The 288,358-nt window shown below is 41.3% G+C and overlaps 6 protein-coding genes and 1 long non-coding RNA gene across 32 annotated transcripts in view; 4 read left to right on the top strand and 3 right to left on the bottom strand.

The window, feature by feature from the left end:
• Positions 1–42,834, bottom strand: part of ZNF423 (zinc finger protein 423) — a 237,221-nt gene extending 194,387 nt beyond the window's left edge. For both annotated transcript variants that reach the window (XR_007506815.1, XM_049806953.1), the window contains exon 1: positions 42,716–42,834. Coding sequence is in view for 1 of the 2 variants with exons in the window: in XM_049806953.1 (XP_049662910.1) it covers positions 42,716–42,755 (40 nt within the window). In the remaining variant the exon portion in view is untranslated. The remainder of the gene's footprint in view (positions 1–42,715) is intronic.
• A 43,684-nt stretch (positions 42,835–86,518) lies between these two features.
• LOC126041383 (uncharacterized) lies at positions 86,519–107,410 on the bottom strand. 9 transcript variants are annotated; one of them, XR_007506823.1, is made up of 11 exons: positions 107,337–107,410; positions 106,820–106,911; positions 104,677–104,806; positions 101,714–101,791; positions 99,965–100,045; positions 98,930–99,019; positions 97,603–97,771; positions 96,495–96,615; positions 95,327–95,442; positions 91,805–91,900; positions 86,519–89,688 (listed from the first exon to the last, which is right to left on the bottom strand). It is a non-coding gene; the product is annotated as an uncharacterized LOC126041383 (long non-coding RNA). The 9 variants fall into 9 exon arrangements; XR_007506818.1 differs by lacking the exons at positions 95,327–95,442; positions 96,495–96,615 and adding an exon at positions 104,131–104,217; XR_007506819.1 differs by lacking the exons at positions 95,327–95,442; positions 96,495–96,615 and adding an exon at positions 98,688–98,767.
• Positions 107,411–107,552: 142 nt separating this feature from the next.
• On the top strand, positions 107,553–113,988 carry CNEP1R1 (CTD nuclear envelope phosphatase 1 regulatory subunit 1). Its single transcript, XM_049806964.1, has 6 exons — positions 107,553–107,655; positions 109,979–110,050; positions 112,319–112,392; positions 112,737–112,846; positions 112,985–113,039; positions 113,298–113,988. The coding sequence occupies exons 1-6, from the start codon at positions 107,631–107,633 to the stop codon at positions 113,337–113,339; spliced, it is 378 nt and encodes a 125-aa protein (XP_049662921.1). The 5' UTR covers positions 107,553–107,630; the 3' UTR covers positions 113,340–113,988.
• A 68-nt stretch (positions 113,989–114,056) lies between these two features.
• HEATR3 (HEAT repeat containing 3) lies at positions 114,057–140,065 on the top strand. 8 transcript variants are annotated; one of them, XM_049806956.1, is made up of 16 exons: positions 115,177–115,307; positions 116,879–117,051; positions 117,863–117,950; positions 118,911–119,023; positions 120,823–120,932; positions 121,675–121,815; positions 122,563–122,846; positions 123,537–123,627; positions 126,699–126,856; positions 127,891–127,973; positions 128,235–128,371; positions 130,818–130,906; positions 131,719–131,862; positions 131,965–132,141; positions 133,079–133,222; positions 138,803–140,065. In XM_049806956.1, exons 1-15 carry the CDS (start codon positions 115,188–115,190, stop codon positions 133,196–133,198), a joined length of 2,028 nt encoding a protein of 675 aa, XP_049662913.1. In that variant the 5' UTR covers positions 115,177–115,187; the 3' UTR covers positions 133,199–133,222; positions 138,803–140,065. The 8 variants fall into 8 exon arrangements, with proteins under 8 accessions (XP_049662914.1, XP_049662913.1, XP_049662915.1 ...); XM_049806957.1 differs by lacking the exons at positions 115,177–115,307; positions 138,803–140,065 and adding an exon at positions 114,057–114,793 and having other exon boundaries at positions 133,079–137,681; XM_049806958.1 differs by lacking the exon at positions 138,803–140,065 and having other exon boundaries at positions 122,563–122,741; positions 133,079–137,681.
• Positions 140,066–140,875: 810 nt separating this feature from the next.
• TENT4B (terminal nucleotidyltransferase 4B) lies at positions 140,876–187,203 on the top strand. Its single transcript, XM_049804832.1, is given in 13 exon segments — positions 140,876–141,357; positions 141,360–141,586; positions 164,071–164,194; positions 169,359–169,405; positions 172,288–172,408; positions 173,457–173,564; positions 176,883–177,011; positions 178,273–178,486; positions 179,367–179,493; positions 179,593–179,696; positions 181,423–181,610; positions 182,189–182,353; positions 184,291–187,203. Coding segments are annotated over 13 exon segments (2,052 nt in total). The 5' UTR covers positions 140,876–141,039; the 3' UTR covers positions 184,471–187,203.
• Positions 187,204–198,721: 11,518 nt separating this feature from the next.
• On the top strand, positions 198,722–267,093 carry ADCY7 (adenylate cyclase 7). Of its 8 annotated transcripts, none has more exons than XM_049806720.1 (29): positions 198,722–198,835; positions 205,515–205,642; positions 206,975–207,090; positions 232,415–232,958; positions 234,265–234,465; positions 236,535–236,699; positions 237,514–237,663; positions 239,935–240,083; positions 240,401–240,512; positions 243,236–243,363; positions 243,607–243,765; positions 247,378–247,510; positions 248,847–249,032; positions 249,933–249,976; positions 250,809–250,889; positions 251,925–251,997; positions 252,792–252,889; positions 253,617–253,701; positions 255,347–255,484; positions 256,725–256,787; positions 257,355–257,393; positions 258,804–258,967; positions 260,188–260,269; positions 260,856–261,011; positions 261,746–261,892; positions 262,299–262,406; positions 263,220–263,334; positions 263,936–264,060; positions 264,174–267,093. In XM_049806720.1, exons 4-29 carry the CDS (start codon positions 232,788–232,790, stop codon positions 264,318–264,320), a joined length of 3,219 nt encoding a protein of 1,072 aa, XP_049662677.1. In that variant the 5' UTR covers positions 198,722–198,835; positions 205,515–205,642; positions 206,975–207,090; positions 232,415–232,787; the 3' UTR covers positions 264,321–267,093. The 8 variants fall into 8 exon arrangements, with proteins under 8 accessions (XP_049662677.1, XP_049662675.1, XP_049662678.1 ...); XM_049806718.1 differs by having other exon boundaries at positions 205,515–205,701; XM_049806721.1 differs by lacking the exon at positions 206,975–207,090.
• Positions 265,180–284,067, bottom strand: BRD7 (bromodomain containing 7). Of its 3 annotated transcripts, XR_007506799.1 has the most exons (19): positions 283,947–284,067; positions 283,316–283,524; positions 282,386–282,515; positions 281,919–281,976; positions 280,117–280,261; positions 278,476–278,586; positions 277,945–278,129; positions 276,937–277,060; positions 276,211–276,286; positions 275,167–275,274; positions 274,478–274,610; positions 273,487–273,598; positions 272,241–272,297; positions 271,255–271,366; positions 270,960–271,103; positions 269,704–269,847; positions 268,660–268,731; positions 268,393–268,445; positions 265,180–265,269 (listed from the first exon to the last, which is right to left on the bottom strand). XR_007506799.1 is itself a non-coding variant. In XM_049806736.1 (18 exons), exons 1-17 carry the CDS (start codon positions 283,993–283,995, stop codon positions 268,667–268,669), a joined length of 1,962 nt encoding a protein of 653 aa, XP_049662693.1. In that variant the 5' UTR covers positions 283,996–284,067; the 3' UTR covers positions 268,203–268,445; positions 268,660–268,666. The 3 variants fall into 3 exon arrangements, 2 of the variants coding, with proteins under 2 accessions (XP_049662693.1, XP_049662691.1); XM_049806736.1 differs by lacking the exon at positions 265,180–265,269 and having other exon boundaries at positions 268,203–268,445; XM_049806734.1 differs by lacking the exon at positions 265,180–265,269 and having other exon boundaries at positions 268,203–268,731.
• Positions 284,068–288,358: the final 4,291 nt, after the last annotated feature.

The raw sequence follows: 288,358 nt of genomic DNA, 5'->3' as shown, positions 1-288,358 counted from the left end.
TCTTCACCTGCCTGCTCTGTCACGGTGATACCAAACAAATTTAAACAGGTCTTTATTTCCTGATTAAAAGTATTTACTCCGTGCACTGACCAATCTCTAACCCTTTTATGTAGAATTTGTATTTGAATCCAACATAATTTAAATAATTCTGCAACTAAAATCCAAAGCCAAATACAATCCAATATTGCAAAGCCACGAGCACAGTCCCTATTCACCAGCTTGGACCTGCATGCCCCAGGCCTGGGAACCTGTTCCAGTGATTACTTACATTGAGTATTTACATTTTCATCACAAGATTCTTGATTTTACACCCCCCCCCCCCCCTTTTTTTTTCCAATTCAGTAAGGAATTCTGGCATCCTGTAAGCTTATCTATCATGTTGATGTCAGTGGTGACATCACGTGACATTAGAAACAGAGAAGATGATTTACATAGCCAGTGCCTTGACAAATTTTGATTTTATGTTCAGACCATAAACAAATGTGTACTCCACAGAAGGGCACTGCTCTGGTCCTGTTAGTCTGCAAGTTTGCTAATGGAGGAGAATGGAATTTGGCCACTTCTTTTGAAAAATCATATTTGAGAAACAGTTATACTTTTTCCAAAAAGTCTATGTTAGCATAAAGGCCATGTCACATAATATTAAATTCCAGAATGATAGAAAAAAAACAAGATACAAAGCTACGAGCTTATTCAAGCCATTATCGGTACTATTTCCTGAGTGTGGCAGAGCAGTCTTGGCTCGGACATGCTCTCTCCTAGGGGCTCGCCTACCATTTTGTGTTCTGTAAACCACCATCTTGTTCCCATTTTGACCCATCTCTTAATAGAATAACTCCAGACATAGTTATCCTAAATATGATTTTAACACCAAAATCTACATACATTTGGGAGGCTTCTGCTCCAAAACTAAATAAGCTAAGTTAGCAATTCACGTACCTTACTCAAAACAGACAAGTGGAACGTTTTAATTTTATTTTATCCTTGACTGCTTTCTGGTTGTCTTGCTTGGACAGTTTTTTCTATTACGCCTTTTATGCTGAGGTTTTTTTATTTCTTTACATTTTATCTTGGAAGGAGAGGTGAAAAAAAAAAAATCAGTCTGCTAAAAATATATAAAGGCAATAAATTCAGTCCTAGTCAAGTAGAAATATATGGGATCAGCACTGGTCATTGGCAATTTTAGCAACCCACTGCCTTTCATGTTGGTTAAACACTGGAGACTGCTCTAGTCCTTGAGCTGCTGTAGGGCAGCTGGCTCCAGCACGTAACAAAACCATGTTTTTTGGAATCCCTTAAATGAGGGCAAAGGTTTGAGTCAGCCTCTGTTGGCATTAATTTGCTTTGCTCCCTAATGACTGAAAAGGGGACAGAGAACATATATGTGAAGACGATGGCACTGAAATTCACTTTGTATTATCGCAGTCATGGTTTCAGGTTCTCCCCCTCTATTTGCACAGACCCGCCACATAGCTGACAATGCTGCACCTCCATGGAAGGAGGAGGCCGGTGGGATGGAGCCTCTTGAGCTTAGACAGACACATCTCCCTGTAGTTAGTTGCTGCTCACACCACTATTCCCTCTTTTCTTTTTTTATTTTTTTTAAGCAAACATCATCTTTCATAGGATCAACCATAAGGAAAAGTAACAGCCGAGCCTACTCCAAGGAGTATCGCTGTACTGGACTGATGTTTCTCTTGGGTCGCATGTCAAATTGTCCCCTTGGACAGCGAGCACGGGGCAGGGGCACTGCCAGAAGCGAGCTGGGAGCCCACGCTGCTTGCCGCAGTGCTGGCTGGGGGTACCCGAACATGTCCAGGCAGGACATGGCCACTAGGCACGGCCGGGCTGGCACTACTCAGGACTGGCGTTAGGTGGTTTTATGGAATGGCATGGTCAGTGACAGACAGGTGGGAGCCCTGACATGAGCACTTGATCCTCACCTGCCCACCCATCCACCCACAAAGCTAGGCAGCAGGCACAGAGAAATAAGAGCAAAAGCACACCACGTTTAAAAAAAGATCGGGTCTGCACATCAGTGCAATTAAGAAGACCCAGAGGTTTGGAGGGGAAGGGTATCTGTGAGATTGAAGCAAAAAAATAGGTGATCAGGCTTTGTCACAGGCACCAGGCGTAACTGTAGGGAGACACTTAACTCCACCGTGCTTCTGCTCCCTCTCCATAATGGGCATAAAACCAAGAGCTGAGAGGTTCCTCCGTGGCCACCTAAATCTTCTGGATAAAAATGGTTCTTTAAAGATCCAGCATTCGAAGAGGTATCACCGCTGGCTTTGCCTCAGCAATGAGCAGAAGCCACAGAAGTCAGAGGGAAAGATAATTGGTTTCTTCTTCCCAAACTCAACTTCGACACTCAAGCAGTTGCAGCTAAAATTTCCCCTCAGTTGCACAAGGCTGTTGCTGGACTCACAGGGAAGCAGGAGGAGCTTTCCTGGGCTGGTTGGAGACATGGGGACACGATGCTGTGCATGGAGGGGAGAGGAACCCCATCTGGGGACAGACCCCCTGGAGGCTGCCCTAGGGCTTGGCCAGCTCTCCCCGGGAGGGCAGAGTGGGTCCAGAACAGATTTGGCTCCTACGGCTGGGAAGGGATTTCCAGCTCTCGCTATTGAGAACCGAGTCAAAAAAGCTTAGTCCGTAATATTAGCCAGGGAGTAATTCGCTTAAGTTGATTTTTCAGTTTCTTAGTATTTTTCTCATCCTTCCTTGAGATCTAGGTTGACTCAGGTGACCCATGTGCATTAACATGCACTTTGTGGATGCTATTATTTAAGTAGTGGTAACGGGCAAAAAAGCCAGTGAAGAGGTATGAAGCATTCAACACGATCACTTCCAAAATACATCACCCAGTAAAATAATTCTTGTTTCATTAGCAGGAAAATATGTTCTCTGAGACACACCAGCCACAATCATAACTACTGAAATCAAGGACTAGACACTTCCATCTGTGCTAGTTTATCACACTGAACGTGTGGACACACAAGTCCACGCTGCTGACATTCAGCATGCGCAGGAGCCACCCACGTACCTGAAACACTCTGCAGCTTGGGAATACCACAGGAAACAGCAGCACAGTTCAAGACAGAGAGCCAAGATTTTATAAAGCAACTAGAGATCTTGTGTCAGCTCTAACTACTTTACGGGAGTCCTGGTGACATAATGATGAAGGGTCAGCATTTCATGAAATTTTGGAAGCGTTTCATACTGGGCATTGAAAATGAAGACACCCAAAATCACTGATGTTAAGCTTTGGGCAGAACGTTCACAAGTTCACACTTTTTTGTTGGATACTTCCCATTTTCCTTCACAAACTCACCTCATTTTCTCCCCAAATTATGTTGTGTGCCTGCACATTAACTCATGGTTGCAACCACAGAAGCTGCTATGTAATTACACTCTTACTCTTGTCCCTGTCTGCTCTCTCCATCTGAATGACCATTTTTAAATGCTTTGGAAAAGCATATTTTAACTCCTTCAGGAATACAGAGACAATACAGCAAAAGGACAGAAGTTTGGTCCCACTGTGCTCCATGTGTCATCGACAGAATGGCACCCGAGGTGCAACACACTGCACCAATGGAGAGGATACGCATGTCCCCCAGTGCCAAATCCACTATGCAGTTGATTAGAAAAAAAGATGGGCAAGAAACCGTTTCAATGTCAAATACTAAACCTTGATATCAACATTCACAGAACTATATTTCTATTTTTAAAGCACTAACATTTTTTTTCTTCTCTTTTGTAAATGGTCTGTAGTATTTGCCGGCACACAGAGAGAAAATACTGGAAATAAAAACCAGAGACGCTCTTTTAGCTGCATCCTTCAGGGTGATGATTACGAGATAGCTATAGGAAACTCACCCAAGAGTGTGCCTGCTGTAACAGCTGTGCCTTTGGTGAAATCTGGGGGCATCTATGAAGCTGAAACCCTTCAGAAAGGCTGCGTTTGACTTGCATATAGCCTTGGTCTGGCAGCATAGAAAGTGTTATTGGCAGTCAACTCAAAAGATAGGAAACTTTGTGCACTGCCCACCCATGGCCTGGTACAGGGAGGACATCGCTGGCAGCAGGAGGACACATGTCTGCTTCCACTCCCTGTTCTGCCCCAGCACAGGAGGACTCACTGCTGTCATGCCTGGAGAAGACCTCTGTTCTGCTTGAACTGATTGTGGGACCCAGACAGCCAGCCTGTAACAGCCAGAACAAGGACAGGGACGACGTGGGTAGGAACTGTGGGCAATGGCAACATCACAATACAGCGTTCCCACACACACCAAATATTTGCATTTTGCCCGCTCATCTCAGATTTCTCCAAGGATGCTTATTTAATTGCTAGATCACAAGTGCTGCAGGCTCAAAGATTTTGGTTCTTTGTGCTCAGAGAAACTTCTGAAAGGATTCAGCATCCATTCCCCTAAGAGTGAGAACATCTATTTATGGGGCTACCATTACCTGAACTCCATTCATAGTCACAGTGCTTATTTAACACTTTATCACTCCCAGGAAAGAAGTTAACCTTATCAAAGTAAGACGCTTCTGAACCAAATGTTGATTTCTAGATGCAATCAAGCTTTACAAGTGAGCAACAGCCCCTCAGTAATTCAGATGGCATGTGTATGCTCCCTTATCCTATTACACAGGCTTCAAGGACCACAAGGACCAGTTTAACACTTCCCATAACATAAAAACTCCATAGTATGCTAACTAAAATGTCAAGAACTGTGACAGTTTGAGAAACTGCTGAGAAATATCGGGGGTTACAAGCAAGTCCCCCAGCTGATGGGGGAACCTCCCTGAATCAGGGCTGTTACCACCAGCTGCATTTGGGACCAGGGCCACTCCCTCACCAGCAAGCAACCTTTGAAAACACCATGTACAGAATAGCTTGAGTGCAGAAAATGCTGGTGTCACTTTTTAGTTTGGAGGATTTTGTCAGATTTTGTTTGTGACAGAACGCTCTCAGATAAACCTAGGGAAATCTCACCAATGCCTGTGTATTAGCTCTAACGTACGTGTCAAGATTCACAGCTTTCCCTCTAGAGAAATACTCTAGCACCAATCCACATTGTAAGCCAGTCGCACAATAATCACATATTTTCCCTGACCTAGCTGTAGGTACTTGCAAGCAAGAGCTCTGTGATCTTCCGTAATTTTCAGGCTTCTCTGCTGCCTTTCAGATGCACGCGTCTCTGGGCTGTTCTACCCATCCTTTGCTCCGTCCCTCCCATCACATGAAATTACATGCTCCCGAATCAGCATAGGACACAGAATAGCCCCATCTGACCACCATTAATCTGCCGCGACTCATCCCACAGCACTCACGGCCTGGCATTTGATACAGCGCTCTTAATCCTGCAAAATGCAGAGCAGCTTCCATTTCCGAAGTCAAAGGGAGCTGAGGATGCTGAAAACTTTGTGGACTGAGGATTGTAAACTAGCCAGTTTCCAGCTGCTTGGCATGGCAGGAGCACAAAGGATGTTAACAATCTTTACACTTTAAATATCCTGGTATTTTCCACACACTTCTGGAGTCTGTCCTTTGGCGAGGTGTGGACAGGCTTGCTCCTCAAACTGAAAGAGGAGGAGAGTACCTCCGCTCTCACTCAGCCTACTGGACAAAGAAGTTCAGTCCTGCACGGCACCGGGAACTGCTACCACAACTAGCAGTGGCATACAGCAAAAAAAAGAAAGGAAGTTTGGAAATGGCTACTTTGAGCAGAAGCCAGCTAGCCCCTTCTGTTCAGGGCTTACACCTCCCGGCTGGGTGTAAGGCTCTCCCTCTCTCCTGCTTAGATGTTCCCTGTTAGATTCTCCACCTCCCAATATCGGTGAGACAAAAAGTCTGCAAAACATAAAAATCTGCAGAAGAGCAGCGAAGGAAAGTAGCAGTATGAAAAACGGTCCCATTTGTTTTTTAAATGAAGCACCGCTGCGGCAGAGCTGCAGTCCGCTGCCCGGGAGTGCAGCAGGGTGCAGAGCCGGCCCTGAGCCAGGGCACGCTGCCCACGAGGAACCAGGCTGCCCTTCTTTGTCAGCAGGCTGGGGCTTTCTCCCACCCGTGTGCAGAGGGAAACCTTCACATTCAGCAGGAAAAATAGGAAGTTTTGTGGGGCTTTGCCAGTGTACTGAGAATAGGTGCCTGCGAGCGTATCCTGATGCATTTACCATACCTTGCAGCTAAAAGGAAAAGGAAATCCCCCTGGTGCCTCCGTACCAACATTCAGGGGAGCAAAAAGGCACCTGGCAGAAGCAGCCAGGTGTGCTTTATACCAGCCATTTGAGCCGATTTACTTCCTTTGGAAAATCAACTTTGCAGGAGGATGCCTGCCAGGTCTCCCCATGTTTACTAGGTATATTGCTTGTTTGCGTGATCATTTTCATTTAGCTTTAGTAACACTTCGCCATTTTTTTCCCCAGTGGTTGGTGGAAAGGAGCACTGGGACACCAGGGCATCCCCAGAGAGGTGATGGCGTATTCCTTGCCCATGCCCTAACCCTGGAATCCCCACAGGAACCACCCATCGTCCCCGGCACAATCGTTCGCAGCTCCAGAGCCGCCTTCCTGGTCTCTCCCCAGTGCACGGCCGACTCAGCCATCGGTGGCCCTCAGCCAGGAGGGTTTTTTCCACCTTAAATAGGACCGTTATATATTAGTCCTTTCATGGGCCAGCAGGCCAGGGAACAAGACAAGAGGGTTTACTGACATGGCTTATTTAGCTAGTTCAGAGCCTAAATTTGCACAAGTTCTCTAGCTGCTTTTCTCCAAAGTCAGTAACGGGGCTTGGCAGAGACTGTGGGTTTTGCTGGCAAAGTCAGCCTTTTTGTGTGAAGGAGGGAGGAGTGGGGAAACCCAGACTGCTGTGCTCTCTAGGTCAGGGGAAAGAAAAGAAAAAAAGAAAGGAAGCAGGATGAGACAAATGGGACAGAATTACAAAGGAAAACCGAAAAAAAAAGATAGTTAGGAACAGAAAAAGATGTGAAGGTGATTAAGCAGAACAAGACAAACAACAAAATAAGGTACCACTAGCAGGTTTATGCAAAGGAGATCTAATTATGGGTGGCTAAATCCTCCAGGACATTAATATTCCATCGTAATGTGTCTAGTTTCCTCCCTTCCAGACATGGCAGGGAGGAAATGAGAATCACTTAGATACACTGTTTAATGAGCAAATGATGGACGATCACCAAATACAGCCTGCCTGATAAGTATCCATTAGCTTAAACTCGCACAGTAAATCTGTGCGCAGCTAACTGGCCTGCCTCTTCAAACGCTACAGCAAAACTTAATGTAACTGCAACTAGAGAAAGGGATCGTTGTAAATAAAAACCTCATCTCTGCAAGATGAGAAAGACCATAGGACATACATAATGGCTAATCACAGCCCTTCCCACGGCCCACACACCTGACTCACAAGCCAGAGCATATTTATTCCCAGTGCTCATATTTAGGTTTTGTGTTTCTAATTCACAGACTTCACTGGAGACAGATATTTCCCATCAAAATCTATTATGTAAATAAATACGAGTGTACGGTGTAATAAAATGCAGCCAATATTTCACGTTGCTCTCAAGATCACATCTTATACATGCAATACATTAAGCTTATAGTTCTTAAAACTGGGCCTGCAGACACCCCATTTCCATACTTCACATTGCAGATTTGGGATCAATACTCTTACTGACGGTTCTTACAGCTTCTCATTGAAGGTTAATCCCCAGGGGGCAGGGTGGGGTTTTTTTTCCTTTTAATTGCAATACATGGTATTTAATCTGTGAAATGTTCAGGAATTTAAAGGTTCCCCTGGAAGAGGCACCTGGCCGAGGAGCCCCCTACTCTGTGCTACTACGTACGAGACCCACAGAAGCAGCACCTCGGCCCTGCACGAGAACCACGTTTTCCTGGCACGCTGGTGCAAAACCACCCCAGCAACGGCTGGCACTGGGAACATCCAGTTTTACGTTCCCCAGGTTTCATCAGGAAGCACCATGCCTGCTGCTCTGCCGCGGGGAGACGCAGTCCGCTTTGCGGGGTGTGCTGTCAGTCCCCCCTCTGCCCTGCGGCAGGCTGTGCCACCTTCCTGCGTCCCCAGCGTAGAGGACCCATCTCCGGTGCCTCCTGACCCTCCTCTTGCCTTTTTGGACAAAAATCTCTTTCAATATTGGTTGTTTCTAATTGTTGCTTCCACCTCAGAAACACAGCAAGGGGACTGGAGTTTGGGGATCTTTCTGCTTTTTCTGCCTGGAGTTGGCCTGGCCATGAGACTGGTGGGGTACACACCTCATCCAGCCCAAGGGACCCGTCCCACCGATGGCCCATTTGTGCCCGGCACGGAGCTCCCACCGACGTGCTGCACCCTCAGACCCATCGTCTGCAACAAGCTCCACTGGAAACGGATGGGAGCACCCAGCGTCCCTACCCTCACCTGCCCTGGTCGGGCTAAGCCCCAGTCCACACCACCTCAGCTCCAGTGGGGCGAGAGCACAGGCACAGGGCAGAGAGCAAAGAGGTGGGGAGGGAAGCGGAGATGCACGAGGACATGGGGTGCAGGGTGGCCAGCTCCTTGTGGCCAGGGATAGGGGGTGGCAAGCACCGGCTGGCTGCGGGTATGCGCCTCCCTGCATTATTACACGCATTTCTAAGGCAACTGTCACCATAGTGTCTGCACTTTCTTTCAAAAATAGATCTACTACAAGTAAAGAGGCGCTTTAGAGCTCAAGTGAAACAAAACAGGTGAATCTGGCATTCCCCACGTTGCTCATAAGATCATGTATTTTACTTCAGCAACCAAGAGTTTAAATGTTCTTGCTCCATCTGGAACACTGCTGGATGACAGAAACACGTACGTGTTGAAACCCTAACAAAACCAAAACAAGGAAAGTAGAGGAAGTGGGAATTAACACACAATTCATGGCCAGGACTTTAATTACACAAGTTGAATTTGCAAATTGTGAAGGGATCCCTTGCTCTGCTAAAATGCCAAAAGCAGGCTGAAGTTACTCAAATAAAAGACGATGATGCGAGAGACTCACGAAAAGTGACAGACCAGAGCTGGGTCAGCAAGTACAAAGACCAAGCTGCTACTCAAATACTTGCAATTTCTTACACCTTCCTCCAACCTTTGGGTGTAGAAGTTGTACTAGTGAAGGCTCTGCTACCACCGTGTGCACTTCTGAGCACAGATACCTGGAGAGTGAAGGTACACAAATCTCAGGTATCACCTAAGACAGTATTTGCAGACAGGTGGGACACGGGGTTCTGTGTTGCAAGACAGCAGACCTGAGAGTTGCAGCTGGGAGAGACAAGGTGCACATGGCAGAGTTCAGCTGAAAGGATGGTACAGGCCAAAGGGATGCCAGAAAGGCCTCTATTGTTTCCTGAACACAAAGAAATGGCTACAATGAAATGAAGTTTCAGAATGAAGCCAAAGCACCATGAAGTTCAAACACTGGGTTTTGCACAGAGGATGCAGAGTCTCACCAAGTCAGATTTATTGCATGCTTTGCCTCTCCAGAGGGAAAAGAAGGGGGGAGGCAGGGGGAGAGATGGGAAAGAGCACTATTTTTACATTAGGGGTATAAAGTTTCTCTATATGCAGGACACCTAATAAAATAATTTACACGTGCTGGCTCTGTCTTGGGGCAGCTAACGAGGATGCCCAAAGGTTAACATCTAACATGGACTAATGACACAAAGAAAGGGGAATGTTCCAAAATTAATTTACATAAACTTTTATATGGAAACAGGAACTAAACCAGGGAAGAACAGAAGTATATAACTAGGATCTGCAGATGGGCAGCAGGGCCATAACTCCTTACACTACCTTTTGCTCTGGTAAAGCACAAAAAGAGATTTACGTGCACCAGCAGACTGAGTACACCATACCTCGGACTGCAGTCTGCTCCCTATTGCTACTAATGGGCATCACCCTTCTGTGTTCTGCTTAGTCAAAACCATCTGACCAAGTGCAGTTCTGTAATAAACCCCCCCCACATACCACCCCCACCCCGCCCCCCGTTCACTGTCTCACCTCCTATGGTCAGAACAAGAGCCACATCCCTCCAGACCTTCCTGCCACGGACGGCAAGTAGCCTTTTCCTTTCCTTTGGCAAGGAGCTGCCATCAGGATGCAATAGTCTCCAGCTCGTCTCATCATCACCGTAAATCAAGTCCCACTTCACAGCAATTTTCCCACTATGGATTTCATCCACACCCAACAGAAGCAGATGCAACATCTCCCATTTCATGTGGATCAGGCATGGTATTACTGTCAGCCTCCGTCCTGAGCTGTCCCAGATGGCAGAGGGACCCCAATTTTCAGACTTAGGTTCAAGGTAGAGAGTTTAATGTCCATGAAAAACTCACACTTGCAAATGTGATAAAAAGAATAGAAAATTACTTAAACAGCAGCAATCACTTTGGGGCTCGCTGATGAAATGCTAAAGCACACAACTCTACTCTTACACATGTTTAACTCTCTTACTTTGTAATTCTTCAAAGCAGGTTTTACTACGTAATGCCTAAAGCCCTCGTCCCTGCTGCAGCAAGCTTCAGCAGGAGCAGAGCTGCTGTACCAAACACTTTGTTTAGCATCACGCTTTCCTCCACAAATACCCCATTCAGCACCCAGGGCTATTAATCACAGCTGGGGAAAAAAAAAAAAAAAATCTCTGCCCAGATTTCTACACCTCAGCCTAAAAAAATACACTGATTTTTACTGCTAATCCTTCAAACTTGGAAATTTTTTTCACCAGTGAGCTATGTTTGCAGTGTAGGTAGCACAGGAAAAGGAAAAGAGAGGAGGCTTTTCCTGACCAGCCATTTTAATTAGAGCTATGAGGGCTTGGAAAAACCCACCTGGTGAGTGAAGTTATTTCCCCCTTTCCCCTCCTCTTGGGATGCCAGACCCAATCAGAAAGACCCAAATTTCCAAAAGCTTAAGTACGCGGGGCTGTCAGTGCACCCACTTTGCTGCTGTTGCTGGGCCATCGCAGGGGATCAGGCCCTTGATGGCCGAACAAGGAGGGCTTCAGCCTTCCTGAGTGAGCACGGGTTTTTAAGGGCCGTTCGTAGGAATTTGTTTTTCGAGCAAATAGCTCACTGTGGCTCTTTTGTGCATGCAGGCGTATGCGTGTGTGTGTGTGGTAATACTCCCCAGGCTCGCTCATTTTAATGCTGCTTTCTCCCCAGATGAAAATATACATATTCTTATTAAGAAAAAAAATGTGCAAAGTATAAATTTGCATCTATGATCATTTCTGGTTCATAAATTGTATTTTAATAATAAAAAAATATATACTTCTGTACTGCCTCTTAAATACTAACAGGAAAGTCTGTCTTATTTGTACACAAGACTAAATATTTTGATGAAGGAACACACAAATGGAATAAAATAAACACCATAAAAGTGAAATACAGATAAAAGGGTAAATAAAAGCAGGTGTAAAGCTAATACACGGAGAATCCAGTACCTCATCCTGCCTCCTTCACCACAAGAAGAGTTTCTTTGGTCACACGTAATGCCAACGTGAGCAGATGCTCCACACTACCTGGGCATAGATGCCCCACACTTTCCTACTGCTGAATTTTATTCCACAGGTCAAGGGAAATTCTCCAGCTGAGATTCTCCCTACTAGAAAGACAGGCTTTGTTGACTGCATTAAAGTGAAAAAAATCACAACGAGGAAGAGAAGGTTGTATGTATCACATATATCCTTTCGTAGCATCAAATTTAATTTGCAGAAAAGCCAACTTGGCCACCATAAAGTGGAAACTAATATTTTTTATGACCCCTTAACAACCTGTCCTTAGTGCTAACATACCATAAATAAATTTCAACATCTTGTTATACATGTAGTTCATTTTAAACAAGACTAAAAGGGGAACACAGTTCTTATTGAAAATTGGCACACATACAAAGAAAGGGGGAAAGTTGGCTTTTATAACTTTATCCAAAAGCCTACTTTTTTTTTTTTATTCCTATTAAACTTACAACCTTTCCACTGAAATGAAACATAGAAAGAGTTTCCAAATATTTTATAATTCTGAATGGATTTCCCTAGCGTAACAGTAATAATATTTTTACAGTTAAAAGATCCACTGATTTAATAAGTGTGATTTGTGTATTTAGAAAATTCATTAGAGCAGACATTCCCTGACATTTTTAGATTTATTTATTTATTTAGCCTAATTTGGGTACACTACTTCAAAAGAACGCTTAGAGCTTCCCAGTTCCTTAGTCACTCACTAATAACATCTAATAATTAATAAAGACATGTAAATTCTTAACTCCCAGAACTATTCCAAACTTACTATCTGTACGCTTCATGTCATGTCTCACTTATAGATATCTGCATTACTTTGTTTCGTAAAATGCTGAAGGGACACGTACTTATCTTGCGCTCCACCAAGAGTGAATATTCAGGCATGCTACAGCCAAAGCAAAACTAAATCGAAGCCTGAGCAAACCTCTCCTCCAGGAGCCCACAGAGTCTTCCAGACAACCATGGAGGCTTTTAGCTGGTTTTACTGCACGGTCGTGTCCCTTCCACAAATGCCCGGTGTCTGCGTGCTTGTGTAAAGGTACACGTCCCCGGCAGCTACGGGGGACATGCACTTCTTCAGCCACTGTGCAGAAATGCGGGTGTAGCGTCAGGCGAGTACATCAGGATAGTCTCGTTAGCACTAATTTTTACAAGTATTTGGGAGGCAGGAGGGAATAAACCAACCAGACGTGCAGCTGTGACGTGGAAAGGAAAGGCCCAATTTAAGAGTAAATGCAACGCTCAGGACAGCGACTCCGAAAGCATCTGTAGGAACAAAGAGGGCACAAGCGAGCACCCTCATCTTCCTTCATAAGGCCGCCAGCCCCTTCTGCCTCCAGAGCTGTTAAAAACCCCTATTTCTACGGGCAGAGACCACGGGGAATAACATTAGCTCAAACCGTCTTTACTTGGAGGCAAATTATATCGCGTCTGCTCCTCTTTGACAAGTGCTCCTGTCAGGGCTTTGTGTTCTGCAACGTTTCCTTGTCATATTTATTTGCTTGTTTTGATTTCTGGTCTTCTGTCAGGAGGAAGACTGCCAAAACCGTAAGTCCTGTCTCCTACAAGTACCACTAAGCCTGGGAAACAGGGTGTGGGGATTTCCACACATGGCTCAAGCCAGTACTTTGACAGAAGTTTACTTAAAGAAATACAACTTGCATGAAGTTTTGTATTTAAATTTCAGTGGACTAAATGAACGGGACTTGAAAGAAGAATGAAAACAGCCCCGCTTCCCTAAATAAAAGGTACCATAATAAGTATTATAAAATTACATTCAGAATAAACTTCCCACACCAGAACCACATGCAGATGCAAGTTTATTCATACACAGACAAACTGTAACTGTGCTGGTAGTTTTGCTGTGTGTAAAACAAGTCTCCCAAGATTGAACGGTTTCTGTTATGACTTCTTATAATCTGCAAATCTCTTCCTCAAAGGCAGAGACAGATGCACAAAAGTGCCTACCTTTCAAAACAAAGGACTTTCTTCCAACCTAGCCACTATAAAAAATGATCAGATAATTAATTTACAGTTGAGGCAAACAGGGTTACTTAGCTGAACTAATGTTTTTTCCCAGGCAAATTTTATCCATAGCCAATGGGTCGGAGAAGCAGAGTTCCTCTACAAATTTTTATGATATCTGAATATATTTCCTATCCACACCTGTATTTTTCCCTGTTGATGAGATTTCGCCGTTCTCTTGATTTCCTGATAGAGTTACATAATCTTATGGAAATCCCGCAGTAAATAAAAGCTGTGTTCATGCTTGGTCCACGCTTACTCATGCTTCACGATGTAGGCGTGCTTTGGCCATGCACACATCAGCACAGAAACGACTCCGAGTCACACTGACAAATGAACTGTCTAAATAGCAGTACGGTAGAGAGGGGATCGACTGCCGACAGCCCTTCTGTATGAGTTACGGACAGTGTTCTGGGAAACCATCAGTTTGTATTAGTGCTGGCTGGTTTCAAGGATGGGCTGTTAAGGTGAATGTCACTCAAGTGTACGTAGAACTTTCTATTGATCAGAAAGCCAACCCTGTAATCGATAAAGGTGCAGACATCCTTTCTCCACCATCATGCAAGCAATTTGTCTAAAAATGTGAAATAATTTTTTTTAAGACAAGGTTTTGTGATAGTCTCTGTCTGGGAAGTGGCAGACACAAAAGTTTCTTCTAAATACGTGCAATAATCATTGTAATTCTAGTACGCTCAGGGAGACCTGAACTCCCCCCTGACCTCCCAGCTCTTCCCATGTCAGCCCTTCAGCATCAGCCACTACCAGCCACGCCAGAGGCTTCCTCATGCACCCATTAGTGCTGGTACCTTGTGGCTGAGCTCTTTGCCACAGCTTTACTCACTGCACCGGCTCTGGGTGAACAACCCTGAGCATCCCTCACAGTCTCAAGTTCCCCACCTTGCAGGCAACTAAAATCATCTCTTTGATTCAAATTCAGGGGAATGGGATGTGTTCTTCCACATCTTCAGGACATGGTTTAGTGGGCATGGTGGTGTTGTGTTGATGGTTGGACTTGATGATATTAAAGGTCTTTTCCAACCTAAACAATTCTATGATCTTTTCAGATAAACTGGGAATATTTTACTTCTAATATGAGCAAAACATTAGACAGCCTGACACCAAAGTAGGACATGTCGGTATTTCTGACTGCTCACACCAATAACACAGCTTCCATGTCTGCTCACCAACAGCTCCAACATATGAAAGACTGGAAAGCTTAAGACCTTAAGGTACTTAACGTTATACAGTATATCTTAAGTCCTACTTAAAAGTCAGGTTTTATTTTTTGGCAAAGATCGTTACTAACTAACTTTCAACAATAAGACATGTAAGTGGCTCCTGTTGAAGCAGGAACTGCAGCAGATATCGTACTCGAGCCCGGACATTTTTGTTCATCCTTCCAGAGTGCAGAACACCTGAAAGAGCTGACACTTTAATTCCTTAAACCCGGGGTGGGGGACGACACAAAAAAACAAACAAACCTCCTGCTTAAAATAATGATCTACAGACATTCATTCATTCAAAAAACATTGAACGCACTTGCATTTTAAATAAGTTAACACACTTTTGAATAAAAGAAAAAAAATATTGTTTTTCAAAACCACAAATCAGTCTCCTAAAATACGACACTTCTACCCACTCAGCTGAACCCGGAGATTGCTTTAAAAAGTCTTGTTTCTGGGCTATTGGAGTCAGCGGAATTTAGAGTGAAGCCTTCTCTTCTAACCAGACTCATCCCTTATTTACATGGAAATAACAAGATCATAAAAGAGGCACCAGGGTAAATGATGTACAGACCAAACACTGGGTACCCACAGAAATGTAACTGGCACTCGGAAAGGACCAAGAGGGGAGAGGAGAATTTGGAAAGCAACTCCAGGGTTGGCAAGAGGTAGATCAGCTCGCTCCCAGCTCCTCCTTTCCAGCTTCACCCTTCCTTCCCCACACCTTGGATGTCCAACCACAGCCAGCCCCACAGACTAGCGCAGGAACAAATGGCTGAAGTTGGCTACAGACTATCCATGGAAAACACTTTTGCCAAACACTTTGGGTTTTTCCCTTCAAACACCAGGTACATGCAAAGAAACCGACCTACCATGTTTCCAAATCTATAGCTTAAGAGGTACCTTTAAAAAAAAAAACCAAAACTTTGCTTCAGAGCAGCGAAGGATCATCTTCCATGTGCCTTCTGTGTCTGCACCGCTTGAAAATAACCACCCATAACTGGCTTTGCAGGCAATAACACCTTCTGAAGTATCATTAGCTGCAGATTTTTTCCCCAAGTGTGGTGACATAACTGGGTTTGGGGTTGTAGTACCACATTATTCAAAGACAGCTAGTTAACATCATTTAAACTTCAACTGGAAACAAGACAGATTAATACTACTTAATCTCTGTCACTGTTATGTTGTCATCAAAGGACCAGGTGACAGGTTAGTGATCAGTGGAAAACCCCAAACTTCTGGCAGCCAGGGCCATTTTCAAAACCAAAATGAGAGAGCTTTTAATAACTCAAAAATACGGCATGATGTGTTTTGAACAACAGCTTTTCATTTCAGCAAGTTTATATTATAGTATATGTGTCCTCGAACCAAGAGATCATTTGTTTAAATTGCTTGATTATACGTAATGATCCTTCTCTTATAAAACAAGATTCAACATTGCTACTTGGGGAGAGGGCGGAAATGGCACAGAAATTTAACAAGAAAGAAAAAAAATCGTACAACTCTTGCAGTAATAAAACATTAGGAGAATTTTCACTTGACTGTTGAAAAATGCGGAGCTAGAAACATCTTGTTTTACCCCAGCTATTAACACTAACTCTTCATTCACAGAGTATAATGTACAGCTTTCATCAAGCTATAGGATCCACATGCTCACAAAACATTTAACTTTAAGTAAATAGCATGGCATTAAGTCTCCAACAATTTATGCCACAGCCTCCTGCCACTCTGCATTTTCTTAAACCTTGGAGTCCAATTCACACATGTAAGTCAGATTATTTTATTTTTAACCTAATAGGGATTAGATATAATTTATTTCAAATCTGCCAGAAAGGGTATGGTTTCAAAGCAGTCTTTTGCACTTTTATGGATTGAAATGAGAACAAAAATTCATATTTGATAAAATCTGAGAGCTAGAAAAGTGAAATAATTTACCAGCAAGTTGGAAAGCAGCTTACACATACATTACGAAAGTTTTCTGAAAACATCCCACAGGGCCGACAGGCAAAACGAGAGCTTACCTATTCATCTAATTTTTATTCTGTAACTGTTAACAGAAAAAACATGGATTTTGTCTCTCTACACTTAATTGAGCTTAATTGAGGGGAGAAAAGACAGGCCTGTTCCCAGATGAGAAGAGACTGATAGAAAGTGATGTGTTTATCCTGTTGAAGTCGTTTACCAGCCTGGATCCTCCCACTGCCTCCCAGAAGTGGTTCTTGGTTGCCCACCCTCATTAAGTTGATTTCAGCTTTTCCTAACAGCCCGCTGAGGAGGAAGCAGCACATAACCGTTCCAGACCTTCACCGGTTTGCCAGGTGGTGGGTGCTGACCTCCTGCTTGTGGTGCAGAGGGTCTCTGGACTGCGGGTGAGGTGCCCTGACTGCCACTGCCCTGCAGGACGCATTGCTGATTTCTGCTACCTGGGGACGCACAGCTCCTTCGCAGGAGCAGGTCCTGCCCGGGGGATCCCAGTGAGCAGGGGACAACAGAAAATACAATGCTGAGAGAGTAACTCAATCTAAGAAGAAAATCATTTCTAAACCAAAAAAAAAAAAAAAAAAAAAAAAAAGAACGCAAATACAGTAATATCTCCATCGTCCACACTTTATCATGAACTTAATCCCGAAGTCCTTCTGTTTCTGGAGGCCTAGCTAGTTCTTACTAAAAGTTATTTCTCATTTAATTAAATCTAACATTTGTGTATTTGGCAAGAACTGGGAACACTGGCTGCTAAATACTCTTTCTGACCACCCAGCTATGCTTATCCATGGCGCTATGGCTGCACTATGAGGAGGGAGAACCACAAGTGACAAGAACTGGACTTTTGGAGACGAGGTCTTGGTGATCTACATTTCAACACGCAAACCTGAGGAGAAAGACGTACCCTCCATAGCATCCCTTCATCTACCCCCTCCTCAGGTATGTTACCACCCCTGAGCAATGCTCACTGCGCTTGTCCGTGCGTCTGACGAAAGGTGAGAAAAGGACAAAGATGCTCAAGAGCTATGGTGAATATGCACGCACAGAAGGGGTGAACCGTTTTTAGACGTCAAAGCTTTCTCCAGTCGTTTGCACAGTGTATTAAGAGAACAGAATTGCCATCACAGCTAAATTTATCCCAAACATTGATGTTTCTTGCTTCATTCAGGGTATTGTTTTTCTAATATATGTCAGCTCAGTGCTCTCTCCAACCAGGCACTTAGAAACAGGACGTACTGATAGACATGTTTGGGGTTTGCTCTAGAAGATAGCACAGATTCATATGCAGATGTGTACCTTCAGTGTAATATTTCAGACATAACAAATACCTGTACGTGTACATGTATGTTTGTACACATATCTGCAATCTCTTTATTTTTAGCAGGGAGCATCTGATGTGGGGATCTATTTAGCTTTTTCATTTGGCAATCAGGTTTCATGCTGCTGATTTTAAAAATTAAAGTCAGTTCCTGGCTACACAGACTCCTTTTCCAGAACAACGGTCACTCAATACCATGGGTCCTGCCAGGAAGAGGCTAGAACTGGCCAAAGGATCATTTTCACCCCATTTTACAACTGCAAGTTTGTGTGTCACCGTGGCAAGGCAGGATGGTCACCTGAGGTGGACAGATTTTTCTACACTGCCCTGTTTTGACAACTGAAGGCTTCGAAAACAAAAATATTGTTGTTCAAGAGGTTGCAACATTGTTTCAAGTGATTCCCCACCCTATCCTTGCTAAACATTTACACTTCTCATTTAATAGACAAGGAATAATAAATAATAAATCAATAAGTAGCAAAATACCCAACACTACAAACAGCCATGTTTGTAACCTTAAAGAAATCACCCTTCATTGCTCCCCAGCAGGTAGTCCTTGCTGTGCTGAAACCAAACCACTGGAAAAAAAGAGCCCAGCACTGCAGTACCAGGGCAGGACCAGCCGTAGGACCCTGTCTGCAATGGGCAAGGGGTGCTCCAGGGACCCCCACCAGACAGCAGGACTGCGCAGCATCCTACCTTCTCGTTGCTTCCTTGCCTGCGTATTTGCATCTGTAGCATGCAACAAACCTAACCATGCCACTACCCCAGCCAACATACACCATCGTTTATTATGGGCTAACGCACACTCATCCGCATCCCTATTAACATGGCTATTAGTACCCAGAAGGGCAGTGTCTTCCTCTTCCCTTTTATTACTCTTTTTATCACAATAAACAGTGTTATTAAGCATATTTCTAAAAGACTGGTTTGTGTTCTCCAGGTATTTTAAGGCATACAGCAGTTTAATGTCAAGTATGAAACAGAAAAATTAACTATACTGCCAACTTTCCAACAGCAATACAAATATATACCTTAACAGGTATATTCAGGTTTAAAAGCTGATAAATTAGTTAAGGAGAGGAGTCAACATATCGTATCTATCTTCATTAAGTTTGGCTTCCAAATACTAAAGATGGGAGTAAATCACCTCCTGATGCTATGGGCAGAGCTGAATTCGTTTTAGACGGTGCCTCTCCTTCCCCAGGCAGGGTTCGCTCGGAGATGCTGGCAGCCACTTGAAGGCCCACGGTCATACACAAGTGTCGTGGCCAAAGCCAGCGCATCGGGCTCCAGCAATACCAAGGACAACTAAGCACTTAGTAAAACATACTGCATTTATTAAAACTTGCTCTTTTTAGGTCAGCGTTGTTTAAATCGACACCTTTGGTTTCACATGCCCGCTTGCGCTAGGGAAATAAGTTTGACCCTGTACCTCCAGCCCAACCGAGTTCTGCATGCAGGGGGGCTGCAGGCGGCTGAGGCCCTGGGGACTGCTGCAGGGTGAGCACGTCCCCTATGGCCAAGGTCCTCCTTGCTTTACACCCCGCAGCAATGCAGCGCAGGTGCTGGCTGGTCCGGGCTGAACGCCTCTCCCTGGCTCTGGGGAAGAGCTTGGCACGCAGGGAAGGCTTGTTTTGTAGGTCGCATAGCATTTCGCCAAGATACCAAAACTCTCATTTGTTCCCTCTCTGCCAGTTTAGCCGCTCACACCATGTTAAGAATGAGCAAACGAGGCTGCCGGACAGATTTCTGCCCCCGCCCTGTGGTGTACAAAGGCACCGCGTTGCCACCACTGCCCACCTGGCCGGCCACCTCGCCAGCCCCACCACCCTCGCAGGTGGGCAGGGGAGCACATTCTTGACTTTCTCCCCCCAGCCACTCTGGGAGCCAGCGGTCAAGCCTCCCCGGGCCGGGGCAGCTGGGCGCAACAGATGGCTGCCCAAATATCACCCTGCTCCTGGGTAGGACGGCAGAAAGTTTGCTGCTCTCCCTTAAGAGATGCTCGGGGCTCACGCCATGGCTCCCTGTCAAACCCCCCCACCCCAGGACAGGCAGCAGCAGAGCTGCCCAGGGCATTTGCCCAAACCCTCCAAACACCAAGCCAAATAAACGTAAATCAAAATGAGCAGCACCCAAAGGTGCTTGGCGGGGCTGGATAGCCCGTGCAGTCATGAGCTCCCTGCAAGTTGGGGGCACTTTGAACGGCAGAAGCATGTCAGCAGTTAGGCAGTGGCGGATACCAAATTAGCGGTCTTGAACAAAGTACAATTTGAGAAATAATTAACTGCACTGTGAAACACTGATAATTTCAAGTATTAAAAATGTAATCTTGCATATTAAAACTAATTTACTAAAATCAAATCAATAACTCTGTGTCCTCCGTATTTTCTCCAGACAACTAATTTAATTAATCTTTTTGTTCACTTGGATATAGATTTTCGATTCGCATTTTACCATCAGAAAATAGCTTGTGCAATACTACAAGATTTTCACAAAGCAAATACATTTTTACATGGATTGGGTTTTATTCCCTCGGCTGACATTCTGATCACTGAGCAGCAAGAATGCTGCCATAGCACACAGGATGTCACTCAGGATGTGACAGTTTCCTCTTGTTTTAAACTACTTACAAAAAAAAATCCTTCTCAAATTAGAAACAGAGTATTGCTTTTGATCATCATCAGCAGAGACTACAAGCACACTGGGCCCAATCCAGTTACTTACGAGTTTTGCTTTTAACTTCGATGGAAATTAAATGGGAATTAAATTCAGTGCGGCAGAATTGGGTTCCTTGAAACACAGTGAAGGTGTTAAGCCTGTGACTGCGTTTGTGCTGTTCCTCTCCAAACCCCTCCGCGCTGCCACAACGCCCGCACGTCTTGCTCAGCCGGGGCCGGCCAGGGCCAGACGCTGCACCGCGCCGTGCCCCAGCCCTGCAGCTGCACCGGCGTGAGGCCCCCAGCACTGCACTGGCAGGGATGGGCAGGAGTCACTCGCACCTGAGGGGCAGGTTTCTTCCCAGAGCTGGACAGGCATGACCAAAGGAGAAAATAGCCCGCCCTGTGCCTTCCAGAGGGTACGATAACACATCCCTCTCTCTTGTTGAGCTGCACCGACTTCATTGTTACTGACCTCTTTTGCAATACTCAAGTAAATACGTTCAAATAAAAGAATCCAGTGGTGCAGAGGTTCAGACCCCAAATTGAATTTTGGGGAGAGCACTTGAAAAATTCAGCTCGGACTGCTTTTTCTCAGGGTCCTTCTAATGCCATTTTCAAGCGGACCTTAAATCAGCCACATCTTCTCAACCTGTGCAATCCTGATAACTGAATTGAGAGGGCCACATCCCATATTGCTTCCAAACTCACTTACCCTTGACTCTCCAATGTTTGTCTTGGTAGAACTTTGCTTGAATAACCCATTTGCTGGGCTAACATAACATTTTGCTTGGCTTGCAAGCTCTATCTGGGTAAATGCACATTTCCCCATTTCATTTTTTGATCATTTTCTTCTGCAGGCATTTAATTGGCCTCACAAAGACGTTTGCAGAAGTTTAAATGAGGCATAGTTAGAGCTTTCAAAAATACATATAATTACACACACCTACAATTTCTAAAGAAAAAATAAGGCTACACAAGGACTGATCCTGAAAGACCCTGGTGGGAGATTTGCAAAGTTTTGGTTAAACACCAGCAGCTGTGTATGTGGAGTCTATGGCAGATAAAAAGACTTTCACACAACTGGGCAATGTAACATTTTCATATTGGTATCATCACATCACTAACCGAATCCACCACAGTGCTGTAGTGACTGAAGCTGAGGAGAGTTTGGGCAGTCCCTCTCCGATTATGGAGGTGGACTTTATCCGGTGCTTTAAGAACCCTTAGCGCATCCGTATGTCCCATCCCTCTTGGAAACTGTAACAGGAAGCTCAGGACTAGCAGTGTCACACCAGAGCCAGCTGAACTCGGGAAGTTTTGCCAAATTCATGCCAGTGGAAAAGTCCGATAGATGGCTGCAAACCAAAGTCCTAAAATTACCATCACAGAAATCGGTTGTGCACCCAGAAAGCAAGGTGAGAGATTTTGTCTGCTTAATGAGAGCAGGGGGGCAGAACCAGGCTCACAGCACCAAAATCAATTTCGTGCACAGAAAGGGCTGAAGGGACAGGGAGGATGGCACAGAGGGGAGGGCCAGGTTGACAAGATTCTCCCAAAAGAAGGGCAAGTCTTTCTTGGCAGCTGGAGTACCCAGGCAAGGGTTGAGGCAGGAGGCAGACTGTATGCCAGCTGGGGTGTAAAGTATTGCAAAGGGAAAAAAAAAATAAAAAGGGAAAGGAAAGGAGGACTTGGCTGGACAAAATCTAATCCTACTACTATTAGGGATTACAGGACCTCTGGGTCAGCAGCAAGTTGAGATCAGCTCTACTGCAACTACCTGTGCCGTGCTGAGAGCTAAAACCAGAGCAAATGAACCCGAGCAAACAGCAGGCGCCACTTCATTGCTTCTGGCCCCTTCCCTGCCGAGCCCAGAGCAAGATGCACAGGAGCACCGAGGCACTCGGGAACCAACCAGGGGGACACCGGCCATCTCCAGGGGACCTTTACCTACCCTCCATAAATATTTTGCAGCTTAGAAAGTCCGTGGAGCCCACACCTGCCAGCAATCCCCATAAATAGAAGAGACCCCGATAGGAACAGGCAGATCTTTTGTCTATGTAACAACAGCCCAAAAGGAGGGGCGAGGGCGGCAGGCGAGCCAGGGCCACACAGCAGCCCCAGAAACCCCAGTGGCCATCTCGGCAGCCCTCCTGCAGTAGTAGCGCTGAGGTGCTGACCCAGGGAGGGGGAGGCAGAGAGATGGGACCCGAGGGGCTTTGCTGCGTTATTCAGACCTTGGGCTGGCACGCTCGAGGGAGGGAGCGGCAGCTCGGGTACGTGGAGCAATTTAGGTGGAGGCCAGTAGGTGCACTGCACGCAGACCGAGACTGCGGCGCACCACCCAGCCTGAAAAGGGCCGTGCTGGTCCAGCTCTTCTCTTTGCAACATCATTCGAGCCCTGAGCGACAGGCAGCGCAGGAGCAGGAGGCCGCCACGGTCCCCTCGCCCATTCAGGTGTCTGTCTGCACCCGGCTGCTGGAGGCTCCTCCAACCCTGCCATCAACCCCCTCCAGCAGATGGCTGCTCCCCAGCTTCACCCCACCCCTCACAAAAAAAATACATAAATTTAAACAAGGCAAGGAAAGAAAAAAAGAAGAAAGAAAAAAAAAAAATCAGGATCATTGCAGAGCGGTACAAATAGGAGGCTCCGCTGGCTGCAGAAGTAACCAGCTGATGCAATTATCCTGGCGGCCTCCAGTAGACCATCTGCCCAGCTCCCGGGTTGCTGTTGTTGCAGTCTCAGCGGGGCTCGCTCCCAGAAGAGCGAGGCCCCCACGGCCGGGAGGGAGCCATCTGCCCAGCCCCGGGCTGTTCGTGCCGCACGCCGCAGGGGCCGGCCGGGGAGCCAGCCCGCTGCCCGGGAGCCCCTGGGGCACGGCCACGTGTGGTCGATCACGGCCAGGGCTCAGTGGCCAAAACGGGCAGCTGTGCTTTCTTTTCTGCAGGGTATTTGCTCGCTCTCCCTCACCTCCGCACAAACTGGTTGTGGTTTCGGAGCATCTTTGTGCCTGCACGTGTTTAGGGTTTACGTGGTGCGCATGCAGGGAGACTGGGACATCCCCTGTCCTCCAGGGAGGTGCGGGGACACCGAGGAACTGGTGGCACCTGCCCCACCCCACAGGGCTGCCCCAAGGCTGACCCCCACTTCTTGTACCCCTGATTTATACCACAGTGAGGGCAATGACTGCCACCTTCATTTCCATTTTGGCGTGTTTGTCATTAAAACACAAGTAGAAAATGACACCCCAAGGGGAAGGGACGAGTGCTCACGAGGAAACCTGACAAGCACACAGGTCTGATGACTTTCGCTCCCATTGCAGGTAACTACCTTTGCCAAGGCACAGCAGATAAATTTGATCTCACTGGAGTTTTGCCAGTTACAGTCAGTCTTCTGCAGGGTATGGCAAGTGCCCTCCATCACCCAGGGGTTGTGCTGGGCATTGCCTGGAGCCAGGCTTCAGTAACAAGTCTGCTCTCGCTGATAAGGTTTCTACAAACTTGGCAGGCTCAAACTGAAAGAGGCAAGAAAAGTTGTGGCATTTTTTTGTCCTTTTTAGCCATATCAAGTACATATACCTCCTGCTGCCCCAGGCTCAGTCTCCGGGCATTCATCTGCAATCAGTCAAACAATCCAGGTTGCCCCAGTGAACTGGTTTTCACTCTGAATTTAAGCTTCCAGTCTACAAAAATTTACACTTCTCCACCCCCAAATTAATTGCGATTTAGAAAGGAATGAAGCAGGGAGGGACACAAGGCTGTGCCAACCCATCCCACTACCACTGCAACACCAACGAGTCCCTGGGCACTGAGCACAGCAAAACTTGCCCACGGCCAATTTCCTGGGCGGTAATTTCAGGGCTGGCAGCTTCAGGAGGGATGCAACGTAAGGGACAAAGCGCTTCCCATCCCTTCCTCCCTCCGGCCAATGCCAACCCCATCCCTGCCCTGCACGTCCCCGCAGCCTCTCTGAAACTAAAGCATCCAACCAGCACTGAGAAGGCTGATGAACCCTTTATAAAATAATAACATAATACATAGGTTTAAGTTATCAGACCACATTTACACTTCAGCTTTGATTTCAACAACACCTAGAAATGTGGTCAGTCACACAGCTGAACTATTAAGCATCCGAATAAAGAAATAAAGAATGAATGAAGAAAAGGGAGCTCTGAACACGACCAGGACTGGCCTAACCTGTCACTGCATCCCCACTCCCATGTGCTGCAGCCTCTCCTGCAGCCACGCCAGTACTGCAGGTACCCGCCTGCACAGGCTGCTCAGCATTTGCTGAAGCCTTTCCAGCCAATTTCAGGGGTTTTCCCCTCTTCTTTCACCCTGCTGTTGTTTGTAGAGGTTTGGGACTACAGCTGCCAGCAACCACCAGGCTCTGCCATGGATGGGGGACACCAGCTCAGACTGAACCACAACTGAAAGGTGTGAATGCACACACAGATAAGGATGGCTGCATAAACCCCCATTTCTGCTGGAAACCAGGCTGAAATGCCGCATGCGACCTCATTATTTAGTGGCCATGTGCGGTGATGTAACCGAGGGCCGAATCCAGTGACAAATCTAAGTCAGGTTATGCTCTGCAATAAACATCATCTTCAGGGTCTCCCATCCTGCGCATTTTTTGAGGCCTCTTTGCCTTTCCTGTGTACCTCTTCCCAAAATGCAGCTGACAGCAGTGATGGGCAGGGAACGCTGGAAGCGGAGCTGCTGCATCACGGGGAACCCAGCATGGGGCCAGGCAGGGACTAGAGCACTGGAGAACAGCCTAAGAAAGGTAAAACTAGAAGAGGAGTGAAACGTTCCTCGCTGTACCCAAAGGAGGCTTATGGTTACTGCTTCCCTAGCTTACAACAATGCAAGCGTAGGGGTACCCCAGCAAAAAAACCTCCGAATTTCATCAGCCATGATTACAGCCTCCACCATGGTACAGCACAGTATATAATGCAGAGGCACAGGGAATTGCTCTCATATTTCAGGATGTAAATGGTTAACATTGCCCAATAAAAGTCCTTCTCATGATAAAGATTCAAGGGATAAAGGGGTTAAAATAACTTAAACTGCTTGTTCTCCTGCAGCGATACGGGCTGCTGTTAAAAGACCGTAAAGGAGATGAGGGATTGACGAATTTTTCTTTACAAGGAAAAACAATAGCTCTGATACCGCAGAAAAACTTGTAGTGCTTCCTCCCTATAGGAAGGAAATTCTTCTAAGGCTCTGTTGGCACTGTCCCGGTACTCCCTTTACAGAGTGTTTTTTTTTCTTGGGCCCACATTGGCAGATGGGCCAAGCAGGAGGACCCCAGCAAAGGGCATCATCACCAGGTCCTGCTTATCCCTCAGTGCCCAGGCAAGGTGCCTCTGCAGCACCCACAGACCACAGGGACCGAGACCAGGGTGGCAATTCATTTTACTGCCCAGACTGGAATAAAAAGCTATTTTAAGATTTTTATATGCCTTCAAATAATGTTCTGATTGGTGTAGTTACCAAGCATAAACTAAATAAGAGCTCTGTAACCTCTAAAACACAATACTTTTTTTTTTTTTTTTTCCCCCAGAAAGGTGGGAGTGGGGAGGGAAGAATGTAAAAACCAAAACAAATGGGTATATTTCTTGTGGGATCTGCGCTACAGATGAAATGCAAAGCAAGTCTCCCTCTCCCTAGAGGGTCTTTTTTCAAGAGGGAGAATAATAATAATGTGGTAATAATAAGCACTTATATAGTGCTTTACATTTTCAAAGCACTGCGTAAACATCAACTAATGGGACACGGTAGAATAAGTAGTAACTAAAATGAGTTTATGTACTGCGTTATATTTTTCTACAAAGTGTCTGGAACTGTTTTTAAAATTAAATTCCCCTACATATTGATACTTGTGCAAATGGATTTTCTTTAAAGCAGCGCAACAGAAACATTTTTGTATTAGTTATACTCCACAACCTGCATATATCCAAATTCTGGCTCAAAGAAAATTGTTTAGACAGTTTCATAGACACAAAACACATTTTGTTTCATAAGAAGAACAGGTGTGCTAACTCACTCCTTAGGATAATATATCAATACACTTATAGGCACGTGCCGGTGTCTTCTAAGAGAAAGTCACATACAAGGTAAGAAGTATTTAATCAAAGGAAGTTTTTAAGAGGGAAACTAAGAAATACCAAGAGCTGTTACTATTGCTACCTTGCAGACAGAAGAGCAAGGCAACCAGTGCCTTCCAGTAAGAGATTGCCTGGGAAGGACCAAAGTCCCTATACTGCAGCTATAAAGCAAGCATCACTTTCTAGTTTTTCCTGCTAATTCTATTCCATAAAACATCCTCCTGAACAGAGATGATGAAACAACCACAAAGCAAACCCAAATATTATGACCTGAACTATAATATTGGTGTTCCATTTCACTTTTCCCTCTCCAGCATCTCACAGCGTTTAATAAATTCACTCTACTCTCCAAGGGACAAATGTTATACCCCCTTTGCATACAACCAAGATGAAAAATATTGTGAGAGAGGGGGAGAGAGAGAGATAAAATTAAGTGACACGTGCGCATCCATCAAGGAGCTGTGGCAGAGGCAGAAGAGAAGGCAGGAAGGGAGAAATCTGATTCCGAGTGTCTTCTAACAGCCTGGAATATCTTACTATTTTACAAACTTTTCATTCTTTATTATTAATAATTTTCTTTACAGCAAACCTAGGTGCTTCTGTCATGAGCCACAGCCCAGCGTGCTACAGTCATGCAAGCACAGAATAAAAAGACTGCACAAGACTGAAGTGATTGAGGATTTTTTTTTTTTTTCTGATATTCTCAAGCTAGGAATCAAACGCAAGTCAAAAATGGCATGCTGACTATATCTACCTTTAGGCATGCGCTTAACTGTAAGTATATGAGTAATCCCAATGGTTTCAGTTTTGGGGATTTTAATAGTTGTATGGTTTTCATAACTACAGGAAAAACCCTTTCCAACAAACTGCCAGTGTGACTCCCTGTTGTACTACACCACAATTACTGGAACATATTTGGTATTTCTCAAGAGGTTCAGATAATGAAGAATCCTCCAAATTTTCTATTAGCCCAAACTTAGGAATTCTGCATCAGGGAGTTAACAGCAGAACAGACAATGTATGTTAGGTATTGCAAAAGAGAGAAAGAGAGACAGATATATTTATAAAAGTTAAAGCTCTTTTTTTTTTTCAAGTAAGGTTGTTCGAGAGCCCAGACTGCAGCCCAACCAATGCTATTGCACAAGCACGCTGAGTTAAAGATCTTACTCTCTTATTCCTTTATGAGACAACATTTCTTCATATTTTCACACCACAATGTTTTCCCAAATCTGAACAAGATTAATAATAAATAGGAAAACACAGAAGAAACCACCCTATTTTATTCTTTGATGTGCTATTGGTTTAACATTGAATCACAAGCTTCTACTAAAAAGCCTACATCAGTTGTTACACTTACGAGGAAATTTTTTTTTAAAGCAAGAAAAGGTACAGTGTTCTGGTTGCTTGGGGGGGGGGGGGAACGTTGTTTGGTTGGTTTTGTTTTTTGGGTTTTTTTTTCCCTTTTTGGCAAACAGCCAGTTCTTTTACTTCCTATGACTAAAAATAAGCAAACAAGGCAGGGGTGGCAGGCACGTGGAGAAGATAGCCCATCAGGGAAAGCCATCAAAATTTGCCACATCAGAAATCATCTAAATAAGAACGCAAACAAGCACAAGCCACTGCCGCAACACTGAAGGCCAGACCAGCCACCAGCTGGGTGGGCCCAAGGACACTGGGTGTCTTGGGCAGCAGAGACTTTGTCCTTCACAAAGTCATTGCTACATTACAACTCCAGAAATGTGAGGCAGCCTATACATGAGGTCATGGGACACGGTGGTATTTGAGTTAACCATAGTCAAAATTCACCCACAACAAAAAAAAGCCTGTATAAAGCGGCAAAAAGAGCTGGGATTTACCATTGTACCTCCTGTCATCCAAGTGCGGGAGACAGACAAGCATCTGCCAGAGGACCGGCTGGTGTTTAACTGCCAGGATTAGCAGGAGCACCCACTTGGTGACATGCACCCCACGGTGACACAGCCTATGGTGCAAGCTGAAAGCAGAATAACACATCTCCTTTTTTCTTGAGATACATAATCTAATTTCTTAGTGGAATTATTTCCGCTAAGTTAGAATAGAGAAGAAAATTGTTCTCCAGCAATGCTGCCTCACGCAAGGCTGCTACCAGCAACTTCCACCAGCACAGGAACAGTGAAAGACGATGGCTAAACTCCGATACCTGGGTGTCCTCCCTCTTGCCCACAAACGTGAGCTCTCTCTCTCTCTCTCTCTCTCTCTCCCTGCTTTGCATTGCTTTTGAAGCACAGCTGCCTGCTCAGCTGGGATCTCCATCCAGAGAGCAGCACCCAGCTGCCTCAGTGGGACACCACAGAGCGCACCGCAGCTCACGCCTCTGCTGGGACACACGATTCTCACGGGGATGGGAAAGTGCAGCGAGCAGCAAGCAGTTGTGCAACTTGAGCCTATTCTTCATTACTTTCCGTGAACTTCTTCAGGTTGTGCTCCCATGGTTTTGGATCCTTCTCTTCACCGTAGATTTGAGCATTTGCTTCAACAGTCATTTCTTGAACACATCGGCGAGGATTTTGTGACCTTGTCGTGGTTTAACCCCAGCCGGCAACTAAGCACCACGCAGCCACTCGCTCACTTCTCCCCCCATCCAGCAGAACAGGGGAGAGAATCCGGGGCAGGGGGAGGAAGTAAAACTCATGGGTTGAGATAAAGACAGTTTAATAGGACAGAAAGGAAGAAAATAATAATGATAACAATAATAAAATGACAATAATAACAGTAAAAGAACTGGAATATTCAAAACAAGTGATGTACAATGCAATTGCTCACCACTCGCCGACCGATGCCCAGTTAGTTCCCGAGCAGCGATCCCTCCCAGGCCAACTCCCCCCAGTTTATATACTGGGCATGACATCACATGGTATGGAATACCCCTTTAGCCCGTTTGGGTCAGCAGCCCTGGCCGTGTCCCCTCCCAACTTCTTGTGCCCCTCCAGCCTTCTTGCTGGCCGGGCACGAGAAGCTGAAAAATCCTTGACTAAGTATAAACACTGCTTAGCAACAACTGAAAACATCGGTGTGTTACCAACATTATTCTCATACTGAACCCAAAACATAACACTATACCAGCTACTAGAAAGAAAATTAACCCTATCCCAGCCAAAACCAGGACAGACCTGCCCATCGGCCCACTGCAGACACGGACGCACACCCACATCCCATCTGAGCGGCCACAGTCTAGCCTCCCCAGCAGAGGCGCTTTTCAGAAAAGTTTGACCCAAACTGATAGCCCTCGAACACTGCAGGACAATTGGCCTGCCCTGCCTCGACACACACCAGACCTGCCTGTGGCCAGCGGAGAGCTACAGGGTTACTTTTCTGATGGGCTGGCGAGTAAAATCAGCTCCTGAGAGTCTTTTGCTAGGTAGGCAGCAGGACAAGGAGCCAGAAACGGAGGGAGAACAAAACCCATCAGATCAGCCCTCACCTCAGGCAGCAGTGGGCACAGCCATGGGACTGTGCCAGGAGGCAAAAAACAGAGATTCACAGGCTAACCATAAGGTAACAGCAGCCCCAAACCAACCAGGATTCATCTCCACGCTCCCTTCCAGAGCAGTGGGGTTTAACATATGCTGATTTGCAGACTGCATTTAAGCCAGGGGCTGGTGTGTGTTTTTCCAACATGGCAACATCAAATTAAAAAAATCTTCAGAAGAAAACAAACCTGTTGGGATGTGCCAATAAAAGAAAATCGAGTCAAGCCAGCAGTAGACAGCAAGAAAGACAGAAGAGCAGATAAATTCCCTCTAATAAGAGCACCAGCAGCCTTCAGCTTCCCAAAGCAGCAGGACAATTCCACTCCGTCTCCTTGCCGTCGCCTCGGCAGATCCCACCGTGAGCTGAGCAGTGGCCGAGGCTGGACTCTGGACACATCATCCCACAGGCGGGCCATGTCCTACCCTTTCCTCCCCTGCCTTCTTCCCTCCCCAAATGCACAGCTGAGCCGGGGAGCTCTGCTAACACACTCTGGGTTTGCAGTTATGTTTTCCATAACTGCAAGGAGCAAAACCAGCAAAGATTCAAGGGAGGAAAAACCAGTCAACAGGTCCACCCAGGGAGGAAAACCTACCTGTAGGTATTCCTCAAAGCAAAACACTCTCAAGCTTCCCAGGCTCCAGGGTAGGGGAGATGCTGTGGGAAGGGAAGCAAAGCTGCTAAAGTGACTCCACTGACATTTTCACAGGCTACTGCTATTAGGAAGAAAACAGAACAGAAGGAAAGCAGAGAGGGCAGTGTCAAAAGGTTAGTTATGCACAATAATTCCTTCATGTAAGACAGGATTATTTCCTACTATTATTAATTTTCAGCGGGTTAATCAATAGCAGGGTGGCTGCGTGTGCCTGGCCGGGGCAGCTCTAACAGCAGCGGCTGCTCTCCTGGGTAGAGGGGCACTGGGAACAGCCAGTTTCCCTGCTGGTCCCAGACTTGGGCTAGTTTTCTTTCAACCCATCATCACCTGTCTGCAGATTAAAAACCAAAGTTCTTGATTTCTACCTCAAGATAAGCTTTCATTAGGTGGTTTTAGGTTTGCTAGCAGACAAGCTGCATTTGTCAGCTGGGATACCTGCTACCCCCGGTGCTCGAACAAATACACACGGCGGAAGAGGCCGTAGGATGTGCAATCAGACAAGACACTATCCTCCAAAATAAAAATCTGTAGAACCAATATAGATTAATTTAAAGGGAGTTCTCCAACAGCACTCCGAGTGATAGCACAAAGAAACAAATTTGCCCCTTTTTCCTCAACACTGCTGGACAGAAAGCTTCGAGCAGCCCCTGCTCTGGAGGCAGCCAGTACCTCCCCAGCCACTGGAGACAACAGTTTCTCTACCTGCCTTTTTGTTTGCTCGGGTTTTGCACTGTGTTGGCTTTGCTTGCGCCAATCAGACAGCGGCAGGTTTTAAGCCACCGGTCTGATGTCTTCAGCTGTGCCACTGACAGCTACGACACACAGAACATTTCTTGGATGGCCGTGTGCGGGGATACAAAAACCTCATTTACAACTTGGCATCTCAAGGAGGACAGGGTGGTTCAGCAGCAGGTGACAAATTAAAAGCTCATTTTTCTGTGCATTTTCTTTGGAGCCACATTTTGAATACAGACCCACTGGCAAGGAGGAAAAAATCATAGCTGAGATACCTCTTTATGAAAATACGCATTTGGTCTTCGAGTGAATTCCTGGTGCACGTCAGAGCACCCCGCAAACCCCGCTCGCAGGAGATCTGCCTGTGTGCCACTAACGGCCCCACCACTGAAGCAGCATCTTTCTGCCAACTGCAGGGGGGGTTTGTCCCCCCAGGTCTCTGGAGCAGCAGCTCCCGCTGCAGCCAGGGACACCCGGCTGCACAGCCTGGCAGCTCTGCAGGCAGGGCTCTGCAGGCAGGGCCTGGCAGCTCCCCGCTCCCCAGCACCCCTCGGTGCGCTGGAAACCAGTCACACCACAGCTCTGCCAAGCATCTCTCAGGGGTGGGTTTTTTCAGACCCTCACCTTTAAGTTCAGGTTTATTACTGATTTTTATTCGGTATTCTAGCAAGAAGAATAAAAACAGCAGCTCTCTGTTGAATGTTTATTTAAGATCAAAAATAGTAATCAAAATAAACCAACTGGGAGCTTTAAAACAAATCTCACTTATCCTTTATCAAGCAGGAAAGAAATTAGCAAAGAAAACACCCTTGATATGAAGGGAATCAAATCAGTGGACTCATACACGAGCATTAGGTGAGACTCTGTGTACAAGATCCAAAGACAAGCACTCACAGTTTCATTTTAAAATGGCTCATAATATATTGTACCATACTCCTAAAGGATGCTCAGAATTAGACTGAAAGTACTTCTTTATCTCTAAAAAAAAAAAAAAAAAAAAAAAAAATCATCTCAGGGTAACAACTTGCTCACCCAGAGTTGCCTACTACATTCCCCACAAAGTATCACTGCCAGAAACACACCATTTTAGCCATATAAACCTAGCATCAACATATCTAAGGTGTAATTCACACACAGCCCTCCTTCTCTACTTCTCCATCCCAGTATTTTCAATACTCTGCCACATCCCACATGCCCTCTGGGGGAACAGTCTGGTCAGTAAAAGCAAAGAAATTATGAAGGGCAAGGCATGCCATTTCCCTAGAAATAAAGGAGGCCACGAGCAAATTACCCGACTGAAATGCATCCACAGAATTCAGCAATAAATAATATACAAGCTTGGCACTACTATGCAATCCAGTATATCTTTACTCATGTGAGTAATCTAATGAAGCAAAAGGAATTTGAGTAAGAGCTTGAATAAGTAAATTAAAGCAAAGCTGCATTTACCTATCAAGCAAAATAGCCAGAAGGCTGCTGCTTTTTTTCAGCACAGAAAGCAGGCTTGTGCATCGGAAAAACTTCCTTGCATTTTGCAACCATGTCAGTTGGTCTAACAAAAGATACTACCTATTCCTCTAGACCTTCTCTTTCACGCATATCATACATTGTACGTATTTACATGCATTCACATAACAAGCGTTGAAAGCCTACTTTTTCCAGTTACCACCCTGACCTCCTCTTCCTTTCAAAACCCTGAACCTGAATCAGGAGTCCTCACAGGCCAAGTTCAGATGCTGCCATGATGATAAAACAGGTGAAACTTCCAGAATTAACGACTGCAATCCCTGTTGTCTTCAAATTTCTCTATATTAAACAGAAGACAACTATAAACCACAACAAATACACTCCTCCAGATAGGAAAGCACTGGCACTATTAGGAGCAGAAAAGCTCCCGCATTTAGGTGTTTTACATTTCTAGTGTTTTCTGCTTATGCTTAACCATACCCTTTTCCATGGAGTTGGACTTACTTTTCAGATCTGTTCCTTCTCTTGGTCTTTAAACTAAAAGTTAAAAGTAATATAGGCAGCTCCAGGTAAGTAAACCTCTGTGCCAAAACTTTGCATCTAATCATCAGGCACCCTCCATACTCAAACGTCAGCAACAGGTTTCTGAGTTTTCCTATTTCTCCCCCCTCCCCCCATCTTTCTCTGTTTAGCATTTCTCCTTCCCCACGTATTAAGTTCATCCTTCTGCCGTGTGTTTTCTCTACCTCCTTTTAGTTTTCCATTTTTGGGGGACAGGAGATTGAAAGGATGCAGAATCACAGTCAGTCAATTTCATTCACATAAATCCGTACCTGCTTACGTTAACAGATGTTAAACACAACCCACGTTTCTGGGGTTTCCCACAGTGCCATCAGGGAGCTCCCACAGCACTGCTGCATCCTCTGCACTGTGAACCTTCCTGGTGCTCTCCTAGAAATCCTCCCAGCAGCAATCTCACAGAGCCAGCAGAAGAAGCAGGAGATGCTCTCCGCAGCATTGAATGCCAAGTGACTATTCCTATCCAATCTCTTTGCTTCTCTTGCTCTTTCAATTGCAATGCAAGAAATGAGAATAAAATCCCATCCCCACTAAGGTCAGCAGGAAACACTACCACCAAAACAAGACAGAGGTTTCACTCCGTGACCGATATAAGTCTAGGGATACTCACAGTCCTCCAACATCAACAGGGATCTTGATTAACACCATTAGCTCTCCAGCAAATTCAGGGAGCTTGGACTTACGCCGTTGGCTTACATTTAAACTTCCAATCCAGCTCCAATTAGTGTCAAGGAGAAAAATCGCACTCACCCCGAAAACTGCAAAAGTGGGTCCTGGATGCTCACTCAGTGCAGGACTTCATCTCTGCGTTGCAGCAAACACCCTCTTTTCAAAGGGCAGGCCAAATATGTCTTTATTAACTTTATCTTCATTACCACTCGCTTCACCACCATGTGAAGCAAGTTCCAGCAATCATCAAGTGAAGGTTTGGCTAACCTGCCTCAGTGGCAACCCAGAAAACCCTCAGCTCAGCCAGGTGAGGATCATCAAGAAATCAGCAGAGCTGCTAATTTAAGTACCAGTCCTGGTGGAGGTTGCTTGCAGCCTCACCCCTGTCTTTAGATTACCTGTAGGCAAATGTTATGTAAACCCAGTAACAGCTTTTGTGAGTCCAATCAATTGAGCGGTTAAACTTGTACAGTCAGCAGACAACCAAGGGAGGCATATATTTTAGTGGTAGATGTGGAAACAAAGGAATTTTGATTAGCCTTGGGACTGGAGGGGGTAAAAATACTGGTTTAGGATTTTCCCAGGATATGCATATTAAGAACTTGTCTTTTTGCCCTCTGTGTAATTTTTTTTAATATTTGGAAAGCAGAATTAGGCCACATTTGACCAAACCTCCAGAGCCTAGCCAACAGAGACTGGAGCACAGCGACTTGTTAACTCTTGTACTTTTACTCATAACAGGATTTCACTAGTGAGCAACGCATTTTCTGTAGCGCTATCAGAGGCTTAAACAAACTGTTTCTCTACAAGCAGGGACCTTTCCCTCTGCTTCACTTTAAAACCTCAACGCATTGTTTACTTCTCTAATATGAACTGGAAACAACTTCCGTGCAAAGAAACTCCAACTGTTACACTTCTGAAGCAGCCTTCGTTATCAGTACCAGATTCAAGGAGAACATGACTGCGGGTGATGCTACAAAGAGAGCCAAGCTCAACCCCACTAGAAATTGCCCAGGAGAACACGCAGGTAGGGTGGGTTTAAATGAGACAACGACTGAGATTATTTCACCCCCAGCATACCCAAGCGAGCCCTTCAGGTCTCCTGAGTGGCCTTTATCCAGCAAAGGAAACACTCCTCTGCCACAAAGGCTGCCTTACATTTGTACTTGCCACTCCACTGTGGCAGCAATAAGTCCTTTACTGTTTGTTCAGCTCTTGAAAGTCCTGTAAAGCATTCACCATTCACCTGTCACACTGCACAAACTGAGCCCTTTGAAATGAAAATCTAAAAGTAAATGCGTTAGTCAACGGCTGCGGCTGCAACAAGCATGCCCAACACCAGCGCGAGCCTTCAGGCAGGTAATTCACTTCAACATGAGACTGGCGAACAACAGTATGTTTTATTTAATTAGGATGAACAGAAGAGATAAACCTCACAGCGGGGTGGGTAATGACAACATTTCAAAAATAATTCATGCCCAGGTAACAAAAGGGCAAATTTCAATTACATAAAAAGCTAAAAAGTTGACTTAATACATCCAAGGGGGAAAAGAAAAAAATTAATAATTGTACTGCATCTGATTAACAAGTGGCATTTACAAGCTCTGCAAATTGGTCTTTCTGTTGCCTAATCTGTGGCTAGAAAGGAAAAGGTTTTCTTTCTAAGCAAGTGCAAACAATATAATGAAGCTACTTATTGCTAGATTCAGATGGCTTTTGCAGTGCTATCCAAAATAAGTCATACAGGGGAAAGCTAATGCCATACACCAATTCGCTGTACCGCAACGAGATTTGTGAGCCCGTTCTGAACGGCATCCCCCAGTTTTCCAACCCCATTGGGTCGCTTTGTTTGCATTTTACAAAACAAACCATTGCAAGAGGTCGAAGCTCGAGCCTTCTGTAGCTGGAAACGTCACAAGAGACCATTTAGTATCTGCACATCCTTCTACTCCCTAGAATAAAGCGACTCCAATAAACCACCATAATTCACTGCTGCACATATATATACATCTAGGTGTTGTCAAGAAGATGTAGTACTTAAAACTCGCATCACCTTATTTCTCTAAGAGAACAAGGAATGTGCTTCTCTGCATTTACTAATAGACATCAGGGAAGAAAATGCACAAGAATCTACTTCTGGGCTCTAAAAGGATGTTGAATAAAAGCACACGCTACAGAGAGCTCGGAGCTGGTCCTCACTTGGTTCCAGCTCCTACCCGCACCCTCCGAGTCCACGTCCACTAACGCACACACCAGAACCAGACCCTCCCCTCCACCACCATTTGTCAGTCAAGATTTAGCAGGAGTCTGCAATAGGTTTTATATTATTAGTATTTCATTACTCCAGCGCATTTACTAGGATACAAGGGAGCATAATAGCCATCCTTTTTCAGAGGCATTTAAGGAGAATACTGACGGAGTGATGAGGGGTTGATGTAGGCATTTTCATAAGATAGTTCAATTATTGTGGTTAATTAATAATCTTTTGTTTAAGAGAATATTATAATACATGAAGAAATTTATTCTCTTTTAGAGATTGCAGGCTAACACGAGACCAAGAGATTATTTCTTTTTTTAAAAAAAAAAAAAAGTGGTTTGCATTTTTCAAGTGTTGTAATGAACTAAAACTGATTTCACAAATTGGAATTGGGAGGGAGGATATCAATTAACCAGTTCAGTAAAAATAACTGAGTAAACAAGCAAGAGCACATTTATCAAAATAGAAGTAAATATTAATTCTACAGTATGAGAGAGTATCAGCATTCACAGAGCCAGCAGGTGAGGTAGGTTTTTTAAAACATTTACTATAGTAACAGATCACTGGGTGCCACCCCAAGCACTTGGCTTAGTTAATTTAACCAGGCTGAAACCACTTACCCAGGTTTAACCTAAAAGTTAATTTGGCACCAAACAATAGATAAAACCAAGCCAAAGCCCCATCTAGGATAAGACAATTTGTATTTACACAAGCTTAACGCATCTACAAAACATCATTTTTATATCCAATTCAGAGGATGGCATGAACATCTGCTTTCACTTCAAGACATTAATTTTCAATTATTGAAGAAAAACAAAATAAATCCTGACAAATTACTGGTAACTGTGGAATCTTTTGTTACTCTATTAGTTTATAATAGTAATTTAGAAATCCTACAATTAATGTCCTAACAAGAGCTCTCTGATTATTTTTTTGCACGTGTCATCTGAAGCCATTCAGCAGTGAATGATGTTCTTTAACTTGCACTGATTGTACACAAATATTTTTGAAGTAAAAAAATAGGAGGCGTTTTCCAAGAGCCACTACCGTTACATGGTAGTTGTTTTTCATCGATGGCTTTAGACGTAGCACCACTAAAAATACGAGATTTCTATTTTCTCCCCATTCATATTTAAACCTTTTGCATTACATTTCCCACTCTTTTCAATTTTTGGCCACGTTTATTCGTTATATTCGCCAAGACCAATGGGAACAGGCCACAATTAAAAGGTATTTGCACACCGGCAGGAGTTTCAATCAGTAAAACCAGTTAAATACCACCCAGATCCCATCCAGGAAAGCATACCGGAGGGAGAGCAAGGCAGGAAAATGGGACTTGTGGAGTTCAGGGGAGAACGCTGCGAGGCTTGTAGCAAAATACACAGGCAAAAATTAAAAACTGCAGGCTAATCCCTGAAGGCAGTGCTCAGTATACTGCATGGATTCAAACGCTCTCGGGGCACCAGCCCCACAATGAAACACCAACATCTCCAATTATTCCTAATCCCCCAAAAGCTACACTTGATAAAGAACAATCAAGAGCGTAATCTTATTTGATATGAGTTTTATCAGTTTTAGCTGCTGCTTTCACTGTATCAATAAAATTCCACCGAAACTTGAATGAACTGTAAAATTAAAGGATAATCGCGCAAGTCTCTTGTATTTGGCAATTATGATTATACTTGTCAAAATTTAATTTGTAGAATGTACTGTTCCAGTACCTTCAGGTTCTTCTCTATCAACTGGGAAAAAAGGAAAATTATATCTTTAAGACAAGTATGAAAGACATTGTTACTTCCACAGTCAACTCTGTAACTGAGCTCCGACATTGTATAATTGACTTTGCAAGCAGAACAACAGCAATATAACAAAGAAAATGTCAGTGTTTTCACAGCGCTAATCTATAGCACTAGGAGGGCCTCCTGCTGTCAGCCAGAGCTGACAATACAATAGCTTTCAAAGGGATATTACCATCACGCTTTTATTCTTGACATCAATCAAGACAAAGAGAATCCTTTTCACAAGACATTCAAAATCAAACCTTTGTATGAGCAGATAGGTAAAACAGAATTCCTTTAAAGAAGATCATTCATAGCAATCAACTAATTGGAACTCAGCAAATGGTTGAAGTATTTTTATTTACTTTGCAGATAAGGAAGTAGCGAGCAACCCCCCTTTTCTCTTCTTGACTGACACAAATGAGGCAGGTACAGTGCGAATCAAAAGTTTCTATCAGCATTTTTTGCCAACTGAAAGCAAAAAAATATGACAGCAATTCTGCAGCTTCAAGTAGGATAACAAATCTAGACTTAATTAGCGCATTCTTTTGCAAAACAGTTTGATTACCGACTAGCACGTTTATGCACAAAATACCCCTGCAAGCTGACAGCAATTTGCAGAACTGTCAAATTCAGCAACCAAAGTGCATCTGATGCTTAAAACCTTGTGCCAATGCGAGCCCAGTCCCCACAAATTGCAGTCGAGTAATTCCTCAATTACAATTACACGGGACTGGAAACCTGGAAACGAGTTGCTGTTACCAGCATCTCAGCACTTCACTTTACAGAACCGCTTCCAAAGGCCCCAAGTTGTAGCATGAGAAGCCACGGTTTAATCAACAGGAATGATGAACGCCTGCCTTCCTCAGCCCCCACAGCGGACTGGGTGCCAGCCGCTCCCCGGAGCTGGCAGCACACAACAAACTTTTAAGGACGTTGGTGTTGGCATCACTTCCCATCACTTGTAACGGGGGACAGACGGTGTGTTTTGATGTTCACAACTGTGTGATGGATCTGGGGCTCGGGACCACGTGGTTTTAACGACACTGAGCAAGGTACAATCCTTCCTTACAGACAACTGAAAAAGCCCTCAGCAGATGAGGTTCCTGGCAGCAGGGCAAAAGAAGGGCCTGCGCCGAGGAAAATTACTTTCATGGGCTTCGCCTGTGATGTGAAGTAAAGCTTCGGAACAGGCCGGTGGTTTACTCCACCATTGCTACCACCACACTGTTACCGAGGCGTTTATTTTGTAAGCCAACAAAGACTCGACCCCTCCTACTTTCACTCCGTCCATCCATCTGAAACAGCCTTCCTTTAAGACAAGTAGAACTTCATCCCCAACCGCCGGCTACGAGGTTAATATCTTCAAGTTCGCACAAACTAATGGTCAAAACAAATCAGCATATTGTATTGCAAATCATAAATCCCGCATCAGGGGATAGATAGTCCAGGGCTACTGCTGGAGTTACAGCTGCAGGATTTACTGCAAGTTTCTGCCGGGCTGAACCTGAGACCCGATAATACAGCACAGAGGCCACATGACCTGCAGCTTTGCTGGCATCCAGTTTTGGTTTGCAACCACTTCATTTTAAATAACGTGCCTCTAAGAGTCGTCAGCATTTGATACTTCTGTCACAAGTCACTCACTTCTTTAAAGTCAGCATCGCTCCCAGTTAACAGGCAGGCAACTTGCCTTTTGCATGCAGAATAATCCCTTTCATCACTGATTCTATTTTAGTGAGTAATCTTTCTGAATGAAAAAGGATGCACAAACCTCAGTAGTGGTTAATAAATAGCAAAGCTGCTATACAAAGTGAAATAAATATACGGAAAAGAGAAAAAGGGTAAATTATTTTAAGTCCTAAATGCTACACGTATATCCACATAATTTATGCTTGTTTTCTTCTCAGTTGAATTGGGAAACCTGTGACCTCAGAGTGCCTTTATTTATTACATCTCAATTATTTCCATGGAAACGTGTACTGTGGCAATCTACTGGGTTGCCAGCTCCCTAGACCACAAAATGTATATGACAGACTTTTTAAAAGCAGACGATGTGGATGAATAGAAGGAAAGGAAGAAATGCTTTATCCTACATACACATACCAGTTGCCTCCTATTATCCAAAATTTCACCCAGATTCAGCTCATTCCTTAGACTCCCTGTGAGCCAGCTCATGCTAAGACCTGTAATTTACAGCCAGTTTATGCTGAAGCTGAAAACACATATTTTTTTTTGTGCCTGGAGACTACAGAAATATTTAGAATCTTTAAAAACTGAGCTTCACCCAGCTCACTGTTGCAAAGACCTTCTAGATATTTCTACATTACAGGGATAATGTTTCTTAGCTGTGACTTGCCAGTAAGTTACCTGCTTCGATTCATGAAAATGCTCTTGTAAATAGGGATCAGTTCTGCATCAGAATTAGGGTCAAAATTTCATTATAAAGTATCAACCCCTTGTGAGAGATATTGCTGCCTTAAAAGTAATGAGGCAGAAAACAAATGACTAGTAAATGGTAAATATCTTACCGTTATTATGGCATGAGATGCCAATGTTTACTAACTGGGCTTCTAGAGCAAACATGCTTTTCACTGGCGGAGAGCTATTTCCTGAACGTTAAATGTGACACTATAGCACAGAAAAATATTTTAAACTCCAGAGGCCTGGCCGCTAAACGTGATCCCCTCATCCGAGGGAAGTCATGACCCGAGGCCTGCATCACTGTCCTCAAACTGCGATCCTTTTAGTTTCAAACAATGTATTTCGGAGCATCCCCTAGAAATAGCTCTAGCTCTGCCCTTTCTTCTGCCCACGGACTGTAACGTTCATCTACCAATTACTGAAGTAGCTCCTTTAGCAGAGATCGTCCAGGATTGCGGAGGGTCAAACGCCACGCTGCAAACCTGCCCCCCAGCACAATGCTAAAAGGTACTGCTAGTCTGGCCGAAAAAATGATTAAGGCTTTTGTATAAAGAAGAAGGACTGACTTTACAAAAACTTCATAAACATTTGAAGCACGTACGACTTACATTGCAGTCATCTGTTAAAGAGTGGATATTTCACCAAAAAAAGCCGTAAAATGGCCCTGGATGGGGTTTCAATTCGTTCTTTAGCTGGTCTATTAACTGCACGCTAATTTTTTCCACCCACAAGTTATTTATTTACAAACGCTTTAAGACTTTTTGTTTCATCTTTCGGGCATCCAAAGTTACGATCCTTTTGTGCTTCTACAACAAAGCCCCCGAACCGCTGAGTTTTGCTTTGTGCAGAGGACAATAAAACCTTACCCAACATCAGCTAACCTCCTCGTGGCTGGGAGCGAAAGGCTTCAGAAATCACGCCTTCCTCTCTCGCACCCATTCACTTAAAAGTCAAAAAGCTGGCAAGGCGTGCAATAGGGCGCGGGGCTGGTCCCGGCCCTCCCTTTACGTTTCGCCAGCAGCTGTTTTCTTAGGGAGGTAAACAGGCGGTTTTAAACACCCCTTCGCTGTGGCCGGTGAAGAATACGCGAAGTTTCACGTTTATTAACGCAGCTCTTACTAAATTTGGCCATTGTCTCTTCGAGCCCAAGCAAGTTTTCAACCCCTATCTATCAAATCGCTTTTAATTCTTCCCTTCTTTCACCACCCTTACGCGCATTGGACAGCGGGAGGAAACAGACGGCGCTACTATTCCCAATCATAAAGAAACATTAAATCCAAGCTAACCGGCTAAAACACGAGTGTGCTCCCTTTCCTCCCCTTTCCCCAGCCCACTGTTGCACCGCCGCGCCCGAGCATCACCGCGAAAACTTTCCTCCCTCCCCGCCTCAACGATGCTACCGGCTTCTTTCATCAATTATCGCGACACGTGTCGCTAACGAGTCTCGGCCGGCACCGGGGTACCCACACACACACACACCCCCCGAACGGACGGCGGGCGGGCGAGCTCCCCGCGCGGGGCATTCGCCCCGCGCGGGGAGCTCGCCCGCCCGCCGTCCGTTCCGGGGGGGGGGGGGGGGGGGTCAGATCGGGGGGACCCCTCCACCACCGGCCCCGTACCCGGGGGGGGGGGGGGGGGGGGGGCGGATTTGCAATCCCCGCCAAGCCGGGCCCCGGCCCTGATTGGCCGCGTCGCGGCGGCGGAGGCGGCTGCCCGGGGCCGGGCGGCAGCGGCGGCTGCGGGGGCCGGCCGAGGATGCCTTACCTTTCACCGAGCGGGGCTTGGCTTGCTTCCTCCTGGACATGTCCGGGCGCCGTGACTCGTCCTCCTCCTCCTCCTCGTCTTCCTCCCGTCCCTGCCTTCCCTTCCTCTCCCTGCTTTCCCTCTCTCTCTCTTCTACACCACCACCACCACCCCCCCCCCCCCGCCTCCAAACTTTGCGAGGCGAAGCGGCAGCAGCAGCAGCGGGATCGATTATTTGATTTTTCTCACTTCTTTTGCCTGTTGCAATGCGGCAAGTTCAACTCCTCTTTCCACCCCCTCGGGCACCTTCCCCCCGGGGAAAAAAAAAAAAATAAAAAAAAAAAATAAAATCACAGGCGCAACAGTTGCAATTTTTTCCCCCGGTTTTTTTTCCCCCCCCCTTCCTTCCTCCCCCCCCCCCCCCCCCCCCTTGGATGTGCAAATACCGACGCAAAGCGAGCCCGGCCCGCGCCCCCACCCGCCTTTTTGTTCTCTTTAAAGTTTGCAGGCGCCCTGCGGCTCTCAGTCCGGCTCGCACTTTCGGAATAATAATTAAAAAAAAAAAAAAAAAAGGAGGAAAAAAAAAAAAAAAAAAAGCAGAGCCCTGCGCGGGGTCCCTGGGCTTGGGGTGGGGGAGGGCGCGCGGGGAGAATGAAGTGTCTAAACCCACGACGAGCACCGGCCCCGGCGATCCGGGGCGCTCCGGGGGTGCGACCTTGTTGCGATGTTTCTAAATCCTCCCCCGGCCGCGCTCGGCCCCCTCCCTCCCTGTCTGCCCGCTCGCCCCCGGCCGCCTCTCCCTTCCTCGCCCCCGCCGCTGGCCGGGGAGGGCGACGAGTCCTTTTTTATGCTGGCCGCGGGGACCGAGGGGCGGCCGGCCGGTGTCCCCGGCGCGGCGCGGCCGGCCGTGCGCGGCGCGGAGCTGGGCGGGCGGGCGGGTGGGCTCCCCGCGGCCGGCCGCGCTCGCCGCCGCCTTCCCCTGCACGCACGCACTTCGCGGAACAAGGTAAGTGCTTCTTTGCATCGATGCCGGGGCCGCTAGCTGCCTCCATGGGTTATTCGCTGGAAGGTGGCACCGCTCCTGCCTTCATTGCTGCCGCTGCTGCCGCTGCTGCCCTGGGTTTTTATTTTCTTTAGCTCTCGCCAGCCTCCCTCTCTTTTCTTTGTCCTGGCTCCTTTTCCTCCTCCTGATCTTGCTGCTGGGGCTGCAGTGCAGACACACATAATAAAGCCAGGCTTGGCTGGAAATGTAGCTGAGTCCCAGCAGGAGGATGTGAGGAGTGGAGTCCCGGCGGGGGAGCGCTCTGATCCCGTAGGGAGCCCCGCGCAGCCTGCGCCGATCAGACGGAGAGAGAGCCAACAGCACCGAGCCATGGACGGCCCGGGAAATACAGCGGCCGCCCGCAAAACGCGGACCGCCGCCGCGGACCGGACTCGCCGCCGCCGCGCGGAGCGGCGCGGAACGGCGCGGAGCAGCCGCGCCCCCCCCCCCCCCTCACCCCCCCACGCCCGGCCGGCGGTGGCTCCGCGGCCGGTCCCGCAGCGCGCAGCCCCCCGCGGAGGCGGGTCGAGTTGCCTTTCATATGCATCGGGGGAGGGGACGGGGACGGGGACGAGGACGGGGTGGGGGGGCGGTGAAATCTCCCCCGAATGCAAAGGGCTCAGCGGCCGCGGGAAAAGTTGCGGGGGGCTTTTTAAACGCGCCGCCGCTGCTCGGCAGCTTCTGGAGAGCTGGAAAGGAAGATTTATTTACTTTGCCTTTCCCAACGTGTTCAATTTAGCAGGAGCTGGAGTCGCCCGCGCCTCTCTGCTGGGAAGGTTTCTTCTAGAAAAATCCTAAGTGTTTTAAACTTGTTACCCCGCGGAGCACTCGGTGCCAAGTTATGAATGAACCTGCTGAAGAGAAGAGCTCCATAAGTTTCTTCTCCCACTTAGACGGGGCTCATTCGTTTCACGCAGCCTTTACTGCTTCGTAGGAGCGAGGCGCTTTCCAACACTTCATTTACCGTACCCTAAGCAGCGCGTGAGGAACCCAACGGCATCCCCCAGCACCCTTTCCCCTGCGCGTGACCGGCCTGTGCTGTCACGAAAGCCCGGGCGATTGTACGTCCAGGCGTCGGAAGAGAAGGTGTCCTGAATAGAAGGAATACGGGGTGGAGGGTTTTTAGGATCCTGTAAAAATAGCCCTGGGAGAGGTACCCCCGTCTGGCCACCCAGGCCGGGCCCCCAGGCAGCGGGAAGGGTGCAGCGCTCTGCCCAGCCTGCTTGGGCTCAGAGCAAAGGGATGCAGGGGGCTGTGTGAAGGCACTGCTTTCCTGCCAACGATCTTCACCTGGAAAACATCGTCCCCTTTTCTTTTCTTTTTTCTTTTTTTTTTTGTTTTTTTTTCCCCCCACACCAAAAGAAACTCGAACAACTCGGTAATGAGTTTGTCATTTGATCAAGTCAATTCAGCATAGAACTGTAAAGATTTTTCTTAACGCAGCATCGCATTTGAATGGATGTTTAGTGGTGATTTTCTGGTTTCTTAAGGTCTGACAGAAACTGTTGGCTTTATTAATGTCATAATAAAGGTTTACAGTTCCCTCCTACTGTATGACTCCAGATTACCACCACAGACTGGACATACAGTAAAAAATGTTTCCTATAACACTGCTATAATCAAGCTATACTTCCTCTACATCACTGCACCAACTATCAAATTGGGGGTTCAGAAAGGCTAACCCGGGACAAGGATGGATTGCTAAAGAGCCCATGGCCCCAATTCTGATCCCATCGAAAAACGGGGATAACTCTAGCCGACGGAGATTTACTGCTACAAAAGGTGATGTGATACCAGTTTCTATAAAGAAATAAGCAGGGCTGACAAGGAAAAAAAAAATGGTTGCGATATTGATATACTGGAAAACACAACCAGGATCATGGTCAGCGTGACCCTAGATTCATATCCGTTCAGCATCGGAGTTGGATCAGTTCTGTATCCTCGTCTTATTGGAGAGGCTTAATCCCCAGGCTATCAAATTGTTTCTGTTCTCTCACTGGCCCGATGAATATTTAATTATTCTTACAAAGCAGAACAGCTTCAGCAGGACAGATTCTCATCCCAGAATGTGCCAGCGGTTGGGCACTCTCAGAGGAGTTCAGAGACCCAAATTCAAATCCCTGTGCAATCAGGCAAATAGGGGATTTCAACCTTAGTTTTACACACTGCACTTGGCAAGTAATTCCCAACCCCCGTTGCCACCCTGAGCCCCTTTGCCATCCAGCACTCTGCGCCCGCATTTTCGGTACATTTTTAAAAATTATTTTAAATGCTGCAATTAAAATGAACCGTTTCTACAACTTTTCCCCCTTTTTTCAACTCCTTAAGAAATCCATACATTTTCATTTTAAATTATTTTTTTTTTACCTTTTCTCTTGCCAGAGGGCCAGTGAGAAGATTTATTTGCAAGCCCCTACCTGGTTCGGAGCAGCTGCTGGCAAGGTGAGGAGCCCTGGTCTGAGCATCCCAAACCCCTTCCATGAAAATGGTTCAAGTTCACTCTCATGGCTGTCGTCAAAGCAGCAGCAGCACCCCTGAATCCGCTGTTCTCCATGCTGGCATCTGTTGAAAAATACCCAGTTTATAGCTAGAGATAAAGAAAGTGGGAAGGCAGGTTTGACACAAAAAAATGAACCACATACATAAATCTGTCTTTAAATGTAGCGCACACATATATAATTATTAATTCATCCCCCTCTATTATCTTCAAACCCAGCAATACACAGATTTCCTCCAGGCCCTGCTCTGCAAGTACATCTCTGTTCCACAGAGTTTTTCAACATGTGCCTAAATGCTTTGCTGCTCTATTGTCACAACACATCGTTTGTGTATCTCCTCCAGATATATGTACAGGGAATTTATGTGGTGCCCCCAGCCTCTGGTCCCGCAGCCACTCTTGAGCAAAGAAAGTCCCATAACCCTGCTGAGCCCCCCAGAGAAATGCAGAGTTCACCCATCCAGGCTCTCTTCCCAACTTAAACTCACATTGTCATTAAAATAGATACATTCCGAGAGCGCTAATAACAAGGGAAGACTTCACAGGCTTTATTAAAATATTTAAGGCAAATGACACCAGCCTGTGTGCTAATTTAATAAAAATACATTTAATAATTTAATTTAATTATGGTAATTTAAGAATGCAATAAAAATACATTTTGAATCTATTATCAATCTTGTTTCCTCACAGATGCCTTTCCTTTTTATTCCGGGGAATTTTAATAATAAAAGTGCAAAGCCAAGAGTGCCAAAGTGCAGAGCTGTTCTCTCCGGGAGAGAGCCAGGAGCCCTCCTGCAGCGCCAGACAACGTCCGCGTCTCATCAGGTCGCTGGGGTGATTTGGATGCCGGATTCTCTCTTGGAACCCCTTTTGCAGATGTCACTGTCCCATATTATACATGATACGGCTCCTATACTGTACACAATGCAGCTGCTGGTGAGAGGGAACCAGTACTGAGATGCAGCGGAGACGCCCGAGATCAGCATGGCTTATCTGAAAATGGGATTTGCTGGTGGAGGCAACCGACAGCTTCACAGCGCCCGCCACCTCCTCCATCCAATTTCCCATCTGAGTCCCGTGAGGCTGACAGGGAGGCGCCAAGCCCCGATCCTGGGGGACGTGGTGGGCCCTGCCCTTCGGCTCACTGCCATGCTCCTCTCAAAGACGACAGCGCTTGTACAAATACGCTCCCTTTTCACGTAGGGGAAAACCGATATACACACTCGCTTTTCATGCCGACTAACTTAAGATGACGATTCCGTTCTGCTCTGCTCTCCTCTGCTATGTGCACGCACAGTGAACATAATTCTTAAAGTTTGATGACATTTTCAGGAAGATACTACCCATAGCAATAGTAATAACGAGCTCTTTTCTCTTTGGAAAGTGGTTACACCATCCCACTCTCTCGGGATATTATTCCGTCCACACCAGACAGAGAGTGTCCAGAATATTAGCACTTTGGCTTGAGTTTTCCCAAAACGGTTGTGTTTAAGGCAGAGACCTGGCACAGACAATGTTATCTCAGGTAGTTCCACCCTGACGGCATTATAGGAAACCGACGGTTCGGCCTTACTCTGGGAAATGCAGGCAGGACTACCAGCCTCTATAACATATAGATTTATTGGCATTCAATACTGAGAGTGAAACCCTATACATTTCTATATATAGACCTAATTATTTTGAAAGTGTTTCAGAATCAGTTTGAAATTACGAGTTACATAAAAATAGCACAGTTGTGTAAAGGCAAAAATAAAAGCTTCATGAAAGCTGGGATCTTCAATGAGGACAAAGGGAGTTAGGCACCCAATGGACCAAGCCTGCTTCAAGAAATCTGGCCTCAGTAAGGGTTTAAACTTTCTAGAGCCAAAAAGAGAAATACCTTTAACACCTAAAAGGGCTGATCTGCTGGACACCAAATGACCAGGCAGCACCGGGAAGATCACCTTAATTGTGGAGCAGCCAGTAACAGAATCAACCTTATATTAAAGAATATATCATACGTATAGACCTAATTAAGAGATGTCACATAATATCTAAGAGAAGTGTGGCAAAGTGCTAATGCCCCAGAAAAAGCCAGACAGCGTGTCTGATCGGAGGGTTTATGTGGAGCTAAAAAGACCATGCAAGATGGGAATTGACCCATGCCGAAACCCGGTGCCCACACCACCTCCACCCTCACCAGCCCTCAGCACGGCAGGAACCAGTCTGGCGGAGGTTTGACAGAGGTGGGCAAACACCTGAGCCCTCTGGATGTGCAAAGGAATACAGGCACATGCAGGAAACTATTAAAGGACTGGATTATTTTTTAAAAAGAGATAATGTTTCCAAAGCACACGGCACAATGCACTCATTCAGCAGAGAGTCAAATGTCACAGTGGATACAGCTGCAAGACAGTGTCGCTCTTTATTTACAGTAAAATATGTCAAATAGGGAACACAAAGGCATCGTCGGGATAAACATGGGACTAGAGCACACAAAGGCAGGCGGCATCCACAGCGCATCAGACAACCTGAATAAAAGCCCCGACTACAATACCAGCCCAGTTTCTATGGTGTTCTTGAGTTAATGCCTCTGAACGCTTTACATAAATAAATAACTGGCATCCCACATTTCAGTCATAAGAAAGGACTGCCATAGCCTGAAATTCGGGCTACAGAGCAGCAGAAACCAGAGGCACTCTGGTGGGAGGATGTGCACAGAAAGGAAAGGCTTCACGTGAAGAGCTGTTGGTGTGTCTGCGGGCAGGATCCAGCCAGAGCGCCTGAGTTTACGTTTTGGGAAGTTACAGTGAAAAGGGATTGAGATGTTATCCAAGAGCACTGACAAAGAAAGGGAAAGTTTCACTGTGAAACACATTTTACTATGCACAGGACTGTGAGCCTGTTCCATGTGCATGCATGACATGTGCACCAGCATTAGCATTCATCCATCTCTAATAAGCACAGTGATTTTAAATTCTTTTTCACTTGTGTATGGCACTTACTTCTATCAATCATTTTTCCTTGTGTTAAAGAAGACATACAGTAGTCTGAAATCAAGGCAGAGTAAGAGGTGCAGTTAGTGACACTTTTGGAAAAATACTATCATACACTGGAGCTGAATTCAGCTCAAATATCACAAAATACCCATCTGTAGAGGAATCGCACACCCCCCCCCCCTGCACAGTTACAGGAAAACGATCATTACTGATAACAGTGCTAAAGATACAGGCCGTGCAATACCCTACAAATACAAGCAGGTATTTTTCCCTTTCCGTAGTTCACCAAGCAAAGTATTCATTTTGGCCTCTGTTCCAATTAGATGCCGCAGGAAATGGTGTGGGAGTCAGGCAGAGGATCTGCACTTCATGGCAAAACCGCCTTTAGCACAGAGAATTTTTCAGGCTCTGCGTCTGCCTTTTGAATATCCTCATAAAGATAACTTACAGCATTGTAATGTTACTTAACACCTTACAATGTTTAGTGTAAGAAAGTATCACATTTCCGTATTTTTATCAGAGCTCAGGGAGAGTCTCCCTCTGTGATCCGCTTACTCTGGGCCCTTTTCGTCCCAGTTGGACATGGGTCCATCCTGCTTCTCAAAAGGCATAAGGAACAAAAAATACATTCTGAGTTTGAATTAGTTAAAAGAGGGTGAAGCTCTAGTGTACACAAGGTGCTCGATGGCTCTGGGGGGAGCTGGCTGGTGGAGGTACGTCAGGGTCTCTCTCCAGCTGCTGGCTCCAGCACAAGCCTCTTGATGTCAGCTCAGCTCTGCCGAATTCCCGACAAGGCATTTCTGCAGTGAGGATGGGTGTCTTTCCCCATGAGAGCCGTTCACTCTGCCCACTGAGACCCCTTCTTACCGGGGTTGCGATCAAGGACCTGATTCACTTTATGGGGCCTTGTTACTCAGGTGGAAGCTCCCCTTGTACTCAACAGGCATCTTCACTGCTCTCTGACCAGCAGCCATGGCAAAAAACCCACACTATAGGATTTATAATTTTATTTACGTCTCTGCCAGTGTTGCTGACTAGGATAACGTTGAGATACGGAGACAGAAAGTCAGCTAAAATGGCAAGGGCAGCGGGCCAAGCGTGGAGAGGCACAGCTGAGGGCAGCACCAGGAGCTCGGCGAGGGGCTCCAGGAGCTCCAGGGCAAACCATGGCAGCAGTCTTCAAGGCTGTTCATTCTCCACCAGTACAAAGCCGTTTAAGCGTACTCTTTAAGCTGAATGCTGTGTACTTTTACATAACTGAAGGAGAACAAATACCCCATTAGCCGATAATTAGCACTTGGACTCAGAGTACTTATTTAAGGTATTATGGATCGACCTCCAGCATTAGGAGTGATTCATGTCCCCCATATATTCAGGCATCCTTGTTTCTTTTTATGATTATAAATGTCCGTGCCATGTATCTGTGTAATGTTTATAAGATGTTCAGAATTACACTCCGGAGACGGAAGATTTCTCTTTATCCAGAGGAAAGGCTTAGCAATGTTAATAACAGTGGGCCCGTCGCCTCTGCTTACACCTTGCAGTCAAGAAGTCCCATTCACGCTAGACCAGGGTCATCTCTAGAAGTGTAAGGTGGATTTCCAAAGCCTTTAAGCCTGGTCCCAGCAGGGTGTTAGGAAGTGCTGGGAGGCCTCAGGGCAAACTCACCCCAGGACCTGGACCTGGTAGCACCCACACCATGGAAACTGTCTCAAAATGCCGTACCAAAGACTGCCAAACAGGAACAGGACAGTGGCCATCTGGACTGGTCTCCTAACAGCAGCCAAAGAGCAACCTGTCACCAGGGTCGAGGATCTTACAAGCATTTTAGATAGGCAAGCACATTTTGTCTAAAAATGCCCGTATTTCCAAAGGCTTCCACTCCATTGATATATTCCCAATAAAATAGCGGGGAGAAGCGACCTCTCCCCACCTCCGTCTCCTCATAAACCAAACAAAAATCGTAATCCTTGACCACATTTCCAATCCTGCCAGTATTAGCCTGTCACCTACTACTACCGCTGCTTCTTAAAAAAGCATGCACTGAGGAGAGATGCTTACCCTTTGCACCAAAACCTTCTCACCCTTGAGATTGTTTCTACCATGAAAACCATCACTGACAGCTTTGGGAACCAGTGGTATGAGGCTGGTGCTCACAACTGCGGTATAAGGTGTCCCAGTTCAGCCCCATCCCTGCCCAACATCCCCATCCCAGGGGAGCAGCAGCATCCCCTCTGCCTCCGCACCCCCAGAGCTGCTCACGGACCCAGAAAAGCAAAGTCCAAACAGCGGCTTCACGTTACACCAAGCGGCTTGAGGACGGGTGGCCAAACTGCTGCTGTCACCTTCTCTTCCAGCTCCTTCCCACTGCACCGAAGAAAACAAAACTGAAACACAAATCAAGTCCTATTCCACAAAATTAATAGTTTCCACTTGCTTCTTTTCTGTGTCTGCTTTCACTCTGTAATTACGCAAAAAGACACGGCGTACTGCATGGTGCTATTGATTAACAAACCCCACAGCTGCACAGGCAGACCCTCAGGCAGTTTTGAAAGCAGCATTTTAAAGAAAGTTTGTTCTTAAATATTGAGATATTTATGGTCCTCCCTCTGAATCGGTGTGATAACGTGAATGAGTTTGTGGTGGGGAGCAGGTGCCAGTGTGAGAACATGCAGTTTTTATACTTGTGAAAAAGTTCTATAGAAATTAATAGAAAATTATCTCCTCGCTATTGAATAATGTGGGATGATGGCAAAACCCAGGGAAAAGATCTCATTCTCTGTTAAATTCAGTAAGGTTTGTCAAGTAGTTTCTATAGAATCCGCCCAGGTTTTGACAGATCTCTCTCGGTTTCATCTCTCCACAGGATTTTGGAAGGGTCACAGAATATTTCCCTATTATCAGCCCCACTGATGTCCTGTTTAAATCCCATGATTGGCAGTGTTTATTCTTCTCTTATTAGGACTCCTTTCTTAGATAGAAAGGAATAATCCTTATCAGCGATAAGGCTTACAGTCAGATGGGCAAAATAGGAGAGGCCAGAGGATATTAAGAGAACCGGGTTGTTTTACATTTATTTTTAGTTGTTGGGTGTTTTTTTTTCCTAAATCCTGAAGCACATTTTTAAAACGCAGCAGTGCCGATTCTCAAAATATGTATAATAACACCACTTAAAAAATTGCCCTGTTGTTTATTTTATTTGGTTATCTTGCTACACTGCCCAATATTACTGTTGCGTCCTCCAACCAGGCACCAAATGCCCAGGACCTCGGCGTGTGGCGTTTCCCAGAGGCAGGCACAAACATCCAAGAGGGCTACAAAAAACTCCCACACCAGAAGCCTGCACGCTTCTCCGGGCAACCGCCACCGCTGTCCTGGGGTGAGCCTGTGCCGCCGGACCAGCCTCCCGAGAACTGCTGGGTGGCTCTGGGCTTTCTCGGGTTGGCACTGCCACGGGGGTCCTTGCCGTGTCCCAGAGCGGCAGGGCACAGCGTGGCGTGGAACGGTACAGCAGCACCCGGGCAGTCCGAGCCCCGCCAGGCTGCTGCCCGGCGCGGCGGTCGAGGCGCGGCGGGCTCTGGCCGGTGGCAGCGGTGGGCTGCGGTGCCGAGCGCCCGGGCCTGCAGCTCCCGGGGGCAAACCGGGCCCGAAGTGGCCATCAGGTCGTGAGCCATCTCCCCTCGGGGAACAGCACGATGTGACGTCCTGGCGCGTCTTCTCGAGAGGGGGGGGGGGGGGAAAGCCGCATCCCCGTGGGAAAGGAGCCCGGTGCATTTCTGCGGCCGTAGCTCTGGTGTCGTGCCCAGCCCCGGGGCGACAGCTGGGGGAGAGGGGGCTCATGGGCGGTGCGGCCAGGGGTGCGGGGGCCACGCTGGGAGCAGCTGGACCGGCCACGAATTCCTGCCGGCGGCCGGCCCGGCGGCGGGGCATAGCAACGGCAGCCGGGGGAGGAACGCGAAGCAGCGGGAGCTGTGAGAAAGCGAGTGGCGCAGCGGGGCGAGGCGGGGGCGGAGGGCGGGGGCGAGCAGAGGCGGCGGGGGCGGCGAAGAGGCCGGGGGTGCGCGGCGCGGGCTCTGCCGCTGCCGGCCGAGTGCAGCCACTTCTACGCCGCCCTGACTTGTGCGCCGGGGCTCGGTCCCCTCGGGGCAACCCGCAGCCTCTTCCGAGCACAAAAGAGGTTTGGGCCTAAGCGGCACGCGTACCCGCTCCGTTTAGGAAACCCCGACGTTACCAACTCAGTGCCGAGGAAAGCGGCTGAAGCTGAGAGCACATGACGGTGCCGGCGGCCCTGAGAGCCAGCCCCGCCATCCGCCGCCAGCCCCGGCCCCGCGGTGGGGGGCTTTGCCTTCGCTTTGTGCCGGGGGGGGGGGGGCGGCTGCGGGGACCCCGCGGCCCGGCTGAGCCGGCCGGGGCGGGGGGGGGGGGGGGGGGGGGAAGGGAGAACGACCCACGCCGCCTCCCAACAACCGAACGCGGCCCCCGGGGAGCCCGCGTCGCGCACGGACGCTCGCTGCCGCCAGCCCCGCAGCGGGAGCCGGGCCCGCCTGCTGCTCTCCCCACCGAATCCCACCGCTGCCGGCCGGCGGCACAGATTCGGTGTCCGTCCCCCGCCCCCCGTTGGTGTGCTGCCAGTCTTTCGCAGCGGCGCTTTCTCGGCCGAGGGTTTGTAACGGCGTATCCCTCCCGCCGCGCCCCTCCCCTTGTACACGGGTTTCTTGTGAAGTGCCGCGGAAGCGGGGTGGCTCCTCCGCTTGCCGCAAGCCGTTGCCGTTTCGCTCCGGGTTCAGCTCCCACGATGAACTAGTCCTCGCTGGGGGCGGTCACGGCTCTGCCACTGGATTTCATGTCAGAAAAGATGTTTCACCGCACGTGAGTGGTGTTCCGCTGCGTGAAGAAAATGTTAATCAAACTGCAGAGGAGGCACAATAGCTGTACAGATACATTAAATATCTAGTTACTATGCGCTAAATAATTAATAAAGTTAATCTATTTCACCGTACTCTGCCCAAGTCATACCCTTACAACCAGTCAATAGCAATAAGACGTAACATTTGTACGAGGCTTCGCTTTCTCCAAGGGGCCGTGTGATCATTAATAACCCACAGCCGGGTACTCCTGATACTGCAGGCCAGCAAAAACTTCGGGAAGTTTTGATTACATAAACGGTTCTGCTTTTAGTTTGTGAAATGCTCCTGAAGTGCCTGGTATAGCTAGCAGGCGCATAGGCTGGGGTTTCCCAGTGAAGTTAGGGAAGCTAATTACCGAAACAAATTCCCAGCAAATTCAGGCCTTTTCAAAACTTCAGCCTTTCTAGTTTGAAAGCTACGCATACACACTACCAGGGTTTTTTTGACACTTTCCTAATTTTAGCCATGAACATGGTCCTCTCCTATGTAAGAAAGAAAAAAGATGAAAGAACCTGGTTTAGGAACTGCAGAAGATTGCTTAATCGTGTAAAATTTACAAACCTTGTACAAAGTTTACAAAACCATCACTACTATTTCTGTTTCAGCATTAGCAGACATCCACACCTGAAGGAGCTCTTGGCTAGAGGCTACCACAGGGCTGCCAGTCATTTCAGATGGTAGCAACAACCATCTTGCTTTCCTCAGGCCTTAAATTAAAATAGTTCGCGTCGCACAGCAGTTTGTTTCTTCTCCAGGGGTTTGGAGAGGGAGATTTGCGCCCTGCAGGGTGAGACATGGCTTGTGGGGCCGGCGCTCCTCCTAGGCCGTTCGCCTCGCTTCCCTGGGTGGGCACACACACCGAGGGAGGAGCACCAGTCCCTTGGAGGCAGCAGCCGAGCTGAAGCCAAGACACTGCGTTTTCCTGCAGACCAACTCCATCCAGCTGGTCCAGGCTGCCCACGGGCCACAGCTTTCCCCAGGCTTTCAGTGGGGTCAGCCACGCCTGCCGGCTGCTGCCTCAGGCACTGCTACGGCAGGAGAAAAAAGACGGATTGTCCTTCCAAGGGTCCCTGGCACCAGCCCTGAGATGGCCGCAGAGGTCTGCCTGCAGGATTTTTCCCCCTGCTCTCAATTCCGGGGGAGCCACGCACCCCACCCAGCACCTCCGCCCTGGCGCCGTGCTCCTGTCCCGGTCAGGGTGGCGTTGGGGTGGGGGGTTGCTCCCAGGCACTCTCTGCAGCTCCTCCGGCTCCTTGGAACTACTGACATCTGGGTGAACAAGCGAGCTCACCTTTTCAGGGCGTTTTTAGCAGTTACCTGCCCAACGACCGCAGGATAAAGGCAGCCTAACTGCACGGGAACAGGTCGCAGGGACACGGTGACACTTGGTGACATGCCAAAGCTTGCCAAGGCAGCCGGTGGCAGAGCTAGCCATGGCATTGTCTGCTCCTGACCCCAGGCCGTTGCCCTGCTGCAAGGCCATCCTTCCCCTCTGCAGTTAGCTCCAACAGTACACGTGAGCAGGCCCACAGGGTAGCCGTACTCGCCCTCAGGTGCATGCCCTGCTGCAGCCCATCCGGCTGCGGCTCTGTGCTCGCAGGGCGCAGATGGCCACCCCCAGCACTGAGCGCCAGGGCCACGTGGCAGCAGCTGAACTAAAGAGCCGCAGGAGGAAGAACACAAGAGCTTTGTAGAAATATGTATCTTTACATCGGAGTTCTTTGTATATACAAAAAATCCCACCCTGCTGTGCCAGGAGAAAAAAATCCTGTGGGCATTTCAGACCAACCTATTTTATTAATGCAAGCTGCCATATTCAACATGCGAGCCAGCCTGAAAAACAAGAGGCTGGGAAGGAGGAACATATCCACAGTAAGCACTCAGCAGGCCCATCGGTCACATCGCCAGTAGCTGGGGATCAGAAACAGAAGTGGGCAAGCGATAGCGATGCAGAACAAAGATGCCTCTAATTCGGAGTGGGTTTTGCCAGCGCTGCCTGGGGCTGTACTGTACCTGCCCTCTACTTACTGTCAAATGACCTGAGTGTGTGGGCAAAACAGCAAGCATGTTTTGGACATGGAAGATGATCATGGCAACTGCTGCCTACATTTGCACACCTGAATGTGTACACTCAAAACGTGGCTGCTTGTGCCCCAGCCAGACCGCTCCGCGACACTACAGGCTTTACACAGCCAGTTGCTACCTGCCCCGTATGGTGTCAGTGTGAAATATTAATCTAATAGTCCAGTGTACAATTTCAGGAGATTTTAAATTACTTCAGAATAACCACATTTCAGAAAACGTCTGTAAAATGAACTCTCAAGAAAGGACACGTGAAAAATCTAACCCCCAACTCATTAAATATTCACGGTGATGTATTTGCTCAGCTCTAATCAGTGTCCGAAGAGGGCTGATAAATGCTGCTTATGAGCAGTTCGAACAGTGGGATGGGTCAAAGTAAAAAACGAAGTTAAGTCCCAGGGTATCAACAGCCAGTACAGCGAATTAGTTGTCCAACAACAAGAAAAAAAAACGGTTGGGATAAAAGGCTCCCCCAGATTAATACAACCGTCTCATTCTGATGGCTATCTCTGGAGGTGCAGACACCAAAGGTCTCCTGGGGAGAGCCAGACCTCCGGGTGCTCGCCCCAGGGACACACAGTGTCTGCCCTTGCAGGGTGCTCTCCTTCACCCCCCACCTGAAGAAACCGGATGCCTTGGAGGTGTCTGCCTCTCTAACGCCATCAGAAGTTGGTACAGATATGCACACACAAAAGAAGGATGCAGAGTCCTAAGAAGGATGCAGAGTCCTGTTTCACTATGAAACCATGCTGCAAAATCCTCTCCCTATTTTTAGTTAGTAGAAAATATGCCCATGCAGGCAGGGCACAGAGGACCAGAGCAATACCGGCAGAGACGGGAGCTGGAGCAGAGATAGAATTCAGGCTCTGGAGTCAATAGAAGCACGACTGGGTTTTCGGTGAATATCGTATGGCCTCGCAGCAGTGCCGTAGGACTTGGGCTCTGTGTTCACATGAAGCGCACTTACCTCTAAAAACTGCACATTTGAGCATACGCTGTGAGGAAAACAACACTCTTGATTCACTCTGACTCAGTTTCACCACTGAGCAAACGGAGCTGATAACTGCTGCATCTCTCTGGGGAATGCTCCTCGACTCAGGCTGTATTTGGGTCTTAAGAGACTTCAGAGGTCCTTTGCAAAAGCACTAAAGTGCTGTAAAATATGATAGGCACTAGTAGATAGTGACCTGGCGGTAAGGCATGCCAGAACTACGGAAAGTCTTCTAATCCTCTCTTCCCAGCTGATTCCGTCAGCCCTGCAATCACTTTTGCAGCTCTTCCTTGAACTCTTCCCCACTCTCATAATTTTTTTCTGTACACAGTGGGATGCCCAGACCCATCATGCTGTGACCCTAATGAGATCCTGACACACCCGGGTGGTCTCTGAGGTGTGCGAGCCCCAGCCCTGCTGACACCCCTGCTCCCAGCACCCGCAGGCTGTGAGATGAGCCATGTGTTCCTCAGGAGCCCAAGACCTCACATCAGGAAGAAAAAAAATCTGAAAATGATGGAAGAGGCTTGGACACCACCAGAAACGAAGCCATGGAAAGAGCTGGCAAAGAGTTAGTTACTAAATATTTTAAGACCAAATAAACCTGACGTTTTAGAGGGCTCTGGTCCATTATTTTTGTTCAAATTACATGTGCATCTTCTGATATATACCTCCGCAGCCATAAACACAAAACATAAGAGGGACAGAGAAAGAAAAATCTTGCTGAACAAGGGAGTTACATACTGTAGGAATGCAGGAGCCTGTGATCTGCGTTATTTCTTTGCTTAAGGCCACCTAGCAACAGCACATAGGTTAATCCTCCACAGACTGAACAGACAGCATCAGCCAACAGGAAAACAAAACATCCCCGCTAGAAAAAAATCAGAACAAGAATTACCCATTTGCAAGAGGGTTGTAGGAATAGGCAGCAACAAATAAGAAAGAGGTATACATGCTATTCCTGCAAAAGGAAGATTTCCCTGTAAATAGAGTTATTGTCCACCTTGTTATTAAAAATACAAAAAGAGCTTTACAACATTTACAGAAAACCTCTGCGGGAGCTGCAGAAGCCCTGCTCTGCAGGGAGATGGGGGGATGAGCTGGACTGTGGTCAAGGCTAGTTGCCATCTTAGAGAGCACCTTTAAATGATAAATAGAGCATCCTCTAAAACAATAAATAAACCTCTGGAGCTGTAAGCCTTCTGCCAGGGGTTAGCAGCATCTGCAAGGGCAGGTTCAGATCTTTATGAGCACCTCTTGGACATTAAGACATACCATCACCTTCTTAAAGCCATTGCTCACAGCGGCTCAGCCCCGCCTTTGCAGCTCTGCCAGGCTCCCCCGCACCAGGCTATTCTGTGAAAGGGGCCTGGAAATACAGAATTAACTCACCAGGAGATCCCCACTATGCCAGGGCTGCCCTGCACGGCGGCTGTGCCCCAGAGAAGACACCCTGTGCAGCTCGCTGGCCCCAACGCCCACTGTCCCTATGGCACCTGTGCTTCAGCAGCGCACGGGGTGGCCCTGGCAAAGCTGCAGCCCAGGAGCCATGCACATGTCCCCCCTGGCATTGCCCCTGCCTGCGCCACCCCTCCCACTCCCCCAGCGGGTAGCTACCAGGGATGGGATTTTGAGGGAAAGTGCGGTGGGAGGCCACTGCTCCTCGCCAGCTTGCTGCAGCGTGCTGCCGGCCTTCCCCGCCACCAGCCTTCCCCGCCGCCCCAAGCTGAGTGTCACCTGCTGCTCACCAGTGCCAGCGCTGGCACTGTCCCCAGGGAAGCTTCTGATCCAGCTTTTCCAAGGGGTCTTTGCGGCATGGCACACCTTCCTGCGCTCGCTGAGGTATGGCGGCCAACATGGTGCCATGCATAGTTGCACGTCTGGGATGTGATTTATTAAGTTTATTGTTACTCCCTTTCTGCTCTTCACCAACAGATGGTAGCAGCACTGCTGCTGTCACACCGGGCCAGGAGCTGCTCGCAGGAGGAGATGACTTCTGCTCTGAAGCTTTTCCTACCTGATGAAAAGTCATGCTTGCCCATCCCCTTGCACTTCACTAGCTGCATATCCAGACCCTGCTGGGAGAGCAAAGCAAGTATCTCCGAGCACAGAGTATTCTCTATTCAAGGCTCTAGGGAGGGACACAGGCAGTTGATGGAGTTGCGGCTCTGTTCACTGAGGCTGGTGAGTCAAAACATGCTCGAGCACACCAGCAACGCCTGGGCTGGATGCCCCAAACCTCCTGGGCTGTGTGGGGCTGCAGCAGTGCATCCTGGCTGGCTCTGCCCACAACGAGCTGTTCCCAAACAGTGAGCAACACCCAGCTCAAAGACAGGCATCAGCAAGCCCCAAATTAATTAATTAACATATTATTTAGAAATTTAATTATTGGGCAAAATCCAAGCATTTCCTGCCACTGGCTGCACTGGCCGCTCACACTGGACAGGGCCCCGAGCTGCTCACTGCCTTTACTGGGCAAGCGCCAAAGCCAGCTGGAGCTTTGCCTGAGCAAGGTCTGGCTAAGACAGAGCTAAGTACAGACCTCAGAATTTGGTCTGCGGTGAAGCAGCTCTGTAGAGGAAAAACAAACAAACAACAACTCTGCTCTAGAGGCTTCCCCTAATTCTGTAAAGTGCTTTGAGGCTTGTGAGCAGCTCCGTATAATCAATAACACCATTAACAAAAAGGTAGCGGAATGGCAGCTACCTCTGATTAAAATAGAGGCCTTGGTGTATTGCAGCAAACAGCCACGTAGCCATTTCTCTGATCAGAAGCAGGTCTTTCCTAGTGTCATATAATTCATGTTAAAATCACAGCAATAAGGCAGACTTCCTTGCAGCTGTTCAGAAGTCTTTGGAGGCTGCCATTATACTTCACCTTTTTAATGCTTTATGTATTACAGCTTTATTTTCACCTAAGGCTGTGATCCTAAGCTTCCTCGCAGCCTTATCTACAACTCATATTTCAAAGCCTAATTTTCCTGCCCCCAAACGTAGAATAAAATAGCTTGCAAAAAGGGCTGCAAGGAAGCTGCAAGTTCTGCGGTTTTACAGCCCTTCTCCATCCGATCTGTATAGGTACTATTCCTCATGGAGCCAAAAACTTCCTGGAGAAGTACTGTAGCTAGGAGGTATTTCTTGACCTGGCGTACACTCTGTCCACCCCAGCTGGTGGAGAGATTATGAAATTTTAATTGGACTGAGAGCAAGATATCACTATAATTGGAGCCCAAGTGCCTGCACGAACCCGAGAGCTAGGACTTGCTGGAAATCCTCGACAGCCGCCAGCGGCCCCAGTGCCCAAACATGCCTGTACCCCTGCGCGGAGGCGATACACATCCTCCTCTCCACTTGTGCTGCAGCCGCCAGTTCCCTTCCAGAAATAAAAGGTTTTGCAAAGGAGGGATGTTCAGGCCCATCTGGGTTTCCACCTCCCCTGTGGTGGCGTGAGCAGCAGCATGAGGAACCATGAGAATATCCCAGCTCATCCCAGCACGAGCTGAAGTCTGCCTTTGGGATCACATGTTCCTCATCACAAAATGACTCTGCTGCAGCGCTGGCAGTGGTCTCTCGCTCCGCTGAGCTGTGGTCCCCTTCTCCAGCACCTGGCCTGCCGGACAAGCCTACCGTGGCTGTGTGTGTGCAGCAGTCCCGTGGCAGGCGCAGCTCGCCCTCCAGCATGGCATCTCGGGTCTGCACACTAGTTGTTTTTGTAGCACCATCTGGTAGGACATAAACCAAGCACTGACTTCCACCACCTCTGAAAGGTAGGCCATTGGCTGGAAAAGATGGGCATGCTGGAGGAATGCAAACAGTGGGATTATTTATTATTCACATAGATGCTCAGCCCGTAGCGTGTTGCCTGGCTCAATGTAATCATACAAATCACTCAGCTGAGTCAGTGATCTAAATGTAGACCCCACAGCTCGGGGACTCGAATGATCCCAGAAGGACTGTGCTCAAACATTCATGCCCAGATGACACTTGCTCCCATGCATACTTTTTAAATCTTTGCCAGAAACGATCAGAGATCATTCTGCATACGTCCCATATAAAATAAGATCTCGGTTTTACCAGGAAGCCCACATTGAAGAATCTTCAGGAAAACAAAGGCACCACTACAAAATAACAGCCTGAATGCTTAGCAGAGATTGTCTTTATCTAAAGGTCAAAGCAAACCTCCCTTGCATAAAACACTTTTTTTTCCTAGGTAAGTACAAATCCAAGCTCTGAGGTAGCCAAGTGCTCCCCCTTCCTAATAGCCATCTGCTAATAGAGTGGCATGCACCTCTCCCCACTCTGGCCATCCCTGCTGCAAAGGGCTTATTGCATTACTGCTGCTCTGGGGAATCTTGACTCCTGACGTTGGCACTATCAAGGCAGCTGTTGATGAAGCACTGTCACTTCACAGTGCATCTCAGCAAAAGCTTTGGTTTCATTTCTACCTGTAACACTGTAAACCCTCAGTGGGCGAACAGCCTCACGTCAGGGCAAGGAACTGGCTTTGCCAAGTGATTTCATTGGCAATGGTCTTCGTTTATGCCAGTGTGAGGGACAGGAGACCAGGACCTCCCCGACCCTCTGTGGTTGCTGTACCAAGGCCCCCCTCCACATTGCTGTCTGGTCAGCGCTACTCACGGGGCAGGCACTGCCACGGAAAGGCTCTGACATTACTGAAGGTCTGTGGAGGTCATTCATTGTCCTTTCTAGAAAATATTTTCGCATTTCATTATTTTTGAAAATACAACAATGAATCAAGGAAGCAGAAGGACAATTTAAACCGGTTATGTCGGGCAGAGGTGTCCTAGGGGACACCTGAGCACACTTCATGCTGCAAGATGCTGTTTCAAAACCACTAGGCAAGTTCCTGGCCCTGACTAAGGGCAATGGCACAACTGGGGTTTGCTTTGGTCAAGTCTCTGGCACCAGTGCCGGAGCACGCTCAGGGACTAAGGATGAAATTTAATTTGGCTTATGTGCCCAATCTCCTTCAGCATAGGATTGCTAAACATAAAAAATAATTTTAAAAAATAGGCACTTGAAGGAGGGACTGTTTGAGATACAATAGCATTCATTGAGGCAGAGCTGGGAACAGCATGCGTGACCAAGGGATGCCCAGTCCTGTTTAGTGTTGGAGTTGTCCCGCTGCTCTCTCACCTCCCTTTGGTCCACACCTCCCATCACATCCCAGCAGAGCTGCAAATCTGCATCTCCGCATCATGCACAGCCAGGCCACGCTCTGCCAAATGCCCCCAGCCAGCCTCCAGCCCAGCTGCATGGGAACCACAAAGGGAAAGCCAACAAAATAACCAGTAAGAAAACGCTTTGCATTTTTGGTGCAGTTTTCATCTGAACAAAGCATTTTGCAAGCCATGCTGAATTCAGTTAACAAAGCCTTCATTTCTTAATTCATTAAGAATGCTTTATGACCTCATAATTGAAATCAAGTTGTAAGATATTGACTATATTAACTTTTTTTTCTCTTTTGTGAAAAAATTAGTAAAAAAGAATACTAAAACCCTCAGTCTGTATTGAGTGGGAAGGGAAGGAAATCCACTTCTTTGTTACAATAAGCTATCTATATTTCTGCTTAAATATTTTCCAGTCATGCCATCCAGCAGGTGTACTCTGTGAATCTGAAGCCAGAATGAGTTCCCTGCCCCGGGAGTGCAGTACATAATTTTGGGAAGAAAGCAGCCTGGAAGCTCTGATCTGCCACTAGTGCTCATCCCACAGTGATGGGGTGGCCCAGGAATGGACCTGCCCAAGCAACCGGGGACCGAAGTCAAACAGCACCAACCTCCCAGTTAGCATAAATAATTGGTTTTCCAATGTGAAGGCCCCCATGGTGACTTTCCCATTGAGGAACGATGTGCTACTAAGAAAATTAAAGGTTGAAGGTTCATTACTGGGACAAGTAGAGCACGAACTTTTGCAAAATGCCTCATCGATTAGCATCATCTCTTGACCTAAAAGAGAAACTCTAAGGAGGGCTGATAGGAAGCTGATTCCTGCTGGGGTTTATTGCTGTTAAGTATTATTATTATTATTATTGATTTTGGCTCATTATTTTCCTTATTTCAAAAAAAAAAAAAAAAAAAAAAAGAGGAGGAAGGAAAGAGAAGTTCAATGGGCTTTCCATCAGCCTGGCTCCAGGTAAGGCTATTCACATTGCAAGGCAAAATAGAGTTGCACATACAGATGCTATTAATACTTCCTTTCTAATTAAATTCCACAAGAAATTGTGCAGGATATTTCTGTCCCCATACTCATTCTAGTCCCATCATCTTTTGATTAACTATCCTCATGTACTAGGAATTAAGGTGTGACCTCTAACTTTTTTTGAGAGAGATGTGCTGTTTTTAATATTAACAGCTCCATCTTTTCATTGTTCCTTGAGCAGGGTTGGGAGGAGAAATATAATTACACACAATGGGGGTATAATTCATACATTAAAAGTGACATTAAAATGATAGGTAGCAAAATATAACAATATAACAGCTTGTCTGTCACTCTTTTATGGATTGCTGGCACCCTCCAACCCCATTACAAACACGTCCCTGGAGGAAGCGCAGCAGGAAGACGTGAGCGAGATTAACGCCAGCAGAGACCTCACGGTGCTTGGTGCCGTGGGGCTCCCTCAGCAGGGATATCCAATTTAAACTCCTATCGGGTTTCTGCTACCCGCAGGCACCCTGTCCGTGAGCTGGCTGCCGCAGCCCACACCACTGGCACCCGTGGGTCCTGCTCTCTCGGCAAGGAACCGCCCCAACATTGCCGATTCCTGAAGCAGAGTCCCAGCGCTCCCATTATGAGATAACGTTATGCAGTTTGATGTATCTGGGGCATGGGAAGCCCTCCTACGTAACACACAGGAGAGCAGCAGCACTGCTGCCCGCAACATCACCTCCTTCCCAGAAAAATGAGCTGGGCCTGGCAGCGAGGAAGCCAAGCACCCATCGGTGGGGAGGCACATGGAAAGGGCTGTTTGCCTGCAGCCAGGCTGTGGGTACCAGCTGCCCGCAGGGCAGGGAATGCCCAGGCTCAGCTACGGCTCTGCCACAGCGACACGCCTGGCCTGGCAAGTCATTTGGGCTTTGCCTGCCTGAAGAAGCTGCAGCCCAGTTTCACTTACACTGCTTGTACCTGGCTGCAGAGAAACTGGTGCAAACCCCCGTACATGCAAATTTGGGGATTTTTTCTGCTTAGCTGCGGGATACTCCCTGTCAGAATAACCTAAACGCAAAATGCTGTTTGGAAACTGAATTAGGGCATCATCTGCTGAACGCACCAATGTCCAGCATCCTTCCCCTCTGCATGGCTGCTGGGCACCCCTCTGGGGTTCCCACACCGGCTCACAAGCAGACGGGTTTGTGTGCAGCTCCAGCCAGTCACTGTTGATCTGCCCTAATGCAACCCATTTGGGCTGAAGTGTATCAGAAAACATCCATGTGGGTGAGAGCTGTCCCCCCGGGCAGGGAGGCGCAGCCTCCTCGCAAGCCCAGCTGGCTCCAGAGGATGCTACTGCCCACGGGCAGGCAAACTCCAGCTCAAACGGTTTCAGTGTATGCCTTCCTCACACTGCAGAGAGCTTTCATCGGAGCGCAAGCACCTTGGTCAGTGATCACCGTGCTTTGTCTAGCACGAAAATCAAATTAACTTAAACATACGCTTATATTTAAGTGTAACTGACTCCTTGATTAATCCCCACAAAGAGAAATCCATGATCACTCCTCTCTCGATAACCTTTTTGCAACACTGGGGCCATGCTGCATTGCCTGCGTGATCTTCACAAAGTCTCGGTCTTCACATTCCTCAAACACAAACAGTAAACATTGCTTCTGACAGCAGTTAGCTAACATTCAATTAAAATTTTTATAAGGTCCAGTTCTGAGATCTGAAGATCCTGATGGATTAAATACAAGTGTTAAAACATCAGTGGAGAACGTACCTAGGGCTGTTACTGAGGGAGTCTGAAAAGATGCAGCTCCACACGGGAAGGAAGGTGAAAATCCAGAAGGATCCAGCCTGAAACCTTAACACAGCAGCCAGTGAAGTCCACCAGCGGGAGCTTCAGTGGACTCACAATATTCTAGTTAAAATATGCAAATCATTCATTTTTGCCTGGATAGTGAAATGTGTATTTTAAGATAGGCCTGGTTTGGAGACCACCAGCCTCCTGCTCCCTGCTTCTTACACCCGCAAGTCTCGTTTAGACACCAGTTAATCATCAGGGAGGTGAGACCGTCCAGGGTCCTGCTGCAGCGAGCAGAGTTTCCTTGACCTGAATCACCCTGAAAATTTTACTGCAGGATTTTTGCCATCGTTGCATTTGTCTTCAGGAAAATGGACAATGGGAGGCCTCCACGCCTGGGGTGCACACCTTGCTCTCTGCAAGCCCCTCCTAGCCACTGCCCCATGCCTCAGGCCCACCAACACAGCCTATTTCTCAGTGCACAGGAGCTGGTTTCATCCCAGCTTCCCTCCCCCCCCCCCCCCCTTTCTTTTTCCTTTTCCTTTTTCTTCCTTTTTCCTTTTTTTCCTTTTAAACATAGACTATTTTGGTTCATCCTTTAGCACTCCTCACTGTATAAACGTAAGGAACTAACTGACATCAGAAGCAAGGTTTTGCTATGTTAATTACAGCAGCCCCAGTTCTTTTGGAGCTGCGTGGAGCAGCGTGCATCGCAGCAGCCCCTGTGGAAAATAGATCACCGACACGGCGCTGCACTTTCTCAGGCTGCGGCACTGAAAGCAACCCAAAGGAATTAGGTTTTCTTGATGCCTAAAATTAACTGCAAAGAAACAGTACTTGCCGTGGTGCCTACCCCAAGTAAAAGCATTGGATGCTTTTCGTGGCAGAAATTTAAACCAGTTTGATCTGTAATATCCACACCAAGGAAACCCATTGTCACTGCGGTGCAACAGCCTGCCTAATCGGCAGGACGAGGGTGACTGCTTCAGCAGCCATCCCTCCCTCGGGAACCCCATCCCACACGAGGTCCCGCTTTCACTCTTGGCTCGTCCTGCAGGCCAGGGCCAAGCACCTGCCCCAAAATGAGGAACAAATCTCCATCCTCAAGTACACTTAGTAGTAAATAAAATCACTTTCGATGTCACCATAACTTTCAAATCAGCTGGAAAATTGTGGTTATACAGATTAGAGCGGTCACAGACATGCCATTTCAGGCAGCATAAACACAGAAACTAAAATTAATTTTTACCGCACCACATTGTGATAAATGGACGTCACATTAATTTCTGGAAACCTTCAGAATAGTAAATGTAAGTCTGAAAAATAATGCACTCCTGGAAAATGTAGGACAGTTGGGATGTGAAGTTAAATTTTGTGATTTATAGCCAGATACAGTTTTGTGCAGTCTTTCAGTTACATTCTGTTTTCCTTGGGCTGCTGGTTACTGAGGCCTGCTTCCTTGTTGGCAAAAAAGGTAAAAGGATGGTGGGTCTCATCTTGAACCTTTCTGGGAGTAAGCTGGTTTTTAAACAACAAAAATTTAAAATATTGGGGTATGGATTTATCCCAAGGTATTTGTTCTTCTTTTTCCCCTTGCAGTCGTACTTGCAACTACCGTTTCACACTCCTGAATCCTGCACAGCTTGAATAAAGACTATTTAATGGTAGTGAAGAAAGACTATTTAATGGTACCCATACTATGGATAGACCTTCAAAGTGCCATACCACCATCTGGTGCTGGTGCCCCAGGAAGCCCTATGTGATGGGCAGCCCAGTATGATTGCACAGCATGGGGAGCAACAAACTAGAAAATCACTCCAACACCCCAGCTTTAAGAAGTTCTTTTACATTAGCCTTTAAGGCTCAATCTGTCTGTCTGTCTACCCAGTAATTATGCCAAGATTATCACCATGGCACTCAGGAAAACAGGCAGCTAGGGAGTCCTTGGTAAATTTTATATATATATATATATATATATACACACACATACACATATATATAAACACTACCCTTTTAATAAACAAAATATTTATGTAGTTAAGATATTTTTGAGCCTCATGCTTCCATTCTCCATGAAGCCTTTACCTGGATATGCACATTTTCGCATTTATTGTTAACACAAGATTTAAGCGCATATCTAAGGGTTTAGGCAGTGGAACTGGAAAGCTTTCCATGGAACCTGAATCGTTAGCTGCAGCTTACAGCAGCCGAGCACTGAGCCTTTGAGGTAAAAACCAGGGTATTGGGTTTATTCGGGGTGGCCTGCAAGCACCGGAAGGGAGCAGTGCTGTGGGGTGCGGATCTGGCCCTGGTGCATCAGCCCCAAAGGGTCTGTGGTCATATGGTGTCCTGGGCACCTACAGTTGCTGTATCATCACCATGCTGGCATGTCACCCCATAACTTTGTTTATTAAATAGCATCATCACATTTGTTGGTTTTGCACATCCTAACATCTTCAAATGACTTGAGAGGGCTGTTCAATATATGTGGCTTGGCAGTAAATAAAAGTTAGAAAAGAAGACATAATACACTCTTTTTCCAAGACAGCTCTGGGTCAACCTTTACACTTGCTCATTTGCAGTTTTTTCTATACACCTTCCACTCGTAATCACCAGCCAGCACTCCAGCATAGTCAGGCTGTTCACCCATGCTCTTGTGAGAGCAATTTCAGTGCACAGGTTTAAAGGTTGCTTTTGAAAACAGGTCCAGCAAGACTGGTGTGTAATCTCCTCAGTAGGGCCAGGCAAAGCTCTTGCAAGCCACTGACAAGGACAAGCATTAGGCTAAATATCTTACAAATGCAATTTAAATACATTAGGGTTTCTGTGCAAGAAGGCCACGCTGGAGCACAAAGAGCGGGAGAGCTGGAGGTGGACACAGTCCGCAGGCTTTGTACCTACACAGTGCCCGGCTCCCTGCAGAGGGGACCGGATTCGTTTCACCACCATGCAGCCCTGAGAAGCCGGCTCTGATGGTATTAATGCCAGCCGCAGAGAAGGCTGGGTCCCCTCACTCACCAGCAGTGCAGGGCAGTAGCCAGCAAGTGCCTAGGGAGCAGGAGGGTGTGGGTCCAGCCCCAGCCATGGTCTCAGTTCAACTGCTGGCATTTCCTTCAGCAGGAGTGAAGTGAGACCTTTAAAGAAGAGCTTGAAGGAGTTGAGGGAAGCCCCAGACACAGCCCCATTCCTGCTGAGCAATGCAAGTGGAGAAGTCGGCAGTGTGGTACAGCTGTCAGCAGCAGCAATACCAGACACCAGCACAACCGCCCACCCACTGTGAGCTGCAGAAAGTCTAGAGGAGAACAGCAAAAACCATGAGCAGTTTAAAAACATGACCTAGGAGGACAGGTTTAATGGTGTGACTGTGTTTGGTGTACAGGAGAAGAGGCTCAGGGAGGATACGCTTATGATCTCCTTGGAGGTAAAGGGGTTTGCAAAGAAGAGCAAACCAGTACTGCTCCAAGACCAGGGCAAGGATGATGCACTCTAATGGCAGCAAGGGAGATTCGAGCGTGGCGTTGAGGAAGAACTTTACCATTAGAAGCACAGGAACAAGCCATCTCCAGACATGCTCCAGCCCTTTTGCCTTTGTTTTTCCCTACCAGGTGAGGCAAGAAGCTAGTGATAGTATAGATACACCTAGTCTTGTGTCACAGCAGGGAGACGGACTGAGCTGTTCCTGAGATCCACTCCAAACCTGCGCTCCTGCAGTTATCTGGTCCTAAAGCTTTCCAAATCCTTCCATGTCAAATTTTATCAACACTACTGTTTGAGTTTTAAGTGGATAATCCGCTCAGCCCTGCCAAGCCAAGTAGTGTATTTCAGAGAGTTACAGGCTCATCATTGGGGAGTTTTTAAGACTGGCAGGTTCATGTGCTTTCTGGATAAGCAGGGTGGTGGAGACAGACAGGGGTGTGACGTGAGGGCATCGCCAGCAACAAGCTCCAGAGCTCACCACACAGAATTTACATTTCCCTGCAAAATTCGGGTGCTGCTCCAGGTAGCCGGAGCACCCCACTACCACCACCTGCCAGGAGCCAAGGCTTCGTGAAAGGAAGGGATCCCAAGGTGGCTGGGAGGTCACACATGCTCACAGGCAATAGGCAAACATGACAAATCTGGAACAGAGCTGATAAATCCTCCTCTGCACAGACAGCATGGTTTTCCATTTTGCCTTTACAAGCTTCAGTAGACTGCCTCTCACATACAGTATAAATGAGTCTCTGTTTGGGGAGGATCACTGCAAATGAGCCGAGCATCTGAAGCTCCCACGAGAGTCAATGGCAATCGCAGGCACTTGGCTTCTCTGGAAATGGACAGTGTTTTACCTTTCCTCTCATAATGACAAGAAGTTAACAGGGAAACCAAGAGGATAGTCCTTACACCCTCCAAAGCGCATTTACAACCTGATGGACAGGTAGCAGACGGGGAGGACTCCCAGGCCCTGGGTGCATCCAGCCCCCAGGTGCTGGCCGAGGAGGTGCTGAAGCCATCACCGCCAGCAGTCCTGCCGTAGGAGGGGAGGGCACACTGCCCAACTGCCCCAGTATTTCTCATGGCATGTCACATTGCTGCTGTTAGCAACTCAGTCCCTGGGCCAGCATGGCCATAGACCTATTAGGCACATCCTGCAGCTCCTTCTAGCTGTGATAGATCTGTTCTAAAAACACATTTCCTCTTTACAGAACTGTTTAGTGGTTCTGAGTAATTATTCCCTGTGATACTATTTTCCATAGTTTTAAGAGACAGTGATTTATTTTACTGCTGTCCGTCTAGTAGATTTTCATCTCCTCAGGAATACAAGTGCCAAGAAAGGAGACAGTGCAGACTCCCTGTGATTGTACATGAAGCATCGGCAATAAAAACTTGCAGCAAGTTTTCATTTTCTGCTTTCCTGAGCTAAGTTTCTGCAGAACTGACATCCATTTGTCAAAAGGCATTATTATGAAGCAATACCTATGAGCGCTGATATTGACTTACTGTCTCTCTGAAATTTCTTCTCATCTCTTTCCAACAGAGCTGAACACAAAGCTGGCACCGTCTCCAGGGAGCAATTCAAATAAACTTTTAAGCTAGCACCAATGCCCAACGCACCTCCTTCCAGGACTGGTGAGACCTCAAGAAACTCTCTGGGAAGAGCCGTGCAAGTGCCGCTGTGGAGAGCTGTGAGACGCACTCTCCTCTGCTCCGGAGGGGACAACGCTAAAGGGGCCATCATACGATGTCTGGGCAGTGGTCACCCAGGGGATGAGTTATCGCTTTCATTCATACGCAGATCTCCCAGGAAACAGCAAAACACCCTCTGCAGCACAAAAGCATCCTCTACATTAAGAAATTGAGCTGAAAATGGGACATAGCATTTGTGGGACCTGCAGCCGAAGGAGGCGATTACACAGCAGAGGGCAGGGCTGGCTCACAGCACATAGGTGTGTATTTCCCCCCTTTTTCTACTCAGCAGAGCAACCTAATGCCTCAACAGGGGAACAGAAAGCTGAGAGTGGGGCAAACCTAAGCTTGCCATCTGCTCCGGGCAGGCTGGGCTAATTCGGGTGTGTAATGCCCTGCACCTCCTGCCATGTCCTTCGCGCGGGTAGGCTGCCGTTGCCGGCAGGCAGTGGCGAGGAGCCAGCGCGCCCGTGCACCAAGAGCCTGCATTATGGAAATGGCAGTCTGTGATCATAGGCAGTCTTCTGCCATAGGGGCAGAAAAAGTTTTGGCCGTCTTTTTCCCTTGTCACCTCTGCCTGCCATTATCCCTTCTTGCGCTAGAATAAGGAGGTCAGCCAGACCCACACAATTAGAGGAAATTGTATAAGGTTGACCTTCTACCCTGCCAGGTCCTTTCAAGTGTGGGCAGTCTTTATCAGTAGCAGCATAGAAAACACAGAAGAGATGTGCTTATAGGTGGGAGAATGAGATTGTTAAGACATTTTTTTCCCCTCACTCTCCACAAACTAAGATAGTACCTCTGCCACTTGGGTGAACTTAGGTTATTCCCACTCATATCTGGCAGCCCGTGGTTTCCTCCTTCATCTTGACTTCTGCTATTTTCATTCTGTGATGTCTGTACTTTTGCACTATTGGGAGTGGATTGTGTGTGGATCACTAACTTTTGGACAGGTCAGCTATCTCAGCCTGAGCACCACTAGATGGATACTAATAAGAAGAAACGAATACATCAAAGAAAAATCTCTCTTTTTCTCCTCATATCCCTCTCCCAGGCACGCTGCTTTCTTCTGCTCTTGTTGTTGCTGCCCTTTCTCGCTCTGCATTTATGCTCTGATTTCTGCAGATGGTGCTGTACCAAGAAGAGGTGAAGACTGACTTTTTAGGTCTGTTGGAACTACGCGAATGAGCCCGCATGGAGCCTCCCCTTCAAAAAGGACGATGTAAAAGAGATAATGCATGCTACAAACCATGTACAAAATTTAACGAAACAATTAGAGCCGTGGCTGTTAGGACACAAGTGACAGTGCTGTGGGGAATGCATCAGCAGAGCGTACAAGTGGCTGTTTGAAGGAGAGATCTAAACCCTGGAGTGCACAGGCGCCTCCAGCCCAATTAAGTCATCTGACAGCTGGAGATGGCTGTAGCTAATATTTGGCCCAGATGGATCTAGATAAGTGTACCATGTTTGTCACTTCCTTGGCAGACGATGAGGTGCAGGAGCCCTGAAAGAGCTGAGCAAACACCCCTTCATCTTGGACAGCTTTAGGAGACTTAAAAGTGGAAACATGGGGGGTTGCTGTGGTTGGTATAATAGTTGTTCTGAGGACATTGTCCAAACATAAGATCAATTCCCCTTTATTTGTAAGTGGTGGAAGCTGGTACACTGACCGTTATGTCAACAACAACCGTATACTTGCCTTACCTGCCATCAGACCATATGTAACCCAACACAGAGACACTAGTGAGTTGGTCACGCAGAAGTGTTGGGGACCAGAGTCTCTCCAGCCGCACTGATCATGGCTGGAGATGTGCACATGTCTCAGCTACATTGGCGTAGCTGTCTCTGAGGGCCTAATTTGGCTGGCAAAATCTTTGCTACTGATGGCAATCCCTGAAAAGGAATTGCTCCAGCCTGACTGGCTCACAAGGGCTGCAGTTAGGAAGAAAACATCCCTTTACCAGTAAAGGGAATAAATAGGATTTGAAATCAGGAGGATACAATAAACCTGGATTCCCCAAACACTGTTCCTACGGCACCAGCACTTTGAGGACTTCCAGGGCAAAAATCAAGTATCTCACATGGCAGAAGGACTGTGCTGGGTAAGAGCTCCTGTTTCTGCTGCACTGGCAGATTACAGGAGACCAGGCTCTGAAGCTGAGAAATTTCATGGTTTGGACCCGTGAATTCAAAGTAGTTAGGCCCTAGGAGCTTTGTGGAAGACTCAGGATGCTTTCCCAAAGCAGTTTGGGTTACCTTCTTTGGAAACACATGAAGCCAAAAATTCCCCACAATGCAAAGGTCTGCCAGGCCACTGAGCATTTGGTATGGTCCGGGGAGAAGGGCGACAAAGCTGCTGGTTTCCAACAGTGGAGTCAGTTTGTGGGGTAGTTACAGGTACACAGAACACTTGCCTAACCCCTTCCTGATCTCCTGGCTTTCCTTTTTTTTTTTTTTTTTTTTTTTTCTTTTTTTTTTTTTCCTCACCCTTCCCCAATTTAAGCATCAGCCATAAGAACAGTGGTGTGGCACAAGGAATAAGAATTCAGTAACTCCACCCAGTCCAACCCAAAGTGCTCACCCTGCCTTGGCCACATTATTAACAGGCCTGGGCACAGCAAGCAGTTGCTGAAGGTGCCACGATGTGCAAAGGAGCCCTGAGACACAGCCCACATCAGAGAGATCTTCCCAAGCTTGTGATTAGGCACAGCGGAGAGAAGCAAACCAGAAGTGCATGACAAATTAATGGCTTTGCAATTTGTCACTACAGCAATGGTGCGAGTTCGGGTATGCAGACCAGGCTGCCTGGTACCAGCCTCAAGGCACTCTGGGCAGATAATGTGTGCAACATGTTCTTGAAAGACACAGACTTTCAGAAATAGCTTTCAAATCTCTTTTCAAAAACTATAAGCCCTTATTAAACTAATTCTTCTAATTAATTAAGCATCATTTGTATTATCTTAGCAAACAAGTGCAGAAACACTGAGGTTCAGTGACCAGTTGTTTCCTAGACTCCTTTTTGCACAGGATATTTGTTTAAAGTTGTTTTAATGGCCATACCTGCCTGTGCTAAGTAAAATAGAATGAACCTTCCATTAGTGCAACTTGGAGATAGCATCTCACTTGTGGTTTCCGTTTTTCAGATGCATTAATAACTACAGCCCATATGAAATCCCAGCATCAAGGACTCACTCCAGGTTGGGTTATTAATAAGCCAGTGGGAAGCTCTGCTGACTTCTGCAAAGACAGCCTGACCCCCATGTGCAAAGGCAGTGGGAGATGCATCCAGGGTTGGTCCGTGCAGCCCTGTGCCCCTGGGGCACTGCTGGGGACCAGAACCAGAGCCAGCTGCCTGCCAGGGCAAGCTCAGGTATCTCCTCCTGGGGCTGCACCTTGCCTTACCCTTCAACAGGCAGCATGTATATAATTCTATATACATGGGACAAACACACACATGACCTGTGGCAGCGGAGGCTGGCAGGGGCACAGTCGTGGGTCAGGCCACCGGCTGCACTCCCAAGGATGGCACTGCCAGCACGTCCTGTGGCTGAACGCCAGTACATCCCAAAACCTCATGCCCATGGTGAGGCTAGCCAAGCAGCCGGTCACCAGCTCGTGCTGCGGCCACCTGCCATCACCCACTTCAGCACAACAGCACAGCAGCCCCAGCCTTTGCTCCATGCTCCCGGCTCACGTTTGGGTTTCCAAATACATGTTTCATGCAGTATTTCAAAGACTAAATACCAGTCACCTCTGACACTGCTTGCTTTTAAAACCTCATTTGATATTTGTATGTGGGGCTGTATTTTCCCTGGTGGCTTTACCGAGAAATTATGGTAGATTTAAATTTTTCCAACACAATTATTTTCCTGAATGTTTCTTGCTAGCTGAAAAATAGTACATGGGGAAAAAAACAACAACAACAAAAAAATCAAAATCCTAAAGACACTGGGTCAGGAAACACAAGGTCCTCCCACATGGCAGGGTGGTCCCAACCCTTGTGGCAAGGAGCTCACAACCACCCACCCACAGCAGATGTCTCAGCCCCGCCATCCTCCTTTGGTCATGATCTAACACTGTATTACATCAAGTGTGAAATTAGGATACCACAGTTTGCTGAAGAAGGCGATGCCCAATTTTGTCAACAGCAGTGGTGGAAACATTTCCACCTCCAAAACTTTTCTGCGCACATTGACCCTTCCTGCCCAAAGCAGGGAGGTTGATGCTGTTTTCCAAACACCTCTGCTAAGAGATGAGGCAGGTAGAGACACACAACCTGAAACGATTTTGGTGCATGTGCCAGGGAGACCTTACTAGGACTGGACCTCAGACAAAGAACTGCCTCTGATCCCAGCAGTACCTGCAGGAAGCATGGCTGGTCTCAGCTGTCACTGTGCCACCAGGGCAGGCTGCCGGCCACCACAGTCCCTCATTGGCGAGGCAGAGATGAGCCCAAACTGATGAAAACTAACCCAGATCACTTTGCCCCAAAGCTCCATGGGAACACTCACGCGTCCCCATATGCCACTGGGGCCCCTCTGGGGGAGGGAAGGGACATCAAGGAGTGGCAACATCGTCCCCATGGCAGCGATATGTCACATGGGATTTGCCCCCACCCTAGTGACCCATAGCTCACCATTTCCAGCAGTCATTTTTTGAGGAATTGGCTGTCTCAGGGCTGCCCACAGCAAGCCCCACATCCTGCTGAGCCCCTGCATTGGCACAGCCCTCCCACTAGCCTGCGCTCGGACACCCCCGCGTCTCTGAGCTCTCCCCGTTTGCTAACATCCCCATTAGCTGGTAATGACTAACATTTAGAAAACATATTTCCTCCCACATGGTTCCAGAGGGGTTTGCAAACTGAGCGACAAGAGCTCGGCGGAGGGACTGCTCTGCTCTCTGGGGCAAAGCACCACAGCAGCTCCAGGGTGTACGGCAGCCCAGGAGAAACCCCACGCACTGGCACTGCTGTGGGACAGTGGCGATGCCAGCAAGGGGCTTGGCACGGGGGACAGATTCCTGCATGCAGAGCTGCCCGTGCAGGGGAGGTAGTCCCCAAACCAGGCCAGCATCTCCCAGGCATCAGCGGTTGCTGGTGTCCCCAAGCAGCACTGCATTCCAGCGTGGTCGGTGCCCGGTGGGCAAAGGCTGCCCAGGGACCACCAGCGCCAAGGGGGGCTTTGCACCATGGGCACCCACTGGCCCACATCTGCTGTGGGGGCTGGGAAAGCCAGCAAGACAACAACCGTGACAAACTTCTGCTACTTTCCTAATTTTCTAAATGTCCGGCCATTAAGCGTTTATTTCAGATTCTTTGCCACGGAGTCATTACGCATTCAGGTGGAGAGGAAAGTGAGCTCCGCAGGAGGCTGACAGTAATTCTGCATTAGTTAAGCATTAGCTGACAGATGTACAAAGCAAAGCCATTACTCCCGTCAGCCGCTCTGCCCGGACTCCTGTCCCTATTGTGGGGCTCCTCCAACCAACAGCTTCAGAGTGCCACATAAACGTGGGGACGAAAGCCTAGCAAGAAGGGGTGTCAGTCGTCATTAGAGGTGAATGAAAGCAGGGGGGAAGGATTTTGTCTGGAAGGCAGTTTGGCAAAGTGCTACCATTGCATTTATTTATTTCAGTGCTTTTCTGTTGAAGCAACGTCACAGATACAAACCTTTCTGCCTGCATACAGGCCATTTAGAGTGGTATCCTGGCTTCAGCTGGGATAGAGTTAATTGTCTTCTAGAAGTCATGCTTACATAAACTTCAGGTTGCTAAATATTAAACAAATTTGAATTTATTTGAAATTCAGTCCATTAGTAATGATACTGTAAAACCACAAGAAATCCCTAGAAAATTTAGCCTCCAAATAGCTTTGACTAAATCACTTACTACATACTAATCACTAAGTACTATTAATAGGAAAAGAAATACATGAAGAGATCACTGAGCCAGGATCCAGAACTGTATAAAAGATCGATGCTGCTTTTCTGCAGAGCGAACTTTAAAAAACATTAAATATCTAGAAAATCAATGCAAATTACAATTCCCTATGATTACTGTTGTTGGGTGCAAAAGCAAAGATACACGGAACAAATAATTAATTCTCTGTAGTATTTCTATACCCCTCCATCATCAGCATGTCTGGGCCCTGCACAAGCCTGAGCACTGTCCCATCACCAGAGACAGAGACTCTGCGGTTAACAAACACACTCAGCGCTATCAGGAAGAAATTTCCAGTGCGGTAGAAAAAACATGGTGTCTCAGACAAGTCCTTGTCTGACAGGCAGACCAAGTCTCAGACAAGTCCTTCCTATCGCATACTATTTAATGCAAAATTATGCCCAGGAACCTAAATAGCACATTATAAAGTGCTTAAAGATATAATAAGACACACATCCCCCCAAACCCCACAGCCCTCTATTCTTGCTGTTTATCAGATGACATCCATGTTAAAAGCTTTTGCGCAAGCAAATGCAAAGATACAGTGGGAACAGGACCTGCACTCCCTCTGTGTCAGTCTGTGTGAGGTTCCCCACAACCACAGAAAATAAGGTTCAGGAAAAATTAAAATTTACCACTCTCTATGATCCTGATGAGACTCAGCTGAATACTTATTTCAAACATCTGAACAAGATCTACTGAAGTTTCAGTGCAATTAATTCCTCCCAGTACAGTTCTTGCTATTTTTTGCCCCCAGTACTGTCACTGCTGTGCAGTTGCAGTCCTTTCCTTCTCTGGGCAGACAGTATCAGCAGTGAAGATGTTTCCCTTTAACGCACCTCAGAACAGCTTTTGTCTGCTTTTAGTTTCTTCTACAAATGGGCCATACAACAAGAGGGAAGCGAGGATGGCAGGTGCAGCACCGCAAGCAGGAGTCACCTTGATGGCTATGTGCATCTGAACCCCCCAACAGCGCTGGGCTGCCAGCAGGGCTGCTTTGGGGGATACTCTGCCCCAAGTCCAGCAGCTCAAGCCAAAACAAACCCTTTCTGCAAACTAAACTAATAGCAAAGGAGAAGAGAACAGTGCATTCTGAGAGCCAGAAACCTCCTATTGTATCATTTCATTTTTAAGTTTAAATCTAATTCACAGATGAAAGACCCTGTAAGCTCATCGTTCCCTTTAGGATCTGTGTGGAAAGGCACAGAACAAAGCTTATACCCACCGGACTTTCTCACGGTCCTGTGGTGCTTCTTGCCCAACATGCAAAAGCCTGTCTTGCCTTCCCTCTCTCTCTCTCTCCCACCTTTAACTACTTGGACATCACCCACCTTTTAATGACTGGCTTCAATATTTTATTGCCCTGTACCGCTTTCTGTTAAACCATCCTTTATCATTTCCCTCCTGCCCGTTACACGCTCCCCCTTAATAAATTATTAAAGCATGTATTTAGATCACAGAAGCAAAGAAATTAGATTACATTGATCCGCAGCAATTTGCTCCAACACCGTTTCATGAAACAACATCCCTGCCGTGCTTCATTCACATCAGACCTCAGCACCAAACTCTCACCTCCAACATTTTCATCGGCTCAGCATGTGGCTAACTTGGGAGCCAAGGGCGGGCTCAGAGCAGGGGACACCACGTATGGTGGGGATGCCCAGGGCTGGCAGGGTGTGTGGCTGTGTCGCCGCAGGGTGGGTGCTTTGCAGGATGAAAGGAGGCACCCACAGAGGGGGTTATCAAACTTGAGAAGGAGTATTTCCTCTGTCTTGCATTCCTTTTCTCTTTGGCAGCATTCTTCTTAAAGAAGACACCAGATGGATTTTTAATTATTTTCAAGACTTTCCTGAAATACCAATATCTCCATACAGCCCTGTGAGCTGGCACGGGCAGCTGCGGTACCCCCCCAGGGACAGTGCGTTCCTGCAGGCCTGCGATGGTGGTGGCACAACCACGTCCCACAGCACTGCAGAGGGGACAGGCAGCCATGGAAGGGGCTCACAAATGCATCGGGAAGAGATTACAAGGGAATCTTGCAATCCATCCATTTGAATCTATCCAATTTTGTCCATGGACAAAAAATTTTTTAACACCCCGCCACACCTCCCAAATTTGGTCCTTCTCCAAAACACTCTAGTTATCTCATCCTGCTGTGTCACTTTTTTGACACAGCAATTTAATTTCAAATGGAAACCAGCAAAACAGCCAGAGAAGTGTCACCGGTAGGGTACCACAGATAAACTCTACGAGTACCAAGACCAGTCTGTGCCTCCAGGGAGCTTGTAGTTCCGCTGTCAGGAGGAGTTGAGCTACCCCATCCCATGGGAAAAGGCTGTGACTGGCAGGCAGGTTGGGGTGACTGCTGGGGACCCTGGCTCTTTCTGCACAGGTTGGGAGTCCACACAGGTGCTGAGGAGCACAGCTGAGCCCAGCACCGGCTTCTGAGTGGGGCCCTGCCCTGCTGGCTAATTGCAGACAATGCACAACATGGGCAAAACCCACTTAGCTTAAACAACTTGCCTCTGTGGGGAAATACATCTGCATCCAGCTTGGCATATTCAAAGCAGAATAGCTATTTCTGACCAACTAAATCCATTATCAACCTTATTCCAAGCTCTGAAATTAGCCTAGGCTGAAAGTACAGACGAAAACTAACATTAATCAGGTAACTTGGTTTGTGTCTAAGCGCAGGAAGTGACTTTGTACACCAGTGGGACAGAGGATTGTTTTCCACAGTGAAAAACTATTCCACTTCACAGGGGTTGCAGTTTCCCAGGGTGGACAGACCCAGGATGTTGGTACGAGGAACACTGCTCTGCCCAGGCCAGCAAGTGGTACACCAGCAGCATAGGAAGGTCCTGCCTTCACGGGACTGTGGTGCCAGGTCTTGGCCCTTTGCAAGGGGGATACTGGATGTGCCAACCTCCCCAGCAGCCTAGGTGCATCCCCCGGCCAGGTGACCTCTCAGGCACAGCCATGCTCCACCCTGTGGAGACAGGAGCAGGTATTTTCCTCCTAAGACTTCTCATTTCCCCAATAAGATATTAAAAGGGATCCGTTTCATTAGCAAAATTGGAAAGAATAATCATACAGCTGTACAAAATAGCAGCAGCCGGGGCACCTCGCTTGCAGACCCCAGCACGGCACTCACTCTGCAGATCTTGCTAATGCTAGTTTTATTAACTTCCCACATCAAAAAATTGAACTAAACTCTCTCCTTCAGAGTCTCATTTGAGGCTTGTGAGTAAAGAGTTTTCAAGCCCATTTTGCCACTGTGGAAAGGCAAGAGAGCCCAATGTACAAAGGAGGCTTTTCTAACTCTGGGAAGTTTGGAAAAACCCAGCTGTTTAAGTGCTGTTGCGTTTATCAAACCTCTCAGTAGCATATTTGGGAGATCCTTAATAGACAAGCCAGCCTGTGTCTGCTACATGTTATCATAGCAAAGTAACGTACAATTTTCTACAGGTTCTGTAACATCTAGGTGGGTGCAGTGCTTTCTGCACAGGAGTTGATGTGCTGCTGGATACCTGCCTGTTGGTCCCAGTGCCCCTGAACACTGGGGTCACCCCTCCGGGGCAGGCTGGGGCAGTGGGCAGAGGCAGGGGTGTCTGTTTCTGGGTTTGGGGCATTTTTGTTTGCTTGTTTTTAAAACTCAGAGGCAGCTGGCAAAGAGCATTCCTCTTTCTGACCCAAATCCATTTCAATGTTTGAATGGAAATTTCCACCTTTGTAACCAATTTTTTTCATTTCATTACACGTGCTCTAGGTAGGAAGCAGAACAAAGAAAGGGCGAGGAAGCCCAGAAACAACTTTCTGCCCCTCTCCTCCCCTGTTCAGCTATGCAAGCTTTCACTGGCAGAACAGAGGTGGAGGACAGATGCAGAGATAGGAGAAGACCTTTGATTTGCCCCAGATAGAACAACTTTAAAGCAAAACTGCAGTTTTACTCCAGTGAGGGCTGGCGATTTTCCTAGCCTCGCGGTATTACTGAGCTTTCCTGCGCCTCTCGCTACCGAAGGACGGGTGCGGGCTGGCGCCGCAAAGCTGCTCCTCTGTGCCCCGCCTGAAGGCGGCGGTCCGAGCAGGCTTCATACTGAATAGATGCAGATACTGTAGAATACGGCGCTTAAACGGATCGGTATCAGGGAGACGATCAAGAACTTCTAGCACATTTTTCGGACATAAAACGACCCAGCCGAGCAAGCCTCAGGCGCCTTAGTGTAATGTTTCCTCTTGCCCTTCCCCCCCCTTTCTCTTTTTGAAGGCTCCCAGAAGCAAGCTCCGACCCACGAGGCCCGGGTCCCGCAGACCCGCCGCTCCCCTGCCAGCACGCCTCTCGCCAAGCCGTCCTTCCCCGCGCTCCGTGCCGGCCTGCCGACCCCCGCCCGCACGGACGCCCTTCGCACGGTCCCGCCGCCGACACCCAGCTCCGAAAAGCCGCGATTTAAAATCACGCCGCCGCCGCCGCCGGCCCCGCCCCGCGCCCCCCGCTGCCGACCGGCCCCCGCGGGGGGCGGCTCCCCCCCCCCCCCCCGTGCGCTCCCCGGTGCGCCGCTGCCCCCTGGCGGCCAGAGGCGGCAGCGCCGCAGCGCTCCCCGCCGCGGCGGGGCTGGCGGAGCGGGGGCGGGGGGCGGCGGTTCACCCTGCGGCCACCGGCACCGCTCTGCCCGTCCGGGGCCGGGCCTGGGAAGGGGGCACAAGGAGCGGGGGGCGCCTCTTTGTCCAGCTGCACGGGGACTCCCCCTTTCCCCAGGGCTGCATCCGTGGGCTCTGGAGAGCCGGTACACCCACGCGCGGCTGAGGACACGGGTGGTCTGTGGGTTCCGCGCAGGTGTCCGTCTCCACCAGCAACGGCTGAGGCAACTCAGCATTTCTGGGCTGTCTCAAACCCCTGGAGTAAAGCCGAGCCCAGGCAGGGGCTGCTCCAGCCCAGGAGTGCCTCTCAAACTTTTCAAATAACTCTCAAGCTTCCCATTCGTCCTGACGAGCCGCTCGCATCTCCCATTCACTTCAAAGTCACAGCTTTCCTAACCCTCACAGCCCCTTCCCTCAAAGCTGGAAAACTAGTACCAGGGCCCCTGCAAGTGGGACAGCCAGAGGAAGCAGAGCACAGACTGGTACTTTTGTGGGTGAACAACTTAAAAAAAAGTCACAGAGCTGAGTTTGGCGTAGAAGGGGCTATTTTTCCCTTCCCTCACCCCTTACGTCACTGCTTTAGGACTCAAGGCACGTGGCAACACTTTGAAGGAAAGGCTCAGCACCGGAGAAAACAAAGGCACTGAAGGAACCCCTCAGCAAGCTCAGGAGAGGTGCGACAACCCCTATAGGAAAGGCAGGATCTGCAGGCTGAGGCACTAGCTGTGATTGCTAGCCAATGGCAGGAGTAATTAATAACACCATCTTGGCTACTGCCAGGGCTGTAAACCCAGAATCGTTAGATTACCTACTCTGCCCACCCATCCAGATGACTTCTCTAAAGCAATTAACCCCTTGGAGCTCCAAGCTGCAGCGAAACCGGTGTATCAACAGTGGTTGTGGCAAGTCCCTACAATGACAGAAGAAATAAAAAAGTTGTGGCTTCTGTGTGTAAACCCCTAGAACTTGGGGCACACTACATCCTTGTCAGCAAGGGTAAAAAGCTTCCCAGTTATTAGATGACTTTCCTCTGCCAAGATACCTGGATACTCATATCATATCCAATCATCTTTTTGTGAGAAAAATAAATCTCTTAAAACTCAACAGCATGAGGCTTGTTTTCACAGCCACGGCTTGTTTCTGTGGTCTTTAATAGGCTCCCAATGTATCTCCAAATCCCCCCTAAAAATATGGATTTGAAACACGAAATTCTAGTATTTTTCTCCAAAACCAGCACCAGTAAGTGTTCTCCCTTCTGCTAATGGAACCAAGAGAAAAATAAGCCATGCAAAGATTGTATTGATTTCTTTCACCACAGCACAGCACTAAGTCTTTCAGCTGCAGCTCCAGAACACCATCTCCCATCTGAAACACAACTTGCCTTCTTTGTACCCAGAAGTGCAGCAAGAGCCAGCTCCTGCCTGTGGCTGTGTTTGCTGATTGAGTCCACTTAGCCAACCGAGTCAGACAGAAACAGTGTCTTTGTTATTTACTACCTTGCTGCTTTGCTGTTTGAAAGTTTCACCAGAAAAAGGGTTTCTATCACTCAGAAGTGCTCAATCTACAGCACACAGGCTGTGCTTGGCTTGACAAACCAACTCATCCTGCCCACAGCCTGTCTCTGCATCCGACCTTTCCACACAGTTGTCAGTAGCAGAAATTTTTGTAAGATTTAACCCAAGAGCCTAAATGCTTACAGCGAGAGATGAAGAGGATTGAAACCTCACTGCTTCCACGAGATATCTGCTGTTGCAATTTCAGTGTAGCTCACAAGAGGCAGCAGATACATTTCCAAGAAGAGTTTCTACTTCCATTCATCCCATTTGCATTATGTGGCTTGCTTCAACGCATCCAATTAGTTTACACAAATTACACAATCTAGCACTCTTCCCTCCAAAAGTCAGAAAGGAGACTCAAGCAGACGTTACTAAACTGTTCCACAGCTGGTTTGCACTGAACAGCATAGGAAATTGCTACTAAATAAAGCAATACTGCTACTAAAACAATACAGTGATGCTTCTGTTTGCTTTTCACATCCTAGGAAGCCCCACAAAGCTTTACGGATACAGAACAGAGCATTCAGGTGTTAGGACATGTCTGAGTTGAAGGTGTACAGTCCACCACAAGGTCTCTCCAACACCCATGTGTAGTATGGCACACTCTCCAATTACAAGATTGCATATTTAAATAAAGACACACCACTTCTCTAATTGAGTGACTATCTATCTATTTGATAAGGAGCAATGCATCATTTTATTTACCATCAGGGTTTTTTTTTACTATAGGGAATATAATGAAGGGAGTGCCTTTGGTTACCACCCAGCATTTAGCGCACAGCTTCCTGCTTCTTCTTTGTCGCTTGTCACTGAGGTCAAAAGAGTCAGAGGATTTGGGGTACCCATTGCCAGCATACCAAACTGGGTACTCAAAGAAGTCCTTACACAAACAGGACCCAGTTACAGACACTTTTTACATGGTTAAAGGCCTAAAGTTACACGGAAAAGCTGTGTCAGGCAAGAAACTCCAGGAAAAGCATCATGATCTTTGTGATCTCTCAGCTCTCAGGCTTAACATAGCGTTAGAGGATTAGAGTCTGTTGCTGACTTTCGTCTATGAGGAGCCTTCCAACTTCTGCAACATCCTCTGCCTTTATTATGTAAGGTGGCTTTAATTTTAAAACAGCCCAGATATAGAGACAAACAACCTGCGCAAGTAAGTGAACAATAATCAAACACAACAGAGGACAACTATAACTGAGGAATACAGCATAATCATTATACATCCTATCAGGGATGGGACTGAACTGGAGCCCCACTTCAGCATCTTCTAAATATTTGATATTGCAGCTTTAGCATTGTCAATGTAGCCCCAATACATAAAACCAGCACTGAACACAGGCTACATACCTTAAATCAATCAGAACTCAACAGTTAGTTACTGACACTTGAGTCTAAGATTTACCCTGGAAATCAGGAATTATAGTTACAGAGGATGCCAGAATTTGGCAGTGAACATTTCTGAATGATTAGTTCTCAGTGAAGGTATATTAGAAGCTACTAAGACATCAAAGTAACTTAAGTACTGTCAAGCCAACACTGTACATCATTTCATTCATAACAGACCTGAGAATGGAAACTTTCTTCCCTCTACATGTTCCACTTACATCCCCAACAGTATTATACCCCATTAAACACTATAAAAGGATGATGAGGATAAAGTACCAAAGAGGAAAATACCCAATAAAATATATACTTTCACAAACATCATTAGAAAGTTTACAACACACAAATGAGCACAAAAGAAAGGATAAGGGCTTTAGGCTCACACCATTTATTCAGCCCACAGACCAAGTAAAACCAAGTAAATAATATCACAAGAAGAAAAATCTTCTTGCCTGGTACGCACACAGCACTCATCTTTAGCAAAACTCATTAAAACAAAACCAGCAAACTAAAAACCTATCAAAGTATTTGTGTATGCCCAACCCCAAGTATCACAGGTAACCATGAAAAAACAGTTTGAGAAAGAATACACAAATAGGAAATACTTAAAAGAACTGCATCTAAAAACATTAAAATAGTTAATCATCAAGCTTTCATGATCATGCACTCAGACACTTAAGCAACAGCACTCAGCAATTAACAAGCAAACCAATATTTGTATTTTTTTTAACACATCTGTTACAAAGACCAAAGTTTACTGCCAGCATACCACAGTCAGGTACATAACCCCCGGCCTCCTTACTCACACTCTGCGTTTGGAGAACACTAGAAATCACCTTCATAAACCAGTAAATTTTCTTTCTCAATCCTACAGCTCATGTGAGTGCTTGAGGGGGACTGAACACACAGGTTTCCCCACAGCCTACCCAGGATTCATACCACACCTGGGTACCACAAGGCACAGAAACAGCTAAGCCCACTGTGCCCAGGCTTTACACACAGCCCTTTAACAATATGCACAAGCAAAACTGCATTAATTGAAGCCTGCTTTTGCAGTTTATAGATTACTTTAGACAAATGTCTCATGAAGAAGCTCTTACCTGCAGTAGGGCCCTCCTCCCAACACACTGCCAGCAGCAGGCAACCCTGCCAGGTGGGGCAGGTTAGCTGCCTGTCCCTGGCACACGGCTCACCTGCCCATCACTAGCTGCCGGCTCGTGAAACAACAGGATAAAAGAAAAACACAGGCAGAGGGAGCAGTGCACTTTTCTCCCTGGTCTGCAGTGGGTAGAGAGCACACCAGGCTCATTTTGCCCATGGAAATAAAAGGCAAAGCAAGGGCACCGATTCCTCCCCCTCAGTTGGGCTGCAGCAGCTGCTGGGCTCTCTGCAGCACTTTGATCTGCTCAGGCAGGAGAGCAGCTTCAGATGCCTCTTTGCTCTCCATGATTTGTGTTGAGTTCCCAGACTTCTGGTGAAGGGCTGGCAGCGAGAGGTGTCTTCCCCCCTCAGCAGCTCTGACCAGCAAGGCGCAGCGCAGCCACCAGCCAGGGAGCTGGGCAGCCTCCTGCTCCCTTTGCCAGCACTCCTCTTCCCGCCTCTGTCGCCTTAGGTGCATGGCAAGAGGGAAGGTATCAGACTGAAATGCGGCCGTTACGTTGGTACACTGCAAAAAGAAGTTACGTGCCCCGAACCACACATTTTAAATGAGAAAGTCACTTTCTCTTGCCTTGGTTACTCAAACTTTGCCAGACCTCTGCAGAATGACTACAGCTCAACAACATTTTCATTTACTCCAGATACAACATTTAAGTTCAAAAGCAGGTCAGAGTAGCACTGGTGTTTGTCTGAAGAATACTTTAAATCCAAGTTTTCTGTCAGAAAAGTAAATCTGGCTAAAGTTGTAAGAGTGCAAGGAGAAAAATACAGTGCCTTTAAAATATACCACCACATGAGCCCTGAGGACATCTAAATCAACCGTAGTACTGGCAATATGAAAAGCATTCAATAATTCAAGCTCTCTGGGCCATATGTCAGCCTTAACTACAGATGAAAGTTATCTTTCCTTTTTCTACTTGATCACTGGAGCAGGATTCTGGTTAAAATCTCATCTGATACATTTTCTTTGTAAAACATGATGTAGGCCTCGAGTGACTACTGCACAACTACGCAGTTCAGAAAATAAACAGCAGATTGATCAAAGGATGCATCGAGAGTCATTTGGTGTCCACAACGCACCTTCTGTGGGCCTCCGACACCGCCACGCTTTCTATTTATTCCCATCCTCAGGAGCAATACGAAGTTTCGAGGACCAGGAGATGGACAACTGGTGAAGCTTCAGCCGTCTTCGCCCCCGGCCGGCCTTAGCCAGCCAGCAGGTTTCACACAGCCCTGCAGTCCATGCGCAACCAGTAGCTCTAAGGAAAACACAGACATCTCCAGAAACACACAGGTGACTAAAAAAACAAGCAGCAAAAGCAGCTAAGTGCGAATTCGCTCTCTCTCCTTTGCTTTCCACAACCAGCGGCCTAGATCAGTCTGGGCTGGCTCGCACCTGTACTGCCACGGCTGAGGCAAGGCCTCCCGCCCTGGCTGCACTGCACGGCGGGGGCAGGCGGCACCCGGCCCTGCCCGGGCCCGGGCCCCGGGCCTGGCCCTTCCCCTGCGCGGTGGCCGGCCCTGGGACACCGCTTGCTCGTAACGGAGACGGATCCACCGGCTCCCTACACCACACCTCAATGGCCGGGCTGCTTAGTCCGTAAGGGAAGCAGTATCAGCTCTTTTAAAACGCAGTAGGACTTAAATATTTACCTGCTCGAGGTTCAGTTTGCCTTTTTTTTTTTTTTCTCCTTTACTCACCTGTGTGGTGCTGCATATCATCACACTGTTCTTGCACGCTTGCCGGTACTGTGAACGTTTAAGGACCATTGGCCTTTTTAACCAAATTAAAATTGAGCATACCTCACCTAAACACCTCACTGAAAGAGAAACAAGCATTTTTATTTGGCTATAATAAACTTTAGGATCACTTCTAAGAGCCTGCAAATAGCAGGTCAATGGAAGTAGTATCTAAGCTGCTCAGAAGTTTCCTCAGGAAAATAAATTCAAAGTTCACAATTCATTCAGCTGACAACATTCTACGAGGCTTGGGTTTTTGTGTTTCAGGGGGTTTTGTTCATTTTTGTTGTCATTTGTTTTGGGTTGGTCAGTTTGGGGTTTTTTTTTTTTGCTGTATTTAAATGAGTGAAGTTTCAAACATGATTTCTTTTGTGCACAGGCATGCTGAGTTTAGAACTTTGGGGTTTTATTTTTCTCTAATTTCACATCAGTAAGGCTACTAACTTAAACCTAATTCTCTTGAAAAGTAAACATCCACAGAAATGCCCCACGTGTATCCAAATACAGGTGTAAACTGGTTTTGCTGTGGTTAGCTCCTTTAAATTTCCTTTTCACATGTGAAGCCAGAGGCTCAAGTTTACTCCTGAAATAGCAACATAATACCCCTTTTTCACTTTAACACGCCTGGCCTCGTTTTCTGCTCCTCCCAGTGCAGGTACATACCTCTTTCACTCTTTATTCCCTTAGGATATTTAGTTTTAGCACCTTCCCCACAACACAGAGTCATTAGGGCTTACGTGCACAAGGCGCCAGCTCTCCACTCGTGGCTGGAGCCCACTGCCAGGCCAGCAGGACCTGATCCATCCCTGCCTGTGCCAGAGCAGCACTGCAACTTCCCGCTCCCTGCTTTTGAAGAGAGACTTTTACACCGTGGCAGGTAACTCTTTAGCAAAGTTCACCTCAAAACCTCAACCTCAAGTGTTAAAAAAGAAAAACCCTTAAATAATACAAGTTATTACATTTAATCCCTTTGGGGGAAGTGGGGAATGATTTTGTGATTAAGGACCTACTGTGGGGCTCAAGAGAATTAGTTCAATTCCAGGCTCTGAAACAGGCTTCCAGGTTCCCCTGGGAAAGCCTATGCAATCTCCTATCTCACATGGACACCGACCGGCAGGGTAATTTATAAGTGGATACAGCCCTCAGACAATGTAGTACCAATAGCCAAATAAACGTACAGGTAGGAGTTAGGTGGGCTGCAATCATTTTGAGAACTAGTTAGCTATCCAAAGAGGGCACTACCATTAGACTATCACCATGGAAGTCATACTTAAGTTTTTAAAAACAGGTATTAGAGGGAGTCTTGAAAAATAGTAAGTTGTATTATTACTCACTCTCAGGCTGACAGCTAGTTCCTAATGGTTTTAGCCAATGCATTAAGTGAATGAAAAAAGCTGCAAGATAAAAATAAGTTGGCAGGTCTTGCAGAAAGATACTGCTTAGTTCTCAAGCACACGACTATTTTTCGTGGTTTGCACTGCAGGGAAATTTTGCTCAATTAAGATCTATAGCTGGTATTGTTTCTTGGCAAAATTAAATTTATGAATTGATTTAATTCACAGAATGCACAAATTCAATAATGAAAACTTATATGACAACATGAGTTATGATAGAACAAATCAAGCAAGCACCATCAGAAAAACATAGTACTGAAGTGACTGTGTAACCTTCTAGACAAAGTGCTGCACTACACAATCCACAGTGAAAGCATCAGACAGCCTGTCTTGCAAAAAGAACAAAAAGATTTAATTACTCTGATATACTGATAAGCACACATATTAGTCAGTTCTTTGCTAGTACCAGCAGAAATTTTCCCCTACAATTATGAAAAGCTGTCATACACACCAGAAATACATAAAATGAAAACTACTTCCCATTTTTAAAGACCTCACAATCATTGAAAAATTGACTCTTTTCTGAAAAAAGTACTGTGCCTATTATGGTTGCAAGTAATACCTATAATGTATTTAATGCATTACAGAAGTTACCTTCAGTAACTTCATGTGTGCTTCATATATATCTAAACTATTTTCTCTATGAAAGTAATTGCCTCTTTCAGAAGGTGGAAAAATCCACATAAAGTTTCAAGATCAGTGTTGCTGGCATTGTTTCTTTGTGTGCAATCTATAAGCAATAATTTAACCTTGATATTAAGTATTTTTGCAGGGCATCTACCATTTATTTTGCATGTATTAAAACCAAGTATACTTGATATTTCAGTAGAACAGCTGTTAATATTTTTTAAATCTGGCATTTGTTTGCCTTGTATATAACTACAGATTAAAGGTGGTTCTTCACATTAATTTACTGGACTGCTTTTCTAACTACAATTATTTCAATATTTTTCTTAATTTTTCCATTGTTTTCACTTCCATTATAACTTGAAGTTACAACAGTTGAAAATACAAAAAATCCCAAGCAAATTCAATATTCAGGAATTCAATATAAAACTGCTTCAAAGCTGTCAGTTATTAGGTAAGCAAGTAACATCAACAATTCTGGCTGAAGCTAAGGTCAGTCCTTTTACCTTCATCTCTCATTAAGGTAAAATGCAAAAATAACTGATAGACTTTCCACAAATTTAGAGAAATTCCATCCATCCCATCAAACATGCACTGAAAGCCAGGTCTGACCAGATCTGCCCATTCTAACTTGAATAGTCAGATAAAGTTCAACCACAAAGTGAAATTGGTGACAACTGTGTAAAACTTTATTTTGTGACTGTCCAGCACCTTCTAATTTAAAATTACCAAGGTACAACACTGACATTCATGAACATTTGTTTTAATAGAAAAGCCTTAAATTTTTCAGAAGTTCTCATGGGCTGGAGCACGAGAGAAGGTGCGATGCATGTGTGGTTACAGGACTTCCACTATTGCCAGTTATGTCAGCAGTGTCTTCTTAAGCTCTCCATTGGTGCTGTACTGGTTTAACATGAACAGCTGTGACAAAACACAACAAATACTGTAACACAGTTGTAGTTTCTGTATCTGGTCACCCTCCCCACATCTACTTATATTTAAAAAACAATTTCCCTCTTCCATCAGTAAAAGGCTAATTGCCATCTCAATGTTTCATTTTACTGTATTATCAATCCTAATGATTTGCTATAAACTTTTGATTGTTCCATGTCCTCAAATAGGTAATCTAACATCTAACTTCTCACTTCAATGCAAAATATAGTCCAATATCCTAGTCCTTTTAAGTATCCTGCATACCTAAATCAGGTTTCAGGCAAGGGCCCACTGCAAAGCTAACATACTCCTCCAGCTAATATTGTGCTGCAGAACATTGTTAAAATGAAAAGGTATCCCCTGTTGTAATGTCTGATGCAGAATCACATATACCCGTTTTACCACTGATAGATGCATGTCTCACCAATTCTTGTTCCTGTCCAGGCAATGTGTTTCAATATGAATTGGCCACACACTTCTTCCTCACATCTATCCTGAATCATCTTTATTACAAATTAAACCAATTGCTTATTATTCTATCTACAATGAACACAGAGAAAAGTTGTCTCCTCTTTAAAACCTTGAAAGAATCAACCCATACTCTTGAAAGAGTCAACCCATGCCAAGAGGAAGAGCTTTGAAAAAAACCACACACGATTCCTCTAATAATCTTTTATAGTTCTGATAACACCTTTCAGATTATGTCAGCTCACGGCTACTGCGCACACTCAGATAACACCATAGCACTGCACACCTAATAAGCAGTAAAATAACCCACTTCCATTTCACAACTAGAGAAGCACATCAGTGTATTTTTTATATTATATTTTATATGTCTATAAAACACAGGGATGGCCAACTAATCACACATTTAACCATCATGCTTCCTTATTACTGCAACTCCTATGAAGGGGGAAAACCTTCAGTCCTTAAAAAGGCTGAAAAATACACTCAAAGCAACTATCAGCTTGCCTTGCAAATCAAATCAATGTGAAATGTCACTTGTCTGCTCCTCTCTAAGCACTGGCTTTCTACTGAGTACAAGCTCGAGCTAACTCTAAGCCCCTTCCTTCCTCTCCCTTCCCCTTGTGACCATGGCCACCCCAAAACCTCTGTTCTAATACAACAGCCAAATTACTGACCAACACCAAGAAGCTTGCAAGTACAGAAAGCAGCTCTGACAGGCACTGTAGCTGTATTACCAAAAACTATTACCTGCAAAAATTATCAGTCACCGTGGGTCTAATCCCCTTTTAAATTAGTGGGGAAAACTGTTTTCAGTGTCTATTTTCCTTTCCCCAGCCCACACATCTACAAAAAAAGGCAAAGCTCTAGAGAAGAGTTAGACAGCCTTCCTACAGGCCAGAAGGTATTTCTCTCTCAAGGTCTGCAACCCTGAAAGCAGGGCACATGACTGCTTAGCTAGAGTCATTAAGTAGTTCATTTAAACTGATTGTGATCTACCTTTTCAAATCTACTCTCAGTGAACTATGGGGATCCAGAAAATGATTCCACCCCCCCCCCCGGAAGAGTTTAAAAAGAGAACTTTAAACTCAAATGGTGATGTACAAAAATGATTTATTTCTGGTTTAGCTTTTATTTGTTTCTCCAGCTTAGAAATCAGGCCTTCTTTCTCTCCCAATTAAAAAAAAAATTACATCAAGAAGTATGCATGCATTATTATTTTTACTTCACATCTACAACAATATCTAATAATTTTTTCTACATAATTTAAATTCGAAATACTCCAATTATAAATTAAATTATTATATTTCTACTGTGAATAACATTTCATTTTGCTTGGATAACAACAGTAAAAACTACACAGGCATCTATGTGTTAAGTACCCTGATTATTATGAAAAAGTCAAAGCAAACCACTAGACTTGTATGCTTTAGAAAGCAGTACCTAATTATTTCAATATAGAAACAGTATCCTTCATGCTGAGACTGGCTTGAAGAAAGATAGCCATTGTTTTCATTATTTAAATGAAATAAAGTTCTCCAGCTAAAATAGATGTATGGTTGTAAGCATCATGAATGTTTTAAGTAGAAACAATTTACAGTTATTAAACCAAACGGCTACAGAGCTTTGTCACTCTCACCTGGCATTGGCAAAAGACCAGGCGTCCCTCCAAGCAGTGGCCATTTTGCAGGTTGATGTCACGAATATCCCAGAAGTCCAAATCCTTTAGCAGGTGCTAAAAGAAGAAGTGGAAGATTATCCTTTGCATCTGACAGTCCTGTTTGGAAGTGGGTTTTGTTTTAAAACAGTTGACAATGAAAAACAAACAGTAAAATCTGCTTTTGTTTGCAGAGGACACTCTTAACTGTGAGGGTCTAAAACCCACCAGGCTTAAGAAGTGCCAGTTAGCCATCTGCAAACAGGTACAGAAGCGAGCACTGAAGACAAAGCAGTGACACCACACACCAATAGCTATAAATGCCTTAGCCTTTATCATAGTGCCCTACCACTGAGCTACAAGTGTAACCTTCCTGTACATATTTAACAACAGAGCACACTGACCTGCAGTGTTGCTAATCTTAGCACCAGCACACTACAAAGTAAAACTCTCCCTGACATTAATGTTAACCTGCACATGCAAGTTAAAACACAAACTGAAAAATGAAGTACAATTGTTATGGAAAGTCAAAGCCAGATTTTTATCTCCGAGTGATTTTGTCATGACAAACATTAGATGTCATCTGAGGCTTGTTCTAAACAAGGATTTAATCCACAATCATAATGTAGGTCACTAGTTTTGATACAGTTTGTGCCTAGTATTCATTCCAAGGAATCAGACTCAGCACTAACATCAATAACTGTCAAGAGTGTACATGTGGTTTCTTTTTACACTATACCATTTAATAAAAGAAAATAATCCAATTAAGCAGACATCACAATATTTTTTGCTGGCCGACTTATTTATTTCAATCATTAAAGCAGTATTTAATTTACAACAAAGCACCACCCTCTAATCCTATACATCCAAGAACGTTCATGTTTAAAACCTGAACCGCCCTTGCCGTTTCTGCTGCCCTTTTGGTTTTCAATGAGCTTCAGTAACTCAAAAGAATTGCAACCAACTTGGTAACTAAAAAAGAAAGCTTTGTAGAATGGGAAAAGTTCACAACAGGGGAGGAAAAAAGCCTTTCTAAAATAGCCAGGTGTTCACCTCAACCCATACCAACTTCAAACAGATGCAAGGACAGTAGTTGAAGCTGATTTCAGACTAAGGACATGAAAGATGAGCTTTATATTCTTGTGCTTTTATAATGTTAGAACGAATTCATTTTTAGATAAAGAATAGTGTACTCCCCTACTCTCCTATTCTTTCACATAAAGTTTGCTCTGAAAATAGCATGGCTGAGTTCCAGTCTTTCAACTACTATTTGATCACTGCCAAATATTTGCAAGTTCAGATTTTTCCACATTCCACCCATCTACTTGGTTGTAGTTCACATAGTATGTACTATGTTTTGTCCTACTTTTATGAGTAAATGTACTGTGGCAAACAATTAAGTCAGTCATGAAAACAGAATTAATTACTTCAAAATACAAAACTGAAATAGTATTGGAAGAAGAACCCCTGACAGTGTATTACCCAAATGAAGGTTTAACCTGAGGAAGGGGTGACTAGCCCAAGAGAACAACCCTGCTTGGCAGCGGAAGAGGTGGAGGTTTACTTAAGGTATGGGTGGCAACACTTGTACATGGCCTTACACCCTCATGACACATTGTGTCTTCAGTTGAAGGATCAGTTCAGTAATACTCTAAATGGACAAAAGTGGTAAGCAATTCTTCAAAAGATATTAAGAGCACAAGTAGAAGCCTGCAAGAATCTCACTATCCCTGCAAGAATATCACAAGGGGATCCAAGAATTTTCTGTAGAGTAGCTCTTAAGATCTAAATGACACAGATATTCCAAGTCTATAATTTACATATGTGGCTGGGTTTGGTTTTTTTTCTTTTAGAGATGTTCTGCTGAATTATAAATTTTTAATTAAAGTAAGTTTATACACCATTATATTACTGAATTCTGTTAAACCAAGAGTTGCATTCTGCTTAATGGACTTAATGGATATCACTAACAAACGCATTTGTGTACAGTGTTATTAAAACTTAAGTAGTCAACAGCATTAGCAGATCAAATACTCGCTTTGCAACCATAACCAGTGAGAGCGCAATTGCCCATTAGGGTACTTGTGTGTATGTCTTTATAATGTGTAGCTCTGAAGAATATATGCACGCTACTTCAGGGTGCACGTGCTTATTAATACACACACTGGCATTTTATACATAAATTCTCATCTCCAGTGCCTATCATTTATTTACAGGTTATTTATGTGGAATGCACCCAAGCTGATTTATATCAGATTTTAAAGATGCTTGAAGTTGTGTTTCAGTGGAAAAAAATATTAATACCTTCAACCGTATCTTTTCCGGTCTTTGAATAGTCACATACTGAGTTCAAATCCACCCAATCCAAGTATTTCCCCACACTTAACAGAAATACATCTAATGCCCAGAGGGCACACTGTACATCTCGCAGCTCCCACGCTAGGCAGTCATCTACCAGATGCTGCCTTGTGTGAAACCCTGGTATGGTCCTGTTGCTCATGCTCAACAAACATATTCCCAAAAGCTTTAACTACGAGAGCCAGTGCATCCTCCACAGGCATGTTGTTATGCACTAGAGAAGACATAGCTGGCATTACAAAGCTTGTGTTTTCATCTACTTCACACATTTACAAAAAGATAGAAAAATACAGCTGTTAAGTCTGTGCAATATAATTGAGTGAGATTTTAAACCCTTCAGTTCAGTATTGATATAGCCCTCCTGTAGCTGCAGAGGTTAGTTTTGATTTAGCATCAGTATATGAAATTCATCTGAAATAAATGAAAAGTTGTAATTTCTCCTTCCCACTGTCAAAACATTATTGGTCATTCATGATCTAAAGCTAAAACTGAAATAAAGATTCCCAATTCCATACAAAGGCTTTCACAAACAACTGTACCTGAAATAATAGGATTAGTACGGATTTTTTTCTTAATTTCAGAATATTTTTCCCTAGCTGGAAAACAGGGCAGTTACTTTCCCTCCGGGAGAGACTGCTTTTTTACTATTGTGTTCTTGATACAAGAAAAGATGTGGAATTTGTACATTTACAGTAAAAATTTCTGAAACAAATACAGATAAAAACTTTAAGAAGGACTTTGATTCATTTACACAGAATCAATGCAAGAAAGTGAAATTTTAATTAAACAATTTCTATATAGCTTCCTATCATTATTATATGTGACAATTTGTTGTATGTATTTTATGCCATTTAAGCAGCAATCCAGGACAGATATTTAATCACTCCATTATGAATTATTAGAAATTAATTCAGTGAACTATTTCAAAGCTGTCTCATTTTAACTAGGTCAAATTCTGTTACCCAGAAGTGCAATGAATCAGCATTTAGAATTTAATGGGTTTAAAAAAATTTAAACTGCAGTTCTGAATGGGGACTACTTTAAGTGACATCTCTCAAACAAGCTAAACTTTCTTTTGATAGAATAATGAAGCATGATTACAATGCAAGAGACAAGTGGTACATTGGGCTGTTTAAGAATACAAACCCATCATTTTTTACTTCTTGAAGCGCATGTGCGAGATCTGACTTGCGTACGATATATTATTTCCACTACAAGACCAGGTTCTTGTAACTGATTGCCTATAACTCTAGCATATTCCCCTGAAGAAAAGAGAAGTTGGTTATACACAAATAAAAGTCTGTGTCATTGTTTCCCATTACTGTGCTGTTGCCATATTGTACATGCCAGAAGCCACAAATATCAAGTCCAGTGTTGTGAGGTATAACCCCCCCCAACAGTGTGTTCATTGATCAGAAACACTTCCTACAATACCAAGAAGTAACTGTGATCTCTACCTTATGCCACACAGAGAAAGTTGAAATTATTTGTCAAAGTATAGTAGGAAGCTGTAATATACATAAAAGGAAGTTTTTTTTAGTTAGTGATTCCTGCTTGATCATGTTTTAGTGCTAGATTTGAGAGTGAAATACACTAATTACTGAAATTATTTATATTTAGCGTTTGATTCTATCTCATCATCCTAGTATACTGGGAAATACCCAACTGAAATGAATATAGTCTGTTATGAACTATTACACTGGCATTAGTGCAATTTTGTTAGTAGCCTGTTTTTTTAGGAAATACTGAAGGTAGAGGGCACAACAATGAAGGGTAGTGATCCATATGTTCTGAGGATAGATGCTAAACATTATCCTTTAAGAATTTTACTAATATCTTGAGTTTAGACTTTTTGACTAGGAATATCACATTTCATACTGATACCAATGTGGAGAGATGAAAGTCACAAGCTCCATTTGCTTAACCAACAAAAAAGCTGGCTAACACTGATCCTGAAATTACCCATGAGACAGCAGACAGTCAAGGAAAAACTGTGTCTTATTTTTCATATGCTGTAGTACACCTACCGTTTTAAACAGTTCAAAAAGTGTTTCATTTACATATTAAAGCAACATATTTGGGCTTAAAACAACTGAAAACAAATTGATGTGTCAGCTTCAATTATTTTTGTTTCAAAAAAATTAGAAGTCAACTTACTGATTATCCTACACGATCTTTGCATTTTCAGGCACATTAACCAACCCAGCTGCAGCAGCTGTACTTCTTCCTATCTGGATTTCAAGTCCCTCTACTACTGACTAAACATTTCAATAGACCACTAAACCATGATAGTGGCAGAGAATTTCCAACTCACATTTGAAGAGATTATGTACCACTACATTTCTGCAACACTCCATGAACCAAAACAGAAAGTCTCTGGTGTATTCCCAATCATATTTGAGCATCAGAAGGGGATGTGTCAAACACGGAAGTCACTGAGGAAGAAGGGAATTAAATACTGCATTTACAGCACCAGAATTCAATACAAAGAAAAGCAACTGTCTCAGCTTAAAATTCTGTTGATTCTATTATTAGAAGATGTGTGAAGGCAGAATATATGGTCTATGTTTCCTGTAAGTTTCAAATGCATTAAATACATAGGGAAGTGATACCAGTAACAAATTTGGTATTAAACACTTTGCTACAGGGAAGAAGAGAGAAATTAAAGTTAGAATATCAAAGCAGCAATAAGGAATTCAAAGCAGCTACAGTTTAGATTTCAGTTCTCTAGATAGTCCTCTTGGAAGAATAATGAATTCTGTGTATTTGAGTGGTTAAGATCTCTCTGTATCCAAGTTGACCCAGCTCACCTCCAGAAGATGAACAGAGCAACAAAATGGAAACTAACACTTTTCTGAGATTAGACACACTTGTGATAGAAGTTTGTCTTCTGTTTAACAGAATGTTACTCTAAGAATTCATTTTTCCAAAGTGTTCTAGTTTTGCTTGAAGTACTAAGAACCAGACACTAGACAAAATACTTGGAAGTCCTTTCATATAGCCAACTAGCCAACTTCCATTTTTCCTTCTGTTGGCAACCGTGAAAGGAATCTTTCACATTAGAAAGCTATGTGATGCATCAAAACCTGCAAAGATTACTCAGACAAAAACAGTATCTGAAACTACTTTTAGTATATCTACATTAAGAGACCACAAAATCCAACCAAATGCTGCAAGGTGGCCTTTAAAACAGGAAAGAGAAATTATGATTGGATTAAGATCAGACTTAATTCTGAAGTCAATTTTTTTAAGAACCTAGACAGGTACCTCATGGCTGTCATTCTCCAAAGCCTGGCAGATGCATAAGAAATTTTAGGACTACCTAGAAGTATTAAGGAGATCCAGAAACTTTAAATAGGCATAATCTCCAAACATTATCTACATATTTACAGCATCACATTTCTGAACTGGGTTACACTTACCTATATAATTACCATCGTTGTAACAGAATTTGGTGAAAAAAGTCTTAGTAGAAACCTACTTTTGCTCCTTGCTGATGGCAACAATGTCAGAAGGTGTCTCATTCTTTCTGCATCTGTTGGTAAAACTGCAGGTATAGCTTCTCTCTACAATCATTGCTGGTGCAGTCATCTGCAACCAAGTGAAAAATCACTTAAGCAACAGCACAGACTGCAAAACTATATTAGAATATCACCAAGTCTTCACTACTTTACCATTTAACAACACTGTCAAAAATGATAAAAATAGTTCTTTGAAGCAAGTAGTTGTTTGGGGTTTTTTTGCGCCCCCCCCCCCCCCCCCGCCCCCCCCTGAAATTTGTTACAGACATGCAAGAAGGCATAAGAAACATGGTTAAACTTGGCTGCAGACTTCTCAGAATTAATCTACTGAGAACAGCCCATTCGTCTATTCCAACCTGCAGAGGATTATTTTTGCCCCATTGTCTCCTGAACTTTCTTCCATTTTGATGCTGGGACTCCAATCTCACTCTACGGGAAGGCAGTGAGAGACTAGTAAAAGCCAGACTGCCTTTTTGCTAGCCAGACAGTAGGAGCTAAACTGGAGCATTTTTCATCTGTGTTAAAGAACACTTTACCCAAATACTTTAAGAGCCATGTTGAAAAAATGCCCACACTGGACACACACCAATGTAGGAGTCAGAAATGAGCTTGCTTGCCTACCTCCAACATACAGTCACCTTCCAATTTTTTTTGATCTGCAAAATATACACACAGTTCTTCCTCACAGGGTGTTTTGCACTCCCTAAGTAACTCAAGAGAGTTATACCACTAGTTCTCAAACACTGACCACTTCTAGCTCCTAGTTCCCCATCACATATCACATCTCAGCCCCACCCCAAATAAATGGACACTCATGAGTTGGAGCCCTGAGAAGTAAGTCCTGCTCCCACAGCCTGCTCTACAGCCTCAGTGCCAGATAAACCCACTGACTGCCAGAAAAGATACTGTAAACAAATCTTTCAGAATTTTGCTTTGTAGCAAGGTGGTAGCAATACAGACCATCTACTGCCTATTGCAATCCATACCTTTCAGTTCTGCTCATTTCAATAACTGGCTGAATTTTTCAAATGCTGAACATGGATATACAGCATTTTATTGGCATGACCTTTCAAAACAAATTAAGAGGTGAAAACACCAGGAAAAACAGTAATTGTCACATTCTGCTAAACATTTCTCTGGAACTATTAGTCTTCACAATCTTCCTAGCAGTCTTAAAGAAGGAATAAAACAACAAATATAATTCCAGGTCTATTGCTCACTGACTTACCTGCACAAAAAACCAGGTAGTTAAAGCAATATCCCTCTTGCACCATCTTGGAAGAACTCAGACTGAGCACAGGTAAAACGGTAAGTGATCCTGCAATTCAATTAGCAATTATTCCTCACACAGATCTTCCCACATGCTACAACACTCACACCATTCATTAACTTGTCCTAGATACCATGGGATTAACAACTTTTCTAGATAGTTACAGAAAACTCTCATAAATATTCTTCTCTACCCTGAAGGGAAGTACCTATGTATTTTTGCCACTGAGTTCTACCAAGGATTAAACTTATTTCTCACATTCTTGCACTCAGCTTCTATTATCCCTGTCTCCTTTTATTGGGCAGATCTCCCCATGCAGCTAATGCAAATATGGGTGTCATTGCCAATACCTTTTTCCCTTCCACCACAGGAATGCATGGTAAGCAACATGAATTCTTAAAGTATCTGCCTTCCCTGAAGTTCCAGCATAATGTCCTGTGATAAAAATCTACCTGGTCTGCTGGGAACCCAAGAAACCCCTGGTGATATACAAAAATGCTGCAGTAGAAATGCAGACCAGAGATTTTTTTTCACCTAATCCTAGTGTAGCCTGTATGCAAGCTCCTCAATAATGGGCTCCTGCCATACTCCCACAATTTATAAACTTGCTGGATTGCATCCACATATTCAAATGCAACCCATGTTCCCCAGTGTGCTTCTATACCTGGATATACTTGCCAGCTTTCCCGGGGACACGGTACTCTGTCCTACTGGCCTTGACAGCCTTTTTGCTGCACTAAGAATGAATCTTTCTATCAGCTCTCAGAGGCCACGCCACAATTTTTGTAAGCATCACTTAGCACTTCAAGCCTCAACCACTCACCAAAGAGTGGTACCTCCTGAAAATAACCAGGGTTATGATTTTTCTATAATGATTTAAGGCTACCACCATTAGACCTTGAAGGGAGACTGACAGATATTATGAACTTGTCTGTCAACTATAAACAAAAGTGCATGCTCTAAGAAAGAACAGGAGCTAGTTACAATTCTTACCTTTTTAGGAGTACTGGTATCTCATACTAATCTTCTTTCCCTGTCAAATGCTCATATTACTGCCCAAATAGCTCTTCAAAGCTAAGGAGAAAACATGTTTTGAATGCACTCTTCAATTTAAAATAAAAGTCCAGTTCATGCAAAATGTTTCTTCCATGCTTATGGGGGGATTTAAATAAATCAGACATATCAATTTTCAAAATACTAAGTGTAAGGGAATGCTGCTAATTGAATGTATATGTTTCACCAAAACTGAACTGATGCAGAAGACTGTTCCTCAGAACTCATACAAGCTCATTTTGCAGTAGCAGCTAGTTGCTCTTCTTACTATTCTGCATTTTCTGTTGCTCCCAGCACCTCCAGTTATCTCACCACATAAATTCTCTGTATTTCATGGGGATATAAAAGCATCCTTTCACTAAATATAGATCAGGCTAATAAAATGAGGGTTTTGAAATCTATTTTTTGCTTTCCTAGAAGGGTAAAAGGCACATAAGCCTGGCACAATGTTTTAACTCCACATTTTAAATAATTTGGCATTCTTTAGAAGGCTACCTTTTTCAGCACTGAAGCTTTTTTAGCTTACAAATTCAAAGACTTAATCAAAAGAAGAATATTTAAAACAACTGGCAAAATCATTAGCTGCACTTCTAGAAAACCATTTTGGCAAGAGAGATTACTCCAACACACCATCTACATCAGACATCTGTGGACTAGCCACTTATACTGCTAAAGAGAATATCTATCTTCATAAGGTCCTTTTGCACTTGAAATTAAATACCCTATTTTAAAAACCACTCTCATATTTTGGATTGTAAGTACTTGCAAGATCTTTGGTAAACAGACAAGATGGAACGGGTGAAATGTGATGATGAAGTGGCAGAAATAACATGTGATGAACTGACTGTAAACCCCATTCCCCATCCTCCTGCACTACTGGGGGTGGATGGTAGAGAATCCAGGAGTGAAGTTATACCTGGGAAAAGGGAGGGGTGGAGGGAAGGTGTTCTGAGATTTGGTTTTATTTCTCATTACCCTACTCTGGTTGACTTGTAATAAATTGATTGAAATACACAAGTGATGCACAATGCAATTGTTCGCCACTCACCAACTGATACCCAGTTAGTTCCCAAGCAGAGATCCCCCCTGAGGCCAACTCCCCCAGTTTATATACTGGGCATGATGTCACATGGTATGGAATACCCCTTTGGCCCATTTGGGTCAGCTGCCCTGGCTGTGTCCCCTCCCAACTTCCTGTGCCCCTCCAGCCTTCTTGTTGGCTGGGCATGAGAAGCTGAAAAATCATTGATTTAATCTAAACACTGCTTAGCAACAACTGAAAACATCTGTGTGTTATCAACATTGTTCTCATACTGAACCCAAAACATAAAACTATACCAGCTACTAGAAAGAAAATTAATTCCATCCCAGCCAAAACCAGGACAACCATAAAAGTTGTCAATTCAAATCATTACAAGAACATCCACTCTTTTTGCCAGACTTAAACTCAGTAGCCAGGTACCTGTAACAGACAGCACTTTGGAATTCAATCTCAAAGAGCAGAGTCTAGAATTTGGTAGGCTTCAAGGCATGAGATGTTTTTCTTGGGTATTTTATCTATTTATATGACCAGATTACTATTGAAATTAATGTATATTTCTGCTACAGCATTACGAATATTTTTGTTAAACACATAGGATGTTCAAAGCCTTAGAATAATTTCTATTTATGCTACTGAAAGTTTCTTACCTATTCAGATGTTCAAAATTCTTTGAATAATCATCTTGGGAAGAATGGCTCTTCTGACATGATTTGTAAGGATTTATACTAAAAGAATTAAGAATATGAGGTTAGGTGTATGTTACCAGAAAAGTCTTTTAAAAGCTAGAATAATGCAAAGTGTTAAACAATGACAGAATAAGCACATTTAACAGATTTTCATACTACATTTATTTTTTAAAGAGTGTTACTACATCACATAAAAGTGATTACTATTTCTACTTCACCAGGCTTTTATTAACAAACTCTAGGGAGATGTGAAAAGGTCATGTTTCCTTGTTTGGGTTTGCCTAACCTACTGAATGCCTTCTGATACCAGCTCAGTTCCTCCTGACATCGTTTAAAGAAAGCCTAGAAAATACACTGATATCACTACAGTTATTGCAAAATTTTGCAGCCTCAGTGGGACATTTTAAACCAAGATTTCTGCTTACACAAGATCATTCTAAAGCTTTTGCTTCATCCATTTTCCTTTGAATAAAGAGGTACTGAACAGTTTACAGCAGGAAGTGCCTTTGTTAAGCATCAGCAGCCTACAGGATCTAAAGTGACTTATGTTAATATTTCATTTATTTGCTTTCCATAAGATGTGGCACTTGTACATCACTCACATTCTAAATTAAGAACATTTTTGGATTACAGTACTGAAGACAGACCTTACTGAAAAAGCTACATCCTGAACTCACCATATGAACTTGCCATAGGACAAACTTGTACATACTTGCTTACTTTGGCTTGTACCAAGAGATGTCTTTCACGAGTACAGCTTTGTTAGGAAATAAGTCAGGGTTTTTTTTTATTTTCACCCCTCTATTTTTCTGTTGCAGTGGTTATAAGGATTCTCCAAAACAGAGCTGGGATATGCTGCACTCCATTTGTACTAAATTGCTGGACTTCCCAAAGATCCTATGTTCTAAGACAAGAGACATGCAGAGGATGGTGCAGAGGAAGATTATCTAATGCACGTATTAATGCAAACATGATAGACCTAGGGGTGTGTGTTTTGTTTTTTTAAAGATACCGATAAACTAACTGAGCACAAATAATGACAGATAATCCATTTAACTTCTGTATATTATCTAGAAATATTGTGGTTTTCCTCAAAAGCTGATTAACCAAAAGCCTCAATAGAAATTATCTCCCGCTTCTCCTGCATATCTGCAATACTATAGAGAAAAGAGCAAGGAAAGTTCACTTAACAGAGAAATTGTCATGTTATTTCAGAATATACTCTTTTGGAAGCAGGTATGGGATGGAGCAATGTGAGAGACAAAAAAAACATAACCAGACTTGTGTGCTTGTGGTTATTTTGTTTGTTTTTAATAAGACACACTTATGCTCGGAAGGAATCACTGTTTTGCAAAAGTAGTATCAAACATTAACAGTACAGGACAAGCAGACAGCTGAATGCAAATAACCCTCAAAGCAGCTGCTGTGAATAGGATTTCAGGCTGAACAAAAAAATGCCCAAAACCACAGCTGGAAACAACAAGAAATACAGCATACCCAGACAAGCCAACAGGGTATACGGCTCATCATTTCAAAAACCAACAAACTTCCTACTCCCATGTCTAGCACAAAGCAGACTGTGAGTAGAAGAGTTCAACCAAGTGATCAGATGCCAACTTTCAGGAAGCTGTCAGCCATATGACTATAGCTGTAACAGCACCACAACCTGTGCTACTGCGCTCTGCACCCATCGCAGCCAGTATTAACACCTTTGGGCTATACTACTCTGCAGTGGCAGCTGCCAGCCAGGGAGGGAGGTGGGGACATACCCATGGGGAATGACCAGGCAGATGGGAACAGCGGCCTCACCTCCTCTCAAGGTCTGTCTACCCACAGCAAAGATACGATACTGCTATATCCACGAGTCAAAAACAGGTTCAGCTTTCAGCCTTGGGTTCTCTACATTGTTAATAACAACTAGTTTGGTTTTCCTATGAGCCTTTATTATTATGGTGTAACATCTTTTCTTTGCCATAAATCTAAGATTTCAAAGTAAAATATCCTTGTTCTAAACACATATTTCAACCTGAAAGTCAATAAAAGAAAACAACTTTTATCATATGAGGGAAGACACCTGAAGAACTAAGGTACCCCTCAAAACAAGGAAAAAGCAGATGAATACACCTTTTCCCTGTCAGTTTTTTAGAAAACCAAACATGAAGTGTGGGAAAGTGTAAGGAATAAGAGGAGAGGCTGAGAAGACAGCTACTTGGGAATTAAATGGGAAGGACTAGGAACTGGAAAAGCTGCATATACATGATTCAAGATTGAACAAGACTCCTATCCTAACACAAAAACATGACAAAAAAAGTGAAAAATAAGTTGCTGAGGGAGTTTTGTTTAATTTGATATTCTATGTGCAATATCTTAAGACTCACTTTTTCCATAAACTGCTTCATAGCAACATTTCTGTTACATATTATGCACTTCAGAACACATGGAGTCTACCTGGATCTATGCTTGGGCTGAAAGTCAAGAAAGTTTGGATATTAAATATTGAAGACAAACAGCAAAGAACAGTCACTACAGATTAATAAAACCCTGTGCTAATTACAACATAGAACTTGCACAACATTCATAACAAAATGTGTTAAGAGGAACAATAACTAAAAAAAATTAAGTTATCTTGGATACAAGAAGCCTGTCTTCTGATGTGCTCTAAGGAGTAAGAGGGTGAGTTTTACTACTCCTATCTTAAGTACCTAAAAGTACATAAAAATCTCACTCCAGTTACAGAAAAAAAAGCAGAGGAAGACAAATTAGCTTTACAGACTACTGAAATTCAAACCATTTTTAGCAGCTCAAGCCATAACATCATATTCATTGTGGCAGAACAAGTTTCATACTACAATTCTAAGAAGTGAAAACAAACCTTCTGTTACATCAAGACACACACAAAATATGTATTTCTATGCTATGCATACCTTGCATAGATGATCCTATGGATTTTCCTCAGATGTCCAACAAAAGGCTTTCTCTTTTCTACTGAAAATGCTGCTATTTGATAAAGCCTGTCTTCCAGGATAAACTTTTCTTATATTTTCTATAGGGTTGCTACAAGAAAAATGTAATAGAGAAAAAACATTCTGATCAGAATTTTTTTGTTGTCTAAACCAAGAAGCCCTGAATATGGATCTCATTACAGAAAAAACCCCTGTAGTTCTGTGGATAAATAACACTTCTCAGGAAAAATGAGATGGAATGAAGAAAAAAAAAAAGAGTTTCTTGGTAAGATTTTTAAGCATCCAAAATCGACTTAGGAAAGGAATATAAAGCATATGAACACTATCCTCATATTCCTAAATGTAAGTTAGGGTAATACTTCTCAAACTTAGAAGGTAATTACTACAATAAACAGATTTATAAAAATACAGGATTAGTAAATTAAAAAATACTGAATTTTTAACAGCCTTAAACATTAACACAGTATCTCTGAAGTAGCATGTTGCCTCAAGAGGGAGGAATTGTTTAGAGAAAAATGAGCAGGGGAAGGGATTATGTTGATGAAAATGTGCAGGAGGAAGCTGGAAATGCAATCAAACTAAGAAACAAGTGACCCATCCTAATTATCTCTGATAGCAGATGCTGCTAACAGATGCTTTCACATTATGCTCAAAGTACAGCTGTGAGAACCAGAAATAGATACCAAAGATGCTAAACTCAGGAAGATGCATCCCTTGCACCTCAAAAAAAGATACTCGAGATATTCTAAGCTGACAAAGCATGTTTCGTCCAATCACCTCTGCATTGTGAAGCAATCCAAATGTACACTAAACCCTTTTGCTTAAGCTGTTACTTTTAAGGCTTCAAGCATTTTTAATGGATGCGCTAACCCGAAGAAACAGCTTATTCAAGTCATCCTCGTAGTATGACAACAGTTACGTTGTCTTGTCTCATTTACCTTAGGCTAGTCTCCAATCACCAGAATTGCACAGAAGAGAGTAAAAGCGACTGGGGGGGGCGGGGAAATTGGGGAAATGAAAGCATTTTGAACTGCCCCAAAAGTTTTACATTACAAACAATAAAGGAATTATAGTTTACTTAAGCATCTCAAGGGTTATTGCTCTTAGATTTCTTTTTTTTGTGATGTAGGTTCAGCCTTTAAGTATCACAAATCATGAAAGCTTGAATAAAATCCAGCTTTAAGATATCTGTATCTGTTCAGAAGTAAACTTAATAGCCAGAACAAGATAAAAGAGATCAGGAGGAGATCTGTACATCAGCAAACTCACAGAATTATAAATAGCCTAGTGCAAATTACAACTTTCTGGTACTTTCAGGATGCTAGAAATCTCCAAGGGCTATGCAGAGCACTCCGTTTTTCAGAGTAGCATCTAACTTCTTGGGATCTGATTAATTTAAGGTTCTACCGACTGCAAGAGTACAGTTGTAGTAAGGAAGAGAACATCATCTTCCCCAGCTCCTGTCTTTTGATTCAGTGAAACAGTCGAGCGCTAATATCTGCTATAGTCTTTATCAACAGCCAGAAGAAAAATACCACTGAGGTGCTCGGCCTTTCCATGTGGCTAATAGAATTCCAGCCACCACCAGTGGGAGCATTTCTGCTGGTTTTTACACTGGCAAAACTAGTGTAAACCAGCTAGGCAAAACTATAATAAGCTGGAGTCATAAACGCTCTTAAGAAAATATGCCATCATCTACATTCAGCAGGCTATCACCAAAGCAAGAGTAACTTAAGACTTTCTAGAAGGCACAATTTTTTGCGATCACACTTAAAACCAATGAGAGCAAAATGACTACAAATCACACGTTCATGACTTTCCAAGTTCCCTTTAAGAAAGTTTTTGTACACAAGTAATGTCCTGCCCGTGGTCCACAGGAGAGAAGTGATAGCACATCCCCAACGCTGAGAACACTGCAGTTCTCAGTGCCTGCTTTTAAAGGACAGCAACACAAAACTCCCACTGGGCCACAAAATACCAATCCAGCCTCCAATACGGGTTAGCTGATAGCAGCACAGAGAGCCTTGGTCCCTGGACAGCTGACTAATCAAGTTAGTCTGTAACTCAAAAAGCTTTCATTTAGGAAAAAACCCAGTTCCATTACCTTTGTATCCTAGCTAGGACAGCAGGAGACAGCAGCAAGGGCCATAGGATCACGATGGTTGATCTCTGCACGTCCAATGGGACACTTGCAACCTAGAAAAAACCCAACCTTTAAACGCTGCTTTTGGACACTCGCTATTTCGGATGTTACCACCCCCTAGGCGATGGTTACCGCCGAGGCACAGCCAGGAGCTGCAGGGCTGAGGCCCCACCGACACGCCGCTGTCACTGCCCCCACCTGCGGGCTACCCCGCTCCCCACCGGCAGGCGGAGGCAGAGCCACCGTGTCAGGAAAACACGCTGGTAAATAAAACCGGCGTGGGGGGGTGGCGGGGGACGGGACGGACGACGAGCGGAGGCACCTCACGCCCCTCCTCCTCCCGCCGGACATAGCGGCCCCGCGGCCCAGGGGAAGCCGCCCCGAGAGGGCCAAGGCGCTGCTGAGCTCGTGATCCTCACGTCCTGAGGGAACCGGCGGTCGGCAAGGCCCACCCCGCCCCAAAAATCTCCCACCGTACCTTACCGCCCCAGCCCCCGCCGGGCACCCACAGCCACCCCGCCGCTCCACACGCCGCCGTCACCGCCGCCGCCACCGCCCTCATATGGCTGGAGCCGCGCCCCTTCCCTCTCCGTAACCAATGCGGGTCGCGCTTGCTGAGCGGGGCGCGGCGAGTGGGAGGCCGGCCAGTAGGGCGCGGTGTTGTTGCGGGGGCGGGGCCAGGGCCGGCGGGTAGTGCGGGGCGGGCTGGGCGGCGGGCGGCTGCGGGGCGGCGAGGGGCACGGCCGGCGCTCGCTGCCTCCGCCCGCCCGCCATGAACTCCCTGGACCAGGCTGAGGGTGAGTGCGGCGGCCCGGAGCGAGCCCAGAGCTGCCTCTTCGGCGCGCCGGGAGCTGCTGGCTCCGCGCCTGGGCTGCCCGAGCGCGCTGCCTCGTCCCTCCGGAGTGGGCCTCGCCGCGGTGCTGCCCGGAGGGGGGCGAAGCGGCCGCGGGAGGCCTCGGCTCCCTCTCCGCTGCGCTCCCGGGGCCGGCGCTCCTCCTCGGCCCAGACAGGCGAGCTGGGGCGGGGTGTCTGGGGCCACCTGCGCATCCCGAGGCTCGGGGGCGGGCCGCTGGTGCTCTCCGGCCGCCCCGCGGGGTCGGAGAGCGGGGCCCGCAGGGAAGGCCTGTGCCGAGGGGCTCCGTGTGCGGGCCCGCCAGCCGCCTTCCTCCCCTGGGGAGTGGGCTTTCCCTGCCGGCGCCCCTTCGCGGGAAGGCGTCTCGACTTCATGCGTGTTAAAATCCGCTTGGGCCGCGGTAACTGCCCCGCGCACGGTTTTTTACGTGAAACGCGTTTCTTGGGGTTTTGAGTCCTGCCTCGCACAGTCGGTATTATGCTATGCCAAGGCTCCTTCTGCGTTTGAAGAGCGTGACCTCAAGTAGTCCTCTCTTGTTTGAGAACGTTGATGGTTTGGGTTGCAAGTTCTTTGAAGTTACAGCTTGCACGACACCAAAACCCTCAAAGGAGTTTTTAGTCCAAAAATAAGACTGCTGGAGATTTTTTTAAAATACATCGGTGTCTCAGACTTGGCAGGTGTTTTCTAGCTGTTTCTAGAGGTAGACATGGCAACAGAAAATGGTAGTCCAGCGTTGTCGTGGCTTTATTGCTATGTCTGTACAAGCTGCAGGGATCCAAGAAGTGTGCCTTGCTACTTACAGGTGCCAAAGTGATAAACTCGGAGAAGGTTCTTGGAACATGGATATCCAAAAATAAGTTAAAGCTTTAAGTTCCTGTTTTCTGAAAGGCTTTTTCCCCCTGTTTTTTATTTTAACAATGTCTATGTTATACGAGTGGTTTTTTTGAGAACTTTGTTATCAATAGCTTGATTTTATGCCTACTGGGTGCTATTTCTCAAAAAGCAGGTTTTCATGTGATGCCTCATATTCCCCTGCTCACTTCAGTGACTAGTTGGAGGGGTTTGTGCTAGTCAGGGAACAGTTAATTAGCTCTAATTTCTGGCAGTGGCTTAGCTTCCCCAGAAGGGAGGTGGAGGACAGGCCGTAACTACCAGGCTGTTGGCAGTAATTAAGACTAGTTAGCTGTTCTGTGGCTTAAGTCAAGATGCTGTAATCTTCCCCCATGAATTCACCTGCAAACGGTTTAGGAATAAATTTACAGTTTGGAAAACTGCATTAGTAATGATCATAATAGGTATATTTCTTCTGATCTTATTCTCTAATTGCTTTGTTATGGTAAATAACTTAGCAATAGTTGCAAGTTGAAGGAAAAAAATTCCAGAGTGATGCTAACTGAAAGGCTTTAGCTGAAAGTTAAGTGTATGCTAATAAAAGCTTAAGTCCAGGTAGAATTCTAGCTTTGACTGGTAAGTTGTAAAATATTGACCTTGTTGAACAGAACCTTAAATCTAACATAGACTTCAGGTGAAACAGCTCCTTGTAGACAAACATTAGGTAGTTGGCTAAGATTTTTTTTTTTTTAAGCAAATTAGGAGTATGAACTTGAAATGCTGCTTGGGACTTAACAATTTCAGTGGAAAGATTGTGGGAGAACGATGGCAATGAGAAGAAAAATGTATTTAAAGAAAAAAAGAATTAAAATAAGATCATTGGGCTAGTGTTTGCTGCGGGTTTTTACATATATGTGTGTGTATATGTATGTCACGATGCTAAAAGTTTGTATGAAACAAAGTCATCAAAGCCATGCTGCTGCAAGTAATCCCTTGAACAGCTGGCAAATGGCCAACTTTTTTTTTTATTACCATTATATAGATAATAGAACTTAATGGTTTCCTGATGTACTTAATACTCCAAAATGTGTTATTTTTTTCTGTGTAGATGTGCTATTAAAGCTATTCTAAATCTAACTCTCAGTATTTTTAAAGACATCTAAAATACTCTGATTTCTCAACTATATTGATTTTTCTTTTCTGTAAGTGGGTCTGTTTCTTGCATTTAGTGTAACTCCACCATTGTGCTTATTAGCTAAAGCTGTGTGAAGCTACTTTGACTGTGCTTTTATTACATCTAAATGATCATTGCATTAGTTTTCTCTGCCTGTTAAAGAAATGGGTGTGAACAGAGAAGTTAATTCCTTTTATCTTTTACATTAAAATTTGACTAAATAGATGAAGATCTGATTATGCTTGATATACATCCTCCCCAGATCTCAAAGCTTTTGAAAGAAGACTTACTGAATATATTGCATGTTTGCAACCAGCTACAGGACGTTGGAGAAGTAAGTTTGATGTTCCAAGGGATAAATGGGATTCTCTCTTTCAAGCTTTTTAGATTTACCAGTGTGTATCTTTGATTTATGTTTGCCCAAAGAAAAATCTGTGCTTATACTTTCTAAAATTTCTGTGGTGCACGTTCAAATGCTCTGCAGCAACATAAGATACCAGACTGATACTTTAGCCAGAGTTAGAAAAATGAGGTCAAGATTGAATTGGCTCAAGGCTGAATTATTCTGAAAATAGTTGGCCCAGTAAGTTGCTGTATTTGTTTCTGTTTAGTTTTTGGTTTTTTGTTGTTGGTATTTTTTGAAGGCTCAGACTTCCCAGACTGTCACTATAGTTACATGAACTAAATATGACTGGGTGAGATAGTCCCTATAAAATTGAAGGTGAAAAACTTAACAGCAGTGTGCCTAAAGGGCAGAATATGTCCTCATGTCTGTTCCAACGGGAAAGTTTGAAGGTGGGGGGGGGGAGGGGAAGGCAAAAAATACCCCAGATATTCTGCCAACTTTGGGATCAGGAGTCCATGGTGGAAACAGACTGCTTTTTTTGTTCTAAGATTCTGCTGAAGTTTCCATACTCAAAGAATACAGATGTTTTTTAGAACATATAAAATAGTATATTTTCTCCTGAGAGGCCAAGAGGTTAATTTCAAATGAAGAAACTGGAGGAATGACTACTTAAAAAGCAAAAACAAAAACCACCCCACCCCAAAACACAACCAACCAAACACTACTACCCCAACCCTCGTTGTTTTAAAGCAGTTGGGAGGCAACCAGGTATTTGTAAGTAAATCTGTGCAACTTGTGTGCACCTACTGTAGGAATGCATTTGGCTTCCAGAATTGCTATTTACTGTCAGCTATAATAATAAAAATAAAAAAAAGTACTGGAAACTTCTAAGCGTATTTAAATGAGGTTTGTGTAACTAGTATTATGATCACTAGCTAACTTTTTTCCTAACTGCTTGTTTTGCTAGTTTTGTAATTAATGTATGAGGGAGTTTTTACTTTAATTATAATGGAATATTTAACCTAATGTTAACTTTTCCTCCTGTTATCCTGGGGAAAATAGGTATTTATATAGAGAAGATGCTCTATGCTTTTGATAGATCTTTTACAACTTTCTTTTGAAAACATAACTTCTAATTGTTACTTTTTTATTTTGTTTCTAATTTTGTAGTATCAGTAAGGAATATGCAACTCAGTAGTAAATTATAGCAGTCTTGCAAACCTGCGAGTAGTATATCATGAATATCTGGGTTTTGTTTTCAGGTTCTTTCCTATGATCCTGAAGTCTGGTAACTCTGGGTCTTCTCTTTTTTTGTGTTGGTCTTTGTTTTCCTTCCCCTCCTCTCCCGCCCCCTCCCTGGTAAAAGACTTTATTTACATCCAGAACTTCAGGCTTCACAGAAAACACTCGGAACTGCCAAATGTCCAATGAAAGCTGCAAGGCTTTATGGGTGTGCAACAGAGCAAGAGCTTTCTGTACCTTTACATTTGTTCTGTTTTCTTTTTCCATCAACCCCTGTTCCCCAACCCTTTGTAGTATCTCAAAATCAGTCTGGTTTACTTGTGTTACTGTAGTATGTATCTAGCATTATCCATTTACAGTGAATTGATTATTCTTCCTAGGCCATTCTGGATGTGTAGAGGTTTTTGTTAATCTTCGTGTGCTAAAGCAAACATGCCTTCTGACTCCTGTTTAAATTTTGTGGGTTTTTCTCTGTGTCAGAATTCGTTGCTTGTTATTGTGTTGATTGGGGTGGGGAGCTTAACACAACTTAGATGTGCCACTGAAACTGCTGGTGCTAATGCCTCAGGCTCTTATGCAGAAGAGCTAGCAGGGTAGAAGCTTTAGTTCTGCTCTGCAATTTAATGGTGCTGCATTTCTGTTGCCTAGACTGCATAAGCTCAAATAGCACGCTGAACATTTGGTACAACTCTTACTCCAGTCTTCCAACTCCTATTTGTGCTAGCTGTGATACTTTAGAAACTTTAATTTCTTCAAAGCATCAGGATACTTTTACTTGAAAGAATTTAGATTTTGGTACCTACTTGTCCTGTCTAGAAAACTTGTACAGAATCTTTATGGTTTCACACAATGTAAGTTTCTTTGCCTATTTTAATTTCTACCTTCCAAGTAGCAGCTTTTCTTACCTCAGAAGTGGGAGAAGAAATAAATGCTTATGAGCTGCTGCTGAAAAATAAATGCTTTTTAATAGGAGTGAGGTATACTGTGTATGACTCTCATCCTTTTCTTTATCAGTGATTCTGATAGTGGTATCAGTCTGCACAGCAACTGGTGCTTGGAACTGGTTAATAGACCCGGAGACACAAAAGGTAAAGATCATGCTAATCCTGAATGTAGTCTGTTTCATAGCTTGGTGTTGCAGTCAAGTGGTATAGTATATTGCAAACTGAAAGGCTAAATAAAGGTGGTTCTCCCATGCAACTGGGAAATCATTTTTAGTTAAGCTCTCAAGCCGTCTGGAATTGTTGTGGCATATGTCCTGGGACAATGCCTACTAAAATTCTATCCCTTGAATGATTATCTAAAGAATTGTTCACAAGTACTTAGAAGCGGCTAGAAGCAGTATTTCTTTTTAAATTAAGTGAACTAGGCAGCAACTTTTGTGAATGTTTTTAGAAACTATATAGTGGGACTAATCTGATTTCTTTCCTAGGTGTCATTTTTCACATCACTTTGGAATCACCCATTTTTCACCATTAGCTGTATTACACTAATAGGCTTGTTCTTTGCTGGAATACATAAAAGAGTGGTGGCACCATCAATGTATCCTTCGATCATATTTGTCAGTTTAAAACTGGTGTAGTTACTGCTGTTATTGAAGCCTATGCTAATATTGCTTTTTCAGTTTTTATTTACTCTCTGTACAAGTGTTAGCTGCTTTCCTTGACACAATCCACACAGTATAGCAGCCCGATGTCGAACTGTTTTGGCAGAATATAATATGTCCTGTGATGATGTAAGTGTTAATGGTTCATTGCCTAAACCTTGTTTTTTTAAAAAAATGCAAGTAATTTGAAAAGGCACAGGTTTTTTTATTCTGAACAGCACTTGCGTACACCTTAACAAATGCTGAGTGTCTGTAAAACTGGAATGTAGAATATTTAGTACTGTTCTATGTGTCATTTTAAACTTAGCCTGTAAAATTGAACTTGAAGTGCAATTGTTGGGCTCAACTTTCAGGGTCTAAACTTTATATATTTTTTCTGTCTTGCAGACTGGAAAATTAATTTTGAAACCTAGGCCTCATGTTCAATAAGGGCTGTCTTCCTTCAGTTTTTTCCACTGCCATGGAAACCAAAAAATGACCTTTTTTTTTAAGGTAGTATGACAGAAAAAAACCAAACAGGACTGGTTGTCACTGCCTGGGAGCGAAAGTCTTACACAGTTGACAGTCAAAGTGTGCAATATTACTTTCTTGAATACTTACCCCAATTCTTTGTTATCATATTATCAGTGCTTTTGCTATTTCCGATTACCTCTTTTTCAGTATTAGTGTCACTTTTTTTACTTCAGCTAGAACAGAACATACAGGTGAAGTATGTTAATCGCCTATGAAGTTGAACTTGAAAGTCAAACCTCATTTGCGTTACGTGTCTTTGCAAGCTATTGTAGATAGCAGATGGATGCCAATGTTCGGGAAAAGTAGTAATATTTGCTGTATGGATTTTTTTGTTCTTGTGAACAGTATTGAAGGGAACACTTACCATTCCCATGATGTTTTATTAGAAGAAGACTTACTCATTACAGCTGTCCTTGTCTCCTGGTCACTCTTTCTGGAACTGGTTAAAAGGCTTGCGGAAAGACTGTCTGTCTGTGCTGGAGAAAACTGGTCTTGGCTGTTTAAGAACTTTGCAAATATATCAAGGATCACATTTGTCAAGTTATATCTATATAGTGCACCAGCCACTTTCATTGTGGTCATGCGTAGCTCCTTCTTTGATCTGGTTCACAACACGGCTATTTTAAGATTTTAATCTTTTAAAAATTGTCTTAAATATGCTTGTATTTTCCCGATTGTAAGGTTGTACTGTATCTTAAATCCCCATGACCATTCTGAGTGGATTTTTATGCTGCGGTAGTCTGAATACAAAACTAGTATTGCAAATGTATGACTTCAGATTTGTTGAAGAAAATGCAGAGAGTGCCACAATAAAATAACAACATTTGTTATTCAGAGTGCTAAAAACAAGGTGTGGATGTTATATGTATAAAGTGTAACTTTTGAATAGCTAAAATTGTGAAGAGTTTTAAGAGTTTAAGTTGTTCAAGGTGCCTTTTTAATTGTTTTGAACTCTTTTAATTGACTAAAAGGGCAAAGCCGTTGCAGCTGCGGTAACTCCTACTGCAAGGTAGACTGGCTTTTACAGGCAGCCTATCGATGTAACTTTGTCAGTTGAGACGCTAAGAATTGTCTCCTGTGACTTTTCCAGTAAGTCTTCTGCCCATCCATTATTTTTAACTGCTGTATATTTTGTAGGTAAAGGTGTATAAAATAAATTCTTTGTATAAACAGATGTTATCTTCTCTTGTACTGTGCAAATGCAGATCCCAGGCGAACACAGAAGAACTTCAGAAGTTTATAGCTGAAGTCTGTTAACTTTCATACCGGACCAACGTTTCCCTTATTCGATGTGGTTCTTGCAGTCTAAGATACTGACACCAGAGAGAAAGTCCTTCCCGTTTCCCACCCTGCAGGTCAATCCGGCCTCTGTAAGTGCCGCTAGAGGAAAGTGTTTCATTCCACGTTCACCTTGTTTTGAGTTTTTGACGCGGGGAGACGTCCCGAGGCCGACAGCGTGTCCTCGAACCCGCGCCGGGACGCTGCCGATGCTGGGCTGGGCTGGCGGGGGGGCGGGGTAAGTTCCGCCCGTTCCGCTGAGCGCGGAGGGCGTTGCGCTGATCTCGCTGGCGGCGCTCGCCCGGCCGGCGACGGCGCTGCCGCTTCGCTGCGTCCGTCACGGGAGCGCTCGTCGCCTGGCAGTAAGCGGGTCTGAGGCGCGGAGGGCGGCCGGCCTGCCGGGGGCGGCGGCGGGGCCGGGCCGCGCCTGCGCGGGGGCGCACACGTGGGTGCGCCGGCGCCGAGCGGCGCGGCGGCCGCGGAGCCATGGGGAAGAGCCGGGCGCGGCGGTTCCGCAGGGCCCCCTTTTCCCCCGCCGGCCCCGAGCAACGCCGCGACGAGGAGGGCGGCCCCGAGGAAGAGCCGGCCGCGGAGCTGCTGGAGAAGGTGCGGGCGAGAAGCGGGGGCGGCCGCGGGTAGGGCGGGCTCGGCGCGACTCCCGCTCGGGACCGGCGGAGCGGGGCCGCCCCGGCAGCCGCGGCCCGGCGGGGCTGCAGGGGCCGGTCGGTGGGGCGAGGGACCGGCTGCGGTGCCGCCCTCGGGCGCGGGAAGGAGCCGTGCGGGGCGTCCCTCCTGCCGCCGCCGCCCGTCCCTCCCTCCCTCCTTCCCTCCCTCCTGCCGCCGCCGCGTCGCTTCTCCGGCGTCACGGCTGCGCCCGCGGCCGGTTCGGCAGGCGGGGGCGGCTCGGCAGGCAGGGGCGGCGGCTGCCGCCGCTCTCCCCTCGCCCCCGGGCCCGGCACCGGCGGGGCGAGGGGCAGGGCAGGGCACCCCGTCCGGGCTCCCGTTCTCGCCTTCCTGAGGGAGCGGTTCGGAGGGGCTGGGGCGGGGCGGGAGGCTGCTCGGTGCCCCTCGTCCCGGGAGAGGCTTTGGAGGAGTTGTTGCAGTGCTCGGCTTCTGTCTACCCCAGCGGAGAGTTTTCCTACGGGTAGGCAGAGCGGTGAGTCCAAGATCCACGCGTAAGAAGTAACCGACAGAAAAAAGCTGAAAAGGGACTGGGTTTGGCCGCCTGTTGGCCGCATTCCCGGTTTTGGTTCGAGTACTACAGATGAAAACTAGTTTAAACCTCCTCCTGCCCATGTGACTTTAGGATCGGAACTAGAAATCTCCTTTCCTTTAAGTAAATAAATCGCCTTTGTTCGCTTCGCCTAACCGAACTCATTGAACAACTTGCTGCTCGATTATTCCTCTGGACTAACCTATTTAGTCTTTTAAGGAGCGTAAAATAAAAATATATATAAATGCCCAGGTGAGGATGAGCTGAGAGACCTCTGTCAGTTTCAGCAAGGCAGGATCTGATGTACTACTCTTCTCCACTCTGCTCTTCAGCAGGTGTTTATCTTTTCCGTTAGGTTTTCAACAAACTCCGTGACCTTCCAGGATAGGCTCTTCTGCTGTTTTATTAATTTTATGGCTTGCAATTCTTACATCTCACCTACGCCTCTGTTACAGTACAAGTCAGTGTTGTCTCGTGGACGCAGAGAGCGCTTGCTCCTTGTCTTTAAGCAGATGGTTTTAGTGTAAAGGCTGTTGTGTTTTTTCATGCTTTTTAATTCTTTAGTTTTTCTTTATGGTGGCATACATTGTGGCTGTTTTACTTCCTTGATGGTATTTCCCCCCCCCCCCCCTACTTTTGTCCTTTTTTTAAAAACATGGTTATCAAAAGTAAATATGAGGTCTCACCAGCGCCAGCTACTGTCAAATCTGTGTCTGAACTATGGCTCTTTTGTTAAACACCCAGAATAGTATTTATCTAGTCATGTAGTTAACACACATAACCCAGGCAAAGATTTGTAAACTTCCATGGAAGTTAAAAGCTCTGGATTCCTTTCAGGAGTAGTAAAACAGGAGCTACAGTGCTGGGCCTGCAGATCAAAAGGCAGATCAGTCTTTTCACTCAATGAAAACTTCCAGCTACCTTTTTCCCTTGCCCCTAATCTGCCCTGTTTGTGTCTCCCCAGCTGCAGCATCCAAGTGCTGAAGTGAGAGAGTACGCCTGTGCCAGTATTTCCAAGCTGTTGCAGCAGAAGCATGTAATCCCAGCCTTTCTGCAGAGAGATGTTGTCCGATGTTTAGGACCGTTGTTGATGGATCACAGTTTAGCTGTTCGTGAGACAGCTGCAGGTGCTCTCCGGTAAGCAATTTTTAATATTCATTTTGAATGATGTACTCCTGGCATGGTAGAGAAAAGAATGGGGTTTTGCTGTTAAAAGCCATGAACTTGAATGCCAGCCTCTCTGTCTTTAACTCTATTTTGAGCAAGTATGCCTATGTCAGTCAGAGTCCCCCAGGGAGGGGCTTTTCTTGCTCCAATAGGCTGTCATGATACTTTAATGTCAGCAGCAGGCTTTAAGTTAGTTACTACCGTTTTATCTACTCCCAATGGAATGCAGTGCTTTCCATCCTTATGTTAAACAAAGAAATCAACAATAGTATGAAGAAATATAGAGAACTTGAATGCTGTTAGTATGGCATTTTGTATCTTGATTAAACTGTAGGAACAGTGGATTATTTAGAGAATGCACATAGCTGGCTTTTTGAGAAACTTGTAAATATTGAACAGCATCAGTTTGAGTTGGTATTCTGCAGTCAGACCTACAGCTTGCTTTACCTGTACAAAACTGTAATGCTAATACTTGTTAACATCCATGTTTTACCTTACACTGAGTAAAACCTGACGGAAGTAATTTTCTAGTACAGATAAGCTTTCTAGTTATACTAGATAAGCAAAGTGAATTTTTTTTTTTTCCTAACACCGAAGTTGTTCTTTTGCGTTAGGATGGTAGAAGACTAAGGTTACTGATAAAGCAGATTGATTTTAAAGCAAAGAGTACCATAACTTTTACAGAAGAATACTGAATGCGTGCTTTTTGAAACATTCCTGGAAAGTATTGTATTTGATCTAAAGCCTTTTTTTTTTTCTTTTCTTTTTTTTTTTTTTTCAGAAATCTGAGTGCATGTGGAGGATTTGAAGTCTGTGATGACATGGTGACAAAAGACATCATGACACCCCTTGTTGCACTTCTTAAAGAGGTGTGTTTATTTTTATTCTGCTTTTAAAAGTGATCTAACCATTGAATTATCCCATTTTCAAAAATAGTTCATTTCTTTAGCCATTATCAAGATAAGATATTTGAAAGATGTTTTAAAAGAGTGTTTCAGTAGGTTTAATAGTACAGAAATTATTCTGGAGATTTCGAACCACTTGCTTCTGCCTCCTGACCTGCTAACTTGGGTCTGTGGTGAGGTTTGCTGCCTAGGATAATTTTTGCATAAATGGTTTGGAGATTTTGGGTCTGGAACATCAGTCAAGACAAGTCTATTCTGTCAGTCAAGATCCAGATCCAACATTCATGTTGCAACATTATTCTAGTGAGGTTTTTTGGTAAACAGTTTTGCATAAATGAAAGGTTGGATTTACAGTTGGGTAGTTACTGCTATTGTAGAATAATCTGTACTGAATACTTATTCTTTGTTTGGTCCAGGTGTTGCAGTGCAGTTTGGAAATTGCATTGAATTCTGTCACCTGCTGTCTTTGTATGAGCAGCCTTGAGCAATACCATCATTTTCTGTATGTTTCTTCCCCATTTTAAAATATGGGTAATATCATTATTGTAAAGCGCAGCAAGATATGAGCTGAATTAATCTTTGTGATTAGAAAGAACTGTTGAAAGTTGCATACAGACTATTAGCAAGGAACAGCATTTCAGATTCTAAAAATGGCTAAGTATTTCTTTATTAAAAAAATGCTTCTGGAGACTTTTGAATGCAAAGCAAGTACCCTAAGAGTCTTTCTGCAAGAGAAAGAAAATTATCAATGGTTCAATTCCATTGTGGCCCAGTTTTCATAGAGTGTAGGAAACTAGTCAGGTTTTCTGGTAATAAACACTTCATGAGAGATCTCTTCGTTCACTCTGCTGCTAATGTTTTAAGTTTTTGCTTTTCTTCTTGGCTTGTTTGTTTCCCAACCCTGGTTCTCTTGTTTGGTTGTAGTGTAGTACCGGACTAGATGCTAACCAGCTCTCTCCAAAGAAATGCAGAGACATGAACAAAAATTATATTGAAGACATAGCTAATGAGGCTATTAATTTGCTGTGGAATGTATGGTAAGTGCTGTATAAACACTGGCCTTTTAGAAGAGCTAAATTAAATTGTTCCTGAAAAAGAGCATGGTAATTGAGGCAGAAAATAAATTACTGTCCTTGCCTGGGAAGATGTATTCAGTTGCTGATTCTGATTTCTGATTGTGTTGCTCCTACATGTGCCTTGCTCAATAAATGGCAAGCCATCTGGCCTGAAATACAAGTTTATCTTCTATCATAAATTACTTTTCTAAGTGAAGGATTCTAAAAGCGCACAAAGTTGGTCATAAGTTTTAGGAGAGTGACAATTTTTTTGTATTGGTTATTCACCCTGAGTTCTGATATTGTTTTCTGAACATATTCTGTCATAGTCTCCTGTAGTCTGGGTTGTGGAGTCTTGCATGCAGTTCATGTAGATCCTTATTGTGATACGGGAGATGGAGAAAATTAAATTCTGATCAGTGGACTCCAGTGCTCTGGGAATATGAGGAGTTTTTGTACTACTTCCTCCCTCTGCAGGTCATCCCAAAAGTTAATATTAAATGTTTGGACAAACTGTCCCTTAGCGACTGAGGCACTGATAAAAAATCTACTTAATGGTGTAAGAAAAACTACTAATTGAGCAGTTCACATTCTACATTGGAAACACCAAGTGAAGGAAGAGAAATGGCAACGCTATTAATACAGAAATGGCTATAAACATGAAAGTGATACAAACCCGTTTTGAAAGTTCTCCTTGAATTTTGTATTGTTTCTCTTCATTTTGTAAGAGCTCCATAATGTCATTATACATTTGGTCCATACAGGATTTTGTTTTGCACTGTACAGTATTGCAATGGAGCTGCCTCTATGTGTGTCTATATGGTATGGCAGCTGGCTTGAGGCTTTATTTGTAAATTGGGTGGGTTTTCTAGGGGTTGGAATCTAGAACAGTACAGAAACTGCTTGCTCAGCACCTTACACAGAATACAGGACCCTTTGTAACTCTGACTTGACAATCTTTTGTGTTCATTTTTCTTAGTGCTTTTGTAGGCATAAGTGCTTTGGAACAGGAACTGTAATCATTAAGTGTGCTATAAATTACTTCTGTATTTTGAACTTTGTGGCAATGACTGTGAACTGCTGACTTCATTGCTAAGTTTGGTACTGATAAAATTGAGGCTGGCATTGATGCAGAGACATAGTATTTTCAAAAGTAAAAATTTAAAGACCCTTGTAGCTAGTTAAGTCTCGTGTTTTTATAGTTTGAATTTGTCCTGTATCAATATATTAGTTTAAGAGTGGCAAGAGCTGTGAAAACATAAAGAAGCACAAATCCCGCTGTTAAATAAAGTAAATGTCACATTTAGCATTGATTTAGCATGCATTTCTGAATGTTAATAGCGGTCATTTTCTGGAGTAAGCGAATATTGATGTGAGAGGTAACAGCTCACTATGTTGTCAGTGGGTTTGTGGATGTAGTCTTCCATGGCTGCAGAAAAACCCGGGCTGGCTTGTAGCCTGCAACTATAAGCTGCCTTTCATGCTCTGGCTGGCTCTGTCTGCATGAGACTGTACTTAGGCTCCCAAATAAACTCCTGAATACTTTGTGTGAGGAAAGCCAGCTTTCCTCAAAGGTGTCCAGGGTATTGCAGCTTCTCTTTCTCCATTTTATATAGAGTTGATCATAACCTCAATAGCAAAGGATAGCTCTTTGACTACTGTGTAATTCTTAGGTAGGTTTTTAAAATGTGAGTAATAGTGAATACATGTTACCTAAAATGTTGTTACAGTAATTTTTTCTGGGAAAAGTGTTTTATTAATTTTTTTTTTTTGTGCATTAGTGAATGTAACAATACTGCGGTATATATATTCAATAAAGAAGGATGTCTGGAGGCTGTGTTACATTACATGAAGAAATTTTCCACAAATGTGGATCTGGCTATTTCAGTAGGTAAGTAGTAAAAAGAGAAGATAAGGATTTAAGGATACTTTTTTTTCTGTAACACTGATATCACATCCATTGCATAATGCACCTGCCTTAGCATTACTTAAACTTTACACTGAATGTAAGACTTTGAATTCCTTTCTGAACAGCACATCATTCGGAAGTTGACAACCGTTGTGCTTGTTTTCAGTCCGAAGGAGAATGGCTTATTGGTGGTTACATGGGAGGAAGAGTTTTGTGGAAAGCAAGCTCTAGACAGAGGCTGAGCTTCATTTTTTTTTTCTGGTTTTGGTAATGAAGGGTTTAATTTGTAGAGCAGAGGACGTAGTCCATCTAAAATAGCCCCAAACAACTCCTGTCACCTAAAAAGTGGTTTTACTAGTAGTATTGTTATTATAGTCTTGTAATAGTATTACAGGTGCATGTGCTTACAAGGTTTTTTGGCGTTGTCCCTAGTCAGCATACAATGGAGAAACTGAATTTTGAGTAGCTGAAATTAGTAGAGCTAGTCCCATGTCTGATGTGGTACTGTCCTCACCTGTTTTATGTATGGATTTGCCATAGAACATCTTTTAATCCAAAACACAGCTTGCGAAGGACAGTGTTACACCGTTACAACATGATGCTGCATGAAATGTTTTCTCCCTGTGTTTCATTACTCCAGCTTTCAGGAAAACTATGCTTTCTCATTAGAAGAGTGAAAGCTACTACTGGGTTTGTTAATTATCTTTGTTGTTGTTTGCTGCAGCAAACTGCTTGCAGGCAGTGACGGAAGATAATCCAGATCTTCTTTCTTCATTTAATGCTTCTGCACAGCAAGTATTGGAAACCGTGATGTTGTGTCCAGAGAGCACAATGAAGCATATCCTTCTGAGAACGCTGATAGCAGGTATGATGCTCGAGGGTGTTCATTGCTGTGTGATGGAGAGCGTGGGAGGTAAAGGAGGGTGGGAAAGATGGAAGGCTTAGTCTTCTGTGCTATAGTCTGGACATCTGATCGTCAGAGCCTGTACAGGTGGTTCATGAGGTTACTTCTGCCTTCTGGGATTATGTTTTGGCATGACCAGATATTTGCAACTAGTTTTAAAACTGTCTTAAATGCTTGATTCTGAATTCAGTACCTGCTTAGTGTGATAACCCGTTTTAACTGTTCATTTGGTTTTCAACAGTGAAATGAGTCAATAGTAGTACAGGAATCATTTTGATCTCGATAGGAGTAGGTTTTTACCTCAGGTTCTCTACCTTGCATTCTTCTTTCTACCTCAAATGCTTAACCATGGTGATTTTTGAGTGTAATAAATTAATTTTGAGAATCCTTAGAAAATAGTTATCTTGTGTGGGTTTGTTTATTGCAGGTAAAAAGTGTCACCAAAGTCGCTCCACATAAATATGCTGCTTATGCTTCCATGCTGAAATTTACTTGAGATGTGGGCATAACATAGTTAGAGATGAGTATATGAAATGCTAAACAGAAGAAAATACAGAAAAAAGAGAAAAGACTTGACCACTCATACTGAAATTTAAATACTGAGTATTTTAAGTAGTGGAGGCTGTGTCCTTACAAAATATGTGGCTGTTACAGAGCTGAGAATTGAGTATTTTAATAATTTTTATATTTCAACTATCTCGTGTTTAGGCACTATCTGGAATATCAAGGATACCATTCCACCAGGCAGTCTGGGAAGCATGGTTAATGCAATCCTGAAGATTTTTTCAGAATCATTAGCAATAGATGCTGGTGAAATGATTATTAGTATGAATGAAGCTGAAAAAAAGAGGTTAAAACTTGCTGCGGAGGCAGAAACAGAGGAAAACGTGAGTGATGTTATAGATAACTGTGTTTTGAGTGAAGATGATGACATGGAAGAAATACCAAAAGGAAAAGTCAGGAGAGAAAATGACATTTCAGATCTACTTCCGGTAAGCATGGCTGGCTGGCTCTCAGACAGCTTAGTGCATTTGGCTGAGCATCTGACTGGTCTTGACTCAGCATTAGCCAGAGTAAACCACCTGCAAGTGTTACTAATCCTAACTCACAAATAGCGTGACTATTTTAGCTAAGACTTCAAAGATGAGCATGGAGAATTCCAGCACAACTTGTTCCAGTGTGCTCAAGTTCCACAGCATGCAAGGAAAGCACGTTTCCATTTTTTTCCTCTAGTGGAAGGTATAGGCTTACCTGACACTTCTACCTTTAGCTGCTGTGGGAAGTTCTGATTTCTGCATAAGGCGAGTGAGATTTTTAGTGGTTGTAACCATTCAGTTGTGAGTGGAGATGGCTCAGAGATTAAAAAATGCATTCACTATTGCATACATGGAAAGAATAACAGAAATACATGTTTCTGTTAGGACTTTAGCTAACTTTAGGTAATCTTTTCCGTTACAACTTTATTGCAGGTGGGATTTCTTGAAGGTAGAATTTGTTTTGAAACATCCAACCGAAAGATGAGAGATAATGCCTTTTTTTGTGTATGTTTTTTTTAAAGTTTTGGTGTAGGATGAGAAGAGGAAATGGCTGGATTGGATTTTTAACTGACAGTTTGGGTATTTTAATTTGCACTGAAATGTTGTTTTACAGAATTAAATTCGGCTCATGTTTTTATTTTTTAGTCTGATAAGTGGGAACTGAAAGAAGTGACAGCTTTACTGATGGCTCAGCAGACTGCTCTGGAAATCATTGTTAATATGTGCTGCAGTGAAGGTTTGTAGGAATCTCTTTCATTGCAAGTGCTGTGGTGCATTTTGTTTCTGGAATAGGTCATGTTTAGTTTGCTGTTTAGTGATCTTAGCTTTTAAGGGTGAATGCGTATAGACTTAGTATCCTCTATACCCTCAGCTGAGGGGCAGATTGGATTGTAATTTCTATTACTAATTTAAGTGGATTTTTTTCTCATTTAAGTAATGTCTGTTGCTTATGGATTTTTTTTTTGCATGATGCTACATGTGCCAACATTTAAGAACAAACACAAAAGCACTTGTGCTGAAGAGGTGCTTCCTAAAAAATATTACAGCAAATTCTTTTGGAGTAGAGTGTGTTCTTGAGCGTTCATCAGATACAATATGGGTGCGAATCTTATTGCAGGATGGGGGCATCAATTTTTTTTAATCAGATAAATCTTGTAGTTTTGATTTAGTTTTTATACTACAAGTGTTGCAAAAGAAGGAGAGACAGCTTTTGCATGCAACTCTGGCAACAGTGCAGATTTAGGCTGTTCAGACTTCTGCCTTTATGAGCTTTTTTTGGAGGAGAAAGCAAGCCTGTTATTCTGGGGGGAGTAGGAAATAGATACTCTGTATCTTCTATGAACTCTGATCCTCAGTTTTGATAGCTTTTTCCCTAATCTTCAGGAAAACAAATCAGTGATTTTCAAATTCTGTTTAAAAAAAACAAAGAACAACCAAACAAAACTAACTCCCCCCAAACCCCTACAAAACCTGAAAACTTTAATTGGTACTGCAGTTTGTAAGCCTGATGCAAAAGTAATTGTGTGGGAGATAACTGTCTTGAGTAAATCTTTCAGGTTCTAATAAAATCCACAGTAATACCCAGATATTCCCAATGGTGATTTTTTTTTTTCTGTTACAGCGCAAGGAAATTCTGCACCTAGTATATGAAGCTCCTTTCATAACTGCATTTCTCATCTAATGAGCTGTAATTCATAAGCTCTCCCCTTTAATTGGAAAATCTCTTGTGGATAAGCTGTATATTCTGCCATTCACTCAGTGTAATGTAAGGCTGATTGTGTTGTATTTCACTACAGTACTTTGCCCATTCATGGGCAGACAGAAACATAGTCTGTAGAAATTAAGAGGAATCCAGAGGCAGTTGTTCATTTAATTTTCAAGTTATTTGAGGACTAAAATAGCTTTAGCCATTATGCTGAGTTCATAGAAACACTCAGCTTGCCACAGAACTGAGGGAAATAACCAGGGTGGCAAGAGACGTGTTTTACTGAACGCTGGCCGGCATTTGGAAGAAGCAGAGTGCTCTCCCCTTAACGGGGACATGGTGGGGGAAGTCAAGGGACTTCAGCATTGCTGTACAGTCTGTAGTTCGTAGGTTACCAGCACTAGTCAAGACAGGATTGCCATTGGAAATGCTTCTGTATTTCCAAGAACGTTATAAGAAACCTGATCTTAGTTACGGGCTAACGTTCTAAAGCCCAGTTCCTGCTCTGCCCTGGTCACTGACTGTGAACATATGATGACTTATCTTTGTTGTTGCTGAATTGCATGGTCAGCTCATACAGTTATCATTTAGTTTTCAAAGGAGATTTTTGTTTGCTTTGTAAAGATGCAGGTGGAATTTTGTTTTTTTAGAAGATGCAAGAGACTGACTGAAAGCGGCATGTCTGCTTTGTTTTCATGCTTGTTGCTACTGGGTTGGTAAAGCATGAAAGACAACTGTTTTTCTCATGCAAAGGCTATTCATACCAGCATATCATGGCTGTAGAATTAATTGGATATTACCATAAGCAAAAGAAGATGCCCATGTGATTAAATTGCCACAGCCCGATGAGTTACTTTGCATCAGATAAACATTAGTCATCACCTTCTAATAAATTCTTAAGCTGCTGCACGGTGCAGGTGAAATGCGTTCAGTTAGACCCTTACTGCTGTATTTTAAGTTAATGAATTTACCTTTTGCCACAGAAAAGTGCATGGCTGTTACCATACTTACTACGGTACCTAGATCTCGCGTGAATCTGTGTTGTGAAACAAAATTACTTGGGGGTGAATGGGATATTTTTTTTCACAGTAGTTAAATATCCAGACCTATGTACACAGGCAGAGCTTTCACCTGTCATTGAGGAGGATCAGTCCAACCTATAGACTTAGGACTTGTGTAAACACCAGTGTCACACCAGTTAAAATGTAACCAGGTTTAAAACAACTTTAGATAAATCAGTGTAAAGCCTGTGGACATAGATATATCAGTTTAAATATAAATGATGGACTGACTTTGTGCTTGTCAGGCTGAGTCTGCCTTTGGCCATGGACAGATTATTCACTTTACAGTAGCTGTGCCCATTGGTAATAGGACCTGAACCCCTCTCACCATGTCTGCCCTTACAGGTCTGCTAGTAGAGTAAATCATGTAAGTATAAACCTAGTTCAGGTTTATAACTGTAAACCTAGTTTAATTAACTTAAAATATGTTGCCTGAAATGGCTAGTAGAGATGATCTGGCTTGCTTTGCCTTGTTTTGCTGTTGTTGTTTCTTTTCAACTAGCCTTGCTGTGGAGAGAGTAGCATCTTCATCCAGTCCAGTTACTGCCCAGTCAAGATGACATGTCTGTGGCTTTGGTGTTGCCAGAGAAAACAGTTGCCTTAAACTGATTGCAGTTAGCAAACAAATTAAGTTACACTGGTGTATTTGCATGCTTGAATCTACTTCAAAAAGTAAAATTGCACAATCCAAGTTAAAATCTTCAGAAATGCTTTATAAAATGTTTCTTCTACACCTTTTTTGATATCTTTAAGTGAAGCATAGTTAATATCAGAGAATGAAGTACCCATGTATGAAGAACCTCTTTCATAAGAATGCTTGTTGCCTGAGTGAATATTAAATACATAATTTTTAAAAATAAAACAGTTTAAACAAAAGTAGTGTAATATTTAGAACTGTGGCTTAGTGGCACTTGCTTTTTGTGGACTTCATTAGAGCCCAAGAGCTTAAAGACTCCTAAACCAAGAGGTGGAGCCAAGTATAATTGAGAAGCGGGATACCTATTGCATGAGTGCTGTTACAAGTCTGTCTTCTGTTTTCAGATCCCTCTGATGATGAATGGGAAGAACTCTCCAGCAGTGATGAAAGTGACTTGTTTATGGAAAACTCATACAATGAGGGGAGTGGGCTGCTCATGTCACCCTTGTGCCTCTCTGATGAGGTTAACTCAGCATTTCTGAACAACCTAATTCCAAAGAAGGTATTGTCTTTTCTTTTATTTCCAAGACATGGTACAGTCTTTCTCTTGTGCCTGAACTGTATCCCAGGTTAGGCAAACAAATTATCCCAATCCATCTGGAGAAAAGGAATATTTTTTTTAAATCAGTTTAGCTTTGCTTTTTTTGGCTTAGAGGTGGAGCATCATCACATGAACTGTCATGACTTAAATAATTTCTTCATGTAAGTGGGAATAGAAGATTGACGTGTGTCAGAAATTGTGTTTTGCTTTTTTTTTTTAAATTTGGCTTTTCCAAAATACAAAGGTTGTTATTCCTTGATTCAGACATAACAAAGATTACCTGCAAAAAGAAAGGAAACTTTGAGTAGAAGCATGAATGCCAGATTTCCATATTAGCCAAGTGAGGTGGAAGTAACATATGTGAAAGGCACCAGTCGGCACTGGAAAAGTACAAGTTCCTCTTTCTCTTTTCTTTTATACACAGTGTCTGAAGTATAATATTTGACACTAACAAGAATTCAGATGTTCTTGTTTCAGAGTTGTTTTGCTCGTTCTTATTTGGGCTTGTAAAGATGAAGTTTGTCATTTGAATCATTTACTATGCTAGCTCAGCAGCATTGTGGAATTGTGACCCAAGACATCAAGGTACAAGATGAAAACATTCAAGGCTTTTTGTACTTAATACCAAGCAGTCTAAGTTTCATGGCAAGGCCTTTTACACTTGCACCTATCTGTGAAAATTCTGTAGCGGAATCTGTAAGGAGAAAGATTTAAATAAAAAAGAATAGCGGAGACATAGAAAATCACCTTTTGTTCAGTGGAGTTGGATACTTAAAGTATGCTATACTACACCCAGTGTGTAATTGTACCATTTGAGTGATTGAGGAAGATTCTGGCATTTTTGGCAGGTGAGACACTTGCTACCTGGAAAGCTTTGAATTTTGTAGTTTGACGTATCTGTTTGACATTAAGCTAAAATGTCAGTCTTCCTTCCAAACACACTAAAAAAAAAAAAAAAAGCTTTATTGCTAAACCTTTCTTTTTCCCCTCCCCAGATTCTTGAAAAAACTGGTTTTCCGAACAGTGTTGCTCTAGACATCTGTATGCACAATCCGTCTTGGAAACCATTAATTAAAAAGTAGGAATTTCATTGTCTCTCTTACTATTTTTCATGTATATTCAGTTGTTTTAGAAATCTGAGAAGGATTGCCCATCTTTGGGTTACTTTTAAGATCTGGACAATGGCAGATATGATACGTGATTTTGACTAAAGAGATACCAGTGTTTCTGTAAACTGCATACTGGGTCACAGCCTTATTTAATTCAAGATTCTTCTTTGTATTTTGACATTTCTTTTCAAAGAGATCTACTAAGTGCATTTTTTGTTTGTTTGTTTCAGACTGAATGCAGTGCAGTGTAGAGCTTTAACATGTCTTCATAGCATTTTGTTAGTGTCAGACGTGGATTGTCTTGGAGGAGCTTCAGCACTTCAGTCCCTTGCACAGCATCTCTCACAGCTAGTCTTTTCTAAAATGGGTAAGATGTTAAGTAAACGGGGCTTGCTGACCCCCTTTGATCATATGGATGTAAGGTAGCCATGTACATTGTTATGTTTTAATGTCATTGTATTACTAACTTTATCCCTTTGGCCTTTCAAAATAAGGATACTGAATGTCAAAAATGTGCTGACAAAACAGTGTATCCTGATAAGATGTGTTTATCCAAATTGCATCTTGAGCAAGTATGCTCCTAATGCAAGAATATGCTTTACATCTGTGTGTGCACACAGAAAGTCACCAAGTTAGTGGATGAATCCTGCCTCGCTGTGAGACCAACTGTTTGCTTGATCATATTTGTGAGAATATCAGGTTTTGATCAATCAGACAAGCCATGAAGAAGTTGGAAGATTTTCTTTTTAAATGTTCTAACTAGCCTAACCGTGAAAAAAAGGGTATCTAGCACAGTCTTTCACATAATTTTTTCCTAGGAATCTTGGGAAATTGTGGCAAAAGTGGTTGTTGCAAAAATCTCCAGAATGTACATGCTTATTACAGTAGGAAAGAGAGCAGCCCCCTTGTCTCCAGGGCATGCTTTATGGATATGATTGCATAGCTTTACTGAAAACATATTCGTAATAAGAAAATATAAAAAGTTGTTATGACTAAGTATTAAAGCTGCTCAACTTCCTGTTATGGTGGTGGTTCGATTTCAACGCAGAAGGCAATAAATACCATTTTTCTAAAACCACTATTTTAGAATATCGGATATATCCTGGTAAACGCTAGAATTTATCCATTGTAGTTCCTCCAAGGCATATTATTTCACAGAGATATTGTTATGGTTTCCCCATACATCTGGCAGTAGCAGTATTATTAAATGGTCTAGTGTAGGTATGCAGCAGTTAGCATTTCCAGCTACCTCCTGTAATCTTATACATCAGATGAGCATCATTCCAAAAATACTGTTGGACCATTTATGCTATTATCTCTCTGTTACTGACACTAGAGAAGCTGAACTGAGTTTAAAAAAAAGGCAAAAAACCCCACCTAGTTCCAAGCTGATGGGCTGGTTCTCTGACAGCCTGCTTCATTCAGACTATTCTGATAATCTGGTTTTGTTTTAAGGTCAGTGATGATGGTTTTTCAAAAAATAAGAGATATTCTTAGAGACTGGGAAAGCCTGCCAATTCTCAAAATTGTCAGAAAACATTTTTCCTAAGACAGATCTGTTGAAGTCTAGCATATGCCTGGCTTTGTCATTTCTTGTCTCTTAGAAGCTTGAGAAGCTGTTTTCTTTCCTTCCTTCAAGTGTCTTCATTTGTAGCCACAAATGTGGTGTATGTAGTTCTTATTTGCTGTAGTGTATAGTATGACACTACATTAATGCTTGAAAATGCATTTGCCTGCAAAACACATTTTTCTCAGTGTCATTAAAAGTATATGATCAGTCTATGGGAACATTATTACTGAGTGTAGTACTTGAAAAACTAAAATGCAGGAAATGAAAATAAATACGAAGACATATGCAAGGAAGCACACATAAAACATTTGTCTTGTGTTGGAAGAGCAAGATTTCCAAGATTTCAGGGTCTACATGTTATGCTTCGCAATAGTCAGAAAGTTCTTAGATGAAACTGGAGAAGGGGCTGCCTGAAGACAGAGGATGTTAATAAGTTAGTTTAATGGCCCAGGTCCATTTTTGTTAACATAATATTTTTTTATGTAATGGCAACTGCCAGATAGAATTGATAACATACCAACATGTGGTTAGAAGGAATTCTCTAAACAGGGTGAAAAAGAGGTGTAAAGATCTAGTTGCTTACATGGGAGAGGAGGAGATACACATGAAATAATCAAGAGGTTCTGAATCTAGAGTGGTCCAGAAAATAAGAACATATTAAAGGAAAATAAAAAGCTTCAACAAATGCAGAACATGCATTGAAGATGATGGCTGGTATTGATGAATTTGTAGTTGAATAAGAATAATGCAGCGTTTGAGTCATACATTCCTGAAAGATTATTAAAGCACTGGAAAAACATGTTCTTTATATGAATTAGAGTCTGGTGTTCTGGGTGTCTAAAAAGCCTGCTTAGAAGACAGAAGAAAGGAGTTAAAGTATGCAGTCAGCTTCTGTAGTTTTCTCAGTTCCTGTATTATGGCCTCCATGTGATACCAGTTATCAAGCTTCTGTTCTGACAGCTGTGGTTTGTACCATATGTTAGGTCACACAAGTGTCTTAACTAGGGATGTGCCTGAAAATGAGGACCAACTGTGGTCTAACCTCCAGATGCAATTAATACTGAATTCAAAGAAATCGCTATGGTTACAACCTACAAAGACCAGCCTCTTAAAATCTAGCTCTTCCTGTTTGTGGTAGTACCTGGAGGAACAATTAAAGGGATTAAGGAATTTGTATTTCTTTGGTTCTTGTATCCTTCATCTTACTGTTTAACTTTTGGCTCTGGGTTCAATTCTTTGACAGAACTCCCTGCAGACACAGAATTCCTGGAAGCCATAACCAGTGCGTTGAGGGCTCTTCTACAAACAATGGCATCAAAGAACATTTCCCAGGTAAAAGCTTTCAAACTCAAATGCTCTGGTAGGTTCAAAATGATGTGAGATTGTGCTGGAAAGTTTTTGAAACAAAACCGTTTAAATGAAGTGCTAAATTTCAGCAACTGTGAACACTGAAAAAACAGATTTAGTAGCATTCGCTCTTTGTATTTTTCATGGACCTTACAGGAATATGTTTTTAGGTATCTCCTCCTTAACATGTAAACAGATGAAAGGTATTTCAAAACCAAAATAGCAATAAGCCACAGGTAGTATCTTTAGGAGATGGATATAGTGACAAGCATTTAATAAATTAGCACCTAGAAATGTGGATTCTTTTATTTCCTGATGTCATCTAGTTGAAGCTGATTGTCCTAGAATCTTGGTTGGACATGAATTAGTGAGCTAAATATAGGAATGAAGCATAATAGTTTGTTATACAAGATGTAATACTAGGTGGCCCATTGGTCCTTTCTGGCTTTAAATTGAAAAATTACCTTCTATACTGTAAGTCGTAATGAGTTGGAAATAGCTATTGAGCTAGGTAAATTTTTGAAAACCCCTTTGGGCTCAGAACTTTTTCCTTCAGCTTCATGACAGCCTTGGTTATGTTCTGGAAGAAACACCGTAACAAGTTGGAAGGGAGAGTTTAACTGTTTCTTGCTAATTAAATTTTCAGAATTCATGTAGTTTTCATAATACAGGACTCTGTTTCTCTGTTATAAATTTGCCTGTGTTCTGTAAAAGCGAATGATCTAAATGTCAAATTTGAAAATTTCCATGAAAATATAAATATGTCTATCTTTTTTTCCCCCTCCCTTGCTAAACAGTGTATGACTCCTGAGCAGCTATTGGCTTTGTGTGAAGCTGGTATTCACAGCAGCAATGCCAGTGTTAGAGTGAATGTAGTGAGCATCCTTGGAATTTCTGGCAGTGTCCTAGCAAAAGGCCAAGATACAGCTGAAACGCTAAAGGTGAAAAACCAAACTTTGCATTGCAAGCCTACAACAGTCTTGATACTTCTTTCAATTTTCTTAACCATTACTGGAAAAATCAATTTTTCTCTCTTATTTCAGATGATTGGAAAATTTCTTCTTGAGGTTGCTATGAAGGAACCTTCTCTTGTGGTAGCAGGGGAAGCCTTGGATGCACTTTTTGATGTATTTGCAGATGGTAAAGAAGCAGAAAAGGCAGCGGTACAGATCAAGTTGCTTCCAGCACTGAAAGAATTTCAGCCAGTGTTCAAAATGAGGGTAGGCATCAAATGCAGCCAGCTCAAGGTCTCAACACACCATGTGGGTTAAAGCTTTGAGGTTTGGGCTGCTAGAAGAGATAATTAAGCAGGAATATATGGCTTTAAATGATGACCAAAGAAAGAAAACAAATAATTGAATTCCTGATATTCTGCTTTAGAGGAAAGCAAATACACTTAACTTGAGGTTCATGGAACCATCAAGGTAACAGCGCAGCATCTGCATTGCAACATCTCCATTACACCATCAGCATTACTGATGTCCAAATCACTGTATTGTTCTGATAGCCTTGTAAAAATAATAATAATAATAAAAAAAAATCCTGTAGATGTCTCTGGAGGAGAACAGCTAAATTGGTGGGATAGAAGTTACATTGGCATCTTTTGTTTTCAAAGTGCTGTAGTTGCAGGTGGACTTTTTTGTTCTGTTGTTGGTTAATTAAAATAGATCATGTATTCTCTACTTTTAAGAATCACAAGGCCAAAGTTCTGAACTGTAATTTTAGGTACATCCTTGTCTTAAATAGAGAATGACCTTTAATATGTTGTTTCATTAGTCAGATGAAGCCTGAGGAGTGACTTTCATGGTCTTGAAGCCAAGCACTATACACACAAAAAATAAATACCTGATAGTGACACAGTTGTTTGGTTAGTTAGATGTGCAAGGTCTTACCCTTATTTTCTGTAGCTTTTTATATGAATGTTTCAGATGTATGAATGAAATAGCATGCCAGTAGCAGTCTAGTTTTAGGCAGAGATGTATTATAATAGTTTGACTTGCAGACATAACTGCTAGTTGTGCATGTGCACACGTGAACAGGTTGGAGTTCTCAAAAGGCATGGGTAGTGTGTCTTGACAAAAGACTTGCTATAAGCTTTAGGTCATGTAATAGGAGAAACTTCTCCATGAGTAAAGTAATTATTTTTTGGTTTTACAGATGCGAAAAGAAGGCAAAGGACAATATAGTACAGATCAACTGTGTGTTCTTGACAATGTGAAGATGAATTTGAGAAGATTCATTGCATATCAGGAGACACTAGGGAAAACCCCAACTTGAAACATCGAGGAACTTTAAACTAAGGTTTCCCTTATTGAATAATGTTTTCCAAAAATATAACCATTTTGAATTTCTAAAATTTATTGAGCAGAGCAGTTTTGCTTTCATGTTAATACCGCATTTTTTTTACATTCAGTATTTTTATATTTCTGGGTTGATGCAATATGAAAGTCACATCAGCGTAAAAAAATATAGCATACTTTGAGATTAAGTGTTAGCAATGATAAGAATGTGCTTTTGCAGTCCTGAGGTCTGTACATAGCACCACTGCCATTGTTTAGAAATCCTCACGTATCTTGGTAGAAAACTATAATTGCATGAAAAAGTAATTTGGAGGATATTCTTGGTTATGTGCCAGATCAAGAAAAAAATTTTAAAAGCTCAAGATATTTTTCAGGGAATTGAGCAGTGGCAGAATGCTCATATTTGCTATTTGCTCTTACCTGTTTCTAGAATTGCACAGGCACTTATGGCAAACTTCCCAAGAGAAGTGTGTGACAAATGTGTGGATTACTGTCAGCACTTGGATCTGTTACTTCATGAGGTTTATTGAAAACTGTTTCAGATTCATTTATGATAAATTCAGTATGACAGGTTTTTGCTGTGGAAATAAGTGTAAGAAGGTCCTACACTTACATGCAGCTCCCTGGTTTTACTTTATTTTGGTTGGTATTTATGAAAATCAAGTCTCCTGATTTACTTTCTTCCTCGTAATTCTACATCTGGATGAATTTGAATTCAGGGAAGTAGTAAACCTAATACTTTTTTTTATACTGAGGTATTATCTAAGTAACTTTATAATTGCTTAAAATATCTTTTTCAAATATTTCTGATAGAGATTTTTTTAAGCTGTAAAATACAGAAACTATTTTCAAAAAATGTCACTGATTTATGAAGATTGTATATGAAGTTCCATCTATCAAAAGCTTCAGTTTTGTTTCTGTGAATGAGATCCTCTCATACACTTTTTTTTTAAAGAAAAAACCCACAACGAAACACAAAAAGCATCTTGTTATGCTGATTTTTGAAATGGGAGTTTTTCTCCCCTTCTTCTCTTAACTTGCTGCCTTAGCACAGGCATCTAGTTTTTGGCAAAATTTTGCCCATGGTGTTAGGCATGGACCTACCAAGACCAAATTTGCTCTGTTTGTTAGATTTCAGTCTCTCAGATTGGAAAGCAGGCTCAGGAACTGACTGGCTAACTTACAAATTACTTGACTTTGTGAAATCCTGACATATGGTACTTTGTCAAATGCAAGAGAAAGTGAAAAATTAGTTTAAGCAGCTATACTGCCTGGAAGTCCTGTTAGTGCTATTACTTTCCAGGAGTTGGATAAAATGTGTGATGTGATGCGATGCAATGTCTGCTAATCAAATGAGTGAGTCGGAGTGTGGGACTGGGAGGGCTCCAGGGCCATTGAGCCTGGCCTGGAGAAGTCCTGAGAAGCACAGAGCGGTTGAAAGGTTATCCTGGGATTTGGCAGGGGCAGGCAGCAAAGAGGGCTGGAGTGTAACAGCTGAGGAAGGAGTAGCTAGGTGGGTTATGGCACAGTGCATGGATTTTAATCCTCATGTTAGTTACATTTGCTGTACGCTGATGGTAGTATAATATTAGCCTGATAAAAGGTATTAACACTTGTTTGGAGCACTTAAAAGGATTTTCACGCAGAAAGTTCTGCCCTCACTTTCTGGGTGCTACATTGAAATGCAGGATGATCTAGGTTGGAAAGGATCTCTGGAGGTCTCCTAGTGCCATCCCCTGCTCAAAGCAGGACTTAATTTGCAGTCAGATAGGTTGTGCTAGGCCTTGAACATCTCCAGCGATGGAAATCCCACAACTCCTGACTGCCCTCGCTGTGAACACTTTTTTTTTTTTTTTTCCTTTTTCCCCTTGTAACTAGTAGGATTTCCCCCTGCTGCAAAAAGGGCCTGTTTTCCTTTGACTGCACACCACCAAGAAGAGTCTGGCTCCACCTCCTTTATAACCCCCATTTGGTAGTTGAAAACAACTGTATTTCCCTCTTCTCCAGGCTGAATATACTTAGCTCCCTCAGCCCTTCCTTGTAAATCACGTGCTTTAGCTCTCTAACCATCTTGGTGGCCTTCTGCTTGACCTGCCCTATGGCGTCTTGTACTGGGGGGCCCAAAACTGGACGCAGTACTCCAGCATGTGGTCTCATGAGTGCCGAGTAGAGGGAAGTAATCAATTTTCTTGACCTGCTGGCCATGCTCCTGCCAATGCAGCCTGTTATTTGTTAGCTGTCATCACTGCAAGGGTGCACTGCTGCCTTCTCTTCTACTTACTGTCCACCAGCACCCATCGGTCCTTCTCTCCAAGGCTGCTCTTTGGTCATTCAGTCAAGAGCCTGCTCTGTTTCATGGAATTACTCTGTCCCAAGTGGAGCACTTTGCATTTTACAGTTGAGTGTAGCAGTCAGAATCTGGTTCCTGGGGACTGTTAGAACAATGAAGTATGTTATTTTTTGTTTAGGGTTTTATTTTTTTAGGTTACTAATGAAAAGAAGTGTTTCATCTTCAAATATGAATCTGAAAGTTGCAGATAAATATGTGGAAGATAGGGCACCCACTAGAAAACCTGGTTTTATTAATAAGATCTACCAGACCCTGTTTTTTTCCTTCAAGTGAAAAGACAGACTGTCATTTAGATCTTAAACTACTCCAGCAGTAGGAACGCATGGATTATTTTTTTTTTTGCTATGCACTAATCAGTTGAATGTCTTTTAAAAGAAAAAAAATTAAAAATTGTGTCATAAGATAGGTGCATAGTATGAACCATATTGCTTGCAGAAGTATATAATTTTTAGTGCTTAAAGTGCTCATTTTTATCTTCTGGTACACATGCAATTTCTAGCTAAATAGCTGGAAGAGAAATGAGGATGTGCGAAGGCATTTTGGTTTCTTTTGAGTTTGTAGTAAAACCCTAACATGCAAAACCTAAAATAATCCCTTCACCTTAGTTTCATCTGAGGAGACCAGAGCATTTTAGTGGGCCTGTTTGGCTGAGGGCATGAAACACTGACAGGCTGGCAGCTCTGTCTCCAGCTCATCAGCTATGTTTCGGTTGATAGAGAGGTAAGCTGTAGTTCTTGGGAGGTGTTTTCGGTGTTTTGTTAACCTCCTTGCTAATATTAATCCCACTTTATATGTGATTTCCTAACATCCCATGTTGTTAGGATCTTTGCCAAAGTCTATTGCCCTTACCAGTGGCCCACAGCAAAATGGAGCCCTCATCTTCCCTTAGGGTTTCTATGATATTATAGTTATCTAATAATAATCAGCCAACTGCATCTTTTGGTGTCCGTACTTTTTATTTCTCTAAATGAGAAAATCTTACTCTATCACCTGCCTAGCTACCAGTTTAGTGTAACTTGCTTTTGGTGTCTAATGGTGGGCTTGTGACTGAATGAGAGGTAATAATTTTGTACATTAATTTAGAGAGCATGTTCTGCTTGTAAGGGACAAGATAGAAGATAATAGGAAAAGCATCGAAGACTTTTGAAGACTTTTGTCCCTGGAAGACAAGGGAAGTTATCAGTGATTTAAAGAAGTGTCAGATTGGGGCCTAAAACCAGAGAAGATCTGTAAGTACAGAAGAGCTAAGCTGTAAGATTGGGGCTATAAAAGTTGTTCTGACACAGTTAAGGAAGATAAAGGCACCAGAATAAGAGATAATGTGGTGCAAATTAAATGTTTTGTGGGCTCTTTTGGCACTGGTTTGTTTAAATAGGTTTAGGGTAAGCTTGAGATGAAGACAAGATCCTTGACAGCCTACAAAGGCAAAGCCAGATCTTGAAGATACTTTGAAGGTGGCAGAAATTGGGACTGATCTAGACAGCATGCAGTGTAAGTAAATAGATGATAGATATAAGCGATCTTCATCAGTTCTTCAATCACACAGATAAGCCTGGTATCAAAACAGGTATCTGAAACTAAATTTGTTTTCTTATCCTGGTCTCTAAGCGATCATCTGTCTATGCTTCAATTAAAAACAGCGGTCCTTTGAAAGTATGGATTGCTGCTTTATTTGTCTCGCTGTCAGACACCTAGCACAACAGAATCTAGCTCCGAGTTGAGATTTTATACCAAAGTAGGTGCTGAATTTAAGTTGGGTCTATGGTATTAAGTAAAGAATGTAAAGAGGGCTGTGGGCTCCGCGCCCTGTTCAGAAGCAGCAGGACCAGTGGCATTGGCTACTGCTTTGGCCTCTCTGCAGCCTGCAAAATGTTGAATCCCCAACTGTGTAGGTAAGGAGTTACCACTGCTATGTGGTTTTATGTTTGCTGTCAATGGAAAGAAACAAGTGGCAAGATTTAAATAAGCATTTTTTGAAGTACTTTTTATACATCATACTTTGACATTCAGAGGATGGCTGTAAACCCCATTATAGTCAATAGTTTAACTATTTGGGGTTTGTGGTGTGTGTTGAAGGTATTTTTTTTCACAGTATGTTTGGGTTTTTTTTAAAGATTGTTGCCTTAGAGGAACAAGAATAACTTTAACCAGTATTACTTGGCTTGGTTTTATGTTTGCATTTGGAGAGAACGTACAAAAAAAAAAATCAGAGCATGGTAAAATTACAGAATGAGAACTGTGTCGAAGAACAAATTAATTTAAAATCTGTTTGTAGTTTAAGTATATAAATGAAATGCATATCTTGTGGACTATTAACATAAAACAACCAACCAAAAATGCATATAAACTGAAGTTCTGTTTCCTTAGTAAGTAATTTTCAGTAAAAGCATTCCCAGAGGATTGGATAGAAACGTCTAGCTTTACATTTACTGTTGCAAATTCAAATTCAGGCAATGGTACTGGTAATTGAAAATAACATAATTGTTCTTTTCTGGCACAGATGAATTTAGCAAACAATCTAAATATAGTTTGCGCTGGACATACTGTTAAGATATATAACATTAAGATAATTGGCAAAAACCTGAAAACTCTTGACAGTCACAGCAAATTAAGGAACTTGAAGTTTTTCCACAAGGGCTGAAACATGGTGAGCCTTTGTGTTTGAAGAAGCTTTTACTTGAGTGGTGGGGGTTTTTTGGTCTAATTTTCAAACCATTAATTTTTGTACCTTCCAGGAAAACCAGCATGCATTTAAAGCAATTCACTCTAATTTTGTTTCTGTATTATTTTCATAAGTTCCCTTTTTCTGAGAGAGGCATTTTGTCAGATGTAATTCAGTGACCACATAAAAATGTTGTTTGAGACTTGCACACAAAGGGTATGGTAAGACACTCCCCCCCCCCCCCCAATCTGGGTGTCAGGAACTCCTTGCATTACTGTTATATTAAGAGCTTAAATCAAACTGCTTGTGAACTGAAATAAGATACCATTGTAATAATCTGTACACTGTTAGAATGATTGTGGCTGCTACGTATTCTCAAAACAATGGAGGGTCCCGATGTAGCCCTGGGGTCGCAAGGTGCTCACATAAATACCTATACCACTTTTAAAGATGCATTGGGATTTCCGTATACCTTCTCCTGGTTTTGTGTTCCTTTTTTGACAAAAATCCTGGCAAGGATTCTTTGTTTTCTTTCTCCTCTGATGTGAATTTTTTTTTGAACTTCTAAGGAAAATTGCATTGGCCTCTTCCCTCCTCCCCACCCCTTGATGGAGAGTGAAAGGCACTTCCAGAATTTAACTGAAGAATGGCTGATTCAGCTAGAAAATGCATGATGTTTCTAAGTAACCTTTTCTGTGAAGTTCTCTTTTTAGTAAGTAAAAGAGTTAAAGTTCAAAGTCATAATTAAAAAACCAATTTTTTACCATATTCAAGTGGGGGTTTTCTTGTTGGTTTTGGGGTTTGTTTTTTTTTTTTTTGTTTGGGTGGTTGGTTTGTTGGTTGGTTTGGGGTTTTTTTTGTTTGTTTGTTTGTTTGTTTTGTTTAAATACCTGGTAGGTATACTCCCTCATCTAAAGCCTTTGTGGTACTACACCACCTGTGTTGTATCCTGGCTTTATTTGCTTGGGAGTAAGGTTGCTACTGAGGAATCCTGTAAATTAATAAATATCAGTCCTACAACAAAGCTTGTTTACATTTACATGCTCTGAGTGTGGAACAAATCATTGTTTTTTCCAGAATTAGCTTTTTAAAAAAAACACTACAGGTATTTTTTTTGTTACTGTTATCTTCTTAAGGATACAAAAAAAAGAAGCAAAAAAGGTTTATGAATTGAAACGTTTTTATTTGTGTCTTTGATGTAAGAGGTCTGTCAGGCTAGTCACTTTCTAGTTACCTTTCTCTGGTATGTTTGTAATTCTCAGAATAACTGAGGAATGTGGGGTTTGGAAAATAGGATTATTCAGGGCGGTTTTTCCAATTCCAAGCTGTGCTTAAGTCCCACCGCTTTCCACTTGACTTTCGATGGTAGTTTTAGGTACAGATCCTAATTCTCAAAGCCATTAAGTCTGTCACCTCAACCCCCAAATTTCACCCTACAGCTCCTTGCTGCAGTGGGGTTTGTCTTGGACAATGCAGATCAGACACCCTGTGACAGAACGCAGGAGGTCTGAGGACAAAATGTCCTGCTCTGGGATGGTGGGGTGAAGCCAGAACTTCAGTCTTTGTCTGTCATCAGGAAGTGGTGCTAAGACTTCTTTTTTTTGCCAACTGCCCACCTCATGCAATACTTGGAATTGAAATGCAGCTTTTTAATTCTAAAACCTCTGCCTCCATCTTCCTAAAGCGAAATCCTCTCTCATACAATTCTGAAAGTATGGGAAGTACCAGGCCCTCCATGCAGCATGCTGGAAACTTTCTAGCTGATACTATATTAAAGATGTTTTAAGGCTGTAGTATGAAACCGCTAAAAATAAAACTGAGCCTGACCCGAACTTGTACTGCTAAATGTTGCTGTTTGCTGTGTTGTGTACGTAACGTGTTTTTCCACCTGCAGAAGCGTTGGCTATACAAGTATGGCACCTAGGCTCTCTTCTCTTCTTCTCTGGAGCAGAAGGGAAGGCAGGAAGACCCAGAAGTGTCCGTAACCATCCCCCAAACAGTTGTAGGGGAGTGCGGTGGCAGCCGGCGGTGTACGAGAAGGGTAACGCGGCCGCAGAGCGCTGGTACCGGTACGCCCGACGCCCTCGCCTAATTAACGCGCAGCGCACGGGCGCTCGCCTTACGCGTTGATGGAAGCGGCGGACCCCGCGGCGAACCCCGCGGCCGCCCTCCCCGCCGCCCCAGCCCGGGCCGCCCCCCGCCGCCGGCGGTGCTGCCCCCTGCCGCCCGCCCGGCCCCCCCTCTCCCCCCCCCCCCCCCCCCCCGGCTGCACCTGCCGCCGCGGCGGGGCTGGGGGAGCCGGGGCGAGGGCTCGTCCGTACCCCGAGCGCGGCCGCCGCCCCGCCCCACGCTTGGAGCCCGGGGCCGGCGGCTCTGCCGGCAGCCTGCGCCCCGCTGAGGGCCGCGCCGCCCCGGGACCGCCAGAGGAGCCGCCGCTCTCGGCCGAGAGCCGCCAGGCCCCGCGGCTGCGCTGCCGGGGGGCCGGCGCGGCAGCCGAGGCGCGGGGGGAAGGCCGGGGGGAGAGGCCGGGGCCCGCCGAGGGCGCCGCCCGCCCGGCCCCGGCGGCCGCCGCCGCCGCCGCCCCCCTTTATTGCACGCGGCCCGTGTGCCGGCGGCCCAGCCGGGCCCCGCCTCGCCGCGCTCGCCAGGAGGGGCGGGGGCTGTGGAGCGACGGCAGCGAGCAGGCAGGCGCGGAGCTGCCCTTCCATAGGAGCCGCCATTAGCGCTGGGACCCGGTGACAGGGTCTCGGCGTCGGCGGCCGGCGCGGCGCGGGGAGCGGAGGCAGCCGGGGTGGGTCCCCGTTTGATGGATCCCCGGATCGCCTGGTTCCAGCCAGAGCAGCTCGGCCCCTCGAACCGCCTGTGGATGCAGATCTGGGAGACCACGCAGGGGGTCCGCAACCTCTACTTCCAGCAGCAGCAGCAGCAGCAGGAGCAGCAGCAGCAGCAGCAGAGCGCCCCCGCCGGGGCCGGCCCGGCCTCCCCGCCCGGCATGTACCGCGCCCCCCGCGCCGACCCCCAGCCCGACTTCCTGCCGCTTGAGAGCGCCAACAACCAGCACAACCGCAGCCACCACCAGGCCTCGCCGCCCCCGGGGGCCGCCGCCTGGGCCCGGCCCGCACGGGGGGGGGGCCGCCCGCCGCCGCCGCCGCGGCCGCCAGTAACAAGAGGAAGCGCGACAACAAGGCCAGCACCTTCGGGCTCAACTACAGCCTCCTGCTGGGGCCCCCCGGGCAGGGCCGGGCCCTCGCCCTGGGGGACGAGCCGGCCGCCCGGGCCCAGGCCGGCCTGGCCGAGCCGCTCTACACCGGCACCCCCTGGAAGAAGAGGAACTACAGCCAGGGAGTCGTGGGGTGAGCGGCCGCGGCGCCGGGCCGGAGGGAGGCTGGGCGGGCGAGGGGGCGGCCGGGCAGCGGCCGGCGCCGGGCCTGGCCCGGCCCCGGCCAAGCCTCCGGAGGAGGCGGGGGCCGCGGCCCTCCCCGCCGCGGGGCCGGCGCCGGGCAGCGGGACGGCGCGGTGCCGTGCCTGCGTGCGGGGCGGCCGCCGGCCTGCGGCGGCGGGCGACGCTGGGCCGCGGCACCTGAGGCGCGGCGGCGGGGCGCGGCCCAGGCCCCGGCCCTGGCGGGTGCTGCAGGGTAGCCGGGCCGGGTCCGCGGGGCTGTGCTCGCCGCCGGTGGGGGGGAGACGGCGGCAGCGGCCGCCGGGCCGCTGCCCGCCCCCCCCCCCTCCCTCCCTCCCTCCCCCGGTTGTCAGTGTCCGTCGCGGCGCGGGCCGCCGGGGAGCGGCAGCGCAGCACCCGCCGCCCGGCCCCGCCGGTGCCCGCCGGCCGAGCGGCCTGCGGCGGGGCAGCCCCTCCTGCGCTGCGGCGCTGAGCGTCCTGCCCTCCGGGGCGAGCGGCGTCGATCTGGGCTGCGGGGCCGGCCGGGGCGGCGACTCCTCGGGGAGGGGGAAATAAACGCGTTTGGTGGCGGGGGGCTGCGCCTGCCGCGGGTTCCCGGGTGCCCGTGTGCATGCTAATGGTGCGGGCACGCCTATCCGCAGGGGACGGGAGCTCCCCGCTGGCTCTTCGGCTGTCACCGCGTGTGCACGTGGGGCGTGTTACACGCTCCCCGCCCGGTAACGCGCCTTGCTCCGCAAACGCCGGTGTTCCGCTGTCACCCTGCTGCCCGCTTTGCGTTATTATGGTTGTTTTTTTTGTGGTTGTTGAGATGTCTGATACCGTGGCTTGCTCACGCAGATGCGGCGGGGCTGGATGGGGCGCTTCCCCTCGGCTGTCGCTCAGGGTGGCTGAGCTGGGGGGGGAAGAAGGAGGACAGCAGGCTGTCGGCTGTGCAGGTCCTGCACGCCTGCCTCCCTCCGCAGCCGCTGTCAAGCACACTTCTAAAGCTTTGTGCTACGTGTGGAACGAATGGGTAGTAGGAGCTATAGCTTAAAAAAAATAATAATCTGCTGCTGTTAAAAAAAAGTGCATAGACTAGGAAATTATACGGGGAGCGTGTTTTTTAAGACCTGACAGAGAAGGGGTGCTCACATGCTGGTATCTTGCTCTCAGAAATAAGCTTGCGTGCCTGTATAGAGCATTATGGATTTCAGTATGGGATTATTAATGTTTTTCATGGATCTCCGACTGTGGAATGTGTGTGCTGATCTGAGTATTTTGTTCATGATGTTTTTTGTGTTAGCTTAGGCGTCATCGGTTGGCGTTGCACGAGCCCACAGAGATCGAGGGCAGGCAAGCGTGTATCTTCTGTTTACTTGAAAACTGTTCTGAGCCCTCCCTTCCCCCTTTTTTTAAACAGGGGGATGGCTTTGATATGGGTGATGCCCTGGATAAAAGCCATTTGGTAACTTGTGTGGCTTTTTTTTTTTTTTAAAGTTCATGCTTTTCAAAATACAACCTTTGCCTTGACCCATAGCATACACCTCCTTTCTGCAGCAAGAGCACATTGACGTGTATTTGACTTGTTAAGTATGGATTTCTGGTGTGGTGTATGCAGGTGTAATACCCTTTCCAATCCTGTTCCTTTACAAACAAGTTTGGCTTGGTTCCAGGGTTCAGATGGCAGAGGTGTATGGTGACAGTCGAAGGCCCAGAAGAGCTTGTTTTAGAATCAGTAATGATTTGGGTGCGTCACTTTTTGTGTGCCCCACTTGTACCTAAGCGTCCTTCAGCCCCCTCCCACTGGAAAGCATTGAACTCTTTGCCTTCCGAAATCACTGTTCTGTAAGATTTGTCAAAATTACTATTCAAATTTGCTGGTCGCTTTGGAAGACAAACTCTTACCACTTCTTGTTCCCTATTTTCTTGCCAGCTCCAACGTTACCTTTACTGCTGGGGTTATAATAATTCATAAAATGACACTGCAGAAGTGTGCTATTTTAAGTTCTGTAGCCACTATAGATTGGAACCTTCCATAACTTTCTTCACACGACTTAAAAGTAATGTGTGCAAAACGTACCAAGTACTGAATTTTTCGAAGTTAGTTTTTGGACTCTGTTTATCTTCTAGCTTGTCACTTATTTACTTGAAGGTTGAGGAACATTTTTAGAAGTGTCTTTCTCTCTCTCTGTCTTGTAAATCCATAAACCTTTTCCTTGTATTGAAGATACGGGGGGGGGGGAGGGGTGAGCTTCAGCAAGAGATTAATAATAATAATAACAACAACAACAACTGTACCAAAGTATTCAAGGTGTTCCCTGTTGCTAGAGTAGAATTTTTGAATCAGTTTCAAACTCCCAAGTGGACGCACATTGTGGACTTTTTTTTTTTTTTTTTATTAGAATCAAAAAGTACTCAAATACGTTGATCTACATTTGGCTTGACTGTCTGGTTTGTGGCATGAAGCTCAGGTTCTGCTTTAGCTCTTTCCTTTGTTCAAAGCAGAGTAAGGTAGAGTGTCTCTAAGATACACCCCTACGTTGCTTTTCCTAAATAACAGAAGTGCGTGTTGTTTGCTTCTAAAAAGCTATTTATTGCAAAGGTATTGAGAGGCTAACAAATCTTGAATGAAAAATTGCGAAAACAATTTCTAAAAGGAGCTGGAAGCCTCTTAGGAAAGCATAGAAAATGGTTAGGTCTTGTGAAGGTTGTGGTGTGACCAACTGGCTGCTGGCAAGGCTGCGTGACCCCTCCTGTGTAACTGCCTGTGGTGTGCACTGAGGTGCTGCCATCGCTCCTGCATACAAGTTTCTTTCTAATAACTGTCAGTTGTAAGGCATCTGTCTCGGGTCTTGAGAAGCTGGCCAGTAATGGTGGATAGAGAGGTTTGTAACCTAGCAAATGAGGTTGTTGCTAAGGTAAATATTTTAAAGTAATTATTTCCAAGATTAATTCCCAAATTTGTGTTGACTAGTTCTAACAGTTATTGGGGAAAAAAAGATACCTGCAGTTCTATTAACAGCATTATTTGTGTGTTAACAGGTAACTTTTTCTTCCCTAATTGTTTCAGTGCGAACTGTGAAAAAATAGTAAAGGCTCTCAATGCTTTTCCCTATATACCATCCTGTAATTTTGTTCAGTTAATCACTTCAAATTTTGAGTCTTTTGAATAAGACGGTGTTGTGGAACACTCCCATTTTCAGAAAGATTAGGCCTGACTTGCTGGCAAACACAGTTGAAAGCTGACATGTGGCATTCATATTTCCAATGCAAGGATGTCACTTAAGTCTATGGCTGTGCAAAACTAGCTCTGAATACACAGTTATATTGATCAGCTGTCTGGAAAAACAGTCCAATAGATTGTAGCTAGTTGGACAGTTTATGTAAACACATAACAGCGTGTAACTAGCTGTCTAAAGATTTAGGTAAGGTAAACGTGTTGAAATAGTAGAGATTTTGGTTAAAAGCTAAGTATCTGTTCAGTCAAATATTTGAGTGTTTTCAGGTTTTTTATTTTTATTGAGAAACATACTTTCTTAGTTGATGCTATTTACACATATAAAAAGATAACGACATAATTAAAAAATAACCTACAACAGTGTTGTTTTTGATTTCAAGGTAAATTTCTTAGAAAGTATGCACAATGTTTGCTAACATTCACCAGTGCTGAAATACTGACATTCAACAAGTGGCCAGTTTTTACTCCCCCAGAGTTAATGGTGCTATTGTATACATTATATTCTGGCCTATCTTTAATATTTTCCCTTATTCTGAGTTTTCAGACTCGCAGTTTTATGTAATGTTTGTATTAGAAGTTGTATTAGGTGTTTGCATTACAGGTACTCTACTTTGTTCTGGCACTCTTAACTTTGTGACTTCTGAAGTATCACTGTATATATATTGTCTAGCGCTGCCTGCAAGTTGCTTTGCACCAGTTGGATTCAGCTTGCATATCTTACATCCTCTGGGGACTTTGTCAACAGACAGTAGTGCTAAAAAGAACAGATAACACAGAAGATGAATAAAAAGTTTTACAGTATTTGTGTGATGCTACTGTTGACTCAAAACATGACATACCTTTAAAGAGTTTAATTGGATTTGCCTTGATAGGGTACTTGGTAGCAAAACTCGAGGCTGTAGAAGGATGTGTGGGTTGGGGTTTTGAAGGGAATTCTCTGTGTGTGTGTTTGTGTCCCAAGGGCAGCGGTAAATAATGTGAGTATCACAGTTAAAAAGGAAGAAAAAGTATTTGGAATACTGAAATGGCCGTTTTACAGCTTTTGGTGAGTTTAGATTGAGCCTAGCTAAAAGGTGACACAAGAAGAACTGCTTAAGCCAGAAGCCTAAAGTGTAACATAACCCAAAAATAAAGACTTGCACGTAAGTTTGGCCTGTCTTCTTGTAGGTTTCTATGATTCTTGTGCCAAAGGAAAGAGTCCAGTTCATATGCACTTCCCAGGTAGGACATGTGGATTTTGGGACTCTGTAGGGAGGTGGTTAGTTTTCAGAAAAATCTGCAGCCAAAGGCAAGGACCCAATTATGTGTGACTTTAAGCAGGAAAAGCTGTCATTTGTACTCCTGATGAGGAACCTGGGTTAAATACAAAACACTGAATTTTTAAATATTGAATATACACTGTTTTGAAGTACTGATGGAAACTTTGCCATGAAAGGGAGAGAATCCTCTGACCCCCAGAGGAGGGGTGCGCACATGGACATGCACACACTTGCAGGCTGCTGAATTGGTTGGCACAGAATTGAGCAGGCTTCAGCTTATTTGATTTAAGGGTTCCCAGCATGTTGCCCAGGATTACAGAGGATACCATGAAATAAAATCATAACTACTTTAGGAAGAAAATAGCTTAAAGCCATACGCCTTTGCTACAGGAATTCTATTACGTTTTTTTTCACGTGAAGTTTGTCAGCTTCTGAGGTCTTTTAATCTCTTTTTTAAAAGAAGCTAAGTGCATTAAGGCGGGTGCAAGCTCGTTCTCTGCAGGCTTTGAACTCGCCAGAGGACATGTAGCTACAGTAATGCAGCTGTCTGCCTGAGATAACTTACCCTGTGTCTCTTTAGCTCTTAATTGCTCAGGCCCTTGCATGGTGTCAGCCACAGTAGCATGATTTCTATGTGGGTTGGAGCATGAACAGAAAGAGCTGAGTGTAGTGTGAGCAGAGCAAGTATGTGTACCTGCAGCAAAACATGTAGCCGGACTGAGTGCCTAACTGGGGGAAATCTGATAAAATCCTAATCAATTGTGTTGTTTTTCATCATGTACTCTGAAGTGTGTAAATCAAATGCATGGGTGGCGCTTGATTTGCTGTTGCATTACTCCATACATACAAATGTTTCACATAAGTGAAACAAGCACTTTTGTGCACAGACTTCCGATTTCTGGTGAAACAACGAGGTGTGCACGTGCCTTCTTAACTTATCTTCTGTTAGAGTAGTTGCATGCGTTTTGGATTTAGTGAAGACATGTACATTGAAACATAGGTTGCAGTTGAATTCACTATGTACGTCGTGTAAAAATGAATTATTCAGGAAAAATCCATAGACACAAATCTTCTTGCTTCCTGAAAAAACCTCTTAAAACAGTACTCTCTCCTCACTCTGTAGCTGCATATGTAAGCTGTAAGGTAGAAGTGCAAGGATGTGACTCGAGTGCAAATCCTTTTCTTGTATCCGTCTGATAAGATCCACTGTCGCTCTCTGTCTCGTCCTGAGTCATGCCACAGCACAGTTCTGGCAGTACCCTTGTGACAGCTTGTGCAGCTCTTGAAGGCGGTCATCTGGGTTTTATGGAAGTGAAATCAGATATTTCTCCACAGCCTCCTGTAGTAAGAAATCACTTCTTTTGGAGGGGTTGGGAGAGAAAAACAAGTTTACTAGGGATGAAGATGTTGGACTGAAGGCAGCTTGAGGAAATCCTTAGGAAATATACTGTAGATATTATATAACAGTATTGTTGGAGCTTGCAGAATTTTGGAATGGTGCCAACATTTCAGCATGTTACGTATAAGCAATTTAAGGAGGTCTTCAGAGGCCTGCTGGTTTCTACACGTGCAAGGAAACAGCATGTGAATATATTCTTGTGAACTGTTTTATTTTCTCCAGTTCTTATCTTCTGTTTGGGACTTGGACACCTATTTACCTTGGAGTGGCTATATAAGGAACAGAATTTTGGCAGACTTTTTTTGGTAGATAGAGATGTCTATATTAAGTAATCGGAAGAGTATGTCATTCCCTCTTGTGTGCTTGCCGATTCCCAAGAGCTGATATATGCTTTCTGTAGCAGTATGCATTTGAAAAAAGAGGATCTCCTCACCCTGAATCTTTATTACTATTGTATTAAACCATGTTGGGGTTGTAGCTCTTATTTTTTAATTGGCAAACTGTTAGTATAAGGTCAATTTTAGGAAGCCTGAGATCATGTTGTGGGTCCTAGGGAACACCTAGATGGAGACCCATATCATGAAAGCATATTGTTGCTTTTTTCTCTCCTTCAATTTGTTTTTTAACTGTCTTGCTGTTATACTTTGTTCCTGGGCACTTTCTTTTCACTTATTTGAAATTGGAGTATGAGGTCTGTTTTTTACTTTGGCAATTTGCAAAACTTTGAAGTGTGGTTTTGAGAAGTTGTGTACATAACCTTACTATCAAAATAGGCAATAATATAAATACTTCATATTTCTTTTTATTGACCTCATTATATGGTGATTCAGAATATATCGCTGAGTATGGGGTATGTGCTCCCAAAATAATGTATATGCCAAAATTTAAGAGGTGACTGTTGCTTCAAAGTTTTTTTTTTTATGTTGCATGTGATGTAAAACAGAGGTTCCGACGCTGTCTTTGCTGGATGTCAGAACCGACAACAGTAGCAGAAAGCAGTCTAGAGCCAGCTTAGGTGTTGTGTTGAAAGGTGTGTGCGCTGGTAGTGATATAGCAACATAACCAGTGAAAATCTTGCATAATACGTATTATAAGAAATTAAATACTATTGCTGTTCTTAGTGAGCAGTTGTCATGCTAATTCATTATTTGAACATGCTGGGATTTCTTAAATTAAAAGCATTCATTTTTTTTAATTATCTTTTTGGATGAACTGCCGAAGAGCGCTCAAGATGTCTGTCATATTTGAATGTTGCTTTCTGTCCCTTTGCCTAGAAATTGGGGATAAAGAAAATATTCCCGTAAGCAAGAAAAAGAGAGGAAAACTAGTGAACTGGATGCATGCTTCAGATATTTTTCCTAGGCTGCAAATAGCTTTACAGAAAGAGCAATTTGAACTTTAACGATTTTCTAACTTCAACCTACAATAGATAACACTGCAGGAATTTTCTCCAGGAATACTATGAACTTATGATGTCAAAGGAAGAGATAGATGTGGATCGAGGCAGCAGAACTCTTGTTCGTAAGTTTGTACAAAACCCCCTCTCCTACAGATCTCTAGAGCCTGTTGAAATCTTTTTAATAACTTTGTATTGGTGATACTCATGTGTTGTATCGTAGTCGTGCAATTAGTGTATTAGTATTGCTGCATTTAGTACAGGTCTTTTTGATACAAGCTGTTCCTGATGGTTATCTTTCTGACCCTTAAAGCTGTGTCACAAAATTTGTGCGAGACTTAGCAGCACAGCCCATGAGCTGATTGTGTACCATGGCCGCCTACAGGGCTGCGAAGCTCTGAGGGTAGGTCGCAGGTAGGAGGCAGCTGCTCCAGGGCAGTTCTAGCACATCAGCTCAGTGTGAGGATGAAGTGGCCGCATGACTGGGTCTGATGTCTTATGCTGGTACATCAGCAACATCTGTTAATTTTCTTCCTCCCATGGCAACAATTAAGATTATTTGGCAGCCCTCATTCCAGACCAGTCTCTCTGACAGCCTCATAACGTCCTCCATGGCATGAGAACTACATCTGAATTATTCAAAGGTGATGTGCAGCTAAAGAGGCACAGTCTTGCTACAGTTGCTTGGGGAGGCTTCATGGTGTGGAATTCTCTGTCACCATACTGTATTGTATACCTCTTGCAGGTTTTTTTTGCATTGCATTTTACAGGATTTTCACTGGAAAACAGTAGTAGAAGAGGCTCAGATAAGCAGAGGCTTGGGATCAAAGTTAGTGTGCATCTGCGCTCTTCCATCTTGTTGGCGTGATTTAGTAGGGAGAAACAGCCAACACTATATTGAAAATGTATTTAGACAGCATGGAGGAAATTGTGTTGTGATTCTACAAGTAGTAGGATATAAGAATGGGCAAATGCAAGCATTAAAGTCCTCTAGAAACTTCCAAATCAGGGAAATTAGGGTAGTAGAGGAAGAGGTGTGTAGGTGAGTAGAAACATTGGCTCATCATCTTCACTCAGTGTAGATTTATTTCCAGGTAGATTTAAGTACACACATTTAAAGCGTCTTGTGCTTTCTTACAATTAATTTGTTTATGGACCCAGTAAAATCTGAAAAAAACTTGCATTAACCTGTCATAAATATCAAGTATAGATAAGCCCTTCATATAATGTCATACTGTAATTAGAGTAAGAGTACCGCTAAAATACAGCATGCAGGAATATCTTGCTGTAGTCTGATCACTAAGGTGTTGATCTTACTGTTATGTGTCAGTGTGTAGTCTGAAGATAGCGAGTCCTTAATCAAAGCTTGTTGGCCTTGCCTGACCTCTTGATGTTGTGATTGATCTAGGCTGAGGAAATGTGATAACATTCTTCTTTTCTTAAGTTTTTGTCTCATTGTGTTAATTTTAGAGCTATTTGCTTCCTCTGTTACTTTAGGAACAGCTGATATTTTCTTATGTAGTACAAAAAGCAAAAGGTTTTTTTGTTCTGGTTTGGGTTTTTTTGTTTGTTTCATTTCAAGGGGATTGTTACAAAAAGCATGCTCCTTTATGTGTGTTACATTGCTCCCCCTTGTCCCTCAGTGAGATTTTGGCTTTAATCTAAAATAGGTATGCATGTCGTTTTTGAAAATTGTGTGAAGTTCTACTCTGGACTTGGCGTCTTGCACAATGGCTTTATCTCTTACGTATTCAGAGGTACTCCTGGTCAGCAAGTTTTTGACAACTGTCAGTTAAAGTATTGAGTTGAACATAGTGAGGTGAAGGAACTATCTTGATCTGAATAATGGTCATGATTGCAAATTACACAGTGTTGGGACAATATTGAGCCAGGCTGAAAAAACGAGGTCCTGGTAGTTCATTTTATTTAATTTTTGCTTTGTTATGTCACACTCTTCTTCAGTTGGGTGATTCAACTCACATGCTTGAGGACCTTCTATTTACTTAGCCTTCCGGTTGTGTTTTGGACTCAGTGTCTTACCCTCATTCATCCATGGGGATTTTTCCTTGTAGTAGTCATACTTGGCAGGTACTCACAGGAGAAAATTTTCACGTTGATTTTTGCCTTGAAGAGCTAGTTCATTATCTGAGGTAAGCAGCTTCTTTACATGTACCTGTGCTTCCAACATCAGGTGGAAGAGAAGTTTGCCTCATCGAGCTATTGGATTTCCTCTTACGGGCTAGTTTTTGAGATTAAGCAGAAAGGACAGTACTGTCTTGCTTTTGTTGCTGTCTTGTAATTACAACCGTTGGGGTTTTTTTGCTAAAATCTATCTAAATTTGAATTAACTAGTGACCTTCTGAAGCTGCTCATATTACAACTTGGCCAAATGTGACAGGGCATATACAGATGGTAAAAGGTAATGTTTCAACGGCAGTGAGTAGCAGTGTCAGCTCCGGGCATAACAGCACCTTGGAGCAAATGAAGAGAATAACTGTGTAATAACAAATTTCCTCTCTCATTTCTTGTATAATGTGGTATTTGCCTGTAGGCATTAAGTCACTGAACATTATATGCTGGAATAGTTCACTTCAACCTTAGCTTCTCTGAAGCGTACCTGCTTCAGGCATGCTGAAACATGTTCTTTCTAGTTACGATTGATTCAGCGGTTTGTAGAACTCACAGCAACCCTCTTACGCTTCTCTGATAGCTGGTCTCCACTGCTGCATCTTCTACTTGCTTTTTTTGGTACACTAGACACATTTGCTTAATCTTCAAATTATTATTGAAATTGTTTTGAGAGAGTGGTTTCTGTCACTGAGTTGGCTGAATCTTGAGTGGGTTTCTGAGACCTCTGCACAGCCCCTCAATTTGCTACTTTTTTTGGAAGACTGTGCCCAAATGTGTTAATGTACAACATGCAGACAGTGTGAGGAGGTGTGCCTTGCTAGGGATATCCCATCTTAGAGTGGGTTCCAGCGTTCACCTACATGATACTAGGCCTGGGTCAGATGTGAGGCTTTAACTCTCAAACCATTGGAAGTCCCTTTTTTTTAACCATGTGCTATTCTTTTGTCCTTATGTCCAAGCAGAACCCAGCAGTTGAGGTAGTTGCATTAAATCTTTTATAAGTCGTCTTTCAGCATATATTAGTGTCTCTGAATTTTAAGATTTTGGACTCAATGGAGAGTATTTCAGTGAAGTATTTTCTAGGCTTATATTGGTAGTTTTCTGACACATGTACCAGCTGAAGCTTTAGGGGAAAGAAGAAGACAAAAACTGTGATTTGATCCATAGGGTTACTCAGAGACCAGCTTCTTCAGATACTTTGAAGGATGAGACATGCAGTCATCTACATTGGCGGAGGAAGCATTTCTTCCAGTTCCTGACATCAAAGCTGTTGAGTGTGCATCTCTATCACTGGTCTAATAGAGGTGACCTCAGGAAACATTTTTCTGTGATTTGCTTAGGCATTGTCCTTTTTTGATGGTTGTTATTTGTAGCTTTCTAGCCTGGAGTGAGAAGCAGAGCAAAAGGAGACTGGTGACTCTCCAAAATACTTTGCAGGTTGAGTGCTACTGCTTCTGGCCCATGGTTTTTCTGGTACCTATGACATCCTGCCTTTCAAGTGGGAGTATCTGAGCACAAGAGAACAAACCAGAATATGAACAAATAGTTTCTAATAAATACCTTTAAGGGAGCATATTGCTGCATCATGAGTCCCAAAATGAATAGTGCGTTGTTTGATCTGAACATAGTTCACTGTGCATACCCTTACTGTAAAGATAACAAATCATCAAATTAAAAAGTTACCTGAAGTGTTCCTTGTACCTTGCCATAGTATTGTGCAATTTTCCTCCTCCTTCTTCAAAAGGCACCCACTCCAGTCACTTTTGAGCATTTGGAAGTGAGAGGGAGAACTACTTCTGGGATTTGAATTTTGCCTGGATATGACAGCAGCACATCTAAACTTGTATTAATATTGTAGCAGAGTGCCACCAAAGTGCAGTAACAAGTAATAAATGGGTGATAAGCTGGTTCTGAACATGTGCTAAACAGGTAAGTTGGGGTCACTGTCCATTTTGCTTGAAGAATATAAATTTAACATACAAACTTAAAACCTTGTGGTTTTAATAGTAATTGCTAACTTCAATTCTTTTCATAAGAAGTTCTGAATACTTCTAATATAGGAGATGCGACCAAAGTGACTTGTGGCTTACTTTCGTATTCCTTGAATGTTCTAAAACGCTGTGCAAAATTCCCTTCTCTCTCAAAAAAACCCCCCACCCAAAACTGTGAATGTTAGAAAATGTTGGAAACTGTCCAGGTGGCATACTGGCACTTCAGATTTAATTTGAAAATGTTCTTATGCTGGAGCTGAAAAGGTATTAACAAACTGCAACTATGGCTAGTTGTTGGACTTAAATTGTTTTATTAATATTATATTAATATATATTATTGTGCTGGTTTTGGCTGGGATAGAGTTAATTTTCGCCATAGTAGCTAGTGTGGGGCTATGTTTTGTATTTGTGCTGAAAACAGTGTTGATAATAACAGGGATGTTCTAGCTACTGCTGAGCAGTGCTCACACAGAGCCAAGGCCTTTTCTGCTCCTCACCCCACCCCACCAGTGAGTAGGCTGGGGGGGCACAAGGCGTTGGGAGGGGACACAGCCGGGACAGCTGACCCCGACTGACCCAAGGGATATTCCAGACCACAGGACATCACGCTCAGCATATAAAGCTGGGGGAAGAAGAAGGAAGGGAGGGAGGGATGTTTGGAGTGATTGTCTTCCCAAGTAACCCTTAGGCGTGATGGAGCCCTGCTTTCCTGGGGATGGCTCAACACCTGCCTGCCCATGGGAAGTGGTGGATGAATTCCTTGTTTTGCTTTGCTTGCGTGTGTGGCTTTTGCTTTGCCTATTAAACTGCCTTTATCTCAGCCAACGAGTTTTCTCACTTTTACCCTTCTGATTCTCTCCCCTGTCCCACTGTGAGCGAGGTGAGCGAGCGGCTGTGTGGTGCTTAGTTGCCGGCTGGGGTTAAACCACAGCTGTTATTAAGTTTGATCTAATGTCTTACTGAAGCAGAGGTGTTTAGAGTTTTATTCTATTCTTGGTTCTTCTGCCTACTTAGCAGTTGAAAAGCAGCCTTGCTGCACAGATGGACGTGAGGTGGCTTTCTGGAGTTAGCACAGTGCACTCTTGGGTGTGTGTTACTAATTTGCAGGGACAAGTGTGTAAGCAGTACCAGCTGCCAGCAGGAACTCGGGTTTTAAACTACTTTTTGACTTGGCTTTGAGATGAACAGCATAAGCCTGGGATTGTGGTAGTGTCTCTCTTCCTTCTTAGGAACTGCTGTGGGCTTGTGTGGAGTGTATGTTTGAAAGTTTAAATCAACTCTGATGGAAGGAGATGGGAGTTAATAATTACATTGCTCTCCTTCCTTTCATTTAACTAATCTTTCAAGTCAAATAATTTATCAAGTCATAAGCAAGAAGAATATTTGCCAGGCAGAACCCTCTGTATGTGTGAAAGTAGAGGGCTTTTCTCCACTCTGTTCTGTGTCAGAAAACCCTGTTTTGAGCCCTGTGTGAGGCTTGCCTAACTTCACGTTGGGTGACCTGCTGCACACGCAACTGTTTACGTGGTCACAAAGATCTGTTGCGAGTTTTTTAGCTCCAGTCAGAGTCTTCAGATGGAGATTTTTTTTTTTCGAGCACACATTATCCATCAGAAGTGCTTGTCAGCTTGCAGGGCGTGTGTTAGTCTCGCCTCTGCCCAGATAGCACGCGGTGTCATTTATTGGCAGGTCACAGATTATTTGTTTATGTGATAATATTTACTACACTAACAAAATAGTAGCAACATACTAGTGATTTATAAAGAACCATCTTGCTAGCCTGTCTTTATGAAGACAGACAAAAAGGTGTACTAGCTGACCTGCTCTATCCCTCTGTTCTGGTTTCATAGTAACATCACTGGTGATGTTTGCAAAACTGATCTAATACACTTTTTTTTTTTTTTTTTTAAACTCCCTTCTCCTACCTGCTGTGTTGGTGCAGAAGGGGTCAGACCTACTGGCAAGCATTGCAGGGGTTTGCTGGCTATAGCTTTTGTTACAATCCCAACTCAAACCCAAACATTACTGGGAAAGCTAATATAAATTGAACTACTACTGATACTGACAGTTACTTTTACTTCTTGTTAAGCTCTTGTTTAAAAAAACTTATAAACTGTTGTTTGGTCTTCTTGAGTGAGACCCAGTTAAACAAGGTGAATTGGCAGGCTGAGGAATTACTAATTTCCCGCTTATAGGAAATAGATACCTTTAACTTCTCTGTGGTTTTAGCTGCTTGGAAATTGACCTCAAGTTGTAATTACAGAATGTGTGAAGTACATGGTAACAGTTGCACTTTAAACTTAAAGGCTTTTAAAAATATGTATCTGTATTTTAAATTATGAGGTTGCAAACTGCATAGCTGGTCTGTATATGTAACTGTCCCAGCAGACTAATACTTTTCTAAAAGTAAGCTAAAGAAAAATCTTGTGGTAGTATTTTATAGGAGATGTTGGGATTACTGGTGTGTTTCAAGATAATTAGTTTTTACTAGAGCTGAAGCCTTTTTGTCATTATGAAATAAAACAGCTATTTCCCATCTCTGCTCTTCCCACTTTGTTTTGTCTGCACAGAATCTTTCTGTCCTGCTTCATCTTGTTCTTTTGTTAGTACTTTTTCTTTCAGCTCACTTGAGGTAGCAGTTTATCTTATTTTTTTTTTTTTTCACTCCTCTGTTAGCAAAACACATGCCTTACTTTGGCAACCCATTGCCTAGGAGAAAAGAAGCAGCAGACTCTCATAGCACTTGCTTACAGAGGTGGGAAGGAGGGACAATACGTACATACTTCCTAGAGAAGAAATAGAAGGCTATTCCCACACATGTAGTGATTCAGCTAGATTGTTTTTATGTATAGTATGAGTAAAAAAAAAAAAGGCAATGGGAAGTAAGGATACTTCTCAAAATGGTCTTTCCAGTTGGCATTTGATGTTTTTGCTGTAAAACACTGTAAAAGTAGAAAGCAAGACTGAGTATGCATATGGGGTGAGTTTAAAAGCCAGTGGGTCAGTGCAGAGTTATACTTCAGCTTGCTTATTGGTAGGACTAATTCAAGCATCTCATTTATAATTAAAGTTCAGTAGGTTTTTTTTCATCTTAAAAGACAAATTTCTGTAGGGAAAATTCTAGTACATTTGAATGTATTTTAGGAAGACAAAGCACAAATTATAATTTATAAACAGACAAAAAATGCTCACTTCTACCTTGATAGGAAGAAAGAGTCTCTTACATTACTTCTTGAGTAAAGAATGTGCTTGGGAGTTTTAATTACAAATAACTTGAATCAGTTTAAAGAAAGCAACATTCATCCTGATTGAAGCAAAGAATCTATAAAATAAATAAGACTGAAAAGACCGAGATAACAATTTAAGTAATCGAAAAGAACTGCCCACATTGCTTCTTTCTCCTGTGTTTTAATATGTCTTTACTACACTTTGACCGTTTCCATAAGGCAGTGCTGTTTTAGTGCCTTTTATGATGCAGTTAAACCCATAAGTTAATGTTAAATCCAGAACATAAATGAAAAACTACATTAATTTGAGGGGTTTGGGGGGTTGGGTGTTGATTGGGAGGAAGAAAGAAGGGACTGTGCTATATGCTTTCAAATATTTACACAGGATAGAAATAGTAGGTCTTGTAAATTTAGTAGCATCTTTTTTTACTCCGCAGCATTTGAAGAAACGTGCTTGATCAGTCCACCATAAATTGTTGAAGTGAACAAACTAACTCCATTCAGAAAAAGTGTTTTCAAACTCAATATCAGAGTGATTAAATTAATCCCAAAAGACACTAGTCCTGAAAACAGGATATGGGTTCCTGAATCATTTACGTGTTTGTGAAAATTTTGCCCTCCCTCAGTCCTAAAAGGCAATTCTGTGAATTACTCGGCAGATGACAAATGCTAGTCAGAAAGGTCAAGCTGTTCTTGGGTAAATACTGAAGGCTACTCAAATATCGCTTGGTTGCCAGAGGTGGTCTTCTGGAGGTACGTATGCCAGTTGAAGGTGTTTCTTCTGCTGGCCTCTTTTTGCCCCTTGACATCTGGGTGGAAGTGACTGCTGCTGCCATCCTTGAGGGGTCCTCTTCGGGGTCCCTGCTATGTTTAGGAGAAGTTGGCTGCTTTAGCTGAACTGATGAAGGTGGTGGGATTTAACTTGGCTAGCTTGCCTTAGATGGATTAGGGAGGCTTGTGCAATCCTGTTATAACAGACCTTGTCGCTGGGACGCCGGGGAGTGGTACAAACACCTGGACTATAATGGAAGGGGACAGAGATAAATCTCATTTGCCTAGCTCTCTGCAAAGTGAAATTCTCCATGTGCACTTTAGGAAATTGTTTGTGCAGTGGATATCCTGATTTTTAGTGATGTTTAATAATCATATGGCAGTGGAATACCGTTTTTTTCTGCACGTCTGTTTTTAGGTAAACTGTGAAAAGATGGTCTGTGAAGCTGTATTTCAAGCAGGTGAACTGAGCTGAGGAAAAATGTGTGATATCAAAACCCCAACTCCTTCAGCTTTCCTGGTTTTGTCAGGTTACTAATACGAACATCTTTTGGGATGTTTCATTTTAAAGCTCCCATAGGGCATATGAGGCTCAAAATACAGTTACTATGTAACCTCTAATATACTGATATGGTTCTGTAGCTAAGGTTACAAAAAGCGATGGTCAAAGTCTCTGAGGCTTTTGAAAATTGTTTGCTTTATTATGCACAATTTTAGTTTCCTATGAGGACTGATGTATCAGTCACCATGAAACTTAACTGCTTATTAAATCACCTGCAGATGCAGTTAGGTGTTTTTTCAGTAGCTTAAACCAGCAAATATTAAGAGAATTTGTCTGCTACAAAGGCCCAGGTGGTAGGGAGAGGACGTCAGCAAATGCTTCATATTTACAGGTCCCTTCACTACTCTACTCTAATGTTTGGCTTTGCTTGAGTTTGTAGGTGGGAAAATAATTTGTGATGTTTACAATGTCTGCTGTTGTTCCTGCTTTGTTATTCAACACATGTAGATGGTAATAGTAATCTAGAAATTACTTTATTAATCTCATAGGAGATTAATGTTAAAATTGAAAGCTAATTTGGGAAGCTGTTGGATTCCCCATTTTGTGGAGTGTCAATGTTGCTTTTAAAATAAATATTAAACAAAAAATAAATACAGTTGTGAGGGGGAGTGGAAGGATTGGGCCCTCTGTGTCATTCCTTACCTTAGTTACAATTTTGTTCAAAAGCACTTCAGGACCAAGTAGGTTGCAGGTGGGAGAGGGAAGAGCTTTGTTTAGTTCATGAAACTTCCGAAGGATCAGAATTTCCTGCCACAAGTCTTTTTTTTTTTTTTTTTTTTTTTTAACAGTTGTAAAACCAGTACCATCTTTTTCTTAGTAAAACACCTTGGGAAGCTTCAAATTGAAGTTATTCTCTCTTCTCCTGTGCAATGCTAGCTTTCTTCTTGGGAGTGTAGGGATGGATGCAGTAAGGACTCTTAAGTATTGATGCTTTCAAGAAGCTAAAATACGTCAGGCTCCTTGTTCACATTCTTCCCAGAACACAATTGTAAACCTGAAATTCTACAATATTTCTCTGTGTTGCCTTTGTTTTTTATTTTTTTTCTCCAGAGGAGACTTAAGATGGCAGGGGCAACTAAACACTGTCCTATAGGAATTATTAATCCAAAGAAAACTCAAATACCAAAAGCTTATTTAGTGTTACAGGGGTACATTGCAAACATCCCATCCAACTATGGGTATAAAATCAATAGACTCTTAAGTCAGAAGTGATTATTCTTAAAGCATAAGAGTTTGGGAAGGCAAAAGTCATCTGTGTGTTCATTGCTTACTTCTGCCCACCATCTGCAGAGGTTCTAAACAGTTTAGATTTTCATCATTCTGAAAATGAGGCTTCCTTCAGAAAATCCTGCCAAAGCATAAATTGTAGTGTATGAGCACTATATGATTTTTTTGTGTATGGTTACTATCCATTGTTTTAAATTATCTTCAGTAGTGTTGCAAATAGCATTTCCCATGCAAAGGAATATATATGCCCAATGCAGAGGAAGCTCTTTGGGATGGATGAGCAGAATTTTTAACCCAGTCATTTTTAACAGTTGGAGAAGAACCTATGGGTAGCACCCCGATGAGAGAAATTAGAACATGCATGCCTGCATAATTTCTCCTGTGGAATGAAGACTGAAGAAGAGCCAGAGGAGAGTGGAAGTATAACACAATTCCAGAATGACAAAAGCAGGAAATTTTTCAATTAAAAATTATTACTGTGGTTACTATAATACTGCAAGTTGGCACGCAAAGGCAACATTAACTGCTATCTTGTGATCAAGCAAAACCAGTCAGAATTATCTTTTTCTCACTGGCTGCTCTGCTTAGCACGGCTGCGCTCTGTTTCTCAGCTGTGCGGGGCAGGCAGGGAAGGTCCAGGGTATGGTCCCACTCTGGGCAGCCGCTGGTGTGGCTGCTGAGCGCTGGGCATTGGTTGTGTCAGGCTGGCTTCCTCCAAGCTGCTGAAATCTGTGAGCACAGTGGACTGGTCATTTAGTCTGCATTGGGATCCTAGTGCAGAGAAGTGAAACTTGTATCTCCAGTTACGTTTCATAAAGTAACATGCCTTCCAGTATCACTCTTGGTTCCAGTTCTGGACTTGCAGCAATAGCAAGTTGTGCTGCTTTATGTGTCAAGTAACTGAAGTGTACAGTCAAGCCTATGTGCTTGTCCATGTATCTGTCTGTGTGCTGTGCATATAAAACAACATTTTGTTCATACAGGATTACTTTTTAATTGATTGCCAGAGGTGCAGTAGGATTCATACTCCAAAATAACAGCATCTTGGGTGTATGTAAACTAGTTTGAGAATCCTGAGTTGCACATTTAGAGTCCACAAGTTGTGCTAGAAAATAAAGTAAGATGTGATCAAACTAAGAAAGAAATGTAATGCACAAAAGCTGTGGCTTTTTACCTAAACGGCTTGAGTCTGGCAGACTTGAGTTCCTTGTGGTGCTATTCAGTGATGTTATGGTGGGAAGTCCTTGTGATCACAACTTTTGCAGCCATGATTTTTTTTTTTAATGATGCATCACTGTCTCTGTCAGGTAAACATAACAGACACTACAATCCACTAAATTTAGTGGCTTCTCTTCTCTATAATTCTATTCTGTCTGTGAAATTCTGATGGAATCAGATTACCAGGCTTGAAAACACACTGTGATGCCACTAGTACTTTGTTTTCAAACATACTCGGAGAAGGTGTAAGAGCCTGTTTTATTTTTCTTTTCCCCAAGTGTTTCGATATCCTGAAGTACAGGACAAAGACCCACTTGTTTACTGCTATTTACTGTAATAAAACCAGTAAACTAATGCTCATATGCATTTCAGAGAGCTCTCTCCGTGCATCCTAAGTAGGTCTTGGGTGTTGGTATGCTTCAGTATGACTATAAAGCCAAATGAAATATCTCTGCATAGTGAAATCAGGTTTATTACAATGTAATTTCCTTCTAAAAACAAGTCTCCTTTTAAGGACTTTTATCTAAAATAACTAATGAATGTAATGGCAATAAATAATAAAATACTGTTATGATGCCAAAAATAACATCTCGGTCTCTTTGATGTTCATTTCGGCTAAAGATACAAAATTCCACTAGAGACTCTTGTAAACAGGCTCCATTAATCCAAACAAATTGTTTTGAAAAAACAGCGACTATAATAGATGTTGATTAAGACAGTGAATAACCTTGAGTTTTAAATTTCAATACAGCTTGAGTTAACTCCACATTAATTGGAGTCACACCTCTAAGTTATGTTGTACTGCTCCGAAATCTGCATGTGGCTACTTCTGTTTGTCTTGGCTTTAATCAATCATTCCCTTATTTCTTGGCAGCAGCCATTATTGGGCAAGGAAACGCAGTTCCAGGTGTAGTCATGAGCCTTTACAGCTTCTGCCTGCCTTCTGCATACTGTGGCTCTGTGCAGCACAGGCAATCCTAGCAGCATGGAGTCTTGCAGCAGATAAAACACAGATATGTCTGTAGTATTCCAACTGGTGTGCTGATGGGAACTTTCTCTAGTAGTCTTTAAGCCTTTCTTCTATTGTTGAGAAAGTTCAATTTCCATTTTTCATACATCTGCATTTTTTAGTAACAATCAGTGCATGTGTAATGTAAGTTTCTGTGTGTTTGCATGCTGCTTAATTTTTTATTTTGCCATAAAGCTTTACATGACCACCTAAGAATAAGAAGGATCCCATTTAAAGAGATGCAGACATATGTTATTTATGTTTAGAAAAAGGAATACATCTGGTTCTGACAATGCATCATGATTTTATGTGCTTCTAAAGAATGCACCAATTGATGTAATTATCTCCATTAAGAGTGTCAGTGAAATTAATAAAGACAAGTGCCCTGAGAACTCCAGTGTCTGTATGGCTTGGCCCTTTGTGCACTTTGGGGATCTCATTTCTGATTGCCTTGTTCTTTCAAAGTTCCCTTATGGGGCAGGGGAACAATTAACTCCCGTAAAGCAGAAGCCCAGGAGCAGCTGGGCCCACTGATGATGGGCAGTATGGATTTGTGCTGTGCCATACATTAATTTCTCCCCAGGGATAGTCCCTCGGTATTATCCCAGCATGTCTTGTGCTGTTAACTGCCCTCAGACAACGTGGTGCCGCTCCTCATGGCATGCAGTGCCTGCGTGCACTCAATCTCACATTACTAAAAACGTTGCTCTGGGGCAAATCTTGTGCCTTGTGGATGTAACCAGTCTGTTCCACCTAGTCCAGAGGAGCAGAGGCAGAAATGGGGCTGGGTTGCATGATCAGTTCCCCACAATGTAGCCTGCAAAGAAAGTAAAGAGTTTTCCAGACATGATAGGAAGCCTTGGGCTGACTCACAGGTCTTCCTCTAAGCTGGTTCACCAAATTATAGCTGAAAAATAATTTGTGTTTTCTAGAGTTTGATTATCGTGTTTTTGCCTGTTTTCCTTGTTGCTCTTGTTTTTGAATGCTACGTTAATGGTCAAGCACTTAGAGACTAAATTAGTAATTCAGTATGTGTGACTGGCAGTGGGGAGAGTGAATTTGGTTGTTGGAGTGTTCAACTTGTCCTTTATTGTGTACTTCTCACCTGAATTCAATACTTGCAATGGGAGGATAGCTGTAAGAAGGTTTAAGTGCCAACACTTTGAATAGCGGTGAAGAATAGAAGAACAGGAGATGGCTGAAAAGCCAAAGGCAGAGGAGTCAGTGCCTGTGTAAGGGATGGCAGTGGTGGTTTGGAATGTGCAGGTTGTAAGCTTCCAAGAAAAAGCAAGAAAGCAGCTGCAGGAGGAGGTAAGAAATTTCCTAGTGATGTCAAAATGAATGCGGAAAACAGCATTTATCAGTATGAATATTGCAGTGACATTGTAAGAACATCCTTGTGGTACCTGAGATGATGTGTGTGAACAGGGTTTGGTGCCAGTGTGACAGTAAGGGGGCGAGAGGAGGGAGACAGCACCTTCCATTTTTGCAGGAGATCTTTGCGGGGGGTGTGTGTGTGTGTTTTGGTTAGGTTTAGTTTTTAGTTTAAGTGTTTGTAAGGCTCCCTCTTTAGATGTCAGAGGGAGGGAAGCTTCTTCAAAGGTTGATTTAGAACAGCTAAATTGGGTATCTGTTTGGATCTTCCCTTTGGAGGAACTCTGTCAGAGGAGTTTTCTTCTTTGCGTTAGCTATAGAGAGCTGTGGTGATGGCCACCACAAGTTGCTAGGCTTTTATGATTATTCCCCAAACCATGCATGTGGGAAATTCCAATAAATGCTCAGTGAAAAGTAATGTAAATATTTTATTCCTCTGTCTCTGAGAGAAAGAAGCTTGTGTAGTTCATAATGCTGCAGTATTGAAGAACATAACACAGATGGTTTGAGTTCTGTCCCTACCATGCCTCTGTTAAATACAACTTTCAGATACTTTAATCTGTTTTGTTAACACCTGTATACAACTTCCAGTTATTAACATTTGATTTATTTACGCATGTGTGCAGTGGGGAAGTATTAGATTTCACATCTCATCTAAGGGCTTGCTCTTAATGAATTCCTCTCTTCTGATGGTCCCTCAGAGCTTTAAGGAGAGATGCAGTTGTGCTTGGTAACTAGAAACAATACATTTAAAAAAAATAACTAACTGTTACTGTAATGGTCATTGCAGGAAACAAATGAAATTAATTTAGCTACTCTGTGGCTGGAATTAAAGGGTCATGTCTGGTTTTTTTAAATACATTGTTAGTCAAGATCATGATGTGTTTATGATATTACAAAAGCATAGAAATTTGTGGCACTGTATGAAGACGTTTTTATTTCAGCTCTTATCATAGGTAGTCTAAACATAACTGACTGAGAAGCACATGTAATATGGTAAACTGTCAAATACATGGCTTAACTGTCTGTCAATCACTTATTCTTTTGAGCCACCTCTGCTGCGTGTGTACTGCTTATTTTCTTGTTATGGGGAGAGAGTGCATATTTAGTTTATGTGTCTTTTCTATCAGTAAAAGAAGCAGTTTTTCCAAGTCTAGTACTGGCACAATTACTATCAACTTTTTAGAACCCTGGTACTGAATACAGGCTGATGCCTGGAACTCCCTAGCTGGTGCCAGCGGGATAACTAGGAAGTGCTGGCTGAAAACCTCCTGTTGAAATTTTTGTGCAGTGTGTACTTGGAGCTTACAGCTACGTTCATAGTTGAAGACTGAACCATTTCTGCGTTACACTGACATTAAAATACAGAGTGTGACTTTCAGCGTGAATTGAAGGTTCTTGGATTTAGATTTGCTTCAATATTTTTAGCAAATGCAGTGCAATATTGACCTATGGCATAAGAAACTAACATGAAACTAATGTTAGTAAGTGTTGTGAATCTGGATTATTTTTTTTTAACTGCATGCTACTCTTAAATTGCCCCTTAACTAAATAGGTAACTAGGAGCTTAAAAAGCCTGTTTGATTAGAGTAGTTACTATTTAATTCTCCTGTGGGTTTTTCCTAACTTGTTTCTTCTTTTTTTTTTTCTTTCTTAGTCTTCATGAAGAAATAATTGACTTTTATAAGTATATGTCTCCCAGACCTGAAGAAGAGAGAATGCGGATGGAAGTGGTGAACAGGATAGAAAATGTTATAAAAGAGCTCTGGCCTAATGCAGATGTGAGTAGGATGCTGTTCTATTTGTTAATATATAAAAGCAACATTTTGTGCCTGATTACTTTGCGAAGTATTGAATAATGAAAATACAGTTTATTTTTTCCATATTAAAAAAACCCAAGAGGATTTCTGGTCAAATTAGAGAGATGATCTTAATTTCTAGAATAATACAGGTCAACATTTTCTATCACACATAGGAACAAAGACAAGCTAGACCTACTCTAGTCAAAGAAAGGGTATAAGGTGTGGCAACATTTGGTCTCATTAATATTTATTTGTTAAGATTAATAGGAACACATCAGGCATGCATGCATGCTTGTGAAGTATTGTGTTTAAAAAAAAATATCTTCTGAAACTCATAGCTTCACTAGCAGCAGGGCTTCTAGTCCAAAGACCTGCAGTTTTGAGTAAGTCTGTTAAGGTGGAATGCCAGCAATGCCATGTTAACATAGACCATGCTATTTTTAATGGGCAGTTAAACTAAATTGACATATCTTACAAATTGAAAGGAACCATTTTTTTGTACAGGAGCAAATAAGTCTGTAGATCTGTGTAAAATCTGTAGTGCCTCTTTCCACTGAGGATGGGGTTTTTGCTAGTACTTCATTCAGGAGAAAAGAGTTTCTCCTATGCAGAGCTATGCTTTTTTTAATAAAGGTTGGATTAAAGAGAAGCCAGAGAAGTTGCTTTTACAACTCAATATAGTTCTTTGGGGACACAGTTGGATTTTTAGCCTAATTGAGTCTAGTTTAATTGTGTCTCACTACTAATATGGTAAGTAGAGAGATACATTTCCAGAATGCAGATGTGTAGCTGTAGTCATCTAACTGTGGATAACAGTAGCTGAAAATAAGGACTTATTAGCTAGAATAGCAAAGCAAATCCAGACAGCAGATCTTTAGTATAAGGAATGCTCTTTGATCCTGCCATGGTAAAAGATAGTGTTTTGACATGAATGACTTAAACCCACTGTTCATTTCAAATCTTCTTAACCTGTTTTTTGGAATGTGTTTTTAGAAATTGGCAAAATACGACAGAATGTGAATTCTGTATAAGCTATATGTATGTGGTGTGTGGTTTTGTGTGTAAAATACACTCACATTTTCAAGGCGGTTCATGTTATGGATAACGTATTAATGACGTGTAATATGGAAGGAGCGCTCTTCACTCAGTGATAGCTGCCTCTGCACAGTTATAGAGGGTTGATAAGAGTCAGTACAACATGTGTCTGGTAATTTTCTCTTTGAGCAAAACCAATAACCTTTCCAAGAGAACTGTGTAAGAGGCTTCAGGATATCTCACAGCTGTTGTATAGCTCTCCTCTAAGCCAGTGAAACAGTGTTGTAGACCCTAATCAAGAGCAGGAGTAGTGGGCTGCCAGTCTGACAGGCAATATAGGAAACAGTGCTTACTGTGATACACCCTGCCAAAGTCTTGTAGAAGGGAATTTCACCAAAATAACTACTTGCTTCAGCCTGGAGGAGATGCAGCTATTTCCTAGACAAGTTTGTGTGCTGCAGACTTAACTAGTGTAATGGGGTGAATGGATTTATTACCAGGGGATCTTCCTTTGTTCCTGCTAACATTTTGAATGGGGCACAAGAACTTAGTGCTTCCAGAGATACTCCGTGCATAGGACAGACTTGATCTGTAAAAGCTAGGTATTTTGTATTAAAAATAAGTTTTTATATATATATATATATATATATATATGACTTTGCGGCCAAGGTACTGAACCTGTTTTTTGTAGCCATAATATGTTTGAGAAGGGGAAGCAAATTACAAGCTCTACCATAAGCGACAAGCTGGCCACTGGGCTTAGCTGTAACGTGACTGAGAGGAAGCACACACCGTGTAGTTGAAAACTGAAGTTCACTTTTCAATTAGTGCCAGTTAGAACTGCTATGACCGTCTGTCTTTGCTGTTCTTCAAAATGTTAGAGAGCAAGAGCATGCCAGTTCCTTTTTCTCAAGTCATTAACTGCTCTTCAAAGCCTAACTCTGCATTTTGTCTGCTGTTGTTACATTGAGAAAGAATTCTCCTCTTGTATGCCCTTCCGTTTTCTGGAGGCTAGAAGGGAACTGAATGGTGACAACAGCATGCCAGGTCATAATCTGGAAATTACAGTAATGTTATTTTCCTAATACTTACTTTACAGATCTGCCTGGGAACTGAACTGCTGAATTCAACTGTGTTCAACTTTGACAGTCTTTTGTTGTAATTTTTCAGTTGTTGGAGTTAATCACTAACCGTTTGGAAATCTGTGTTGGTTTAGCTACTTGTAAGATTTGAGTACATGCTCTGAGAAGGTGGAGTATTACCTGGTCCAATGTCCTCAGCTTTAGCTGTAGTGTAAAGCATTAAGTTAATGTTTAAGCTGTTCATTTTGAGTCAAAGATGCAGTGAATCCAGCTAAAATAAACTTGTAAGTTAAACATACACATCTAGTTTTTAGTTTCTCACTAAACATGTAGGTAAGACATGTTCTATAAAAATTAGGTACCAAGAAAAGGAAAATCAGGTTTCATGAATCTAAATGTATAGAGAGCGTGTGGAATGTGTCTGTGCACATACATCTTTTTTTCCCGTTCCACTTAGGAAAAGGCTGAAAAAGCAGATGGAGGGGGGGGTAAAACTAGGTATCCTAAACTGTTACTTTATTTATAGAAGTTAGCAATTGTGTCATTTGCTCTCTTACTCAAGGGAATGTGCTTAGAAGGAAACATTCCTAGTACTTGAGAACTGTTCTTGGCATCAGCAAGGCTCTGACCATAAGAAAGGCTTTAATTACGCTGAAACTGAACAACCCAAAACATTAAATGAAAGCACTTTAAGGCAAAGTATTTTACCAGTCGCATATGAAAATTTGACTATTGAACAAATAAGTACTTATACAGTGGAATTTAGGATGCATTTGTTATAATGTCCTCAGCTTTGTGTCTGAGTATTATGTGGCCTCGTAAATCTGAAAAGAGATAATGTTGCATACTTCATGCACTTCAGTTATCAAAATACTATGATTGGGAATGGAAGTAGAAAGATGAACTCTAGCTCGACAAACTTCAGAAAATTCTACTTAATGATGTAGAAGAAAGAGAAATTTAAATTGGCTATGGATAGGTTTTTTTTTTTGTTTTGATGGAGGGATTTTGGTAGCAAGGACTTTCCAAGCTTTTTTGGGTTTCCAAGTTCTGTTGTGCATAGTGAGGACATATTTGGACACATACTGTAATTAAAGCTCTGTCAGGAACTTTGGAATTTAATACGAACAAGTGTGCAGAAATGTAGGATAAATAACAGTAACATACAGGAGTAGGAGTAGTCCATTACAGTACTGTGAAGTCTTAAGTTACCTTATGAATGCAAATACATGTCTCTGTCCACGTAGAATAAAAACATAGTCGGCAGTGTTGGCACACCACAAAAACTAATGCTTAACGTCTCTCAAGTCATAACAGTGTCCTGTATTTGGGATGCTTTAAATATGTACATGGCTACAGAGCTTCAACAGTTTGAATTCCAATTCGATAATAAATCAAAATCCTTTAAAATTTCTCTTCCTATTTCCCTGCTCTTCCATCTTTCCAGATTTGATGACAGAGGGATTGAAGTGTGGGTGTGGGTTTCTTGTAGAATAATTCAGTGTTTCTCATACTCCAAATTATTCTACAACAGATGTTGTCTCATTCCTTTTGGTAAAGGTCATATATGTTGTATCAGTAAGTTTATGAATACTTTCAGGGTGGTTTATTCAGTAAAGGCTCTCTCTGCTGTTCAGCTGAATACACTATTTTGTTTGATAATGTGAGAGCGCATTTAGTTTTTTCTGAACCCATCAGTGGTTGTTTTATTGTGCAAAAACACTTTTCAGACGTTTTTGGTGGCCTAATAAATTCTGGTTTGACTGAACCCAAACAGTTTCACAAAGGATGCTTTTATTATTATCCTGGATTAAAAATAGTAATAATAATTATTATTACATTCTTAGCTTTGTGATGCCTTTATGCTTTTGTCAAGATCTAGTACAATATTGATGCCAGTTCTGTGGCATCTCTTCCAGCCTTTTCTAGTTTGAGAAGCTATGAACTTGCAACATTAAATTTACTGCCAGCACGTGCTTTTTTGTTGGAGGTGGGGGTGAAGGGGTAAAAAGGGTGAAGTGATATAAAGTAATCAAGAGGAAGCGCTCATACTGCTTCTTAGTCTACTAAAGTATCAAGACACTTATTTGCAAAACATCATCTTTTCCCATCTCCCCTTTTTCTTATCCTGAAGGGGAAAAACATAAAAAGTGGGTCACTTGACATACAAATAGGTGGCAATCGAGATAATGTATGACTCTCATTAAAAGAGAATACACAAGTCTGTAAGATGGCTCCAGGAAACACATCAGAAGACTGTCTGGTTGAAAATTAGTCCAAATGTGTAGACATTTTTACTTTGAAGTCTCACCAGTCCCCCACTTAGCGCATGAATCCAACCTCCCTGCGAGGCGTGGCTAAGTTAATGAGAACGTGGTTTCGGACAGCTTACGATGGAAACCTGGTCATTTAAACCTCCAGTGCTAGTAAAAATCCAGTATAATAAACTAAATCTGTGGGATGTGAAACTTTCTGAAACTTTTTGTTTGTTGTTTAAGCAGAAATAAACGGAGTTGTGCTACTTGCTCTGTAATTCAGAAAAAAAATGGATTGTGATTTAATTTTTCTTTTTAAAGTATGCGAAGCAACGGAAATATATTAAACTTAGAAAATGTGTTTACAAACTGGAGGGTATACTTTGAGATACGAAAGCAAAAAATAAATTGAACTGATACTGAGGTTTTTAAGGTTCTATCATTCTTCAGTGTTTTAAAATCTTTCAGTTTATGGGTTTTTGCCAGATTTGGTCATGGTGAAAATTTTTACATTACAAAGAAGGTTGTGTAATAGAAAAGTCGAAGTTATTAATGTTTCATGGGTAGTAACAATGAAGATTAGCCATTTATACTACATTAAGGATGTAAATGCTTTAACAGAAAAGAGTACTTCTGTTCAGAATGTGCCTGTTAGCAATACCAAAATCTACCAATGGAGGGTAGCAATAACCAGCCTTTACAAGCAACTTAATAGAACTTGTTTCTGAAGCCTGAAAATTTGTTTTCATATATCCTGTTCTTGTGTTTCAGGTGCAGATATTTGGAAGTTTTAAAACTGGTTTATATTTACCTACAAGGTTAGTAATTTTTCAGCGTAAATTCCGTACAAGAGAAAACATAGCCTGTTAAACCTGTACCCCTGTAGTGATTTATCTGGTCTCCCAGTGTCTGCGTTACTTGTGCGTATACTTGTTATATTAAGAAAGTGTTAAGCTATTAGTACTCTGCAAAGTGTACAGAAATATAATAATTAAGACTATTAACTACAATACATGTGTCTATATAGATTTTGCATGTATCGGTAAAAGATATGAATTGCATGTTGTCAAAAAAGGCTTATTTTGTGATTTGGCTTCATTAACTGACTGAACCAAAAAAAGAAGTTGGCCTTAAAAGCTAAGTTTTACCTCCACAGACAATTAAATTGAAGCATTTAACATTACTTTATTAATGATAATGTTAGCACTGAAGAGAAAAGATTGCATACAGATTGCCTTTTTTCTTTCAGTCGTCTTTTGTGAAATCTGTAACAATAGTCAATACCTACCGTTTCCAAATTCATTACTAGTTTTTGTAAAGTCATTACTCAGTGGCACTGGTATCTTCTTTGTAGAAATTTTAAGTATTTTTGACAATTAAATAGAAATAGAATTAAGAGCTTAAATGGCTGCAGGGATAAACACATTTAAATAGCCTAAGTCTGAGGTTAACACTTGAACTGAGTTCTGTACTTTGGGAACATGAGGAATTAATATCTAGTACTGACTGCAGCTGATGGATACCTGAGTCGTCATTTCATCTCTTTCTGAAAAAGGAAGTATCTGACAGATGCTTTAGTATCTGCTTTAGTCTAAGGAGTTGCAGGAAAGCTGAATTACTCAGCTTCTGTTTGGAGAGTCAGAAGTAAGGTGTACAAATGCACATTGTTTTCACATTTGGCCTTGTTCTTGGCCTTTTTTTCATTGATTTTAAATAGGCTTGATTAGACTTGATTGAATGCTGGTAATGAAGAGAGATATCCCTATCCACATGACTGATAGCAGTAGTTCTTTACTACATTTGCTTGATTGTTTTGAAACTGATGCTAGAAAAACACTTTGCTGTTGTCTGTTTGATTTCATATGCTGCCTCTCCTCCATATTTGTTTCAACTGAGTTTTGGGGGGAGAACAAAAGCAGATACTCTAAACACAGTACATAAACCCACAAAAAACCTTCCTGTGGCAGTACTTACCAAACTTTCAGAATAACGAGCATTTGCATGTTGGTAATTAATTCACTGTTGCCTTCTAGGAAAGCTTCCCTTTGCCCTAGGTTTTCCCTACCTGTCAGTAACTGTATAGTTAATTCAGATTTCAGGTTCTGGGATTCAGAAGGACCTACAGTGTATCTTTAATTCTGTTACTCTGTGTTAGAATTTGCCTAATATCGTTTTACTTAAGCTGATATTGAAGGTTTGGGCACACGGTTGTTTAGCTGCTAGATCTCTGTTACTTTGCAGACAGTATCTATACTCAAGGTGACAACAGAGCTGCTTTTTCTCTCTTGATGTGCATCAGAAAGATGTCTCCCGTTGTTAACTGTCAGCATCAGTAGTGGGTTTAACACTTACTTAGTTTAGAAGAGAAGTGTCCAGCAGCATTTCCTGCTCTCCAAGCAGGTTTTGAACATAGTTTTCTGAAACTGGCTGAGTGCTGCCTATCCTTGTCAGCTGAATGGTATGCAGCTGAACTGCTGCTGAACTTGCCTGCTGCCGACACTGTCGGCAAGAGATATTTCATCTAATGCAGATGTAGTTTCTTGGAGATTGTTAAAGCAGTGTTGTTTGTGAATCAGCAGACCTGTAGAATCTATTGGGGGATGGGGGGGGAGTATTCCTACATTTTTTGGTGTTTTCTGTTATGCAGTTTTCCATATCACCAAAGTGGCCTGCTAGTATAACTGTAGGGTTATATGCTCACCTCCTTTGTGTTCCCAACCAAGCAGGTGAAGTCAGAGAAGAAGTTGGGGAGCAAAGGGGCAATAGCTCAGGATCTCACAGTAGCCTTCACTAGTTTCAGTTTGGACACCAGCCACCTTTTGAATTTGACTTCAGGCATTGAATCAGGGTGTCAGCTCCCTGAGTAGTCAAGTGTATGTGTATGTGCATAGGGAGGAAGTGTAGCGGATGGAGACACCCCTTCAAGGAGCTGAGTTAATGAGAGCAGTTGGTTAGATGGTTTGATCTTACTTAACAGCTTGTTGCTTCTTGAAGTCAAAGTAGCCACGTTTTCCTCTCTCCTTCCCTGCTCCCTGTTCTTGGCACTACAGGCCAGCTGCTTACCATGTGCCCACTGGTGCTCTGATCGCCCAGAAAATCAACTTATGTTGGTTTTCTTATAGGCAAAGAGGCAGGAAATTACCCTAGGATGTTTTGTGGTTTTTTTAAGGTGGGAGAGAAGTTGGTTTCTGCCAGGCCCACCCATTAATACGTTGAATTGATTTGTTGCGGATTAGACAAACACCAGACCTAGAGCAAAGGAGGAGACAGGGCCATGCATCTGGGAGTAGAGGATGGGGAACAGGACTTTCCCTTTCAGAAACAGGCTCTTAAATTGGCATTACTGATTAATACAGCCCAAAGGTGATGATTCACAACAAGTTAATTTCTTGCTCTGAATCACTCTGGAGAAGCTGATCCCACTCTGCTGACAATGTGGCCTGAGGAGACTAATATCAGGCTTTGCAGCCCAATTGATTTGTGTGTGTATCTGTCCCCTCCCCTTGGCAACCTGAAATGTTCTATATTTCCCTAAGTGTAAGAGTTCATCTCCACCCCTTTCCTCAGAAAATTAAAAATAAACTATTTGGTTAAGCTACATTGTCAGCTTTATTCTAGTTATGTGTGGATGTCAGTTGTTTATCTTCTAAGTGTATTCATCTTTTAATTTGAATAAATCTATATTTTCTTTCCATTTCAGTGATATTGATTTAGTTGTGTTTGGAAAATGGGAGACATTACCTCTTTGGACCCTGGAAGAAGCTCTTAGAAAGCACAATGTAGCAGATGAAAACTCAGTAAAAGTTTTAGATAAAGCAACTGTAAGTTTGGGAGAAGAGGGTATTTCCATGTTCTAAGCTAAATTTCTAATCAAAGAAAGGTCTTGGTTAAAAGGATGAATCTTCATAAGCAGAAACTATTTTTTTATATAAATTTGAAATAGAATTTATTCAAATACTCTTACTTAGTGTGGTTTTTATTAACAACAAAATAATTGACAGTGCTCCAACAGAAGCGTTTTTTCTGTTGGGGAAGATAATCTGATTTTCCATACTGCACAACATATACTTGCTTTTAAGTGAGATTATACTAGTCATTGTTGTGAATTAATGTGATTAGACCTGTGTATTTCTGTACTGAGTTTGTACATAAAGAAATTATTTTTTTCTTACTGCAAGTAAGCAGACATAATAGATTTTCGCATAGAAGTATTGAGTACAGCCTTGTGTAAATATGTAATGGTATGTCTTGTGCAGGATAGGATTAATTCCATTATAATGTCCTACCTTTTGCTAATTGTAAGTGTATCTAACGGGGTTGGGGTTTAAACAGGTGTCCAGTTGATGGCTATTATTAGTAGAGAGAGATAATTTGGAAACCACTCAGGTGGAGATATGTCAGAGTGCTCTCAATATCTTGTGCTTCTTGTTTGAAGATAATTTTGATGAGGAATCAATGACCCACAATGACACAGGAGCGTGTCTTTTCTTAAGCGTATCTATTACCGTTCATCTTTATTTCTTAAGTGTTTGTCTCCCTCTGGTGTTTGTTTTTCCCACTAGAACTATGCTCCTGCACCAGGAACTGACTAAAAACAATTTAAAATTAACCACTTTCAAGATGAAGTGTTAAGTTTGGTTAAACAGGATAGTAAATTGAAAATAGCATTTATGAGTTACAAAAGCAAAGTTTATGTAAACAGATTGGCAAGGAGAGTGAGTTCATAAATAGACAGGAGTCCTGTTTTCTCTCTCTACCTCCTCTCCACATATTCATAAAATGTTTCAGTTTTACTGGTGCATATAAGTATGAACGGAACCAAATGTGTCTTGGATGTCTGTATTGACTTAATCTGTCTTTCTTTTGCAGGTACCTATTATTAAACTGACAGATTCCTTCACTGAAGTGAAAGTTGATATAAGCTTTAATGTACAGAATGGGGTTAAAGCAGCCCAGCTCATCAAAGATTTTATCAAGGTTAGGCAACACTATAATAGAACTACAGAGCTGAATATTTGATGACTTAATTTGATTTTCTGTTTTACTTTGACTGCATCATTACTAGAGATATGCTTTTACTCTGTTATTTTTTGTTGTCTGATACTACTGTATGATGTTCCTAGGTTTTAGATATGTTACCCTAAAAGGCACGAAGATTGTAAAATGTACAAAGAAAGCATGGAGAAGTTATAGTGGTACAATGACTAAGGAATATGCACTAATACCTGCCTTCTGCTCTTCTAACTGTAGTTCCTTGAATTTAAAATTAGTAATAACCACACATTCCTGAGAAAGTAGGAATAATCTCATTCTAGACTGAATATTGGTTCAGCATAAAAATGCTAATTAAAGTAGAATAAGTTAAATTTAGTAAGCTATTGTTCAGGGATTCACTAGTACTTTTATCACAGATACATTATTCTTGTTTAATATATGGGATCATTTTGTTAGGATTAATGTGCTTTTGTATTTAAAGTTTTGAAGTATCATCAACACTCTAGTCCTTTCCTTTCCTTCCCCTATTGAGTGGATTGGACATTTGCAGTAAATGTCTCATAAAAGCAGTAGAAAATTTTTCTTGGATTTTTCGTGTTCTGTGTAGGGAGATGAAGTGCAGTTCAGTCTCACTTATGTGCTTAGGTATTATTATACTACTGACTGCTTTGGTTTTTGAACCAAACTAATGTACAGCAGGAGAATCGAAGTACTTCAATAACTAGAGAAGTAAAACTCCTTCAGAAAACTCTGTAAATCTAATAAAACAAGCACTTTACTTTCAATCATAAGGGTTAGAAATCATGTACATCTGCTTTAGCAATGTCATTGAGTTGCAAAAAGTCTTCTAAATTTGGGGGGATTTTCAGTTGTTGATGAGTTGAATGTATGGCCCTCAACTTGTTAGTCTTCAGTTCCTTCATGTATATTTAGTAGCAAGTATGAAAGTAGCTCAGTTTGCTTCTACAGTGTCTTATTTCTTTAACCTGTAGAAGGACACAGGAGAAAAATCTCTGCCCTTAGTTTCAGTAGAACAGTCTGAGTTCTTGTCTGTGTAGTCTCACCTTATGTGTGCTTTATATAAACCTTCTGCTTAAACCTTGTGCTGGTGAGGCCTCTTGCACCTGTGTTTGGAGTAATAGGATGGGGTGGGTCCAGAGACCTTTATTCTCTCAGCCTCTGTCTGATGAACAGAAATCAGTTGTGTTGGCCAGCAGTTTGCTACTAAATCAAGACCAATAGTTTTGTGCTGTGTAGCTCCTTGTTGGGAAAGAAGATGCCTAGATGCTGTGTTGTAAGATGGCTACCTGGAATTTGGTAGCTAACTTCAGTTTTTACATCCTGTGCATTGTTGCATTGCCTTGTGTGAACAGGTAGTCTGTATTTGGTTTTCTGCCACGACACAGGGGGTGTATTTCTGTTATACTCTGCATATAAATTTATTTGTAGGTAAGTCCATAAAGCCCTGCATACTGGCTCAAAATTGCCTTTGTGTTTCTTCATTTCAAGATGGGAGGTAGTCATCTCTTGAGAGCCTGAAGGCATTTTTGTGCGCTTGAAAAAAGAAAAAAGTGTTAGTGTGTTCCTGTTGCCGGGGTTATTTGTAATCCTTTGGAGGGGCGGCTTTGGCCTTGGGTCAGGGCGAGTGCAGGCTGTGGCCTTGAGGAGCGAGCAGGAGGTGCGTGTGGCAGCTGGGCGGGCACGGGGCAGGGGCCTTGCCCGCTGGGGTGCAGCCCCATGGTACCCCAACCCGAAATGCAGAGCAGGTCTGGTGACAGTAGTCAGGGTCAGCTCGCAGCGGCTGGCAGACAAGTCCCCCCCTCAGTGAGAAGGTCGAGGCTGAGGATGCCGAGTCAGTGGTTAGGGTCAGGATCAGCATCAGTGCGCGGCAGCATGGCTCAGGCAGACACCAAGGGCAACAGCCGAGATGAAAAGCGGCTCTCGAGCGAAGTGGAGGGACTCCGAACAAGGCTTCTCACATGGTGCTTTCCCACATGGCTTTTCTCCCAGCAGCCCAAGCCAAGGCTGTGCGGCTGTGCCGCACCAGAGCTGCCCTTGAGCCTGGGCAGCTGAGCCTGGTGTGGCAGGGGAGAGGTGGCACTCGGCCCTGACGCGCAGCAGGCGATGGCTGTGCTACTGTGGAGGGTCGTTTGTTTAACTTGGAGAAAACTCGATGTGTCCTTGCCAAGTGACTTCAGCGGTGTTCTTGAGGATCTCTCTATAAAACACTTGCAGGGCATACTCTTGGGTCTTATTTTGTCCCATGTAACTTCGAATACCTAACTGTGGTGTCGTGTTCAGTATTACCCTTGAAAGTGCCTATTTCTCTTCATCTGGTTTTATTTAGGAAGTCTGGGGCAGCTGAAGCCTTAATTAAGGGTTTGCAGTTTCCTGAGAAAAATCCTGTCTTTGAATTTTGGTATATACCGATATTCAACGCTTCAGCTTGTGACTGTAAGTTCTTAACAGTTCAAAAAAGGGATCTTGGGATCTTCAGTTAAATAGGGCTCCCAATACTCACTGTAAGACTCATGCAGAGAAGTTCTTGGAGAAATTCTTCTTTTCCTTTAATCTTTTGCAATCACAGATACCATGATCCACATCTCTTCTCTGACACTAAGGAACTTTTTAGCTCTGTGTTGATTAAAGGAGTGATATTATTGAGCCTCTTTTGCCCCCTCCCCTGTGAGGGGGTGTACAGAGTGCAGGTGTAGCCCCAGCCTCCACTGCTGTCCAAAAGGTCCGCGTTGTCCACACGTGCAGCGTATGCACGCCTCTAAGGGAAACCATGCAGACAAACCTATTGAAGGACCAGTTACCCAAAGGTAAGTATTTGGCTCCTTTGAAAATGTTATCTGGGTGTAGTAATTTTGAAGAACGGTTTCGAACTCTGGGTGTCTGAAGTACTTGCAGGACAGAAGTCTCAGTCAACTTCGGGATATCACCTTGGTTGTAGCAAGAAGGTTTTATTACAGTTGCGGATTTCTCCACAGTTCTTCCTTTGCTTTCCTTTTCACTTGTGTGAGAAAAGCAAGTGTATTTATATATATAAACAAAATCATTCTGATTTTATGAGGTAATAACTTTTTTCTGTTGTTAATATCTGCCACCAGAGTTGAAGAGGTAAAACATAACTGTATTTATCACAGGCAGAGCACTTGGCTTCTCCCCTGTTACTAAAAATAATAAGTTAGAGTTACACTTAGCTTTGAGACTCAATATAACAGCTTCAATTAGTTGTATAGCATCAGTTGTATATATGCATCACGGTATCCTAATACCTTTGTTTTTCTCTTTCAGAAATACCCTGTATTACCGTATCTAGTTTTAGTATTGAAACAGTTCCTGTTGCAGAGGGACCTTAATGAAGTATTTACAGGTGGAATCGGTTCTTATAGTCTTTTTTTAATGGCTGTCAGTTTCCTTCAGGTAAGCTCAATGAAATCTATTGATGCCATTGGTGCAAAAGGACATTACATTAAGAAGGAATTTAATCAATCCTTAAATTTAATCATTTAAGCTGTCCTGTTTGTGGTTTTGTGTCCCCTTTTCATTTAAAAATAGACGTCCCACCTGTCTTCTTTTTTTCCTCCCATACTGGTACTTTTGGTATTAGAGATGTTTGGAATGTCTGTTGGTGTATCAATACCAGGCACATGTGTGAATCATGGTAAAATAACTTGACTACTGTGTGACTTCTTTGGAACAAGCTACATAGGTTAGATGCAGCTGTCCTTTATAACACTTGTTTTCTAGGTCATACACCCTGTATGTGCTTAAATGAACATAATGGAATTTTGCTTGTTTGTCAGAGTTTTTAAGCTACTATCAAACAAACATGTTTTACAACTTTCTCTTAAATCTAAGAGAACAAAATGCATGAGCTAAATCTATATTGTTGTGCCTGGGGGAGAAAAATGTAGAAATATGAAGTAGCCGAGTTCTGGCTTTATCAACCTCATTCTTTTTCTTGTACTAAATGGTACTGTATAACTGTGTCTGTGTATGTGTATGTTTGTACTGTTCCAGATTGTAGTTACTTTTAAACGTGAGCCTTGAACTGGAGCTTAGTGTTTGCTGAGCGCTATTGCAGTTGCTTGCTGAGCACAAAAGAAATGAAGGCAACAGGCATGTCTTTTTGAAAGAAACCAAAATCTCTCCCAACCCCAATTTTTTCTTATATTGGCTAATAACACTTCCATTTGCTCCTGTAAAAAAAGTCAGGTTTTGTGTCTGCTACAATTATGAACTGGTTTTGTTCATAGTCTCTCAGGCTGCACGCTTAACAGCAGAGGGGATCATTTATATAGCTGTGCACACTAGAAGCCTGTATTTGTATTGCAAACCCAGGTTTATGAAGTGCAAAAGTTTTTGCTTTTTTACAAGAACCCTGCCATTAGTGCTGGAAGTTCACTTCCTGAACTGGAAGTTCAAATACAAAAACATTAATACTTGACAGCCTTATTTTTAAGAGGTAATTAGTTTATAAAAGTTTTGATAGCATCTTGTTCTAAAGATGCAGAAATGCTTTATCAAGGGAAAATAACTATGTTTAAACATGTTTGCTTTATATATTATGGGCTTTTATTATTATTGTATTTAGACATGTCTGCTGTGAAAAAGAAAAGACACTTAAAGGCACTTGAAACTTGAAATTTTAAGAAAATTATTTTTTTTTCTCTCTTAATAGCTGCATCCCAGGGAAGATGCCTGTATGCCCAATGCCAACTACGGTGTTCTTTTAATAGAGTTTTTTGAATTATATGGACGTCACTTCAATTATCTGAAGACTGGAATCCGAATAAAGGATGGTGGCTCTTATGTTGCCAAGGATGAAGTGCAAAAAAGCATGCTGGATGGCTACAGACCATCAATGCTGTATATCGAAGATCCATTACAGCCAGGTATCCTTATAAAGCAAGATTTAACATATTGACTAAGAAAAAAAGTTAGGGGAATGCTTAATCCAGAGGAGTTAAATCAAAGATTAGCATAGAATGACCACCAAAAACCAAATAGAAACACCTCAGTCCTGTCTGTGAACCCAAGATGCACTCGGAACACAATGATTTTCTCTAAGACATGTTCCTAGCTATAGTTACTGTGCCGCCCAAGGGCATGCCTGTAGTGCAGTCAGGAGGTAGGGTATGAGAAGGCTTGCTGAACAACCGTCATGTGCTCTGTGGTAACAGCAATAAAGCTACAGCAGCATGGGCCTGAGTGTGGGCTAGACATACCTGTATGTACGCGTGGTCCCTTTCACGTTTGCGCTTGCCTGTATCACAGTTGCGCTTTATAATATATGTATACTCTTATGCATTCTCTCCTGTTTGATTCTGTAAAGTCACATAAATACGTGGTGGTTTCATTCTGTGCTGTTACCTTTACATTAAGGTTGATTGTTGTCTTGAATGGGTAGCTTCTGAAATGGTGAGTCAAGTGCTATTCATAGAAAAGAGTTAACGTACTTCTGATCTAGAAGAATGTAATCCAGGACAGTACTGTTACATGTGTAATAAATGCAATACAGGATTATTTTTTTTTATTCATGTGTTGCACTTTTACCCAGAGAACTGCCATTTTGGACTTCCATGCATGTAAATATCTATAGGTCTTTTAAAGTCTTTTAAATATTTATGCTTCACTAATCCTATTCTACAAGAGGTAACTGCACTGAGTTGGGACATAAGGGCAATTTTTTAAAAATGTTACTCTCTCCTGTCTGAAAGGAGATTACCACGGTTTCAATCTTATTTATTTATTTACTTATATCCTTATTTTAAGGTAATGATGTTGGGAGGAGTTCCTATGGTGCCATGCAAGTGAAACAGGCTTTTGATTATGCCTATGTTGTTTTGAGCCATGCAGTTTCCCCAATAGCTAAATATTACCCTAACAACGAAACAGAAAGGTAAATTTTATGAGTCTAAATCTCAGACATTAATTGCTTATATTTTTGTAGGTCTAAAAAGTTAACTGTGACGGTTTTGGTTTTTTCCCTGGTTTACAGTATATTAGGTAGAATAATTAGAGTAACGCAAGAAGTGGCCACTTACAGAGACTGGATATCAAAGCAGTGGGGAATGCAAAGTAGGACAGAGTCTTCATGTAATGGTAAGTTTTGACTAAGCATGGCTGATGGTGGGGAAACTTCCTGCATATTTTGATCACACAGATTTTGTTGTTGCTTTTGCCTCACATAAGGCAATGTATGCATCTTAGTACGAATTTACTTTTTTGCTCGGTAGTGATAGACTTTGTCTTGTGTCCTCATCCAGAAAATTTGGATTTGTACAAGAGTAAAAAAGGCCGTGCAATAGATTTGGTCTGCGTAGGGTTTTGTAAAGAGTGCTTGGCTTGCAAGAGGAGACTTTTGAAAAACTTCTAATTTAAGTTACCCATGTTATTACTGTCACATTTCCTTTGTCCTTTTAATGTGGACAAGGTTTTAAAAAGAATTACTGGGAATGCTAGTTTAAATCCTTACCCTCTGTTCTTTTATTTTTCATTTTAAAGGTTAACATATTGTATGTGTATAGAAGCAATATCTAAACCAGGATTGACTGTGTAAGTGGAGTAGGTCTTTTAAACAGAAAAATCCTGAAATATCAGTCATAATTCTTGTTACTAGCAAATGGAAACACACAAAACCTAGCCAGAGAACTTGCTGAAAACGTCCTTTAAAATCATCTTTATTTTCATTGCCCATCTTCTGACTTCACCAGCCAGTTGCCACCCTTTTTTGGTATAGGTGCATCTGCTGGCTGGGAGTTTTCAAATTAAAATTAATTTTAATACTGTCAATTAATTTTACAATGTTGCCTACTAGAAGTCTTTTGTTAGGGATTAATAAGAGAAGATGACACAAATACCCAGTCTTCAGGCTAGGTTGGGATTTAGTTTCTTTGTTTTTAAAACTTTTGTTAGTGATTTCCCTCACTGTCCTTGCAAAGTGAATGTGCTTCTGGGCCATTTTTGTTTTATCAGTCTGTAGACCCTTGGTAATGGCAGACAACCATGGTTCAGTCCCACAAGCTCCAGACTAATACTTAGCTACCTATTGTGGTGTATGTATTAAACTCTATATACAAACACAGCTAGTGGGGCAACAAGTGTAGGTCATAAATCAGAGGTAACTCCTAGGTGTCTTATGTGAGATAAAACAGTAATGAAAAAAAATAACCCTGTATCAGGAAGATAATGGTGACAGTTACAGTTGTAGATTTAGCTTAGATTTAGGTTCTGATTCTTTTTTTTTTTATTAAGGCAGAAGTTAGTGAGATATGAGAGTTCTGTATCTTGTATTTTCAGTGTAGGGTATCATACAAAGCAACCAGACTTATTTGGAGTACTTATGACCCTAGCAGTTCCAGCAGAAATAAAATGGGAGTTGCTGAGTATTGTGTGTATATATATATAGGAACAGAATTTAAACCTATGTATTTGAGTGCTGTTGAAGTGTGTCATGAAACAATCGTATTAAGCAGCACACCTGAATTTTCTTACTGCCTTCTTCCTTGTCTTACTTCTGTAATTTCCATCTTGAACTGTGGGTAATGCTTGGTGGTTTTCATAGTGTGCACTAAGGGATCTTGTCAGGAAACCAGCACACCCTGTGTGAGATGTTGGCTTGCTGCATGCAGTACCTACACACAAACACATGCGCACATGTGTCTGCATGTATTAAAAGTATGTACATGTGCAGATGTCTGTACGTGTCCTGCCTGATATAATAGATACATAATACCCGAGTGGGTATATTTAAAAAAAAAAAAAAAAAAAAAGCGCAACATATTTTAGCAGTTAATGTGTGGTGATGCTTCTGTTTTGTTTTTAATAGGTAATGGAGTAACCTTGATAGTAGATACTCAGCAGCTAGACAAATGCAACAATAATCTTGCTGAAGAGAATGAAGCGCTGGGAAAACCTAGAAATAAAACTTCAGAAACTCTTAGTAAACATTCTTCAAATTCTTCATCAGGTCCTTTATCATCATCATCGTCTACGCTGTCAAGCTCTAGTGATGTAGTAAGTACTGGAGGTTTTCTGATTTTGTTTTTACATTGTTTTGGGGTTTTTTTCCTGATTTGTATTGCCACAGAATACATTTTGAAAGCTCGGAATCCTAGTTAGTTATTTCATCCAGAATCCTGACTTGCATGAGGTGTTACCCCTTATGCAATTTCTACACATGTAAGTTGCTGTGTGTTTTTGACACAACACATGTAGAAAGTGAATACAGTGGATCCAAAGTTACATAGCCCTCTTTTCTCTGGGAAAACTGCATTTCAAAAAAAAAGACTGGTAGTCCTAAGCCATATGCTTTAAAAAAAGAAAATCCTTAAAAAAAAATCTGTTTGGGAATTCTATTTGAAAAATAAAAAGCAAATCCCAAAATCAGAATCAAGCATCAATTCAACATTTTTAAATCTCTCCATTTTATTCAGTAAGAATTCTGGATTGAAAGAATTTTAATACCTAATAAAATGAACACATTTTAATTTTTGTCCACTGCTAGCTTTATTTTTAAGGGAAAACTCACTTGTAGAAAAACTCACTTACTCTGAAGAAAAAAATCACTAATACTACTTTACATTTTCCTGAAGGATTCTGATGGAACACCTTGCAAAACCTCTAAACAATTGAGTTGTCGTCAGTCTACTGCTAACAGAGTGGGGTCACAAGAAGTGTCACTGGAATCCTCCCAGTCAAGTGGGAAAACACAAAATAGCCAAACAGCCAATACATCCAGCAACACGAACAAATCTCAGGTTTGTGAAATGTTTGAAAACAACAACTGTATAGATTATTTGGATATTACACATCTCTTCCATGGAAGGGTAGCTTTTTCTGGAAAGGAAACACTGCATTTTTCACCTCCCTTTTACCCCACTAAAAAGCTTTGAGCACTGATTGTATCTAAAATCACCTGGTTCCCTGTTTCGCTTACACAGATGAGTTTGCAACAGTGGCTTTCCCAGCCTTAAAACAGATGAAATTGGATTGACTTTATTTTGGGAAATCTAGATTTTTCAGAAGTATACACCTGTGTTGCACCTATTTCCTTTTTTCAAAAAGCATGTCAGTCCAGTCTTTACTGCAGAATTTGAGAACTAATGAGACTTGCCAACACTTAGTGAAAAAGTTAGCAAAAATGTATGTTTAAAATTATGACTGGCTGCTCTGCTAGCTGTTGATAGTTGTTGAACTGTCTTTCATTAAGGGAGATGAAGTTTCCTTGCTGATACATGAAATTCCCTCTCATTTCCCCCTAAAGACAAATATCTTCATGATGAGACCTACCAGAGCTTATGCACTTAGGGGGTTTCTCATGTTGATGAATACTTCTATGACAGCTCAGTAATCTAAAGATACTATATGCCTCTATATACAATATACTTTGCATATATGCAGTTTACATTTTTATACTTTTTCAGAATTTAGGACTTCTTTAATGTACGAAAAATAGCCTGGAGTCTTCTGGAATATTATTCCTGAAAAGTAATTCTGAAGACTTGCCTACTACTTGCTGACAATCTATCTCTAGCTAGTAATGAGGCAGTTTACAAACTAGGCCTTGGATATACCATGAATGTGTGTCTGTGTTACTATGCAGAGCTAATTCTGGTGCTGGAATGTGAATATGCACAATCTGAGATACTCTACATCTGTAAAAAGTTGTGGCAGAAAATTAGTCCTGGTCTTAAAAGAATGTTGTCTTAATTTTGCACGGAAGATGAGATTTGAGCAATTGTCATGGTTTAACCCCAGCTGGCAGCTAAGCACCACACAGCCGCTCACTCACCTCCCTCATAGTGGGACAGGGGGAAGAATCGGAAGGGTAAGAGTGAGAAAACTCGTTGGCTGAGATAAAGGCAGTTTAATAGGTAAAGCAAAAGCCACACACGCAAGCAAAGCAAAACAAGGAATTCATCCACCACTTCCCATGGGCAGGCAGGTGTTGAGCCATCCCCAGGAAAGCAGGGCTCCATCACGCCTAAGGGTTACTTGGGAAGACAATCACTCCAAACATCCCTCCCTCCCTTCCTTCTTCTTCCCCCAGCTTTATATGCTGAGTGTGATGTCCTGTGGTCTGGAATATCCCTTGGGTCAGTCGGGGTCAGCTGTCCCAGCTGTGTCCCCTCCCAACGCCTTGTGCCCCCCCAGCCTACTCACTGGTGGGGTGGGGTGAGGAGCAGAAAAGGCCTTGGCTCTGTGTGAGCACTGCTCAGCAGTAGCTAAAACATCCCTGTATTATCAACACTGTTTTCAGCACAAATACAAAACATAGCCCCACACTAGCTACTGTGGCGAAAATTAACTCTATCCTAGCCAAAACCAGCGCAACAAGCTTCGTCTGTCATCCTGGATTATGGACTTACATTTCTGTAAAACACTTTTTTGATGGTTGCAAAATGGGGGTGATAGAACAGTTTTATACTTTTCAAAAGTCAAAGTGCTCTGCTCTTCTCTCTTGACCTGCATGGTTTTGGGTCGAGAGATGAACATTTGTTTGCAACCACCAAAGTGAAAAATTCGTGGTGATGTGCTGCTGTCTAAGCAATGGCCTAGCTTCTTTTGCCATATCAGTTTTCTCAAGTGTAACACTTTCATGTGTTAATGTCCTCATTATCCAGAAGTAGGGTTGTGTAATTGCCATGCTTTTTTCTTTTTAACACTGATTTACCGTGTTCTCTTTCTTCTACAGCATGGATCTGCACGGTTATTTCGTTCTTCTAACAAAGGCTTCCAAGGTCCAGCAAACTCGAGCCACGGTACCTCAGTCACAAACAAACAACATCAAGGCAGCAAATCACACCATCAGTTTTTCCATGGCAAAAAGAGGAAACACAAGAGGGATGCAGCCCTTTCAGACCTTTGTAGATAGTTGCCTATTTTATGACTGTTCTTCTGTGTGCAATGATCTCATGCTACAGGATAGTTTGATAGTGACTCCTTGGATCTCTTCCGGAGCTTCAGACTGTTCAGACATTGATTAGCAACTGCATTTTTTTTTCCCAGCTCGCCACGGAACGGATCATGAAGATTGATCACTGAAAAAAAAAAAAAAAAAAAAAGAAAAAAAAAAGAAAAAAAAAATCTAAAAAGAAAAAAACTGGAAAAAAAAAGAGGAAAAAGGCTGCTCATTTGATAAGTCATATGCTACAACAGGGTCATTTAGGATATAAAAGCTTGAATGTAAAATAAATGTATTTCCCATCAGCTCATGCTGACCTGTAGAGGTAGTACTCAGTGTGTCTAGGGGGTGGTAACAAACAAATAAAACACAAAAAAATAGGAAAAAAAAGCAAAAAATTGTATTTTGAGGGAAACCCAGCCTTTAAAGGTGAAAGTAATTTGTGCATGATTTTTTTATTATTTTTGCATATACTTACCATTTTATTGTGTATATATAGATGACCATATAGGAAAACTGACATTTGTAATAGTGGATTTGTTAATACTTTTTACATAACATTACTGTTTAAATTGTAAACATAAATTTTTCTCAGGATTAGTTTGGAAAATAATCTGAATTGTCATCTTAACATCCATATAAAGAGACATTACTAGTTATATTGCTCAGAATTTCTTTTTTTGGCATTTAAAAGATTTAATAGGACATTTGATCTGCAAAAGCTGTTCCTCTGAAAGAAAGATTTATGGTGGCAAATGAAGTTTTTCATTTGTATAAAGTGTACATGTACTTTGTGTAGACACTGAGCTTGTCATCTCAGAGAAGTAACCTTCACCTTGGAGTGCCATCATTTCAGGCAATGGGGTTTTATAGTTGCATCCTTCTCTTCCTCCCCTTAGTGGTCTCTCCCTGACCCTTTCTTTTTTTTAAAGAAATATAAAGCCACTTGGGGTTTTTTAGTTTGGTTGGTGGTGGTGCTTGTTTTCTTCTTCTTCTTTTTTTTTTTTGGTTTTTGAAAAAACAAACAACAAAACTCAGTTTGTTACAGACGTTTGCATTCCTGGGCTGCTTTAATCCCATGCCTCTTTGTTTGTGCCTTCCCTCCCCCTTCCAGGTCTGGGTTTTTTTGTCTTTTATATTTTTGCTAACTCCTGTAGGAGATTGTAACTGTTGAAGCTTTAAGTAAATTTTACAATTAAACTATTTTTTTCTCACTCCCCTCTTAGGCATTTTTATATATACACTTAATTATTTAAAAACAACCAAAACAACTTCAAATAATGAAATATATTTTGTATTGCCTTAAAGACCCAAACCTTTCATATCTCATAGTATTTCTTCATTGACCTAGTTATCATTTAATTTAAACTCCACATTTGTCTGGTTCAGTCGCATTACAAGTCTAGGTTGCAGTAACTTTGATGCCATGAAAGCGAATTAAATGTGTAATTACACTCACAGGCATAGCTTGGAACAGGAGTTGGGACACTTTAATGGTAGAAAGTTAAGTGGCATTTACTTTCACATATTTCTTTAAAGAGGAAAGTCTGTACTCTGCATATGTGGCTGTATTTAATGCAGCTATTCTGGTGATGATGCTTTTATAAAAAGTACTATTAGCTTTTAGAAACTTTTTTAATATACATTTACAGAATACTACAGACCAACCTGACCTTTAATGGGCACTAATGAGTGCAATGTTTTTTTAAAGTAAAATAATGCTAAAATAAGACCAGAACTGATGTCATCACTTAAATTAATAAACATTTTCAATGTGTTAAAGTGTTTTACTTCAAAAAGGAAAATACATATATTCCAAAAATATGGAAAGTCATAACATCTACTCAAACACTAAGCTTAAGTGATGTTAATTTGACAATTTTTTTTTAAATTTTTAGATTCATATTTTAATTTGATCAGATAATTTTATCAACAAGATGTTGAGCTTTTGTTCATAGAAACTAGTAAAAGTTGTACCACATTATGCATAATCACAGTATTTATTTTGTTTTAGATTATTGTGAATGTGTAGACTTATGTTCACCGCTTAGGGAACAATTATTTATAAATTATATTAATCCAGTATTGTTAGCTGCTATTAGCAAAACTGTTCCAAAACTTAATACTTGCAAAGATCTGTATCGCATTTACCACACTGAAGTGTTTTTAAAAGAATCACCCTCATCGTTGAAAGCAAATGTACTCTTAGGGTGCAGATATTAGTGTTCCAATAAGCATGTGATAATTTTAAGGTGGTGGTAGCGGGAAGATAATCTTGATTCCATTGGGAATCTTAGGTTTGCCTCAATTTATGGTTTTCATAAATTTAATGGAAAATAGCTTTTCCTGGACTGCTCAAGTTTCTTTTTGGTAAACAGTATCTTTCTAAAAGAAAAAAAAAAAAAAAAAAAAAAGGAAAAAAAAAAAAAAGCATGAAGGAAAAATTGAGGTATTTTACATTGCCTCAAATGACCAGCATTGTATTCATAAAATACTGTATATCTTGCAAATCTTTATTTAAACAGAACAGTTGAACTGTTCGTTTTTCAATCTGAAGTAAAATACTTTCAAGACCTTTTAGTTTGCCTGCTCATTTGTCTTGTACATTTCATCTCTGTATTTGACTCAAGTCTAATTCCTTTTTGAGTTTCAATACTTTTGTGAAGATTTTGTGAATATATGAAAAATAAATGTTTAATCTAACTACTGCAGTTTATCACCATTCTTGACACTTACCCTGTTTTTTTCCTTCACAGTACTGTGGAAAGAGCACACTACTCAAGGCGCTTTGTAATATTTTTTGTAGTATCTGGGTGCTTCTCCAGCTGAGTGCTGGGCCAGTCTGCCTGGAATTTGGAAGCTTGCTTTGTTCAAGTGGGCCTGGTCTGCCATGTTTCCTTCCAGGAGAGCTGAAGCAGAGTCTGCATGCCTAAGAATAAGTGGAAGAATATACACGTATAAAAGGTTCTTAATGTATTTTTTTTCCTAACTTTCCTCTGCGCTATACATAGGAGACTTGTGCAAGGATCCGTTTTCTTTGCCTTCCGAACCTGGGTTAGGGGTAGTGTTCCAGCTGCAGGAGAGAAGCTGTTCAAAGGTGCCACACTGAGGAGGGTGTTGTAGAAGCATGCAAAGGTTAATTTGAGTTACTTTCAGCTAGAAGCCGTGTTTAGCATAGTTCCTGAAGCACAGTTGATATTATTAAAGTATGTTCCTAACTTTGGTTATCTTCCTTCGTCGCATGAATCGGCAGGGAGATGTACACATACTGAAAGTTCTTGTAGTCTTGCCGCTGGTAGTCTACCAAAGACCATCCGAAATACATAAATAAGCTGAAATGTTTCTATATCTTCCTGTTTGACATCAGATTGATTTGTTAAGGGGTTTCTTACTTTTTTTTAAAGAATAGTTCAAATGGTGTTTATAGTTAAAAGCTGTGTATTTATTAATTTTTTTTTAATTGTCAGTCTTCTACCTTGTGGCAGAAAAGAAGCTGAAATGTAAGTAAATCTTCCTGTTTGTGAGACGGCGTGATTCTGTTTACTGACCTCCATGTTCTGTCCAGCTTCATCAGAATGTACAGTTCAGGTTTTTAAATATTTATAATAAACTTGTTTTCCTGGAATTTAATCTTTAGAAAATAATTAGTAGCCCAATGGCTGGTGGCCACTTTTTTAAATGTATTTTCAAAATGGGCTTTTTCCATTTTATATCTGAAGTCATCGCGAGTGCATCCTAAATACGACATGTGAGCAACTGATTGGAAAATAGTCTCATCTTGAAAATGTAAATAAAAGCAGCCAGCCATTCGTCATCTTGATGGATGTTAAAACTCATGATTGATGTTAAAACAATGTGTGACTCCAACTTTATTTCCTGAAGAGTGAAAGCTACAGGAGATTATGAAGTATGTAATTACTCAAGAAGGAACTATATTTACCAATTTAGGGTCTGTAACAAAAAATACATTTAATTATTCCAACTACTGTTAAAGTGCAGAAAGTAGTGATCATTTATTCTGCTGGCGCCTAGAACTTGATTCTTTTGCTTTATGATTCACCATAATTTTCCAAGAATCAAGTTTACCATGTCTTGAAACTGTTTGTCTCGGAAGTGCAGAATTTCAGAGCTTTATTTTCTAGCTAGTTTGTAGTGTTTCCACAAGTTTTCCTCAAGAATGTTTTCCAGGTGCAGTGACCTAAGTGCAAATGTGTCGACTATATTTCCATGAGTTATCTACCAGTAGTTGTGACAGATATGTATTCATGGTTTCATCTATAAGTTGAAACCAGCTTTCCAGTTCTCATGGTCTTTAATTACATCACGGTTTTAGATTTTCCTGTGCCAAAGTTACTGGGCTCTTCCCAGTAGCAATTTGCTCTGAGCCTAATTAACTCATCTTCAAAGGTTGATTGTTAGGATGTTTGAGGTGATCCCAGAGAAATTATCCAACACCAAGAATCCTTTGGAAGTTACTTAATGAATGATGTCCTGAGTAACACAGGAATTAAAATTCAAATAGCCTTATTGGGTCTTTACAAGCCCAAAAAAGTATCTACTTGAAAAGAAAATAGGAATAAAAGAGCCAGAAGATGGCTGTTACTTGTGCATTTTAGCATGGTAGTGCCAGATCAAATTAATCTACATTTCAGATTACTCTAAAATTTAGATCAGTTAATTTTGACCAGCTATGAGTTTAATTCTTGGTGTATTTAGTGATTTCCCCACCACAACCATTTTATTGATTTGTGGGCTCCAAAAACTTCCAACAGAAGTGTGTTGCCTTTGTTAGACACCTTGACCATACAGTTCAGTAGGCCTCTCTCTTGCCAGTAGCTAGCTTAAAAATTGTCTGTTCCCATTTGGTCCTTCCTATAGCAGTGCAACCAGTGGTGAGCTTGGATATGTATGAAACTGGGGGAAAAAAAAAAGGAACATGAACCTTTAGTTTGCTGTAAAATAATCGGTAAAAGCTGATGGGATCCTGAAAATCACTTAGGCACACAGATAAGTAAGGGAAGACGAAGAAAGCTTGGAGAGCCTCCACATAAAAGCCATTTGGAGGAATGCCGTCTTTCTGCCTTCCAAGATGCATGAACAGTGAGGTGCTGCAAGTCTTCTGGTGAGTCAGTTTGGTCAGACATTACTTCTTGTGGGATACTGAATGACCTGAGCAGTGAATCTGCTCACCCTGGAAGTGTGTTGAAGGTTTCTATGTTCTGCAGCAGGTTTAAATAGCTGCAAAGGTGTTTATTGGTAATTAGACTGATGCTAGTATGCCTTGGTTCTGCTCTCTCCTGCTAGGAGTCTTTCAAAAGATGTCTTTTTAATCCTTGATGGCTCTTGATATTTTAAACTTGCTGAATTAAGTCTCCTTTTTTAAGTCTGAGTCCACCCTTTGTTTTTTGTGGCCCAGAGATCTGGTGGTGAATATGGCACTTACCAAATCCTGTCCAACAGGCTATAGTGAAGCAGGAAGGGGATAGAGGTCGATAGTGCTTTAAAAAGAGTATTTCCTGCTCCTACAGCTGCTTTTAAAAGAAAAATAAAACCCCACAAACCTCATAAATTGAGCAGGCTGAAGTAGGAATATGTCCTCCTAGCCCTCATACATCCATATTTGAAGCTAGTTTCTGTGCAAATCATTCAACAACCTAATGTTCGGATGCTATGCTAATTTTCTGATTTTTTTTTTAAATCCTTTGGTATAATGAAGTCCCAATTTCCCATAGTACAAAACACCTGAGGAAGAAACCGCTTGGCTGTATGCAAGAGCTGGCTTGTAAGAATGCATTTGTGTGGTGGTGGCAGAAGTCTGAGGAACTATGGGTGCAGATTTGGTGAGTGTTTTGCTTGTTTAAAATAATAATAAAAAAGCTCTTGTACAGGTATATAAAACTACTTTTGTTTATGTGTGAAGCAATGTTTGACTCTTGAGCTAAAAGATCATTAAGCAATCAAATGCTGCTGAATAGCTGATAGAGAAAGTAATCTGTGCTCTCAGCTGCATTTCCCCAGGTCTAAAGTTCATTTACTGTGCCAGATTTGGTGCCAGTGAAATCTGAAAATAAACCTGGTTCACATTGCTTGTTTATGCTGCCTGGCAATGTGACACAACAATATCTGTTCTGAACTTAAAGCTCTCATCTTAAAAAAAAAACCAAAACAAATCCACCTTGCTGGTCTATATACAACAGACGTTTGCACCAGGAGTATGAAGAAATATTTTCTTAAAACAATAACATTATGTGGTTTAGGTGAAATACGTGTTAATGGTTGCTGTTTGCATTTCCCTCCTTCTGTGGCCTATTTCCAAACAAGACTGTTGTTCATTCTTATAATAAGTAGGGCACTGATTAAGGCTGGGTTGGGGTTTTTTTTTTTTCCCCTCTTCACTATAGTGGGTCTTGAACCAAACTCATTTGTGGTTGCCTGGTAATCAGTAACTATGAAAAGACCATTCTCGGTCAAAAAAATCAATGGCTAACCCAACTGCAGGTAGGAATCTTTCATACTGTCTTCCTTCGATGCTAGCTTGTTCGCATTTTCTTTTCAAAATTTTTGACGGTGCAAGGGAGAAATAACTTACAAAATAATGTAATCTTTTCTATAAGATCTTTATTCATCCCAAAGTGTGTCTTACTAAATCTGTGTTATGATACCAGCTTATATCCATCAAGATAACATAATGAAGCAGTCTAATTGCTGAAAACTTCAAGTATCTGAGCTGGAGTGCGTGCCATCTAGTGAATCACTTTTGTGCACAGTCTAAGCAACATACTCCAACCATGAAAGCTAGTTTGAAGGCTTCTGTTTTATAATGTTGTTTGTATGCAGACAGTAGCACCTTCAGGTAATAGTAACTTACCTGGTATTGCTGAGCTATTGCCTGCACTTACGCATCCTAAATCCCACAGAATCCCACTACTCTAAGAAAGTTTAATCTATATTAGTAGGGTCAAAAGCAAAGGTGGTAAGGGGGGGTACCTGCTACTAGAAAGAGGAGCCAGTGCAGCGGGTTGCCCTGGGACCTCTGGCTGTGCAGGCAGGCAGCCCTCGCCTCCTCCAGCAAAATGGGCCAGAGACCACCATGGCCAGCTCTCGCTGCCCCAGACCTGCTTTCCTACACAAAGCATTTTACAGAAATATATTTAACGATTAAGTACTTCTAAGTTCTTCAGAACAAAGTCACATGATGACCTAACAAAACCAGAACAAACTTCTCAGAGAGTATAGGCAAATACAGAAGTTGGGAATCTGAAAGCTGAAGCATTAACACAGAAGGGAAGCAGTCCAACTTTTGCACATACAGGGAGCATGCACTTACCATGCATACATAGTCTGATTTTAAAAAACTAAACAAACTAAAACAACCCCTAAATCTTCAAATGGCATTACTGCACATTATTTCTATTGAATAAAGTAATATTTTAGATTACAGTGGTGATTGTGGAGAAGTATTTTTGAAGTGAAAGCAATACAAAATAATAACAAGTCATGAAATAGTGCTAGTTCTGTAGTTTCTCTATTATGTACTTCTTTTCATCAACACTAAGATATAAAAATCTGTCCATGAAAAACAGTAGTGAACTCTAATTGTGAACTCTAATTACTGTATTTGTACATTTGGGAGAGTCTGAATGTTCTGGTGCTGCTTAGTAAGGGAAAACTACAATTAACAATTGTGATGAGCTGGTGCAGTACTAAAACGACATAAATTAGAACTGATGTTTACCTTTCTGATGTCGTTATTAGAAAGTTACTTATTTTCATTTCTTGTTTTGTGTCCTCATCAGTGTCTCAATTTTTATATACTTTTCCTACATTTGTGCCTCATCTGGCCTGCATAGGCAATCACAGCTGTCCTGTATTCTAGCTGCCTGCTGGCATCAGTTAAGACTTAATTTTATGAGCTGGATGGATCACTGTTAAAGAACAGCAAGTATCCATTTTTGATACAACCATGTTCGAAGCTACCTAAGTTTCTTCCCTGTTTGGTAGTCTATCCACATGGAAAAATTTTATCATAACAATAGCAGTATAACCATGTGGACATGCTAAAGCACTAGACAATCCTTATCCTTAAAGTAGTCACTTCCCAGCTGATTTCAGTTAATAGTGTGTTGCACTGGAATAGTGAAGGTGCAATTTTAATGTTACTGTATCAATAAAAATTCTTAGATTTTATTGCAAAGGAGAGAAATCCTTGCTGTTGCAAATTTGAGGTTACTCATTTGCCTTACTCTGAGAATTACCACTAAAAGCCTCATTCTGTTGAACTTAAGGGGAGTTTTCCTACTGATTTCAGTGAGATCAATTGTATCCTGTTTTTTATCTGATTTTTCAATGTCTTGATTTCAGAGCTTCAAAGACAAATTTCTTTAGGCAAAAGCAAATGTATATACATCAGCGGAGTGATTAGAACTATGCGCACATCTTGTTCAGTTCTAGACCACCCACTAACATTGACTTGTCTTCAATCAAAGTTTGTTTAGAAGACAACAGCTGAAATGTCAGAAACCATGCCACTTGACAAAGTAACTGTGCGCAGGTTGTGGTTTCCTGGAGGGGGGTGGGTGAAGGAGTAGGTGGTCCTACAGGCCCTGCCTCCAGCTCCTGGTGAATGGGGAAGGACTTTCACTACCACAGACTCCACCAGGGATGGGGTCCCAGAGACTAGACCATGTTTGCCTTCACAAGCTAGATTAACCAGTTGCCCACTGTTTGAACTACTGAGGCAAGACAAGACTCTTAAAACCTCTTTGCCCCATATTTAGTAGCATCATGATGTCTGGTGGTACCAGGATGGTTTTTGATATTGGTCTTGTGAGCAATTAAATGACACCATCTGTCACTGCTGCAGCAGAACTCTGTGATTTCAGGATAGTAAGAAACTAAAGCATTTCCCATCTTAGTCCCTCTCAGCTTTGGGATAGTTGTTATTATTTTGGTTTGTTTGAAAATAGCAACTACTTGGAGAAAAACAAAGTCCATTTCTTAGCATAAAGGAAAATAAAGGGAGTACTATGTTCTTCCTCTGTATTGTCTCCTTTAAAATCACCATTGCAATCTAAATAAACTATCTTCAAGAAGTCAGCTACTTCCTTAAGCTCAGTAAGTTAATTTAAAAGGCTAGATCCTCAGGTAATATGAATAATTTTTACTCCATAGTGTTCAATATAATAGGGTTATGTTGATTTAACCAGATGAAGTTTGTCCACGCACTTTTAAAACCACTTTGTAACAGACTTCTTTTTAAGTGAATCCATGTTCCCTAGTGGATTCTCTAAGAACTTTTCTGTTCTAGAATTGTATTCTGATTTATGTAAAAGTGTTTTTTCCCTAATAGTATACATGGTCCATTTGTTACTTACTGATTTTTCCAAAGTATTCTGCTTTTCTTCTAGTATGTCCTCCTGGCTACTAACACAAAGATACTGGAAGTGCAAATTGAAAACAGTTAGCTAAGTAGTTTCATCATTCACTGTGAAAATAAAATGATCTGTTCTTTTCTGTGTTCTTTAAATCAATAACATCTTCTATTTTGTTATAAACTCCACCTGCAGTGTTATGGTATCTAACAGAGAAATGGCCTTCCTTTCATTTATTTTCTTCCCTTGCATAACTTACCAATTAATGAAAAAAGTGACCCCTCAGACCACCTAACAGTTTCCTAGGAAGTGACAGACCAGATCTTCTGTCACTCAGCATTGCTGAGAGTAATTCAATTAAAATGTTCCATTTCAACACAGGTCAACTTGAGTACACAGGAAGATTTTAAAACAAGTCTGATCTATAGTCCTTAGTCCAAATTACACCCGCAAGTACAGGTAAAAGGCGTAAGCAATTAGCCAGGCACTGATTTTTCAGGGCATAATGCATGTTCTCGCTCTGGAGAAAGAACTTTAAGCATGAGCAGGAGAGGCAATGGAGATACTTTTCTGATTCGTAATCCAAGAAGTCAAACAAAACCTCCTAGCTCAGGCTCTGGAGCTGCACGCAGTGGGACTTGAATTCCTAAGTCCTTCTGTTCCTACAGAAAACAGTATATTAGCTCCTCAGTCACGTACTCTTTTGGACTGTTAGTACTTTTCCTAATTTCTTCTATCGTTTCGCAGTGCTGTGAGTTTGCATTGGGCTTGAATCTTTCTTTGGAGAAATTACTGTTGTACAGTTAAGTCCCACTGACTTTCACAAAATCTGGAATGCTAGAAAAAATGATTGTCATTCCAAGTCAGTTAGACTCTTGGACAACTTAAAAAAACCCAACAAATAGGACAAGACACCTGAGTAGCTTTTCATTTCCCTAAAGAAACATATATGGCATTTATTGCTTTATGTACAGAAAAGGAGCAAATGATTCCCAAAAGTTTGTTCAATTGATCTGAGGGCCTAGAAATGCAAACTACATAACAGCAGTGGAACTCCACCTTCTCTCTAGCCAGGCTGATGCAGTAAGATACTCCCGCATTTAATAGCATAAACTTAGTCTTCAGCAATTGATTCCAATATTGTCCTGTAAATGGGGGTGATAGCAGTATAGCAGCTCAAAATAACTTCTGTACTGCCTAGCACTTTGGGATTGTTCTATTATTAGGTATCTTTGAACTTATAAATTTACAAGAAATAGCAAATATTTTACTCAAGTTGCTTGTCTCATTCTCTAAATTGATCAGTGGCCAAAGAGAGTAGTGTGTGTGTATGTTATATGCACACTGCTAAAAAGATGCTAAATCTCATCCAAAGCTAGAAGAATTGTTCTAATAAATACTTCCTACTGTAGTGTTCACTAAAGGCAACATTTTACTCCTGGTTTTCCAAATCAGAATCAGGAAACTTGTGAAGAAAAGCAGAAGTTGAAGTTGTCTTGGTCACTGTTTCTGGATATTTGAGAAACTGCAAAAAGGCAGCATGGTAAAGCATGCTTTCCTAAATACTATCTGCTGTGGTATTGTAGGTTGTCAAAGGAATATTTAAAAGGCGTGAATATATTTAAAAGTCTACCTGCTAATTTTAAAAGTGCTACTTGACATGTTGTGCTACTTAAGATTATATTATGTCTAACCCACAAAATATTCTAATGTATATTAATTTTCAAATTATTCCTGAGGTTTTAAAAGGATATTTTCTGATATTTTATGATTTGCTTTCATCACATACTTATTTGGTCAGCAACCATCCCCTGAGTCCTGACTGACTCATTTATGGGAGCCACTGAAAATCTGAATGTTGACATATTTTGCAAATAAAATTATTTAGAAGTAACTTGCCGGGACAAAATGCTTTTATCCCTTTTACTACTGTGAATGGTACAAGCATGCATACGCTGAAGGCAGATTCAACCCACAATGAGTTGCTAAGAGGAAAATGTAACCCCCCACATGAGAATTATACTTGAAGGTTACTATGTTTTTCTGTTTCTGCTTCTTTTAAAAATAGTGATCTTTCCCTATTTCATAATGATTCATGGCACTGGATACTATGGCAATTTACATTCAAGCACACATCTGAATTGTACAAAACAGATTTCTGTAATGCTCTATAACTCAGTTTGTAAATGACGCTGCAAATAGATTTAGTATAAACACTGTATTCACAAATAATTTAAACAGAAAATGGAAAAATAGGTTGAATTTTATTTTATTAGATTTTTATCAGCTGATGTGTTGCATTTTATTTTAACTAAAATTCTAAAATTATTTACAGTACAGTTATCCAATTCAGTCTTTGGAAAAAGATTAGATTTGTGTGTGTAATACTCTGGTTTCATAAATTCAAATGTACATATCATTGTAGAGCTGCTGGACTTTTTTCTAAGCAAGAGCTTGAAAATAATAATGCTTGCTTGTCTATGAAGAGCACTTTTACAGAAGCAAATAAAACCTTAGGGACTGCTGTATTCTAATTTGGACAGCATCATTTCAGGTAGACCTTTGATTAAGGGCTACATTTTCGCAGTATCAAACATTTGCAGCTATCACGTACATGTAGGAATTTTATTTTAGATCAATGTATAGCTGCAAAAAGATAAGCCATTAAAATGACAGGTTAGGTGCTATCACTTTTTCTCACCCAGGACAGAACCTTACACTTGGGTAGTTGCACTGAGCAGGGCTGCCAGCAATGTCGGGTGCTCTCCAGTAAGGGGTGGTAGCATCTGCGTTGTGAAAATGAGCCCTGACTGTACTTCAACTGCATGCCACTTGAGAGAAAAATTAGCAGCAGAAAAAGAAAAGGGGAAGTCTGTACGTAGCGTATGGAGGAGCCAAAACTAGATATTAATTTCCATATTTTGCTTTTTTTCCTTTGACATCCATTTTGCTAAAAATGTGTTAAAGTAATTAGCAGTAGTTTAATCTGCACAACAGTGTATATACAGCACTTAAGAGTGTTTTGGAACTGCTGCCATTAAAAAAACCCTACAATGTCAGACACATTGAATCATGCAGGAATTTTAGATCTTACTCTGGAATAGCAAATATTTGTGGGTATACAGAAATGATGTTAAGCAATCTGTGTCCTCGGAAGGTCCACAAAATTTTGATGAAGTGATAAATGGAGTCCATCTGTTCTGAAACGACTCCATTTATGATCTCAGCCGAACAATGTATTTTCCATTTCCTGCAGTTTTCAAATCTTGTTATCTAATCCAACTTTCAGTGAAGACAAGGAATTCTTTTTAACAATCATCTTACTGGAAGATCCTTTTTCTCCTTTCCCCTAAGAAATGGTCTGTCCCATGCACTGCTTCTATCTGAATGCTCCAATAATTTCCTAGCGCTTTTCAGATACACGATGTCCAAAACAGGAATGAGAAGACCTAGGTAAGATTGAGTAACTTGCACAAGACTGCACATAAAAGTGTTGCAGGGCAGGGATCAGAGGAGCAGAGTCCAGCTCACTTGCTGCCCAGTCCTGTGCCTCAGGTACATAACCACTTCTTTTCCTGCTGCATTCCTTCTATACTTGTCCCAAATTGCTGAAAATGGATTTGAATTCCGTTCCAAGATTCCCAGTCCTAACAGCCCATAAGTATCCTAAGGGCTGGGCAGTCTCAGAAAATACAACCTTTCCTATTTGCCCACCAATATTCAAAGAGGAATTACAAAGTCAAATGAAGCTGTTGTGCTTGTGGTGTGTGTGCTAAACTGCTGCTCTCTCTCCAAGAGGGTCAATTCAGGCACGTAGCTTGGGCCTACACAGTGTAGAAAACAGCAGCTGGCTAGCAGTACACAAATAAAAATTGTTGTATTTAGTTACTAACGTATTATCTCAGTAATGATACTACTGTGGATGACTACCGCGTGTTTGTAGCTGCAGGTAGCCGGGCCACATGCCTGCCTGCCCCGGGCTGCGTGCAATCACCTGTGACTAAACACCTCCCCTTAAAACTTAAACTTAATCCAAAAATCCACGGAAATCAGCATTTCTTTCCACTGCCTGCTATGAGCTTTGGATGGGACTTACGTGTGGTAGAGCCAGACTTGGTCTGAATTGGTGGCCAGATGTTCAAGGCTCGATACACTGAGAAATCATTGCCAGCCCAGTGAAACTCGGCCAAAACATACTGAGAGGACTAAAGCAGCAAGTAAATGGAGGAACGGGAAACTGGTGCTGTGGGATAGCCGTAGTGATGGCCTGCGAGGGTCAGGTCCCTTGTCCCTGGGGCGCAGCCTGGCTGCGGGGAAGTTCAGAGCACCCCAATGGTGGCCAGATTTTTAAAAGCTGCCTATAAACCTTCCTATTTTTTAGGGTTCTGGGCAAAAGACTGTTTCCACATCTGTACAGCGTGGATGCCGATGGCTCTTCACTCCCCATGCGTGAATCGGGGGGGGGGGGGGGGAGGCGGGGGACGGGACGGGACACGGACACCCCCCAAGCCCTGACACGCTGTGAAGGGCAGGGTGCTGCAGACCTTGCCCGGAGGCCCTCCGACCTGTGGGGGAGCCCCTCGGCTATGCTCCCCCTCATGCCGGGGAGGGTGTTAAAGGCCAGTGACCGAGGCGAGGCTGAGGCCATCCCACCCGGGCGCCTGACGAGAGGCGACCGTTAGGTGCGCGGCGGGATCCCGCGTCCCTCACAGCCGCTTCTGAGGGGCCGCCGTCGGCCCCGCCACCCGCCAGGGGGCAGGAGGGGCGCTGCCGCCGCGCGCGTCCCGCCCTCGCCGCGCCGGGGAGGCTCCCCGGGCCCCAGAGACACCTCAGGCGGCGGCGGCGGCGGCGGCGGCGGAGGAGGAGGAGGAGCAGCAGCAGCAGGAGCAGCGCCCGGTCCCGGTCCCAGTCCCAGTCCTGACCTGCTGCCCCGCCGCTGCCTACTCCTCTTCCGCCGGCCACAGGTGAGAGACCGGGACGGGGAGGGGAGGTACCCCGGGCGTGGGGGGACTCGCAGTCCGCTCTCGCGGAGCGGCCTCGCTCCGCGGAGCACGAAATTAAAAGCGTCGCGTCGATAGGTTTTCCGTGTATAATGGTTATTTACTACCCCTTAGTACGCCACTTGATAGGCTTGCGAACAGCGAACACATTTTCAGGCCCGTAAACCTTTCTCCAAGTTTATTTTGCTTAGAAACGGCGGATTTGGTAAGTTGCGAGGCCTGATAATTTACGTGTGTTTCTGCACACCGGATGAATGGAGAAGTTATTCGCTGGGTTTGTCTTTTGCGGAGTAACGCGCTCAAAAGCCAAAAGCTGACTGTTCTGTGACAGAGTATTTTGGATCCTCTTTTGCTTCTACCTTTTTGGCACAATAGGGCTTTAAATTGCTGAAAGAGGTACTTAAATATCCAGGGGAAACTTGAAATATCTGCAGAAGGTTGGTTCATGTCTTTTTTTACTGCTGAAGAGGTAAGTCGCTTCTAATCTCAGTAGGACACGTTATGGCATTTCTATAACAAGTGAGTGTTCTGTGTTAATAAAAGGATTAAAATGCTTTAGTATGTATAGTACAACATCTGATCATTATTGCTAGGGTCTTATGTTTGCTGCTGGCTGATAAAGTGTGTCATCTAGCAGGGCCGTATTGTCACCAGTGACCCAGGACCCTACTAAAGTCTGTTGAACGTGAGACTTCTTTTATGACCAGTAAAGATGTGGTCAGCAGAAGTGCTGAAGACTGGCAAAGATACTTTGAAAGCATTTTTGGACATGCAAAGTGAATTCTGAGGTGGCTGTGATTTATTATATGAAATAAAGTGTCCTGTGCTCGACACTGCAATATGAAAATTTCTTTATAGTGGGAAATAGGATGTAACTGTACCTGCACTAGTGACCTTACTGCTTTGTGCTAAGATTCATGATGCAGGGATCTTTTAAAAAAAAAAAAGGGAGCTAGGAACTTTAGAAGAAACTCTGCTTTTAAAAAAAGTGAACTTTTAAACTTTATGTCTAAAAAGGAAAAGTACTACAAAGAAATTCTATAGCTATTATATATTTTGAGGATAAATAAGAATAATGTGGTGGTGTCTTTTTCTTTTTTTTTTATAATATTATTTTTAAGCAAGCAGGATTCCAGGAGAAGAAGAGAAATGTTCTAGGAGGGTTTAATGGTCATACCTAGGTCAGAAATAGATAAATAAACAGTGTGGTGGTGTGGTTGTGTGTGTACTGGGGGGTCATGTGTGTTTGTTTAGGTACCCCGACCTTTCAAATGTTGAAGTCCTGATTGGGAAGTTTTTATATGATCCCCTATAGGTGGAAGAAGGGTGTGTTGCAGATCTATGTTAAGACCCATGTTACAATGTACTCATGGTGTGTTTGTGTGTATAGTGAACTATGTACATCTGAAAAAAAACATTGTAGTGGCTGATATTAAAAACAGTATTTGCTAAAGTCACCCACACATTGACAGTTTCCCCCTATCCAGAAGTGTAGAATGGAAAATGAGGAGTACGTGGAACACCGCTCTGAGAACAGTAAGCCAATACTGATTTCTAATGGCCATTATAGCATGTTATTTATGCTTCCAGAAGCCATTACTAGCAGCAATTAGGGTCATTGGGGGTTCTTGTAAAGCAGCCATTAAGCTTCTTTATTTTTTTCTTAATGAAGTTAATGTCAGCACCATTAAGAGAAAACAAGGAAGATACTTCATTCCCTAATGTATGTGGATATTTATGTTCTCATGGTTTGTGCTAAGTGAAAGAGCAGGTGCTGGTTGAGAGCTAATTAGTTTAGGTGTTAGCCTAGAGACAGATGATCATTGTCTTCTGTTAATGTGGGTGTTTGTGTAATTGCCAGTTGCTCTTAGATTTTAAAAAAAAGACAATATCCCCTGTGGAATCACCAAAAAAACCCCCCTCTCTAAATTGCATTTTTAGATTTTTTTGGGGGGTTACATCTTTGACTTGGATTTAACATTACAGAATTTATCAAAATGACTCGTTCTGATTTTAGTTTTATTATGAAGGCTATGAAACATAGGCTAAAACACCACCCAGTGATTGCTCCTTCAGTGTCATGGTTTGTCTTGAAGCTACATTTTATCTTTCTGGAAAGGGATCCAGTCTACCTGGATTTGTTTGGTGTTTCGGATTAACAAAATGTAATAGTCAAACTGTACTAAGCAACTGCAGGGCTTTTATATTGAAAGTGTCATTTGGGACTTATTCTATATACAAATTTTTTTTTTTTTTTTTTTTGTAAATCAGATTGTTTCATTGTCATAAGAAATCACCCTGGGAACTGAGGTGTGTAAGAGCACATAGCCAATGGAATTGATGTTGTCCTCTAGGTTACAATGAGTTGTCTGCTTCGGTGCTGCTTTGACTTACCAATGTGTGAGGATCTGTATTCACTAGCAGTGACCGTGTGTTGGCTGCTGTCTGTCCTACTCGCTTGTTTCTCCTGTTCTTTTGGGCTGGATTTGATGCTCTGTGTGAGAAGCATCTGTGTTCACAAGCAGTTCCAAAGATTTAGGCATACTGTTAACGTGAAGTTACAGACCTTAGGTGATCCAAAAAGGTTTTTCAGGTAAAAACTGGGACCTGGCTGAGCCAAAGATCACTCTTTTCTTCTCTGATCAGAGTCCAGTCAGTATTCAGACTCTTAAATGCAGGAGAAAATCTATTAAACTAACATCTGCAAAGTTTCAAGATGATTATTTGCTAAGCTGGCAGGATGTTACAGAGTGAAATAGTTTGTAACCCCTGTGCAGCTAGATCATCTTGTATTAAAATAAGGAAGTGCAACTTCTTCCTTAGATCATTACAGTATACTTCATGAATAGTCAGTCTTGTGTTTGCTGAAAAACATATTTTATATTTTACATTTTGAAAACAGTAAAGACATTGATCTGGGATTTCCTCATACTCTTATTTAATGAACCACATTTTCTGCTGGGAAAAACTGCTGTCTTTAAAAAAAAAAAAAAAAAAGGAGTTTTATAACACTTCTATCTCATAATAAAAATCATTATAATTGTTATCTCCAGAGACTTGCAAATAATTTAAAAAAAATTATTGCTGTTGCTTGCCTTTTGCCTCTTAGACTATCCTATCTATCTTCCTGAGTCACCTCAAGTAGGATCCAGGCTCTGTCTTGTGCAGCAAGCAGCAGGGTAGTCCATATATTCAGGCAGAGGAGCAAGCAGTACATTTGATCTTTCCTTTGGAAGTGTTTTTCTTTGCCTAATAAGTGTAAGATACAATAGTGTAAATATGCTGTAATAATATTTCCTGCACATCACATGTAGGTTGCTATTGCTGAGTGTTATCTCTTCAGAGTTAGTAAAATTAAGGTGTAAAAGGTGAAATAATTTTGTCAAAGGTGAAATAATTTTGTCTAGGTTACTCAAAGATAAGTAGCAAAACTTAAGTAGATGGGGCTGCTGTTCTTTTCTAATCAAGGCATTGCTTTACCTCAGTAGCTTGGAGTTATGACATGAGTTTGTGTCAAAATGTATCTTTCAAACTTACTCATTTTGTGTAGCCTGTTCTCAGTACCTTTTTTACAAAAATCAAATAACCTTTTCTTTTGTGGCAACCAGGCTGCTGTTTTGATTTTCACAGCACAGGCCCCGCAGTTCAGAGGCTTCAGGTCTGTTGGTGTTTTAAAGATGAAACAAAGTCAAAGCTGGCTCTCATGTGACGCAGGGCTGCACATACCACTTTTCCTAAGAGCTTCCTTCACAGCTAAGGGCCAAAATGTTCCTCTCCTTAACAGCTGTTCTGTAATCCTCATTTCAGCATTAAAACTAGCTTCTGGTCTGTAATTAGAGAGAAGGAACAAATAGGGTGTGTTTAACTTCTGTTTCTGGGCATAAAACTAAGTAATGCATTCTAGTTAAAAACAGAAGTAACAGAGACTTACCAAGGCCGTAACTAATGGCCTAAGTCAGGGAAAGGTGGCAAGTGTCTTTGAATACAGCTGGCTGTTTCTGGCAACTTCTCCCTGAAGTGCCCCAGTGCTATGCTTATGTCTGTGTTTGCTGCAGAGTATGTACGTTTGCTCTGCTCAGGTAGCTTGCAGGACCTCCTGGTAAAGATAATTAAACAAGTTAATTTTCAGACTCATTCTCCTGTGTCCTGCATCACAGTTTGCTAAAGAGTAGTGACAGAGCTTTGTACCATCCTCTGTTCTGTGTGATACAGAAATAAGTACTGTTTGACATGCGAGTTGTCATTAAGCCCACAACAAAATGAATGTGTTTTCCTGAGATGCTTAACAAGTATAGCAATAAATTCTTTATTTTATAATGCTGCCTTGTAAATGGGTGGTTATAAAGCTGCAAGCATACTCTTGTAATACAATCAATATGAAAACATTGTAAAAGGACTTTGTTTTAAGTTGTAAGGTCTTAAGAGTGCATGCTTTATTTCAAGGAAGGAGACAATATAGTAAGTGTTTTATAGGTAGATAAATGTAGAACTAGTTTACATGTGACTGTAACTTTGTTTTTAATTTGTTACTTTTCACTCTATGAAGTTTTGTTATGACTAATAGTGATTAGTTAGCACTTCAACGAGTTGAATAAAATATTTCAGAAAGGTGCCCTTCATTTGTCTATAGCTTGGGTTTTAGTCGTTATTTATTTAATGTCCAATCTGTGACATTGTTTTCTGCTTTATTTATTTATATAAAATATAATACGTTCATACTAGGGGCTTCTTTTAAAGAACTAGTTGATGATTAAACCATCTAGCAGTGACTAATTCTTACCCAGATACCGTTTTCCATCCAAGTAACCACAATGGTGAGGAATCAAGGGTGCCAATAGAATGACAAAGCACATGGAAGGGCTGGGTAATGAGTGCAGCTGGGAAGGAGCCATCAAAGGTGGATTCAAGCAGCCTGAGCTCACTGAGGTTTATTCAAAGTCAGCTGCAATTAATGGAAATGGGCAACAAACCTCTGCTCATTTAAATGCCAGATATTCTTAGCACCTGGCTCGTGTCAACTTGAGTCCATCTGTTACGGTATTTCAGGCAGGACCCGCTTGCTGAAACAAACTCACACTTTAGGCTGTGGAATAAAAAACAGATCAGGTCAAGCTGAGAGAGGATGAACTTTGTACTGGTTTTTCTTTGTGTCTACATCTTTTTCTCTGTTATTGCTACTGAGCTTCTGTAGGGCTAAATCAAAAAAATAAATTCCAGTAGTGGAACAGAATTTCGGTTTCAATTTCCTCATTTGAAAGGAAGCTGGGGCACGGCTATCAAAACTTTCTCACTTCCTGACACTTTCTGACTGATCTTCTGCTCCTCCTTTGCTGCTGGTTTCAGCCTGCTGCCATGAAGGTGGCTGTCATTTCAACAGCAAGGAAACAAACATTTTTATATTTGTGAGATACACATTTATTGGAATAAACTAAAATAAATGACAGAAGACATGAGAAATATATGTAGTTATTACTAACACTTTAATCAGGAACTGGATTTTGAGGTGAAAATGCTTTAAAAATTCTTGTCACGAATAAAGCCAATGAATCAGTTCTGATACTTTAATCATGCAAGTTCTTACTGTCCTGCTTATTCTACGTGTAATATGTGTACTAGTGTATGTAGGCCCTGTGCAGCTTATGAGAAGACAAAGAGAAAAATAGAGACAAAGAATACTTTTGTAGATTTATAACTGGTAGGTTATTGCCCTGATTTATTTCAGTCTGCCATCAGAAGGGACGGTAGGCATTGCAGGGTGTGCGAGCCTTTTCCCTCATGTTGGGTCTGAGGAGCATCTGCAATTCTGCTCGGGAGCTGGGGGGAAACAAGCAGGCGCATCTTGTAGGCTAAAAGTATGATCCTGAGGTGCACCCTGTCTCCGCACTTGGCAATGGTCAGCACCAGGCAGGTGGGGAAAATGTCCCCCCTTGGTTTGACTGTCCAGACAGCTGTATGGCTGGAGCTTTGATGGAGCCTGGCTGGGCGTGAGAAGAGCCTGGAAGGTCTCTCCACTGGTGTGAACCCTCTGGCAGTGGACTTCTAAGCCCCCAAATCTTTTTTCTTCCCCTAGAATTGACATAATCCGCCAGTCACTTCACAATCTTATGAGCTGACTGAGGTTTGGGTTTTTTGGCACAATTTTGCTCTGTTGTGAAGTGTCCATGCAATTAATGAATTTAACAATTTGTTGGGGTTTTTTTTTTTTTTTTTCAGCAAGGGCTTGTATATGTATGTACAGGAGGGCACAGCTTCTTTTGGGAATGTCCTGGGAACTTTAAATTCCTTTCTGCTCACTGGTTATGTAAAAATGACTAATGACAGCTGTGTAAAAGATTATTTTTCTAGAAATATTCTTACATGACTTTGAATATAAATGCAGGAGTAAATGCAATGAAGGGTGTGATTTTTATGGTGTAGCTAAGCTGGCTCAACAAGCAGCTGTCACTAAAAGTGGGCAGTGCTGTTTGTTTCCTGCCCCTGTGCTCCCACCCCTCCCTGAAGTCAGCACTGGTGCTCATCTGACCTGCTGGTGAGCTGATTCATGGAACTAAATGGGCAAAAAGCTATTTTTTTAATAGGATAAGCATTTTTTAAGTGTGATTTTTTTTTTTTTTATTTTATTTATTTTTTCCTCTCTCTGTAGGAACAGAACAGCCAGGCTAGAGGAAGTGCAAGAACATATTGTTGAACTTCTGGAGAGACAGGCGGAGGTGGTTCCCTCCTCTTCGACAGAGCTTGTACTGTAAAACTCTTCTCCTAGTTATCCAAGTAGTAAGTTATACTTCTGCAGACATGCTGGAAAAGTGACCTGGACTGAGTTTTGATTTGAGGTATTGCCAACTGAATTGTTAGCCCAGTTTCAGTACTTCATAAGAAAAGAGCTCTCTGCTCCTCTGCTTTACTTGTACAGCAGGAAATGAATGTGAAAATATTTCACTGAAGTACTTTTAAAAAACCACCTATAGTTTTTTACAAATTCCTGAGGAGTATCCTGTTTTTGGTTTAGTAGTTTTTACTTTTTCTCTTTAGTCTGCTGATGGTAATACAATAACAGTTACAAGCCCCCCACTACCTTTTTCCTCAGGATGCTGCACTTTCAAAATAAGGCAGAAGATGCCTTGCAGTGCTATAGCAACAGTTTTGTTGGCATATACTGTGATTTGGTAAAGAAAGTGCAGCGTTATTGCGTGTAACATAATAATACATAATTTACAGCTGTTGGAAGGTAGTCAAAGCTACGAGTTGCTCTGAGAAAGTGAGAATTTAGTTTGATAATAGTATAAACACCATGTTTAGCTTTCAAAGAAATAGGAAAAAAACCCCACTATAGTTACTTTGTAAAAAACAATTTGATGCAGTTCTCACAGTGCCACAATAGGCAAAATTCCACACAGGTGGTTTTATTTTACCCAGCAATCTGATGTGTTGATTACTTGCATATTCAGGGCTCACTTGCAGAGCTGTAGTGATTTAGAACGTGATTTAGTGACACAGGTTTTCAGTGTGAGCAGAGCTGCATGTGGGTGTTAATTACTTCTAGTCAGGTACAGACCAATAAATTCACAATGTTGCTAGATAAAGAAGATTAAATTGCAACTCATGAATAATATATTGGAAGAATAAAGGGGGAAACTTTGTTTTTCAAGTTTCTCAGCAAATTCAGGCAAGAATTAAGAGCTGTTTTTACTTATATTGGCTGTGTGTTCCATACCTGTTTATCAAGCATGTTTACGTAGGGCATTTGGATGTAGTTGTAGCTAAACTGGTTTACTAGAGTAGCATTAAGCACTTGTTTTACATGTTGAATTAATTTGTCCTACATTTATGCAGGCTATTGTATTTAGAAATTCATTCTGCTGCACTTATTTTGAATTGCATTGAAATATAGATCCTTAATCAGTGATGGTTAGGCTTTTCTTGGAGTTGTCTCTGCTGCTGATAAAATTATGTATATATAAAGAGATGTATATATAAAGATATATATACATGTGTATGTATAAATAAAGAAAACTAACTAAAGTGTAATTTCTGGAGGCTACAGAATCTAAAAGATGCTGTGCTTGTTTCTTTCTATCTTTCTGGATGGCTTCTCATCATGTTCAGTGTATCATTATCCCAGGCGTCATTCTTTGGGCTTGTGCATTTACAAATGGATAACCAATGTTTCAAGAAGCACTTGCCAAAAAAAAACCCCAAACAACTAAACTGATTACTTACTGGTAAGTCTGAGGAGTGTTCGCTGTAAAAAGTATGCGAAAGCTGTGAATCAGTTAATTTGCTTTCTTATTTAAACCAAGGCAAGGGGTGAGGTAACACTTCTTCAGTGCAGTGTATTCAACATAGCTTTCAGCATGCTGAATATAACATAGTGTTTAGTTGGAGTAGTTGGAAAGAGGGTGATGTGTTGCAGTTCTTGCATGCTATAAAAACATTCTCACTAGAAACAGAGGGACTTTCGTGAGGGGAAAAGAGTAAGGGGGGGTGGGGAGGAGGAAGGATTTCTTTAACTGTGGCACTGCCCTCACAGAAATGGGATAACTGTAGGTTGCTGGCAGAGGAGACCTAATTATATTGTATAATAATACTATAGTGGACCTGGGTAAAACTTGCTACAACCCAGAGTCAGTCTAGGTTAATGATAATGCTGAGATGGGGGCTCTGGAAGATAACAAAAGAGGGAAGGCAGCCTATGTCTTCTGGAAACCTGGTGTGATTTAAAAGCACTTTTGCATGCACCTACCTAATGCATTGGTGATCAAATTGTCCAGAAATATTTTTTAGTTGCTCTGACCTGAACCCTGCTCTCAGAGCAGTGGGCTAGCAGTGGGCAGGGGAAGCATGCAGACTCTGAGTGGGGAACTACTCTGTCCCTCTTTTCAGTGTTGTGGTTGAATTTTGGTAAGTTCTGTTCTTGTTAGTTGCTAGTTAGTGGTGTTACCACCCTGATTTGTGCTTTCTCTGCAAGACATCAGATAGCTGTATTTGTGTGCACCCCATATGGGAGGGTTTTAAGCACCTTGGGCTTCTGGATGCTGCCTCTCTGGGCTTGCTCACTGAGCCTGGACGTTGGGAACAACTGCCCTGGACCTTAAAATCACTGCTGACTCTCTGCATCTGTTTGAAGTAAACTTATCTGGAGTCCACCTGCTAGGAACACTTAACTCTTAGAGGCATGAGGTAGCTGACAGTCACAAAGATGCATAGCTAGTTGTGGGGGAATTTTTAAAGCACTTTTCCAAGTGATGCTGGAGGTTGCTGGTCAGTGCGAAACAAACTAAACTGCATGCTGTTCCCTGAATCTCCCCTCTTTGCAGTGTTCTTCTGGATTTAGTCGATGCTCTCCAGGCTTCCTATGTCCCTGTTTCAGTACTTGATGCCCCCAGTGCAGGCTTTTCTTTACTCTGTGAGAAGGATTCAAGCAGACTTCGATTCTCTTGCTGTTCCCTCTGCTGCTGTGTGACCCTCTGGTCAGTCACAAACCCTTGGGTGGTCTGTTGCACGGTTACCACACAGTTTGAGTTCAGACCTGAAAAACTGGTTTTTATAGGCACTAACCATCTGTTCTGCTAGGGAACGGCCCAGGTAATTGTGGATGGTCTTTAATGATGTCTTGTTCAGCAGTGGAGGCTGAGCGCCACTCCTCCCTCTGTGCAATGCCATACAACCAGCCCTTCCTAACTGTGTTCCCCTTCTTGAGCAAAAAAAGTTACATTTAAAGAGCATTAATACTGTCCAGCTGAACTTCAGAATATGTATGTAGGTTCCTGTGATAGTTATGAGGAATATGTGATTACAGAGCAGAGCTGCTTATCATAGCATTGTTTCCTCACCCACTCCAGAAGTGTATGCAGTCAGGCTGTGTGTGTATCTTGTAACATAAACATATATTCTTACATCAGGGGAGCAACTCCGTAATTATGGCCACTTTGGCTTTCAGACAATCATCAGACAGGTCTGCATTCTAACCTAAGAGGATGACTGCACAAAGCATTGTGAGGGAGCAAGCTAAAATGCCTTAGTCACTACCTGTGTGTAATGTTATCCTCCATAAGGTAAAATGTGAGACAGGTTATTCTATTTTCCTTTACAGGAGACTATGAGTTTGTATGTTGGCAGTTACTATGGGAGATTTTACATGCTATTAATCCTCATGTTTTAATCAACCTACTAATAGTTTATTTGTGTAACTAGGTAGTTAATTTTCTTTAACATGGTAGCCTTTAATAAAAAAAATAATCTTTAAAATCTGAATAATTTGATATTTTGGACAGACAGTTTGTAGAACACAAACTGCATTTTATGCCTTTGGATTGGAAATAATACCTGTGTCAGAATGATCCCAAGAGGTAGCTTTGTGTAGTTCTAAGCTTCTTGGGGTGTTTGCCTGTATTCCCATAAACCATTCATTATTATTAATTCTTTTCTTTGTTGATATACAGCTAACAGGATGAAAAGGTAGGCAACCATTATGTTTACTCACCTGCCCTTCCTCTGTTTAAAAAAAAGCCTTTTTTTTTTTTTTTTTTTTTTTTTTTTTTACAAGGTGGTAACCTGGGGGGGAGCACCCTCCTTGCAATGTTACCAAACATAGCTTTTGGTTATGAATTGCTTAAAAAAAAAAAAAAAAAAAAAAGGCATTTCAAAACTGTAAGGCTCATCTTTCACTTGCCTTATGAATGTTGATCTATTTTTGGCCTAAGTTGAGTTTTTCACTGCAGTCAAGTGCTGAAAGCTTTATTTAAAACACAATTTTGTGTTTGTCCGCTAAAAATGTCTGCTGTCATTAATATACTGATAAAGCTCTAACCTTGTGAGCCAGCGGGCTAAATCATTCTTCTAACTTCCTTCCTGTCTTAATGGAGAACTCAGCAAACTTTTAAGCCCTTTCCTTGGGCCTATGACTTACATTTTTTACATATATTTCCCTATAGTGAAATATTAATTTTAGATTTCAAGCACACTAAATGAAGGAATATATGGCTAAGATTATATGCTATGCTTCTGGAATATGCCATATGGTTTTGTATCGGTGCAGTTACCTTAGTTTTGTACTTTAGCTTGTTTGTGCAAGAGACTAATTTCTGAACAAGAACTATTGGTACAGCCTTCCCAAAGTAGGAGTACTGACACAAGTGTCTGGTTTTATTGATGAGCTTCCTGGCTTTTCTTTTGTTTGACTTCTGCCAGAATGAGAACATACCTTTTCTTATTTGCAATTTCTTGACCTGGATTTACCGTGCCATCTGAGTTCCTTGATGCGTCATTCACTGAATCGTCCCTATTCCTTAGGCTGAACTCCTCTTGATCTTTTCTGTAGGGTCATAAAAGAAGGGCATACTGGGAAAGTCGCTGAAGTGATTGGAGGAGGAGCAGTCATCAGGCCAAGTGCTGCTCCCTGTCTGTAAGCTGGGAGGATCAGACCTCTGGTCTGGTCTGTATTGGCTCTGGGGAGATGGTGCACGGCTGTGATCAAGAGTTCCTCAGGAGTGGAGAGGGCCCCACCCCAGTGTTGCAATCTGCCTTCACAATATAAACTGCAGGAAGAAACATTAGAGTTACACACATATGTAGTGGTACTTAATTCAGCGGTTTTTTTCTCACAGTTACGACTTTTATCGCTTTTTGTTTAAAAGATAGGTTTCTAAACACATTTTTATGCTAGCTTCGAGGCTTCATCTCAGCCAAGGGACAAAAATTTAGGGGAAACTTATAATCAAACAACACTTAAAAATTTTGATGTATTGTTATGTTTTCTGTCATGAATATAATTTTATGTAAACTTTGTTTATTGCAGGTGACTTGAATCCTTGCTTTATGTTCACGGTACAGATTTATTTCCAGCCGTGACATCGATAAAACAGACATGTAGTATTCATAGTACACGTAAAATATCTCTTGTACTTGGGGTACTTGATTTGCAGCTTTGATTTTACTTTATTTTACTTCTTTTGTGCATCATCCTCTCTAAGAATTCAGGATTTCATAAATCAGTGTTTTGGGTGGAGAGTTCAGTGAATGTTAGTTTCTTTGTTCATTGTTCCTAGCTACTGTCTAAACATAAAATTTTTTTCTTAATGCTTTCTTAATTTGTGCTTGATCTCTGCTACTAACAGGGTACAACTTGTTTCCTGAAGGGACACTTTTTTCTTTTACCCCACTGATTTTTTTTTTTTTTGAACATCCCTTGAACTGTTAGTACCTTTCTTGCAAATCTGTTATGTCTCACGCACACCCCTTTGTTTTAAATTGCATCGAAAGCTGAGAGTCTGTGTGAAAGGTAGTCTATTTCTATGCTTGTCACTGAACATATTCAAGCAGTTGTGTCTTTTTGTAAAAACACTGTGGAGCAACTATAATGTTTTGAAACTTAAGTTTTGACTGCTTTTATTTTCTCATCTCTTTTTCATGCTTGTATATGCTTATATGTATACTTAAAAAAGAGACAGTGATTAAATTATTGGTATAGTCCAACATTAATGTGCCTGAATACATATATCATCAAACAGTAACTGCTTACAGTCATTTTAAGGAGTGGAGTAGAATTTTTTAACAAAAATACATACCAGACATTTTCACTTATGTTTTGTCCTTTCCCTTCCTCATTTCTGACTTCTTGTAGTGTCTGTATGCCTAGGCTTAACATGGTGATAAAGTAGTAAAAGTCTGGGTGTAAACCAATGTTTTATGATTTAAATAAATGTTACAGCATTTTTATCTCTGTGTGTAATACGTAGAGTAGCTAAAAATGTAGATGTGCCTGCTTTATGCATTGTTTAGGTCACTGAAGGGTTGCATATGGCTTATGTTTTTCCTTACCCTGAAACATTTGGCTGTTAGCTCCTGGATGTAGTGGGCTGACTTAGTGATAAAGACCAGATTTGTCATAGTGTGCATTATATTGTATGTCAGTGGCTTCTGCTTCATTTGTTAAATTTTTAACTTTTAGATACTTTCTTTTTCAAGCATCATGGTATTTCATAGTGAAACTTTGTGAAAGTCAGTTAAATGACTTAATTTAAAACCAACAGAAACGTCTGAGAGAAGTGTTAGTGGTTTTTTTGATTTGTAAATATTTGGGGAGTATGTTACTTCAGAAACACTATAAACATGTAAATGTGGCTTTTCTTTCTCATTGGGAAGAATTGCCTCTTTCTAGACTGGTAAACAAATGCAAAAATACTTGTTTTTTTGATTTGCCTCAGAGAGGTGTGTAAGATATATGACACGTACTATGAACTGCAAAATGGTCATAAAATGATTGATATTTTTTAAGTTTGTGTGCTTAACTCCCTTTTGACTAAAAGAGTGAGCTAAGCTTTTTAAATAGTTCTTTTTATCTTGAAAATCCTTTGATTAATGCTGCCCCATTTCCTGCACTTGAATACAGATACTTTTGGTGCACATTTTGCTATGCAACAGTTGTAAGTTGGAAGAATGCTTTTTTTTTTTCTGCCACATGAAATTACTGCTTTTTTAGGCAACAGCTGTCAAGCGTGATTTAGTGGTGGAAGCATAAACCTAGCAGTCAAAAGATGTGAATAGTGTTTGTAGGGTGATTGTAGCAAGTGAGACCTTTTTTTCTGGTTTTTTTTGTTTTTTTTTTTTCTTTCTGCAAAATTGATAGAAATAAGAGTACATGCAGTTTTATTTACTCATCTTGGAGGCCCCCAGACAAAAGTGGAGAGCGTTCTGGACACTAACAGTAATTTGGCTGCTGGCAGTTGCCCGAAGTACTGGTAGTATGTTCTTGCTCTTACTGAAGAATAAAGTAGCAGTTCTCTCTCTCTCTCTCTCTCTCTCTCTCTCTCTCTCTTTTAATAAACGTAAGTCGGCTTGGATCCTGCTCGGCAGCCTGTTGTGAAAGTCATCACTTCTAATAGCACAATGCCCCAGGGACCGCCACAGGGCATTGACTGGCTCAGTACTGACTCAGAGCCTAAATTGTTGACACTGTTCATCTAGAAAAATGATGCAATTATGATTCTTCTCCCTAGTCAGGGAAAGCATCTTGGATGTCCTCATTCACAGCTCCAGTTTTCAGAGATGGGGTGAGCCAGTCTGACTGGGGTGAGCCTTTCCTGCTTGCATATATTTATCAGTCCCTTTTCTTTAAATTCTTAAATATTTCCCAGAGAATATGGACTGGTTGTAACTAAACTGTTAATAGGTTTTGTGAGGTGTTAAAATAGAGAATTACAGACCACCGTGACTACTTGTTTAGCAAAGGCATTGAGAGATCTGTTTTCCCCTGAGAAGTTGATCTTTTCTGGTGCTAGCTCTTGCCTGGCATCTTTCCGGGCTGTCCCTTGTCTCAGGGCACTTGTGGGAGTACAGTTCCTTCCTCTGATGGCTGCAGCAGCATTTTCAGGTTAAGGAGGACCTTCTTGCTGTCACCTCCTTCTTCTGCCTCTGTTCCACAGCCGGCCACTCTCAGCTGTGCTGGCCGTGCTGCCACAAAGCTACGCTGGCCACAATCACTGACTCTGTCTGCCTCCTAGGCAAAAAGGAACGAAAGCTGGGAGACACAAATGGTTATTTTTGAGCTTATCTGCCTGCATGTGGGCCTAGAAATAGCGACATGCACATAACGAAAGAATGGTGTGGTGTGGTGACAAGATAGGAGTGAGTGGTGGGGAGGAAGAGGGGAAGAGGAGGAGAAACTCAAGCAAATATTGCTGGAGATTCCCCTGTTGCAGAGCTGTAGCCAATACTTGTGGGTTTCACTCTTTAAAACAAGCAGCAAAAGTTTCCTCTCTAGATTTCTGTTCATTAAACTAATTTAAACTCTGTGTGCAGGGAGGGTGGTGATTTATGAATAAAGATGCACTTGCTGTAGTAGATATTTGTATTTGAATACATCCCTGGTAGTGATACTTCTCACTTCACTTGTAGGCCCTTCCCCTGTTATATTAGGGTTTCTTTGCTTAAGCAGTGAGTTGTACTTTAGAAATAAGGAAGTGATGGTAATGATGCATGTGTCAGCTTGAACCATATGTAAAAAAGTAGTGGTCATGTTACAACTGTATGAACGGAATGAAAGGAACTTCATGATTTCATCCACTGTTCTGTCTTGCCATTGCTCAGATATACTGATTTAATTTGCTACTGAAAAACCTGATGTTAAATGAAAGATTACCCCCCCCCCCCCCTTCTGTAACTGAATTTACAGCACTGATATGCTGTGTTGTTTTTGTAACTGCCGTGTCTGTCAGTGGGAGTTGAACTGACATTCTGCTATCCTTAACATCATGCATTCTTATTTAATTATATATTTATTTTCTTAATATAATAATATTAGACAATAACTTAATTATTATTTTATGTGATATTTAAAGCCCAGCATTGTGGTTCCTGCCACAGCTGAGCAAACGTTCTCCTCCAGGGTTTATATCAATTTCTGCAAGTATGATATTAAAGTCCGGCAAAAGATTTCAGTGCCAATGAAGATGTTTACTGTAATGCATTGTTATAGTCCAAAAATATTTGTCTTATGAACTTGGGACTACTGTATTTCTAAAATGTCTTGTGAATATTGATTTATTTTGCTGGCAGCTTTTGTGGGTGGATGATGGTATTAGGTCAGTTCCATTGGGAGAGAAAAAAGGGATACCAAACACTCAGAGCCAGCCAGCCAGCAGGAAATCTGTGGGAGAGCCAAAGGCTAGAAAATGGTTCTTGAGTTCTTTACTTTAACCATAGTGGTCGTCCTTCTCACACAAGGGCTAAAGGCTTCAGAAGGTTTTGAGAATTTGTATGTGCACCGGATGGAAAGACGGGATTACAGTCGAGAAAAATAACTCTGGAATTTATAATGCTTTAACCACAGGATGTGGTTATTGAAATAACGTTCTTGGGTTTTTGGCAATATTTGGATCTCAGGCCTGCTCTTAAACTGTGCCAAACAACTTCAGTGAAAGTTAAAAGTAATCAGAATTTTGAAATGTGGGGAAATGGCTGTGAGAATAGTTAAATGGGTGGGGTTTGCTTCTACAGTAGCTCCTTGATCTACCAGGTAAGATTTGGCCAGTGAACTATCAAGCTTGGGTTCTCTTCCCAGATCTGCTCCCAAGGTGCTTCGTAGCATGGGTGTTGGCTGAGCACTTTCCTTACTTGTAACTTCTTGCTTTCTCCTTGTGTTTCTGTGTAGAATGTGAATCTTTGAATCATGGGTTATCTTTTAGGAAACTACCAGAAGATCAGATCTTGGGGCTATGGCTTAAGTCCATTATTAGTTTGTATTTTGTTGGGGTATAGTGTTCACAAAAACTTCTTATTTCCTCCCTCAACATCAAAAGATAAACTCAGGTATTTTATGGATGTTGTATAGTTTAATTACATTTTCATTAAAGGATATTGCTTTTCCTCAGTTTTGAATGGTTAATTCCTAGATTGTAATTTCTGAATTTCTGTCACTTAATTTTTTATCTCATAATGCCATTTGATCTGTTTATAGGTGAATAGTTGAAGTCCACTGTTGCATTATTAGTTTGGCACATTTTCTCTCTCTTTTGGTTGATCCTATAGGGTTTCAACTCTATAGTGCTCTTCACTCAGGCTAGTTTTGGTGTAAATCCCTACTGCTATCAACCCTGTCAAAGTGCACGTGTAAACTAGATAGTAGTGTGAATGTGTTAAGAGAAAGAGAGTTTTGCCAAATAGCTTCCACTGAAGCTGGAGAGCTGCAGCGGCAAGAGGGGAAACCAAGTATTCTTTGAAACAGCCTTGTAGTAATGATGTTTCTGTTGTTGCATTTGCTTATTTTTAAAAGTTGCAATTTTAGATGTGAAACAGTTTAAATATGAACAACTGTTTCCTAAGATCCTAATTAACTACTTCTACCAGGTAGAAAAACCCTGGTTACTGAAACTGGAAACCACTCCAGCAGTGCTACATAACCTTTAGACCTATGAGAGCAAGAAAGATTGTACCAGAAACTGTTGGGAGACCTTCTTAGCAGTACGTGTGTGTTCTTGCTTCAAACTTCCCGCATTCAGGAAGTAGTTCCTGCATTAATTAAATATTACTCCAAACAGACCAGAAACCAGTCTTTGTGTAGAAATCCAGTTTTCTAGGTGTATGCTGAGGAGGATCTCATTTCATGTGGGTTTATAAGACAGCGGTAGCCAAGTTCATATGCAAGAAGAGGTAAAATGAAGAAGGGAACTGAAGGCTGTTCAGTAAGTTGTAACATGTACAGTCAGCACGCTCCTTCATATTGTAGTTTAGGATTTTAAAAATCCCTTTTGTGGGAGAAATCGATACACTCTCAACTCTTTGTGTGGTTTTAAATGTAATTTTGAAGGTAGTATGGGAGAGGAAGTAGTGCTGGTTTTATCTAATATTGTTTGCTTTGTTCTGACTTTCTTTTTTGTTCCTGAGCATTTAGATTGTTTCTACAATAAACTGTCTTGGACCTTTCTGAATAAAGTAAACTTTAAGCTAAGCATCAGTGCAATTTATGTTTCCTTATACTATTATTTAGGATAACATGCAAGTGATTTTTAAAAGATCTGTAAGTGTTAGCCAGGCAGTAAGTAAAGTAGAAAGAAGCATCTTATTATTTGTAATAGTTTTAGTTTGATTTATAAATGATTGTTTATTAAAAAAAAAGTAATATGAAATATATTTTAAGCATTTCTGAAAATTATTGAGAGTTCTTAAATATAGACTATATGTAGCTGAGGGGGAAATAACTTCAACAGTGTTATAAAACATCGTCTGAGGGATCTGCCTGTTAATATATAGTTGAAGTACAGCACGATATTTTAATAATACAAATCACATTTTTGTTTTAAAATACTTTTGTTCAGTTAAAATTATTGTAATGAAATGTGGTTTTTACACATATGATATAAAATACTTCCAAACCTGTACTGGATACATGTTATGCCACTATGTTTTACCCAAAAAGACTTCAAATGAATGTCAGTATTTCAGTTCAGAGTATTTATTAGTGAAGTTGTTAAAAAATGGTACAAGAGTTTTCCTGTAAAATATTTCACTTCTCAGTGTAAATTTGATTAATTTGAACTACATTAAGATATTTCTACAACTGTGGATATTCAGGATGAGCATTCAAGTTAGGGCTCTAGCAGTATTAGTGTTGCTGTTATGCCTGCTGGCAGGGTAAACTCTTGAGACTCATGGCAACTTTATACTTTTAAGTTAATAAATAAACTAAGTAGATAACCAGAAACCCTTGGTGCACTGCGGTGTTTCTTCTCAGAGGTTTCTGAAGGTTTCCACTGAGTTGGAAAGTCTGAGTAAAGATAATGTGAATGAACACTTTTGAAAATAGTAGTCAAAGCTGTTATTAATAATTTCTACGTATGTTTAAAAAATGAAGCTACTGGTCAGAATACAAAGTATATCTCGTATCTGCATCAAAAGAAAAAAGTGAAGGGGGCCGCTCGTTTGAAAAAGGGAGTCAAACAAAACCGACGTTTTGTTAACTTCTGTATAATTTCCATAACCACAGTGAAATCTGGATTTCCACAGTTTATTTAATATGCTGGTGAATGATCAGTGAACAGATGTCTTGAATAAAACTGGGAAGAATCAAACAATTGTTCAAGTCTTTGCTCTAAACAAGTGTTACATTTGGTGAAGTATAATAAATATGGGATTTCATAATAAAAAAATAATCCATCTTTCTGTTCTGGAGTTCCTGTTATGTGAAATCTGTTGTTTATTGAAGCTAATGAAGTCTCCCTAAAATTAATCAAGAACTATCGTCATGTCCTCCTCTCTGTGCTCTGATACTCCAAACCTAAACCAAATGAAGTCTTGAAAATAGTAATAGACAGGTGTATTACTAAGGAGAAAAAGGAAGACCCTTTTTTACCCTTTTTTTAATTCTGTAGGGTTTTTTTTTCACCTCTGATCAGTTTTAGCTTGATAAAGTTTAGATACTTTTTTAAAAAAAACAGAGTAAAGCATATCTGCTGCAGGTGCCACATTGATCCACCAGCTCAATACTACGCAAATAACAAATTGGTAGGTGCGAAAAGCAACTGCAGTTATAGCAGCAAGGTGCAGTGCTCATAATGTAACTGGTTAAATGTTCTTCAGTCAAAATGAAAATGGTCTGCAAGCTGTTGCTAGGGAAATAGGCACCTGTGGTTAGTGTTGAATGCAGAGAGGTTTGTCTGTCTTGCAGATCAAAAAATGGCTCAAAGCACTTAGTCTGTGTATCACTTTACTTCTGGAAACTTGCTGCTTATCAGCAGACTGGTTGCTCTTCCTCTGAGGAGCTTCAGTTACAAATAGAAAGAGAGTCTTTTCTTGTTTCCCCCACCCCCTACATTTTGATCTAAAGTATTTCTCTTGTTATCGTTGTTTATAATGTCTGTGTATGGTAGGAAGTATACTGGCCTCAGGACCTGATCCTGAGAACACTTCTGGGGCAGAGCAGCAGCTTGATCCCTCTGCAACTGAAGTGAATCTTGCATATAACTGTTTATCAGGGGCTCTGGTGAAAGTTATGTTCTTAGGCACATCTTTAAAAAATAATTAAAAAAAATAATCAGTGAAACTTTGTGAATTTGGCGTAGTCCTTAGATTAATTCTCTAAAAGCTAACTAGGTACATTGCAAGTATGAATTGCTACGATTAAGCACCTTCATAAACATTGAAAACAATTCTAGCTCCTCTTCTAAAATCTCTGAAGAGTGTTGTTTCTGGGATGGTTTTTGAAAAATGTCATAATATATTTTTCTAAATGGCATTATGAAATTTCTAGGACACCCTAACCAGTTGGGTATCCTCCTCATTTTCCCAAATGAATACCAGTAAACTGCTGCCTAGTATTGCTCTCCAGATTACACTGGTCCATTTCAAAGTAACATGAGGCATCTTTCTGCTGATCACCAGGGACTCGTCCTTAAGACTGGATACATAATAAGGTGAAAGTAAAGAAGCTGCTTATTTGGGCATTCCAGATTGAACATGTAACAGAGGTTAAACAAAGTCTTACTTTTACATGCTTTTACACAGCGCAGACACAGCAGATTTGTATCTGTCTTTTCAGATGAACTCCGAGATGCCATCTTGCTTTTTCCTCTCATCTATCTCCAAGGCTGCCGGAAGACTTTGTCAGGATCCTGTCCTTTTTCTTAAGAATCATCTCCAATTTCCACCTAACTTCTCTAAATACTGCTGCCAGTTGGGCTTAGCTAGGTGGAGCTAACTCCTGGCCAAGAGGTAATGGGATTTGGTCACAACTGTCCCTGGGCTTAGGTATGAACTGAACATTTAAACCACTTTAACAGAATGGAGTGCCTATTTTGAGTGGTGATTAAAGTAGTTTGTATACCCTAGCAAAAAATTAACAGAAAATTACTATAGGTTTATTTGAATTCTTTTTGCAATTAAATACTTTGCATCGACTCTGATTTTGTGCCAGATTATTTGGCGGTTTCACTTGCCTTTTGATTTCCAATGTGGGTCTTGAGTAATGGAGCACTGGGGTGAACAATGAAGTAGATGTTGATATGTTCCCTTTCCAGAACAGCTATTTAACTTGTATCAGGTTTCCCACTGACATCTTAATTCCAATTTCCTTCTCTGGGCCTTTTTTCTTCTGGGTCATTGTTTCAACACTGCTGTATAACCATTTATTCCCCTTCTTGGTTCCTATCCCTGGTGAGTGTGTTCTGAATTCCAACGATGAATAGTGAGCAACCATGCCTCCTGCCAGTGCCTGGTACATCGCTAAGGTATTGAACTTCTTTGGCATTTTGTCACATCTGAACAGTTGTTCCCATAATGCATGTAAAAATGATAAAGTAGGAAGAGGGGAAGACAAAGCCAAGAGCTGTTATGTGTGATATGGATTCCCCTACTGGAGAGCTGGTGCACTAAGTTCAAGGATGATAATGTGACTGTGTCTTCTGATCATCTGCCTATCTGGAGATACCATCTTCTATTCGTGACATCCTAGGAATGTGCCTTTCTGCCGTTCTTGTGCTCCAAGACAAGAAAATCTAGTGGGCAGAGTCTCTTCATTTCCACACTAGCAGTAGATAAGCCTTCATCCAGAACTGCAAGGTGCAGGGAGGGAATGTTTGGGGTTTTTTCAGCTGGTTTTCCTGCCATGTTGTCATATTCATTGATCTGTGATCCAAAATCCCAAACAGTATTTTATGCTCTTTTGAGTTACGCATTGTTTTATTCAAGTTTTTCTTCTTTGTGTGTTGGGTTTTTTTAATTGCTGATATTTGATCTCGTGTGTAATAAAACTTACTGAAAAACAGGGCTTTCATTATCAAGAATGCTGTAAAAGTTAGTAAAACATTCTTCTATTTCTAGCAGAGTATCCTTTGCTGTCACACAGGCCTTGAAAAGCACTGGGAACAGTTAGCATAAAAATGATACCTCTCATCAGTCTTCAGCCACCTTCTCAGATGCTTCCATCTATCATTAAGTATTTCAAACAAGTTACATTCATGCTGCAGCTTGCCACGGTATAGTTAAGTACTTTTTCTTCTATTGATTGCCTGGATAAAAGGTTCATAATAGGTGGAGATGGAGATTATAAGTAGTTTTTTCTTCCTTGAACTACAAAGGGAAGAAATAGAAGCATTGTTAATGCTTACAGTGGTCCTTGGAGTACAGATTTTCTGTCTTGGTGCAGGTTGGTGTGTGTGATACGTCAAAAGATTTAGTGTCAAGGATCGTACCTGAGTGGGCTGCACTCCCTCTACTGTAGGAATTTCAAAATGATTGAACAAACCATAGTGGAGTGGAGAAATACGATTTTTTGCTGATGAATCCTGTGGCCTGTAATGGTAAGCAAACAACAAGCATGTGTGTTCTTTATCAGTAATCTCAGTAAGATTTATGACCATAAAACCCCAGAGTAATCTGTTATGCACAGTTCAGCATTACAGTCCAGGTAAAAAGTGCTTTCTCAACGGCTGTGCACAGCCCTGGGGATTGGTTAGATACCAATCAGTGATAACCTTCACTAGGGTAGCGGCTGCATACTTTGCTATTTTAGAAAGTTCTTCTGTGGACATCATGTTGCTCTGAGGCAGTAACTGCATAGCTTTTTAGAAAAGTGACTTTTGCCATATCCTGAAGGTTTGCCGTGACTATCATATTATTTCAGGTTTTTGGTATTAATTAGTAATGTTTTAATACTAGTTAACTGGATTTAGTATCAGCAAATCCAAAGGATAAATCTGCCTAAGCATAATTTAATTTAAAAGTGTCTGTTTCATTTTGACTGTTGCCAGGTGAGATACCCATGTTTCCCTTGGTGAGTCAGTACTTTACATGGTGCAGGTTTCCAGTAGCCTGTTGAAGTTGGGAACAGTAGGTAGGGCTGGCTGTCAAGCAAAGCTTTAAAAATGGCAAGATGAAAAATAAGATTAAATGAGAAGAACGATAGTGATTAGATCTGTGTGCAGACATTCCATTGTCTTAGTAGACAATCAAAACTCAGAGTGAAAAAAAAAATAAAAAAAATCCTGTGAGGCATGTTGGTTATCTGTGGAAAGCTCTCACTGCTTCTGCATGGCTTGGCTCTTTTGCGATCCAAGAGAGCTTACCCAGGCACTCCTGAATGCTTCACTCATGTGGCATGTTGTCTGGATCAGTGAAAAATATGTATACAACTCCTAACAATTTTGAAGTGTGTGTTGCTATCAAGTGGGACTGAAAATACAAGACTCCAGAGGTTTGCATCCCGTTATCATTGTTTTATTTCAGAATGAGTCCTCAAAGGACCTTTCCTAAACCCAATGTTACGTTTTGGAAAACTTTTAAAAAAATTTTTTGCGTTTGACTGCTGTTGTGTCCTGAGATAGGGTGTGACTGTAGAAACAGCACTTCTAATAGAAAGTGTAGGTATGTCTCCTTGGTGGTGTTTTTAATACTTAACCTCCAAGGGAGGAAACTTCCTTATTGCAAGTGTTGGTTTTACTTTTAGTTTGTTTGGCTGTGAAGTACGGATGTGGTGGTATAACAAATGTTGCATTGTTGACATGTGAAGAAGTTTGGGGAACATTAAAATTCCCCTGTAATAAATGGTACGTAGAAATAAGATTTTTAAAACACATACTTGATAGGACTTACTTTTGAAGTACTAGTTGTTAAGTAAAGGGGGATTGGATTTAATCTGTCTCCTTCCTTTTCCCCTTGTTTCATAAATGGGATGAGGGCTTTGCTTTCTTAAACTTAAAGGGCATTTTATAACTTTACAAAAATATTTGTACTGTAATATCACCCTGCACTACACTGCTCCAAGTACTGATGCACAATTGTGTTCCTTCCATTGTCCATCTCTTGGCCTTGGGCTGAGGTTTATTTGCAAAGTGAGATTGCCAGTGGGTCTAATTGCTTTGGGAAGACTACTACTCTGAAGAATGATGCAGATGATACTGTTGAGTGAGTAAGCAGAAATTCAGATAGAAACAAGCATTTTGGCCTTTGGCAGCAGACACAAGTGATGTCGTTCTTACATTATGGTTTACTCTTGCATTTTGGTTATGATGTTTGGCACATTTGCTTTAAAAAAATACTTGGTTCTGTAATGGAACTCTGTACTGATAACAGAGTACAGTAGGATTATAGTGCTGATTTATGCTTTGAGCAGCCTTAAAGGTCCATTACCTACTATTCAGTGACACATTTGCAGTGTACATGTCAATGTTAGTTCAGCTGAAAAATTAGAGACTGGGGAAAAAAAAAGCCGAAGAAACCAAGTCATTGACATCAGCGCATTAGTTGAATTTCAGCTGCACATATGTATTTCTACTCACTTCAGTAGCATGGAAGTATTGTAGATAGGGGAGAGAGTTGTTTTTAGTAGTTGTTTGAGCCTCCTTCTTTGTTTTACTGGTTTTAGTTGGACTGAACCTAAATAGCAAGTGATATCTTACTTGGTACAGGTTTTATCTTCTTCCCACCCATAGCGTGGCCCTTATCCCTTGCCATATTATGATTGCACCTGTTCTGTGCAAATATACTATTTACCCTAGAGGTGGGAAAGATGCATTTCTATCTTGAAATCCCTAAATAAGTGAGACGGGGAAAAAAAATGTAATGTGTGGTGCCCATTATAGTCCTGTTCACAGTGTTTTGGTTTTGGGGTTGTTTGTTTGTTTGTTTTCCTTTTGAACATCTGTTGGCATATCTAGCCATAGTTAGAAGACTCAAGTTATGTCCTTGTACTCTGGCTCTGTCACATCAGCAGTCTGTGTTTCTTGATTTCTTTAGTGAGATATAAAAGCTGAGGCATATTTAAAATATTGCTATACAAATGAGAGAGATTTCATTCTAGATGTAACTAGGTAATTATTTTGAGTTTAGGAAGTTTGTCAGATTGAGCACTTTTGTTTGCTATATGCTTGTAATTCTGTATCCTAAATGATGTCTGAAAAACCTCTAGCCAGTTTAAACATACCTTTCTTGAAGTGACTTTTTTCTTACTGCAAATTTCAATATAGGCTGAGTATTACCTAGTGTAATATATTTTTTTCCCTTAAAAAAAAATAATCTTCTGAAAATATTAGGGATTTTAATTTCTGTAAAAATCAAGGGTATTCTAGTAGAGATTATTAAGGCTTATTCACTCTACCCTATTCCTATCTCAGCTGAAAACTCTATTTTTCCCCATAGTGTTCAAGTTAAACATTCTGTGTATCAGGGGTGTTTTTCCTGCAGTTTATATAGCTTAATATTGCTGCGTTTATTACTATAAATAAATGTTTTTCCTGCAGTTTATATAGCTTAATATTGCTGCATTTATTACTATAAATAAATGCACAAGCATTCTGCTTTTAATATAATTAAACTGAAATTACACAAAGAAAAGCTATCCTGATTTCTGAGGCTGTTTTGTCAAAGACATGAATCTTAAATAGATCACTGAAAACTAAAAGTGTAAGAGGTATATTGAATTTTGTAGTGGTAAATTCAATTTTAAACTAGCTAAAGTCAGAAAATCTATCCGTAAGATGTGACGGGGAGTCTGGGAATCATGAAATAATCACACACCTTGGACTATGAAAGATGCAAAGCACAGCTCAATTCCCTTCTAGTGGGGTATACCTTTTTACACCCTGGAGTTTGCAGCTTATGAAAACCAGTAGTACAAAAGGACTTCCCCTCGCCCCACTGAGCTAGACCCCGCAGTTAATTATAAGGCTTAATAGATTTGTTCATTGAACCATTGTGTGTTTGCACAATAAACTACCTTAGAACAGTAGTAAACCCTTCCTTGTGATTCAGTTGCACCAATCTGGTTATATGGATCCCTCCCTCTTTCACTAACTTGGTTTGTGAGCTAGTCTTAAATTACAAATCTTCAGTTTCCTGAGCCATCTCTTCCAATCATTTCTCTGTCCTATCTGGATCACTAGTGTAGAGATTTCTTTCTGTGACTGTAATCTCCTTCCTCAAAGCACATCCTGTAATAATAGTGGTATTTAAAAAGGAGCAGCAAACCCCGCAACTCCAGAAGTGATATTCTTGGTATTCTTTTTCTTAGGCTGTTGACCCATGAGAAGTGATGAGTCAGTTTAACAACTCACTGCTGCCCTTGCTTTCCTGCTTGTGGTTTGCCTTTCCTTTCCAAACACTGGGCCAGCTCCAGAGCTCATCTATCTCTCTGCTAGCTGTTGCACTCCACCACCCTGACAGAGCAGTGACCTGCCAAAAATAACTTTCGGTTCTTGTATTTGGCGAATAGGCTCCGAAGAGACCCCAGCAGGTGAAGGAGCTGGGTGCCTGGGCAGGCAGGCTGTGCAGCTGGCACAGGACAGGGGGTCTGAGTGGGTGAGACCTCCTCCTTTGGGTGGTCTGAGCCAGCTGTTGGGCTCAGGTGTTTGTCAAATCACAGCCTCTGTTATTTCACATCTTCCATTTCTACTAGTGACTGGAAAACTGTTTTCAAATTACACAACTTGTTATTCCTATTTTAAAGGCTATTGTAGAACAAATGTCACGAGAAGAAGCAATCTACTGAAATAAGAATGTGAATTAAAGAAAGTTCAGTTTCAATGCTTTCTTTGTGGTATATTTAGCACTATCATTGCCGTGTCTCTCGGTGTTCAAGGGCACAGCCTAGGTGATGCAGTGAAGTATTTTACCCTGATTGTTCTGACATGTGGTGGAATTTCTTCAGCTTCCTGATTTTTTTCCACATGGCAGACTATTTTTTCATATTGATTTGGCTTTTTTATGTAAATGTAGTTTTGAGTGATGATGTGTTGAAGTAGGTATGCTCACTTTTTGTAAGATAATAGAAGGTAAACATAAGTAAGATTTTTCTGTATTGCAGAAGGAGTTCTTCACAAATTAAACATAATTAAGGAAGGTGAAATTTCACATGAAAACCTTCAAAATGTAAAAAAAAAAAGAAAAAAGTTTGCCTTTGTAAAGACACCTACCTGTGCAAGAAATATTTACCACTCCTAACATATAGATCATTAAAAACACATCTGTTCTCCATTTAATAGTTTTGTATGAGTAGAAAATCAAAGGTGACTGCAGGCTAGCATTTGAAAACAAAGTCTAAAGGAAGAAGTGTTGTCTTTAATGTGAATGGTATTTCCTGTGGTGTACATTTGGATTGCTAATGTTCATTTCCTAGACTGAATTAATTGTGGAGTCCACTAGACTGGAGATTATTTTTGCCTGAGGTTCATAATTCATCTACTAACCTTCTTCAGTTATTCTACTTGATGTTTATAGATTCCTGATTCCCTTTTAATATCTGCTAATGGTAATTATGGCCAGCGATCATTCTGGTCATGAAAATTGCTAATTTCAGAAACACTGTTGTCATTTGTGTGAAACAAAAGATGGAATGGAAATCAAACCTGTACCCTCTGTCTTTGGTGCCATAGGAGTTAAAGATGGAAAAACTGGTTCTGCCTGCTTTTGTGCAGCAATTATTGAGAAGAATAAGGCAATGTATATCACTTGGTTCTTGGTATTAGGGTTTGTTTTAATATTTCAGTATTTCATAGGAAAGGCTGCTTTTTAGTAAACAGGCAGCTTTCGGTGAGCAAGACTTGAGTCCCTGGCAAATGAACACCTAAGTGAAAATATACTTTAAAAATTGTGCAGGCAGTTACTGTGATTGTGTTTGTGAATACATCAGTAGTTTTGAAATGAAGAACAGAACTGCAACATACTCGGATCCCATTCAGAAAGACATTAACTTGGTCAGTAGCTACTGTGAATAATTCTCCCAAGAGAGGTGAGAAAGGAGGGGATCACTGGCCATCTGCGCATCCTGTTGCATGAGTGAGAGTGGGCAGGAGGGTGCAGGTTTACCAGACCTGCTGCCCAACCTGTGGCTGAGCTAGCACCTGAAAGCTGCTCATGCTCTGCAAATACAGAGAATAAAGGAGGGCCATCCCAAGAACTGTTTTGTTGTTAGTCTGATTTTTATATCAGGTAGCGGTACATCATTCTCTCTGTTGCTACACCTTGCATTGCAGGGGGGACAATGCTCTTTTTGCCACAGTTTGAGAGAAAAGTCACTGTGAAGGGTAGCTTTCTGCTCTGCTCTTTCAGTGCCTTCAGTGTTCTCCCGTTTCTCCCTCCTCCATCTGCCCTTGCATTGCTCCTCGCAGACAATTGCTGGGGAGGAAGGTGCTGAAGTTACCCCATGCATCAACACCCTTGGGCTGATGTGTGACCTGCAGTGCTTTATAAAAAGAAAGAAAGAAAAAAAAAAAGGTCCAATACTGTGTGCCTGAAACAAATGCACCTGCATATTGTGGGGGAAAACTGATGGGCCTCTGCTACTTGAGCTCTAAACGGAAAGTGGGTGATCAAGAGATACTTGGGATGGATGCGCATAGAAAAGCAGTTCCTACCTTTGGCTCCAAGCAGGCAGGTGGGTACTAGGGACTTTCTGGAGGCAATGCAGTTCTCCAGACAGCAGGAAAGGTCACTGGAACTGAAACAAAGAGCTGCTGGATAGTGATCACTAACTACTGCTGGTCAAAAGAGCTGAGGCTCAGGGGCAAGACCCTTTAGTTATTACCAGGACAAAGGCTCAAGCCAAACTTCTAATCTCAATATATTTTGAGAAGCATCTTGAGAAGTCTGGATCTTCATGGCATTTGCCTGTTCAGTATTGTTTCAGAGAAATAAGACCTTTGCAGCCAGAAGCTTCAAGGGGCTTATGAAATGTAAGAATTTGATGTGATTCTATCTGAAGTTAATAGAAAAATTGACTTGATTTTTCCTGGCTGTTCAGTGCTTGCTTCATCTATGCTGGTTGGCATATGCACAGGTAGGGTTGAATGAATCTCTGGGAGGCAAAAATCACCTCCATCTCACAAACATTTACATTATTTTACGGATGGTCACCTGACTAGAGAATGAAGTTTGAGGTGCTAAGAAAATTATTTGGGTGACAGCTGGCTATTAGAATGGAAAATACAGTGCTGATGCACCTTGGAAACTAGTAATAGCCTATTTAGAAAATAAGATGGGAGGAAGAATGCTCTGTTTAGTAACTAGCCATATTATGAAAATATATAATGAAAATATGCCTACAATGCAAATGCGTGGGAGGAAGGCTGTTACCTGATGATGCATTGCATATTTTTTCTGACAAGGCTGGAGACAGGAAATGAGGGAAGTCCTTGCTGCTTTGGAGGCACAAGGAATTGTGTTCTCACCCCATCAGCTAATTTGCATCTGTCCTGAACTTTCTACTTTGCCTCAGTAAAGGATTGGTGTGTGTGATGCATGTTCCCAGATTAGTTTTCCTTGTGAAGAGACTTTCTTTTTTGTAGCTACTTATCTTAAGCAAACTGCAAAAGAAAAAGGCTTCTCTGACTTTTGTAATACGACTTGTTAGTGTAGCCCATGATATCATGTTTCATTTAGTTTTCTTTAAAACACTTGGTCTCTATAGGCTCTACAGTACAGTCATGTCTATTCTGCAACTGATGAGTCCAGGCCAATTTTTAAGAAAGCATTGTGTATTGACACAAGGCACTGTGGGCAGTTTTAAGTAGCCCAGGAGCACAAAAGAGCTTCAATCCAAGCCTAGTAGCCTAATGAAATGTTTGCTTTCATGTTTTTTGTAACAAAATCCTATGGCTTTGTCAGCAGAAGACCGGATTGTTTAGTGATGCTTGAAAATTCCCATCTACGGGAAGGAAAGCATAGGGCAGTTAGAAATACCCATATTTGTGGAAGACAGAAATGTCTTTTTTGCTTGCAAGGGAAAGGTGGCTGTGCATGTACACCAGGTCTTGCCCAGTACTTACCTAGGTAAGTTTCTGTTGCTGAATCTGAACGCAACCTTGTTCCCAGTGGCTTGAAACAGAGTAGATTTGGAAGGCTGTAGCTGCTCTGATTCATGTTCTGGAAGGAATCCTATTGTACAATTTTTTATGCCTATCACATGTCCAGTGTTTGTTCTTACATATTCATTGGGCAAATTTCTTTAACTGACCAAATGTTTTTCACATTAATTGGCATGCAGATGGCTGTGGAGCTCACACAGATCTGACTAAATTGTATTCATTTGGTAGACGTTCCTTTAGGTTCTCAGTGCAGGTTCCAACCTATACTGCTGGGGTTGTTTCTTATATATACTAATCTGGTTGACAAATTGTTCCTTCTCCTTTCTAATTCCTCAGAACACAGTGAAGGCTTCTAAAGAAATGAGGCTTTTTTCTCAATAAACTGATGATCAGAGCTCCATGGTTTTATGGCAGCAGCCTAGATCCAATCCCCATTTGGCTTGGCGTGTTTGCCACTGGTGCTTCTGGGAGTGCTGTTTGGTTTTTGTGGCCTGTTGCCATTTCAGGATTACACCTTTCTTGTGGTGTCAGAATGGCAAATCTCCAAGAAACAATGACCAAAAAAAGCAAAAGTGATGCTGTGGTGCACGGTGCTCACATGATCCTTAAATACATAAACAGGAGTGTGTTAAATTGATGATTTTACTACTTTGTGATGCCATTGGTGAGACAGAATCTTTTTCTCTTTCTCAAGTCTGTCTTCTAAATTTTCAGAATGTTGCTGTAAAAAAATCAGAGAAGGGGGAAGAGTGCAAAAAGTGGTGACATTGACCTAAGTCTATTGAAGTTTCTTAAAAGATTGTCTTGTATATTAATGGAAAGAGGTAATGCCAGTAATGTTAAAAAAAAAAAAAAAAAGGCAAAAAGCTGCTGAAGGGTTTGTAGTGGTTTTGGAGCTGAAATACAATTCTTATACTAATATGTGTGTGTGTATGTCTGGTTTTGATTGTAAGTTGATGGTTGGGTGGTCATTACATAAGTCACATGTAAAAATGTGTTTATTCAACTATCTTGGTTTCAGCTGGGATAGAGTCAATTTTCTTCCTAGTGGCTGGTAGTGTCGTGTTTTGGATTTAGTGTGAGAGTAATATTGGTAACACACTGATGTTTTAGTTGTTGCTAAGTAGCACTTATCCCAAGTTAAGGATTTTTTGGTTTCCCATGCTCTGCCAGCAAGAAGGTGCACAAGAAGCTGGGAGGCAGCATGGGCAGGACAGCTGACCCCAACTAGCCAAAGGGCTATTCCAGACCATAGGACGTCACGCTCAGTATATAAACTGGGGGGAGATGGCCGGGAGGGGCAGATCGCTGCATGGGCATCAGTCAGTGGGTGGTAAGCAATGGCATTGTGCATCATTTGGCTTTTCTTGGGTTTTATTTCACTCTCTTTTTGTTATCTTCATTATCGTTATTATTTTTATATATTTTTATTTCAAGTATTAAAATGTTCTTATCTCAACCCATGAGTTTTACTTGTTTTTGATTCTCCTACCCATCCCATGGCAGGGTGGGGAGGAGTGAGTGAGCAGCTATGTGGTGCTAGTGGCTGGGGTTAAACCACAACACCAAGTAATGCATAATTGCATGATCCTTAAATAGCTAATTTTGTGTGTTGCAAGTAATTTGCAATTTAAAAAATATTTAACTTGAAGGAGCACAAGTTGCTCTGTGGTACTTTTTAAAAAGGGAGGTGGTAGTGGCAGTGGGACATGGGATACAAATCGAAACTAGTTCAGGGTTGAATTATTCATCTCAAAGTAGCATTTATGCAGTGTATTGTAGATTCTTGGTAAATCAATAAAGTACTGTTTGGGGGTTTCTTTACCTAATAGAGTTTTGAGAAGAAAATGCTATGTATGACCCAGGAGTCTTTCATAATTACTTGTAATGTATATCTACAAAGATCAGTGGAAGAATAAACAAATTGATAAGATAGCAATCTCTTTTTTATTAAAATGGATTAAGCCATCGAAGAGACATGTCTCTTCAACTTGGTGTCCTGTAAAACTCTTAAATAGTATTCAGAGGTAGTTCAAGGTTAAATTTGACATCTTTTTCATCTTCTGAACATTAGATAACTGAACCACACGGTATAGTTCTGTAGAATAGAGACTGTCCCTGGTATTGTTTTTTCATTGACATAGTCAGAAGAATAAATTACAGAACGCAATCTGTGAGGTCATTTTTCTCGGATTTCAATATTCAGTATCCCAAGACAGGATTATCATAATTGCAAATGTATTACTGCTTAGCAATTAATAGTTATTTTTAGAAAATGGATGTGATTCTGGTAACTGGAAAAATAAAGCTGCCTCTCAAAATACCTATTATCATAAAAATTACCCTCAAAAACATATATCTGCAAGTTTATTAAAGAACTTTTTCATTGTTTTTATATGAAAATACACTTTTAGAGGGACCTGGGACAGCAAGCCTGTAATCTCTTACGTATAGTGGATCTCACCAGGCAGCATGTGTTCCTGCACCCCCACCCCACAGTAAAGGAATTTTTCAGGCTGTTTAGTTACTTGTCTGCCTCTCTGGTGCATCACAGTAGTAACCTTCCCACTGTCTATAGCGTGTTGTTGCATTCAAACTAAAATACTTGCCCCTGTGCACACCTTCTGATAATTTCCTTTTCAGAAAGAACTGGCCTACGCTCAAGTGAAGCAATCTGCAGTCACCTGTATGACTTGGAAAATGCATTAGGGCATGATTTGAATGTTTCAATTTCTTCTTCGCATCCCCTTTACTTTATGTAAGCGTCAGCAATTTCTATGATGCATTCACGCACCTTTGCAAGACCGTTATTATACACATGCAAATGGTATGAGTACCAGAAGAATTTTTTCAGGTGAAAAATGGGAGGCCTTTTGTTATGAAGAAAAGCTTAGTAGTAACTAGTACAGGTGAGGTATTAGGTGTACCATTAACTGATGTTTTCAATTTTATTTCAGTTTTTAACATATATGTGAGTTTATTCCAGGTGTTACTGAATAAAAGTGATGCAATATGGTCTTTTCTCTTTTTTGTGATTAATCCAAGTTTGTGATATACTCTGGGAAAGAAGTTGTAGTTACTAATTTAGCTGCAAAAGTTCACTCTTTTATGCCCAGTCTCAGTATTGGTATATCTGGTTTTGCCTGCTTGGTCATTAATAAGTAGGTAGTATGCTTGGCTCCATTTACATAGGCTAATCACTCATCATGGTTTCTGAAACATTTTCCTTAACATCACTTCTGGTTTTAGTGTCAATGCAGTCTAAACACGTGTGGTTAAGAATTTTGCCTTTTGAGAGTAACTGGCTAGGATTTGGCTTTTCTACAAGTCTTTTAGCAGGTTCTTTCTTCCCAGAGCAATGGCCTTGGGCACCATGGTGATGGCAGTCGAGTGGCAAAGAAGCTGTTGTCCTGTTATCAAGTTTTAATAAGACTTCTGAAATCCTGTTTTTCATGCTTCCCTCCATCCCATCCCCCTGCTTTTTTTGTTTTACATCTCTTGGCATTGAGTGAACTATATTCATGAATCTATTTGAAAAACATTGGTCATTAGCAATTAACAATACAGTTAATTCCTTAATGTTCTTTGTTAATAGAACACACCTATTGCCTTGGAAACACTATTAATTAGAGTTGAATAAAATATATAGAACTAGATGTTAAGCATCTTTTCTTTCAAAAAAAAAAAAAAAAAAAAAAAAAAAGTTTAATGAATTTTGGCCTGGACAGCTGTATTCTTTTCACATTTTCTATGCCTTTTAATTAAAGTGTGAAAGGAATAATAATAAAAAAATTTCTTAAAAATTAAGATGCATGTTTTGAAAAATACAAATAATATGTATTGTGATTAAAGATTATATATATACATACACACGCAGGCATGCACATCACTTCAAAAGAGTTGTTAGTATTCAGTTACACAACGTGTTCATGGAAACAATGTCATTTGGTCAAGAGGAAACAAAATAAATTTTGTACTTTTTTCATGTGAAAATGTTTCAGTTGCTAGAGTAAGGTGCAGGTGGTGTGCACAGAGCAGCCAGTGGCAAGCGCTGCCCAAGCCCTGCCTCTGCAGCTGCTGGGCAGCATTGCCCACACACAGGGCTGTTGGGCTTCCACCCCGCCAGCAAGAAACAGCTTTTGCTCACTCGTTAGAGCATGCAGATAGGAAGTTTAAGGAATGTATTTTTTTTTGCCTTGGGGAACACTTGCATACACTTAACTGAATACATTAATTTAATAATACTCTCTCTCTGCAGAGTTCATCCCAGGAAGTGAGATTCAAGCTTATGGAAAGGAGTTAGAGACTTACTTGCAAAATAATAATGAAAAAAACCCCACGCCAAAAACTCCTATCTGCACAAATACAAGTTGATTTAGAGATTCACGCGTAGAGCTGGTGATGAATTGCCTATGGTTTTGGGGAGGCTAACTCTTTTGCTTTTGGTTGCATTGGAAATCTGAAGTCAATGCTCACGAGAAGTAAAATCGGAGAACGTGGGTTACTCGGTGTACCTAAAGATTGCAAAGGCAGCAGAGAAAAGACAAAACTTCTCTTTGAAGCAGTAGATTCAGCTGTGTCTTATTGTGTGCACTGGGAACTGAGAGAAATAGCAGCCAACCTGGGAGAAAATGCCAGCTAAAGGTAAATACTTCTTCAACGAAAATGATGACTGCAGGATATCAGACCCACTCTATGAGAAGTACCGCTATACAAGCCAGCAGCATCCACTCCTGCTATTGCTGCTCTTCATTGCAATCATCTTCTGGACTACTCTAATTATAGTTTTTTTTGTCACTGATGTGAGTATACTTTTTTCTTTGTGTTTGATGTTTTCAGAGATGATGAGGAATCACTATAACAGAACACAAAACATTTCTGGATAAATAATTTTTTGAGCCACATGGTATCAAAGTTGCAATGTTGAAAGAAATCAAGTAATTGTGTATGTGATGCTGTGTATGTAATGCTGTGTATGTTTTTGAAGGGACAGGGAAGAGAGGAGACAGTGTTGCCAGGTATAGGCATAGTTACTAAAGGGTTGTTCTTTCCTTCCTATATGTTATGAACAAATCATAATCTATGCTAAGTGATAGCTGTGAAAGTAAATAAGTAATAAAGGGGCCAAGGAAGGAAAAAGAATGTAAGTTAAAATGCCCTGCATTTATCTTTAGTTTCTTTTTAGAGTCATCTAAGAAATGTAAAACGATACAGTGATTCACTGGTTAGGAATTCTTGAGGTGATTTTTTTTTTTTTTTTTAAAGGATTTGTAGATATTAATTCCTATTGCCTTTTTTTTTTTTTTTTCCCTAATAAAACCACACCAGGAATCTCCCAGTACAATGGGTGATCCACTGAATCAATAGTTAGTCAGCAAAAAGTAGGGATCCTATAGGCGTAGGAAAGATGCAGCTTAAAGAATTTTTTGTTGTAGCATAATATGTTTTTCTGTAAAGAAATTAGGTGTTCTTCAAGGCAGCCCAGTTGACAGCTAGTAAAAAGGGGAGTTGATTTAAAGATAATGTTGTAAAAAGGTAATAAAGAAGCTGTAATAATCCTTCATTGCCTTCTGTCACTGCTTTCCAAATACTGTGCTTCATGATGAATTGTCTTTAAGTCTCCCTCTAACAACAAATCTTACCAGTTGCACTTGTATCCCTTTTAGCTTTTATTTCTTAAAAAAGGAAAGAAGTAGCAACACTATTTGTATGTTACAAGTCATCTCCTGTAAAACTTAGGAAAAGAGCCGTTACACTCCTTTTTTAGCAAAGCTTGAACCCCTTAAATGCATTTCTTTGGGTACATCTGCATTGTACAATATAGTATAGTTAGAACTTAGCTTAAAAGACAAAACCAAAACCACTGATTTGGGAAATAATGATGGTGGAACTGGGGTAGACTGGGTATCTATAATAGTATTTATTATATTATCTCTGTATGTGTGAATATTAGAAAGTGTTATTGCTGCCACAGCTAGACTATTTAGGAACTCAGGTTAGCATGTTTTAAAGATATCTAAGCTGTTTCCAGGACAGTATAGATGCATTATCCATTTTTTCTAAAGGCAACATTTAGACCAAGTATAACACATTGTTTTGCTTTTGCAGGAAGCACATTATCATCTTGCCTTCATTATTGCAGTATGTGCTGCTCTTGTCATATTTGCAGTCATGTACTTACTTTTATGTATTGAATCCCTATTTCGGAGATGGCTAACGTTATTTGGAGTTATGATTTGGATTTGCTTCTTAATCATAGGATATGTATCTCTCTTTGAAAAAGAAAATGATTATCAACTGTGGGAACAGGTATGTATATCTCGTTCATTCAAGTACTTACATAGAACCCGTCGTCAGTATGTATGAATGTGTTTGCTTTATTTTTTCTGGATGTTATAATGGCATAATATTTTTTTTGTTGAGATTTAGGTTCACTTTCCTAAATTGGTTTTATTGGTTTGTTACAGTAAATTTTAGTTTGTATTCTTTATTATAGTGAAAATACAGTTCAGCTGAGAAAATTGGATAACTGCATAAATCTATGCAGCAATTGCATCTTTAAGTTGTAATTGAGTTGTATTTTTATTTAAGATTTTCTAAATCTTAATTACTATTAATTCATCTTTAAGAGAATTTTTCATTAATAATACTTGCTTTATTAATTTATATGGGTCAAAGTGGTGTTCAAGAAATGTATAAAGGATTCTCGAGCTGGGTGTGCCCTAGGGAGCATGTTTTCAAATCATTGGGAGAGGTGAACAATAAGAATTAATGACACATCCTGGCATAGCTGGGTGTGGCTAAAGTTCATTGCTTAGTATATTTGATCAGAAGACGGGCGATTTCGTGATGCCAAAAATATCATAATCTGTAGGAAACTCCTCCTAGGCTCTCATAATGTCAACAGAAGAGTTTTTAATGAAATAAAAATTACTTTTTATCTTGTTTTACTGACTCTTCCCCTTCCCCTCATTATTTGAGATAAAGAAAGATATAAATTATCAGTTAAACAACCAAAATCTGATTTGTATTATGGCCTTGATCCAGCACTGTGTATTTACAGTTGCTATTCAGTATTTTTTAACTTAGAGAAGAAGCTATTACCTTAGGAAAAAACCAAAATTTACTGTTCTTAACTGTAAGTATAAACATGTAACGAAGCAGAATTTGGTTTTGCTGCTTTCAGTGCAACAAGCCAATATCTTGTGGTGTTGTCATGTGGTAAGAATTCATTAGTGTTGATTTAAAGCCTAAAATATAAGGAGACCCTAGATTAGAAAGTAGAAGTAAATAGGTTCATTTCAGACTTTAGTCTCAAGTTATGGATTTATCACTAATTAAAGCTACCTATTTAAATGCAGGTATAACCTTTGCTTGCCCATGCTTGTAAAACTGTTACACAGCATTCAGAACATCATGCGACAGGGGTTGTATGTATGGCAGAAAAAGATATTATTTTTTTTTTTTAGTCCAGCTAAAATAGTAAAGATGAACATGGAAAGATCACTTTTGTTGAATGAAAACTTTTATTTGCTTGTTTGTTTGTTTATTGCTGTCCCAACCAAGCTATCTATTCTGGCAGAACATTTAAGTGCAGACTGGGCCTTGAGACTTCCTTGAAGGAAGCTTATGTCTGGAATGGCACAAGTTGAGTTGCAATGATGAGATGGAGCTGAGCCAGGAACACTGCAATATTTTCCTCTGATCAGGGTTGTTGGTTTCCATATATATGAGCTAAACACTATAACAAATCTGTAAATATGGATTTAAATTTTATAGACCTTCCTTCTGATCCCTAACAGTTTAGTGGACCATCGTATATTTTGTAAAATCTGTGTAGCTATATATGTAGGTAGTTAGTGGCAATAATGATTATTCTCTTGTGTCAGCACCACAAAGTATTGGTTGGATTTTTCATTTTTATCAAATATGGAGTAAACATACACATGTGATCAGGTGATATTAAAATTAGAATAATAACTTGAAGAAGGTGAGAAATCTGATTCTATTCAATATTGCTATCCTTGCAACACACTGTTCCTGATACGTGATGTACAAAGTGAACTTTCAGCTATAATGGATAAATTAAAGATGAAGGGCAAGGACAACTGAAACACTTAAAGGTGATATGTCATGTTAAACTGCTTTATCTATAAATCTATAGCTGCTAACTACCTCAAAGCTTTTTGGGACCGCCACTGTCCTTATGGTTTTAATTGTGCTTTTGAAACGTCAATATTTAATAGTTCAGCCTGAAAATGAGCAAGAATACTGCTACTTTCCTCCTTGTTCTGTAGTGATTTTTGGCAGGCACCTAATAACGTGTATGTGTGTTTTTTTCTTTTTTTCTTTCTTTCTTTCTCTCTTTGTTTCCAAAGGTGCCATTCTTTCTATTCATAATCTTCACAGTTTATACCATGCTACCCTTTGGGATGAGAGGTGCTGTGATAATTAGTGTTCTTTCTGCTCTCTCCCATATTATTGTTCTAAGCATCATGGTAAGCATGACTTCTCAGGAAAATAAGGAATCCATTCTATTTCAGGTAAGGAAATACTACTTGGTTAAGTAATTGAATACTGTAGTCAAATTACCATTTGATATTGGCATAACTATCCTTTTTTAGATAAATTCCAAAATTCCACATGGATGTTTCAAATTAATGGATTTGGAGCTTGGGCCCAATGTGTTTTGCATGCTTTTCATAAAATTGCAATTATTCTAATCTATAATGCATTTTAGTTTTCTGACCTACGTGGAAGAAGCAAAATTAATATCTTAATTTTTAACTAAGTTACTCAAAATATGACAAACTTTGTCACAATCATTCTTCCCAATCTGTGCTCTTTCAGATGTGTCTAACTAACTTCATCTGGCACTGCCTACAGGGTGGATCAAAAGGGCTGTTGCTGCCCTGGGGAGTCAGCAGAGCCTGGGAGTGCTACTGGGTACTTTCAGGGTTCCCAACACTTATTAACAGGGTGTGTTCAAAGGAGCACTCCAGCTCTTTTGATGCAGGTGTGTGTCAGACTTCACATAGCACGCTGATGCATGAGTTTGTAGACTGGTTTCTCCCTAAATCAAACACTGGTGCCTGCAAATAAATGTTAAATGATATAGCAGAATACTCTGTTTCATTGTAAGTCTGTATGTTCATACAGGAATGCCCGTGACTGTGAAAGTTAGCTTATATTTCCCAGGTACATCTGGCTAATTGCAAGACTATTATTTGGTGTGTGACAGGGTAAGAGGAAAATTGAATGTCACCTGGGATTGATTCTTTTTAAGGGACTAGTATGTGTATTAGTGAAGCATCAATGACTGTTCTGCAGTAGGTAATTATTTTTCTTCTTGTGCAGCTACTTGCCAATGCTGTCATTTTTCTTTGTGGTAACTTGATGGGTGCATTTCACAAACGTCAAATGCAGGTTGCTTCGTGGGATTTGTATAGATACACATTAAAGTGCATTCAGGTCCGAATGAAACTGAAGATTGAAAAGAGGCAACAAGTGAGTGAACTAATTCATGTTATGAATTGCTTGTTTTCTTTTCTAAAGTCTGTATAATTTTATAAGGGTGGTGACTAATGAATATTGAAGAGCTTGGTCCGATCTCTGTGATATCCACCTAGTGTCAAAAATAAAAGTTGTGCCATTTGTAACAAAAGAAGGAAGTTAAAGGGAGGAAGCTGTTCTCTGTGGCTTGTCTATATGAAAATCACAGTCTCTGTAACAGGAATGTAATTGTCAGTTATTTTAGTTACTTTTTTCCTAGTATAAAATGTTACCAGGACTGGTCCAGGGTAACTTAAAAGAACATGCCATTAATGCCGTAAAAATACTTGTAAGGTAATTTCAGCAGTTAGCTTCATGCTTCCCTTGGTTGCATTTTTTTTTTGTTTTGAATTCCAAAGTGTATTTTCTTGTCTCACAAACTATATTTCTTTTGCTAGAAGGAGAAAATTGGAGCCTAAGGGAGAAAAATATCATATAATAGATTAGAGTATTTGAGTATGACATAATTTATTTCCATAAACTCCAGTGGTGTTTAAAGAATAAGCAAGGAACATTAATTTCTTACTGAGGAAGGATTGTAAAGAAGTATCAAAGCTGAAACTAGGGCACCTTTCCTCTTTTATCCTGGTATAAGTAAGATTAAGAACAGCAGTTCTAGAAGGCCGATGAGTACCAAGTTTCCTGGCCGCCAGTTATTAGATAAAAGGGGCTGAAAAGTGACTGACTTGATCAAATTGAAAAGAAGAAAATGCCACACTGCTAGTGCTATCCGTCCTCTGATGGTAATCTTGTGAGATGAGGTGACAAAACCGCATGAAAGTCCTGGCACAATTTCCCCACACAGCAGCCAGGGAAGCATCTGACCAGCTTGCACAGGCAGTGTGCTCTCATTCTTTGGGCAATGTGGTAACTTGCATGTTTGTTTGGGTTTTTTTATGGTTGCTTGTTTGAAGTGTAGATGTGCTTAAGTCTGTGGACAGCTTTCATTCCATCTGTGTTGTAATTTGTCACACAATTTTGAGTCTCCTTTTTGCCACCCACTTTTTCTCCGTGAAAACAATGGGAGAAATGCAGTTTAGGGTTCATCATCACTTCCTTCAAAACTGTGTAATGTGTCAGCTTCAAATGGCCCTGTTATATTCACTGGGGCTCTGCTGCTGTCAGTTTAAATTGTTCCCCAAGGTTGACTCTCCTAGCATTAGAATGCTAGAGGAGGGGAAGGAGGTGTTTCTATTTCTGGGGGCTGTCTCAAACTAAACTGCTGTCCATACCTAGTGTAGGCCAGTACTTGATGTTCAAGGACTCCCTCTTCCCGCTGTGATCTCAAGGCATTTCTTTTTGGTGGCAGGCACTGGTTAAGTAACCCTGGCAAGCTTACTGCCATCAGTATACTGCTGCATCGGGTGCTCAGGAAAAGGGGACAAAGATCTGGTCCAAAAGGACAGCATTTTACTCGGTTACACAATGTGTCGACCTTGCTGTCTATGTCATCTGAAAAAGTTCCTGCTTGTAGCTGCTCTATGAAACATTTCCTCTTCTGCGGTGACTCTGTCTCTGGGGCATGAGAGCCCTTCCTGGGTTAAAAGTACTGCCTTTTTGTCTTCCTCTTCTGCCCAGCAACTTAGCAGGGTCTTCTTTGGAGAACAGGCTTTTAAGTCAAAAGCAGTGTAAACCAGTCCACTGAATAGTCAAACAATGTAACTAGTTTTTGAGGAGTCTGTATTCTCACTCAGTTCAAAAGACTTTACTTCAGTGGCATCAGTTCCTGGTTCACTTAAGCTATAGCAGCGTGTCATTGACAGTTTTGTATCTGTTGTGGCTTTTCTAGCATTTGAGAATTCACAAGGGTTTTTAATACTGGACAGATTGTTCGTTATAGAATATAAGCTTTTACCAGAAGCTTTATCAGATGGTGCTAACGTAACACTGAGATTGGTCAACAAAATACGATTTCACTTATACAGAAACTGTAGGACTGAATACTGAGTTTTTGCATGTTTTACGGTTACAGAAAGATGTCACATCTAGGCACAAGGAACAAAATAAAAAAAATATGCAACACCCTTACTTAACTATAAAATTGGTGATTTTGAGAACAGAAATGTAAAAGTCTTTTCTGGAAAACCTGACATGCATTACTCAAAAGCTGTTTGAATTAAGGCATTTTATTTTTTTAAGTCCTTCTTGCAGTCACTAAAATCCTGCAGTTTCAAATTTATGGTGGTAAGAATTTTGCATCATTAATTTTTTCCCCTCTCCTTTTAGGAAAATTTGCTTTTATCCATACTGCCAGCTCATATCTCTATGGAAATGAAGCTAGCGATCATAGAGCGACTAAAGGAAACTAATGATAATAGGCAAATGCACGACAACAACTTCCACAGTCTATATGTAAAAAGACACCAAAATGTTAGGTAAGTGGAAATTCTAGAAGTAATTGTATTTATATGAGCTGCTGATTCTTAAGAGTGTACATGGTTCAGTGAAATGAAAATTTGGAGGTAGACTTTCAGGCTGAAGTGAGCTGCTTTGCTGTTGTGGGAAGCAAATGTGTCTTGAACACATGTGCTGTCTTCTAAATCAGTTGAGATACCTGAATCCTTTTTTCTGGAGTTGTTTTCCAAAGAGAGAGATGCTTTCTACTGAATGCATTTTAATATGCAAGCTGACTGTGGAATAGGCATACCTTCATATTTCAATTATGTTGTTTTTTCCTTTTGTTCTCGTCTAGCATTCTTTATGCAGATATTGTAGGATTTACTCGCCTTGCCAGTGACTGCTCTCCTAAGGAACTAGTAGTGATGCTGAATGAACTTTTTGGAAAGTTTGATCAGATTGCAAAGGTAGGTGTTGTACTTTGTTGTGCAGTAGGGATAAAGGCCACCATAAGTCGCCTTTTCCGCAAGACAGAAGGCAGTTGGTGTTAGTTCTTGTGAAGTCAGGAAGGGAAGACTGCTTTGGCTTTAAAGCTAACTAGCAAAATCACATTAAAACAAAATTTAAAACAAAAATGCAAAATGTAGCAAGTTTTTACTGTAATTCCAATTCTTGAGTCTGGAAGTTTATCTGTATCATTCAGGGAATTGTCTGATGGCAATAAATGATTCTAACAGGGCTGTAAGAGGTACTGTGTAGAAGCTCTATTGAGGAGCTTTGCTGTGTTCAGTTAGGATTGTTTGTTGGATCTACAAATGGAGAACTCTCAGGCACATATTTAAATTCATAAATGCAGTCATATTGCATCAGACCAAGCAGTTCTTTAGCTCAGGAGTAATAATTAGTAATGGATACTTACAGAAAAGTAGAAGAATGGGAAGTAGCTTAAAACGGTCTCTATTAAGACATACCCTCACAACTGACTCTTCAGGCTGGCACTAGTTCTTACCACTTCCAAGTGCTGCTTGAGGTTAATTTCTTTCTAACTGTAATCACAAACTCAGTTTTTGAGTTCTCCAATCACAGGGACTGTATCATATACATGTTTGCATGATTGACTCTGTGTGTCTTTGTGATGATTTCTGTTACCCTCTGAAACTGACTCTAATCTTGTATATATGTTCCATTGATATTTTTCTGTTAGTATTGTGAGGAAAATGTGGCTTTAGGAAAATAAATGCTGCATTTTGTTGCATCTTATGTGATATCAAAAAACCAAATACCAACCCAAATTCGGGTTCTAGAAATCTATCATTGGTGAAGCATGAGTCAAGACTAATGACTACCTATCAAAACTTCCCATGGTTTAAAGATGTTGGTTTGATTTCATAGATGACTATATTTGGATGTATTGAATGCAGATTATAAAATTAATGGACTTGGAAAATCTTGATTTTGTGAAATTCTAAAAATTCTTCAGAAAAACTAAGAAAACTCTAAAATTATTAATATAGCAGAGGAGTGAAATTGCTTTAATTAAACCTTTGTGGATGTCATTGAACAAATTCTTAAATATATCACTGATTAAAACCTGGCTAAAATCCTAGTTAACCCTTTTGACTAAATGACATTGCTAATCTTCGTATTTATATGAATTTGGTTGCTTTTAAAACTTTTAAGTACTGGCAAATAAGAGAGTCATACTAACTGTATTGTAATTGTATTGTTCCAAAGCAGGTATTGAGAACACGAGAATATGTCATGTGAGCTTAGTTGCCACGAGCTTTTTATGCCAAAGTAGAAGCTGAGGTCTTTTGCAACTGTTCCTCAGATAGAAAAATAGAAAAGATTCCAGATTCTGAGTGATATGTTTTAATTTCTCACTCCTGTCTGCAACTTGCAGCATTTAAAAAATGTCTGGATTTAATGAATCAAGGTCTTTTGCAACTCTGTGGTTGAGCCATAAGAACAGATTCCTGCTTTTTGTGCTTTTTTTTTTTCTACCAGGGAGTATTCTCCGTCATCTTTTCCACAACGTCAAATGTTGTAGGCTCCCATTTACCTAATAAAAGTCGATGGCTAACCTGGACACTGAGCTGGATACTGAAGTCTAACAGCTCTAATCTCGGGCTAGTTTCCCCTGCTGATCTCTGAAACTGAAGCGCAGGGCTATCTAAGCTTGTCACTTGCTGCAATGCTCAGAACCTACTGGATGGCTTAAGATGGTGGAGGATGATGGATGATCTCTTAAGGCTTTGACCCATGAGGGAAAACAGCTTAGTTTGGTAAACTGCCACTGATTTGGGCTGATTTTGGAGTTGATTGAAGAATTGCTGGGCTGTTCCCACAGCAGGAGGGGTTGGGCAGCTGAAGGTGTCAGCTGGCCCAAATTAAGCCATCTCTACTCATCAGTCAAACTCTATACAGCCTTTCAGAATTAGCCCTGGTTTGCATGCAACCTTTGTAGTTAAAATTCTTTAGTAACGTTTTAACAAAAGACTGTATGAGGAGCTCTTTGCTCTTCCCCTTTCTTGTCTCCAGCCAGCCATGGGCAGCAGTATCCTCTGTTGCACAGTTAGGAAAAAGTTTTCTGCTGCCAGATAGCATTGTGGGTTTTTTTATTAGTGATAGCAAACTGAAGTGTGTGCCAGCTTCCTCTTTAGTCATATTTTTTTTAAAAAAACATAAAAAAAATCCCCATTTTGTTTCTGCAAAGCTACTAGGTTGGGCATCTTGATTCCTAACTTCTCCCTAAATTCTGCGCCCTGCACAATGTTCTTTCTGAGGCTGCCATGCAAAAATTGAGGAAAAGGTGAACACACTGCCTAAAATTCAGGTGTTAATAAAGATGAAGATTAAAAGATAGATAAGTAGATTTCATCCTTTAGATGGTAAACTCTGTGACAGTTTTATTTTTATTTAGTTTCTCAATTGCACACAGTTCCAAGAATAGTCAGAAACTAGTAAGATGATTTTATTTCAGAAATTCTTGAAGTAGTCATTTCTGTTACCCTCCAGTGAGCAATGTCCAGGCATTTGGATGAGGGAAAAGAGAAGTAAGCTCTGCTTCAACAAGGATTTAATGAAGCCTGACTTTCTCAAAACTATATAGACAAGTCCTAGTTTTGGTGTCATTAGCCTACTTGCAGTTCATTTTTTCCTGTTAAATATGTTTACCATAATTTCACAGGAGAATGAATGCATGAGAATAAAAATCCTGGGAGACTGTTACTACTGTGTCTCAGGCTTACCTGTGTCCTTACCGGTTCATGCCAGGAACTGTGTTAAAATGGGACTCGACATGTGTGAAGCAATAAAGTAAGTATAGCACAGAAGAGTTTCTAATGTATTGAGGCTATGAAGATATTGAAAGTCATTCTTAGTTTTCTTGTCAACATTCAAAGTGTATTTATTAGCTGTAGTTGGGTAGTTACGCATTATGTCCTAAGTTTGTCTCTTGTCTTTGCACTAACTGTATAATGAGGCTAAGCCTTAACAGATCTCCAGGAGGAGGAGAGAAAAAAGTGTAACTTATGCTCTAATACCTTCCTCCCTCTATAGGCAGGTGAGAGAAGCCACAGGAGTGGATATCAACATGAGGGTTGGTATTCATTCTGGGAATGTGCTGTGCGGTGTCATCGGCCTCCGGAAGTGGCAGTATGACGTCTGGTCACACGACGTGTCCTTAGCGAACCGCATGGAGTCCGCGGGCGTACCTGGGTGAGGATCTTCCCTGTTGGTGCTGATTCATTCTGTCATCATGGTTTTCATAACCCTGGTTTATGACTCTGGAATTTGTAACTGTGCCATGACACAAATCCTCGTAATGGGATGATGACAATAGGACAAATGTGTACTTACCAGAGGTGTAAAATGTTAATATTTTCTGATTCTGTTTTCAATGAACTATAAAATTCTACTCTTAGGCAAGTGACTGCTTCTTGACCTTCCCTTCATTGGAGAAACTTGTGCGCCTTGAGCAATGCATTACGTTGACTTAGTTAATTCATGTTGCACACAGGGATGATACTGTATTTTTAAGTTTAGCTAAAGAATAGATACGCTACTTATGTCGATAAGGGAAAGCTGCATATTTACCTAGGGTTTCTGTTAATATATTGGTCAGTCCCAGTTGATTTATATTAGCTCTATATTTACCCCTCCCCCCCCCCCCCCCAACCCACAAATAACTCAGAAATTAAAATGCAGCCTGATGAGGAGCACCCAAGCAAGGAGAGTTTGGAGCTGTTGGTTATTGCATATTGTCTCTGTGTAGCATTTGTCATGGGCAGTACAGGAAGGAAAGTGAGTGGTCCTGAGTGGAAGAGCTGAGGCATCAACAGTAATGTAATTTGCCATATATTGCTCAGCAGTGGAGAGGATTGTGTCCGAGGTTGATATTCCTGCTGCCTTTTTTAAGATGGTCATTGGAAAGGACAAATATAAATGTTTTTTAAAAACACTGGCATTTTATATTTTCCTCATTTGGGAAAGTATACTCTTTTTTTCCTAAGTTGAACCTGGGGATAAGAATTCATCTAAGAAACTTTTTTTGTAGTCTGCACCAAAAAAAGACCATATTAAGATTTTCCCTTTTTCCATTCCCAAATGAGACCATGATTTTGTAGGTTCTTGGTAGTCTGTGCAAATTAGTACTTATTAATTGAATGGCATTCATGTGGGAGTATGTTTAAGCATTCAAGTATTGGTTTCTTTTGGAAAACGATTCTGACCAGTGACATTATAGGGTTTCTTATTATTTCTGTGCCTCAGACAGCTTTTAAGTATATGCTTGTAACTTAAAAAATTAACTTTTGCAAAGTGATTAGGAGATAGGAATATCAAGTTATTTTCTTGCATTGGTGACTGAAACAGAAAGAAAACTAATTGGACCTTGGCTAACAGTTGCAATACCATCTAGGCTGAGTGTTTTAGTGTGTTGACTCTGTGTGATTAAACAAGAGTACAGAGTTGTAAAGTTTCTTTTGTTGCTAAAGCAAGCAACATGGCTCTGAATATGGCATGAAAATGTACTTTTCTTAGTCACGTTTAGGACCATTGCCTAATCTTGAGAACTTTGATTATTCTACTATGTTCTTCATGCTTAAGTGTGATAATCTGTTAAAGAATAAAGCTGGTTTACATTGGCATGGTGATTCAGAAACATTACACTTAATACTTCCTATCTATACATGTCTAGCACTCACTTAATCATGTGTTTCAAAACTAGCCAGAGGAAACCTTCCACTTGTGGAAGACTGAGCCTCACAGGGAGGAAGGGTTTCTATTCGTTATGCAGATGTTGTATTTGTTTCCTGCTCTGCAGAAAAATAATGTGTCTGGGATTCCCCATTCCAATGTGAGCTAGTCCTGCTCCTTTGGAAGCAGAAGTTTTGTCGTTAGGAGCAGTTTGAGGTTTTCATTTAAAATAGGAAGTGTATATATATATATATTTTGGGTTTCTGTAAATGAAGGAATTCTAAAGACTTTTGAAAGGATGCAGGAAAACTTCTAGCTTTATAAATATTTTATTTCCATTGACAGAGTATCCTTGTTCATCATCTTTCTGATTTTAAAAATTATTTGCATTCATAACAATGTAATACACTAGTAAAGAAAAAGGACTAGCATAAAACCAAAATTAAAAATGCATTTATGACCAATTGTCTGTACTATGTGTATGGCTGAAAGATCAGAATATGTTATTCTCAGGCCTGTTAGCATAGGAAATTGAGTGCAGTATGTTAGGTATTCTGTACTAGTGTGGTAAGTGCAATAATGCATGTTACAGCTTGCCTTTGAGAGGCCACTTTAGCGGTAGCAGCTTTTGGTTATGTGCTGATCCTGGAATCCAGTAAGCATTAGTAACTGCTGAGAAATCATCAGCACAGTAATTTAAATAGAAAGAAGTTTGCAGTAAGATCTGAAATATACTACCGCAGTGTTTGATTTGGGGAAGAGGAGAGAGGAAGCTTGGTAAAATGGAAAGTAGTGGATGATGAACAAATATACTGTCTTTTGAGATAAATGGAAAAACACAGAAAACTTGCTGCAGTATATGACTGTGTTTTAAGGCTGAGTTAATACAGACATCACCCAGTATGCCTCAGTCCCTATGGGAGAAAACAATGCTTTAAAGCAAACTTTAAAATTTCAGATTTGAAGGTTCGCCTCGATTGCAAAACAGCATAATCAAGGTAACAATTAAAAAAACATTTTTTTTTTTTTTTTGAGAAAATTACCAATAAACAATTAAAACCATGCATCCTCTATATTCCAAAACTCTTACCTTTTGGCTCCAAAAGGATTGAGGAATTTTTTATATTTCCTTGTGGGAAGCCACAGGCAGTGGTCTCCAGGTCTTGGCTAAATTATCTTCAGGCAAACCTACATGCAGCAAAACAAAGTAGAGGAGGATGGGATAGTGATCCCCTTGCTCTCTGTAGTTAGACAGGAGTGTTGCACACTGTCAGCTTCTATTCTGGAAATGTTCTATTACCAGCTCTGTGCTGATGGGTTGTAGGACCGACAGCACAGTGTTTAACCCCTCCATGCCAAAGTGAGAAAAGCTGTGGGAGGATGAACAATGATAAAGTAGAATATAAGAAAAGAAGTGGTATTTTATGAACACACTCAAGTCTCCTGTTGAGAAATTCTATGCAAAGATATTACTCATACTTTATATAGAAATACTTGATTTGGGATACTGAACTATATAAAATTTAAGGGAAACTGTGAATGGGTACAGAAAAATACTAGCTGCTCCCCTTAGAAGTGTGTTGCTGTGTTATGCTCTCTTCTGATTGTTTCAATCAGAAAAGACAATTTTCAGAATTACCCTCCTAGCTGACAAAAAAAACCTTTTCCAGCTTTTTTTTCCAGACTTTGTAACCATCTCCTCCCCTTCTTATGCATTTCTAGCATAAGACAATCCTCACTTGTGTTACATTTCTGAGCTTTCCTTGCAGCTCTTGCCATCTGAAACAACCTGCCTCTGAGTCTGTCTGTCTTGTCTGTCATCACACCTCCTTTGATCACATTTCTTCTTGTTTCTTATATGTCTCTGCTTATGTCAATTTAATTTTATAGTGATACTATCTCATTCTGGGAAGTGTTTTTAAGCATACTTGCTATGAAAGATGTGCGATGAAGAACTGCAGTAAAGGATTGCAAACATGGTTTTAAGTACTGGCAGGATTCTGCATTTGGCTGCCAAAGCACAAGATGGCTGAAAAGCAGAAAAGTCAGCTGTGGCCATTGAAATGTAAATGAAATGCTTAATGTGACCTTTCTGTAAGTGTTTGGGTCTCTTGTTCTTTCTCCCCTTCTCAGCCGTGTACACATCACTGAAGCAACATTAAATCACCTAGGCAAAGCTTATGAAGTAGAAGAAGGGAATGGACACCTGAGGGATCCTTACCTCGAATCCATGAATATCAAAACCTACTTAGTGGTTGATCCAAGGGTATGTCTATGTTTTTAAACATGTGTATTTATTCAAATATAGACATACATTTTAAGTATATAGGTGCTTGTGGTGCATACACCTTTTTAATTCAGTAACAGAATTAAAGCATGGTGTGAGTCATCTGAGTAGTTTGGATTTGGGACCTCGGATCCGAAAGCATGTCCTACTGTTTTATGACATGTCTTTTAGCTTGAAGGTAATAAGTGATATGCTGAAACCTCATATGTGGTCCACTTAGAGTAAAAAAAATACATATTTGACTATGTATTTGCATGAAGTGCGTCTCTCTCAAATCCAGGTCAAAAGGTGGGATGAAGTAATGAAAGAATACCTGTACTGTGTGGCTGCTTTCAGATAAAATATTCCCTGTAAAATAGCTTCTGACATCATCTTCCTCACTATCTTAAATGTGAGATTCACCATCTTTTCAAGGTGTAATGTTAGCAACTGTTGATTGCCCCTTTAGAGCCTGGTAACTGCAAACACCTGGAATATTTCTATTTTGAATCAGCTTGTGGTTGATGAGTGAAATATTGCAAGAGAAAAAAGAATGAAAATGACAAACTTCTTCCTTCAGGATCTTTACAGGAAGAAACAGTATAGAGCCACTTTTAATTAGCAAGAAGTCAATCTTATCTTTGTTGCATGTTTTATGTATTCATAAATACATAATCCCCCCTACATGTACACAGCACTTATCCTCAGAATGAGGATCTAAGTCTATTAAAGTGGTCCCTGCTCACTTGAAGATAGCTGTGAAATGTTAGAGAATAACTAGTCATTGATGTATTGGTTTATTCTGTAGTTTTAGCTTCCTTGTAGACCCACAAGGGTATTGCTGTATACCCTGTATATACTGCCTGACTCTTCACCTGTGATGTAGGGATATACTCTAATGTTGAGTCTGTAATTTGTGGGATCTTCTCCTAACCACTGTTTTGATACACCCTAGCTCAGGAATTGGGAATCTTTTTTCCCCTGCTGTTGTGCTGACTGTAAGGAAATTGTGTCTATTCATAAGATTCTGCAATCTCTTGCATCACTGCAAATAAACCAGGAAGTTTGAATGTTGCAGTGTTACAAGCGAAGGCTTGTAAAGGGAGCTGAAGCAAATTCATTATGTCATGATTTGCTTTACGTCACATTAAAATAATTAATTAAATAATTGATTAAATAAAGGAATCGAGGTTGGCTTGACACATTGCTGATATGTGTTTAGAGTCCTACTAAATAGCTCGATTGTATAGTCCTAATCTACTCAAATACACAGAGCTTCATTTATTTGTAATTTGTATAATTTTCTGTTTTCTAAAATGAGTGTTTTTTCTGTTAGTCCAAACAATGCGTATCAAATAATCATCTCCCTAAAACAAGAGTTAATGATGGGCTGAAGATGCGAGCATCTGTTCGGATGACACGTTATTTAGAGTCCTGGGGAGCAGCCAGGCCCTTTGCCCACCTGAACCACAGGGAAAGCGTGAGCAGTGACTCTTCAAGTTCACAAGGAAGGCGAAGAAAGGTGGGGTTTGAAATAGTGATTGTCACCCTACAATTCCAAACTGCTCCTCACGTCTATGGTGTGAAACTCGAAATCTGACATGGTTTTTGTGGCTGAATTTCTGCTGTTACTCTTGGTGTTAAATGTGTACACAGAACTTAAGAAGGTATCTGTCAACAATTATTTCTGTCAGAACTTAACAGTATTCAAACTCTGCCAATCTCTAGCATGCTATACTCATAGTAAACCTTCAAAGTAAAACTTTGAAACTCTCTTTTTTTTCCTGACATTATTCCATCTTGGGGTACTGCTCACTACACGTGGCTTTGGAAAAAAGATAATTTATCCCAGAGTCCAGATGCACTCAACATTTACTTAAAATGTATGGAAAATAAACAGTCCCTCCACATGCTCTGCCTGCAACAGGATTTTATCAGTAAAGAATTTTTAAGAATAAGAATTATTAAGATTTTTAAGATTTTAAAATTAAAGAAACCTCTTTTTTCTTTCCCTCTGCCCTTCCTGAAAACTGAAAGGAGATGTGCATGCTTTTAGCTGTGCTCCAGGAGACGCAGCAAGGCTGTGGACAGATAGCTGTAGTAAATTTTAAATTCAGGTTTGTGGAAGCAGTTTCCAGTCTACTTGCCTCTGCTGATGTTAGTTATTTCAGTGTGTGAAGAAAACTAAGAGGGAAGATCTGTTGGATTATTTTCTAACATATTTTTTTGTTCAGAAAACACTTGTTAAAGCGGGAAACATTGCAGGAAAGGGTTAATTTTGATAAGCTTTTCTATTTAAGAATGGTTCTTGATTGTTATTTGTGAATAAAAATGTTTTTGGCAGCTTGCTGAAGTTTATTTTCAATAGTTGTTTGCCATTTACTGATTGTGTAACTTTTTCTTATTTCCTTCTATGATTTAGGAAATACCTTTGTGTTCCACTGGGCACCAGAGAACTTCTGATAGGTTTGTCAAGTACTTTCTTTTTTTAAAATACATGATCCTGTGCTCTTCTTGCAGTTCAGTGTACTGTAAGCGTGTGATCTTTTGGTTGATTAATCACTGTATGTATGGTATTCCTGCATTTGAAAGGTTAGGCTAAATCTTTGGCCTTTAAAGACTTCTCAATTCACGTTTTGTTATTGTTAGCAGATTCTAAAAGGAGCTTGCCCCCCAGTGCTCTCAGTCATTCAGGTTGCATATTGTTTTATGGGCTGTAGCAGGATGGAAGGGAGTAGGGAAGTAAGAGACCTAAAAAGCAGTGGAAAACAAATCAAAACACCTCATATATTGTATACAATATATATTGTAACTGCTTGTGCTACCTCAGCTTTTAGTTTTCTTACTCATAGATGCTAGATTTGTTTGTAAATATTATAGTACAAAATAAATACAGTTTAACATAATATTATAAGTAAATATATATTCTATTTTACAAGATATGTCTTTGGTTAGTAGTATTAATGTATGCCATTGTAGTGTAATAAAAAATTGGCACTACCTGTAGAAATGCTTACAATATGGTACCTGTACCACCGAGTTAACTAAGTAGATGATTTTCACTTGTGAAACATTCTGTTAGTTTATCCAAATATTGTCTTGAAAAATGCATGATTTGAGTAACTAGAGAAATGCTTAGTAAAGTGCTTATGGATATTTGTGTTTATCAGTTTGGAGCGTTCTTGTTTACCTTTTCCCTGGTAGCTTACCCCACTTGTGTACTGAGAAAGTATTGTCCTCTGTAGCCATTAATTGCTTCTAAATAGCATTTGTGACATGGACTTCATTTCGTTCTCAGAAATTCCTCTCAGAAGGGAAGGATAGAGGAAGATATTTATGATGAAATGATGTCAACCATTGAGGGCCTCAGTTCAACTAAGTATGCAGTATTTTATTTTCTTCTTCATCTTTTCTTTGAGTATTATCTGCATTCTCAATTTTAAGTCTAGATATAAAATTTACTTCCCAAAAATGAAAAGTTACTAGGATTTTTGTCTTGCCTGTTTTTTTGGTCTTTGCTTTTTACTTACTTTGGTTCCTTTTTGGTTTTAATTTGAAAACAATGAGAATATTACTGTATTATTTTAGCAAGGAGCCAATGGTTAGTCTAGCTGTTCAATGTGGGTATAGTACTATGAAATAGCAAAATTATTGCTTTGTTTCTTATGACTGTCCAAAGTAATGAGCTGAACTGCCATGTGGATGGGATAGGAAGTTAATGTTTGTGTTCTGTTTATTAAAATAAGAAGTGTCAGGAAATGGGATGCAGTCCCAAACAAAGCCTATGTATAAAGTCAAAACACAGTCTTGGGGGTAATAATAAAGTTGCTTTAGTGTTTGATTCACTGAAGGTAAATGGTCTATCAGTAGAAGGTGGTGCATTTGGCAATATATTTGCATTTAAAAGCAAACACAGGCAATGTTGTGAATTTTTTAAAATTTATTTAAGATACAATAATTAAATTCCAATAAAATGTAAAACAGTGAATTTGAGAAGAAAAACTCTTTCTTTCATTTAAGTTATAGCAAGACTGTTACCACTGTACCTCAGCTATTCCCAATAGGGGCCTGATAGTATTTAGGGGAAGTTTTTGGAGGCTGTCAGCTGTCTCTAACATCTGCTATTATACTTTCCTATTTGCAAACCTCAGGGAAGGTCTGGGGTTACATTTTGCATGTAACTGGCAGACGCTGCTGTCTGTGAGAGCGTTCTGGATCTGCCTGTCAGCTAAGTAAAAATGTAACTGCTCATATGTTATGCTATGAAAACTTAACGACCTTGCAGAACTGTAAAATGTATGTAAAACACTGGCCCTCTCACCCTGCATACTGTGGAGTCTCAACTACAACGATGCTTCTGCATACTCTCCTTGGCCTGTTCTGTACATTTTGTAACGTGTCTCTTTGAATGCAGTCCATGGTGTGGCAAATCGGATGACTTCTGTGGATTTTCACTGATCTTTGCAGAACCTGGTCTTGAAAAAGAGGTTGGTAAGAGCAAAATAATCCTTTTTGGTCTTTGATTTACACTTCAGAGCAGCATAAGAATGTATTTGAAACTGTTCATTCTGAAACTGGATTCTGGAAGGTGACTGCACACCTGAAGAGGTTTTTGGTAACTAATGAAAAGCAGATCTCGTTCGTTTGAATAGGTCATTCTTCCTTAATAATGCTAATTTTGTAGGTTAAAGGAGATTGTCTCTAATCTGTGGTTAAATTCTTGCCATAAGGGAGTTGTTAGGAGTTTGGCAGCTTTAATATATGAACAACTTCTCTCAAAAGTAATGATACTTAAAAAAAAAAAAAAAAAAAAAAGTATTTCTGCATCCGTAACGAAAAGACTTTGCTTTCTGTGGTTGTTTCATTACAAGTATAATACTGTTGTTGTTAGGTACAGTGTACTTTTTCTGTTTGAATAACTGTTCTTTGATTTACTGTGCTGTGGTGTACTGTATGTAGTTGCTGGTGTGTGTGTGTGTGTACATATGTATTTTAGGTTTACTTCTGCGTATATCCTTTTCTATGAGGATTTTGATTACATGCAGCTGTGAAGTGCTGATTTACATACTTGGGGGTTTTCCCTCTAGGTTTGAAATTATCCTTTGGATTGGGCTGGTTTTGTTGATAGATGTTCAAGTGAATTTTATTTGGTGGTTTTCTTTTGTCCTCTTTTAGTTCTATGTATATTTTTAATAGTGCAGTATAAATTTGCATATATATGTAATACAGTTTTTTAAAAACCTGTAAGTATCATTAAGTTTTATTATAATCTGTGTTTCAGTATCGCACCATTCCCATCCTAAAACTGAAGAGTTACTTCGCATGTGCCAGTTTTGTGTTCCTCTGTATATTTCTGATACAGATGTTTATAATGCCAAAGTAAGTGTCAGTATTTTAATAATTGCTAATTCAAATTAACCAATAGCTAAAGTGAAACTCACGTGCATGAAACTTTTTAAAGTCTTTTGGAGTTCCTGAGGGTTTACATTTAAGAAACATATGCACCTCTTAGGACTAATTTACCCCTTAATAAAGGAGTGTATTCACGTTGTTGGTGTAAGAGCCCAGATATTAATATGAAAATAAAATAGAATTTTTTTTTAATATTGTGTTTGCTTAGTACACACAGGGAGATGATCAGTTATGTGAGAAAAACTATTTTGTAATAGTTGGCTGTAAGCACATTGAGTGAGTGAGCAATAGAAAAACGGGATTAGCTGGTTAAAATGTGCTCAGTGATCCTTTTGTCTGGAGAGGTACAAAGAGAGAACTTTCAGCTTCTTCTCATACCTCCAAGAAAGCAGATATTTGATGATTCTGAAGTTTATGGCGTATTTGTTTTTTGTGGCTGTTGCAGTGCAGTTTCCATGTGATTTATGCATAGGGTAGTGGTTCAGGCTGTCAGTGAGAGGAGTAGAGTATCTTAAAGTAGTATTTGTGCAACAGAGCAACAATAACCTGTGCAATGTTATGGTCATCAGTGCTATTAGAAGAAAAATTCTATTTAAATTTAGAGAAACACTGTTAGCAAGCATTAGTCTGAATTGTGGTTTGAAAAACTTTTTTGTTTAACACTGGTTTGTTTAATGCTTTCTCTTCTGTTTAGAACTGCAAAACTAGGAATTTCCTTTGGCATTGTTGCAGTCATCATTGTACTTATTTTGTTTGTGTGCTTTGCTGAGAAATGTATGGTAAGTTTATTAAAAAAAAGTTTCCTGTTTTCAAAAGTGGATGGATGTAATTCAGCAACTTGGTCTATCTTTTGGAGTAATGAATTAAGTTGTTAATTTCTATAGGAGTTACAGGAGCCTTGAATCTCAGGTTACCAGATTTCATTGCCTGAAACAGATTTTCATGTCTGAAAATTCTCACTGTAATTCAGAATTATTTGAGTGCTAGAATAGATGTGTACGAGGCAGGAGGAAGATATTAACACTTGCTGGGTGGGGTCGGGTTTTTAAAATTTATTTTTATGTTTATGTTTGTCCTTAATAGTAATTTTTTGGTTGTAAATCTTGATATTTTCTATACGGGAAACACTATTAAAATCAAAATAAGTTTGAATGCAAGATTAGTTTTCATAATAATTTATAAAGTCCCATGAAAATTACAAACATATGAATAATTTACTGGCAACAATTTTATAGTTGTTAGAATTCCAAATTAATCATTATATCAATTAGGACACTTTGCATTTGTAGTTCCTTTTTCTTTGCATTAATAAATGTATGCAATTACTGTTTAAAAATGTATAGTGACATAGAGACAGGCCATAATGACATAGAGTTCAACAACATAACATAAAAAAATCCTTCTGTAGTCCAAGAACTATCTGGAGGCAGGGGTGAGTGAGGGAAAGAATTCTGAAGAGTTTCTTGCACTCATCAAATCTATGTTGTGCTAGACCAAGGGTGAGAGGGAATTCTGAAGTTCTCTTGGGAACATACCACCATCATCTTTTTCCAGAGGGGTGATGGTGATCTCCCAGGAAAACTGCCACAGAAAGAAACTGTCTCTTATAGACCCAGGTTCAAGTTGTGTAAAGGGGAAAGAAAAAAAAAAATTGCACTCCGTACATGGGATAAATTTTATGATTCATTTAAAAGTACAGTTAGATAGCATGTATGGATTTTATGTATGTATGGTGTTTATGAGTGAATAGATTTTTATGTATATGTATGTGTATTTATGTCTATGGAGGTGGGGGGAGTGTGTATATGTATGCACGTATGGTTTCTACACATGTAAAAACACATGGAGAAAAGAAAAGGAAAAGACAATTCCAAGACTGCAACTGCATCAGACTTGAGTTTTACACTGGGAGTGATTTGGTATAGCATCCTTGAATAATGCTTGTAAACCTTAAAAGTATATGCTTTACTAGATGTTTTTTGCTATAGCAACAAATGGAGGATATTAGGATGGCAAGAAAAGAGACTGTCTATCATTGGTTTCAATTTAGACATCTGAAAATGTAGTTCCAAATATAACATTATAGCTCCAAAATTAAAAAATACAACATAGATTACGACTATAGTTTTAGTAATATTTCCCTAGAACTTTCAACTAGATCATAATTTTGTATTTTTAAAGCAGAAATTCAGATTATTTTAGCACCTGGCCTCTTTGAAGTAAGGAAGCATTAGCTTCATTTTCAGTTGTGGAAAGGCGTTGGGCATTTAATCTGAATGACTAGTTTCAGAGTTCTAAATTAGGATTCCAATGAAGGCTCTTGACACTCTCCTGCAGAGAAAAAGTATTTTATATTTAGAAATATTTCTTCCCATGTATCAAAATATTATCCATGTTACTGAAACAAACTTATTTTGCTTACAGAAGTGCTGCTCAGAACAGCGGCCTTTCTTGCACCATCTTTGCGCTATGTCAGAAAAGGTGGAAACAATGCCTTTACTTAGGCTTCCTTTAGCAGTCATCACTATAGGTGCCTTGTTGATTATAGCCATTTTTAATTTGGTAAGTAATCGCATTATCTTTATTCTGTGAACTTACTGTAACATCCACAGTTTAAGTAACTTCCTGTACTCTTTTCATCATGTACCTTGCTTTTTGCTGCTTTTTTCCAATATCTGATTCGCAGCATGAGTTGATTTACAGAAAGATTATGCACAATGCCATGTACAAAAGCATGAAAAGTATAAACTCCCAGTTTGTAGAACTAAAAGTACATATGATGGATTTGAGTTCTAGTTTACATGACCTTTTCTTGCTTTCAAGATGACATTTATAGTTACTATTGATTATAACCATGATCACTAAGATTGTCTTCCCTTTTTTTTAATGTGGGTTTAAATGTTTGGCTGCAGTGGGTAGCAGTTTTAAGCAGTTTACTGTGCTATTTGTACTAGCTAATAATAATGCAGATGAGAGAGGGAAGAGTACAGCTTGGCACTCTTTTAAGATCAAAGACATTATGGGTAGTTACTGCTAGACTAAGATGCAGATGGAGTCAGTCTTTTAACTTTAATTTTAGTATTGTATTGCACCTGGGGTACATACATTTAAAAAAGTTACTTTGCAGTAACCTCATGCTCAAGACCACTCTATTATGTCTTTTTTTTAAACAAGCTTTACGTGGCATACCATGTTAACAGTTAAACCTATCTGATAGCTAGCTACTAAAAGTGATGTCCTCCTGATCCCATGTGCTCCGTCTGCCATTCTTCTGATTCCATGGGAAGTTTATTCTGAAAGCTATACTGCAGAAAATGCTTAATTTTCTTTTGTAGGTTTGTTTTTCTGCTGGCTTGGGTCCTTGAATTGAATCACAGTGGTGTCATGTGAACACCACCAGAGACAGCCTAAAAGAAAACAGGAACAGCAGCTGTGAAACTGGGGGGTGAGACAGAACCACATGTTTGTGCCAGTTAGCTGTTAGATTAGCATAGCCATAATGTGAAACTTTACCCTGAATTAAAAAATCAGTAAGTAAATACTTGGCAATTTTAACCTTCTTGCCCCTTGTGTGTGCATATATGTTTAATAAAACTATATGGGATATCATTATAGTTCAATATTTATATTGCAGTAACACTGAAAGGGCAACCAGATCAGGTCTCATTGTATAGTGTATGGAGAAAAAAAACCCTTAAAATTAGTGACTGCCTGCTAACAAGTTTGTGTGGTGGTTTTGTTGGGTTTTTTTTGTTGTTGTTTGGTTTTGTTTTTGTTTTTTTTTTTCCCCCTAATAAATCAGACTACTGAAAAGAACAAACCTGCAAACTTTACTGGATCAAATGACCTGTGTGCTACCACCTATGTGAGTAGAGTACTGTCTTGATGGTGTGTATAATATAGATGGATGGCAGCATTTTCTATCTTCTCACCTTATTATAAAGACAGAATTTTTAAATCATTGAACACAAAGATTTACTCCTGCTACAAGGCAGTTCTAGGGGTATTTTCTATCATCAGCTATGGCTTTACTGTGCATCTTTTAGGGATTTTCAAAAGGCTGGAGTACTCATGGATGAAACTGAAGTCTTGGCTTATTTTGGTTACACAGCAACTTTGAAAGGTGTTCTCTAGCGTTTCTATAAGGATAGATTCAGCACTTACCAATGACACAAAAGGATTATTTCTGAGGGTTTCATTTTTATCTTTTAATTCCAAAGTAGCATTCTATTTTGAGATAATCCAAATGTTTGGGATGCTCCTTTTGTCACCTGGCTGCCCCTTTAGACGATGGACATGTTTTTGAACAAAGAGCAGCAGGTTGTGTGAGGACTCTTTCTTTCAAGTCCTTAGGACAAATGATAAGTTACACATATATAATGCACATTGTACTCATCTGGTAATTTTCTGCTCTTGCATGTCTCTAAATCAGCCTTTTGGAAACACAACTCAGTCCTGCGTTGAGGAAACTGTAAGTAGTGAATACACGTTACTTTAAAACCCAGCTCTTTGAATATTGTATACATTACTGACAACTGGCAGGTTCTGTTGCTGTATAAAACATGGCTTTTTTAGGTATCTGACAGCAGAAAAGTTCTTCATGAAAGCAAGATGTTTCAGCTACTGTTGCTGTGCTGAATAAAGTATGGCTTTGAATTTTTTTTTGAAATTTCAGACTTAAAATTAGCTCTAAAACTTTGAGAAAAAACCAGTAGAATAGGATGATGATTATGTTCAAGTCTGAGAGATAAGAGCTGTACTTGCAAGTGTCCCAGTAAAGTATCTTGGTAGAGTGAAAGGGCTTAAATAGCCAACTGACCTGTGTCAGTGTTCTCTACATAGTGGTTTCTTTTTCAGAGGTTTGGCTTCAGGGTTGTAACTGTGAGTGTTCATTACCTTTTTGAGGTTAGACTCAGTGCCTTTAGGATGACAGAGTTGGTATAATACATTACTATACAGGCTCTGATCCTGAGTTGCTCCATAAATTGTTCTGGTTTCAGTCACTTCAGCAGAAACATTAACTGTTTAGCTAAGAATCTCCCAGATCTGGGTAGGTCTGTGCTATTATGGGTGAAAAACTGTGCTTTGTACATAAAGAGAAATAAACTCTTGAGGAGCAGAAGCTGTGGTAATTTTGGAGTTGTTTGTAGACTAAAGTATGCTAGCTCAGCATCTTATACCTGTGCTTGCAGGGAGCAATCCTGTCTGCATAATGCACTTTGTATGCCCTGACAGCTTTAATGCTCCCAGCTGCATGCTGATCTTGGACACCATGCCTGAATTGTGATTCCTCTGGGAGATTTTTTTCAGTAATTCTGTTGGATAATGGCCCTAGCTTGATAATGCTTATTAGCATCAAAGTTCTTATAAGGGAGCTGTGTCTAAGGTTGGAGAACAGGTCACAGTCTTTAAATGTTACAGGTGGGGGAGATGGGAATATGGTATCTGCTTAAGGTTACAGAGGGGGAGCACTGTCAAAAACAGGACCAGAATGCTGGAGTTCCTGGTTCAGAGCCCGTTCACTGGACCATGAACCTACTTTAGGTTAGTCTTGAACTTTAAATAAATAATTGCTTAAATTAATAGACTTCAGAAGATAAATTCTCAACAGTCTTCAGTTTTTATCTGACACTGCTTATGTTGGTATGATGCCTTTTGTTTAAATCTTTTTGTCTTTAACAAAAAAGTAAACTAAAAAAAGCATTACGTTCAGCCTTTTAGTGCAATTAAAAATAAAGTTTTAAGTATATTTAGCAAGTGGTTGTAATTTCTTCTATTTAAATTACAATGATCATGAACTTAGAGCATTTGCTATGGTTTAAAAGTCTCTTATGCATAGAGCCTGAATAATGCAACCGCTCTTCAAATTCTTCTTTTACAGTATTATGCTTACTGCTGCATACTGGGATTCATTGCTTGCTCAGTATTTCTTCAAATGAGCTTTGAACTCAAAGTTCTTCTCCTGTCCATTGCTGTGACTGTATACCTCATCATTTTTAATACCCTTCAGCATAAAAACTTGAGCTTCTATGGCAACAGTACCAGGTGGAGTGTAAAGTTTCTTTTATATGACAATAATGTTTCATTAAAGGAGGTGTTAGGTTTTTGTATGCTTACTGAAATATTGAAATATCAAAACTATGTAAGTCAGACACTACAAACCTTTCTGCAAAGTTAATGACGTGGAAATAATATTAGACCATATCATCCTTTTTTTTTTTTCCCCTTTGTTTAAAGAAACTGTGTGTTTTCTAAAAAATTCTGTAATATGGCTTCTGAGATCTCTGAAAGCTTCGCTTACATTAAAGACTAGGGGTTAGAATATTAATGTCATAATAAGGTTGATCTTCTGTTAAACTATGAAGAAAAGCCTTGCTAAAAGTCTGATGCTCAAGCTGTGTTTGTGAGACCTTGCTAATCAAGAGGGTAGTGAACTCTTTGCCTACCTCACTAACTCCACATATTTTGAAAAGTAACAGCAATTTACCTGATTTAATTGAAGAAACTATAAAAATACTTAAGAGAAATCATACACGGAAGGGTTTTACTGTTCATTTGTAAGTCTGTTTCTCAGATTCTCAGCATAGTCTCATAGCTGAAGATTAGAATAAATTTATTTTGCAGAGGCTGTCAGCACAGCTTAAAAAAGCCTAAGCCAGCACTTAATTTAGCCTCTTAATCCCAGGCTATTCATATAATGAGAATTTAGTTTGAGACATTTGTGAAAATTAATAGATATGGTAAGACAGACTGATCTTACTATGAAATATGAGTGGCATCTCAGATTTGTATGGAACTATATACAGGTGTGATTTAATGGCTGTCTTTGTTTTAGCACTGTAAGAAAGTTTCTTCTCCTACTTCAAGATTTTGTTGGCTGTGTTTTTTGTTGGGGCAGTGTGGGGAGGAAAGCTGCAACTCAGTGCAATAAAAATTAAGATGGCTCTTTTAAGAGAAAGCCATGTTTACTTGAACATCTCACTACAATAACTACTTGACATGGTTTCAACACCCATTTTGTTATTATGTGAAATGCAGTTCATGTACTGAACTGAATGGTAATCCTTTCTTGTTATTAGGATAAGACCTATAATCAGACAGCCGTTGGCACAAATGAACAACGGCATTGGTGGTATATGTCTGAACAAAGACACCCTCTTCTGCTATGCTCTTCTTCCCCTCCCCTCCCATTCCTCCCCCAACTCTTAATCATGTGGATTTTCTTAAAGGATACAGATGACTTTGTATCGTTTTCTTGTTTTCAGACTTTTCACCAAAGAGCCGAGGATAATGACTAATTTATATCTGGTTCTGTTTTACATTACCCTAGTTTTACTTGCAAAACAGGTATGTATTTAAAAAGCAATAGGTTAGTTCTTTTACTTGCAGGAAGTTGGTTTGAATCAAATGCAAAAGTATTGTTCATTGAAATTGTGCACTAAATTAGTATATACTTTGATTTTTTTTATATTCTTGTAGAATACAATCTTAGTTGTAGATAATGTACTTACTTGTACTTAGTTATAGATAATGCAAAAATTTTTACTGTGAAAGGATGGAAACATTTTTATATTTTTCAATACTGTTTGCATTACAGAAGTCAGCACTTTCAAATTCTTCCAATTTGCTTCTATCTGTATTTATATGTCAGTATTCATCCTAAATCAAAGCAGCAATTCAAGATAAAACTAATCACCATGTTATTGAAATGTCATTTTGGTAAATACACCTGATGGTACCCAAATGGCATTCATTCATACTGACTGTTTCGTATTTTTCTGACCTTCATTTTCAAAGCACATTTTTCATAACTATATAGGCTCAAAAGGCCTTGAATAAACTTTATTGCTACTACACTTTTTTAATAAATTGACTAATATTTTTCAGCAAGATGATATATTGATTTAATTTATCATATTTGGTCCCTTTGCAGATTGACTATTACTGTCGTCTGGATTGTCTGTGGAAGAATAAGTTTAAAAAAGAACATGAACAGTTTGAAACCATGGAGAACGTTAACAGGCTTTTGCTGGAAAATGTACTTCCAGCACACGTTGCTGCCTATTTCATTGGTGAAAAACGAAATGAGGTATGTTTAATTTCTGCTATGTGAAGGACAGTAAATTGGAACTTCTGTGATTCGGAACTTCTGTGATGTAGAACCTCATGCTAACAAGCACACAGAAGGCTATAAGGTTCTGCACTCTTAGCCTCTTGTTTGTAACCCAGGACCATTGTAAACACAGGAATCTGCTATCTGGATGGCCTCAAAAATATGTGAACTTTTAGTGTCAGTCTCTGAAATCTGTTTTCAGAAATGGTAGTTCAGCTTCAGGACACAGTTTGAGGTTGGTAAATATTTAAAAAGGATTTACTGCTTTCCAAAGACCATATTTTACCAGAGAAGATAGGCTTCTTTTTAAAGAAGTTAGTGGAGAAATAGATAGTATCTCCCTGGTCACAACCTCAGTGAGAAGTTAATTGATAACGATCAATTTTTTTTTTTTAGACATCCATCTTACTCTGCCAGCATGTCATCAGAATACATATTGCTGATTTCACAGCCATGGTTAAGTGTCATAAGACTGGCACTGTTCAGAATAGATGAGAATCTCTAAGATACAGAGGTATCTCAGCTTTCTTTAGGCAAATCAACTTCATTAATGTTTCTGATAAAATAAGAGATGCCCACTGTAAAGTAATGTAGTTGACTTCAGAGGAAAATTGTAATTTGATTACTGGTTAAAAACAATAATCCTAGTTTTGAATACCTGTGGTGGAAGGTGACTGATGACAATGTGTGAATATATTGTTTTCCTATAGGACTGGTACCATCAATCTTATGACTGTGTCTGTGTCATGTTTGCATCGGTACCAGATTTTAAGGTGTTTTACACTGAATGTGATGTCAATAAAGAAGGCCTGGAATGCTTGCGGCTGTTAAATGAAATCATTGCTGATTTTGATGAGGTAATTAAGCTTCTGGCAAAAATGGATATTTACTGCAAAATACAATGTTTCACTAGATCTGTGAGCATTTGGTGGGGGTGGAAGGCTGCTGTGCTGCTATGCTATTCTGAGTTCAGCCTTGCAATCTTGAAAGATATATTCCCATCTGATGGGGTTTCTCAATTACATCATCTAATGGATTAGTAGTATGGTTTGAAAGTCCTGAATTTCAGTACTTTATTTCAGTACTTCCACATTTTATTTCTCCTATGAGCAGGTAGAGCAACACTGTGAAACTTAATCCTCAGTGCTTTCTTACCTAACCTTCATGTGATAGATAGTATTTCTAGAGAAGTTTAATGCTTATTGTAGACACTGAAATATGGTATTAAAGTCTCAAGTTTCTGTTTTATTTCCCTTCAAACAGCTGTTGTTGAAACCTAAATTTAGTGGTGTTGAGAAAATAAAAACCATTGGAAGCACTTACATGGCAGCAGCTGGTCTCAGTGTTACGCCAGGCCAAGAGAACAACCAGGTACATCGTCTCTGAAATCTGCCTTCAGTATTTTGTGTGTACGTAGGTGCATTTCAAAGTAACAGAATGTAAGGTGATATAAAAGAGAAAGTAAATGACCAAGAGTGACTTTCTGAAATGTGGAAAAAGATGATTAAAAGGTATCGTCTCCTGTTGAAATCACTATTTATCTCCTAGTTCCATATTTTTCCTAAGCAGGTATTAAGTCTGTAACCTCAGCATACTTATACATCTTTAATCTTTGATTCCAGTAGCTTAACATTTCTAGATGCATAACAGAATAGCTCTAATAATAGGGAAGACAAAGAATGGCTGCCAAAGAAAAGGCCATCTCGGAACTGGACAGTAAGCTTTTTGTGATACCTGAGAACTGGCACAAAAAGAGAATCCTCAAGTGCCGTGTTAGATCCGAATCTGAAACTATTTGTCACCCAGAAGAATTAAAACCAATTTCTGTACTCAGGCTTACTTTCACTATAGCAGGTTCATGTATGATATTAGGATGCATGTATGTAATATATACAAAACATGTAAAATTAAATCTGGAATCCTAAAGGGCAGGCGTAAATTCATTATAAAATTTAATCATATCATTCTTGTCACCTCCTAGCCATTCCAATTGAATTTAATGTGTTTTTTTAAATCCATTTGGAACGTTTGTTGAAATATGCAATTCTGCACAGCTACAAGGATGAGTGGTCTTATCCTTATAAATATATACTTTATTCACTAATAGTACTGGTTTGGAATAGTAGCCTGACACAGCCTTCTATGTTGCAATTTGATCATCAATATGTGGTGTGAATTGCATAGGATAAGGAAAGACAGCATGCTCACATTGGAATTATGGTGGAATATGGAATTGCCTTGATGAGTAAACTGGATGGCATCAACCGACATTCCTTTAACAATTTCCGCTTACGTATCGGTAAGTTCAGTTTGTGAAGAATGTAAACTCTGCAGGTCCACAAAAACTAAAAATGAGGTAGTATGAGTTAGGTAACTTGCTGAGGGCTGTATTTGGATTATTATAAAATGCTGAATAGCTGAAGGTAGTGTTATCTAGTCTAGCTTTTTAAATATGCCAAGCTCCTTCACAGATGGGCTTTTCTAATCAGTGGAGGGAGCAATACGAAGACTGCAACTGGATGAGTTTGGAGAAAATTATAGGTGTGGATAAAGAGGGAGATACCCTGTTACTAACCCTTGGCTAAAGACAGTGTTGTCATTATACAAATGTTTATTTCTATATATTAAAAGGACAAAAGGAAGACTTTTTCTTTGGCATGAACTTTGCCTGAGCTCTTTCTTGGACTTCCCATTTTATAATGAATGAGTCACTTCACATCTCCTGAGCCTCAGTACTAATATTTATAGAACGATGGTAATACTGATTGCTAGCAACGTATTGCAGGGTTAAGTTTTGGTGGTTTTTTTTTTCCTTGAAGCTCATGACTTACAGCTAATAGTGAAGGTAGATGTCATAACTTTCTACTTCAGTAATGACACATGCTTTTGTTTATACTAAGGGATAAATCATGGCCCTGTGATTGCTGGTGTGATTGGTGCCCGGAAACCTCAGTATGATATTTGGGGCAACACTGTTAATGTTGCTAGCCGAATGGAGAGTACGGGGGAACTTGGGAAAATCCAGGTAAACAGCAGCCTTGGAAGGTTTAAGAAATTATTTCTGATTGGTTATGAAATTTAAAAAAAGTGTGAATAATCTGAAGAATTTAAAGAGTTTCTAATTCTTTTCACATAAAGGTCACAGAAGAAACGAGTAAAATACTACAGGAGTTGGGATATTCATGTGAATGTAGGGGGCTCATTAATGTCAAAGGCAAGGGAGAACTGAGGACTTACTTTGTTTGCACCGAGACTGCCAAATTCCAAGGCATAGGACTGAACTGAGGCTACGATGAAGTTAATCAAAATAGACTTAGAACTGCCTCCCTTCTGTGAAGACTCAGAATTTCCCTCCTTATGTGAAGGACTTTATTCTAAAAACTAATATATACTATTCCTACTTCTTCTACATCTCAAGATAAGAGAATGATTTTTTTTTTTTTGAAAGAAGTTCTGAAAAGTTCCTAGAAGACATGTAACCACCAGTCTGAAAAAGACTACATTTTCCTGAAATACTTTGAGGATTTACCTGGAATTGCTGTGAAGCATTTTCAGTGAGTTCCTTTCCTTACCTGCACTGTGGGAGTCTTAACAGCTCCAGCAACAACATATGTGGATGCACTGTAGAACTCATTACCACGTTAAAACATTCCTGTGCTGCATTCATTGACGCACACCTGCTTTTACTGTATTGCGTTTGTCACAGACATGTGAGATGATACTCTGGGCACTGCATATCCTGCTTTTAATGCTAAACAGACTTCGCAGCAGAAGATGGCTGAATAACAGAAAGAGGAACGCAAGTACACTCAAATATATCATATGATAATTGTGCTGAGCTCGTTTGGAAACAAAGAATTAATTGCACAGTACTGGATCACTTCTTTATTATCTTCGCCTCCTCCATAGTAGTACCTTGTAGCGCACAAACGTTTTTGTGACCAACAGCTGTTCAGAAATAACTTTCACCTAGTTTGGAATGTTTACATTATATTACATGTTCTCCTTCGTATTTCTGTGCCTCTGTATTTAGTATCTGCATGCACATTTTATACAGTCACATAAGAGAATGTCTTTAAAATTCTGGCTTTAAATTTAAAAAAATATACCTGATCTTGCGGAGCACTGTGCACCTGCAGTTTATCCTGCGTGCTTGGTTAGACAGGCTTTGATAACAGCTTGTATCCCTGACACCCGGCAGGAATTCTGCATGCTGACTGCATTCTTGAGGGCACTTATGGAAGAAAAAATAATCTGGTTTGAATTGTTTGGAAACTGAAGAACAGAACTAATAAGACAGTATTAGAAATAGTAGCAGATACTATATAAACAGAACCGTGTCTGAGGTGGGTTTTGGGGTTTTTTCCCTATTCTTGTTTCTTCAATTTGACAAGCCACTGGCTGGTTTATATACCTTTTAAAGGCAATGCAGTTTATGAAACAAATTGGTTTTTAAGGTTACAGGAGGACATATGGAAAAACATATTCATAATGGAAATTTTTCAGCAGAGCCTCAATACTGAAATATATGTAGAGCATTAGTAAGAAGGTCACAGAAATGGACTTGCTCTGAGTTCGTTTAGTTTGTAAAGTTTTTAAGCTGTTAATGGCTTTTGCTAATTTCTAAATTAGCATTTTTCTACTTATTGTAATAGTTTAATCTGTTTTCTGTTGGTGGAGATGATCGTATTTTGTAAGGCTAACATCTTGTGCCCAATTACATGTATTAACTAAGGATGGATTTTCCCCTCCCCCGATTATACCACATGTAGTCTGACTGAACAGCACAATGATTAATGAGTTCAAAATCTGTTTTGTTAAGCCTTACTCTTCTACAAACAAAGCAGCATTTACTAATATTTCTGGGTTTAGTACTAAACGATGCTGGGAAAGTGTTTAACAAGCAGTCCTATGCATCACTGCCGCTTTCTAATTACTGTGTAATTTCTTTAGAAGATGAAGTGACTATGTTTCAAGACTGGAACAGATCTAAATATTGTCCAACTGAGGATTAAAAATTGTGCTTCTAGCCTTTGTCAATTTGGTAGGCCAAACTGTGTTCGTAGTAAGTCTCCAACAGAAAATAGGACATTAGAAAACCTTCGTCTGAGGTTGTCTGGTTCACGTACGGACTCTGCTGAAGAAGGAATTTTCATACTTGGTGTCTTGTCAGTATAAGGTCAGTGTTGTAGTTGAATAAACTTTCAAACAGGTTTTGCTACTCTTGTATGTTGTAGTAACAGATGCTCAGCAAGCATTTGTTTTGAGATATTTATTTATTGTTTTATAAGGACCACGCATGTGTCAAAGGCTCTTTTCAGCAGTCTTTGATGTCATATATTAGGTAAAGTGACTATTTGCTGTATGAATATATTTTGAAAAGTGCATTATGTCTATAGATAGAGCTGGCTCTGAAGTGTTTCTGTTCACAGCCCTAGTAGAATGTAGATGTAAGTTATCTAAGAAAGAAAATTCGCTGTCTGTAATAGCATTTTGAAATGCTTTGGTTTACATTATAGTGCCTGTCAGGCTAGTAACTTGCTTGGGCTAACTTCAACTTAACCTCATTTATGGAAGTGGTATAAAGAGCTGTAGCTTTCAAACTGGAAGAAGTAGGTTTTTGTTGCAGTTTAAAAGGCTATTATGTGCTTACACTCTCACTCAATGTTAGTGTACTGTGCAAGGCATACTTGGAGAAGTTAGAAACTGTGTATGATAGAAAATAGGTTGTATCTGAGGATGAATTGACTTTCTGATTTCTCATCAGAACTGGGACTGTACAATATGAAAGCTATATTCAACCACAGAAAAAATTAAACTTCAGAAGCAACTGTATTTAAATAATTGTCTTCAGCAGTCCTTTTTGTGAGCGAACTGTGAAACTTAAAATTGAGGAAGTAACCTTGTAAGAAAAATCCTCCTTACAGCATTATTTTCTTAAACTGAAAAAAATGGCACTGTATCTAATTCAACGAGCTAATAACATCTTGAATTAGCAATCTATTTTAAAGAACAAACTTCTGTTTTTACCATTAAATAAAAAAGTTCCTGAAACTTATTTGGTTTTGCAATTATTTTGATGAAGATTCCCATAAAAAGGAGATATATTTCTTATACCCTGTAGAGTTAATGAGATTGTGTTTACTCATAAACTTGGTATTTATATTTTTTAAAAAATTTGTGTTAAGCGGAAAGCATGTAGAGTGACATACTTGTGTTCAACAGCTAAGGAATAATTTCAATACTTGGTTTCCTGTCATCTGCGGCCTCCTACTGCACTATATGAAAGGTAAGTGATGGGAAATGAGATGCTATAGAGCGAGTCAATAATAATTTGGCTGGCATGGTTGTTGTGCATCTTGTCTTCTCTTATAGCATGAAAATGACTTAAATATTACTGGAAAATTTCACTCCCTGGAGTGGTATTATTTCAGCTGCTATTACCTAGAACTGTGAAAAAGCTCCAGTGGTGACTTTATTAAGAACTACTCTAGGATAATGGAAACTCCTGGAGAAAAATTCAGGTTAACAGTTCACCCTTTTTGGAATGAATTTTAAGAATCATGAAAGTTTAAAAACAACTAAACAAACACTTCTGCAGGCATTTTTGGAGAGGAGGAAGGAAGGAGTGTAAGGATGATGTGGGCCCTAAGACTGGGGTAGAGGGTGGAATTCACCATCATGCTTTGCCTGTAAATTACTTCTGTTTCAATTCCATGCCCCTGGGCACGTGAGCAATTGCTCATCAGATGGAGCTGAAACACTGCATGTCATTCCTGAGAGTGCAAGGTTATACTGAAACCATGGGGTAAAAAAGTGACGTTTAAAAATCCTTAAGGATGCCTGTGGTAGAACCTATGTATAGCACTGCATGACTGCGCAGAAGTAACTGATGAGCATAGGGAAAAGCCGACTTGTACAAAAGTCACTGGGTCCATATATAATACTGCAAAAGTGCTTGAATTCTCTGTGCCTGAAAGCTGATGGTTTTACCTACTGGCAGCAGGTGGGTTTGTTAGTCTCACCTGATCATCATGGTATGTTTCTAAGCTGGCTCTCAAGTTTCAGAATACTATGAGCAGATGGCCGTATTTCTCAAAGAGGAGATTCATCCACAGTCAAAGTCTCACAAAGCTGATCTTTTGTTAATTCATCAGGCTACATCAGTTTTATTTAAAAAGTTTATTTCTATTACTCATGATCATAAAGAGTTGCACAGTAGTTTTAAAAAGGGAAAGTCACATGTTCAGACACTAATGATTTTTGCCCCAACCAGATTCAGATACAGAGTCCATACGTTGCTTTTAGAAACTTTTGGTTGAGTCCCTGCACCATATATAGGCACATTTTCACTTACGCTTTGACTTTTCCAGACACTTCATCTAGGAAAACTTAAATGCCGCAGAGTTGCTTTAAAATAATAAGGAATGCAAAAAGAATAGTTTAGTGCATTTATGTAGCAGAAGTAACTCCAATACAAACCATTCAATTTCAAATGTCATCAGTTCCAAAATTTAATAAACAAAAGTAGTTTAACACACAATATACAAGTGCTCAGTGAATGCACCTGAAGGAAGTTTATCTGGTTCTTAAATAGAATCAAACAAACAGCTGTAAACTTAACTGGAGCTTCAGACTGTAACTGGACCACAGTCATTTTCAGGGATGGTGACAGTCTTTCTAGGTTCTTGAAAGTCTGAAAGTTTACAACGGATACCAGATCAATTAGCATATAAAACTTTTAAATGAAAGAAATGCATATATAATAGAATACTCCTAAAGTAATTTGCTATTTGTGCAGATAGTCCTGAGTTAGCTGTATGTTCTGTAACAGTCCAAGAAAAGATTGCTTCAGGTGGTTCTGCTACACAGCCTCTCTTGTACAGTGCTATGAAAAAGAAATTGCTCAATAATTTTGAAATTGAAGTTTCTTGAGCAGTTTCCTTGAAAAGATAAGTTCCTGAAGTAATCCCACTCTTCTCATAAATAACATCTTAACTGTAACTTTTTATAAACCACAGATTGAGTAAAGTTGTTGTGCGAATTACGTTTCTTGAAAGGAAATTCTTACCTGCCTTAAAAATTGGGGATGAACACAAACTCTGCGTATGCTTTTACAGTTTGTGTGCCACAAGGGGGAGATGTGGTTCTGGCACTTAAGATTTTCCACTGACCCGACTCCTTAATCCAGCAAAAACAGTAGTTCCTTTTGGCTGGATGAGTTGAGTTGAACTGATGCTGCCAACTTACAAAGCACTACAGCTGGCCAAATTAAGCAAAAGGTGTGCACAGCCAAAAGCTTGGAGCAGAAGGAAGCATGATGTCCTTGTTTTAGCAAGTGAGGAATTTTAACTCTTGTAACTTTACGCTACATGGAAAACCTAAAATTGAATGGATTGCCAACCTTTAAAATTTGGCAATGCTGTAAGATGAATGGCAAAATAACTACTTTATGTAGTTGAACCAAAGTTCCATACATCCAAACGATTAATTTTGGACTGAGACCAAACACAGCAACTTTCCATTAGAAACAGAATTTTAAAAAGGGGAGAGGAACTGAAAGTTGGAACTCAGTTACTGCAAGTTCTACCACAAGTCAGTTTAATGATTTGCAGATGTGGTTTTGTTTTAGTTGAACAGATGCTACACTACATTTTTGTATACTCACCCTCTGTCAAATCTACCCAGCTCTCTTCTGTGTCAGGTAAAGGAACTGAAATTCCCATTGCTTTCCGGATTCCATATGTACTAACAATATCCCCTGGAGTCACTTGTTGTGCGAGTTCTTTCAGGTTATTGGTTACTCTCTCAGCTAGAAAAGATAGGTGGATATATTTATATGCTATATATAGACACGAAATCACTTGAAATGAGCCCTTCACCCTGTAAAGTTTAGCGATTTAAGTACAAATGGAACTGCGTTAAATAATGTTTCTGCAACAGAAGAGTTTTGTTGTACTGTGTGAAATCATGCAAGATATACGGGGAACCATAAAAGAGATGGTTAAGAAGAACAGGAGGAATGAAACAGCTGCTGACCAACGCTTGCTGCCATGAAGAAACACAGCAAATTAAAGAGTATGCTAATGATGCTTGGGTCACACGAATACAGCAGCTGGGAGAGATCTGCTGGCACCCACATAGCAGCTGTGTTAGTAATGCCTGGCTTTTAGGATTCAGCACTTTGTTTTGTATATAAACTGGAGAGACTGTTCTTGTTGCTACAAATGTGGTTTTCCCTCCAGGAGGAAGCTGTAAGTACTTAAACTTTTTAAGAAAGGTAATATTTGATCTGGTTGAGACTCGGTGTAATACCAACTTGGTAATATTTCTCCAATGATGGGGAATTTTCACACTGAGGTCGTTATTTTAGACCACATATGCTGTAGTTGATATTGCATAAGTTAGTTTTACTTGCAAAACAGATAGACTGTCTGCAGAGGGTATCTTAGAAGGCTGCTATTATCTCGGGCTGTGTAACTGACCTGTGAGATAAGAAGCTTTGCTCCAATAATTAAAGAATGTATGACTGGTATTAATTAGTATAATACAATAGACTAATAACTAGATTAAACATGGAATAAAGCCAGCCTTACAATAAGAACTTGGTAATACTTAAGCAACCCCTGTTCAAAGACACTGTAAGAATCATGGAGTTAGAGGCATTTGGCTGTCATCTGCCCCATGACATAGAGAAAGCTCCCAGTCAGTTCTAGGGAAATTTATTAATAAAGACAAAATACTTGTAATTACTGTTCAAAACTTTCATCTGGCTTTACATTAAAAAAAAAAAGTAAATAAATCTTTTGGGCCTAACAGGGCATGTCTTGTGCACTATAACTGTTAAACTTTTGTTTTTCATGGAGTTGATACAAGTTGGGACTTGATCAATTCTGCAAGAGTGATCAGAAAGAGTGTATTTACCCAAGTGCATCTCTCTGTAAGATGGACCCAGAAGACAAATCATATTAGGGGGTGGTTTTGTACTTAGTCGTTCGTTCTGAGCATCCTGGAGTTCTCTCAGAAGCTTTGTTGTTTCATCAAGTTTCCTCTGGAAGATTTCAGCCTCTGTTTAATGAAGAACAAAAAGTCCTAACTAGTAAGAGAGTATATTTATTTATGTTATGATATAAAATATGGTACGGCTGACTATGCAAAAGGATTGAGAAATTGAAACAGGTACAGACATACCAGAAGTGCAATTACCAAGCAAACTCACCCTCAGACTCAAACTCTTCTATAGGCATGCCAAAGTTTGTAACTGCTTTTAGTGCTGTAAGTCTGTCATTACTAGTAGAGTCTAGCCTGGCACCAATATCAATTTCCATAATCTAAAAAAAATAAAATGAAGCAGCAACTAGTAATTTAGATAATATTTACACCAGCCTTGAAGCAACAAACTTGTCTGCGGAAAATCAGAACACAAAGTTAGTTAAAGTTAGTCTGCTCCACAAAAATTTGAATGTATAGAGGGAAAGGTGAAGAGACACCCTGTGAAACTTTTACTGTTCTACAGTTACTCAGTTTACTATTCCATTTCATACTCACACAGAAAATGGCATCTGCCAAAACCACTGGAGGCGTGCACAAATGATACAGTAATATAAGGCCAGCATCCCAGTAAAAAAAAATAATTCCCTGAGCTCACCTAAAAGAGAATTTATTTAAGATCTGAGGCCAAAATTCAAAACCAACCTGGGAACTGGGTGCAGATGAAGGCATCAGGAGGGTAGTCCTTTCCCTAGAACTAGTGCTATGCTTTTTCTAACTGAATAAAGTTAGTGTGGAACGATTTGAGAAATTTATTGTATACCTGTAGGGGCACAAGGTATTTCAGAAACTTCTCAAAAATAGCTATGTATTGTGTGATATTTAACACTTACATTTCAAGTTCCTGTTAAACCAAACCAGATTAATATACGAATAAAACAACTGTAGCTGCCAACCTAACACATAGTTAAACAATAGCAAACAAAAATATATAAGCATTTTCTTCCAGTTCTCTTGACATACAGTCTCATTTAAGACTTAACTTTTGGGAGGTTCTTACTCTCCAAATGCCTACAAAACAGCATGCCGCTGTCACGAGTCACATAGTGTGTATTTACAGCTTGTCAAAGTCTCAGTGTAGCTGCACAGGCCTTACAGTTGTAGGCAGTTTTATAACTGTGGTTAGAGTAGTTAGTTGATACAGAAAAATTTTACCTTTATGTCTTTTATTGCATTGCTTCTCTCATGTGGGCCTTCAGCTTCCTCCAATGGCTGAATAGAGAAAGGATTTTTAAAGAATACATTAAAATGAATCTTTTCTTTAAGGTCAAAGTAAAACCTTACAAAATGCAGTATTTTTAAAGTGAGGTAAATATACAGTGTCATAATGAGCTTTCTCTGTAAAGCAAGTTACAAAGTAGCCATTTTTTAGAGGGCTTTCTTCAGATATTAATGTTTGCTAAAATACACTTTTACAGCACACATTTTATTGCATTTTGCAAAGTCCACATGCTTTTCCCCAGTGATGTCACATCAGAGGTTATTTACTGGGGGGCAGAAAGAAAAAGGAGGATGATTATTAGAGGCCAAAATGTATTCTGTTTCTATACATAACGTATTTCTCTCAATACTTGCAACAGTAGTGGTTGAACCCTGTAAGTCAGTGTCATTATTGAGTACTAAAAAAGAGCTAAGCTAGTAATGCTAAGCAACGGTCTGAACTGGGGCTAAAGGTTGATCTTTGATCCATGAACTATTTCTACTATTAATTTAGCTAATATTTGACCCATTAGTAAAAGGCTATGATCTGTTTATTGCAACAGTTTACACTGATGTGAAACTCAGATCAACTTTTAGTTAACAGAACTGTCTTGTGGAGATTCTCAACTAATTATTGGATTGTCAATTAAGATCGTCAAATCAGCCCCTTTAATTTCAGTCATGTTTAGCATGTACAGGTACTGAAATCTCCTATGAATTTGAAGGGTAGCTCTTCAGTATTTTTACATAGCGCATATTTGAGTTTAAAAGCACTGCACCAAGTAAAGGGAAAAAGTAGTTACTAATTCTCCTGAACTAAACAGCAGCTGCTAGGAACGTGATAAACTTCCCACAGCAACAAGAAAACCCATCCATGATCACCTCATTTCTAAACTGCTTATTAATATTTTCTTACTTAAATGGAACAGGAGCTAGTGCTAATGGGAGTGGGAGAGCAGACAGAGAAAGAATGTATGACTTTGTCTCTATCTATAATACTTTGTTAATTTTCACGTTTCACTATTCACGTAAGAATAATCCCTTTCCAGAAAGTCCATCCACTGGAGACAAAGATCAGTGTTCACTTTCAAATTTTACCAATTAAAAGGGTGCCCAGCAATAGGAGCAGCAGCATCTTTCTCTAGCTTTATAGCTGGTGTGCTAAAACCAAAGACCAGACAGTACACAAATCCACTCTTACCATTTCTAGTTCTCTGAGAGCTCTAGAATGTCCTCCTTTAGTAAGAACATCAAGCAAACTATCAGCCATTAAGAAAGGATAATCTTGCGATTTCATCAAAAAGTCATGAATACTAAAAGATCAAAAGATAGTTAAGGTAACTACTTTCAAAGCAGACATTCAATGGAAAAAAGTTAAAGTCAAACTAATATGTACAGCATAGAAAACACAAAAAGTAGCACAGAATTTCATCTAAATGGCTTGCTTTAGTTTAATCATCCACGCCTTTTGTAGCTGAGGAACCCAGATTCCTAACAAAAACTGAAAAACTAGGAAAAGTATACTGCCTCAGGCAGCTGCATCGAACTGAAAGCAAACTTGCACAGCCCCTGAACATTTGCACTGTACTTAAGTATTCCCACATTTCATATGAATTTATACCACTGCGTATTCTATTTTTGAGATTCTCATATAACAAAAGGACTTTAACTCTGAAGTTTCTATAAACAAGAATAATAAAAACAATGAGAATTAATTATTTTTACTGTAGTAAATAATACAAAAATCAAGCAGTGTACACACTATTTAAGAAGTAAATTGGGAATCGCTACCTCTGGACTCAGGTCTCCCACTATGACTAGAGTAGTTTGCTCAGTATTTGACATTAACAAAGATGTGTCTCACTCAACACAGTAATTAAGTTCATTAATGTTAAGAAAATCCAGTCTGTATAGTCATTTGTACCACTCAACGTTTTTCTGGCTTTGAACACAAGTCTTTCAGAGTTAGTCATAAATATACTTAAATTTTAGACTGTGTTCCTATGTATCAGTAACATCAAAATCCTTCAGTCTTGGCTAATTTCACTTTACAGGCAAATCCTCTTATAAAACAAACAAACAAAACCCAGTAGGCTACAAAGAAAGTACTGACATCATTCAACAGTAAAGACATAGGCCATAATTGCTCCTGTACATGAAAGCTGTAATATGCATCCTACTTGTTTGATTACCTGAAAGATCCTTGATTAGAGTCTTCCCCATACGTTGAATAGATTAAGTCAGAATCTTCTTTGCTTATATTGGCAAATGTAGAATCATATGTTGGAGCATAGGAACTATAGGGTCCGTAATTCAAGTATGTCACTAATGAGTAATGACAGTACTAATTATTACCTCTGATATGCATGTATCAGATAAAAATGAGAAGGGGTTGTAAAACAGTCCCCCAAAAGAAACTTTTAGGAACATATTTCTTATGGCAAAAACAAACTTTCACAGAATACCACCTGTTCACACTGTTACATCTTTTAGTAACATCTATATCATGCATTTTTATTTACAAATGTTTTATTAACAATACTGTGTGCCCTAATGCAACATGAAAATTCAGTCTGGCGCCAGTAACAGGTTGTCAGGCTCCCCACTATGCTGTTTCAAAGCTAGCAAAAACCTTTACCTATCTGGTATAGTTCGTCTTCTCAATACAGATGAACATTTATTAAATGTGCCTCCCCTTCTATATGTGTAAATTAAGCTAGACTTTGTGATGTGTTGTTTAGTTGTGGGATAGATACATACAATAATGTGCTTTATCATTAAAAAAACCAGTTCCAAACTATTTGTGTGCTAGTAATGAGATCAACATATTTTGTTTATGTAAGGAGGAGGATTTATATTTTTTAAAAAAATCAGCACTTACCTGGTGTAACCTTGTTTCTTTTATCTTCTTTGAACCCTTGTAATGTATTAACTCCTGACTGAAGTCTTCCTGCTGTCATACCCAGCTTTACAGGGCAGTAACCTGGTTCTACAATGGGATATATCAAAATACAGAAATAATGAAGGCATAGTTAAGTGACATAGGAAGATGTCCAAACTCATTTAATAATACTCGTAGCCAGAAACTTCAGAATAAGCAGGATACAACTCTCAAAGTGTGTTTTCCTCTCCAAATGCTTCACACTAATGACTGTGGGTAGTCTTAAACATGAATCTGGACCAAGTAAGTGGTAATACTAATTAAGTATAGAAGATTCAACCTAAATGTTATGTTTTCACTATCAGTCCTCCTCCTTCCTGTCCTCCCCTAACAGAGGCTGCATCAATAAAGAGGATCTGATTCTTAATGTGAAAGACCACACTTTATTTATTCTTTCTGATGTTTCCTACTGCACAAATAGGGGAAGGGGGAATTCAAGTTTTCAGCTTGGCTTCTGTCTCTTCTAGACCCAGCCAGTTCGGCTCTGTAATGAGCTGGCAGTTAGTTAGTCAAGCACTTGCATTCTTTTAGCTAGTGGCACTACACAGATGGCACTGACGTGACAAAATGATCTGGGACTCAGACAGTTCTCAGTGGCCAATTCTGGAACATCTGTGACCTTCTGGGTCAGCAGACACTGTACTCTGTACGTGGACCAGACTTAAAAGGAGTTCAAGAATTAAATGTGCCCAAGCATAGGGCAGGTAGTCTTTTCTCCAATGGCAATCTTGCAGCTCCCACAAACAGCTGACACAAAAAAAGGAGAAGCAACAGCTGTTGCAGGCTCCTTCCACCTGCTCCTAACAACGGCCACAACTGGTCCCCATCTATGTGCTCCCTCAGCTGCAGCTTTTTAAATTCAGATCTTTATCAGACTGCAAAGAAGCATTCAGTTCTTGGCAAGCATTTGCTGCTCTGCCCCAGCAAATAAGCAGCAGACCAGGTAGGTGGAAGTGGGTTGTTACCTGAACCATGCCAACTTACCTCCCGCAGTAAGGTCAACCGGATTAAGAAGGCCCAGAGTTGTTGTACCATCTGGTTTTCTTCTTTCAAATTCACACTGAAATAAGATCAGACTATTTTAATTTACATATTAGTTGAAATTCATGGTCCTTAAACTAATATAAACAAGTGAAACTGTCTTTTCCATAGGAATTGGAAAGGGATTTGGAAAGATCAGTCACAAGTGAGTACTGCTCTAACTTCTTTATTTTCACTAGGTAACTTTATTATGGTATAGGCAGAAAAATTAAGAAATTATATAAATATTAATGTTTCTGCAGACACTATGAGATAAAATATGTAATTCATGCAGAAAATTAAATGGACCCAGTATTACCAAACTGGGTTCCTTCTCCAGTGACATTAATAACCTTTGATCAGAGGTGTGGCTGTTTCAGAACTATGGGGTTTTTTTGCAGGTCAGAGTTGGTGTATTTTCTTGAGGTTCCTGATATTCATCTTTTTCTACTACTTTATCTAAAATTCCTGAAAATTTAAGCTGAACTTCCTCTGCTGATGAAATTCAGCATGCATTCAACGGATACACCTTTTTTATTTTAACCTTACAATGTTACAAAGATGATCAGTCATGTGTAAAATTATGTAAAATGTAGCAAAAGCATACCTTGAGTTTCAAGGGACTTAAGATTCTAAGTAAGCCTGGTTTATGAAAAACTGAAAGGAGTTACCAAATCCACAAGGATTTACCTGGCTGTTTGCAAGTCGTCTTGTTAACTTTCCACCAGATTCTCTAACAATACGATCAATCTGCTCTTGTTCCCTTTCCAAGCTATTGTTTCGTAATTTGTCTTCAAGTAGATCTTTGTCCTTCCTGTGAATAAAACCCACGCAACTTAGTTACTAGCTTTAACAGACACCAATTGGCTAAACATCACAAAAGGATACAGCAATGAAACTGGTTTTGCCAACTATGCAAACTGTTTTGGTAGACAGAACAACTAACACAAAAGCGCCATTTAATATGACTGTATTTAATATAGCTGGCAAAAATAGGTGACAAAGATTTGTATCATCAAATGCTTTTTTATGTTAGTAACTATGAAGGTATCTGTGTATAGCTTACTTCAGCCATACTAATGTCCTACTTTAGCATTTTGCCAGATTTTATGTCATCACTTCGACAAAACTCACAAAGGTATTTTTGGTAAAATAAAATATTATTTTACTATCTGTATTTTCAAATCTGTGAAAATAAAGTCACCAGCATTTCAGAACACTGAAAGGGGTATTTGTAGATATTAAAAGATATTTCAGGAAGCATACATTCTGTAGCTATGCATTTACATGTTTCAAATACGATTACTATGCCAAAAAAAAAAAAATAGTACTTGACAAAGGCTATATAGTTATTTGTACCAAAATGTTTAAAAGATCGCATCTGCAACCTTTCTCCAAAGCAATACTACTTATGTGAAATAGACACTAGAATAGAAAACAACTGAAGGAATGGAGTTGATGAGCAGCACAGGCTCACCTAGATAAAAAAATGGTGCTATCATAAAATCTTCTAAACTTAGTTATTTTTGGTATATGAGGACTCTTTATATAAATGTTGCTCCCTTGAGATGAAGTCTTAGTCTATATGCAGTACCAGAAGAGAGAAACCCACAACCACTCTTTAGTCCTTAAAAATAATCTTGTTTCAGTTGCATTTAAAGGGTGTACCCTATAATTCTTATTGAGACAATACTTCACTTTTTGTGTTCTTTGCTAGGTGTTTTGAACACTTTGGTGTCACCATCCACAGGTTCTCCTTTGTCTTTGCCAGGACCATTTTCATCTTCCACAGTTTGCTGCAGTTCCATCTTGTCCTTCTGCTTCCTTGTCTTCTGCAGGTCAGCCATAAATTCTATACTTTGTTTCAGGCTCTGAATTCTCTCCTAAAAAACACCAGAATCCTTTTATTGGCTAACTGAATTATTCTTTTTGTAACCTACCCAAAGAGGATGATTTCATTTCAGTTCTTTCGTAAACTAGCAAGTAGAACGGCAGCTTAGAAAATTAAATATTAAATGCAAATACCTCTTCAATAACTGATCTGGTAGCAGTACTAAAGCATAAGCCTTAAAACAATGTACTACTTAAATTGCAATATGCAACCATTTGACAAATGTTAAGCAAGTTTTTATTAATTTTCATGAAATTCCTATATGAAAAGTGGAATGAAAGAGGGATCAAAAAGGAAGAAGCATATTTTTCAGTATTTTGGTTTGTATTTTCTGTTACCTGGCTAAGTATCTTCATCCCTGAGTGCAGCAGTTTTTTTGCAGCTTTGTAGTAAATGGTGTCTGGTTTGTTGTAAATCATTGCGTTAGTACACATCAGTTTGAAGTTATCCTGTACAGACATTAATAATTTTGGAATGAAAGAATTTTATAGTATACTGTATTAAAATCCTTGTTGCAAATGCAGTGTCTTGAGCTTTAGGGAAAAAAAAACTTCAAAGAACATTTTAAATTAATTAATTAAAGAAATCTATTTAATTAAAAATTTAAACAGAAATAAGTATGTAAATTAGGTTCAAGTCTCAAAACTAGCACCCCAATAAACATCCTGAAAGTATTCTTAAGTGTTCAGGTTTTTTTGTAGTTTTTAAAGTTTTAATGGAAGCCCTCTTAGCTAAAATTACCACTTCCTTGACCAATCAGCAGTCATTAAAACAAAGGGAAGCAACTTAAGACACTGAAGCTAACTTTAAAAACAGAAAAGCCGCTATTCAAAGTCAAATCATTATAAGGAATATGCCAAAGTTTCCATTACAATGAAGAAAAGAAATGTATGCTTATTTGGAGTTCATTTCTTGAATGACTGAACTAGAAACTTCACTTCTATACTCACTGCAGAGCCTCTACAGGTAGATATGTTTTATCACATTCTCAGCTGTTTACAAAGAGAAAAAAGTTAAAATTAAAAACTAACCAGAAACAGCTGAAACAACAGGGAATATTCTTCTTAAGTTTTGGAGCTCTAAACAATGTGCAAGAAAATACAACTAACCCTATTTACTAATATCTGCCTAAGTTCAACTGTTATTACACACAAATTACACTTGTTGGGTCCTCATCTAGCCTGGTAAAGAACTAGAGAATATTTCTGCTGAAGTAAACAAGACAAAACAAGCCCCCGCACCTTCTGAAAGCTTTAGGGACCTTCAAAACAGGCCCTCAGATCCACTAGACACACTACAGCACAGGGTTAAGCAGTTGCTGCCAACAGGACTGGGCTCATCTTGCCTTCACTAGTTGTGGATCTACATGACTAGATAAGCCTGGTTAGCACAAAGGTGACAGGAGGCAAGTGACAAAGTAGTAACAGACAGGCAAAGCCAATAAATTCACTAGACTCCTTGAGAGGAGAGAAAAAGAAAGAGGAGAGAAAAAGAAAGAGGAGAGAAAAAGAAAGAGGAGAGAAAAAGAAAGAGGAGAGAAAAAGAAAGAGGAGAGAAAAAGAAAGAGGAGAGAAAAAGAAAGAGGAGAGAAAAAGAAAGAGGAGAGAAAAAGAAAGAGGAGAGAAAAAGAAAGAGGAGAGAAGAAGGGGAAAAAAGACAGAGCAGTCTGACAGAAATGCTGACATTTTTATTCTTCAGTAAAGATCTAAAATGACATGCTAAAGGACAAACTGACAGGTTCTGTTTAATCCTGCATAAAACCTGAAACTATCCACATCTTTGAGATGCATTATTTACAAACCAGAAGTGGTTTTTCTTTCACTTCCAGAACTTACTCGCTCACAAAAATTCAACATGAAGCATTTCTTCAGGCAGAAGTTGTGGTTCTTTTGGCATCTTCATATTCTCATAAAATACTAGAGTTCAAGTCAATTGAGCGTAATACATTGCTGTAGTCAAAATTAAATTTACAGAATTACCTTTAATTCTTCTATGGACTGGTACCCATTGTTCTTGATCTTCTCTTTCATGGTACTAAAATCCATTGGGTTTTTAATGATCATGGAATAGCCAGGGGCAATAAAGTCAGTCACAGGAAATGAAAAGAAAGAACTTGGATCCTTCCTGTTAAGAAACGAAAAGACAGTTTTTTATGTTTTGACTTATAACAAAGAACATATTGAGCTTGGAATTAAATAGAAAGGAAAGGACTAAGCTGAAAAGGAATCAAAAACATAAAGCTGAAAATGGCATGTGTCAGCATAACCTTCCACTTTTGAAGGTTGAAAAGATCCCCTATGCAAACCCACATACCAAAAAAGTGCTACAAACATATTTTAGAAGTTAATTCTACATTTTGATAACTACCTATGTTCCCAAGAAGATAAAAAAAAAAAAAAGTTAGGGGTTTTTTTTTTTTTTTTAGGTTTTGGCTTTTCGAAAAGTGGTTTTATATTATAATTAAGTCATTGAAAAATAAAGGGAACAAATGTCCTAAGAATGTATACTTGTCATTCATTGCTTACTCTGAAATTAACAGAAGTGAAAGCTTGTTGCTAAAACTTGTGATAGAATGTGTATATGTATGATTATGTTAATTTTCAGATTATATATTTTTTTTTTTTTTTTTATGTTAAAATTTCCTAAGACTTTCGGTGATCTCTGACATACACTGATGTTTCTAGGTGCTTCTAATAGCATTAAAATCAAATACAGTTGGTTGGTATCTTCTCCTTAGGATCAGTCTTAATTGATAAGCTGGCAAGAATCTCTCCTCTAGAACCATTGTTTTTTTGCTTTTCACTAAACTCTGTAGCAAGTGACTGGCCTCCTACACCAGTGCTGATACTACACACACTGGTGAAACCCTTAGCATTTCAGGCCTTTTTCCTGAGGCTTACTGATGACTTAAGGATTTCTACTCCCAGTTGCCAAGTTACCAAAGAACAGTGAAAAGCATTTTGCTACACACTGCAGAAGCACAGAGTGCAGATATTCTGCAAAACCCGTGGAACACTTGCACAATAGCTTCCAGCTGAGACAGGATTCAAATCCAAAAGTGGCTGCTGCTTTCTGTGTGCATGGAAAGGTAGCCAAAACAAACACACACACTTTTTGATAGTTGACTGTTACGTTTCTTGAAACTGACACCAAGGTCTTGAAAATTTAAGGTTAGGAGAGAACTCACAAACAAAGTTTCAAGCTTAATCTGGTGAGACAGGTAAAGGAAAAGATCTTTCAACCATTCTTGTACAAGATAAAGATATTCTTAAGGTCAAGAAAGAGTATCTTAAACCACAGACTACTTGAAAGAACTGCAAATTCTGCAAATCTGATTGTTATCATCAAAAGATAAAAAATTTGGTTAATAAGACAGTAAGAGAACATGGTTTAAGTTTTCAAGTGCATACTTCCTTTTTATAGTAAATAATGCTAAAAATAAGAGAACTCAAGCTAAAAGAAGTTCTGGCAAGTTCATTCCAAACTCTTGCACCTCTCTGAAAAAAGGTTCTTATAAAGAAAGCATCACACTATTGGAAAATTGTCCTGTTTTTGAAAGTTATTTAAAAGTACTTTAAATTTGAAACTGGAGGTGTTTACAAGAAGCCTAAGCTGAGAATTTATAAGTATGCATTCTTAAACTAGTACTTAAATTCCTAAAACAGTCCTGTTAGCAATATATTTAGCAATAATATTGTCCCTCAGCTTTTTATACACCTCTTCCCTTAATGTATGTTATTTTCATTTCATAACTCTGAAAGCCTGTAGCACAGACATTTACCTCTGCAGCTGTCTCATGAGTTGATTCAGAGCTTCCTGAAGTGGTGTCTGTTCCACCTCTAGACCAAAAAGAAGTAGGGGGAGAAAGGGTGTGAGACAGAACTGACTGCAAGAGGTACTAAACTTCCAAGATATTAGAAACCAACTAAACAGAAGTGATGCAACTTGAGAATTCATCATAAATGAGAAGAAAACAGTGGCAAAACCCACAACACATATAGGGGATCTACTTTTCTCATGGGCCTTACTTGACATTCTGCTCACTCTGACATAGGTACCAGATACCACTCTGCAAAAGAAGTACACAGTACATAATTTCAAATTTTTATATGAGATGGGGGAAAAACATGAGAGATGGAAAAAAAATGTCAAGTCACTTGCTATAGAAACAAAGAACAATAAAATGTGAGTCAATTAAAGAAAAAAACTGCTATTAGCAAAAGAAATTTCTTTTTTTTTTTCCCCTACCTTCCTGTTTTGATAAAGTACTTGTCAATGGTTTCTCTGGTGGCAATTCCAATCTGACAGGGGTCTGACATTTAATTTCCTGTTCTCCATCACTACCTGCATGGTCTCGATCTCGTTTCTTTTTATCCTCCTAGAAAGATTGTTACAGAAACTTAGGGAACCTGCAAAACCAGCATTATTACTGTACATAATGCTCTCTGGATTTTTCCAAACCATCTCATACAGCTTAAAAAAAAAAAAAGAAAAGAAGAAATTGTTTGTAAGTCTTTTAAAACCTTCTATTCTTTGTGTACTGTCTCCATCTGCTGGACAATAAAGTAATTCAGCTATACAATGCAATGTATCACAGAATTCTTTTTTTTAAAAATGTGACAGACAGCCACTTATAGCATGATAGGAATGACTCTGCACTATTTTCTGCACAGAGCATTGTCTCCAGCAAAGCCCCCAAGATGATTTTTGAAGGTTTTGGAAAAACTAGTAAGAAATAGGAAATTTAAAATTAGAGGTACCCATAATGCTTCAAATAAATGTGTTACAATTACTTGCTACGTTAAGAACCCTGAGAGGGAAATACTTTTTTTTTCTTTTTAATTAAGAACTTGTAAAGTCTTAATTCTGTTTTATATAGATGGATTCATTTAGAGACAGAATTGCCCCCCCCTTTAAATCTTCTGTGCTCTTATACTCGCCAATATTTTTTGAAAGATGAGAACTCTCAAACGACTTCGCTCACCTTTTTCTAATAAAAGTACCTGCGGAAAAGGAATCGGCGAAACTAATACACTGAGTTTGAATGTATTCCAGTTTAAGGATACAAGTTACCGTCATACCTGCTCACCTTTTGACATGAACACTAGAGAAAGCAGAAGCACCTTTTTTTTTTTTTTTTTTTTTTTTTTGCTGAAGTGCACTAGCATGAATACATACCTTAACTTTTCTCTTTCTTTTCTCCTTTTCTTCTCCAGGAACTTGTTTTTCCCCTTTCTTTCTCTTTTTCCTCTTCCTATCCTTGTGTTTTTCATGCTCAGATTTGTCTTCGTACAGGCTGGAATCAAGCCCTGCATTTCCCGTGGAGAGTTCAGCAACTTCGCTTCCTCCAACTTTCAGCACCAGCTTCAGCGGCTTTTCTACGTACTCTTAAAAGAGCAGAGAAACGAGCCGCGTGAGCACCGCAGAAAACAAGCTCTCATGCTCGCCCCGAGCAACGCCGCAGCAGCTCTCCGCCGCCCCGGCCTCCTTCCGAAGGCTCCGGCTGAGCCAGATCTCCCCTCCTGCCCGGACCCGAACCCGGACCCGGACCCGGCCGCTGCTTCTGCTTCTCTCCCCCCCCTCCCCCCGCCGCCCCCTCCGCCGGCAGCGGAGCGACCGAGCCGAGCCCCGGCCCTCCGGCGGCACGAAGGCCGCTCTCCCCGCCCCCCTTCCCCACACGCCCTCAGCTTCACCCGCAAGTTTTCAAACCGCCCCGGAGGGTGGGCCGGGCCGGGCCGCGGCGGGGGGGGCGGCAGCGAGGGCCGAGAGCCCGAGCCCGCTATTGCGGCCTTCTTGCCCGCGCACCCACCCTCGTAGGGGTGCTTGTCCGACTTGTGCTTCTTGTGCTTCTTCCCCATGATGGCGGCGGCGGCGGCCCGCCCGGGTAGGCCGCCCTGTTGTCGCGGAGACCGGCCCCGCCGACGAGCGGCGCCGCGCGCACCCGGGAGGAGGGGGAGAGCGGGCGCGGCCGCGCGGCGCCCCCTGGCGGGCCGGAGGTACGGCGAGCGGCGCTGCAGCCCGCGCAGGCGCAGAGGCGGCCGCCGGTTGGCTTGGCCGGGGCAGGTGCGTCGCGGTGGTGGGAGCTGTGCTTTGCTCCGCTCCGCTCCGCGCCGCGCCGCGGCGGTGAGCAGGGGGGTCAGGCGGTTTTGTGTCGTGAGCAGCCTCCTCGGGCGCGCCCGGCCCTGCTCAGCCCGGGAGGGAGGTGTGGGGTGGGGTGTGCAGGCCGGCAGGGCCCCGTTTCTCGGGCAACGTTGCCTCTCCAGAGCCCTCGGCCTCCCGCGCCCTCTCCCCTCACAGCCCGCCGCGGCCCTCTCTCCTCCCGCAGCCGCCGGTGAGCTCCCTCCTGCTCCCTTGGAGATGCCCCTGGCTCCCTGCCTGAGGCGGGCTGCGTCTGCAGCCTTGCCCTTCTTGTTCCTCACCCTTGGGTCTCTGGGGCAGCGCAGCGTTTCGGTGGCTTTGGCAGGATTCAGCTTAAATACGCAGCAGCCTGTGCTGCAGGGTCTGCCCCACCACGGCTGTAAGAGCCAGGGGGCAAGCGTGACACTAGCAAAAGGGGTGCTGGGGAAGTCTGCTTTCCTGAAAGCGTAGTTTAAGTTGCAGCTGACTAGACACAAAGGGGGCTTGCGAGGGTTGCCCGCTTCCCGGCTGTGGTGTGGGGCTGTGAGCTGGCCGCTGCTTGCCTGGTCGAGCACGCCAGGCGGAGCTCCGGCTTGCCACAGACCCTCAGTCCGGGATAAAGGCCGCTAGCAGTGGCTTGCTAGTTCCAAAGTTTGAGAACCTGTGCCCAAATTTGTACCAGTGAGAAGGGCAGAGGCTGTATATGCCTGAGGAAAAGTAGAGAGTTGGCAGAGGTACGCTGAGGTCTCTACCCATCAAAGGGACAGGTCTGTCCTGTGCCCTGACAAAAAGCAGTGATGGTTGTGCCTGTCCTGCACAGGCAGGGACAGGCTCAGCCTTGCCGACTGAGTGCCTAAACTTGCTTGCCAGTTTTGAAAGCAAATCCTTTATAATCAGGTTATAAACTTAAGGAAAATACATGTGTGTTGTCCTTTACAGGTTAAAAATAACTTGGGTAGAAATTAGGTCCTCCTAGAAATGGCGTAAGTTAACACATTTGCCTTGCCTGGCAGTACTTCCCAAAGCAAGCAAATGGTTTTCAAAATTAAATACAACACTGATTATATAGTCTTTCAAAGTTAATAGTGTATTTGCTGATACCGCTTAAACCGCAGTCGTTGCCGTTTCAACAACACTGTGTAGGTATTGTTTTCTGCTAACACCTATTCTGTAACACGTCTTGAAATTTTGCTTCTCTGAAGTTTGGAGTGCAAAACCAAACTGTGTCTATTTCAAAAGAGAAGCTTTAATTTTATTGCCATACAATAGTCCTGTAAGTCTTCCCCTAGTTTGTTGAATCATATGTGATATCTTATAGCCAAAGAAAATAACAGTTGTTAATTAGAAAGTTATGATACAAGGTTTATTTTGAAAGCTTGAGAAGTTAGAGAAAATCTCTTCTTTGTTGTCCATTCAGTCACTGGGAATTTAATCAGATGTGACAGCTTTGTTTTGCATTTTACTGGTTAGATTTACTGTCATTTGGTAACCTACTCAGAGAATTGTGTGGGTGGTGCTCTGGAATAAACCACAACTTTCCTCCTTGATCTTACTCCAGTAGTTTGAAATTCGGCTATAATAGACACAGTTGTTTTTCTAATTCACATCTGGATCCTTTAATACTCTTATTACATACGCAGTGAATGTTGTTAAGCATACTTTAGTGAGAGGTAGAGGGCTTTTGCTTGGGATGTGGCCACATGTAGAAAATACAAGACTAGTAAATATTTAAAGGACATGTTTTATAGAATGAAAAAAAAAAAAGTTGCTATATCTTCTATTCCCACAAGAGGACTGGCAGACTTTCTAAGGTTTTTTTCTTTTTAAGTGTTATATGGCAAGACCATTTGTTCAACTGTTATTCTGAAATTTCCTGACTAATCTTGTCCTGAATTTAATGAAATTTGAGAGAATTATACACAAACAAGTAATGTGAGATATTGCCAATATTGAGAGCTACCCTGTCTAGGTGTCTTGTTCAATAACATCCCCTGGATCAGAGAAAGATACTTTTTCTTAACTGTTGGCGTACGCACACGTGCCTAGAATACACGTCGGGTTTGCCGTCCTTGTCTCTAGCTCTCCTTTCCAATTAAAAGATCAGTATTTCTTTCCCCTCAAAAACACTTGTGCTGCCTTTAAAAGCACTCTTCTGCTTGGGGAAGCTTAGAAGATGCTGCATTTCTCAGCAATGTTCAAAAGCATTGCTGTTGGGCCTTGTCACTTCCCTGAGAAACAAGCCTGCGTTCCTTCCTACTTGGCTGACTCTGCTGGTACCTGTAGCGCCAGAGGAAAACTAAAGGCATCTTATCCCTGCCTCTTCTTCCAGTACATTATGTCTGCTCAGCCCTGATCAGGGACAGTCCTTCCAATTTCAGGGGGATTCAGTTGTGCAAAGAGGAAAGATGGAAGTCCCGAACGTCCTACAAATTAACACAGAGGATGGATGCAACTTGGAACAACTGTCATTTACATGTTCGGAAAGTAATTTGTTATATCACCATAAAAAAAAGGTCTTACTATGACATCCTATTTCCTAGCAATGGTTTTTCATGTTTTCAAATAAGATGTTATTTTTCAACAACAAATCACATTATTTACAAAGTATACTTTTGCCCAGTAAAAGTGAAAGCTGGTGGTTTTCGGAGCTGACTCGAGATCGCTAAAGCTTTGCTGGTATGGTGTGTGCCTGGTGCCATAGCAGAAGAACTGTCAGTGTAGACAGAGCTACAGACTTCAGAAGGCTGAATGTTTCTATCAGATTTATGGCAAGTCTCACACTGTTTAATGTTTTGCCAAATTCCCCTCTACTGGAATCATTACTTACCTGTAATTTTAAACTTTAATTAAAACAAAATCTCTTGCATACTATTATTATAGAAAAATACTTGGAAATATGGTGTAGGCAAACCCTAGAAACTTGGAAGTCAAATAAAAACCCCACGCTCAAATAATCTACATTTTACACTGTTTAAGTCAGTCTGGTGATTTCCTTGGAAATGTGACTCTCAGACCTTTGGATTCTTCTCTTGACTTCTGTTTGATGCTTCTATGACGTCTGTTAGTCGTATTCTAGACTTTATGATTTGTACCCAACTTGGCATGCATTACACATTCAAAAATTCTGTTTTTTTTAATGCTTCCTGAATGTGCTGTTCTGCTGCTTTAAATTGCTGTGGCTAGGAAAATAATTTCAAAGCTTTTACAAGCTTAAAACATGGATCGTTTTTTTCTGTATAGGACAATCCCAACATTTAATCCCTACACACCAAGAATACATTGTATATATACTGTAGTATCTTCTATAGCATTCTTATAGTCACTTGGATTTGAAGTAACTAGTATAAACCTCACTTTGAGGTGTGAAATTTTGCATCATCACTTGAGGGGTGGAGCATTTCATCTTATCGTACTATACTTTTCTCTGTTTTCCTCCTTTTTCCTCTTTCTCCTCCTCTTCCTTTTTCTTTAACTTAAATCACAATCAAGAGGAAAACTTGTAACTATCTCTGCTGTGCAGTCTGTAGATGACTGTGACAGAAACTTTTGTTCTCCTAGTCTTGTAATTAAAATCACACATGGGGATTTGATTTCCATTGGATTTTTGCTGACTGGACTTTATTCCTAACAAACTATCTTTAACAGACAAGGTATTTCATGTCAAACATTTTCTGTCTTTCCCCCTTCTTTCTTGGTGTGTATTTGCACTGAAATAGACAAATTTGAACAAGGTTGAGGGCAGTTATTGGTAGGTTTATTGTATAGGGTTTTAAAAATCTGTTTCATGAAGCATGTGTTTTGGTTACAAACACAGCAAGACCCTCTACAATATGTCAGATTACTGGAGTGTACAAATTTCTTTTCTTTCAACTGTGTTGAACTCAAGCTGGAAAATAAAAATGTACCTGAGGTTTCTTTATTGCTGTTAAAATTTGTATAACTTTTCTGCATGTCATCTCATTATTTGCTGTTTGTGTAGAAATTGTGGAGTCTTGCATAAATAGGCTTTAACGTGGAGTAAAATAACTGCTAGTTATTTTAAGATTTTTTGCATGATGTATGCTATATGCTAATACCGAGTCTACTGAACCATTTAATTATAAT

The sequence above is a fragment of the Accipiter gentilis genome, chromosome 7 (genome assembly GCF_929443795.1).
Source record: "Accipiter gentilis chromosome 7, bAccGen1.1, whole genome shotgun sequence".
Lineage (NCBI taxonomy): Eukaryota > Metazoa > Chordata > Aves > Accipitriformes > Accipitridae > Astur > Astur gentilis.
This window is presented reverse-complemented; position numbering and strand designations above follow the sequence as displayed.

Bases quoted from the DNA above. Each gene is read 5' to 3' on its own strand.
- HEATR3 (XM_049806956.1), top strand. From the start codon at position 115,188: ATGGGGAAGAGCCGGGCGCGGCGGTTCCGCAGGGCCCCCTTTTCCCCC. The intron at 117,951-118,910 runs GTGTGTTTATTT...GTTTGGTTGTAG, and splicing joins TTGTTGCACTTCTTAAAGAG to TGTAGTACCGGACTAGATGC. The intron at 130,907-131,718 runs GTAAAAGCTTTC...CTTGCTAAACAG, and splicing joins CATCAAAGAACATTTCCCAG to TGTATGACTCCTGAGCAGCT.
- BRD7 (XM_049806734.1), bottom strand. From the start codon at position 283,995: ATGGGGAAGAAGCACAAGAAGCACAAGTCGGACAAGCACCCCTACGAG. The intron at 278,130-278,475 runs GTAACAGAAAAT...GGTGTTTTTTAG, and splicing joins GGATGAAGATACTTAGCCAG to GAGAGAATTCAGAGCCTGAA. The intron at 274,611-275,166 runs GTAAGTGCTGAT...ATTACTCATTAG, and splicing joins AAGAAACAAGGTTACACCAG to TGACATACTTGAATTACGGA.
- CNEP1R1 (XM_049806964.1), top strand. From the start codon at position 107,631: ATGAACTCCCTGGACCAGGCTGAGG. The intron at 110,051-112,318 runs GTAAGTTTGATG...TTTCTTTATCAG, and splicing joins AGCTACAGGACGTTGGAGAA to TGATTCTGATAGTGGTATCA. The intron at 113,040-113,297 runs GTAAGTGTTAAT...TCTGTCTTGCAG, and splicing joins ATAATATGTCCTGTGATGAT to ACTGGAAAATTAATTTTGAA.
- ADCY7 (XM_049806719.1), top strand. From the start codon at position 232,788: ATGCCAGCTAAAGGTAAATACTTCTTCAACGAAAATGATGACTGCAGG. The intron at 240,513-243,235 runs GTAGGTGTTGTA...ATAATTTCACAG, and splicing joins AGTTTGATCAGATTGCAAAG to GAGAATGAATGCATGAGAAT. The intron at 261,893-262,298 runs GTAATTAAGCTT...CCCTTCAAACAG, and splicing joins TCATTGCTGATTTTGATGAG to CTGTTGTTGAAACCTAAATT.